The sequence below is a fragment of the Homo sapiens genome, chromosome 21, assembly GCF_000001405.40.
Source record: "Homo sapiens chromosome 21, GRCh38.p14 Primary Assembly".
NCBI classification, from domain to species: domain Eukaryota; kingdom Metazoa; phylum Chordata; class Mammalia; order Primates; family Hominidae; genus Homo; species Homo sapiens.
Window position 1 is genome coordinate 42,814,961 of NC_000021.9, and position 237,826 is coordinate 43,052,786.

The 237,826-nt window shown below is 48.7% G+C and overlaps 4 protein-coding genes, 4 long non-coding RNA genes and 1 other non-coding gene across 32 annotated transcripts, besides 39 other annotated features; 4 read left to right on the top strand and 5 right to left on the bottom strand.

The window, feature by feature from the left end:
• Positions 19,555-20,506: an enhancer, noted in NCBI's record as "H3K4me1 hESC enhancer chr21:44254625-44255576 (GRCh37/hg19 assembly coordinates)". NCBI's record gives its function as "activates a minimal SCP1, AML or CMV promoter by ChIP-STARR-seq in naive H9 embryonic stem cells {active_cell/tissue: H9 hESC(naive)}" and the evidence as "EXISTENCE:reporter gene assay evidence [ECO:0000049][PMID:30033119]".
• Positions 24,499-24,658: an enhancer, noted in NCBI's record as "active region_18531". NCBI's record gives its function as "activates an Ori minimal core promoter by ATAC-STARR-seq in GM12878 lymphoblastoid cells {active_cell/tissue: GM12878}" and the evidence as "EXISTENCE:reporter gene assay evidence [ECO:0000049][PMID:35858748]".
• Positions 24,719-24,768: an enhancer, noted in NCBI's record as "active region_18532". NCBI's record gives its function as "activates an Ori minimal core promoter by ATAC-STARR-seq in GM12878 lymphoblastoid cells {active_cell/tissue: GM12878}" and the evidence as "EXISTENCE:reporter gene assay evidence [ECO:0000049][PMID:35858748]".
• WDR4 (WDR4 tRNA N7-guanosine methyltransferase non-catalytic subunit) lies at positions 28,134-78,038 on the bottom strand. Of its 12 annotated transcripts, none has more exons than NM_033661.5 (12): positions 64,447-64,579; positions 61,742-61,807; positions 58,591-58,731; positions 48,480-48,636; positions 47,322-47,434; positions 44,702-44,762; positions 40,722-40,820; positions 39,602-39,666; positions 38,609-38,792; positions 37,295-37,364; positions 35,081-35,282; positions 28,134-28,321 (listed from the first exon to the last, which is right to left on the bottom strand). In NM_033661.5, exons 1-11 carry the CDS (start codon positions 64,533-64,535, stop codon positions 35,089-35,091), a joined length of 1,239 nt encoding a protein of 412 aa, NP_387510.1. In that variant the 5' UTR covers positions 64,536-64,579; the 3' UTR covers positions 28,134-28,321; positions 35,081-35,088.
• Positions 33,183-33,748: an enhancer, noted in NCBI's record as "H3K27ac-H3K4me1 hESC enhancer chr21:44268253-44268818 (GRCh37/hg19 assembly coordinates)". NCBI's record gives its function as "activates a minimal SCP1, AML or CMV promoter by ChIP-STARR-seq in naive and primed H9 embryonic stem cells {active_cell/tissue: H9 hESC(naive and primed)}" and the evidence as "EXISTENCE:reporter gene assay evidence [ECO:0000049][PMID:30033119]".
• Positions 33,749-34,314: an enhancer, noted in NCBI's record as "H3K27ac-H3K4me1 hESC enhancer chr21:44268819-44269384 (GRCh37/hg19 assembly coordinates)". NCBI's record gives its function as "activates a minimal SCP1, AML or CMV promoter by ChIP-STARR-seq in naive and primed H9 embryonic stem cells {active_cell/tissue: H9 hESC(naive and primed)}" and the evidence as "EXISTENCE:reporter gene assay evidence [ECO:0000049][PMID:30033119]".
• Positions 45,201-45,759: an enhancer, noted in NCBI's record as "H3K27ac-H3K4me1 hESC enhancer chr21:44280271-44280829 (GRCh37/hg19 assembly coordinates)". NCBI's record gives its function as "activates a minimal SCP1, AML or CMV promoter by ChIP-STARR-seq in naive H9 embryonic stem cells {active_cell/tissue: H9 hESC(naive)}" and the evidence as "EXISTENCE:reporter gene assay evidence [ECO:0000049][PMID:30033119]".
• Positions 50,847-51,542: an enhancer, noted in NCBI's record as "H3K4me1 hESC enhancer chr21:44285917-44286612 (GRCh37/hg19 assembly coordinates)". NCBI's record gives its function as "activates a minimal SCP1, AML or CMV promoter by ChIP-STARR-seq in primed H9 embryonic stem cells {active_cell/tissue: H9 hESC(primed)}" and the evidence as "EXISTENCE:reporter gene assay evidence [ECO:0000049][PMID:30033119]".
• Positions 62,641-63,604: an enhancer, noted in NCBI's record as "H3K27ac-H3K4me1 hESC enhancer chr21:44297711-44298674 (GRCh37/hg19 assembly coordinates)". NCBI's record gives its function as "activates a minimal SCP1, AML or CMV promoter by ChIP-STARR-seq in primed H9 embryonic stem cells {active_cell/tissue: H9 hESC(primed)}" and the evidence as "EXISTENCE:reporter gene assay evidence [ECO:0000049][PMID:30033119]".
• Positions 63,605-64,569: an enhancer, noted in NCBI's record as "NANOG-H3K27ac-H3K4me1 hESC enhancer chr21:44298675-44299639 (GRCh37/hg19 assembly coordinates)". NCBI's record gives its function as "activates a minimal SCP1, AML or CMV promoter by ChIP-STARR-seq in naive H9 embryonic stem cells {active_cell/tissue: H9 hESC(naive)}" and the evidence as "EXISTENCE:reporter gene assay evidence [ECO:0000049][PMID:30033119]".
• Positions 63,605-64,831: a biological region, named in NCBI's record as "NANOG-H3K27ac-H3K4me1 hESC enhancer GRCh37_chr21:44298675-44299639".
• Positions 64,222-64,271: an enhancer, noted in NCBI's record as "active region_18533". NCBI's record gives its function as "activates an Ori minimal core promoter by ATAC-STARR-seq in GM12878 lymphoblastoid cells {active_cell/tissue: GM12878}" and the evidence as "EXISTENCE:reporter gene assay evidence [ECO:0000049][PMID:35858748]".
• Positions 64,302-64,411: an enhancer, noted in NCBI's record as "active region_18534". NCBI's record gives its function as "activates an Ori minimal core promoter by ATAC-STARR-seq in GM12878 lymphoblastoid cells {active_cell/tissue: GM12878}" and the evidence as "EXISTENCE:reporter gene assay evidence [ECO:0000049][PMID:35858748]".
• Positions 64,482-64,831: an enhancer, noted in NCBI's record as "active region_18535". NCBI's record gives its function as "activates an Ori minimal core promoter by ATAC-STARR-seq in GM12878 lymphoblastoid cells {active_cell/tissue: GM12878}" and the evidence as "EXISTENCE:reporter gene assay evidence [ECO:0000049][PMID:35858748]".
• On the top strand, positions 64,752-72,772 carry LOC105372817 (uncharacterized). Of its 3 annotated transcripts, XR_937765.3 has the most exons (4): positions 64,752-64,795; positions 68,646-68,835; positions 71,841-71,999; positions 72,408-72,772. It is a non-coding gene; the product is annotated as an uncharacterized LOC105372817 (long non-coding RNA). The 3 variants fall into 3 exon arrangements; XR_007067880.1 differs by lacking the exons at positions 71,841-71,999; positions 72,408-72,772 and having other exon boundaries at positions 64,752-64,905; positions 68,646-68,865; XR_937764.3 differs by lacking the exons at positions 71,841-71,999; positions 72,408-72,772 and having other exon boundaries at positions 68,646-68,865.
• Positions 77,836-78,135: a silencer, noted in NCBI's record as "silent region_13353". NCBI's record gives its function as "represses an Ori minimal core promoter by ATAC-STARR-seq in GM12878 lymphoblastoid cells {active_cell/tissue: GM12878}" and the evidence as "EXISTENCE:reporter gene assay evidence [ECO:0000049][PMID:35858748]".
• On the top strand, positions 78,349-98,339 carry NDUFV3 (NADH:ubiquinone oxidoreductase subunit V3). 4 transcript variants are annotated; one of them, XM_011529586.3, is made up of 5 exons: positions 78,349-78,421; positions 81,967-82,087; positions 88,222-89,316; positions 91,880-91,942; positions 93,904-98,339. In XM_011529586.3, the coding sequence occupies exons 1-5, from the start codon at positions 78,374-78,376 to the stop codon at positions 94,059-94,061; spliced, it is 1,485 nt and encodes a 494-aa protein (XP_011527888.1). In that variant the 5' UTR covers positions 78,349-78,373; the 3' UTR covers positions 94,062-98,339. The 4 variants fall into 4 exon arrangements, with proteins under 4 accessions (XP_011527888.1, NP_066553.3, XP_016883848.1 ...); NM_021075.4 differs by lacking the exon at positions 91,880-91,942; XM_017028359.2 differs by lacking the exon at positions 88,222-89,316.
• Positions 78,476-78,725: a silencer, noted in NCBI's record as "silent region_13354". NCBI's record gives its function as "represses an Ori minimal core promoter by ATAC-STARR-seq in GM12878 lymphoblastoid cells {active_cell/tissue: GM12878}" and the evidence as "EXISTENCE:reporter gene assay evidence [ECO:0000049][PMID:35858748]".
• Positions 99,804-100,311: an enhancer, noted in NCBI's record as "H3K4me1 hESC enhancer chr21:44334874-44335381 (GRCh37/hg19 assembly coordinates)". NCBI's record gives its function as "activates a minimal SCP1, AML or CMV promoter by ChIP-STARR-seq in primed H9 embryonic stem cells {active_cell/tissue: H9 hESC(primed)}" and the evidence as "EXISTENCE:reporter gene assay evidence [ECO:0000049][PMID:30033119]".
• Positions 100,312-100,818: an enhancer, noted in NCBI's record as "H3K4me1 hESC enhancer chr21:44335382-44335888 (GRCh37/hg19 assembly coordinates)". NCBI's record gives its function as "activates a minimal SCP1, AML or CMV promoter by ChIP-STARR-seq in primed H9 embryonic stem cells {active_cell/tissue: H9 hESC(primed)}" and the evidence as "EXISTENCE:reporter gene assay evidence [ECO:0000049][PMID:30033119]".
• Positions 101,843-110,670, bottom strand: ERVH48-1 (endogenous retrovirus group 48 member 1, envelope). The gene is made up of 2 exons (NM_001308491.2): positions 110,386-110,670; positions 101,843-104,331 (listed from the first exon to the last, which is right to left on the bottom strand). Exon 2 carries the CDS (start codon positions 104,044-104,046, stop codon positions 103,564-103,566), a length of 483 nt encoding a protein of 160 aa, NP_001295420.1. The 5' UTR covers positions 104,047-104,331; positions 110,386-110,670; the 3' UTR covers positions 101,843-103,563.
• Positions 110,805-111,326: an enhancer, noted in NCBI's record as "NANOG-H3K27ac-H3K4me1 hESC enhancer chr21:44345875-44346396 (GRCh37/hg19 assembly coordinates)". NCBI's record gives its function as "activates a minimal SCP1, AML or CMV promoter by ChIP-STARR-seq in primed H9 embryonic stem cells {active_cell/tissue: H9 hESC(primed)}" and the evidence as "EXISTENCE:reporter gene assay evidence [ECO:0000049][PMID:30033119]".
• Positions 111,327-111,848: an enhancer, noted in NCBI's record as "H3K27ac-H3K4me1 hESC enhancer chr21:44346397-44346918 (GRCh37/hg19 assembly coordinates)". NCBI's record gives its function as "activates a minimal SCP1, AML or CMV promoter by ChIP-STARR-seq in primed H9 embryonic stem cells {active_cell/tissue: H9 hESC(primed)}" and the evidence as "EXISTENCE:reporter gene assay evidence [ECO:0000049][PMID:30033119]".
• Positions 113,135-113,688: an enhancer, noted in NCBI's record as "H3K27ac-H3K4me1 hESC enhancer chr21:44348205-44348758 (GRCh37/hg19 assembly coordinates)". NCBI's record gives its function as "activates a minimal SCP1, AML or CMV promoter by ChIP-STARR-seq in naive H9 embryonic stem cells {active_cell/tissue: H9 hESC(naive)}" and the evidence as "EXISTENCE:reporter gene assay evidence [ECO:0000049][PMID:30033119]".
• Positions 113,689-114,240: an enhancer, noted in NCBI's record as "H3K27ac-H3K4me1 hESC enhancer chr21:44348759-44349310 (GRCh37/hg19 assembly coordinates)". NCBI's record gives its function as "activates a minimal SCP1, AML or CMV promoter by ChIP-STARR-seq in naive H9 embryonic stem cells {active_cell/tissue: H9 hESC(naive)}" and the evidence as "EXISTENCE:reporter gene assay evidence [ECO:0000049][PMID:30033119]".
• Positions 117,267-122,005, top strand: LOC124905022 (uncharacterized). The gene is made up of 2 exons (XR_007067881.1): positions 117,267-117,735; positions 119,118-122,005. It is a non-coding gene; the product is annotated as an uncharacterized LOC124905022 (long non-coding RNA).
• Positions 121,809-122,467: an enhancer, noted in NCBI's record as "NANOG-H3K27ac-H3K4me1 hESC enhancer chr21:44356879-44357537 (GRCh37/hg19 assembly coordinates)". NCBI's record gives its function as "activates a minimal SCP1, AML or CMV promoter by ChIP-STARR-seq in primed H9 embryonic stem cells {active_cell/tissue: H9 hESC(primed)}" and the evidence as "EXISTENCE:reporter gene assay evidence [ECO:0000049][PMID:30033119]".
• Positions 122,468-123,125: an enhancer, noted in NCBI's record as "OCT4-NANOG-H3K27ac-H3K4me1 hESC enhancer chr21:44357538-44358195 (GRCh37/hg19 assembly coordinates)". NCBI's record gives its function as "activates a minimal SCP1, AML or CMV promoter by ChIP-STARR-seq in naive H9 embryonic stem cells {active_cell/tissue: H9 hESC(naive)}" and the evidence as "EXISTENCE:reporter gene assay evidence [ECO:0000049][PMID:30033119]".
• Positions 123,126-123,784: an enhancer, noted in NCBI's record as "NANOG-H3K27ac-H3K4me1 hESC enhancer chr21:44358196-44358854 (GRCh37/hg19 assembly coordinates)". NCBI's record gives its function as "activates a minimal SCP1, AML or CMV promoter by ChIP-STARR-seq in naive H9 embryonic stem cells {active_cell/tissue: H9 hESC(naive)}" and the evidence as "EXISTENCE:reporter gene assay evidence [ECO:0000049][PMID:30033119]".
• On the bottom strand, positions 129,829-140,852 carry LOC124905023 (uncharacterized). The gene is made up of 2 exons (XR_007067882.1): positions 140,730-140,852; positions 129,829-140,624 (listed from the first exon to the last, which is right to left on the bottom strand). It is a non-coding gene; the product is annotated as an uncharacterized LOC124905023 (long non-coding RNA).
• Positions 135,968-136,054, bottom strand: MIR5692B (microRNA 5692b). Its single transcript, NR_049889.1, has one exon. It is a non-coding gene; the product is annotated as a microRNA 5692b (primary transcript).
• Positions 141,201-142,051: an enhancer, noted in NCBI's record as "OCT4-NANOG-H3K27ac-H3K4me1 hESC enhancer chr21:44376271-44377121 (GRCh37/hg19 assembly coordinates)". NCBI's record gives its function as "activates a minimal SCP1, AML or CMV promoter by ChIP-STARR-seq in primed H9 embryonic stem cells {active_cell/tissue: H9 hESC(primed)}" and the evidence as "EXISTENCE:reporter gene assay evidence [ECO:0000049][PMID:30033119]".
• Positions 142,052-142,902: an enhancer, noted in NCBI's record as "OCT4-NANOG-H3K27ac hESC enhancer chr21:44377122-44377972 (GRCh37/hg19 assembly coordinates)". NCBI's record gives its function as "activates a minimal SCP1, AML or CMV promoter by ChIP-STARR-seq in primed H9 embryonic stem cells {active_cell/tissue: H9 hESC(primed)}" and the evidence as "EXISTENCE:reporter gene assay evidence [ECO:0000049][PMID:30033119]".
• Positions 144,605-145,454: an enhancer, noted in NCBI's record as "OCT4-NANOG-H3K27ac hESC enhancer chr21:44379675-44380524 (GRCh37/hg19 assembly coordinates)". NCBI's record gives its function as "activates a minimal SCP1, AML or CMV promoter by ChIP-STARR-seq in naive H9 embryonic stem cells {active_cell/tissue: H9 hESC(naive)}" and the evidence as "EXISTENCE:reporter gene assay evidence [ECO:0000049][PMID:30033119]".
• Positions 149,678-150,559, bottom strand: LOC124905024 (uncharacterized). The gene is made up of 2 exons (XR_007067883.1): positions 150,143-150,559; positions 149,678-149,854 (listed from the first exon to the last, which is right to left on the bottom strand). It is a non-coding gene; the product is annotated as an uncharacterized LOC124905024 (long non-coding RNA).
• Positions 152,560-153,060: an enhancer, noted in NCBI's record as "H3K27ac hESC enhancer chr21:44387630-44388130 (GRCh37/hg19 assembly coordinates)". NCBI's record gives its function as "activates a minimal SCP1, AML or CMV promoter by ChIP-STARR-seq in naive H9 embryonic stem cells {active_cell/tissue: H9 hESC(naive)}" and the evidence as "EXISTENCE:reporter gene assay evidence [ECO:0000049][PMID:30033119]".
• Positions 156,519-157,278: an enhancer, noted in NCBI's record as "H3K27ac-H3K4me1 hESC enhancer chr21:44391589-44392348 (GRCh37/hg19 assembly coordinates)". NCBI's record gives its function as "activates a minimal SCP1, AML or CMV promoter by ChIP-STARR-seq in primed H9 embryonic stem cells {active_cell/tissue: H9 hESC(primed)}" and the evidence as "EXISTENCE:reporter gene assay evidence [ECO:0000049][PMID:30033119]".
• Positions 158,790-158,949: a silencer, noted in NCBI's record as "silent region_13355". NCBI's record gives its function as "represses an Ori minimal core promoter by ATAC-STARR-seq in GM12878 lymphoblastoid cells {active_cell/tissue: GM12878}" and the evidence as "EXISTENCE:reporter gene assay evidence [ECO:0000049][PMID:35858748]".
• Positions 159,260-159,649: a silencer, noted in NCBI's record as "silent region_13356". NCBI's record gives its function as "represses an Ori minimal core promoter by ATAC-STARR-seq in GM12878 lymphoblastoid cells {active_cell/tissue: GM12878}" and the evidence as "EXISTENCE:reporter gene assay evidence [ECO:0000049][PMID:35858748]".
• Positions 159,602-218,971, top strand: PKNOX1 (PBX/knotted 1 homeobox 1). 8 transcript variants are annotated; one of them, XM_047440826.1, is made up of 12 exons: positions 159,602-159,704; positions 176,940-177,750; positions 189,366-189,472; positions 192,531-192,658; positions 195,093-195,264; positions 198,108-198,278; positions 201,948-202,047; positions 203,173-203,270; positions 206,343-206,471; positions 209,911-209,987; positions 213,742-213,914; positions 214,930-218,971. In XM_047440826.1, exons 3-12 carry the CDS (start codon positions 189,422-189,424, stop codon positions 215,139-215,141), a joined length of 1,311 nt encoding a protein of 436 aa, XP_047296782.1. In that variant the 5' UTR covers positions 159,602-159,704; positions 176,940-177,750; positions 189,366-189,421; the 3' UTR covers positions 215,142-218,971. The 8 variants fall into 8 exon arrangements, with proteins under 8 accessions (XP_047296782.1, XP_047296784.1, NP_004562.2 ...); XM_047440828.1 differs by having other exon boundaries at positions 201,951-202,047; NM_004571.5 differs by lacking the exon at positions 176,940-177,750.
• Positions 159,780-160,099: a silencer, noted in NCBI's record as "silent region_13357". NCBI's record gives its function as "represses an Ori minimal core promoter by ATAC-STARR-seq in GM12878 lymphoblastoid cells {active_cell/tissue: GM12878}" and the evidence as "EXISTENCE:reporter gene assay evidence [ECO:0000049][PMID:35858748]".
• Positions 160,240-160,439: a silencer, noted in NCBI's record as "silent region_13358". NCBI's record gives its function as "represses an Ori minimal core promoter by ATAC-STARR-seq in GM12878 lymphoblastoid cells {active_cell/tissue: GM12878}" and the evidence as "EXISTENCE:reporter gene assay evidence [ECO:0000049][PMID:35858748]".
• Positions 160,401-161,127: an enhancer, noted in NCBI's record as "H3K27ac hESC enhancer chr21:44395471-44396197 (GRCh37/hg19 assembly coordinates)". NCBI's record gives its function as "activates a minimal SCP1, AML or CMV promoter by ChIP-STARR-seq in naive H9 embryonic stem cells {active_cell/tissue: H9 hESC(naive)}" and the evidence as "EXISTENCE:reporter gene assay evidence [ECO:0000049][PMID:30033119]".
• Positions 166,148-166,688: an enhancer, noted in NCBI's record as "H3K27ac-H3K4me1 hESC enhancer chr21:44401218-44401758 (GRCh37/hg19 assembly coordinates)". NCBI's record gives its function as "activates a minimal SCP1, AML or CMV promoter by ChIP-STARR-seq in naive H9 embryonic stem cells {active_cell/tissue: H9 hESC(naive)}" and the evidence as "EXISTENCE:reporter gene assay evidence [ECO:0000049][PMID:30033119]".
• Positions 166,689-167,230: an enhancer, noted in NCBI's record as "H3K27ac-H3K4me1 hESC enhancer chr21:44401759-44402300 (GRCh37/hg19 assembly coordinates)". NCBI's record gives its function as "activates a minimal SCP1, AML or CMV promoter by ChIP-STARR-seq in naive and primed H9 embryonic stem cells {active_cell/tissue: H9 hESC(naive and primed)}" and the evidence as "EXISTENCE:reporter gene assay evidence [ECO:0000049][PMID:30033119]".
• Positions 167,231-167,770: an enhancer, noted in NCBI's record as "H3K27ac-H3K4me1 hESC enhancer chr21:44402301-44402840 (GRCh37/hg19 assembly coordinates)". NCBI's record gives its function as "activates a minimal SCP1, AML or CMV promoter by ChIP-STARR-seq in naive and primed H9 embryonic stem cells {active_cell/tissue: H9 hESC(naive and primed)}" and the evidence as "EXISTENCE:reporter gene assay evidence [ECO:0000049][PMID:30033119]".
• Positions 173,884-174,050: a silencer, noted in NCBI's record as "fragment chr21:44408954-44409120 (GRCh37/hg19 assembly coordinates)". NCBI's record gives its function as "represses an EF-1alpha promoter that drives an FKBP-Casp9 reporter gene in an ReSE screen in K562 erythroleukemia cells {active_cell/tissue: K562}" and the evidence as "EXISTENCE:reporter gene assay evidence [ECO:0000049][PMID:32094911]".
• Positions 177,499-178,022: an enhancer, noted in NCBI's record as "H3K27ac-H3K4me1 hESC enhancer chr21:44412569-44413092 (GRCh37/hg19 assembly coordinates)". NCBI's record gives its function as "activates a minimal SCP1, AML or CMV promoter by ChIP-STARR-seq in naive H9 embryonic stem cells {active_cell/tissue: H9 hESC(naive)}" and the evidence as "EXISTENCE:reporter gene assay evidence [ECO:0000049][PMID:30033119]".

Sequence of the window (237,826 nt, forward strand, 5' to 3'; positions counted from 1 at the left end):
GCATCAGTGTACCTTTGATATTAATGATTAATTTATAGATAAATTGAACTTATTTTATCTTTCAAAATTCGCTCTTACAATCTCATGCACCCACCTCTTCCACAATAGTCTCTGGGCCTTGAGGAGTTGAACAGCTTTAATTTTTTACTCTGTGTCTCAGGAATGAGTTTATTTTGACTGGCATCTTCTATGGGCCTGTAGATGAGGCTTCAATTGCTGTCAATGTTTAAGACTTAGCAGGACTAGGTGTCCTTTTTAGACCCAGGAGTCAAAGCCCTGTAATTCAGTGTCACAAGCACTTTAAAAGCACATACAGGAAGATACGTGGATGTAATAAACTTAATTTAAAAAATTTTTATCCCAGTTTTTTTTCCTAAGCAAACCAAAACTTAATAATGACAACTTGATCATATTAAAGTTTCAGGTTTTTTTTAATACATATATCCTCTTATTGAGACTTAACACTGACTGTTCATGACATGCTTGGACTTTGTTTTGTCCTGAATATTCCTCCTTCTTAAACAACCAGTCATTTTATTTTAGGACTAAATTTACCATAAAAAAATTATTTCTCTTTAAGCTTTCTTATGACAAAAAAAAACTATTTTTATAACTTTATCTCTGTTTTTATTTCCTGATTCCTTTTACCCTGTTGTATACATAACATTTAAATAAATTTTGAATTAGACAAAACTTGTTTACCTTTTCTAAAAAGGACACAGTTTTTTTTAGCAAAAATGTTTTCCTACAATATATATTTATTGGAAAATACCCAAATAATGCAGTATCTATTATTTAATTTTTTTGAGACAGTTTTGCTCTTGTCACACTGGCTGGAGTTCAATGGTGCTATCTCAGCTCACTGCAACCTCTGCCTCCTGGGTTCAAGCGATTCTCCTGCCTCAGCCTCCTGACTAGCTGGGACTACAGGTGCACACCATCACACCCAGCTAATTTTTGGGGTTTTGGGGATTTTTTTTTTTTTGAGATGGAGTCTTGCTCTGTTGCCCAGGCTGGAGTGCAATGGCATGATGTGAGTTCACTGCAAACTTCACCTCCTGGGTTCAAACGATTCTACTGTCTCAGCCACCCAAGTAGCTGGGATTACAGGCACCCACCACCACACCCAGCTAATTTTTTGTATTTTAGTAGAGACGGGGTTTCACCCTGTTGCCCAGGCTTGTCTGGAACTGAACTCAGGCAGTCCACCCACCTCAGCTTCCCAAAGTGCTAGGACTACAGACGTGAGCCACTGTGGTGCCCTGCCTCAGTTATTTCTTTATAGCAATGCAAGAAAGGACAAATATAGGATGGACTTGAGAACAGTAGACCTTATTACCTCATGTGGTTGCTATGAGGACAAAATGGGTTAATATTTTTAAAACACTAAAGGCAAGTCCTGGCACACAAGTTTCTATACCTGCTTACTAAGTAACCATTTTCCTGCTCTGCCATCCTTTGTGAAGTACCTTATGGGCCAAAATGGTGCTGAAGCACCAGCCATTATGACTGCATGACAGGAAGGAGGATAAGGCACAATATTTCCCCTCACACTTGGAAAAACAATTTTCTAAAATTAGGATTCCATCACCAAGGAGAAACATTCATTTTACTACACACTGCTGTGAATTTATCTCACTAAATAATGCTATTGTCTTTGTCCATTTTCTGTTGCTTATAACAGAATTCCTGAGGCCGGGTCATTTGTAAAGAAAGGGAATTTATTTCTTCCATTATGGAGGCTGAGAAATCTAAGGTTAAGGCACCACATCTGATGAGGGCCTTCCTGCTGGTGGGGACTCTCTGCAGCACAGGGTATCACGTGAGGGGCTGAGTGTGCTAGCCCAGGTGTCTCTTTCTCCTCTTATAAAGCCATTAATGCCACCACCATGATAACCTGTTACTCATTTACCCATTAACCCATTAATGGACTAATGCATTCATGAGAGCAGAGCCGTCAGAACACAACCACTTTTTTTTTTTTTTTTTTTTTTTTTTTTTTTTGAGACGGAGTCTTGCTCTGTTGCCCAGGCTGGAGTGCAGTGGCACAATCTCAGCTCACTACAACCTCCTCCTCCTGGGTTCAAGCAATTCTCCTGCCTCAGCCTCCTGAGTAGCTGGGATTACAGGCACCTGCCACCACGCCCAGCTAATTTTTGTATTTTTAGTAGAGATGGGGTTTCACCACATTGGCCAGGCTGGTCTCAAACTCCTGACCTCAGGTGATCCACTGGCCTTGGCCTCCAAAAGTGCTGGGATTGCAGGTGTGAGACACTGCCCCTGGCCCCAATCACTTCTTAAACTTAATCTCTACATTGGGGATCAATTTCTAAATGGGTTTGGGAAAGGACAAGCATTCAAACATAGCAGGTTCTTTTCCTCAACAATAAATTCCCATCTTCATTTTATTGGGATCTCACTGTCTGAGCTCTTTATTCTCTTTTCCCCAGGAAGATTGTGCTTGAGAAACAATCATCAAGTCTGTTGGTCCACATCTCCCGCGCACTCCCTGGATACCCCCAACAGGCCAATCCATCAAGCCACAGCTCAGTTTCCAGGGCTTTAAGAGAAGCAGAAGAAACGCTTCCACAGTCCTCATTGTGTGCAGGGAATGAGCATGAGTTATGGGGGCTCCTCAATGCTGAGCCTAGCCACCCCACTGCTGCATCCCCACAGCCCTTCCAGAGGGTCTCTATCCCTCCTTATCTAAGAGCAAATCCGGGCTCCATGTCACTGAGTGCTTACTCATCCCCAGGAAGAGGCAGTTGTTGCACTACGGGGTTTTTTTCTGTAATAAATGTCCTTTATTTTATCAGAGCATGGCACTGAAAGAAAAGAAATCAAATGTATAACTTGCAAACCAGTGGAGTGAGGAAAAGAGGAGGAGGTGCGTAAAACACAACCAACCCAAAAGAAGGGGGTTGATGCCAGTTAAAAAGTGGATGCAGTAAAAAGAAAATACGAAATAAGTTGGGAAAACTGAGTCAAAATATACTAGAATTCTATTTCATATAAATAATGTAGTCAGTTAAAAGACAGACTTCTTAAAGTAAAAGAAAAAAATCCAGCCATCTGCTGTTTACAAGAGACATACCTAAAATATAATGAAAAAAGGAGGACTAAGAAAAGAGTTGGGGAAAATATACCAAGAAAATACGAAATCAAAAGAAAGCTGTTGTCACAATTTTGATATCACACAAAAGTGACTTTGAGACAAATAGCTTTATTAGGGATAAAGAGGGTCCTGGCTTAGTAGTAAAAGGAAGAATTTTTGAGGAAAGGCAAACTTTGAACCTATGAGCCACCAAGTAAATGTTTTCAAATATGTAAAACCTAAATTCAAAAAGTTAATATATTTTCAACTTCTTCCATTCCTCTTCCTTCTCCTTCCTCACTCTCTCCTTCTCTCCCTTCCTTAATAATTTAGTTTAAAATCTATTAGACTGAGCAAGGTGATGGTGGGCCCCCTGGTGGCATGAAGCGCAGCAGCAGGAGGAGGGGCAGCATCACAGGCCTGGAGTAGGTGTCAGAGTCCAGGTGGTGGAGGGGCCAGGATGGCAGACCAGCGTAGGATGGTAGGGTGGCAGGGCCCAGCTGGGCACTATGGACCAAGTTGTATCCCTCAACATTCAAATATTGAATCCCTATGTGACTACATTTGGAGATGGGGCTTTTAGGAGGTAAATAAGGAAGGTTCCATGAGGTCATAAGGGTGGGACCCTCATCTGATAGGACTGGTACCCCTCTAGGAGAGAAGAAGAAAGTCTATGTGAGAACACAGCATGAAGGTAGCTGTCCACAAGCCAGGAAAGGAGCCCTTACTGGGAACCCGACCAGGCCAGCACCTTGATCTCAGACTTCTTGCCTCCAGAAGCCCCAATGCAATGAGGAGGTATCCACGGGACCTGGCCCCAGAATTGTCCTGGTGCAGAGTTCCAGATCCCAAAAGGGATGAGGAGAGTTTACTTATGGGGACAGCAGTGGCCCACAGAGTGCCAGGACCCGAGAAGAGTGGTCAGGACATCCATGTTAGGAGGTGGGTCATCCACTGGAAATTGGTCAGACACTGGGGATTGATACAATAGTAAATACACTGATGATAATGGGAACCAGGTTTCTCACTGTTGGAAAAGGGAGTCACAAATCTGGAAAGGGAGAAAATGAGAATGCGCTCCATGGGGTTGGGTCGGAGGAACTGGTGTGCACTCATGGTCTTCAATATAAGTACAGAAATAGATCCGCATAGAAATGTGTGTATTAATATGCTTGTTTCCTTGCTCTGTCCACTGAGAAGGCCTTAGACCTCAACAGTAATGAATACACCTAGAGCTCAGATCTTGGTTTCTAAATACCATTCTCCAATATATAAAATCAGGGCTCCCTGGAGAAATGGCTGATTGTAGAGCTTGGGCAGGAAAGGTACAAAATAAGCCTGAAATCTTTTTTTATAGAAACAAGGCAGTGCTCAAAGAATGATGGGACATGTCAAAAAACAACACAGGGGAAAAGAGGTGGAGCAAGATGGCCAAATGGAATCCTCCACCAATTGTCCTCCCAAATTTAACAATGATCTACACAAAAAAGCACCTGCATAAGAACTAAAAATCAGGCTGGGCACGGTGGCTCATGCCTATAATCCCAGCACTTTGGGAAGCTGAGGTGGGTGGATCACCTGACATCAGGAATTCAACACCAACCTGGCCAACATGGCAAAACCCCATCTCTACTAAAAATACAAAAACTAGCCGGACGTGGTGGCAGGCGCCTGTAATCCCAGCTATTTGGGAGGCTGAGGCAGGAGAATCATTTGAACCCAGAAAGTAGAGGTTACAGAGAGCCAAGATCAAGCCACAGCACTCTGGCCTGGGTGATAGTGTGGGACTCCATCTCAAGAAAAAAAAATAATAATAATAATAATAAAAAAATGAGGTGAGCAATCACAGTTTTAACTTCGTATTACTGAAAGAGGCACCACAGAGGGTAGGAAAGGCACTCTTTAATTGCTGACACCATCCCTCTGCTGCCCGCTGGCAGCTGTCGCATGGCACAGAGCAATCATCTGTGTGCTTGTGGGAGGGAAGGTGCAGTGATTGTGGGACTTTGCATTGAACTCAGTGCTGCTGCTTTGTCACAACAGAAAGCAAAACTGGGCTGAACTCAGCCAGCGCCCACCCATGGAGGGAGCACTTAGACTAGCCCTAGCCAGAGAGAAATTGCCCATCCCAGTGACTGGAACTTCAGTTTGGGCAAGCTTTGCCACCACAGGCTAAAGTTCTCTGGGGGCCTAAATAAACTTTAAAGGCAGTCTAGGCCACAAGGACTGCAACCCCTTGGCAAGACCTAGTGCTGTGCTAAGCTCAGATCCAGTGGACTTGGGGGACATGTGACCTAGTTAGACACCAGCTTGGGTGGCTAAGGGAGTGCTTGCACCATCCCTCCTCCAACCCCAGGCAGCACAGCTCACGGCAATGAAAGCAACTCCTTCCTTCTGCTTGAGGAGACAAGAGGGAAAAATAAAGAGGACTTTGTCTTGCGTCTTGCATACCAGCTCGGCCACAGTAGGACAGGGCACTGGGCAGAGTTGTGAGGCCCCTATTCCAAGCCCTAGATCCTGGATGATACTTCCAGACACACCTGGGCCAGACAGAAACCTACTGCCTTGAAGGGAAGGACTCAGTCTTGGCAGGATTCATCACCTACTGACAAAAGGGCCCTTGGACCCTGAATAACTAGTAACGATACCAGGTAGTACACCACGGGCCTTGAGTGAGACTGAGATGTGCTGGTTTCAGTTTCTATCTCGGCCACAATGGGGTAGAGCACCAAGTGGGCTCTTGGGGTCCCTGACACAAGGCCTTGTCTTTTGGGTTCCCTGAGCAAGGCAATTCTGGACCTGCCTTGGGCAAGGGGGTGCCCATTGCCCTGAAGGGAGGGTCCCAGGCCTGGCAGCATTTACCACAAGCTGACTGAAGAGCCCCTGGGCTCTAAGTGAACACTGATGGTAATCAGGTAATACTCTCCATGGGCTTGTAACGGTAGTAGCCATGGGAGAGGCTCCTCTGCTTACGGAAGTGGGAGGAAAGAGTGGGAAGAAATTTGTCTTGTGGTTTGAGTGCCCACTTAACTGTAATAGAATAGAACACCAGCTAGATTTCTAAGGTTTTTTGAGTCCAGTTTCTGGCTTCCAGATGGCATCCCTGGACCCACTTGGGGCCTGGGGGAACTCACTGCCCTGAAAGGAAGAATATAAGCCTGGCCGGCTTCACCACCTGCTGATTGTAGAGCCCTATGGCCTTGAGTAAACATAGGCAGTAGCAAGGTAGTAATTACGGCAGGCCTTGGGTGAGATTCAGTGTTGTGCTGGTTACAGGTCTGACCCAGCACAGTCCCAGTGGTGGTAGCCACGAGGGTGCTTGTGTCACCCTACCCTCAGCTCCAGGCAGCTCAGCACAGACAGACAGACTCCATTTGTTTGGGAGAAAGTAAAGGAAGAGAACAAAATCTCTGCCTGGTAAGCCAGAGAATTCTTCTGGATCTTATCCAAGACCACGAAGGCAATACCTCTATGAGTCTGCAACAACCACACTGTTACAGGGCTTCAGGTGCCCCCCACCCCGCCCAGTGCAGATACAGCTTAGATCAAAACACCTAAGTCCCTTCAAATACCTAGAAAGCCTCCCCAAGAAGGATGGGTACAAATAAACCCAGACTGTAAAGACTAAAATAAATACCTAACTCTTCAATGCCCAGACATCAATGAACATCCACAAGCATCACAACCATTCAGGACAACATGACCTCATCAAATGAACTAAATAAGGCAGCAGGGACCAATCCTGGAGAAACAGAGATACGAGATCTTTCAGACAGAGAATTCAAAAGAGCTATTTTGAGGAAATTCACAGAAATTCAAGATAACACAGAGACAGAATTCAGAATTCTATCAGATAAATTTAACAAATAGATTGAAATAATTCAAGAGAGTCAAGCAGAAATTCTGAAATTGATACATGCAATTGACATAATGAAGAACATATTAGAGTCTCTTAATAGCAGAATTGATCAAACAGAAGAAAACATCAGTGAGCTTGAAGATAGGCTATTTGAAAACACACAGTCAGGGGAGATGAAAAAAGAATAAAAATAATGAAACATGCTGACAAGACCTAAAAAATAGCCTCTAAGGGGCAAATCTAAGAGTTATTGCCTTAAAGAGGAGGTAGAAAAAGAGATAGGGGTAGAAGCTTATTCAAAGAGATAATAATGAGAACTTTCTAAACCTAGACAAAGACATTAATATTCAAGTACAAGAAAGTTACAGAACACCAAGCAGATTTAACCCAAAGACGAGCACCTCAAGGCATTTAATAATCAAACTCCCATAGGACAAAGAAAGGATCCTAGAAGTAGCAAGAGAAAAGAAACAAATAACTTACAATAGAGCTACAATATGACTGGCAGCAGACTTCTCAGTGGAAACCTTACAGGCCAGGAGAGAGTGGCATGATGTATTTAAAGGGCTGAAGAAGAAAAAAAAAAAAAAAACTTTTACCCTAGAATAGTACATCTGGTGAGAAAATATCCTTAAATAAAGACTTTCCCAGACAAACAAAAGCTGAGGGATTTCACATTCTTTTAAATGCTGTATAATAACCCATAAAATGAATGTACCATATTTAACACGTAATGTTTAACACATTATTAAATGCCTAGGGGCATTATTCAATAATGAAGCATGCCTATAAAAACTAGAAAATAGCCTCAAAGGGGTGAATCTAAGAGGAGGTAGACAAAGAAACAGGGGTAGAAGTTTATTCAAAAAGATAACAACAAAGAACTTTCCAAACCTAGAGAAAGAGATCAATATTCAAGTACAAGAAGGTTATAGAACACTCCTCACCAGACTTGTCCTACAAGAAACGCTAAGAAAGTTTCTTCAATCAGAAAGAAAAGGACATTAATGAGAAGTAAGAAAACTTCTGAAGGTATGAAAGTCACTGGTAATAGTAAGTACATAGAAAAACACAGAATATTATAACACTGTAATTATGGTGTGTAAACTACTTTTAAGTAGAAAGACTAAAAGACGAACCAATAAAAAATAATAACTACAACAACTTTTTAAGACATAGACAGTACAATAAGGTATAGATAGAATCAACAAAAGGTTGAAAAGCAGAGGGATGAAGTTAAAGTATGGGGTTTTCATTAGTTTTCTTTTTGCTTACTTATGTAATCAATGTTAAGTTGTCATCAGTTTAAGATAACGCATTATAAGACAGTATTTGCAAGCCTCATGTTAACCTCAAATCAAAAAAATGCAATGAATAAGAAATAATAAAAAGCAAGAAATGAAATCATACCACCACAGAAAATCACCTTCACTGAAAAGAAGACAGGAAGGAAAGAAGGAAGACCACAAAACAACCAGAAAACAAATTACAAAACTGCAGGAGTAAGTCCTTACTTATCAGTAATACTAAACTCTCCAGAAAAGACATAGAGTGGCTGAAAGGATTTAAAAATAAACAAACAAAAACCAAAAAAAGACCCAGTTATCTGTTGCCTACAAGAAACACACTTCATCTATAAAGACACACACAGAGTGAAAATAAACAGATGGAAAAAGATATTCTATGAATATGGAAACCAAAAGACAGCAGGATAGCTACAGTTCTGTAAGACAAGATAGATTTCAAGAGAAAAACTAAAGAAGAGGCAAAGAAGGCCATTATATAAATAATAAAGGAGTCAATTCAGCAAGAGGATATAACAAGTGTAAATACATATGCACCCAACACTGGAGCACCCAGATACATAAAGCAAATATAATTAGAGCTAAAGAGAGAGATAGACCCCAATACAACAATAACTGGAGACTTCAACACCCCACTTTCAGTATTGAACAGATCTTTCAGACAGAAAATCAACAAAAATAATCAGACATAATCTCTGCTATAGACCAAATGGACCTAATAGATATTTATAGAACATTTCATCAAACAGTTGCAGCATATACATTCTTCTCCTCAGCACATGGATAGTTCTCAAGGAGAAATAATATGTTAGGTCACAAAACAAGTCTTAAAACATTCAAAAAACTGAAATAATCTCAAGCATGTTCACTGCCCACAATGGACTAAAACCAGAAATCAGTACCAAGGGGAATTCTGAAAACTATACAAATACATGGAGATTAAACAATATGCTAGAATCGCTCGAACCCAGGAGGTGGAGGTTGCAGTGAGCCAAGATTGTGCCACTGCACTCCAGACTGGATGATAGAGCAAGACTCCATCTCAAAAAAAAAAAAATTTTAAAAAAAACAAAAACAACATGCTCCTGAGTGACTAGTGGGTCAATGATGAAATTAAGAAGAAAACTGAAAATTTTCTTGAAACAAGTGATAACAGAAACACAATATGGGATAAAGCAAAGCAGTACTAATAGGGAAGTTTATAGCCATAGGGTCTACATTAAAAAAAAAAAAAAGATGCCAGGTGCAGTTTAATCCCAGCCTGGGAGGCCAGGCGCAGCCTGTAATCCCAGCACTTTGGGAGGCCGAGGCGGGTGGCTCACCTGAGGTCAGGAGTTCAAGACCAGCCTGGCCAACAGTGAAACCCCATCTCTACTAAAAATACAAAAAAATTAGCCAGGCATGATGGTGGGAGCCTGTAATCCCAGCTACTCTGGAGGCTGAGGCAAGAGAATCGCTTGAACCCGGGAGGCAGAGGTTGCAGTGGGCCGAGATTACACCATTGCACTCCAGCCCAGGCGACAGTGCAAGACTCTGGGAAAAAAAAAAAAAAAAAAAGAGAGAAAGAAAGAAAGAAGAAAGAGAGAGAGAGAGAAAGAGATAGAAAAAAAAGAAAAGAGAGAGAAAGAAGAAGGGAGGGAGGGAGGGAGGAAGGAAGGAAGGAAGGAAGGAAGGAAGGAAGGAAGTTCAATTAAACAATGTAACAATGCATCTTAAAGAAACAGAAAGGCAAGAGCAAACCCAACCCAAAATTAGTAGAAGAAAAGTCAGAGAAGAAACAAATGAAGTGAAATGAAGAAAACAATACAAAAGATCAATAAAATAAAAAGCTGGTTTTTTGGAAAGATAAAATTGACAAACTTTAGCCAGACTAAAAAAAAAAAGAAGATACAAATAAATAAAATTATAGATGAAAAAGGGGGTTATTACAACCAATATTGCAGAAACTCAAAGGATCATTAGTGGCTACAGTGAGCACTATATGACAATAAATTGGAAAATCTAGAAGAAATGAATAAATTCCTAGACGTATATAACTTGCCAAGATTGAAGCATGAAGAAATCCAAAACCTGAACAGACCAATAACAGGTAACAAGATTGAAACTCTAATAAAAAGTCTCCTAGCAAAGAAAAGCCCAAGACCCCATGGCCTCACTGCTGAATTCTACCAAACATTTAAAAAACTAATACCAATCCTACTCAAATTATTCCAAAAAATAAAGGAGGAGAGAATACTTCCAAACTCACTCTACAAAGCCAGTATTATCCTGATACTGAAACTAGACAGACACATCAAGATAAGAAAACTACAGGTCAATATCTCTGATGAATATTGATGCAAAAATCCTCAACACAATACTAGCAAACCGAGTTCAACAACACATTAAAAAGATCATTCGTTATGACCAAATGGGATTTATCCCAAAGATGCAAGGATGGTTCAACATACACAAATCAATCATCACTGTGCTACATTGTTATCAACAGAATGAAAGACAAAAATCATAAGATCATTTCAACTGATGCTGAAAAATCATTTGAGAAAATTCAATTTCACTTCATGATAAAAACTCTCAAACAACTGGGTATAGAAAGAACACATCTCAACATAATAAAAGCCATATACAACAGACCTACAGCTAGTATCATACTAAATGAGGAAAAAGTGAAAACCTTTCCTCTAAGATCTGGAACATGACAAGGATGCCTAATTTCACCACTGTTATTCAACATAGTACTGGAAGTCCTAGCTAAAGCAATCAGACAAGAGAAAGGAATAAAGAGCATCCAAATTGGAAAGGAAGAAGTCAAATTATTCTTGTTTACAGATGATATGATCTTATATTTGGAAGAACCTAAAGACACCACCAAAAAAACATTAGAACTGATAAATTCAGTAAAGTTGCAGGATACAAAATCAACAAACAAAAATCAGTAGCATTTTTATATGCCAACAGTAAACAATCTGAAAGAGAAATCAAGAAAGTAATCCATTTACAATAACCACAAATAAAACACCTACAAATTAACTTAATCAAAAAGTAAAATATCTCTACAATGAAAATTGTAAAACATTGATGCAAGAAATTGAAGAGGACATAAAAAAATGGAAAGAAAGTCCATGTTCGACCCAGCGTGGTGTCTCACACCTGTAATCTCAGCAGTTTGGGAGGCCAAGGCAGGCAGATCGCCTGCGGCCAGGAGTTCAAGACCAGCCTGGCCAACATGGTGAAACCCTGTCTCTACTAAAAATGCAAAAATTAGCTGGGCATGGTGGCGGGCACCTGTCATCCCAGCTACTCGGGAAGCTGAGGCAGGAGAATCACTTGAACCCAGGAGACAGAGGTTGCAGTAAGCCGAGATTGCACCACTGCACTCCAGGCTGGGTGACAGAGCAAGGCTCTGTCTCAAAAAAGAAAGGAAATTCCATGTTCATGGATTGAAAGAATCAATATTGTTAAAATGTCCATACTTACTCAAAGCAATCTATAGATTCAATGCAATCCCTATCAAAATACCAATGACATTATTCACAGAAATATAAAAAAAATCCTAAAATTTATATCAAACCAGCAAAGACTCAGAATAGCCAAAGCTATCCTGAGCAAAAAGAACAAAACTAGAGGAATCAGATTATCTGACTTCAAATTATACTACAGAGCTATAGTAACCAAGGTGCTAAGATTACAGGTGTGAGCCACCACACTTGGACTTGGCTCCTGTGAGTGTTTTTGTTTCTTTTTTTTAATTTTTAATTCTTGTGGGTACATAGTAGGTATATATATTTATGGGGTACATGAGATATTTTGGTACAGGCATCCAATGCATAATAATCTCATCATGGAATATTGGATTTCTAGCTCCTCAAGCATTTATCTGTTGTGTTACAAACAATCCAATTATACTCTTTTAGTTATTTTGAAATGTATAATTAGGCTGAGCACCGTGGCTCATGCCTGTAATCCCAGAACTTTGGGAGGCTGAGGGGGGTGGATCACCTGAGGTTGGGAGTTCGAGACCAGCCTGACCAACATGGAGAAACCCCGTCTCTGCTAAAAATACAAAATTAGCTGGGCGTGGTGGTGTGTGCCTGTAATCCCAGCTACTCAGGAGGCTGAGGCAGAAGAATCGCTTGAACCCAGGAGGCGGAGGTTGCAGTGAGCTAAGATCATGCCGTTGCACTCCAGTCTGGGCAACAAGAGCAAAACTCCGTCTCAAAATAATTATATAGATAGATAGATAGATAGATTACAATTAAATTATTATTGACTATAGTCACCCTGTTGTGCTATCAAATACTAGGTCTTATTCATTTTGTCCATTTTTTTCCCCCATTAACCATCCCCACCTCCCCTACCCTCCCACTACCCTTCCCAGCCTCTGGTAACCATCCTTCTACCTTCTATGTCCGTGAATTCAATTATTTTGATTTTTAGATCCCACAAATAAGTGAGCACATGTGATGTTTGTGTTCTGTGCCTGATTTATTTTCTTTAACATAATGACCTCTAGTTCCATCTATATTGTTGCAAATGACAGGGTCTCATTCTTTTTAATGGCTGAATAGTACTCCACTGTGTATATGTACCACATTTTCTTTATCCATTCCTCTGTTGATAGATACTTTGGTTGCTTCCAAATCTTGGCTAGTGTGAATAGTGCTGCAACGGACATGGGAGAGCAGCTAACACTTGGATAGACTGATTTCCCTTCTTTGGGTCATATACCCAGCAGTTTGATTGCTGGTAGTTCTATTTTCAGTTTTTTGAGGAACCTCCAAACTGTTCTCCATAGTGGTTATAGTAATTTACATTCCCACCACCAGTCTATGAGGGTTCCCTTTTCTCCACCTCCTCGCCAGCATTTGTTATTGCCTGACTTTTGGATAAAAGCTATTTTAACTGGAGTGAGATGATATCTCATTGTAGTTTTGATTTGCATTTCTCTGATGATCAAGGATGCTGAGCACCTTTTTGCATGCCTGTTTGCCATTTGCAAGCCTTCCTTTGAGAAATGTCTATTCAAATCTTTTGCCCATTTTTAAATCAGATTATTAGATTGTTTCCTATAGAGTTATTTGAGCTCCTTATATATTCCGGTTATTAATCCCTGTCAGATGGTTAGTTTGCAAATCTTTTCTCTCATTCCGTGGGATTTCTTTTCATTTTTGATTGTTTCCTTTGCAGTGGAGTAGCTTTTTAACTTGATGTGATCCCATTTGTCCATTTTTGCTTTGGTTGTCTGTTCTTGTAGGGTATTACTCAAGAAATTTTTGCCCTGACCAATGTTCTGGAGTTTCCCCAATGTTTTCTTTTCTTTTTCTTTGAGACGGAGTCTCGCTCTGTCACCCAGGACGGAGTGCAGTGGTGTGACCTTGGCTCACTGCATCCTCCACCTCCTGGGCTCAAGGGATTCTCGTGCCTCAGCCTCCCGAGTAGCTGGGATTACAGGCATGTGCCACCATGCCTGGCAATTTTGTGTGTGTGTGTGTGTGTGTGTTTTTAGTAGAGATGGGGTTTTACCATGTTGGCCAGGCTGGTCTCGAATTCCTGACCTCAAGTGATCCACCTGCCTCAGCCTCCGTTAAGTGCTGGGATTACAGGAGTGAGCCACTGCCCCTAGCCCCCAGTGTTTTCTTGTAGTAGTTTCATAGTGTGAGGTTTTAGATTTGTCTTTTTTTAAAAAAAATTATTTCATTTTTTTGAGACAGGGTCTGGCTCTGTTACCCAGGCTGGAGTGCCGTGGCACAATCATGGCTCACTGCAACCTCCATCTCCCAGGCTCAGGCCATTCTCCCACCTCAGCCTTCCAAGTAGCTGGGACTACAGGCACATGACACCATGCCTGGCTAATTTTTGTATTTTTTGTAGAGAAGGGGTTTCACCATGTTGCCTGGCCAGATTTAAGTCTTTAATCCATTTTGATTTGATGTTTGTATATGGTGAGAGAGATAAGGGTCTACTTTCATTCTTCTGAATATGAATATCCAATTTTCCCAGCCCCATTTGTTGAAGAGATTATCCTTTCTCCAACGTATGTTCTTGGCACCTTTGTCAAAAGGGAGTTCATTACAGATGTATAGATTTGTTTCTGGGTTCTCTGTTCTGTTCCATTGGTCTATGTGTCTGTTTTTATGCCAGTACCTTACTGTTTTGGTTACTATAGCTCTGTAGTATAATTTGAAGTCAGATAATCTGATTCCTTTAGTGCAGATGCCATGTTAATCTGATGGTCAAGGTTAACATCACCACCAATGGGCCACATTAAAGCTGTGTGCCCTGGCAGGATGCAGTGAGAGCTCTGCGTCGCTTTCACCATCTTCCTGCCCAAGAGGCATCACCTGAGCCTCATCGTGGGGGAATCGTCAGCCCAACCCGCAGTGAGGGGCGGGGGCTCCACAAGACACCTGGCCTGTGATCATCCAAGGGCAAAGTCCTGAAAGTCAAGGAAAGATGGAAAAGCTGTTCCAAGGAACAGCTCGGACCACTAAATGCAACAGACCACTAAATGCAAACACTAAATGCAGAGACATGACCACTAAATGCAACAAGGGATCCTGGAAGGGACTCTTGTGCTGTAAAGGACGTCGCTGGGGCCATTGAGGAAACTCGAACAGGACCTGTGGATCAGATAATCATGATACATCAGTGCTGATTTCCCGATTTCTATGTCTAGATGTGGTTACGTAGGAAAACATCCCTGTTCGTAGGTAGTTCACACTAACATATTTGGTGGTGGGTTATCATGGTGACAACTCAATTGGTTGAGAAAAAAAACAAACCCTTTGTGATATTCTTACAATGAGTGAATGAGTGAGTGAATGCTAACCCCTCACCACAGTACAGGAAGGTTACAACAAATGCAGTCATAAAGACTGGCTTCAGCCACCCTCTGCAGCCAAACCCATGTGATGGGCCTACAAGTCATCCAAAGTGTGCTCATTCATTCATTCGATGTACATTCATTCATTCCTTCCACATATATTAAGCACCTCTTGTGTGGACGGGACCGCACAAGGTTCAGGGAGCCAAGGACAAAGAAAGCCGTGTCTTCTCTCAAGGAGACAACAGTCTAGTCCATTGTAAGGTTTGACTTTGTGTTTTTTGGTTTTTTTTTTTTTTTGAGACAGAGTCTCGCTCTGTCGCCCAGGCTGAAGTGCGGTGATGCGATCTTGGCTCATGGCAACCTCTGCCTCCTGGGTTCCAGCAATTCTCCTGTCTCAGCCTCCCAAGTAGCTGGGACTACAGGCACCTGCCACCACGTCTGGCTAATTTTTATATTTTTTAGTAGAGGCAGCGTTTCTCCTTGTTGGTTAGGCTGGTCTTGAACTCCTGACCTCAGGTGATCTACCTGCCTCGGTCTCCCAAAGGGCTGGGATTACAGGCATGAGCCACCGCGCCCAGCCAGTTTGTTTTGTTTTGTTTTTTTGACACAGAGTCTCACTCGGTCATCCAGGCAACAGTGCAGTGGTGCGATCTCAGCTCACTGCAACCTCCCCCTCCCGGGTTCAAGCGATTCTCCCACCTCCGCCTCCTGAGTACCTGGGATTACAAGCACCCGTTACCCCACCTGGCTAATTTCTGTATTTTTAGTAGAGACGAGGTTTCACCACCTTGGCCAGGTTGGTCTTGAACTCCTCACCTCAGGTGATCCACCCATCTCGGCCTCCTAAAGTGCTGGTATTACAGGTATCAGCCACCGCACCCAGAGTGGGGGGTTGACTTTGGAGGAATGCCAGTTCCACCCCTGGCTCCAGCACCTTCCTGTGTGTGACCACAGGCAGTCATGGAGCGCCAGGCGCCTCACTCATGAAGTGTGACAGTGATAGCAACTTCCCTAGGTGGCAGTGAAACTTCAGTGTAGCGGCCGTGAAAACATTTCCCACGGTGGCCGGTGGGTACTTGGTCCTTGGAAAATATTTTTCTTCTCATTTCCGTGGAAATAGCCTTCAGAGTTCTCAGAATCGCTTTCCCCAAAACCTGAAAATCTTAAAGGGGAAACCATTTTCAGAATAAAAAGAGCCACCTCTCATGACTGACACTGCCCCCTGCTGTGGTCCCGATGAGAACCAGGGCACTAGTGGGTAAGGTATGAGCTGTGCCTGCCAGAGAGACAAGCCCAGTGTTTCCAACGTGAAGTAATACTTAGAAACTAAACAGGAGTTCCAAAAATTTTAAACTTGGTTTTTTTTTTTTTTTTTTTGGAGATGGAGTTTCACTCGTTGCCCAGGCTGGAGTGCAATGGCATGATCCCCACTCACCGCAACCTCCGCCTCCCAGGTTCAGGCGATTCTCCTGCCTCAGCCTCCCAAGTAGCTGGGATTACAGGCATGCGCCACCATGCCTGGCTAATTTTTGTATTTTTAGTAGACTGGGGGGTTTCACCATGTTGGCCAGGCTGGACTCGAACTCCTGACCTCAGGTGATCCACCCACCTCGGCCTCCCAAAGTGCTGGGAGTACATGCGTGAGCCACTGCACCCGGCCCTCCTGCTTCCTTTTAATGCTGTGTATATTCCTTTGGATGAATGTGCTGGAATTTGATTTTTGGACAAATCAAATTGGACATTTGGTTTGTTTCCAGTCTGGAGCTGTTGAGAATGGAACTGCTGTGAACATTTTTGTGCGAATCTTTTCAGGGACATTGCTTTCATCCGTCTTGGGTAAATGTCTAGGAGTAGGATTGCCTGGCCATCAGTGCATTTATGACTTGTTAAAAACTGCTGATTTTGTCTTTTTCTTTTTTTTTGAGACAACAGTCTTGTTCTCTTGCCCAGGCTGCAGTGCAGTGGCACAATCATGGCTCACTATAGCCTCCAACTCAGGTGTTCCTCCCACCTCAGCCTCCCAAAGTGATGGGGTTACATGTGTGAGCCACTGTGCCTGGCCCAAAACTTCTGGTTTTCTGAAGTGGTTGTGCCACATCCTTGCTAACTTGTTGTTTCCTTTGTGCATTTTTTTTTTTTTTTTTTTGAGACTGTGTCTTGCTTTATTGCCTAGGCTGGCATGGCTCACTGCAACCTCTGCCTGCTGGGTTCGAGCGGTTCTCCTGTCTCAGCCTCCCAAATATCTGGGATTACAGGCGCCCGCCACCACGCCCAGCTAATTATTGTATTTTTTTTTAGTAGAGACAGGGTTTTACCATGTTGGTCAGGCTAGTCTTGAACTCCTGACCTCAAGCAATCCACCTGCCTTAGCCTCCCAAATTTTGGGATTCCAGGTGTAAGCCACCGGGCCCGGCCTGCAATTCTTCTAAGCTGCTTTCCCCCCTCCCCCCGAACCCAGCTTCAAGTGATTCTCCTGCCTCAGCCTCCTGAGTAGTTGGGATTACAGGAATGTGCCACCATGCCCGGCCAAATTTTGTATTTTTAGTAGAGATGGGGGTTTCACCATACTGGCCAGGCTGGTCTTGAACCCGACCTCAAGTGATCCACCCACTTTGGCCTCCCAAAGTGCTGGGATTACAGGCGTGAGCCACCGTGTCCGGCCCTAGGCTGCTTTTAGCCATCAACGTGTATTGAGGGCAAGGACATCTAGAGTCGAGTGAATAGTGGCGAGGCACCACGGAAACGCAGCCACCAGACTGCATCAGAGGGACCTGTCCTTGCCCTGCCTTCCTCTGACTGTCTGGTCAATGTACAGGGTGGGGAGTGGGCCAAGGTTGGGTGCATCGTTTTATTTTAGTTCAATTGCACAGCAGTCTGAAACAGAGCAGAATGCTTCTTCCTGGACTGCGTGTCATTCTGTGTCTGCTTTGAAGTTTGCCATGCCTTTTCCCCACACTCACACGTGCTGTCTGCCAGCCCCCTCCATCATCTGCCAGCCCCCTCCAACCGCAGGACTACTCAGTATCTGTGGGATGCCTCTGCCACCCTCACTGGAGCTGTGGCCACGAGATGTGCTCTGGATGCCTCAGCGGGTCCCTCAGGACCTGCAGGGACAGTATCCAGCACAGCATCAGGACAAAGTGCTCTTGGCTTCTAGTTCTAGAACAAGCGGCTCGTGCCAATCAACCCTGCTTCCAGCTCTTCCTGTCTTTATTTTTTGACCTGAAAATGTGCATTTACCTGTTACTGGGGAGACTGGCTAGCCAGGCAGGGAGAGCGAATCCTAAGTGCACACACATTCCTCCGTGTGAACAGACCACAGCTTGCTTTTCATTGTCCTGGCCACATCAGGAAACAGCACCCGCAGCGGCTTTGCAGACCCCTCCCCTCAAGTGTTCTTGTATTCAACCCCCACACCCTGCAAGAAGTAAGGATGACCCTGACTTCTGACACCTGACGTTGGCTTTGCCTGTTTCTGAATTTGGTTGCAGAATCACTCAGCATGTTCTAAGGGCAGAGAGTCACTGGTGTCGCTGTGAGTATACATTGCCTTATCGAGGGTGCTGCCTCCCCGTGTCAGGCTGTGGTGCTGCTGGGAATTGCTTGCATGTGCCACACCTGACACAAGTTAGCCAGGCGTGGTGGCACGCGCCTGTAATCCCAGCTACTCAGGAGGCTAGGGCAGGAGAATCACTGAAACCTGGGAGGCAAAGGTTTCAGTGAGCCGAGATGTCGCCACTGCACTCCAGCTTGGAGACAGAGCGAAACTCCGTCTCAAAAAAAAAAAAAAGAGAGAGAAAGAAAAAGAAAACCTGGCAGATACCTCCTTACCCTTGTGCTCAAGGTCAACATTGCCAGTCATGAGACACTTGGACATGTGGACCCCTGGTGTGGTACCCTGGGAAGGACACAGCGCCACTGCATGCACTTCCCGCCAAAATGTGTAGCCTGTGAAATGATGTCCGGCCAAACATGGAGACACATTCCGCAGCACTCACCCCTCAGAGGTGTCATGGCCACTGAGGCCAGGACGAACTGAGGGACAGTCACAGCGTGGAGGGGACTAAGGCGACAGCAAAGGGCAGCCTGGGAGGCTGGCTTGGGTCCTGGGACAGGAAGATGATGGCGTGGGGACTTTTAAAGTACGGAGTCACTTGGCCTGGCTGTGTTTGTGCATGAACCAGCAGAGGGGGAGAAAGTGGTCAGGTCATAGCGGGAGGGCCACAGGGGACATCCAGGGGCAAGTGAGACCGGGAAGGACTCCTGCCTGATTTTCCTGCCTTCCTGAATTTCTGTGTTTGCAGGGGCGGGGAGGGGGGATGTAATTTACATACAGCAAAACAGAGAGATCTCAAAAGATGCTGTTGGGTGAGTACTGTCAAACGTGTACACCATGTAACCGTCACCCCAGTCAAGACGTGGAGTGTTTCCATCACCCCTCAGGCTTTGCCCTGTGCCCCACAATCATACTTCCCAGTGCTGCGCTTAGACCGGGTAGGCAGGACGCCGTGCCTCAGGGCTCGGGCTGACCGAGGAGGAAGCAAATACTTCAGCAGCCCTACTCAGGGGCCGCGCTCTAGTATTTCTTTGGGATTTTCCAAGTCTGTCTTTGGTGCTTGGGAATGGTTGGTCCCCATCTTTCCCATGCAGGGCACTCTCTGATCCTCTATACCCTACCTCCTAGGGTCAACCAGTCCATGCCTGTCTTGGCCTTCAGCAGTGCGTGTGTATGTGTGTGTGCGTGCGTGCATGTGTGCACACATACCCTTTGGTGTTCTGCTGTTCCACTTTTCTGGTTAAGCACCCAAGGTGGTGGGGTAGGGGCGGGGGTCCTTCACCCTGTGCACTCCAGGACACACCCCCATCCCCTCTGTAGGCTCCACTCCACACCACCTGCCCACCTCCACACCTATGACCTTGTCCCCTCTCGCCTCTGATCAGGATGGTGATGTTGTGGCGAGGTCGTGCTCTCCCAGGTCCATCTTCAGGCCTGTAGACAGAAAGACGGACCTTCCTCGCACAAGTGGACCTCTCTTCTCGCTTGACCCAGAGCCCTGCTGGAGGCGGCCAGGGAGGCAGGGGTGTGGGCGACACTGGGAATGCAGCCATCGTAGCTGAGGAGTCCAAGTGGGCCCATGACTGGAAGTCTCCTGCTTCTACTAAGAATTTTTTTTTTCAAGACAGGAGTTTTGCTCTTGTCGCCCAGGCTGGAGTGCAGTGGCCCACCTCGACCTCCCAAAGTGCTGGGATTACAGACATGAGCCACCTGGCCGTATCCAGTTATCTGTTGATATCAGTATGGATTTGGGGACATTTATTTTATGCTGTTATAAACCAATGCTATGGCCATTGACTCATTCCAGGTTTGGCCCCTGGGATCTCCCTCAGGCTGGCCCCTGGGTTCTTTCAACAATTCCCCATCTTTTTCAAACACATCCTCATTTCCTGGGTCTACAAAGTACTCCAGGCTTAGCTAGGATTTCGTCTGCCCCAGTCCTGGAACAAACCAGTTCTCCAAGGATTGCCAGTTTCATACGCTGGAGAATAGTGCTAGAAAACGAAGATCTGAGTGCAAGGTGAGCTCACTGTGGCTGGGATATCATCGTTTCTAGACCCTTTGAGCTTAAAGACCTAGAAAAGACATGCATACTTAATAGCCCAAGCATAGGCAGGCTTCTGCATTTATTCCTGTATCTACCTGCATATATACATGGTAAAAACCATGGGTTTACACAGATACCTTGGAGCCAACCCAACACCAAGGGCTTTCCTTGGCCTCCCTCTGGCTCTCACTGTCCGATGCAGATTAGATTTACCTGTGTGGTCAATCCTCGTGTGTACATACATTTCAGAACTGCTGGCCTGGACCCATGTGAAAAACAGTCACCATCTACAGCAGGGGTGTCCAAGCTTTTGGCTTCCCTGGGCCACACTGAACAACTGTATTGCACCACACATAAAATACACTAACATTAATGATGACTGATGAGTTAAAAAAAAAAAAATCGCAAAAAAATCTCATAATGTCTTACGAAAGTTTACAAATTTGTGTTGGGCCGCATTCAAAGCTGTCCTGGGCCGCACAGCCCAGAAGCCGCGAGTTGGACAAGCTTGATCTCCAGTATTCTGTCCAGTTCTTTTTGTCTTTAAACTTACTTACGGTATCCATCAAAATCCTATTTTCCAAAGTTACTTTTTTTTTCTTTTTAGATAGAGTCTCGCTCTGTGGCCCAGGCTTGAATGTGATCTCAGCTCACTGCAACCTCCACATCCTGGGCCTCCTGCCTCAGCCTCCCCAGTAGCTGGGACTACAGGCGTGTGCACCACCATGCCCAACTAATTTTTGTATTTTTAGTAGAGACAGGGTTTCACCGTGATGGCCAGGCTGGTCTTGAACTCCTTACCTCAGGTGATCCTGCCTCAGCCTCCCAAAGTGCTGGAATTACAGGCGTAAGCCACTGTTCCTGGCCCACAGTTACTCGTTTCTTTCCTTCACCCTGGATTCAGGATGGTAAAGTTATTCCTTTTGAACAGTGAAGTTTGCTTGTTACTGTTTATATCCATTTGGAATTTCTCCCACAATCTGGTTGATCTTCATTATTTTGGGGGGCTATGAAACATCACTGTGATTCTAAGAATGGGGCGCTTCACAGAAAGTCTCCTTAGAAAAATGTTGCTCCGCCCCATCCCTGCTACTCCATTCCCGTTCCCTTCTTTCTGCCCCACTCCCATCCGCCCCTGCAGGCAACAACTCTCTTTAGGTCCTGGTTTATCTTTCCTTCCTCCAGAGCACCCGAGTAACTGCTTCTCTCCCCATCTCCCTTACCTGAAGAGCACACGCTGCAGATACACATCTGCACCTGCTTCGTGCTCAGCAGCGGGTCGTGGGAACCACCCTACATTGTCACTCATCTGTCACGGCTGCACAGTGCTCCCTTGTGACACAATGCACAGCCTATAACCTTTTGGGTGTTTGCATATTGTTGGACGTGCATCTTCAGGGCAGACTCCACCAAGCGCTGCTTCTGGGTGTGGGTCAGACGTGGGACCTGGGAAAGGATCCAAAGGGCCCTGTGGTCCGGTCCAGACCAGGGTGAGGCATGGAGGAGGCTCTGCACAGCCATTTGCAGCTCAGCCAGCACCGGGTGATGGCAGGGAGGCCTGGGCTTCTGCACTGGCTTCTGGCCTCTTCTGGGCACCCACGCTTTGTCCATGAATGGAAAGCAATGCTGACGGCTGCCCAATGTGTCCAGGACGTTTCTGAAACTCCTGTTCCTCTCCCCGTCCCTCTCTCTGTCCCACTGTCCACCTCAGTGACCTCCTCTCTTCGTGGCTCTCACCCCACACTCTGCCACTGCCACATTTTCCTCTGCGCCCAGCCTCTGCCTCCACCTGAAACTTTCCTGGAAATCTCAAAATGTAATTCCAGGTCCCGCTGCCCTGGGCAGCACATCCCCCTTCAGAATAAAGGGCACCAACCGTCCCCTGGCACCTGCCTAAGCCATACCCCTTGCTCCCCTCCCCAGTCCCTGCAGCCCAAGGGTCCCCTCGACCACCCCAAGTCCCCACCTGGGCTTCTGCTGCACCCCCGCTGCCCTCCCTCCCGCTGGCCGGCAGCACCTTCTCCACCCGGGCCCCTCTGCTCACAGCGCTCCCCGCCCCCGTCTCCCCGAGGGGCGGGGAGCCAGGACATGGCCCTGAAAGCCTAGCCCTGGCCTTGACCTCCCCAGAGCGCCCTCCCCACCCTCCGCCCTCTGCCAACCCTGGCCCCTGCCCTGGCCCCGTCCTTGTCCTCTGCTGCTGGCCTTGGGGTCGCGCCCCGCAGACTGGGCTGTGCGTGGGGGTCCTGGCGGCCTGTGCCGTCCCACGCCTACGGGGATGGGCGAGGTCCTTCTTGGGGCTTCTCTTACCCACTCTCCAGTCACCTGAGGGCGCTGCTTCCCTGCGGCCACCCCAGGTTTCTGTGCAGCCGAAGCCTCTGCCTCTGCGGCCGGGTGATCCCAAGACCCCGGGGTCCAGGGAGGCACGGGATCTGCTCCCCCGGTCCCAAATGCACCGGCTGCGCCTTAGGAGGGACGGCCTCCACCCATGGCGCTGGCGCCCAGGGGCCGCTCCTCGGACTACAGCACTTGCTCGTCGCCCTGCGCCCTGTTTAGTTCTCATCACCAGCAGCCTGGACTAGGGCCCTGGTCCTTCTGGCCTCCTTCCACAGCCCGCTGCACATCTCACCCACTTCCCCGAGGTGCTGTCATTGTTTAGCTGGGCCCCTCAGCCTCCGTGGTTTAGAATCGTCAGAAAGCCCGGTTCATCAGGTCACTATTGATTCTGGTTTGCATAATCCTTTCTAAACTGTGTGACTGTTCCCTGTCAAATTTGTTTTTGAAATGGAGTCCCTCTCTGTCACCCAGGCTGGAGTGAAATGGCACGATCTTGGCTCACTGCAGCCTCCACCTCCCAAGTTCAAGTGATCCTCCTGCCTCAGCCTCTCAAGTAGCTGGGACTACACACACCACCAGGACCAGCTGATTTTTGTATTTTTAGTAGAGATGGGGTTTCACCTGTTGGCCAGGCTGGTCTCAAACTCCTGACCTCAGGTGATCCACCCGCCTCACCCGCCTCAGCCTCCCAGACTGCTGGGATTACAGGTGTGAGCCACCACGCCCTACCAAGCAGTGGTTTTTAAAGGCAAAATGAAGGCCGGGCACGGTGGCTCACGCCTGTAATCCCAACACTTTGGGAGGCCGAGGCAGGCGGATCACTTGAGGTCAGGAGTTCAAGACCAGCTTGTCCAACACGGTTAAACCCCGTCTCTACTAAAAACTCAAAAAAATAGCCGGGCGTGGTGGACACCTGTAATTCTAGCTATTCAGGAGGCTGAGGCAGGAGAATCTCGAACCTGAGAGGCTGAGGTTGCAGTGAGCCAAGATTGCACCACTGCACTCCAGCCTGGGCAACAAGAGTGAAACTCTGTCTCAAAAAACAACTTTGGGAGGCAGAGATAGGATAACTTGAGCCCAAGAGTTGGAGGCCAGCCTGAGCAACATAGCAACATCTCATCCTACAGGTTTTCTTTCCTGTTCCCATCTCTTTATCCTCCTTGGCTGCTTCCTCCACTCCATTCTCCTGCTCAGGAATTTGCTCTCCAGGGTTTTTCATTCCGCTCCTTAGCAGAAGGTGTTCCTGTTGCTTTCCAAGGTCAGTTTTCACTCCCAAGGCCTCTGTGTTCTTCTCCCTAATGGTGCCCTCCCCCAAATCTGATGGAAGCAAGCCCCTGCCTGCTTTGGAGGTCCCCAACCCCCAAACGTGGTGGGTGGGTCGCTTGGTGCTGCCACTGACTCCTGCCCCCAAGAGCTGCCTCTCATTTCAAGCTGATGCACTTCTCGCTGTGACCTCACAGGAGGAATGGCGTGTCCCACCTGTCTTGAGAGGTTGCTGTCTGACATCAGTGCAGGTGTAGAGAGGAGGGGGCAGGGGTGAAGGGCCATCGTGGTGCAAACCCCACTTCCTCCAAGGAGGAGCTGAGCAGAACAGGAAGCGTCGGGCCTTCAGCTCCCACGCCTCCGGCTGAGGCTTCCATACGTGACCCAGGGCAGACTGGTAGTGAAGTCCCCATGCTCAGCCAGGAGCACCGCTGAGGCCTCCAGTGCACCGAGGGGTGATGTGCAGAGGCCCCGCTGCATCCACGGTGGTTTTTTGGTGGGCAGCACTTGCATGCCCCGACCTGGAGTGGCCCCAGCCCAGGGGTGTCTGGCAGGAAGGGGTCTCGGGACCATCTGCTCCAGGGTCTCCTTTGAGACCAGTAAGGGGAAGTGCCTGCCATCCGTGAGTAGAGCCTCACAGAGTGCTGGGAGCGCCTGTGGGTGAGGATGGGGCTGGCCTGGGAGGACGAGGGGCTTCGAAGCCACGGGAAGGAGGCTGGGGCCACAAGCCCCCAGGGGGGTGGATGGGAGGGGCTGGGCAGGAGGAGGGTTCCCGGGCCGCCTCAAGCCCCCAGGGGGGCAGATGGGAGGGGCTGGGCAGGAGGAGGGTTCCCGGGCCGCCTCAAGCCCCCAGGGGGCCGCCCCTGTGTACCTGCTGTGCCTGCCTGAGTTAGGCCCTCCTGTCTGCACGCCACCCCTGCTGGCTGCAGTGACTCCATCTCCAGACCGTGTGTGTGTATGTGTATGAGTGTGCGTGGTGTGTCTGTGTATGGTGTCTATGCATGTATGATGTGTGTAAATAGTATGATGTATTTGTGTATGCGTATCTATGTGGTGTGTGTGTATGGTGTCTATATAGTGTAGTGTGTGTGCATGTATGATGTGAGTGGTACAGTGTGTGCACAGCTGTATGTGGTGTCTGTGATGCTGTGTGAATGTGTGCATGTGTGGGGTATGTATGTACATGTATGGTGTAAGTGGGATGGTATGTATCTGTATGTGGTGGTGTGCGTGTGTTTGTGGTATGGTGTGTCTGTGTGCATGTGTACATGTATAGTGTGAGTGGGATGGTATGGTATTTGTGCGTATGCATGTATGGTTTGTGTGTGTGGCATAGTACGTGGTATAATGTGTGTGTGGTATATGTGTGCACCTGTATCTGTATGGTGTCTGCGCATGAGTGGACATGTGTGCGTATGTGGTGTGGTGTGTGTAGTGTAATGTGTGGTGTGTATGTGCGCAATGCACATATTGTGCGAGTGTGTATGTGATGTTTGGTGTGCATGTGTGGTGTGAGTGTATGTGCACATATGGTGCATAAGTGCCTGTGTGGGGTGGTGTACTGTGATGTGTGATGTATGAATCTATGTATGTGCATATATATGGTGCGAGTGTGTGCATACGTGATTGGTTGTGTGTGGGTGCCTCTATGGTGTGTGCATGTTCTGTGTGGTGTGTGCCTGTGTGTATGTGGATATGTGCATGTATGGTGTGAGTTTAGTGTGGTGTGGCACATGTGTGTATGTGGATGTGTGGTATGTGAGTGCATGATGTACCTGTGTATGTACATGTATGGTGCGGAGTGCGCACGTGTGATGTGGTGTGGTACATGCGTAAGTACATGTGTGGTGTGGTGGGTGTGTGTGCATGGTGTGGAATGTGCACGTGTGTGATGTGTGGCACATGCATATGTACGTGTATGGTGCACGTGTGTGTAGTGTGGTATAGCGTAGCATGGTGCATGCTCCACGCTCCTCTGGGACCCTCAAGCTTCCCTGCCTCCTCTGTGGGGACCCCTGGGTGACGTCTTGCTGTAGAGGAGAGGGCGCTGCTGTGCAATTCTGGTCCAGATGGTTCAGCTGGTGACCCTGGCCTCCCCATGCCAGGCTCCTGGAGGCCATTCCCAAGGTCCTGGGGGGAGGATTGAAACCACGCCCCTGGGTCCCACACCCACCTGGCCCCCTACCCCCGAAACTGCCGCCACACCCAATCCCCCCTCTCCCGGATCTGGGAGCTGGGATTCTGCCCTGCTGTCCCCGTCTGGGGCCCCTCTCCTCTGCAGGTGCCTCAGTTGGGAGAAGGAGGGGTGGCTGTGAAGGTGAGGATGAAGGAGATGGCCCAAGAGCACAGCCTGGGGGCAAGTTCCCAGGGAGGCACTCGCTGGTAAGGGAACAGGGAACACTCGCTGTCACCCACCTTCCTTGTGACAGTGGCGCTGTGGCCCATCCACCATCACCCCAGCGCTTCACCATGAGCAGCTTCACGAATCCATGCCCAGCTCACTGCAGAATCCCCGGGCACCAGCGCTTCGCCAAGAGTGGCCTCCAGACTCCACATTTTAAGAAGGAACTCCCACCCCATTCAGCTCGCTGCAGAATCCCCAGGGTCCCTGCCAGCCTGGCACCCAGCGTGCCCCTCAGTATTCTGGGGATTAGTGGGGGAGTCCCTCTGCCGGGAAGAGGTCCTGGCTGTGTCCCTGCAGGGCAGTGGCTGAGCCCATGCCTCGACCCCAGGGCCAGTCCCCGCCAGGTGCCATCCTGAGCAGGGCCACAGAACAGATGTCCCACATGGCCAGGACCCCTGTGGCCACCTGACCCCGGGGGGGCTGTGGCCCTCGGTGAAGCAGGTGACCGGGCGGGCTGTGGGGTTTGTCAGCTCCGCAGCGTCACTGCCGCTCAGCGTATGAGTTTCCACTCCCAGCACTCAATGAACAGCTGAGCAACTGCAGGTGCCTCCGAGTGCTGGGAGAGGGGATGCTCAGCCAGCCAAGGGCCTTTGCCCCAGGGGAGTAAAATCGGGGCATTTCCTGGTGGGTGTGGGCTGGGCTGGAGAAGCTGGGCCTCCGGGCAGGGGCTGGCATACTGTCCAGACACTGCACGGACTGCCAGACACTCCTCACCTGGGCCTCGGGCTTCTCACCTGAACCACAGGGTGGTAACCCCTGCCCCTCAGGTGGCATTGACGTGACCTGCCTAGTGCACAGTGAGCCTGAGGCAACACGGCCACCACCAGGAGACTCCCTGGGGAAGAGGCCCCCAGACAGCCAGGTGCCCATGAAGTTCTGCACAGGGGCCGCCGCCGTCCAGGAGATGGGAGGGCCCTGTCTGCACCCTGTCTGGAAGGGGAGTGGGGCGAGCGGGCCACTTGGCCTCCCTGGTATAGGTAAGGCCAAGGCAGCTAGAACTGGGGACAGAATACCCGCAAAGGGGAGGGGAGCTGCACAGATGAAAGGAAATACACACCAGCGTCCCGTTGGGGTCTTCGGATGAACACCAACCTACACATTCTGTAAAACCCCAGGACGCCAAAGAGTAGCTTTTGAGGAAAAAACAATCCTCCGGAGGGTAAGACAAACAATTCCCGCCTTGCACAGAAATCACCCTCGTCCCTCCAGCCAGTGTGCAGACACTTCTGAATACCCAGGATTCTGCAGGGACAGCAGGAGGGTCACACCTGGGAAGGACTAAATCATCCAAGGAAAGGCTACTTCAGCCTCACTCTAGTGAGCTTAAAACAAACCTGAAAAAGACCAAATTAATCTACATGGGGCTTAACAGCCGGCCAGAAAGCGTAATATTCTTTAAAGGAACCTTAACAAAACTTCACACTTAATAATGTAAATCTCACCATGTTCCTAGTCAAAAATTTACTACACAGACTCAGTAGCGGAAAAACATATCCCATAAGCAGAGGACAAATCACAGATGCTCCTCGACTTACGATGGAGCTACATCCGAACAAGCTCATCGTCGGCCGACAGATCGCACGCAAGTGGTCCACGGATCGCACATAAGTGGTCCACAGTCGACAGAAACAGACCTAGATATGACAGTAATAATGAATTAGCAGAAAAGGAACAATTATCTTAAATTTGCTCCATATGCTCGAGGGTATTTTTTAAAGCATGATTATGATTAAAAGAGAAATGGAAGACACTGGTGTGCTTTTTTTTTTTTTTTTTTTTTTTTTTGAGACCGTCACTCTGTCACCCAGGCTGGAATGCAGTAGTGCAATCACGGCTTGCTGCAGCCTCAAACTCCCAGGCTCAAGTGATCCTCCCGCCTCAGCCTCCCGAGCAGCTGGGACTACAGGCATGTGCCACCACACCTGGCTAATTTTTTTTTTTTTTAAGACAGATTCTTGCTCTGTCGCCCAGGCTGGAGTACAGTGGCGCGATCTCGGCTCACTGCAACCTCCGCCTCCCAGGTTCAAGCGATTCTCCTGCTTTAGCCTCTCAAATAACTGGGACAACAGGCATGTGCCCAGCTAATTTTTTATATTTTTAGTAGAGACAGGGTTTCACCATATTGGCCAAGCTGGTCTCAAACTCCTAACCTTGTGATCCACTGTCCTCCCAAAATGCTGGGATTACAGGCGTGAGCCACCGCACCTGACCTTTTTAATTATTTTTAAAGATGAGGTCTCACTGTATTGCCCAGGCTAGTCTCAAACTCCTGGGCTCAAGCAATCCCCCTGCCTCAACTTCCCAAAGTGTTGGGATCACAGGTGTGAGCCGCCAGCCTAGCTGGAAGACATTTTTTTAAATACCAAAACCAAATTTATAGAGATGAAAAAACACAATGGCTCATACAGAAAATGGCCATAGCTTAACAGCAGCTTAAAAGATCAGTGGGCTTGAAGACGTGGAAACAGAATCTACCAAAAATGAAACGCAAACTGAAGAAGATGAGCAGACTCACGGACCCATGAGTCCACAGCAAGCAGCCCATTCGAGTACCTGGGACTGCAGGAGGCAGGGGAAGAGACCGAATAGCTAGAATATTTCCAAATTGCATAAAAATGACAAAGCCTACAAATCTTGACAAACCCCCAAAACACACACACATACCCTAAAGCTTATCAAATTACAGAAAACCAGGGATAAAGAGAAAAAAACAAAAGCAGCCGCAGAATACATACATGATGACTATCATGTATCAGTCAAGAGATAGAAACATTTAACACGAAGAATGATTCAACAGGAACAGAGGGTTCCACTAACATGTAAAGAGACTTCCGAGAACGGAGGCGCTGAGGCCTCGGGAGAACCTCCACCGCCAGGACTGAGACAACAAACCCACAAGCGTTGAGTCTGGATCTTGGTGAGAACCTCGGAACCCCACGTCGGCTGAGACGCAGCTCTGACCTGAGTGGGGCTATGATGTGCCGGGTGGTGCAGTTGGCCAAGGTGCAGCAGGCCAAGGCCTGAGAGCAGGAAGCCCGGGGCAGGAGTGCCAGCGAGACTCACCCAGAAGCTCTCCCTGGGGCAGGAGGGAGGCAGACGCCCTGGGAGCTGGACAGAGGCAAGGAAGCTTAGCAGGAATCCTTCCCACCGTGGTGAATGAACCTGGGTGTTGCTAAACTCCTGCAGACTGTCACTGAGAGCCCCCGCCCCCACCATGAGGCTGGCAGGCACACACCACGGAAGCCAGGAAAAGCAAGCACACTGGAACCAGGAGGGCAGGCCCCTCCCTCCTGTGGAGTCCCTCCAGCTCCTTCCAGTGACAGAGCCAAACACTGTGCCAACCTGCAAAGGAGGGTACAGGGAGGGCCCAGCCCAGGGTCACACGGCAGGGCTGAGAAGGGTGCACTGGGCACGGAGAGGCAAGACACGGATAGCTGGAGATACCGTGTGGGGGCCACACATATCTGCACGTGCACATACAATCACCCTCCCACTATGAAGCACAAAACAGGGCTCAACAAATCTAAAGAGAGGGAAGTCAGCAAAGTATATTCTGAGACCACAGTGGAATTAAAACCAGAAACCAGAAACAACAACAAAATCTGGAGGAAAACCCTAAATGTTTGGAAATTAAACCATACTTCCAAATAACCCACAGACCAAAGATCTCACAAGGGAAATCAGAAAGTAAAACGTATCACGTCAACATATATGGGGTACAGGAAGAAACACAGAAAGCTCTCCTTCCCGGAGGGGCCCTCGCGGCTGGTCAGCTGCTGCTGGCTGCTGGCAGGAGGCCTCAGTTCTCTGCCATGGTAACCTTTGTAGGCTGGCTGAGTGCCCTCGTGAGCTTGCGGCACATTTCCCCCAGGGTAAGTGATCTAAGACGGGTAAGTCAAGGTTTTGGTAAGGTGGCCTCAGAGAACAGGATCAAGGTTAGGTCTGGATCGAAGGTGGGCAGTGTCACTGGCTCCCTGCAAAACTCCACACCACACACTGTGGGCCTTCCAAGTCGATCATGAGCCGCCACAGCCGCAAACACTAGGCGTTGAGGATGCACTGCGTTTTCCACGCTGGGGTCGGGGTCTGGGATGAAGGACTGGCAGGATCTTCTAAGAAATGTGCATAACTGAGAGCCAGCAATTCCACGCGCAAGTACACACCCAACAGAAATGCTTACAAATGTTCCAGAAGACGGGTGCTGGCCGGGGGCAGTGGCTCACACCTGTAATCCCAGTGCTTTGGGAAACTAAGGCAGGAGGACTGCTTGAGGCCAGAAGTTCGAGACCAGCCTGGGCAGCAGAGCAAGACACCATCTCTACAAAAACTACAAAAATTAGCCAGCACGCAGGCACACACCTGCAGTCCCAGCTACTCAGGAGACTGAGGTGGGAGGATCGCTTGAGCCCAGGAGGCCCAGCGAGCCAAGGTCACACCACTGCACTCCAGCCTGGGTAACAGAGCAAGACCCTGTCTCTAAAAATAAAAAAAAAACAGAAGACAGGTGCCAGCATGTTCATCACTGCACTATTCCTAACAGCCAAACTGTGGAAACTACCCAAATGCCCATTGATAATAGAATGAACGTGCTGTGGGATTTTCACACAATGGAGTACTTGGCATACAGAGCACTGAGAATGAACAATCCACAACCACAGGCAACAAGGTGGATGAGCCTCACAGAGAGTGGAGCAGAAGCGGCCACAGCAAGAGGGAAACTGAGGTCAGGCCGGCCAGCATGCCTGTGCAGTGCCTAGAAGGGAACATGGGCGTGGGGGCTTCTCAGCAGGTGCTAAGTGTCCTGCTTCTCGTGGGTAGTCACACACGTGCATTCAGTTGCTGAAATCCCAGTTCCAGCATTTCACATGCACTTCTCGGATGTACAGTACGCACACTGTAATCAAAATGAAGAAAGACGGGCTGGGCATAATGGCTCGTGCCTGTAATCCCAGCACTCTGGGAGGCCAAGGTGGGAGGACTGCTTGAGCCTGGGAGGTTGAGGCTGCTGTGAGCTGAGATCACACCACTGCACTTCAGCCTGGGTGACAGAGTGAGACCGTCTGGAAGAAAGTGCTTAGAATTAAATACAATAGATTGGGTGCAGTGGCTGACACCTATAATCCCAGCACTTTGGGAGTGCGAGGCGAGAGGATCACCTGAGGTCAGGAGTTGGAGACCAGCCTGGCAAACATGGCAAAACCCCATCTCTACTAAAAATACAAAAATTAGCCAGGCGTGGTGGCAGGAGCCTGTAATCCAGCTACTCGGGAGGCTGAGGTAGGAGAATCGCTTGAACCCGGGAGGCGGAGGTTGCAGTGAGGTGGAGGTTGCAGTGAGCCGAGATTGTGCCACCGCACTCCAGCCTGGGCAACAGAGCGAGACTCTGTCTCAAAAAAAAAAACCAGATACAATGACCAAATTTTCTTCATCAATTAAAGAGGTAGAACAAAGTCCAAGGAATGTCCTAAAAGTAAAATACATAGAAACTAAAAAAATAACGGAAGAGAGCAGATTAAATTGAAGGAGTGAGATCCTCCCAGATGGCAAACAGGGTGGCGACATCTCACAGAACAGACCCAGTTGCGAGGCAGTCACAGGGGACGGGAAGGTGGTGGGTGCTGCTGTTCTGGGTGAAGGGGCAAGAGACAAAACTCTAAATACACGCGGAGCTGGGTTCAACCCATGCAACTGTAAGAGGTATTTCTGGGATGACTTCGGGCAGGTGAACAGGAACCAGTCTATCAGTCAAGGTACCAGCAAGAAGGCAGCTGCGCCATCCACTGAGACACAGAAACGGCTCTTGGCAGAGGGACCAACTCAGGACCAAGGCAGGATGCTGAGGAATAGCAGGAAGCCAACCCCGCTGGGGAAGAAGCAGAGCCTCAGAGTAGCCCCGCGGTCCTGGTGGAGAGACGCGGCCCCGTGAGGAGGGCGTTCCGTCTCAGTCCCAGCCACTCCACTCTGCAGCCGTAGCACAAAGCAGACACAGATAAGACATGGACAGACAGGCATGGCTGCATCCATAAAAGTTTATTCTCAGATAATGAAATGTGAATTTCATGATTTTCATGTCATGAAATATATTTTTAATTTGTTTTCAACCACTTTTAAAATGTAAAAAAGCCATTCACAGGCCATCTATCAGGCCGTGGGCAGGATGCAGCGCATGGGCCTGTCTGCCAGACCCTATTTTAGGTGAAGATGCCAGCAAGACCAACCTGAACCTCTCCTAAAACCAAGACTTTCAAAGCAGACTATGAATGAGAAAGCATGCCCTGCGCCAGATGCCCTGGCAGCGTGAAGGAGGCCAGGCTGCTTGTACAGGACAGTGGCCCAGCATGGCCCCTGCCTTCTGAAACCCCTGATCCCCAGCAGAGAGGAGTGGGCCTCAGCTTTGCAGACAGCACTGTTTCCAGATCAATGTTAAAAGGAAAACAAGGCACTTATGAAAAATTTGAAGCATTCCAGCTTTTGATACACAAAAGGATTCTGAGTACCCAGCGATACCCCACATCATAGTCATCGCCAGCATGAACCTGTTCCTGTGTGGAGACTTCATCACTGGACAGCAGGTAGGAGCCGGCCTGAACGAATTAAGTGATGTACCCAGAAGCCTGCCCATTGCAGAAGCCTCTTCCCAAATCACGCGGCGCACACCTCACTCACATGCAGCGCACGGTCACGCAGTGCGCACCTCACACACACACAGCGCACGATCACGTGGCCTGCACCTCACTCACACAGCACACGATCACGCGGCGCGCACCTCACTCACACAGCGCACAATCACGCGGCGCGCACCTCACACAGCGCACGATCACGCGGCGCACACCTCACTCACACAGCGCACGATCACACGGCGCGCACCTCACACAGCACACGATCACGCGGCGCGCACCTCACACAGCACACGATCACGCGGCGCGCACCTCACAGCACACGATCACGCAGCGTGCACCTCACACACAGCGCACGATCACACCGCGCACCTCACACACACAGCGCACGATCACGCGGCGCGCACCTCACTCACACAGCGCACGATCACGCGGCGCACACCTCACTCACACAGCGCACGATCACACGGCGCGCACCTCACACAGCACACGATCACGCGGCGCGCACCTCACACAGCACACGATCACGCGGCGCGCACCTCACACAGCACACGATCACGCGGCGCGCACCTCACTCACAGCACACGATCACACCGCGCACCTCACACACACAGCGCACGATCACGCGGCGCACACCTCACACAGCACACGATCACGCGGCGCGCACCTCACACAGCACACGATCACGCGGCGCGCACCTCACTCACAGCACACGATCACGCAGCGTGCACCTCACACACAGCGCACGATCACACCGCGCACCTCACACACACAGCGCACGATCACGCGGCGTGCACCACACACACAGCGCACGATCACACCACGCACCTCACACACACACACAGCGCACGATCACGCGGCGCGCACCTCACACAGCACACGATCACGCAGCGTGCACCTCACACACACACAGCGCACAATCACACCGCGCACCTCACACACACACAGCGCAGGCACCAAGGAGTTTTGCCTGGTATATTCGGTTGCTGCTAAACATTCCTAGGAAGTTGAGAAGGTTCATCCTTGCTGATCGGTGATTGAAATTCAGCAACATCCCTGTGGCTCTGCAGTGTGTGCCAAGGTCAAATCAAATCATAACGACGTCCTCAATCACCTCCCTGTAAACCGGGTGCCAGCCAGGCCCGTGCTCACACTTCCTGAAACAAGTTCACCATCTGTGCCACCGATGCCAGACAGAGCTCCCTGCGACTCCGAAACGTGTTTCTCACTTCCCACAAGGGAGCCACTCTCCAGGAGCAGCTCCTGAGCACAAGGGCTACGGCTGGGGCTGGGGCAGGCTCAAGCATTCGTGCTGAGTTTCAACAGCCTGTGTGGCGAGCAGCTACTGCGGGACAGCACGTCACCTGGATGCTGAGACGGCGGAACAACATGAAAACATCCACCATGCCAGAAACGTCAGCCCACAGATGCTCCTAGAGGAAGATGCAGCGGACACGAAGGGCGGTATGAGAACAGGAGAAACACAGACAGCTGCCGCCACCACCGGCTCACACGCAGCCTCCGACATGAAAAGAAAGTGCTTCAAGAGCTTCCACTCCACTGGTCTGGCTTCCCTTCAACCAGAAAGGGGGCACAGGCACCCAGCAAGAGCCTGTGCTGGTGACACAGAATGTTCTTTCTAGAGCCCAGGGGACAGCCCCATCCTCTGAGCTGGTCACAACTGATGTCACCTTTTCCTTCTTGAAGGGACATGCCAGGATGCAGGGGAACAAGTTAAAAAGCTTTTCCTAATTTGAGGTGAGAGACACCACTGACCGCCACGATCAGCAACTTAGCGTCGCCTCCCCCGGTCTCATCTTCTTGGCATGCCCGTCGGGCCCAGGCGGGGGACTCCGGCGCCGCTGCTTCTTCTCTAGCTGCTGCTGCAGTCTCTCCTCTTTCTTCTTCAGGTAGGAGGTCACGTTGTCGAACGTGGCCTTGTAGAGACTGCTGAAGCTGGCGTCTGCGCCGGCAGAGCCTGTGATGGGGGAACAAGGACAGGTGCCAGGTGGGGCAGGAACATGGGACTCGGCCACCACAGCGGGCCCCCTGCAGCAGGGAGTTACCTCGTGACTCCCAGAGTCCTCGGTGGACCGTGGGGGGCGCCTTCTGGGACGGCTCCCCACGGTGCCCACCTCCTGGGACCCACACCCTGGCTGGACCTGAGGACTGGCTACTAACAGAACGGGGCAAAGATGAAAGAATGTAATGGAAACCAGGGCACCAAGGCTGGGCCTCCACCCCGCCAGCACTCTCTGCTTGCACGCCCGGAGAAAGCCACTACTGCACCATGAGCCGCCCTGTGGAGGGGCCCAGGTGGCAGGGGACCAGGAGCAGCAGCCTCTGGCCAACAGCCAGAGAGGCCCCCTGTCCTGCCGACAACCCAGACTGAGTGAAGTCGGGCCCTGCCTGGTGAAGCTGAGATGGCCACCTGCAGAGACACAGCTCAGCTGAGTCCGGACCCCTGACCCACAGCAACAGTGAGACAGTAAGGGTGGGGTGCCTTAAGGCATCGAGTGTGGGATAGCATGTTCTGCCGCCACAGGGAATGGACACGGATTTCATCTACTTTATCTAAGTGCCAAGGATTGGGGGCAATGACTGACCACAGGCACACGGAGACAGCCTCAGCCTGGCCAGGAAACCACAGGCCCAGCCGGTAACCCGCGCACCAGCGACTGCCTGAAGCCTGCCCATCCAGCAGGTGGCGCAGCCTCCCCGCCCCTCCAGCGACTCTGCTGCTTGTGGGACACTCTAGCAGCAGCCCTCCCCGGTCCCTCTCCCAACGCAGGCCCCCAAGTCTGCGCCGGGAACAGGCTGCTCTATCTATGGAACATCTCAGGAGAGCGAGCCCAGGCTTTGGCCTGAGACTGTTGTGCAAGGTGACACTCAACAGGTCTATGCTGTCCGTGGCCTAGAGCACGGGGGCCATGAGCACTGCAGATGCCCGGCCATGAGCACTGCCGCCTGCAGTCCCTGACACAGCCAGTGACAGGCCCACTCTGAAGTGTTCCTAAAGCAGATCCCAACCACGCTGGGGGGCCCAACCCTGCCCGTCTCAACCCTCAACATCCTAAGCAAAGCAGGAGGGAGAGAAGCCTCAGAGGCAGAGCCAGCGTGCCGCCACTCGGGGAGCCTGGCAGAAGGCGGCTGGGCCCCAATCAGCGGAAACTCCTCCGACCTCAGTGTGAATCCCTCCAGAGCTCCAAGGAACCTCAGTGCTCACTGCAGTGGGGTTTAGCTTTGCAAGACTTCAGAGCAGCAACTTCTTGTCGTGAATGAGGCACCTGGATTCCATGCTGGGCTAATCCATCCTGCAGACACCATCACCTCCAAGACTGCAAGGTGCTGGCACAACGACGCACCCAGAACTACAGTGTGTCGTGTCCCCAGAAGGCAGGGTAGAAAATGTTCGTCCAGCTCCTCCCTCAGCCTGGCTGCTCTCCTTCCTGCAGCCGCAGCCACGGGAGTTGCTGGCTAGATTCCCTCCCCTCAGCTGAGTGTTCCTGTCAGGACAGTGACCATCCTGCCCCTGCTCAGCCTCCTGAAGACCCCCGGGGCCTCTGGCTAGACCCCCACTAAACCTCCCAGTGAGGCCCTGCACTTACTGACGCCCACTGCAGTGGGATCAATTCCCTCAACACCATGGACCAGGCATGAGGCAGCACAGCACCAGCTCCCTCTGGGAGCCACCAGCTGCCAGCCCTGCCCTGGGGACCTTCAACGCCCAACTCTGAAGGCAGGTGCTCAGACCCTGAGCCCCCGGTTCCTAAGTGGCTCTCGTTAGCCTGACTCCCATGGGGGGCTCCTTCTTCTGCTGTGCGTCACCCACCTCCTGCCCTGCCCCGCCTTCTGGATGGGGACACACGCTTACTCTCCCTCTTTATCTGCACACCAGGTACCCCGGGCAGGTCACAGTGTGTGCTTCTGCTTTCTCTGGGGACCGCGCTGGGTGTGACCCCCAAGGGCAGCCTGCACCCGTGCTCTCACCTTCCAGCATGGCCCAGTTCCCACGAAGAACACCAGAGACTTTCTTTAACACGGTGCTCTCAGGAACAGACTGCAGGCGACAAACAGGAAATCTTCATCAGAAAGAGGCAGGCCTGGAAACCCAGCACCAGGACGCAACACATGCTGGCCAGAGAGGCTTGCAGGGGAGGTCCCCTCCTGGTGCCTGGGGACCCCCATTCACCTTCTGTGGAGACCTGGGGAGGCAGCCCCCGCAGCTGGCCCATGATGCCAGGGCAAGCTCTTCACATGCAGTTCATCAACCTCAGGGGCCAGCAGGTGCGACAGGCACCCACTGGGGACATCATGTGGCCTGCCACTTCTCAGGTAAAAAGAACTGGATGGCTTAAAAGTGCTTCCAGGTCAGGCGCAGTGGCTCATACCTGTAATCCCAGCACTTTGGGAGGCCAAGGCGGGCGGATCACCTGAGGGTGGGAGTTCAAGACCAGCCTGACCAACATGGAGAAACCCCGTCTCTACTAAAAATACAAAATTAGCCGGGTGTGGTGGCGCATGCCTGTAATCCCAGCTACTCGGGAGGCTGAGGCAGGAGAATCACTTGAACCCGGGAGGCGGAGGTCGCGGTGAGCCGAGATAGCGCCATTGTACTCCAGCCTGGGCAACACGAGCAAAACTCCGTCTCAAAAAAAAAAAAAAAGTGCTTCCAAAGTGCTCAACTGAGCTTTGGCAAATGGGTACCTACTCCACTCAACTCCACAGCAACCCTGTGAGACGCAGGGCGGGCAGGGGCATTGCTCCGTTACCAGGAGCGATGCAGACAAGGTACAGGGTTCGCCCCGTCCCCCAGCAAGGAAGCAGCTCGGCCCGCCGCCCTCGCCCAGAGACCCCACTGTCTCCCCAGAGGAAAGCAGCTCAGCCTGCCGCCCTTGCCCCCTCCTCTACCCGGGGCTCCACATGCTCCTGAGGACTCAGCCAGTGCCCCAGGCCCGAGGCTGTGCTAATCCAGCCTCCAAGTGTTAGTCCCACACACCCTTGCCACACTGAGTGCCAACTTCATCGCTAAGTGTGGTGTGGGGGGCCACACACTCACCCAAAAAAAGAACTGTTGCAGACATCACCACATGGGACAAGCCAGCCACGCCGGCCTGGCACCCGGCTCCCTTCACCCACGGTGGAAGCCCCAGCCACTGCCATTCAGGACACAGACCCTGGGCCCCAGAAGTGGCTGAGTTGAAAGAGGCTTACCCATGGACCCAAAAAACATAGCTGCCGCCCCACACCCCCAGGCTTATGGAAAGGCAGGGCATAGGACATCTGGAAGGTGCCGAGTCTCACCTGCCACTGGTCGCCCACAGGCCTGTAGAGCACCAGGGGGGCTTCCTGGCAGTCCTGGAGCACCCACAGCCCCTGGGTCTCCTCGAAAGCCACGTCCCACACTTGGTGCTGGAACGCCAGCTGCTGCCTGTACACCAACTGCTGTCTGCGGGCGTCCAGCTGGAAGATGTAGACCACAGGAGTGCTTGCCACGAAGAAAGAGAGCATGATTACTAGGACTGCAGGCCCACGGGCTCCGCTCTGCAGCCAGCACCCCAGACGGTGCAGCCCTCGCCGGTGCCACCTCAGGAGAGCCTACGCTGAAAGCCCCAGCTGCGCCACTCCCAAATGCCGGCGCCGGGGAAACCATGGGGTGACGTACACTTTTTTAAGTCCTAAGCTCTGGAGTGGCTCGTGGTGCAGCAATAGCTAACCAGCACGGTACAGGCAGGCAGGGCAGGAGGACGCAGGCCCTGGGCTCAGGCGCAGCTCTCCTCTCACACCTGCGTACTTCCAGAACGAGCTAAGAGACCTCCCCAGGCTGTCATAAGGACAAGATGAAAAGTGCCGAAAGCACCAAATAGAATACCTTTCCTGACACACACAAGTCACTCGGGAAGAAGCAGCAGAACTGCACTCCACCCCTAAACCCACCTTGTCAGCACCGCCAACCCCAGGGGGTTCCCATCCGACCAGCCCCGAGCCGGGAGTGAGGTGATGCCACCACGACTGGCCCAGGGGAAAGTCTGTCATCTCAGAAGGCCAGGCAGAGGCTGCTGGTGCTCTTTACGCCAGGGGAGTTCAACGTCAGGTTGAAGAGCGCTGGCTGAGAGGAGCCCTCACCCTCATGCAGCAGCAGTCATCAAAAGTGACATTCTCAGAGGGAGGTGCTAGACCAATACCACCACCGTTCAGGACCTCTTCATTGAGGACGTGGGCCAGTGGCCAACCCGCTAACTCTTCCCCCTGCAGGTCTGCAGAACCGGAGGCCATAGAGGTGCCGCCGCAGCTTACCCGTCGCACAGGAGCGCCACGCAGTTCTCCTGGCACCAGAATGCAATCCTGGACGCGGCAAACTTCTAAAAGGAGAAGAAGCCCATTAACTTCACGCCACCTGCAGGGGCCCGACGCCGGGCGCTCTGATCCAACAAGAGCAAGACCGAAGGACGCTCACGCCCCCACATATCAAGGAAGAGGAAACAGCACTGGAACATTCTGGAATCAGTGGGGAAAGGAGGGTAGCTGATTCCCTGTTTCCCAAGCAGATGACAAAAGCCCCCCAGTGGTTCTGGCACTCCCTGCAGGGCCTGCGACAGCCTCCAAAGCCAACAAGATAGGTCAGACAGTGAGGAGAAGAGGGAGCGGAGGACACAGGGGAAAGGAAGAGATGAGAGCTACACATACAACTGCCCTGTGAGCTCCCACAGTTCCTGGCAGAGGAAATATTAAAAATGAAGAAGAGGCCGTGCACAGTGGCTCACGCCTTTAATCCCAGCTACTCAGGAGCCTGAGGCGGAGGTTGCTGTGAGTCGAGATAGCACCACTGCACTCCAGCCTGGGCAAGAGTGGGACTCCATCTCAAAAAAAAAAAAAAAATTTTTTTTAAATGAAGGAAACTTCCAGGAACCTGAGTCCACGTGAAGCATGAAGGAAAAGGCCTGGTCCTCTCTTACACAGCTGCCTGGCAGGGGGCAGAGGCCACACCACACAGTTCTCTAGGAAATGGAACAGACCGTTTGGCGGGAAACTTTGCCAAGGCCTGGGCTTTCAGGGTGTCATGAGATTGCTCCAAGCTGGCCGGAGAATGCTGGAGTGGGCCTGGCCCCACCCCTGCCCCACCTGGCTGGCAGACCCACAAAGGTGCATGCTCAAGCACCTCCATTCCTTCCACTTCAGAGCAGGATTAGAGGCCTTCCTGTACATTAACTGTTTGCATGCAACAGGGAGACAAATTATTTCCCACTGACATGACGAGCCACCTTCAGAATTTGAAATACGAGATTTCCCTCACACAGGAGGAAGTCTGGCATTGAGAGCAAACGTTTCCAACGGCGAAGTGACTTTTCCACTCAAGTCAGGCGACTGCCGGTGTCTACAAGCACTCAGTCGCCCAGGAGTGAACAGAAGCAGCTACCTGGGGGGCCTGGGGGTCCACCAGCTCCTGCAGACTGGCCAGGTGACAGCAGTGCAGCTGGCGGCCGCTCCTGTACTCCCAGAGCCTCAGGGTGCCGTCCTGCACAAACCAAACACACAGGTTAGCACATGGTTGTGGGGCTTCCGTCAGGTAGGGTGACAGAGAGGACAGCTGCGTGTGGTCGGGGTTCCACTCCGTGACAGCCATGCCACCCACCCTCAGGAATTAAAGGCTCTCTGCTCTGACTGTGTAAATCGCTCATGCAAATCATCAAGGACAACGGTGGGGAACGGAAGGTGACCGATTCCCTGTTTCTCGAGTGCCAATATGCCCAGGCAGATGACAAAGCCAATGAGGCAGATCCTAGCAAAATAAGCCAAGGCCGCTAGATGGCCAGGTTGTCATCCGCCAGGAGGCCAGACCACATCTGCTGTGCCCGGGCCGGGCATAGACACGGGCATGCACACAGGTCTGCGCAGACACTTCAGCAATCATGCATTCCCACGGGGAGACACGTGTGGGCTCATGAGCTCGTGGCCACTGCTCCACTTCACTAAGAATGACAGGAAGGACATGGCCATCAGCAACCGTCCCACGACAACTGGTACAACCCTTCAGGAAGCCGACACAGGAACCAAGAGGCTCCACGCTCTAAAACCATCATCAATGGAAAAAAGCGTTTCTCTTTTTTTTCTTGGTTTTATCTGTTGTTATTTTTTTGTTGTTTAATTGAAATGGGGTCTATTCCACACTGCCCACTGCACTGCAGTGGCTATTCACAGGCTTGCTCCTGGCTCACTGCAGCCTCTGACTCCCAGGCCCAGGCAATCCTCCCGCCTCAGCCTCCGAGTAGCTGGGACTACAGGCATGAGCCACCATACCTGGCTTAAAAAAAATTCATTACAGCACTAATTCAGTGGAGAGAAATAAATCAATACTCATTAAATCTAATGAGAGAGTGTCTGTGCACTATTTGTAAGTATTTTTAAATGACTAAATGAAAAAGATGAAAAGTAAATACCCCAAACAGCTAACAGTAGATGCATATCCTCTGGGTGCCGAGGTAAGAGTGGATGTATGAATGCACACACACACGCATGCACATACACACGCACACACACACACCTTTCTACAAATGTGGCAGATAAACATGGAGACCAACACACACATCTACAGGCATTTCACTCACCCCCAAACCTCTCTACGAAGACAAGAAAAAGATGTTTAATAACCATGAACCCACTAAGACAAAGACAACAGGCAAGAAGAGAAGGCAGCCGCGGAGAGACAGCAAGGAAACCTGGGGGCTGGAGGCCAGGGAACAAATGCACCAGCCACAGAGAAGCCCGAGAGGTGCCAGGACCTGCCAAAGACCAAACCGGGCCAGGCAGCCTGAAGACCAAGGTGGTGAGGGGAGCTGTCAAATGTCTTTACAAAGAGAAACGGGACCTCCCTGATGCATCCTCAGCCCCAAACTCCAGGCCAGCAGAAGGCTCTGGGGAAACGGAGCCGAGGGGCCCCTGTCTCGGGGATGCCAAATACTCACTGAGAAGAGAGTCACCTAGCCCCTTCGCACTCACCTCCCAGAGCCCCAGGGGACAGACCTGGGCAAGAGTGAAGGCCGGGACACTGACCACCCAGAAGAGACCGACTGACCCACACGTTCTACGGAGTCCACAGGCAAGGGGCTGCTGCCCACAGACACCTGCTCTGAAGCCCCTCGGGCCCCACCCTGGGTGCACACACCCAGCCTCTGAGGCCGGCTGGTGCTGACTCCCATCACACACAGGCAGATGGCATCGCCAGACATCCGAGGAAAACCTCCAATGAGAAAGGCAGACAACACACTCCAGAGAAGGCAATCAAACACAAGGCCAGGAAGAAATTGAAGAAAGAAAAGTCCACGCTCATCTCAGTGAGATAAGAGACACGTGCACTATCCGAGAATGGGTGGCTGCAAAAAAGAACGTGCCGAGGGCAAGAAAGAACTAAAGATTCAAAATAATCCTAATAAAACTCAAGTCTCCACAGAAGGCTGGAAAGTAAAGTTGAGGCAATCTCCCAAGAAGTAAGACTATTCCTAAAGGAGTAGAAATACGAGATTGAACAGGAAAGAAAAAAAAACAGAGAATTATGGCCCAGCATGGTGGCTCTCGCCTATAATCCCAGTGGGCGGAAGTGGGTGGATCGCTTGAGGTCAAAAGTTTGAGACCAGCCTGGCCAAGCTGGCAAAACCCCATCACTACAAAAGTATAAAAAATTAGCGGGGCATGGTGGTGTGTGCCTGTAATACTAGCTACTCGGGAGGCCTGAGGTGGGAGGATTGCTTGAGCCCGGGAGGCAGAGGCTGCAGTGAACCGAGATCACGCCACTGCACTCCAGACTGGGAGACAGAGCAAGACTCTGTCTCAAAAAAAATAAGAATCAGAGCATTAAAGTGGTTCAACTAACACAAGCTTTAGAAAAAGTGAGCAAGAGGCAGGGGTAGAGAACAGAAGGTAATCATGTAAGAAAATGCCCCAGGTCGGAGGACACTGAAAATCACTGGCTGTGTGGCCAACTCCCCTCTGGGGCCCACCAAGTCACCTCAGTGGCTTTCACATCGCACACTGGAGCAGAGAAAGTCCTCCAGGCAGAAGGAGAGCCCAGCTGTCACCCCACGGACCCACGGCAGACAGCTGCAGGTTTCTACAGGAAGCGCGCGGGAAAACCCACAGGAGCAACCAGCTGGAGAGCACACTGTGCAAGGCCTCCCAAGCTCCGAGGGAAACCGTTTCAACCAGGACTTCTACGCCAAACTAACAACCAGGCCTCAAAGGAGATTAAAGGTATTTCCAGAAAAGCAAAGTCAGAAAACACTGACCCTCCTCGCGCCTTTTGGCAGCTACCAGATGACGTGTTCCACTCAAACAAAGCAGTAAGCCATGAGGGACAGATGGGGCCTGGGGAGGCTTCTCTGCCCGTGGAAGATTTTCCTCATATTATGAAAAAGACTGGAAGGTGCACAACAAACCGCTGACGAAGCCTGACCCTGACCCTGACCCTCTGGAGATTATGGCCACACTTTTCTTCTTCTCTCAGGTCGCGTGGCTGTGTGTTAATTTGAAGAGCAGGAACAGGAGGCTGTGAATGAAGCCCAATCAGAGAAGAAACATAGAAGCGGCCAGAAGGTCCATCAGCCATCCTGCCACACCACACAAAGGACCAACACAGACAACACAGGGAAGGACAGCGAAGAGGAAGGTGGTGGTGTGCGGGCAACAATTCCGCAAGAGGACAGAATCAGACCCTGTGAGGAATCCAAGGCCCTCACTTTGGCAAAATCACTAACAATCCTTCTAACACATTCCTTAGAGAAAACACGTCTCTCATCACTAAACTGTAAGGCTTCCAGGACCCAATTGCTGGGACACAGAAGCTGTACCCAACAAGCAAAAATGCACTGTGGTAACCCGGGTGCGGGCGCTCGAGCCTGTGGTCCCAGCTACTTGGGAGGCCAAGGAGGCAGATCGCTTGAGCCCAGGAGTTTGAAACCAGCCTGAAAAATGTAGCAACACCCCATCTTAAAAAAAAAGAAAGAAAGAAAAAAAGGAAAGAAAAGGAAAAAAAATGCAGCCCGTAATGGGATGGACTGAGACCCCTCCAAGAGTCAGAGAAGCCCCCGTCTACTGTTTCTACCTGAGATCCTGATCCCCGATACCATCGTAGATGCAGCAGCCGCCCTCAGAAGGGAGCCTTCCACACACCCGTGCTAGTTCATCCCACAGGCGAACACACACGCACCTACGCACACCCCACACGCAGTCCTGAGTGAGCGGCCGCAGGCGGGGAGCGAGCCGCAGGCAGCTCTAAGATCTAGTGGACAGCCACAGCCAGCCAGGGGCCAGCGATCCACAGGGGCCAGGTCCAGGAGGCGCCCACCCCACCCTCCCTGCAGGCTCAAGAATCCAGAGGTGAGTGACGCTGGGCAGAACACTTACCCCAGAGGAGGACAGAAGCAGCCCGGGCTGAGTTGGCACCACGGAGATACGGCTCACAAACCTGTGAGGGCGAGAGAGAGCGGCAGAGTCAGCGAGCCCAGCGCCCGCAGGGACCGGGAGGCCTGGGGAGGCCGCCTGTTCATCTAAGGAAGAGAAGCCTCTGCCCTAAACCCCCTGATCCAATAAAAACAGCCAACATGGGAAGTAGCTGTTAACCCTAACCTGGTTAGGGTTAACCAGGTGGAGGCCCCTGGACGCAGTCGGGGAGGTGAGTGAGGTCATTCCTGGGTCCCCAACAGCACAGCAACCTCTAACCCAGGCCGCTCCTCAGCCATGCCTGCCAGAGACCCAAGCGCCTCTGTGCCCCTCTGCAGCCCCCTCTGCAGCAGCTCTGCTCAGCGGCACCTCTACAGGCCCCCCAGCACCCACCCTGGCCCAAGGCACCTGCACTGTGATGAAAGGAGCCTTGGGGGAGACTCAAAGACACGGGGGAGACTCAAAGACACAGCACACAGGGAGGAGGGTGGAGGGAGGAGGGCAGCCAAGCCCACAGGTTCCTATCAGGGTCCTGACGGCCCCTCAGCAACAACTCTGAGTGACCTGGCCAGACAGCTGTCTCTGCTGAGCCCGGCCCAGTCCTCCTGTGAGGGGTTGGCCTGCAAGCACAGGACTCAAAGTCACAGGGACCCTCCCATCAGAACAGCCATGAAGAATAACCCAAGCAGCCCAGCTCGCCTGGAAACCCATCTTGGCTCGGGCACCTACAAGGGTGACAAGGCCCCTTTTCTTCCCACTCTAACACAGTGGCCTCAAGCAATCCCTCATGCACGGGGTTCCCGGGGACCCTGGAATGGGGTGGCCCGTGAGCCTCACTCCATCTCCACCAGTCATGGCCTCTGCTACCTTGGGCTAGCCATCGCGTGAGCCGGGCCCGGTCCCGCAGCCACCGCCCTGCACGGCACCACAGCACCAACAGCAGCCCACAGCCCAGGACAGATAGGGCACAGGACGCCCCGTGCAGAGGGCACGAGTGGCCTCACAGTTCTCAACGGTTTGAAAGGCCGGGAAACCAGTTTCCAGGGGTCTGAAACAAAATCTCAAAACATAATTCGTCCAATCACTGCAGTTATCTACTGAGCACCTACTCATGCCAGGCACCACGCTGAGGGCTGCACACACCAACAGGCCCAACAGACCCACAGAACCACTCAGACGCAGCGGGAGACGGCCAGTGAACCAACTGATACTGCAATGTCAGCAAAGGGCACAGAACAGCACATCCAGCAGAAACACACCTCCAGCCACACACAGGGGCCACGGGGCTTTGTTTTCAATTTGCCAGCCACTATGTTGAAAAGTAAACGGGCAGGCCGGGCACGGTGGCTCACGCCTGTAATCCCAGCACTGTGGGAGGCCGAGGCGGGCGAATCATGAGGTCAGGAGATCAAGACCAGCCTGGCCAACATAGTGAACCCTCGTCTCTACTAAAAATACAAAAAAAAATTAGCCGGGCGTGGTGGCAGGGGCCTGTAGTCCCAGCTACTTGGGAGGCTGAGGCAGGAGAATCGCTTGAACCTGGAAGGCAGAGGTTGCAGTGAGCCAAGATCACGCCACTGCACTCCAGCCTGGGCGACACAGCTAAGAAAGAGAAAAGAAAGGAAGGGAGGGGAAGGGTGGGGTGGGGAGGGGGGAAGGAAGGGAGGGAGGGAGGGAGCAGTTGAAGTTAATTTTAATACTATGTTTTTACTCAATACTTCTAAGTGATGAAGCATTTCCCTAGAAGGGTGAGAAGCGTGTTCCCGTCAGCAGAAACCTCCCTCACGTGCCTGGCGAGGCAAGGGAGCTGCAGAGACCCCAGCGAGAGATGGTGAAGGGGAGGGGCCGGGGGGCTGCAGGCCAGAGAACTCCAGAGCTGGATCACTAGCGAACTAAATGCAAGTCAGAAGAAGCTATCCTGAGGCACACACCAGTGACTGGCCTTCTTAAACAGGAAATGTTTGGATCAAAACCAGGAAAACACAGGCAACCTCGGCACTGAATTTCCTCCCTCCAATTTCTTCCACTGCCTCAAATAATATATTTTAAAACATTTCAGCCAATTACACTAAGCGTTTTTCCTTTGTGTAAATTCTAATGAGCTTTTTGTGTGAGACAGGAGCGGGCATTCAGAAACACCTCCACATGGGTCCTGGCAGAGTGTGCTGCCACGAGAGACGCCGCCACCTGGCTGCAGAGGCCGCTTAATTCTTGGACAGCTGAAATCACTAAAGTTCATCCTCGCCCCCAACACCCCCACCACCCACCAGCGAACAACTCCCGGGCATGGTGCAGGGGTCTCCACACTGAGACAGGGGTTTCCCGGAAACAAGCCCTTCCTGTTCGGTCAGGCCCAATGCCAAGTTACTGGCACAGACTCCGGGTAACAGCGCAGAGTGAACCCCACCCTTTCAGGGCTTCTGCAGGCAGCACCACGGCGCCTGCAGTGACCAAACACCAAGCACGGGGGCTGCTGTCACCCGCGTGGGGCCTCGCCAGCTACAACGGCACCTGCTGAGCCGCAAGCTGACGCTGTTTTCAAACAGACCTTCTTTCTGCTGGAGGGGCAGGAAGGGGCACTCACTCTGTGTGCCCCAAGCAGAAGGACTCGATGCTATGGGGCGCCGCGGCCCAGCTGACTCGGATCTTCTCGTCCCGGTCGGCAGTGAGGATGAAGCGGTCATCAGGACTCACAGCCTGCATCACCAGGGGCCAGAAAAGAAAAAGCCGCTCACCTGAGTCTTCCCGAATCAAGTCCCTCATGGAAGAAGGCAGGGAAGCTGCAGCCTGGCCGCCAAGAGGATGAGGCCTTCGAGGACAGACCAGCGTGGCTCCTCCCCTCCTCCCGTCCCTACGTCTAATTGGTGGCCCTCATTCTCCCTCCCCAGAGGGTCCCTGGCCACCTCTAGCCCTCACTCCTCAGTGCTAGAGCAGGCTTCTGGGGTGGGGCAGTGCCACCCCTGCCTGCCTGTCTCCCGCACCTTGGCAAATCCAGGCCCCACGCCCATTTCCACCCGCCACAGGCCTGCTGCACCCTCCTGCCCAACACTGGGTTGCCTTCCTTGCCTTCCTGTCACACATGTCCCCACACCCATCTGTCACCAAGTCCCAGTGAGGTTCCCTTTGATACCCCACACTCGCCATTGTTCCTGACTGTCCCTGTGTGCGTCCAATCCCAGCTCCACCACCCGGGCTGTGGGCCTGCGCCCTCTGGGGCTCCAGGTGTGTGTCTGTGACACACGGGGCACACAGAGTGGGGTGACAGGGGCTGCTGGGAGCAGTGCTGAGGTGATGCTCCTACAGCACCTGGCACAGCTCCCGGCCAAGGAGGCGGAGCCAGAGGCTCGTGGCTGCACCTGCTCCTCCCACACCTTCACTTCCAACCTGGGGCCACCTACTGACCACCTCCTGTCTCACTTGCCTTCTTCATTCTCCCTGCTGTCTGCTCCACCTTCCTAAATCCTGTTCCCACCACTCCCCTGCTCCCAAATCTGCAGAGGGCTGTCCCTGCTACGGGGGAGCCCCATTCTCCCCACCAAACGCTGGGGCACAGACCGGGCAGACGTTGATTCAGCCTGTACCCCACATACCATGTCCCCCACGTACTGCGTCTAACAGCATGGACAGGTGCCTGAGCCTTGACAGGGTAGACATTGACTCAGCGTATGCCCCACGTGCCACGTCCCCCATGTACCGTGTCCCACACCTGCCATGTCCCCCACCTACCACGTCCCCCACCTACCACATCTAACAGCATAGACAGGTGCCCCAGCTCTAGACGGCCACACCCGTGTGGCTCCAGCACCGAAAAGGAGTAGACGTCTCCAGACTTGTCGGCCACCAAGACCTTCTCCTCCGAGGCTATGAAAGTCAGGGCTGTACACCTCCTTGCCACGGTCCTAGAAGGCCAGAAAGACACCCCCATTAGCTTCCAGGAGCAGCGCAGGGTCCTCGACAGCCTGGCAGGCCACGTGGGCGGTGGCAGGCACCGGTACCTGGCCATATGCTCTGTTTTCCAGCTGCTGAAGGTGGTGCCAAAAAAATTAAGCAATGCTAACAACTGGAACAAAGCCAATGCCTTCGACAAATTTACTTTCACAACGTTTTTCTTTAAGAAAATTGCTCCTAGCCGGGCGCAGTGGCTCACACCTGTAATCCCAGCACTTTGGGAGGCCGAGGTGGGTGGATCACAAGGTCAGGAGATTGAGACCATTCTGGCTAACACGGTGAAAACCCCGTCTCTACTAAAAATACAAAAAATTAGCCAGGCGTGGTGGCGGGCGCCTGTAGTCCCAGCTACTCGGGAGGCTGAGGCGGGAGAATGGCGTGAACCCGGGAGGCGGAGCTTGCAGTGAGCCGAGATCCCGCCACCGCACTCCAGCCTGGGGCGACAGAGCGAGACTCCGTCTCAAAAAAAAAAAAAAAAAAAAAAAGAAAAGAATAGAAAATTGCTCCTGATGGTGGGATCTAGGTGGTGGATAAATGCGTGACAAAATCCTCAACTTTCCTGTGTGTTTGAAAACTGTCATCAAGAAATGGGGGAATGGTTCCTTAACCCCAGAGTCTTCATCATGCATTGAGGGAGACAACGGCCCTCTCCATAAACGCTGAGTGTGCTGGGGGCCACTGTCAAGGACAAAGGCAGGCACCAGTCTCCAGGGCCCCCCAGCCTTGCCGCTCCCCTGACCCACACTGACCCCTGCTGCTCGTTCTGCTGCGTCGAACCAGGAGCCTCAGACAGAGAGCCGTGCCCCATGCCCTGCAGAGGGATGGAGGGGCCTGGCCACCCTCAGGGCAGGACCCAGCCCAGGGCAGCAGTGAGGCAGCACCCTACCCTCCTCGGGAGGAAGCTCGGTTATCCAGCGTGTGAGAGGCCTGCGCTCCCCCCAGTCCACATCCACATCAGCACATCCATGAATCCAACCCCGACCCAGAGTCATGGATGCACCAGAGTTCCGGATGCAGCACGTTTGCACACTGCTTCAGCAAGAACCAAAGTCACAGTTCGCTCCCTCTCCTTCGCCAGGGCTCAGGGCTACACTACTTCCTGGGGCTCTCATTTCCACATCATTTCTACTGGAATCGTCCCGTATTTATGTCCTCTCCACAAGGCAGGGACCCATATGTTCTATTTTACATAGATATGAGTTGTAGCACAGCTTCCCACACACGCAGTTAGCCACAGGGCCTCACTACAGAACAGCAGCCAGCCCTGCTTCCCCACCCCCAGGGCTGTGGCAGCACACACTGCCCAATACGCAGCCAACACCAGGCAGACAAGTACAGGGCGCCCGGCCCACTGCGGCTGGAAATTGAGATGGAAGCTTCAGGAACGCTGTCCTCAATGAGGCCCCTATGTTTCTCTCAGGGGCAGAGGGACTAAAAGACAGAAAAGGGCAGGCAGGACCTTTGGGCCACACCCCAGGCTGGAAGCAGCATCCCTCCTCCTCCCTCACAGCTGTGCAGCAGAGCTGCAGAAGGGAGGCAGAAGGGAAGTATAACGGGGTAAACACAGAGAAAACAAGGACAAAGAAAGATAATTACGCTCTGGGGCAAGATTAATCAGAATTCTCAGGGTGCACTGCAATTTAAACAAACAGCCCTGCACTGCACCAGCGACACAGCCCCCAATGTCCGATGGGCTCATTAAGCAGCTGCCACAAACACGACCATGGTGGCACAGAGGAGCAGCCCAAGAGGATGCCACAGGGAGGGGGGATGGACTTGGACTCACAGGGCGCTCATCCCCCCAGCCTGGCTGGAAGGCGTGTGGCACAGATGGCCCCCGACACCGTGCCTCCTGCCCAGCTCAGCAGAGGGCACTGCTCCGCGTCCCTTTGTCCTGCCCCAGCCGGAGGCTCCCAGCCTCTCCAGCTGGGCTTATCCTGGCACCGATTCTAGGACGCAGCTGAGCCTTACTCGCAGGCTTGGGTGCTAGGATCCAAGGGAGGTCACAGAATGGGGCAGGTCACTGGACCAATGGCAAGCCGGCCTGTCACCCTAGCTGAGGCACAACCCCGCCCGCCCTCCAACCCCCAGCCTGTGCAGGGTCTCGGGTCTCGGGTCTCAGCACTCCCTCCACAGTCACTGGGTTCAGGGCCCAGAGACCAGCAGAACCTAGCAAGTAACCACCCATCTCCACACCCTCCGTTCTCTGCCAGGAGTCGAGTGGCTGAGCCCTGAACTCCCAGACTGAGTTGGCACTGCCCCAAGCCCCCCTCCAGAGAGCCGCCTGGGCAGCCCCAACAGGGCACTGAGGACACCAGGCACCATCCACACCCACACTCCAGCAGCCAGGTGCTCTCTCTCCACCCCCTGGGCAGAGCGAATCAGATGGTTCTCTGGCTCTGCCTTTCCCACGTGCTGCCGTGGCTCTCACAGTTGTTTTCGGAAACACAGACTCCACTGGGAGGATTTCTCCCTCATAAACACACATGTCAAAATCAATGTATCACTCGTCACCCTGTGTCCTCATCTTCGGCTTGGAAAACCTGGCCTCAGTCCCTCGGGCCAAGAGTCTCCTGACTGCCCAGGTGGCAGGCCCTCCGTCCCTTGCGGTTCTAAACTGCTACCTGGGAAAGAATCGTTGCTGCCCACAACTTCCATCTTGGCTACGCCTCAAAACCCTTCAACAGGAAGCTTCCCAGCAGCAGCACAGTAACAAAGCAACCATGGGACAGAGCCTAGGGTCTCGCCCAGCTCAGGGGCATCCTGCAGCGGTGCAGGGCCTCAGTGAAATGCAGAGAGGCTAGGAGTACATGGAACCTCTAAAACTGAATGGAGGTGGATGTGCTAAGCGTGGGCGGTTTTCTGGGGAGCGGGTGCATCAGATCTAAGAGTCTGAGATCTAAGAGGCATAAAAAGCCTCCAGGTGTGGGGAGCAGCCCCCATGTTTGCGGACCAGCCACAGGGTGCTGCCTGCCAGCTCAGCATGGTTCCACTCACCCTAGTCCTCTCCTTGAAAGCAGCTCCTGATAAAACTCACCCTATGCCCCTCTCCCTGCCCCACTCGCATCCCCCAAACCTACTCCTCCTGCCACAATAATCCCCTCCAATTTCTCACTGAGAGAAAGGGTAACAATTTCACTCCACCCGATGCTGAAAAGTTCACAAACCCACAATTCTAAAGGAATTTTAAAAAGATTATTGAGGAATTTGCCAAGAGATGTTGAAAGTGGCAGTAACTTCACAACTGTACCCACTGTCCTGCAGTTCAACTAGAGAAAGGGGAGGCAGCAAGGCGTGCCCTACACCAAGGTCAGGAGAAACCCCAAGCCACACCATCGAGGCGGGATTTTGTAATCTGCTGCCTGGACTGCATCAAATCACATGGTCCATCTTCCACACCACCTAAGGCAAACATTTCCTACACGAAGTTATACTGCTGACATCACTTTCAAAACCAAGAGCAGGCCGGGCGCAGTGGCTCACGCCTCTAATCCTAGAGCTTTGGGAAGCCAAGGTGGGCAGATCACCTGAGGTCAGGAGTTCAAGACCAGCCTGGCCAACATGGCAAAACCCCATCTCTACTAAAAATATAAAAATTAGTCAGGCGTGGTGGCTCATTCCTATAATCCCAGCTACTCAGGAGGCTGAGGCAGGAGAATCGCTTGAACCCAGGAGGTGGAGGTTGCAGTGAGCCAAGACCGTGCCACTGCACTCCAGCCTGGGTGACAAAGAGACACTCCGCTCCACCAAAAAAAAAAAAAAAAAAAAGTGAACGCACAGGTAAAGGGGCACTGCCAAGAGCCAAACACTGCTCTTTGCTCACATGCTGCAGGCTGCCCATCCCTCATCCCAAATGCTCGGGACGAAAAGTGCTTTGCACTTCAGATTTGTTCAGGTTTTGGAATATTTGCAAATACTTACTGGCTCAGCATCCCTAACCTAAAAATCCAAAATCCGAAACATTCCAGTGAGCATTTCCTTTGAGCATCTTCCCTATGCTCACAAAATTTCGGATTTTGGAGGATTGTGAATTTCAGATTAGGGGTACTTAAACTAGATGCACTGCCCACTCTTGGACTTGTGCTTTTTTTTTTCTTTGTAGATACGAGATCTCACTATGTTGAGGCCAGACTGGCCTCGAACTGCTGGCCTCAAGGGATCCTCTCACCTTGGCCCCTCAAAATGCTGGGATTACAGGCATGAGCCACCATGCCAGCCTCCCAGAGTTTTACCAGGTGCTTCCATAAAGAGAATCACACCAGCACACAACCTTCAAAAGACGAGTCAACACAGCAAGACATCTCCCTCTTGGCAAAGCACCTACAACCAAGGATGAAGAGGCCCCCCACCCGCCCAGCCTGCAGCGGTATCTGCATCCACCACGAGTCCCAACTCATGGAGCTCTCAACCTCAAATGACCTCCTCCAAGAAGCCAACTGCCACAGGCAACCACATTGAGTGGAGAGAATTCTAGATTCCTCCCTCCTCTGGGCCATGCACGATGCCAGGAGCAGAGGCCCCGTCCCTCTGGAGGAGTCAGAACCCCTGGAGGAGCCCTGGGCCTCCGCGCTTCCATCAGGGTGAAGAAGCTCCACTGTTAGGAACCAGGACACAGCGGGCAGGCAGACTGGACATCCCCTCTCTCCCAAGTTCAAAGTGAGACACTACCTCTGGACAGCAAGCTCACATTGAAGTAAGGTGACATTCCACCCACGTCTCCATCTTTCTGGCAACCTCAGAACTTCACAGCCGCAGCACTGTCCAGACTTGAAAGAGTCAGCGTCTTCAAGACACGAGTGAGCTCCCTGCCCGCTCACCCCCACCACCAGCCAGGCCTACGGCACACACGGCCAGACCCAGCCTCCCCTACCCTCTGCAGGCAGTGGCTACTCCTCAAATGGTGTCTGGTACCAGACATCAAAAGCCTTGGCACAGGGTACACCCTCTGCATAGTGAAGAATTAACCTTGCCTTTGGCCTCATCTCCAAGAGTAGGGGCCTTGGGCCCCACAGGCAGCCTAAGTACGTGATTTAGGGCAGGGGCCTGGGGCCACAAGGTGTCCACTCCACCTCTGGAGGGGCTGGGAACTAAAAGTCAGCCACCCCCACAGCATGTGATCAACCCCAAGGAAACCGCTGGACACCAAGGCTTGGGAAGCTTCGCCGTGTCTGTTGTCACACATTGGTGCCAGTAAACCCACACTGTCCACACCTCTGCTGTCCCAGTTGCTCTGGCTCAAACTTCCCGAAGTTTAAAGGCAGGAAGAGGTACAAGGAAACACTAGCATTTGAGCAGTGGAACAGTGCAAACAATGTAACAACTCAGCTACAGGGAATGACACAGTGTTGTCAACACTGCCCTGGCGGGGGGGAACAGGCTATAGGCTAGCACATGCCACCACTACAGTGTAACACATGCAAATCCTGTAATCCATCTGCAGAGAGGAGGAGGAGGGCCTGGCCCCAGTGCTCATCCCATACTCTGGCTCTGGGTGGTGAAATTCAGGGTGGTTTTTGTTCTTGCTCTCATTTTGTACTTCTCAGTGGTTTCCAATTTTCTGTACGGACCAAAACCAAAGGATAAAAAAGGCAAAAGGTAGCATGAGAGGACACCGAACTGTACTCCAGGGGAAGCAGACAAGTGAGAATTCACTCCCAACTTCTACAACCCCACTCACCATAGCTGAACGGGAACCCACACACTCCACTGTTGTCTAAGTAACTGGATCACGTCTGAGATCCGTGTACACATCGGCACGTGGATCTCAGCTCTGCACTTGTTCTTGACCCCAGGGCTTTGAAGTTTTGTCAGCTAAGGCAAGGGTATTGGAAAATGCTAATCCAGTCTCAGTGGTTACCGGTGCAGCTCACCTTACACACCTGTGCCACAGAAAGGCCGTGTGAGAAAGGCCATGTTGAGAGCCACACTTTGGGAGATGGGCTTATTTTGTAAAACTAAAGTGTCCAAATATAAAGAGCTCCTACAAATAAACAACACCCCAATGGAAAAACATAGGATATGGAAAAAAAAAAAGTTTACAAAACACAAATGATTCTTAAGTATATAAAGAGTTGCTCTTCTGGCCAGGCGCCAGTGGCTCACACCTGTAATCCCGGCACCCTGGGAAGCCGATGTGGGTGGATCACCTGAGGTCAGGAGTTCAAGACCAGCCTGGCCAACATTGTGAAACCCCATCTCTACTAAAAAAATAGAAAAAATTAGCCGGTCGTGGTGGTGCATGCCTGTAATCCCAGCTACTCGGGAGGCTGAGGCAGGAGAATCACTTGAACCCAGGAGGCGGAGGTTGCAGTGAGCCTAGATCGTGCCATTGCCCTCCAGCCTGGGCAACAACAGCGAAACTCCATCTCAAAAAAAAAAAAAAATGCTGACCACCAGTAGAGGGATAGTCAAGAAAACTGCTGTAGCTGGGCTCAGTGGCTCACGCCTGTAATCCCAACATTTTGGGAGGCCAAGGTCAGCGGATCACCTGAGGTCATGAGTTCAAGACCGGCCTGGCCAAAATGGCAAAACCCCATCTCTACTAAAAAGACAAAAATTAACTGGGCATGGTGGTAAGTGCCTGTAATCTCAGCTGCTCGGGAGGCGGAGGCAGAAGAATCGCTTGAACCCGGGAGGTGGAGGTTGCAGTGAGCCGGGATTGGGCCACTGCACTCCAGCCTGGGTGACAGAGCGAGACTCTGTCTCAAAACAAAGAAAGAAAGAAATCACAGAGCATATGGCCTAGCCCAGATGAAATGAATCACAAAGTCTGTGCTTTCACAAGACACCCAAGCGGCTCTTGTGCACTATGCCTATGCCAAAGCTCAGCCAGGGCCTTTACTTTAGGAAAAGAATTACCAGGCCAGGCGCAGTGGCTCACTCCTGTAATCCTAGCACTTTGGGGGACTGAGACAGGTACATCACCTTGAGGTCAGAGTTCGAAACCAGCCTGGCCAACATGGTGAAACCCCTTCTCTACTAAAAATACAAAAAATTAGCCAGACGTGGTGGCACATGCTTGTAATCCCAGCTACTTGGGAGGTTGAGGCAGGAGAATTGCTTGAACCTGGGAGGCAGAGGTTGCAGTGAGCTGAGATCACGCCATTGCACTCCAGCCTGGGAAACAAGAGTGAAACTCCGTCTCAAATTAAAAAAAAAAATTACCATCAGATTCCCTTAGATCATTTCATTTTTAACTTTTGGGAGTCCAAGCCCCCTTTGAGAATCTCATGTGAATTATGAAAGCTCTCTACAGCAGCCAGTGTCCGAAAGGCAAAATGAACTGTTATGTGCTTAACTGAATCCTCCAAACCACAACTCCTATGTTGAAGCCCTGACCTACCTAGGACCTCAGAATGTAACTGTATTTGGATAGGACCTTTACAGAGGTGAAACAGAGGTCATTGGGATAGCCCTGACCCCATCTGACCAGTGTCCTTTCAGGAACAGGAAATGAGGACATAGACACAAAAGGACGACTCTGTGAGGACATAGGGAGAAGACGCCATCAGCAAGCCAAGGAGAGAGGCCTCAGAGGAACCAGCCCTGTCCTGCCAGCCCCTTGATCTTGGTTTTCCAGCCCCTACAACTGTGAGAAAATTGTTATTTAAGGCCCCTAGTCTGTGGTATCTTGTTGGGCAGCCCAAGCAGACTAGGACAACTACTATCTTCTTTCAACACTGAGAGGTGAAAACCTGTCCATCCCTCCTTCCCACAGGTTGTCCAAGAAACCCAAAGTCAAGGCCAACCTACTAGAAAGCCCCTGCCACCTGCAGAGATCCCTGTGGAGGGGCTCAGAGCAGGACACCTCAAGGCCACCTTGAGGCATTCACCCTGAATCCTGAAAACACTTCCCATCTTCTCTATTCTAGGTCCTAAATGACTTACTCATGTGGCTATCTTAGCAAGAGGATGCCGTTCACAGGCCTTTCAAGATAAAGATGACGCGATCCACAGCAGTCAGGTGGAAGCAGCCATTTATTATCAGTTATAACTCAGACATGTAGGGACATGCATTTAAAAGTCATTTTCCTACTGGGAAACCATCACTGCCTATGGGAAAGGAGCCAGAAGGTGGGTAAGAAGGGAGACTGACGCATACTCTTTGGTTTAATTTTGTTGTGTTTTAAGTTTTTAAACCATGTGCATCTATTACCTACCTGATACACAAAGACACAAAAACATATTGTAAATCACATATACATAAAAACATATATAGTAAAACCCGTATACACAAAAACACATAGAGTAGAAATGATGCAGCGTTTCAGGGCTTTCTTTTTAACCTGACTGGAAGAGAGGACAGAGCAGGCATTCATTGCTTTTGATGCCACCTAGAATTTGGCTTTTTTTTTTTGAGACGGGGTTTTGCTCTTCTCACCCAGGCTGGAGTGCAACGGCATGATCTCGGCTCACTGCAACCTCCGCCTCCCAGGTTCGGGAGATTCTCCTGCCTCAGCCTCCCGAGTAGCTGGAACTACAGGCACGCACCACCATGCCCAGCTAATTTTGTATTTTTAGTAGAGACGGGGTTTTGCCATGTGGGCCAGGCTAGTCTCGAACTCCTAATCTCAGGTGATCCGATCCGCCTGCCTCGGCCTCCCAAAGTGCTAGGATTACAGGTGGGAGCCACTGCACCCAGCTGAATTTGGGTTTTTACTCTTCTCTTTGAAAATAAGATGAGGCTGGGAGCGGTGGGTCATGCCTGTAATCCCAGCACTTTGGGAGGCTGAGGCGGGTGGATCACCTGAGATCAGGAGTTGGAGACCAGCCTGGCCAATGTGGTGAAACTCTGTCTCCAGCAAAAAATACAAAAATTAGTCAGGCATGGTGGTGTGCACCTATAGTCCCAGCTACTCGAGAGGCTGAGATGGGAGAATTGCTTGAAACTGGGAGGCGGAGGCTGTAGTGAGCCAAGATCACACCACCGCACTCCAGCCTGGGTGACAGAATGAGACCCTTCTCCAAAAAAAAAAAAAAAAAAGATGAAATAAAAATCTTAAAGACAGGCCGGGTGTAGTGGCTCACACTTGTAATCCCAGCAGTTTGGGAGGCCGAGGCCAGCGGATCACCTGAGGTCAGGAGTTCAAGAGCTGGCCTGGCTAACATGGTGAAATCCCATCTCTACTAAAAATACAAAAAATTAGCCGGGCATGGTGGCAAGTGCCTGTAATCCCAGCTACTGGAGAAGCTGAGGCAGGAGAATCACTTGAAGCCGGGAGGTCGAGGTTGCGATGAGCAAAGATCGCGCCATTGCACTCCAGCCTGGGCAACAAAAGCAAAACTCCGTCTCAAAAAAATAAAAAAGGAGGAATAGGGAAGGCAGAAGAACCTTTCCGGACTTTGCTAAGTAAGAGGGCAAGGCATAGCGATATCTCCCGTTCTTGCCAGAGTTACTGGCCTCCCCATCCCCACGGATCCACTCCCCATCCACTCTTCAGATACTCAGACATATGTGCACTAAACCCACCTAGCTTAATACTATGGTACAGACCCCTCAACAGACCCCAAATCCCTATCACTCTCCAGGGCAGGCTCACAGCCTTGTTCCTGCTAATCACAAGGACAGAGGACTGCCCTGGAAAACAGGGGCACCAACACTGTAGGTGGAGGGACCAGCAGCAGGGCCCGGCTCTGTCTTCCGAGCCCACTGATCGGAGTCTGCTATCTAACTGTTCACCACCCAGCGTGGGACAGAACAGCACCCCTGCACCCTCCCAGAACTGCCGTGAGGATCAGATCAGCCAACACACATGTGGCACTGAAAGTGGTGTCTGGCACTGAACTGCGGCTCCGTGTCAACCACTTATCACCCTTATCACCATGTTATGGTCACTATTGCTACAGGCATGCAAGGATAAGGTGTGCATTCGACATCTTAAGAATCCAGCGTTAGCATCTCATACCTGACACTCAGACATTGCCATGGTTTTGTACGGAAAAGAATCAGACGCTTACTGTCATCGGTTAAAGCAAAATAGCTGCCAGACTTGGAGAAGGTGGACGCCAGAATCGCACCGCTCCCCTGGTCCAAGGGCGCGTCCTCCCTGAGGAAGAGAGGAGGAAGACGGTTAAGCTTCACCTAAGGAAATAAGGCTGCATTCCTTGTTGGCCAGCGTGGTAATTTCTAACATGGGAGGAGGTAGAAACTGTTAAGGGGATCACGTAGCCAAAATACAGACATATTAAAGGGACATGGGGAAGTTCAAAACAGCTCTAATTTTATCAGCATGAAGCCTAACTAAACAGAAAATCTCCCAGCATACATGCCAGAACCCAGAGAGCTAAGCTGGAAGAACCCTCAATGACACATGGCCCTCTTCCTCATGGGCAAGGACTAACCCAAGGCTAGAGGCAGGGATAAACTCACATTAACAATACTAATAACAGGCCAGGTATGGTAGCTCAGACCTATAATCTCAGCACTTTGGTGTTGCGAGAAGTCAGGGACCCCAAACGGAGGGACCAGCTGAAGCCATGGCAGAAGAATGTGGATTGTGAAGATTTCATGGACATTTATTAGTTCCCCAAATTAATACTTTTATAATTTCTTATGCCTGTCTTTACTGCAATCCCTAAACATAAATTGTGAAGATTTCATAGACACTTATCACTTCCCCAGTCAATACCCTTGTGATTTCCTATGCCTGTCTTTACTTTAATCTCTTAATCCTGTCAGCCGAGGAGGATGTATGTCACCTCGGGACCCTGTGATAATTGCGTTGACTGCACAAATTGTAGAGCATGTGTGTTTGAACAATATGAAATCTGGGCACCTTGAAAAAGAACAGGATAACAGCAATGTTCAGGGAACAAGAGAGATAACCTTAAACTCTGACCGCTGGTGAGCCAGGCGGAACAGAGCCATATTTCTCTTCCTTCAAAAGCAAATGGGAGATATATAGCTGAATTCTTTTTCTCAGCAAGGAACATCCCTGAGAAAGAGAATGCGCCCCTGAGGGTGGGCCTCTGAAATGGCCCCCTTGGGTGTGGCCATCTTCTGGTCGAGACTGTAGGGATGAAATAAGCCCCAGTCTCCCATAGCGCTCCCAGGCTTACTAGGATGAGGAGATTCCCGCCTAATAAATTTTGGTCAGACCGGTTACTCTCAAACCCTGTCTCCTGATAAGATGTTATCAATGACAGTGGTGCCCGAAACTTATTAGCAATTTTAATTTTGCCCCGGTCCTGTGGTCCTGCGATCTCGCCCTGCCTCCATTTGCCTCGTGATATTCTATTACCTTGTGAAGCATGTGATCTCTGTGACCCACACCTATTCGTACACTCCCTCCCCTTCTGAAAATCCCTAATAAAAACTTGCTGGTTTTACGGCTCAGGAGGCATCACGGAACCTACCGACATGTGATGTCTCCCCCGGACGCCCAGCTTTAAAATTTCTCTCTTTTGTACTCTGTCCCTTTATTTCTCAAACCGGCCGACGCTTAGGGAAAATTGAAAAGAACCTACGTGAAATATCGGGGGTGAATTTTGCCCAATATCTGGCTGAATTTCCCCCAATACTTTGGGAGGACAAGGCGAGAGGATCGCTTGAGCTCAGGAGTTCAAGACCAGCCTGGGTAACATGGCGAAACCACGTCTCTACAAAAAACTACAAAAATTAGGCAGCCCTGGCGCGGTGCCTCACACCTGTAATCCCAGCACTTTGGGAGGCCAAGGCAGGTGGATCACGAGGTCAGGAGATCGAGACCATCCTGGCCAACATGGTAAAACCTCGTCTCTACTAAAAATACAAAAAAAAAATTAGCCGGGCATGGTGGTGCGTGCCTGTAGTCCCAGCTACTCAGGAGGCTGAGTCAGGAGAACCACTTAAACCAGGGAGGTGGAGGTTGCAGTGAGCCAAGATAGCGCCACTGCACTCCAGCCTGGCAACAGGGCAAGACTCCATCTCAAAAAAAAATTAGGTATGTTGGCATGTGCCTGTAGTCCCAGGTACTTAGGGGGATGAGGCGGGAGATCACCTGAACCCAGGAGGTCGAGGCTGCAGGGAGTTATGTTTGTGCAACTGCACTCCAACCGGGGTAACAGAGAGACCCTGTCTCAAAAAATAATAATAACGATAAAACAAACTGAGCCACAATACCAATGATAACTAAAGAAAGCCACCATACGAAACACTCACATGCTCTACTTTTATATCTCAATTAGCTGAAGTTAACTTCCTACACCCGCCTTCAACCATTACTTCAAGGAGCCAGTAAGATGTGATTACTGACAGAAACTAAAAGTATTTAGAAAAGTCCTAACACTGTGCTTTTTTTTTTTTTTTTTTTGAGACGGAGTCTTGCTGTGTCACCCAGGTTGGAGAGTGCGGTGGCGCAACCTCGGCCGACTGCAACCTCCGCCTCCTAGGTTCAAGTGATTCTCCCACCTCAGCCTCCCAAGTAGCTGGGACTACAGGCGCCCACCAGCATGCCTGGCTATTTTTAGTAGAGATGGAGTTTCATCACATTGGCAAGGCTGGCTTTGAACTTCTGACCTCAGTCAGCACCCTGGCTTCCCAAAGTGCTGAGATTATAGGCATGAGCCACCGCACCCGGCACTAACACTGTACTCTTTTTTTTTTTGGGAGACAGAGTCTTGCTCTATTCCCCAGGCTGGAGTGCAATGCCGCAATCTCAGCTCTCTGCAACCTCCGCCTCCCAGGTTCAAGTGATTCTTGTGCCTCAGCCTCCCAAGTAGACGGGATTACAGGTGCCTGCCACCACGCCCAGCTAACTTTTTTATTTTTAGTAGAGACAGGGTTTCGCCATGTTGGCCAGGATGGTCTGGAAATTCTGACCTCAGGTGATCCACCCACCTTGGCCTCCCAAAGTGCTGGGATTACAGGCATAAGCCACCGTGCTCAGCCAACAATGTACTCTTAATGCCTAACCTAAAAGTTACTTTTACATGTCTCTCCTGAGGTGCTACTTATCTGCACCACTGTGTGACAGAAGCTAAGAATTCAGCAAGTAGGACAACAATTGCTTCTTAGACCCTCTGGTCCCATTATCGAACCATTAAAGCAGGCCCTGAAAAAGCTTCCCCACATCTCACCCTTTATTTTCTTGTGACTTCTTTTCTGCAGCACTGCAGTCATAGATGAAGAGGCTGTCATCATCACTAAAGAGAAATAACAATAATTTTAAAAGGAGTTATCATTAGAGAGAAATAACAAATTTTTTTTTTTTGAGACGGAGTTTCGCTCTCGTTGTCCAGGCTCCAGTACAATGGCACGATCTTGGCTCACCGCAACCTCCGCCTCCCAGGTTCAAACGATTCTCCTGCCTCAGCCTCCCCAGTAGCTGAGATTACAGGCATGCACCAGCACTCCCAGCTAATTTTTACTTTTTGTAGAAACGGGGTTTCTCCATGTTGATCAGGGTGATCTCAAATCCCCAACCTCAGGTGATCCACCAACCTCAGCCTCCCAAAGTGCTCACAGGTGTGAGCCACTGCGCCTGGCCCATGTGAGCCACTGCGCCTGGCCCTAATTTTTTTTTTTTTTTTTTTTTTTGAGTTGGAGTCTCGCTCTATCACTCAGGCTGGAGTGCAAGGGCATGATCTCAGGTCACTGCAACCTCCCCCTCCTGGATTCAAGCAATTCTCCCGCCTCAGCCTTCCCGGTAGCTGGAATTACAGGTATCTGCCACCACGCCTGGCTAATTTTTGTAGTTTTGGTAGAGACGGGGTTTCGCCATGTTGGCCAGGCTGGTCTCAAGCTCCTGACCTCAGATGATCTGCCCGCCTCAGCCTCCCAAAGTGCTGAGATTATAGGCAGAGCCACTGCGCCCAGCCTAACAATGATTTTTAAAAGAGCACTTTGTTAAAAAAAAAAAAAAAAAGTTGATTTTTTTTCTCTGTGGAACAAAAAATATTTGCACACTCATTAAATTAAAAGTTGTATACTTGACAAGAAAACTGTCTAGATACAATATTTCAGGGAACAGTTAACAAACTTTATTTGCTTAATCTCTTATTGGAGTACGTCATACTGCATAGTTCTGTGGGAAAAAAAAGTTCAGTAAAACAAATGAGGGATAAATACTCAACAGGAATTAATATGCTATTCTTTTAGGCACCACAAAATCTATGCGACATGGTTATAAGAAATTACGGGCCGGGCGCGGTGGTTCACGCCTGTAATCCCAGCACTTTGGGAGGCCGAGATGGGCGGATCACGAGGTCAGGAGATCGAGACCAGCCTGGCTAACACAGTGAAACCCCCATCTCCACTAAAAATATAAAAAATTAGCCAGGCATGGTGGCAGGCGCCTGCAGTCCCAACTACTCGGGAGGCTGAGGCAGGAGAATGGCGTGAACCCGGGAGGCGGAGCTTGCAGTGAGCCAAGATCGCGCCACTGCACTCCAGCCTGGGCGACAAAGCGAGACTCCTCAAAAAAAAAAAAAAAGAAAAAAAAGAAATTATGTTCTGATACTGTTGAGCGTTCAGTGGGATTCTGTATACAAATTTCAAAGAGCCATTACTATTTAGAAACATATCTCACCTACCTGAAAGTGTTCCCATGACCCCAGGCACTTACCAACATAAGAATCACCCATTTTCCATACTGAACCTAAACTTCGGTTTATCCCATCCTCACCCCCTGGCACGTATCTTGTACATATTTATAGCCTTTAAAGCGAGTGCACCAAAAAACTTTCCATATGGAACCGTGGACTTGTCTTCCAAGTCAGAAACTCCACCAGCCACTAGAATTTCCTCAAAATGCAAAGACTGAAGGTAAGCAAATCATGTCTAATATATCCACAGCTCACTCTGGCAGATATTAGACCGTGAGTCTCTAAAACAAAATCATCTGGGATATGTGACGGGTTTCTGAGTACAATTTTTGTGAGACCTAACTTAACATCGAATTGGCTTTCTAAAACCAAACGAACAAAAAATATACAGTATATCTGACAGACACGTCGTCCGTTTCAAATATGAAATCACAAATAACCTGGGAAAGGAAACGAGGGGCTGAAACTGACAGCACTACTAATTGCTCCGAGAGTCCTGAGTTAGGACTGTTCCATCAACAAACATTTACTAAGTTAAAAATCCCCTGCGTCGTCCTAGCACTGGCGATACACTAAGGAAGGAGAATAAAATTACGGAAAGCAAAACCCGAGCCGTGCGAAGGGCCACTAGGGAGGTGCGCACTGCGAGCTCCACGTGCACCCTTGGGTTGGGTAAGTGTCGGAGATGACTTGGAGCCCTAAGGAGCAATTAAGGCCAGGTGAGTGGATGCAGGCCGGGAAGAGGGAACAGACAACCCTGCAAAAAGAGGGAGCGCGCTTGGAGGTCAGTGAGCTCGCAGTGAGTAAGCCCCTCCCTTCTCACCAGGGAGACCCGAGACCCGCTTCTTCCCAGTTCTGCAGAGCGTGTTCGGCCGGGCCTTGCTGACTGGTCAGCGTCGCCCCACGTGCTCTACCTACCCGGTCCCCGCCGGCGCCGCGGAGACCGGAAGCGACCCGGCGGCGCTAACCGGGCAAGAACACCGCAGACCAGCCATCTAGTGCAAGGAGCGCGCCGGAGCCGGGGAGCGGACGCCGAGAGCGGACGGCGAAAGCGGACCCTCCAGGCGCAGAGACGCGGCCAGGCCGAGACTGCGGCGGAGGACTCGTGGGCTGGAGCGGAGTTCCCCGGGGTCACCCCAGAGTGGGTGCGACCAGGCGGTGCGGGAGAAGCGGGGTCGCCAGGACCCGACGCGCGCCCGCAGCCTGGTCTCCCTGTTCCAAGACCAAGGCCCCCTCACCTGCTTGCTATGGAGGTGGCCAGGAATCGGCTGCCGCCCCGCACCACCAACGTCTGCCCGCACAACGCCAGTCCCACAGAGCCCGCCATGTACCCGCCCGCCTCACCGCCATACACATGTGCCAGCCCAGAGCCTCTTCCTGTCCGCACCGGTCGGTGACGCCAGGCGCAGACGCCGAGAGATGACGTATACCCCACGTACCGCGCATGCTCAAGGACGAGCCTGCCTTGAGCATGCGTGAAAGGTGCTGTGACCGCCCTCCGGGTTGTGGCTGGTGGCCTTCGGTGTTTCGGGTTTGGCAGTTCACTCACCAAGGTGATCTGATGGAGTGCACTTCGCACGATTCCAAGTACTTGCCTAATGTTCATCCTTTCCTCTAGACGGGGTAGGGCTGGTTCTGGATCTTTTTCCGCGGTAGCTGGAGAGACGTAGGACCTGATGATGGCTACTAGATGCCTGGTAAATGATCCTTCAAGAAGTGAATGAACCGGGGGCCGTGGCTCACATGAAGTCAGCAGTTCGAGAGCAGCCTGACCAATATGGTGAAACCCCGTTTCTACTAAAAGTACAAAAATTTGTTGGGCGTGGTGGCGTGCGACTGTAGCCCCAACTACTTGGGAGGCTGAGACAGAAGAATTGCCTGAACCCGGGAGGCGGAGGTTGCAGTGAGTCGAGATCGCCCCCGCTGCACTCCAGCCAGGGCGACAGAGCGAGACTCTCTCTCAAAAAAAAAAAAAATGTCCAAGATGTGGTCATGGGTGAGGGTGTCTCGGGTGGCGTCAAGTCTGAGGTCGCTAGAAGTAAGCCTACTGAATCTTTGCACTTAGACAAGCCACAGATGCCTTAAAATCTCCGAACTGTAGTGATATTTTCAACCCAAACTATGGTTAGTTTCCAGTGTTCATCCCAAGATCCCCAAAAGCCTCTTACAATCCCAGCATCAGGCACAAAATCTAGGATCTCACGGTCTGTTTTAGATTGGCTTGTCCGGTGCAGCTCCTCTTGATCCAGAGACTTACAAACTAAAAAGATTAATTTTCTCTCCCGTGCACGCAATATATGATGGTGAGCCGGGACCAGATAACCACAATAAATACTTGCATGTGAAAATGAGAAGAGGAGGAGACACAGTAATCACTGGTCCAAAGCAATTCTGAAATCCTACTGGAAGATGTTTTCAGGCCCTACAAGAATAAGAAGTCTTAACCAGGCCCGAGTTCTGCTTCCTGGGAGTATCTCCCCAGGCTGTATCTCAGCACAGCTCTTGCCTCTGCCCTCTTGGGTGTCCCTCCTTTTCCAGCACCTTCTTGGCCATGTTGAAGAATGTGCCCTTTGAGAAACTTTCTCAACCTCCTTCCTGTCATTAGCAAATTGTGAGCCCACAGACCTTTTTTCACTCTAAACTGTTCTGTCCACATTTTGGCAGCTGGTGGTGCTTTGTTCACTACAAGTCCCTTAAAAGCTTTATGGGCTTCTCAAGAATCTGATTCAGGTGCTCTCCATGCCCAAGAAGCCACTCCCACTAGTCTTTTTTTTTTTTTTAGACGGAGTCTCGCTCTGTCGCCCAGGCTGAAGTGCAACCTCCACCTCCCGAGTTCACGCCATTCTCCTGCCTCAGCCTCCTGAGTAGCTGGGACTACAGGCGCCCGCCACCACGCCTGGCTAATTTTTTGTATTTTTCAGTGGAGACGGGGTTTCACCATGTTAGCCAGGATGTTCTGGATCTCCTGACCTTGTGATCCGCCTGCCTCGGCCTCCCAAAGTGCTGGGATTACAGGCGTGAGCCACCGCGCCCAGCCACTTGTTAACATTTAAATCATTGAGATCACCTTGACTTCAGCATTATTCTTAAGGCCATATTTTATTAGCGCCACTCTGAATTTGATCTTTGGCCCAGGTTATGACTTACTTTGAGAACTTGTTACCAACTATTGGGTCTAATAATACTTTCCCCAGCTTCAACCCAAAGTGTGCTCTAAATTCTGCTGGCCAGTTTGTTTGTTTGTTTGTTTTTAACCACACTCTTTTCTATAAGTGTCTCAACATATTCAAGCAAAAGAAACACAGGTTAATCTCAACATTATACTGATATGATCTTTTTCAAGTCCCAGAGTTCAGTAGTTGCCTTTTTCTCTGCCCATCTTACTGAAGGGCAACAATTTTACAAATCCTTCACCGTGACATAGAGTTGTTCACCATTTGTCCACCTCCCGTAGTTTTCCTCACCATTGTTCCAGTGTTCACTACCAGTTTCCCCACTGCTTTTCCAGACTTCTAGTCCAAAGCTAATGCCACATGTTACAGTAGCACCTACTGCTAGGTACAAATGTCTGTAGCATGCATATCTTCCTTGTAGTCCTAGATATAGATCAACAAGCTCATAAAAACTATGGCTTTCTTTTTTTCTTTTTTTTTGAGGCGGAGTTTCACTCTTGTTGCCCAGGCTGGAGTGCAATGGCGTGATCTCCGCTCACCAAAACCTCTGCCTCCCGGGTTCAAGCGATTCTGCATCAGCCTCCCAAGTAGCTGGAATTACAGGCATGTGCCACCGTGCCCAGCTAATTTTGTATTTTTAGTAGAGACGGGGTTTCACCATGTTGGCCAGGCTGGTCTCAAACTCCTGACCTCAATTGATTCTCCTACCTTGGCCTCCCAAAGTGCTGGGATTACAGGCGTGATCCATGATCCATGTTAGTCAGGCTGGTCTCAAACTCCTGACCTCAGGTGATCTGCCCGCCTCGGCCTCCCAAAGTGTTGGGATTACAGGCGTGAGCCACTGCACCCGGCCCAACTATGGCCATTTTTATAAATCATTGATTACATTAGCCTAGAGTGAGTGTGGGCTTTCTTTTTCAATTAAGAAACTTATGGATTGGCCGGGTGCAGTGGCTCACACCTGTAATCCCAACACTTTAGGAGGCCAAGGCGAGCAGATCACCTGAGGTCAGGAGTTTGAGACCAGCCTGGCCAACACGGTGAAACCCCATCTCTACTAAAAATACAAAAATTAGCTGGGCTTGGTGGCATGCACCTGTAATCCCAGCTACTCAGAAGGCTGAGGCAGGAGAATCACTAGAACCCAGGAGGTGGAGGTTACAGTGAGCCAAGATCACCCATTGCATTCCAGCCTGGGCAACAAGGGTGAAACTCCATCTCAGAAAAAAGAAAAAAAAAACTTATGGATTGTTGTGTTGTATTTCTAGTCCTGTCCTGAGCAAAAGGTATTAGGAACCTGAGAATCCTTCCATTAGCACAATAGAAAAATGGGCAAAAAGGCCAGGCACGGTGACTCACACCTGTAATCCCAGCACTTTGGGAGGCCAAGGTAGGAGAATCAATTGAGGTCAGAAGTTTGAGACCAGCCTGGCCAACATGGGGAAACCCCATCTCTACTAAAAATACAAAAATCAGGCTGGGCGCAGTGGCTAACGCCTGTAATCCCAGCACTTTGAGAGGCCAAGGCAGGTGGATCATCTGAGGTCAGGAGTTTGAGACCAGCCTGGCCAACATAGTGAAACCCCGTCTGTACTAAAAATACAAAAATTAGCCGGGCATGGTGGCGGACGCCTGTAGTCCCAGCTACTTGGGAGGCTGAGGCAGGACAACCGCTTGAACGTGGGAGGTGGAGGTTGCAATAAGCCGAGATCATGCCACTGCACTCCAGCCTGGGTGACGGAGCAAGACTCCGTCTCAAAAAAAAAAAAAAAAAAATAGAAAAATCAGCTGGGAGTGGTGGTGCGTGCCTGTAGTCCCAGATACTCAGGAGGCTGAGGTACGAGAATCACTTGAACCGAGGAGGTGGAGATTGCAGTGAGCCGAGATTGCGCCACTGCACTCCAACCCGAGTAACAGAGTGAGACTCTGTCTCAAAAAAAAAAAAAAAAAGAAAAATGGGCAAGAAGTTACCCTTTTTTTTTTTTTTTTTACAAACTGGCAAGACGACATAAGCATTGTCTTATGGTCCTTCAGTTAAAAAAAAAATTGTGTAAAAACAAAAATGGACAAAGACCCATTAATTTCATGGTGGTTGTAGTGGGTTGAAAGGTGGCCCCCTAAAATGTATGTCCACCCCTGGAAACTGGGGATGTGACCTTTTTTGGGGAAAGGGTCTTTTCTAATGTGATTAAGTTAAGGATTGCAAAATGAGAGCATCCTGGATTTGGGTGGACCCTAAATCGAATGTTATGTGTACTGAGAAGAGAAGGGAGAAGACAGAGGAGAATGCCAGATGAAGACAGAAACAGAGATTGAAGTTATGTGGCCATAATTCAAGGATTGCTGGCAACACCAGAAGCCAAGAGAAAGATGAGGAAGAATTCTCCCCTAGACCTTTCAGAAGGAGCGTGGCCCAGCCAACACCCTGACTTCAGACTTCTGGCCTCCAGAACTGTGAGAATAAATTCTTACTGTTGTAATCCACCTGATATGTGGTAATGTGTACATTTCAGTGGGTTTTAGTATATATACAGAATTGTGCATCCATCACCACAATTTTAGAACATTTTCATCACCCACAAAATAAATCTTAAACCCAGTAGCAGTCACTCCCCCTTTCACCCTCCCCATAAACCCCTGGTAACCATTAATCTACTTTGTTTTATGGATTTTGCTAGTCTGGACATTTCATATAATCTGGCTTCTGTCACTGAATATTAGGTTTCCAAGGTTCATGGATATTGTAGCATGTATCAGTACTTCACTGCTTTTCATGGCCGAATAATATTCCACTGAATGCATATATCACATATATCACATTTTGTTTATCTGCTCATTGGTTGATAGGCAGTTTGGGATTTCCCACCTTTTGGCTATAATGAATAATGGTGTTGTGAACATTCCACTGGGAATGGAATTGTTGAGTCATATGGTAACATTTAAACTTTTCAGGAACTGGCCAGGTGTGGTGGATTGAACCTGGGAGGTAGAGGTTGCAATGAGCTGAGATTGCGCCACTGCACTCCAGCCTGGGTGATGGATCACACCTGTAATCCCAGCACTTTGGGAGGCCGAGGTGGGTGGATCACAAGGTCAGGAGTTCGAAATCAGCCTGACCAACATTGTGAAACCCCACTTCTACTAAAAATACAAAAATTAGCTGGTCGTGGTGTTGCGTACCTGTAATCCCAGCTACTCAGGAGGCTGAGGCAGGAGAATCACTTGAACCCGGGAGGCAGAGGTTGCAGTGAGCCGAGATCACGCCATTGCACTCCAGCCTGGGCAACAGAGCCAGACTCCACCTCAAAAAAAAAAAAGTCCTTTTCAGGGACCGCCAAGCTGATTCACAAAGTGGCTACAGCACTTTATAGTCCCACCAGCACTACATTGTGGTTCCAGTTTCTCCACATCCTCACCATCACTTGTTATTATGTCTTTTTTGTTTGTTTTTTTCCGACAGAGTCTCACTGTGTCCCCCAGTCTGAAGTGCAATGGTGCAATCCAGCTCACTGCAACCTCCCTCTCTGAGCTTCAAGTGATTCTCCTGCCTCAGCCTCCCAAGTAGCTGGGATTATAGGCACATGCCACCACACCCAGCTAATTTTTGTATTTTTGATAGAGACGGGGTTTCACCATGTTGGCCAGGCTGGTCTCGAATGCCTGACTTCAAGTGATCCGCCCGCCTTGGCTTCCCAAATTGCTGGGATTACAGGCGTGAACCAACGCATCTGGACACATATTATGTTTCTAAATAGGTGTGGGTCTCTCATTGAACTGTTATATTCTACTGTCAAATTGTCTCTCCATGAATAAATACCACACAGACCTAATCACCCTAGCAGCGTATTAAGATGTAATAACTTCTAGGGCAAGTCTTCACCCTTTTTTCCTCACATTTTCCCCCTTCTCCTCCTCTCTTCTTCCTCCTCCAAGAAAGCCTTGGGTATTCATAGCCCTTTATTACTTCCATATAAATGTTATAATTAGGGCCTGGCACGGTGGCTCATGCCTGTAATCCTAGCACTTTGGGAAGCCGAGGCAGGCAGACCACCTAAGGTCAGGAGTTCGAGACCAGCCTGGCCAACATGGTGAAACCCCATCTCTACTAAAAATACAAAATTAGCCGGGCATGGTGGCACGTGCCTGTAATCCCAGCTACTCTGGAGGCTGAGGCAGGAGAACCACTGAACCCAGGAGGCAGAGGTTGCAGTGAGCTGAGATCGCACCATTGCACTCCAGCCTGGGCAAAAAGCGCAAAACTCCATCAAAAAAAAATATATAGATAGATAGATATAAATTAGGTTATCAATTTCCCCCAAAATCCCTGCTAGGATATTGATTAGAATGTAATTGAATGTATTTTATATATATTAAATCTGTCCCCAGGCTGTTCCCCAGGCTGGAGTACAGTAATACAATCACAGCTCACTGCAGCCTTGACCTCCTCGGCTCAAGTGGATTGTCCCATCTTGGTCTCCTGAGTGGCTGGGACTACAGGTGTACATGACCATGACCCATTAACTTTTAAGTTTTTTGTAGAGACGGGGGTCTTGTTCTGTTGCCCAGGCTAGTGCCAAATCCCCAGCTTCAGGCAATCCTCCCACCTCAGCATAGATTTTTTTTTTTTTTTTTTTTGAGACAGTCTTGCTCTGTCACCCAGGCTGGAGTACAGTGGCATCATCTCGGCTCACTGCAACCTCCACCTGCTGGGTTCAGGCGATTCTCCTGTCTCAGCCTCCCGAGTAGCTGGGACTACAGGCATGTGCCACCAAGCCCAGCTAATTTTTGTATTTTTAGTAGAGACAGGGTTTTGCCATGTTGGCCAGGCTGGTCTCGAACTCCTGACGTCAGGCAATCCCACCGCCTTGGCCTCCCAAAGTGCTGGGATTACAGGCATGAGCCACCGTGCCCAGCCTAGATTTTTTTTAAGAACATTCACGTTTACAATATTTAGGAGCACCTTTTCCTCTTGATTTATTAATGTCTTACAATAAAATATTATCATCTTATTCAGAAAGCGTATGCACAAAATTTTAAATTTTATTTTTAGCAAAAAAATAGGCGATTTTGCTAGTGTACATGGGATCCTTTTAAAATTTTGTGTTTGTTGTTGGTGTCTAGAAATACAATTGACTTTTGTAAATTGTTCACACGTCCAGCAGTTTTGCTGAATTCTTGAATTCATTTCAATGATGTTTCTAGATGTTCCATGGGCTTTGCTAGCAAACACTGCCAGTTTGCCCACCACTTTGCCAGCGTAAGGCCTGTGCCCCCAGATATATTCCCAGCCTTTTGGGGAGGAGCGGGGAGCCCCTGCAGGCTGTGCTTCTCAGCCTTTGGGTCATTGCCCGCCGAGCTTTACATTTGTTTACATTTCTTTTTAATGCTAATGGTATCATGTGTGGTCTGTAAGTGTCTATATGTGTAGTTTTAGTAAGTCTTAACTTTTTATAAACCAGCAGCCTCCTGGCCGGGGATAGCCAATAGCCCCAGCCCACTGAAAGCCTGGTGAGCAGAAAGGGAAGAGAAACAAGGGTGTTCATTCACTGGTAGGATGTGTTTCCTGAACGGCTCCTGCTCCTGCTGGACAAGCCCACAGAGGGCCCAGCTTCCAACAGGTGAGCCTTCATGCCCCACCACTACTTTTTATTTGATTTGATTTTATTTTTAGACGGAGTTTCACTCTTGTTGCCCAGGCTGGAGTGCAATGGCGCAATCTCGAGTCACTGCAACCTCTGCCTTCTGAGTTCAAGTGATTCTCCTGCCTCAGCCTCCCGAGTAGCTGGGATTACAGGCAAGCACCACCATGCCCGGCTAATTTTGTATTTTTAGTAGAGACGGGGTTTCTCCGTGTTGGTCAGGCTGGTCTAGAACTCCCAACCTCAGGTGATCCGCCCACCTTGGCCTCCCAAAGTTCTGGGATTACAGGTGTGGGCCACGGCGCCTGGCCTAATTTTTTTTTTTTTTTTTTTTATTTTATAAAGAGGCAGAGTCTCACTATTGCCCAATCTGGTCTCAAACTCCAGGGCTCAAGCAATCCTCCTGCCTCAGCCTCCTAAAGTGCAGAAATTACAGGCATGAGCCACCACATCTGGACCCAGCCTCTACTTGTTACTGCAATATGCAATTTGGAGCGACTTAACTGCTCACGAGGAAATGTCTCGTGTCACACGGCATTTTAAGTAGATACTTAGAGCACTTGAGCTCACCACAGTAGCAACAGGAGGTGGTTGTGAAAGATTCCAGTAGTGAGGTATGTGCTAACATTAGTTTTATGCAGTTGTGATTGAATACTGCATCTTTACATTTACGTTTCTCTCAACTGTGAATGCTGCCATGTGTGGTCTCTGTTTCTGTATAAAAGTTTTAATAAATTTACCAGCCTGGCCAACATGGTGAAACCCTGTCTCTACTAAAAATACAAAACTTAGCCGGGCGTGGTGGCGTGTGCCTGTAATCCGAGTTACTCGGGAGGCTGAGGCAGGAGAACTGCTTGAGCCCGGGTAGCAGAGGTTGCAGTGAGTGAGCCAAGATCGTGCTACTGCACTCCAGCCTGAGTGACAAAGCAAGACTCCGTGTCAAAAAAAAAACAAAAACAAAAACAAAAAAAGTTTTTATAAATTTTAATATTTTATCATCAATTTGAGTATATTTTAGGTAGTAAATGATAAAATTAGTATCTACATATATTTTATGCATTCATGACATACCATTTTCTTAATTTTTCAGTATTTCTAGGCTATGTGGTTCATCCTAGTTTTGACAAATTATTTCATTCCTACAAAAAATTTTTCAATATATTTGTTGAAAAAAGCTACATATAAGTGGACCCACATAGCTCAAACCCATCTATGCCCTACAAGTGTCAACTGAGCGAACATAGATAGATACATAGAGAGCTAGATATAGATATAAGTATCTATATTATGAATATCAGCCAGGCACAGTGGCTCACCCCTGTAATCTCAGCACTTTGGGAGGCCAAGGCCGGTGTACTACTTGAGCTCAACAGTTCCAGACCAGCCTAGGCAACATGGTGAAACCCTGTCTCTACAAAAAATACAAAAATTAGCCAGGTGTGGTACTGTGCACCTGTAGTCCCAGCTACTTGAGAGGCTGAAGTAGGAGAATCACCTGAGCCTGAGAAAGTCAAGGATGCAGTGAGCCGAGATAGAGCCACTGCACTCCAGCCTGGGTGACAGAGTGAGACCCTGTCTCCAATAAATAAATAAATCAATAAATATCATACATATGTGTTTCCTATTGGTTTTTTTTTTTCTGGAAAACCCTATCTATCACACTGGCCAAATTTTGAAGTATTTGAGCTCACAATAAATATACAGTATAAAGGTTTATAATTTTTTTTTTTTTTTTTTAGAGACAGAGTCTTGCTCTGTCACCCAGGATGGAGTGCAGTAGAGTGATCTCAGCTCACTGCAACCTCTGCCTCCTGGATTCAAGCAATTCTCCTGCCTCTGCCTCCCGAGTAGCTGGGATTACAGGTGCCCACCACCACACCCAGCTAATTTTTGTTGTATTTTTAGTAGCGACAGGGTTTCACCACGTTGGCCAGGCTGGTCTCGAACTCCATACCTCAGGTGATCTGCCCGCCTTGGCCTCCCAAAGTGCTGAGACTACAGGCATGAGCCACTATGCCCAGCCTCTAAATTTATCTTTGATTGCATCTGATCTTTATTTAATCTAGGGTTCAATCTATATATATATAGATTGAAATTGTTCAAGCAATTCTCCTGCCTCAGCCTCCCGAGTAGCTGAGATTACAGGTATATGCCACCATGCCCAGCTAATTTTTGTATTTTTAGTAGAGACGGGGTTTCACCATGTTGGCCAGGCTGGTCTCAAACTCCTGACCTCAGAAGATCCGCCAACCTCGGCCTCCCAAAGTGCTGCGATTACAGACTTGAGCCACTGCGCCTGGCCAATTTTTGGTTTTTTAAAACTTGAGATGTCCTGAAACACAGGAAGTATATGTGTTTTTTAACTTCAAACTTAAGTAAGAATAGGCCTTGAGACATTTTTCCCCACTCAAAACCCAGGCTGGCTCTACACATTTCCTTGCTAGCAGATTGCTTTGCCCAGGGTCACCCATCACTGACATGTAGCCCTGCAAGGGTGGCAACTTCCTCTGGCGATTTCCAGCCCACTCCCAAGTGTTCTAGCCCCAAGGTCTCATGTTCTCTGAAGTCTGTTACACCAGAGCTCTGGCTGCTGAGACCAGTGCATGCTTCCAGGGTGGCACTGCTGCCTGTGATTTCTTGCTACTTCTCTGTTTTTTTTGGATCCCTAGAGATATCCTTTACTTGATTATATGGTCATTTGAAATTATGCCTGTAACCTTTTACCCAGAATTACTACATGATTTGGAGCCCAAGGGTTTTCCATAACTTTTTTTCTTTTTAATTCGAGAAGGAGTTTCGTTCTGCTGCCCAGTCTGGAGTGCATTGGCACCATCTCAGCTCACTGCAACCTCGGCCTCCTGGGTTCACAGCTCCCGGCCAGTTTTCCATAATATCTAGTGACCAAATATTGCCAGAAATAGAACTTATTACTTGTGTTTTAAAACACAATTTTAGGCCCATGTGCAATGGCTTGTGCCTGTAACCTAGTGCTTTAGGAGGCCGAGGTGGGAAGATTGCTTGAGCCCTGGAGTTTGAAACTGTAGTGAGCTATAACCAAGCCACTGCACTCCAGCCTGGGTGACAGAGTAAGAACCTAAAAGAAAAAAATATATATATTATATATACCAGAATACAGAGCTGAGGCATGCATGCGAATGGTGTGATATTTGAGTATTTTTATTTTCCTCTTTGGCCCAAACACCTTGGAGTTAAATGTTCAGAGTATGGATCCAAGTGATCCTGTTGTAATCCAGTTATCCTAAAAAGAAGTTCGGCCAGGCACGGTGGCTCACGACTGTAAATCCCAGCACTTTAGGAGGCCGAGGTGGGGGATCACAAGGTCAAGAGTTCGAGACCAGCTTGACCAACATGGTGAAACCCTGTCTCTACTAAAAATACAAAAAAATTAGCTGGGCATGGTGGCACACGCCTGTAATCCCAGCTACTCGGGAGGTTGAATCAGAAGAATCTCTTGAACCCAGGAGGCGGAGGTTTCAGTGAGCCAAGATCGCGCCACTGCACTCCAGCCTGGGCAGCAGAGCGAGACTCCGTCTCAAAAAAAAGAAGTTTAACTGACCCTTGGGAGACACAAGGGGGAGCCTCTAGTAGTTCAGGTAGAACTTTGTGTGATCTACAAAGAAAGGAATATAAACAAACATACACTTTTAAGGTTTTGTGTTAAAATGCTGGGTACTACTTGCTAGAGCTACAGGCAGAGTTGATGGTGCCCACAGAAAGACTCTGGGCAGAGAGTTAACTGGAGGAACAGCCTCTGCTGTCGGAAAAATCTAGTCTACTATTTTCTAGCTGATTGGAAAATACAATAATGTATTTGGCCTCTGCTTTTTTTATTTTAATGCAGCACCTTATATTTGCTTCTTGCACTTGGCCCTGTCCTTTCTCTTTGGCCAAACACAGTTTAGGCCACAGTTACCTCCCAACCAGGCTGCATAGGCTTCCCAGCCTTCCTGCTCCCTCTAGTCTTAGGCACTGGCCTCACACATGGTTGCCCTAGTTACCTTTCGAGGCCCTAATCACTTCCTTCAAAAACCATCAAGATGGCTAAGCATAGTGGCTCATGGCTGTAATCCCAGCACTTTGGGAGGCCGATGCAGGCAGATCACTTGAGGTCAAGAGTTACAAACCAGCCTGACCAACATGGTGAAACACTATCTCTACTAAAAATACAAAAATTAGATGGGCATGGTGGCGGCGCCTGTAATCCCAGCTACTGGGGAGGCTGAGGCAAGAGAATCACTTGAACCCAGGAGGCGGAGGTTGCAGTAAGCCGAGATTGCCCCTGCGCCACTGCACTCTAGCCTGGGCAACAGAGTGAGATTCTGTCTCAAAAAAAAAAAAAAAATCAAGATGGTTCATGCCCCCTCAACCATAGGTACCCCACCTTTACCAACCTGGCCGGTGACCACGCCAGAGGAGGTCTTTTCTTTTTGTTTCTTCTTGAGTGTTGCAACTCCAGCAAGATGTCAACATCTGCCGCATGTGCCCGCTGGTGGTGGTGTGGAAGTGGGGAGCTCCAGGTCCATGAAGGAGGGTGACGTGGATCTTCCAATTCCAGATCAGGATCCCCAAATTTGTTACTAAGCTGTGAATTATTAAGCACACCTCACAAAGGCGAGCATGACCTTTTCCCTGGACACAACAGAATGAGCCTAGTGGTGAAGAAAAAAAAAATCTGGCCGGGTGTAGTGGCTCACGCCTGTAACCCCAGCACTTTGGGAGGCCGAGGCGGGCGATCATTTGAGGTCAGGAGTTCGAGACCAGTCTGGCCAACATGGTGAAACCCCGTCGCTACTAAAAATACAAAAATTAGCCGGGCGTGGTGGCTCATGCCTGTTGTCCCAGCTACTCAGGAGGCTGAGGGAGGAGAATCGCTTGAACCTAGGAAGTGGAGCTTGCAGTGAGCCTAGATTGTGCCACTGTACTCCAGCCTGGGCAACAGAGCAAGACTCTGTCTCAAAAAAAAAAATTTAGGCCAGGCACAGTGGCTCACACCTGTAATCCCAGGGCTTTGGGAGGCCGAGACGGGTGGATCACGAGGTCAGGAGATGGAGACCATCCTGGCTAACACGGTGAAACCCTGTCTCTACTAAAAATTACAAAAATTTAGCCGGGCGTGGTGGCGGGTGCCTGTAGTCCCAGCTACTCGGGAGGCTGAGGCAAGAGAATGGCGTGAACCCGGGAGGCGGAGCTTGCAATGAGCCAAGATGGCGCCACTGCACGCCAGCCTGGGCTACAGAGCAAGACTCCGTCTCAAAAAAAAAAAAAAAATTTAAACAAAAAAAAAATCTTTTGGCATTTTTTTTTCTCCCTTTAGGGACAAAGGATCCCTTCTCATGATTATCCTAAGATCTAAGGTTATTCTTTTTGCCTCCCAGGGTGGATGGTGGCAGATGCCCTTGCATTTACTTGATAGCAGACTCCTCTTTGATAAAGGCCTTTGATAAAGGCCTCATTCCGCCAGTTTATCTTGCCACCTCAATGAATCGCTAGCTGTGTCAGGAATCCCTACACAATCCATTTAAATGACTGTGGCAGGGCCTCTTCCCCTGTGGAAGCTGAAGGTGGCACGTCCATCTCCGATGAAATGCGAATGGGGCTCTGGGCACGCGGCGGAAGGCAGAGAAGAGGCAGAGAAAGAAGCTAATAACTAATTACACCGACTCCACAATTACGACTAACGTTGGGGACGAACTCTTTGCTAAATAAACATTTAGGTGAAACAAAGCTTCCATTTCCAATCGGCCTAACTCTGGTATTAGCGTTGGCAGGGGCCATGCAGGAGGGGCAGTGAGCAGTGGTGGCCGCGTTGCCGACAGAGGGTGAGGGAGCTGGGCGCGTGGTGTGGGCGCCGAGGTCCCGAGCTGAAGAGCTTTAAAACCTCTCAAAACACAGAACTATCAATCAAGTAGGACCAGACTGTGCCCCCAGGGAAGGTCGCAGATTTAAGGCTGCGAGGACAAGGGCAAAGAAGTGCGAAGCGTTCGGGTGGACATGCAAGCCGGCCCAGCGCAGACGCCTGAGAGGGGTGCCCAGCAGCCCCCGCAGGTCTCCGCCGCGCCCCCGCCACAGCGCCCAGGCGCCCGCAGGGCACAGGGATCGGCACCAGCCGGTGACGTGTCCCTCACGCTGCTGCCTGTGATTGGTGGTCCCGATCCGGGGCGTGGCCCCAAGGGAGGCACTTAGCCCTACTGGGGATGCGCGCGCAGACCCACGGCCTCTGCTCCGCCCCCAGCTGGCCTGTAATTGGCGCAGTCGGCCCAAGGGGCGGCTGTTCAGGCGCGGGTGCGCGCGCAGCTGCTGTGGCCCTGCTTGGTGCGCCCGCTGTCACCGCCATGGCTGCCCCGTGTTTGCTGCGGCAAGGACGAGCCGGGGCGCTGAAGGTAAAGGAGGAGCCAGCCTGGGCTGGCTGCGCGGCCCCGAGCCTACGTAGGGGATGGGGTGAGGGGGCGCGGTGCTGGTCAGGTCCGGGCCTGTCCGCGACCTCTAGCCGTCCTAGTTGGGCCGCTGACCCCGCTCCCTGGGCCCAGGACTGACCGCCACGGGGCCAGGCCCGGATGTGGCCAGCGAGCGTCCCGCGGTTCCCCCGAGCCGGTCCGCCGCCGCCGCTGCCCGAGGCCCAGGCCGAGGCTGGCGTGCCCCGTGCCGACGGGCGCTCCCGAGGGCTGCATGCCTGGGCGGCAGACTCGGGTGGACGTTCCCAGGTGATGCTGCCGCGCGGCTGGGGTCAGCCGCTGTGCGGCTCCCGCACGGCTTCTCTGAAGGACAGTGACTTCTCCATTTAGCCAAGAGAGGAAATGAGGGAACTTTCAGGGACCTGGTTAACTTGGTAACTTACTGACAGCCGTTGAGAAGCCAGCTGACATGACCTGACCTGTGAAAAGGAGAAGAAGGGCTTTCTTTTCGGCAAATAAAAAGCTAAGGCCAAGGCCGGGCGCGGACACTTTGGGATTTTGCCTGTAATCCCAGTACTTTGGAAGGCCGAGCCAGGCGGATCGCTTGAGTTCAGGAGTTCGAGACTAGCCTGGCCAACATGTCGAAACCCCGTCTCTAAAAAATACAAAAAATTAGTCTGGCGTGGTGGTGCATTCCTGTAATCCCAGCTACTCGGGAGGCTGAGGTGGGAGGATCCCATGAACCCGGGACGCGGAGGTTGCAGTGAGCCGAGATCATACCACTGCACTCCAGCCTGGGGGACAGAATAAATAAATAAATAAAATAAGGCTAAGACCACTTCACTCTCTTACAAATTTTAAAATGGCTGTTATTACAAAAGCAGTAACTATTCCCTGCAGAATATATATGCGTGTGTGTATATATATATATAAATACATATTATATATATTATATATAAATATATATTATATATATATTTATATAATATGTAAATATATATTATATATTTATATAATATATAATATATTATATAAATATATATTATATAATATATATAATATGTTTATATAAATATATATTATATATTTATATATTTATATAATATATAATATATATTTATATATTATATATAATATATATCATAATATAATATATAATATATATATATTTTTTTTTGAGACAGAGCCTCACTCTGTTGCCCAGGCCCAGGCTGGAGTGCAATGGCACCATCTCAACTCCCTGCAACTTCTGCCCCCTGGGATTAAGCGACTCTCGTGCCTCAGCCTGCAGAATAATTTAAAAGTACAGATAGGGAAATTCATTGACAGTCTACCATTACTCCTTCAAGCATCTAGTTCCTAACGATTTCTATCAGCTTTTATATGTTCACATAAGCACATGTACTCATGCTTACAATCATGAACATACACGTTTTCATGTTTATATGTGCACATACAGGCACCTCTGTTCTGTATCCAGCATCTAGAACATTGTACTGTCTAGCACTTAATAGGCCTTAGTGAGTATATGCTGAGTGAGTTGGCATAATATAAAATATCACATTTATATTGTAGACACTTTTGAAGCAGTTTTTATATACCTACATCATTTTAGTGGCCAGATAGTATTTCTTCTACTCTATTTTCTAAGGATAAGAAAACATTTTACAGAAAGAAACATAGGGCCTGGCAGGTGGCTCATGCCTGTAATCCCAGTACTTTGGGAGGCCAAGACAGGTGGATCATTTGAGGTCAGGCATTCGAGACCAACATGGTGAAACCCCATCTCTACTAAAAATACAAGAAGAGCCAAGCGCGGTAGCTCACACCTGTAATGCCAGTACTTTGAGAAGCCAAGGTGGGTGGATAACCTGAGGCCAGGAACTCGAGACCAACCTGATCAACATGGTGAAACCCCGTCTCTACTAAATACAAAAACTTGGCCGGGCATGGTGATGCATGCCTGTAATCCCAGCTACTTGGGTGGCTGAGACAGGAGAATTGCTTGAACCCACGAGGCGGAGATTGTAGTGAGCCGAGGTTGCGCCACTGTGCTCCAGCCAGGGTGACAGAGCAAGACTCCATCTCAAAAAACAAAATACAAAAACATTAGCCAGGTGCGGTGGTGCACACCTGTAATTCCAGCTACTTGGGAGGCTGAGGCAAGAGAATCGCTGGAACCCAGGAGGCGGAGGTTGCAGTGAGCCAAGATTGAGCCACTGCACTCCAGCCTGGGAGTCAGAGTGAGACCCTGTCTCCAAAAAAAAAAAAAAGAAAAGAAAAAAGAAGAAACGTGGTATTTTGTAGGTTAATAAATAATTGGAGACTACAAAAAAAATGCACTGGAGAACGTCTGGTTGAAGTTTTATTAAACCAAATATTAATAGTGATTGTCCTTGAACTCGGGTGTTTTCTTCTTGCAGCCTTTTTGTATTTTACAAAATGTCCATAATATACATACATTATGAAAACTGTAATAACCATTAGAAGTATACCATGTGAATGTTTTGCACTTACATGTAGTGGTAATATGTAATATTCATATGCACGGTACCTACATGCACACAATCCCAGCACTTTGGTTGTTTTTCTTTTTTTTTTTTTTTTCCTGAGACAGTCTCACTCTGTTGTCCAGGCTGGAGTGCAGTGGCGTGATCTCAGCTCACTGCAACCTCCACCTCCTGAGTCTAAGCAATTCTCCTGCCTCAGCCTCTGCAGTACCTGGAACTACAGGCATGCACCACCGTGCCTGGCTAAATTTTTTTTTTTTTTTTTTTTTTTGCGACAGAGTCTTGCTCTGTCGCCCAGGCTAGAGTGCAGTGGCACGATCTTGGCTCACTGCAAGCTTCACCTCCTGGGTCCACGCCATTCTCCTGCCTCAGCCTCCCAAGTAGCTGGGACTACAGGCACCCGCCACCATGCCCGGCTAATTTTTTGTATTTTTAGTAGAGACGGGGTTTCACCGTGTTAGCCAGGATAGTCTCGATCTCCTGACCTCATGATCCACACGCCTCGGCCTCCCAAAGTGCTAGGATTACAGTCGCACCGCGCCCGGCCTTTTTTTTGTATTTTTAGTAGAGACGGGGTTGTCCAGGCTGGTCTCAGAACTCCTGACCTCAAGTGATCCGCCCACCTCAGCCTCCCAAAGTGCTGGGATTATAGGTGTAAGCCACCGCACCTGGCCAATCCCAGCACTTCAGGAGGCCGGGGCTTCAGGATCGCTTGAGGCCAGGAGTTTGAGGAAGCCAGGAGTTTGAGACCAACCTGGGCCACGTAGCCAGATCTCGTCTCTATAAAAAATAAAAAATATTAGCCAGGCATGGTAGTATGTGCCTGTAGTCCTGGCTATGTCAGAGTATCGCTTGGACCCAGGAGTTGAAGGCTGCAGTGAGCCATGATTGTGCCACTGCACTCCAGCCTGGACGACTGAGAGAGACCCCTGACTCAAAAAATATATATATATATTCATATATAGTACCAGCTATTATAATGGCATTACTCTAAACATCCATATTCATTAATTCTTTTGTCAGACTATGCTCCAGGAAGCCCAGGTGTTTCGAGGACTTGCTTCTACGGTTTCTTTGTCTGCGGAATCAGGGAAGAGTGAAAAGGGTCAGCCACAGAATTCCAAGAAGCAAAGTCCACCAAAAAGTAAGATTTTGATGGTAGTCATAAGGGAAAGAGAATGCAAAAAGAAAATAGATTAGTCAGCCTTCGAAGCACGACAGTGAGTTTTACTAGCTACGTAATTTATGCTTCTTCCTTTTCAGCAGTGTCCAGATTATACAAGACACAAGATCTATAACAGATTTTAGACCAAACATTTCAGTCATGTCGTAGTCTTTGACTGAATATTTAGCCCTGAAATGGTTTTTCCTGTATTTTCTAAATGCCAAACCCCAACCTGAAGTGAGTGATGCCTTGGTAAAGGCTCTGTGGCATTTAGATGGCCCCGGCACAGTGAGCTTGCCAGAAAGCCACCTTACTTTCCATCCTCTGATGCTGAGTTGTTTGTTTTGTTTTGTTTTGTTTTGTTTTGTTTTGTTTCAGTCTCTTTGAGACCCATCTGTGGTTTTCCAGGCTTTGCTTAATCCCAGTCCAGGACTAGCTGGGACTACAGGCATGTGCCACCACGTCTGGCTAATTTTTTGTATTTTTAGTAGAGACAGGGTTTCACAATGTTAGCCAGGATGGTCTCAATCTCCTGACCTTGTTATCCACCCGCCTCGGCCTCCCAAAGTGTTGGGATTACAGGCGTGAGCCACTGCGCCCGGCCTAAATCTTTAATTCTTTTTTTTGAGATGGAGTCCTGCTCTGTTGCCCCTGCTGGAGTGCAGTGGCGCAATCTCGGCTCACTACAACCTCCGCCTCCTGGGTTCACACCATTCTCCTGCCTCGGCCTCCTGAGTAGCTGGGACTACAGGCGCCCACCACCATGCCCAGCTAATTTTTTACATTTTTAGTAGAGGTGGGGTTTCACCATGTTAGCCGGGATGGTCTTGATCTCCTGACCTTGTGATCCGCCCGCCTTGGCCTCCCAGAGTGCTGGAATTACAGGCGTGAGCCACCGTGCCCAGTCCTAAATCTTTAATCATTATATGGGGTTGTAGAATAGTAATTGAGTTTGGTCTTATTTTCATCAATATACTATTTCCTCAGTTTGAATGTTTGAAAGTATTTAGATTCTTTTGTTTTCTTCCTCCTTGGTCTGTGCACAGAACACTGGTAAGTTTTTAAATATTTGTATTTATACAAAGAGAGTGCCAGCCCCTGACTGCCTCTCACAGTGTGTGGACTTGAGGCTTGGATTCCACGGGAATGTTATTTAGTTTTGTGCTATGACTCCTGCCTCGTTTTTCAATCATTGTTTTTTTCTCTTCTTCCTTTTATGTTATTTGTTTTAAGAGAGGGGCTCTGGCTCTCTCTCCCAGGCTGGAGTGCAGTGGCACAGTCATAGCTCACTACAGCCTCAAACTCCTGAGCTCAAGCAATCCTCCCACCTCAGCCTCCTGAGTAGCTGAGACTACAGGCACATACCACCACTCCTGGCATATCCCTGGCATGTTTTGTTGATGTTGTTGTTTATTTTTTGAAATAGAGTCTTGCTCTGTCACCCAGGCTGTAGTACAGAGGCACAATCATAGGTCACTGCAGCCTCGACCTTCCAAGCTCAAGTGATCCTCCCACCTCAGCCCCTGGAGTAGCCAGGACTACAGGTGCACACCATCACACCCTGGCTAATATTTTAATTTTCCATACAGATGAAGTCTCACTGTATTGCCTAGACTGGTCTTGAATTCCTGGGCTCAAGCAATCTCCCTGCCTCAAACTCCCATAGTATTGGGATTACAGGTGTGAGCCACTGTGTCCAGCCTACCTGGCATGTTTTTGACATTCTCTAAATGTTTACTGATGAACAATTAGTTGAATTTCATTGCTAACATTATCCTCTCCTTTGGTGAATTTTAGTCTGTGTCTGCAATCCTACATCATAGACTTATGAATTTGGATTAAATGGATTTTAAAATATCATGGCAGAGCCAAAGAGCCCCCTTTTTAGATACATGCGTCTGTGTGTGAGTGGAAACGGAGTGCTTCATTCTGTGGCCATCTGGGTTGTGGTTTGGGGAGGGGAACACTGACCTGGGAGCGAGCCTTGGGCTCTCATGGAGCTCCTGCCTCTGTCCTTGACGGGCCCTGCAGGCCTCTGAGCCTCGGTTCCTTTGTGCTTAAGCAGGATGATCATGCCAGCCTTGCTGGGTGGTTGTGAGACTGGCTGCAGTGGGATACACGTAGCTACTGCACACACTGCAGAGAGCTTTCAGGTGGGAGGACAGTTTTCAGAACTAAGCTCATCAATACACAGAACAGTTGTATCTTGTTTTTTTTTGAGACAGAGTTTTGCTCTTTATGCCCAGGCTGGAGTGCAATGGCGTGATCTCAGCTCACCACAACCTCTCCGCCTCCCTGATTCAAGCAATTCTCCTGCCTCAGCCTCCCAAGTAACTGGGATTACAGGCATGCACCACCACGCCTGGCTAATTTTTTGTTTTTTTGTTTTGTTTTTGCGATAAAGTCTCACTCTGTCGCCAGGCTAGAGTGCAGTGGCACGATCTCGGCTCACTGCAACCTCCGCCTCCTGGGTTCAAGCCATTCTCCTGCCCCATCCTCCCGAATAGCTGGGACTACAGGTGCCCGCCACCAAACCCGGCAAATTTTTCTGTTTTTAGTAGAGACGGGGTTTCACCATGTTGGCCAGGTTGGTCTCCATCTCTTGACCTCGTGATCCGTCCGCCTTGGCCTCCCAAAGTGCTGGGATTACAGGCGTGAGCCACTGCACCCAGCCAATTTTTTGTATTTTTTAGTAGAGACAGGGTTTCTGCATGTTGGCCAGGCTGGTTTTGAACTCCCGACCTCAGATGATCCTCCTGCCTCAACCTCCCAAAGTTGCTGGGATTACAGGCATGAGCCACCGCACCTGGCCATGTATCTCATAATTTTTAAAAGAATTCCTGTACAGGCTGGGCGTGGGGGTTCACGCCTATAATCCCAGAACTTTGGGAAGCTGAGGCGGGAGGATCAGTTGAGTTCAGCAGTTTGAGACAAGCCTGAGCAACATAGTGAAAACCTATCTCTAGAAAAAACTTTAAAAAGTAGCTGGGTATGGTAGCGTGCACCTGTGGTCCTAGTTACTCAGGAGGCTGAGACGAGAGGATCATTTGAGCCCAGGAGGTCGAGGTTGTAGTGAATTATGATTGCACCACTGCTGCACTCCATCCTGGGTGATAGAGTGAGACCCTGTCTCGACAAAAATAAATACTGAGTCTGGGTATGGTGGCTCACACCTGTAATCCCAGCACTTTTGCAGGCCAAGGCGGGCCGATCACTTGAGGTCAGGAGTTCGAGAACAGCCTGGCCAATATGGTGAAACCCCTGTCTCTACTAAAAATACAAAAATTAGCTGGGCATGGTGGCGGACGCCTGTAATCCCAGTCGCTCAGGAGGCTGAGGCAGGAGAATCGCTTGGACCCAGGAGGCAGAGGTTGCAATGAGCTGAGATTGTGCCATTGCACTGCTTCTTGGGTGTCACAGCGACACTCCATCTCAAAACAAACAAACAAAAAATCCCTGTACAAAGAAAAATAAATAATGCTTGTAAATGGATACGTGCAGGCCCATATTTTCCCCTGAAGTGTTGGTAGTTGGTAAGTGTAAGATACAGAGGAACTTTTCACCCTCCATGGCACATTGCCAGATCAAACCTTTCTCAGCCAGAAGTGGCTTTGGAAGCTCTAACAGAAGTTTCCTGCATGCAAGTGAGGTACCCAAAGCTCTCATCCTTGGAGTCACATCTCTAGTCAGAGTGTCTGCCACAGGACAAGACCCTGGCGCGATGGGACATGCTGTGCCTTATTTCATCAGAGGTGTCCAGCTTTCCCCAGCACATGCGTTCTCCCTGAGGAAGGCTGCCGGCACAGATATCAGGGGCTGGATGTTCTTGGAGGTGCACCTTGGGGAACCGCTGGGCTCTCTAGCTTGCTGTTTCCTTGAATCCAGTACCCAGGCCTAATTTTGCAACAGTCAGTAATAAATTGTTGACTGAGTAATTTCTGTGTAGCTTTTTGAAGAGTATGTCCAGAAGCCACAGTTAATTATCCATTTGAAGTCCTTGTTTCAGTTTTAAAAGTAAGGAATATCTGGAAATAGAAATTTCACGTAATTTCTATTTACACACAGTGTAAATAGTGGCTCAGTAAAAAAATAGGCACAGTGGCTCACTTCTGTAATCCCAGCACTTTGGGAGGCTGAGGTGGGTGGATCACCTGAGGTCAGGAGTTCGAGACCAGCCTGACCAACATTGTGAAAACCTGTATCTACTAAAAATACAAAAAAAAATTAGCCGGGCGTGGTGGTGCATGCTTGTAGTCCCAGCTACTCGGGAGGCTGAGGCAGGAGAATCACTTGAACCCAGGAGGTGGAGGTTGCAGTGAGCCAAGATCACGCCATTGCACTCTAGCCTGACCCAAAAGAGTGAAACTCCATCTCAAAAAAAAATTACCCAGGCGTGGTGGCACACAACTGTAGTACCAGCTACTCGGGAGGCTGAGGCAGGAAGATCACTTGAGCCCAGGAGGCGGAGGTTTCACTGAGCCGAGATTTGCACCACTGCACTCCAGCCTGGGTGACTGAGCTAGACTCCATCTCAAAAAAAAAAAAAAGAAAACGAAATTTTACGTATCAAATTATAACAAGCAGTGCCAGGCACTGTTCTAAGCACTCTTCCCATATCTCATCTTCCCCAGTCCTCAACAACCCAGGGAGTAGATGCTACTGCTATCCCCATGTCATAGACAAGGAAGTTGAGGTCTGGAGGGACTGACCTGCCTGAGTCATGCAGTGTCCACACAGGTGTCAGCGGAGAAGCCTGGATTTGAACCCAGGCATTCTGGCAGTGCGGTTTATATTTTAATCACTGTGCTGTCTTCCTTCTGAAAATTCTTGATTCTCATGTGTTTATTTAAAAATAAAATGCCGGGCACGGTGGCTCACGCCTGTAATCCCAGCACTTTGGGAGGCCAAGGCGGGCAGATCACCTGAGGTCGGGAGTTCGAGTCCAGCCTGACCAACATGGAGAAACCCTGTCTCTACTAAAAATACAAAATTAGCTGGGTGTGGTGGCGCATGCCTGTAATCCCAGCTATTCGGGAGGCTGAGGCAGCAGAATTGCTTGAACCTGGGAGGCAGAGGTTGCGGTGACTGGAGATCGTGCCATTGCACTCCAGCCTGGGCAACAAGAGTGAAACTCCATTTCAAAAGAAGAATTAGATAAATAAATAAATAAAATAAGTAAAAATAAAAAAAAACTTTTTATAGTGAAACACTTGTAGAGGTTTCCATTACCATATAAAATTTGAGTAACTTTATTCTCTAATGTAATGTTTAAATGCACCTCTGTTTCTGAATGTGCCTTGTTTCCAAAGTTAGTTTTGTGATATTTTGACAAGATGTGCAAGTATTTTAAGGTTGCTAATCTATGTTTCACACCCTAACCCTTTTTACTTTTGATAGGGGGATCACTAAAAACTTGAAGGCCATGCCCTCACTTTTCAACTAAGCAGAAAAGAGATTCAGGAAATTTGAGTTCTATTTTGAGGTGACAGGGAAGCAACAAGGCGAATTCCTGCTTTCACTAATTACTAGTACAGTATTTGTAAACCTTTATTTTACATAGTTTGTTATGGTCTCTGAGAGAAGAGAAACAGTCTCTGAAAGTCCCCATCTCAGGCTGTGAGATAGGCCTACACAGCTAGTCTTAGGTCGGTAGTTTTGTGTTTTATTATACAGTCATCCTTCAGTATCTGAGGGGAATTGGTTCTAGGCCACCCCTCCCACCAGGATTCCAAAATGTGCAGATGCTCAAGTCTCTGATATACAGTGATGCAGTATTTGCATATCATCTAAGTACATCCTCCTGTATACTTTAAATCATCTCTAGATTACTTATAATACCTCATACAATGTAAATGCCATGTAAATAGTTGTTGTATTGTTTAGGGAATAATGTCAAGGAAAAAAGTTTGTTCATGTTCAGTACTAAAGCAGATGATTTTCTGAACATTTTCCATCCTCAGTTGGTTGCTTGGTGGGTTTCTATGGGACCTGTCTTAGGATGATTGCATTGAAGATACTGTCAGTAATAAGTAATGTGTCATGAAATGTCTGTAATTTTGACTGAGTTTTAAGTTGTTTTGTTAAATAACATTCCTCTTTATGCCGTTTCCCAGATGTAGTGGAACCAAAGGAGAGGGGCAAGCTCCTAGCCACCCAGACAGCAGCTGAATTGTCTAAAAACTTATCTTCACCCAGTTCTTACCCGCCAGCTGTGAATAAGGGCAGGAAGGTAGCTAGTCCCAGTCCCAGTGGCAGCGTGCTATTCACAGATGAAGGGGTTCCGAAATTTTTGTCAAGAAAGACTTTGGTAGAGTTTCCACAGAAAGTTCTGTCTCCATTCAGAAAACAGGGCTCTGATTCAGAAGCTCGTCAGGTGGGTCGGAAAGTGACGTCGCCTTCGTCTTCATCCTCTTCCAGCTCCTCTGATTCTGAATCTGATGATGAGGCTGACGTTTCAGAGGTCACTCCTCGAGTGGTGAGCAAAGGCAGAGGGGGGCTTCGAAAACCAGAGGCCTCTCATTCCTTTGAAAACAGAGCCCCCCGAGTTACAGTATCAGCAAAAGAGAAAACCTTGCTGCAGAAGCCGCATGTGGACATTACTGATCCAGAGAAGCCCCACCAGCCAAAGAAGAAAGGGTCCCCTGCTAAGCCATCAGAAGGCAGGGAAAATGCGAGACCAAAAACCACAATGCCCAGATCTCAAGTAGATGAAGAGTTTTTGAAGCAAAGTTTAAAGGAAAAACAATTGCAGAAAACATTTAGATTAAATGAAATAGATAAAGAAAGCCAAAAGCCATTTGAAGTTAAAGGACCCTTACCTGTCCACACAAAATCAGGGTTGTCTGCGCCACCGAAGGGCAGCCCAGCGCCTGCTGTGTTGGCAGAAGAGGCCAGAGCAGAGGGGCAGCTGCAAGCCAGTCCTCCTGGGGCGGCAGAGGGGCATCTGGAAAAACCCGTGCCAGAGCCCCAGCGCAAGGCGGCCCCTCCCCTGCCCAGAAAGGAAACCTCAGGGACGCAGGGAATAGAAGGCCACCTGAAGGGTGGACAGGCAATCGTGGAAGATCAGATACCACCAAGCAATTTGGAGACAGTTCCTGTTGAGAATAACCACGGTTTCCATGAAAAGACAGCAGCGCTGAAGCTTGAGGCCGAGGGCGAGGCCATGGAAGATGCAGCCGCGCCAGGGGACGACCGAGGCGGCACACAGGGTATACCTTGACTCGCGCTCCCAAGTGCACCCTGTCCCTTAGGGTAGTGAGGCAAAAGAACTAATTTACATATGCTTGTAGAGCAGTGTTACAATTAGTCAAATTCTGTACTAGAAATATGGCCTGTAACGCTGTCTCAGCCAGGCAGAAAAGTATGTCTTAATTATGGACAATCCACATCTTTATATTTAGAATCCCTAAAATATTTAACGTTCTTTTTTTTTTTTTTTTTTGAGATGGTGTCTTGCTCTGTTGCCCAGGTAGAGTGCAGTGGCGCGATCTCTGCTCACTACAACTTCCATCTCAAGCACTTCCCCTGCCTCAGCCTCCCAAGTAGCTGAGATTACAGGCGCAGGCCACCACACCTGGCTAATTTTTTTTGTATTTTTAGTAGAGATGGGGTTTCACCGTGTTGGCCAGGCTGGCCTCGAACTCCTGACCTCAGGCAATTCACCCGCCTCGGCCTCCCAAAGTGCTGGGATTACAGGCATGAGCAACCCCACCCTGCTTAACCTTCATCTTTTTTTTTTTTTGAGACAGAGTCTTGCTCCATCTCCAGGCTGGAGTGTAATGGTGCAATCTTGGCTCACTGCAACCTCTGCCTCCCAGGTTCAAGCCATTCTCCTGCCTCAGCCTCCTGAGTAGCTGGGATTACAGTCCCCCACCACCATGTCCAGCTAATTTTTGTATTTTTAGTAGAGACGGGGTTTCACCATGTTGGCCAGGATGGTCTCAATCTCCTGACCTCATGATCAGCCTGCCTCGGCCTCCCAAAGTGCTGGGATTACAGGCCTGAGCCACCGTGCCCGGCCCCCAACCTTCATCTTAAAGAGTATGTCCTTGGCACTCTTCACTATTTCTTAACCGGTATAATTTTTGAAAACTGGCAGCTTAACATTGTCACCACTGACTTTTGAAGGTGTCCAAGTGTTCATTGATGACCTTGTGGGGCATCTCGCTAAGTGAAAAGGGGAGCCTCCGGTTTAACTTGCATAGGTGAAGAGCAGTAGCTAGTCGCTTGGCGTGAGAGTCTTTGGGTAAACTAGATGATTGCTTTCAGCATCCTGTGCACAGGGCAGATTCATAGTTCAGGAATTAAAGCAGTAAGTGTTGTACAGGTCAGCCGCTGCATACGCATCCTTTCCCCTGGACAGCGTTTCCTTCTCTGGTTAACTGAAAACACATGTGGGCTGCTTTACTCTTCTAGAAGACATTTTATGAAGGGTTTTTTGTTTGTTTGTTTGTTTGTTTGTTTTTGACATGGGTTTTGCTCTTGTTGCCCAGGCTGGAGTACAATGGCGCAATCTTGGCTCACTGTAACCTCCGCCTCCTGGGTTCAAGTGATTCTCCAGCCTCAGCCTCCAAAGTAGCTGGGATTACAGGCGTGTGGCACCACCCCCGGCTAATTTTTGTATTTTTAGTAGAGACAGGGTTTTACCATGTAGGCCAGGCTGGTCTCGAACTCCTGACCTTAGGTGATCCACCTGCCTCGGCCTCCCAAAGTGCTGGGATTACAGGCATGAGCCACCGTGCCTAGCGTGTGGAGGCTTTTAAAGGGCAACAGTATTTATTCCTATGATGTTACCATTTTTTTTTTTTTTTTTGGAGATGGAATCTCACTCTGTCACCCAGGCTGCAGTACAGTGGCGCAATCTTGGCTCACTGCCGGCTCCACCTCCCACGTACAAACGATTCTCCTGCCTCAGCCTCCTGAGTAGGTGCCACTACAGGTGCCTGCCACCACGCCTGGCTAATTATTGTATTTTTAGTAGAGACAGCGTTTTGCCATGTTGGTCAGGTTGGTCTCGAACTCCTGACCGCGGGTGATCCACCTGCCTCTGCCTCCCAAAGTGCTGGGATTTCAGGCGTGAGCCACTGCGCCCAGCTATGTTACCATTTTCTTGAGCACGAAACTTGATAAGATGCAATGCGCTTTAGGTGGGTCGTGGCAAACATGAAAAGGCAAGCTTCCGTTTTAGAATCCATGGCTCTTCTTGAAGACTTCTCTAAAGTGCATGATCCCTAACAAGCGCGGCTCCGTCCTGTGTCTGCTCTCCATCCTCTGTACCGCCGCCCCTTGCCTTATGTGCCTTACATGACGCCTTCTTGTTCTTGGTTCGTTGTGCGACAGGATCTATGTGTTTTCCCCCCTCTCCGTCTGCTCTTTGATCAGTACGCCAAGTGCCGGTGCTTGCCAGACTTCCCAGCCCTTAGGAACTGCATTTCCTGATGCTGCTGCTTTCACTCCTCCTGCTCGAAAATGGAGACGAATAACACAACTCGCAGGATAAAAACAGAATTGGGAGTTTTCAGACTGCAAACCTTTCTGAAGAGAAAGTTCTAATATTTCACGGGTGTGTTGTTTCTTAACTATCTTCTGTGCGCATGCGCAGAGCCCACCTTGCAGAGCCGTGTCTGTATGGGGCCGCGGTCTCACTAGGCAGTCCGTGCCCCAGTACTGGCCTTCCAGGTAGAGTGGTTTTAGATCAGAGTTTTGTAACCCACGTCTTGGTCAGTTATCACCCTCCCTATAGTAACTAAAATAGTACGTTCTGCTTTGAAGGTGTCCCTACACCACACCGAAGATACTCACCTTGTGGAGATTGGAAGGATGCCAGCTCTTTAAATGAGACATCGTTTTTGCTTAACGTAACTTAAAAATGAAAAACAGAGCTTTTGATATTAATTGAAATAGTGAGAAAATAAATGTATTTAGGTTATTTTTTTGTGGAGCATGAATGGAAGTTAAGACAGACCTAATGACCTGATTTACAGAAATTGAGTCAGTACAAATCTTAACCCAAATATCAGCCTGTGTTCCCGTGCTGGTTTTGATTTTGCCATTATGTTATATTGTGTGTCCTGCTGCAGGAGACCAGTACTTCTTTTGCCTCAACCCCTACTTGTAGTTTCGAATTACCAAATGTTTAAATGCTGTGTTGTTGTTATTAGAATTTATCTAATTTTCTTGTATCAGAGATTCAGAAGGCTCCTTTAGTTTAAGCTTTTCAAAAAAAATTTTTTATTTGACAGACGTGCTCTGTCCCACAGGCTGGAGTGCAGTGATGTGATCTCAGCTCACTGCAACCTCCACCTCCCAGTCTCAAGCAATCCTCCCACCTCAGCCTCCTGAGTAGCTGGAGACTACAGGTGTGCCACCATGCCCTACTAATTTTTTTTTTTTTTTTTTTTTGAGACAGAGTCTAACTTTGTCACCAGGCTGGAGTGCAGTGATGCAGTCTCAGGTCATTGCAATCTCTGCCTCCTGGGTTCAAGCAATTCTTGTGCCTCAGCCTCCTGACATAGCTGGGATTACAGGAGTATGCCACCACACCTGCTAACTTTTGTAACTTTAGTGGAGACAGGGTTTCACCTTGTTGGCCAGGCTGCTCTCAAACTCCTGGCCTCAAGCAATCTGCCCGCCTCAGCCTCTCAAAGTGCTAGGATTACAGGTGTGAGCCACTGCTACTGGCCCCTGCTAATTTTTTATTCTTTGTAGAGACAGAGTCTCACTATTTTGCCCAGAATGATCTAGAACTCCTGAGCTCAAGCAATCCTCCCACCTCGGCCTCCCAAAGTGCTGGGATTATGGGCGTAAGCCACCATGCCCAGCCCAGATTTCTAATAGAGGTAGATTTTATCATGCATCTCTAAGTTACCTGAAAGTCCTGCTATAATTGTTCTAGGCATTTTCAAACTTTTGAGAAGCCTAGAAGTATACAAACTAAGATGTTAAGACACGTTGTATGGCCTGGCATGGTGGCTCACGCCTGTAATCCCAGCACTTTGGGAGGTCGAGGCGGGCAGATCACTTGAGCTCAGGAAATCGAAACCACCCTGGCCAACATGGTGAAACCCCGTCTCTACTAAAAATACAAAAATTAGCCAGGCGTGGTGGCAGACGCCTGTAATCCCAGCTACTTGGGAGACTGAGGCAGGAGAATCACTTGAAGCTGGGAGGTGGAGGTTTGCAGTGAGCTGAGATCGCACCGCTGCACTCCAGCCTAGACAACAGAGTGAGACTCCATCTCAAAAAAAAAAACGCATTGTAATAACTATTCCATTTCTTAAATTGGAAGGCTGTATGTTTTAGAATAAACTTCCAAGTAATATCTTTCTTTTTCTTTACTGTGGCTTTTGTAGGCTTTTCTTTTTTAATTAGACAATTTGTTCCTCACAGATAGGGTTGATGAAGAACGCTTGGTAGGTAAGCACCTGTGTGTGAGCCGAGTCATTCATAAAGAACTGTTCACAGATAGGTTGATGAAGAATGCTTGGTAGGTAAGCGCCTGTGTGTGAGCCGAGTCATTCATAAAGAGCTGTTCACAGATAGGGTTGATGAAGAATGCTTGGTAGGTAAGCACCTGTGTGTGAGCCGAGTCATTCATAAAGAGCTGTTCACAGATAGGGTTGATGAAGAATGCTTGGTAGGTAAGCGCCTGTATGTGAGCCAAGTCATTCATAAAGAGCTGTTCACAGATAGGGATGATGAAGAATGCTTGGTAGGTAAGCGCCTGTGTGTGAGCCGAGTCATTCATAAAGAGCTGTCCTTGTGTTGGTCTCATGGGCATCGTGTTTCCTCCGCAGAGCCAGCCCCAGTGCCTGCTGAGCCGTTTGACAACACTACCTACAAGAACCTGCAGCATCATGACTACAGCACGTACACCTTCTTAGACCTCAACCTCGAACTCTCAAAATTCAGGATGCCTCAGCCCTCCTCAGGCCGGGAGTCACCTCGACACTGAGGGCCCTCGGTGTGAAGATGAACCTTCCACCGTCTTCACTGCATCCTGGAGTGCAAAAATAAAATCCACTCAAGAGTCACAAGGCCCGCTGTGCATAATCGGTTTCACTTTTACCTTTTTTTTTTTTTTTTTTTTTTTGAGACAGGGTCTCACTCTGTCACCCAGGCTGGAGTGCAGTGGCACATTCTCGGCTCACTGCAACTTCCGCCTCCTGGGTTCAAGTGATTCTCCCACCTCAGCCTCCCAAGTAGGTGGGATTACAGGTACTCACCACCAGGTCCAGCTAACTTTTGTATTTTTAGTAGAGACAGGGTTTCACCATGTTGGCCAGGCTGGTCTCGAACTCCTGACCTCAGATGGTCTGCCCACCTCCGCCTCCCAAAGTGCTGGGATTACAGGCGTGAGCCACTGCGCCCGGCCACTTTCACACTTTTTACAGTGAGTGGTGAATTAGCAACAGTAACACTGATTATCCAACATATATTTTGGAATATCTACTATGTGCAAGGAATTTTTCTTAAACTCTAAGGTTATGAATCACTGGGCAAATCCATATAATTAGAGAATTTTAAGTGCTTTAGAGCGGTGTGATTCTACTGTGCTCAGCCTAGTCAATTTCGCATTAAACTGATTATCAGCTGAGTATCAATAATGTAATAGTGACTTCTTTTATTTTTTTTGAGATGGAGTCTCTGTTTCCCAGGCTGGAGTCCAGCGGCACAATCTAAACTCACTGCAACCTCCGCCTCCTGGGTTCAAGTGATTCTCCTGCCTTACTTAGCCTCTTGAGTAGCTGGTACTACAGGCTCACGCCACCATGCCTGGCTAATTTTTTTTGTATTTTTAGTAGAGATGGGGTTTCACCATCTTGGCCAGGCTGGTCTTAAACTCCTGACCTCATGATCTACCTGCCTCAGCCTCCCAAAATGCTGGCATTATAGGCGTGAGCCACTGCACCCAGCCAGTAATAGTGACTTCTAATCCTACAGCCCTGGTTTTTGATCATTAGAAACAGGAGTTTTGGCCAGGTGCAGTGGATAATTCCTGTAATCCCAGCGCTTTGGGAGGGCGAGGCGGGTGGAGCACCTGAGGTCAGGAGTTGAGACCGGCCTGGCCAACATAGTGAAACCCCATCTCTACTAAAAATACAAAAATCAGCCAGGCATGCTAGTGGGTACCTGTAATCCCAGCTACTCAGGAAGCTGAGGCAGGAGAATCATTTGAACCTGGGAGGCGGAGGTTGCAGTGAGCAAGATCGTGCCATTGTACTCCAGCCTGGGCAACAGGAGTGAAACTCAATCAAAAAAAAGGAACAGGAATGTTACTAATTTTAACTACTGCATTGCAAACAAATTGTATTGCAGTATTTTACCATCAGAAAAGGAAGGGAATTGTTTTGTTTGCCTCTGTTAGATATTTTATATAAACTTGAGGACATTTTCATTGGTGAGATTCGGAAGAGGTGAAGTTTCTTGCAGTACAGGGACGAAGTAGGAAGAGGTGAAGTTTCGTGCAGTACAGGGACGGAGTAGGAAGAGGTGAAGTTTCGTGCAGTACAGGGACGGAGTAGGAAGAGGTGAAGTTTCGTGCGGTGCAGGGACGGAGTAGGAAGAGGTGAAGTTTCGTGCGGTGCAGGGACGGAGTAGGAAGAGGTGAAGTTTCGTGCGGTGCAGGGACGGAGTAGGAAGAGGTGAAGTTTTGTGCGGTGCAGGGACGAAGTTGCTCCCCGCTGGCCACAGGCACTCAATGAGCTATTTTACCTATTTAGGGTTTCTGGGTTGGCCAAGTAACCTCCCATCCCTTGTGATAGATAACTTTAAGTCACACCTTTGGGGGCAATGTGGGGGGCTCCTGTGCATCACATGGAGCACGCTCCCCCAGCACTCTGCAGAGACAGACCCCCAGTCTGACTTAGAGAAAGTAACCAATGTAGGTGAGGGCCAGGGCACGGTGGCTTACGCCTGTAATCCCAGCACTTTGGGAAGCCAAGGCGGATGGATCACTTGAGGTCAGGAGTTTGAGACCAGCCTGGCCAACATGGTGAAACCCTGTGTCTACTAAAAATACAAAAATTAGCCAACTGTGGTGGTGCGTGCCTGTAATCCCAGCTATTCAAGAGGCTGAGGCAGGAGAATCGCTTGAACCCGGGAGGCGGGGTTTGCAGTAAGCCGAGATCATGCCATTGCATTCAGTCTGGGTGACAGCGTGAGACTGCATCTCAAAAAAAAATTTTTTTTTTTAAATATCAAAATTGAAAACTAGTATTGTGGTCATCTGCCTCAAATTGTGTTACCACACGGGAGACTTAGCAACTCAGCCAGATTCTTCTAAACACATTTTTTATAATAAAAGTGGTAAAACTACATTACCAAAAAGAAAATAGTAAACTTACCTAAAATCCACTATGCTAACCCACCCTTTTTTTTTTTTTTTTTTTTTTTTTTTTTTTGAGACAGCCTCACTCTTGCCCGGAGGAGTGGTGCGATCTCAGCTCACTGCAGCCTCGTCCTCCCAGGCCCAAGCAATCCTCCCATCTCAGCCCACTTTGTAGCTGGGACTGTAGGCACTGGCCACCATGTCCGCCTAATTTTTCTATTTTTTGTAGAGACAGGGTTCAAGAGATCTGCCTGCCTCGGCCCCAGAAAGTTCTGGGATTGCAGGCGTGAGCCCCCATTCCCAGCCATTAACATCTTACAGGATTCCCCAGTGGTGGTGGTAGGTGTAACCATTTTAATGTACCTACAACTTTTCTATCCTGCTATTTGCATTTTTTGGTTTTTCATTTAATAGTTCTCAAGCTGGGATCCGTGGAACTACTGTGATGGGCGGTGATGCTTTGGAAATGGAAATTCCCTTAATATTAAAATGAACATGAATATATTTTGATTTGCATATATTTTTAAGATAAAGCATGAGACTTGTATAAAGTTCTTTCCTGGCTGGGCGCGGTGGCTCATGCCTGTAATCCCTGCACTTTGGAAGGCTGAGGCAGATGGATCACCTGAGGTTGGGAGTTTGAGACCAGCCTGACTAACATGGTGAAACCCCCTCTCTACTAAAATTACAAAATTAGCCGGGCGTGTTGGTGCATGCCTGTAATCCCAGCTACTCAAGAGGCTGAGGCAGGAAAATCACTTGAACCCAGGAGGCAGAGGCTGCAGTGAGTGGAGATTGCAGCATCGCACTACAGCCTGGGCAACAACAGCAAAACTCCGTCTCAAAAAAATAAAGTTCTTCCCTTAGAACTAGTCCTGTTGGGCTAGTCTTTCTGGGATTTTGGTTTACTCTCCTCCACCCATTGGAAGGGCTTAAAACCGAATAGCCAGCACCAAGCACAGCTCTGCATTTTGTAGCTATCACTGCAGATGATTTCTTGATAGTCCATCTGGTGGCAATACAGTGGTCACCCAAGGGGCCATTGTTTGGGTCTATGTGATTTCCCACGTTCTGTTGGAGGCCGGGCGCAGTGCCTCACGCCTGTAATCCCAGCACTTTGGGAGGCTGAGGTGGGCAGATCACGAGGTCAGGAGATCGAGACCGTCCTGGCTAACACGGTGAAACCCTGTCTCTACTAAAAATACAAAAAATTGGCCAGGTGCGGTGGCTCACGCCTGTAATCCCAGCACTTTGGGAGGCTGAGGTGGGCAGATCTCGAGGTCAGGAGATCGAGACCATCCTGGATAACACGGTGAAACCCCGTCTCTATTAAAAATACAAAAAATTAGCCGGGCATGGTAGCGGGCGCCTGTAGTCCCAGCTACTTGGGAGGCTGAGGCAGGAGAATGGCGTGAACCCAGGAGGCGGAGCTTGCAGTGAACCGAGATAGCCTCACTGCACTCCAGCCTGGGCGAAAGAGCAAGACTCCGTCTCAAAAAAAAAAAACAAAAAAAAAATTAGCCGGGCGTGGTGGTGGGCGCCTGTAGTCCCAGCTACTCGGGAGGCTGAGACAGGAGAATGATGTGAACCCGGGAGGCAGAGCTTGCAGTGAGCCGAGATTGTGCCACTGCACTCCAGCCTGGGCGACAGAGCAAGACTCCGTCTCAAAAAATAAATTAATTAATTAAATTAAATAAGTGGGTGTTTTAAGTGCTCAGCTTCCTTGGTTCTACCACCTTCTCTCCCTGACCCTCCTTCCCTTTCCCCCTGACCTTGGCCTTTATTCTAGAACGGATCTGAAGCAATAGGATATAAAAAATTCACAACTGCTAAAACAGTGTTCCTTCTAGTGTAATTTTCACCCTTAGAGACCTGTCTGTAATAAACATTATTTGAAATGCCTACTATATGCTAGGCACTATGCCTCGGCCACGGGTTCAGACGTGATCGAGACAGCCTGCCTTCTCTGAGTGTATGGCCTGGGAAAGGGGGCAGCTGAGAGACAGATGCATGGCGATGTGCCGGATAACAGACGTAGAAGGCAGAGGCAGGGGAGCTGTCTGGGGAGAGGCAAAGATGGGGATTCATCAGAGAAGGCTTTGAAGGACATGATGCCTAACCTGGATGTCGAAAGGGATTTTGCCAGGAGCACAGGGCACTGGTGGAGGGAGCCCTGCGGGGCAGTCCTCAAGGCCTCCGGATGGGTGTGAGAGGCACCGGGGCTGAAGCAGCATCTGGGTTTGAGGAAGCCACAGCCCCTTGGCTCTCCACTGCAGTCTCAGAGCAGCCTCAGGCTGAGTAAGTGGCTGAGGCCAATCCTTTAGGAAACGGCACCACGCCTGGCTAATTTTTGTGTTTATACTAGAGTCAGGATTTCACCATTTTGGTCAGGCTGGTCTCAAATTCCTGGCTTCAAGCTATCTCTCCCCCTCAGCCTCCCAAAGTGCAGGGATTACAGCAGGAGCCACCGTGCTGGCCCATATATGCCATCTTTCAACTGCCTGTATTCAGAGACTCTCACCTCCTCAAGCCCTTCGTGGGAGGAAAACTAGACAGTGAAATCCAGCCAAACAAGAGATGAACTAACATTAAAAATTCAAAAATTGGGCCAGGCACGGTGGCTCATGTTTGTAATCCCAGCACTTTGGGAAGCCGAGACAGGTGGATCACCTGAGGTCAGGAGTTTCAGACCAGCCTGGCCAACATGGCGAAACCTCGTCTCTACTAAAAATACAAAAATTAGCTGGGCATGATGGCGGGCGCCTGTAATCCCAGCTACTTGGGAGGCTATGGCAGTAAAATCGCTTGAACCTGGGAGGCAGAAGTTGCAGTGAGCCAAGACCACGCCCTTGCACTCCAGCCTGGGCAACAAGAGCGAAAGTCATCTCAAAAAAAAAAAAAAGAAAAAAATCAAGAATTGAAGGCCACAGTAGTACTGGGGGAGACCTTAGAACCTATTTGCCTGTGAATTAAGGCTAAACAACTATGGAGATTACAAGACAGAATGAGAGTGTTATAAACCCTAACAAGTAAACAGAAGATAAACCAAGAACCTGGAGGACACAAATAGGAACTTGGGAGGTAGCCCAGGAGAACTCCTCAGCTCATCCTTCAGAGCAAATGAGTCAGTACTGTGCGGAATAGACACTTGGCAGGATGGAGATGAGAAATGTAAAATAGAAACTTGGAGGCCGGACGTGGTGGCTTACACCAGTAATCCCAGCACTGTGGGAGGCCGAAGTGGGCAGATCACCTGCGGTTAGAAGTTCGAGACCAGCCTGGCCAACATGGTGAAACCCCATCTCTACTAAAAACCCAAAAATTAGCCAGGCATCATAGCGCTGGCCTATAATCTCAGTTACCTGGGAGACTGCGGCAGGAGAATTGCTTGAACCTGGGAGGCGGAGGTTGCGGTGAGCCAAGATCATGCCACTGTACTCCAGCCTGGGCAACAGAGTAAGACTCCATCTCTAAATAAATAAATAAAATAAAATAAAAAGCAACTCTTGGCCAGGCACATTGGCTCATGCCTGGAATCGCAGCACTTTGGGAGGCTGACATGGGAGGGTCACGAGCTCAGATGTTCGAGACCCGCCTGGGCAACATAGTGAGACCCTGTCTCAAAATAAATAAATAAATAAAAATAAAGAAGCAACTCTTTTAGCATTATAAGATAGGGCAGAGGAAAAAAAGAAAAAAGAAACAACTCTTCTTACCAAAAAAGGTTGAAAATATCCCTTCTGTTGTCCCCGCCCACAATGTCTTAAACCTAGCAGGTGCTGACCTAAAGGAAGAAGCAGGGGTGGCCAGGCGCGGGGGCTCACGCCTGTCATTCCAGCACTTTAGGAGGCCGGGCGCAGTGGCTCACGCCTGGAATCCCAGCACTTCGGTAGGCCGAGGCGGGCAGATCACAAGGTCAGGAGATCGAGGCCATCCTGGCTAACACGGTGAAACCCTGTCTCTACTAAAAATAGAAAACATTAGCTGGGCATGGTGGCAGATACCTGTAGTCCCGGCTACTCAGGAGGCTGAGGCAGGAGAATGGCATGAACCTGGGAGGTGGAGCTTGCAGTGAGCCGAGATCACATCACTGCATTCCAGCCTGGGCAACAGAGCGAGACTCTGTCTCAAAAACAGAAAACAGAAGCAGGAGCAAAACTCGTGCAAGTGGAGATTCTCTGGGCCAAGTTTATGGACTGCAAGCCAGGAGCACTGACTCAAATGGCCCCGAATATCCATGCTGTGATTAGCTGCAGTTACAAGTGGCATTTTGTTGTTTTGTTTTTGTTTTTTTGAGAAGGGGTCTCACTCTGTCCCGGCTGGAGCTCAGTGATATTTTGTTGTTTTTCTTTTTTTGAGAAGGGGTCTCAGTCTGTCACCCAGGATGGAGTGCAGTGGCTCGATCTCGTCTCATTGCAAGCTCCGCCTCCTGGGTTCAGGCGATTCTCCCACCTCAGCCTCCAGAGTAGCTAGGACTTCAGGCGTGCACCACTATGCCCAGCTTTTTAAAAAATTTTTTGTAGAGATGGGGTTTCACCATGTTACCCAGGCTGCTCTCGAACTCCTGGACTCAAGCAATCTGCCTGCCTCAGACTCCCAAAGTGCTGGGATTACAAGCGTGATCCACTACTCCAGGCCTAAAAGTGGGTTTGGTTTAGTTTGTTTGTTTTTTTTGAGACAGAGTCTCGCTCTGTGGCACAGGTTGGAGCGCAGTGGCTCGATCTCGGCTCACTGCAACCTCCGCCTCCCTGGGTGTTTTGTATTCTTAGTAGAGACAGGGTTTCACTATGTTGGTCAGGCTGGTCTCAAACTCCTGACCTTGTGATCCATCTGCCTCAGCCTCCCAAAGTACTGGGATTACAGGCATGAGCCACCGTGCCCAGCCTAGTTTTGTTTTCTTGAGACAGCGTCTCAGTGGTGTGACCTCTGCTCACTGCAGCCTCTGGCTCCTGAGCTTAAGTGATCCTCCCATGTTGCCCATGTGAAAGAAAAATATTTTGGGCCCCAAAATCACTAAGGAAAAGTCAAGCTGGACACTGCTTAAGGGAAACCTGCCTCCCATTCTATTCAAAGTCACTCCTCTGCTCACTGAGATAGATGCATATCTCATTGCCTCCTTTGGAAAGGCTGATCAGAAACTCAAAAGAATGCAGCCTCCAGTGTCTCACCTTTCTGTGCCCAGCAAGCTCCCTCCCCGCTTGGAGTGTTCCTGCCTTTGCTTCAAGTTGTCCCACCTTTCCAGAAGAACCAAGGTGCTTCTTACATATATTGATTGGTGTCTCATATCTCCCTAAAATGTATAAAACCAAGCTGTGGCCCAACCACCCTGGGGACATGTCATCAGTGCAAGGCTCTTGCATTGGTTGGAACCCCGAGAGCGCGCCAACAGACAACATGAGGCGGTGTGGAGCAACATGCTGTTTTAATGAGCGCCTGCATGCAGACAGGCTGAGGCCTAAAATGGCATCAGCCCCAAGTGAGGATGGGGCAGGGGTTTTATAGTCCTCTGTAAACAGGAATTGTCCCAGCCTAACGTGACTGCTATGTAGTACCAGGGCGACCTCCCTCTTGATCTTCAGGGGGTACGTGTCTTCCAGCCAGCTCTCTTCCTGCCTCTGCTATCTTGCTGCTGGTGCAAGTTTGTACCTTGGGACTGGGCCTGAGGAGGAGGAGTTATTCATCCCGCAAGCTTTCAGGCCCCGAGGAGAATCTTCCATTCCTGTCTATTTGGTTATAGAAAAGGGGAAAGGGACGACTTTCTCAATAACTACTTCAGGCGTGACATAGGGGTGGCGTGGGCACCTTGGAAAAAGAAAAACTTAATTTTTGGGGTATTCTTGAGAGACGGGTTGGTATCCATCGTGCCGCTGTAGCAGGAGCATCATCTGGATTGTCAGGAGGTTAACTGTAGTTTCAACAAGAGTTTTAATGGGATACCACAGGGGAGAAACAGGAGGACCCCAGTGATGAAAATGACTGTCCCCACCAGCATTTTAAATCCTCCTAAATTAGAGAACCACCCTCCTAGAAGGTTTGCTGGGTCCCATCCCTCCCAGGTTTGGACTGGTACACGGGCTACTTTTCTGATGTTTGAAGCGATTTCCAGAACCTCTTCTCCATTATTGCCTATGTTAAGACAGCAATTGGAGATGTTAAACTTACCACAGCCCGCACCCTCTTCTGCTAATAAGTAGTCTAGGGCCAGCCTGTTTTGATAAATTGCCGCGCGCATTTGGTTTTGTTGTTGCGCGAGCATTTCTAGGGCTGAGGCAGTTTGGTTAGTGATTATCTCTAGAACAGCTTGTAGTCTAATCGCTCTATTTGGCATATATATGGGAGTGCGATAACCCCATGAACCATCCTCTGCCCAAGTGGCAGGACCATAGTATTCAATGATCCGTTGCAGAGGCCACTCGTCCTCTCACAATCTTTGGCTCCCTCCTACCTCCAAGGATCATTTTTCTCTGGTTATCATACACAGGGACTCTGAGGGTGTTGCCCGCCTGCTTCGGAAGTAAAAAGAATCCAGGTTGAATTGTGCCTAGGAAGCAAGTACCTTGCCAGTGATAAGGTAGCTGTGAGTAAGCCTGGGTTCCCCATATCCACAGGAATCCGTCAGTGGCAGTCCATTGTCAGCTGGTGTTCCTAGGATTGTCGCATAGTACACTTAGGCGGAGGTATGCGGCATAAGGGTTAGTGGTGTTCGTACAGTACCAGGCCTTTTTTGACAAGACACAATTGAGGTAGCTTAAGTTAGAAGGAGACCAGGCTCCAGGGGGTAACCTTGGCCACCACTCAGCTATGGAGGCATTGACTGTTAGGGTTTGGTGACGGGTTTTCACCTACGGCGCGATGGGTTTTATCAGTCCACTTGCGGGATATGCACACCGTCCCTCATACTGGGTTGGTAAGTGTCCAGGACTGCGGGCATTCCTGAGGAGTGAAAGTGAGTCTGGGGTTTTGGGATGCCTGTAAGTAAGGGGGAATGTCTATCCCGTCCCACAGCCACTGTTCACTCATAAAGCTCCCCCGCATACCCAACAATTGGACACATTCATGGTAAGCACAATGGTTCTCCTAGATCTACAAACAGATTTTTTCCTGGCTTAGGAAGGGATGCATCTGCTTATAGTTTTTGTATAAAGGAATGGAAATGCCGCGGGCGATTTTCAGGGGGAGTTGTTGGTTTTGAGGCTTTGGCTTTGGCTATAATCTGTTCTCTCTTTATGTCCTCAAGCACCTGAGTGTTTACTCCCCATTGTCCAATTTTGGTGAAGCAAAGCCACTGCTTCCCTCTGGGGCAAATAGCCCCATTACGACTGCCACATACTCCTAGATTCTTTACTTTATAATAACTCTTTCCTGATTCAACACATTCCTCGATTAAGTTTCCATAACAGGATCTTTCTATATGAGTATGGTAAGTAAAGTATTGTTGCATCTCCCCTCTGTAGTGCAAAGACTGATAACACTCACGGCAGCTCGGAGGGGCTGCTGTGGACAGCAGGACAGCTACTGACAGTATTAGGATCGTGGTGAGGGATATTCCCATATTAAGACTTTTGGTTGGAAGAGAGGTATAGAAAGTGGTTGGGTAGATACAGGCCATTCCTGGAAGCACGTGGTTAGTCTTCCTTGTGTTTTGGTTTTAAGAAAAAAATGTTGGTTAATTTAAACTTGGTAGGAGAAATTGGCCCAGACAAACACTTAGCTGTTAATGTTTTGGAGGAAGAAGCTGCCTTGGGGGTGAGCTTGACCCTGGTGCGATGGATCCAGTTGGGGAGTCCTCGGACTCTCACTGCAGTTGGTGTGCTGAGTATCACAGTGTAGGGGCCTGTCCACTTCGGTGGTAGCTTTTTGTGAGGGTCAGTTTGGCCGATAAACACGTCTGTGCCTGCAAGACAGTTATGATGTTGAGAGGATAAGGAGGTGTCGGCAGGGAGAGGCATGGCCTCACTCACTGCTTCACGAGTGAAAGACCGTGTCTGGATTAAGGAGGGGAGGTAATTCCTGAGTGGCTCAGAGTCTGTTAAGGGTGGAGGCTCTAAGACAAAAGTTCGGCCATACATGATCTCAAAGGGACTATAAAAAAAGGCTGCCTTTGGTGTTGCCAGAGTCTCATGAGGGCGAAAGGGAGACTTCTCGTACACGACTGGCAGATTTCTAGAGTGAGCTTGGTGAGTTGGGCTTTAAGGACAGAGTTGACCTTTTCAACTTAGCCTGAAGATTGAGGCCGGTAGGGTGTGTGGAGAACCCATTTTATTCCCAAGGATGTAGAGGCGCCTTGGGTGATTTGGCTGATAAAGGCAGGCCCGTTATCGGACCGGATGGATGTTGGGAGTCTGAAACAGGGAATTATATGCATGTTGAGAGTTTGTGTGATGATATTTGCACCTTCTGAAGTTGTTGGGAATGCTTCTACCCACCTGGAGAAAGTACAGACAAAGACTAGAAGATAGTGGAGCCATTTATGGGGCAGCATGTGAATAAGTCTACCTACCAATCCTGCCCGGGTACCTTGCCCTGGGCTTGGTGGGTAGGAAAAGGCAGTGGCCAGAGGGAACCCTGGGGTGACATTGAGTGGCAGATAGAGCAGGACTGGGTGACCTCTCGAACACGGCTGGAAAGATGAGGACAAATGAGGATAGGGCAGAGACGTTGCAGGACAGGTTTGTACCCGACGAGGACAAATGAGGATAGGGCAGAGACGTTGCAGGACAGGTTTGTACCCGACATGGAAAGAGTTGTGGAGGCTTTGGAGGACAGGGATTGTTTGAGAGTGAGGACAGCGAAGCGCACTTCCTTGACATACCGTGGTCCTTGTTTTTGAAGGTTTTGGGCTTGGCAGTCCTCCTTTTCTTCTGGGGAGTAAAGAGGAGAGAACGAGGACAGGGAAAGAAACTGGCCTTGCACGGGTTGTAGGGCCATTTGTTTGGCTACTCTATCTGCTAAAGCATTTCTGGCCAATATAGGATTGTCTGGGGTTTGGTGGCCCCTGCAGTGAATGATGGCAAGTTTCTGCGGGAGCCTGGCAACCTGAAGGAGCTTGCTGATGAGAGCATTCATGACAGGGGTGTTGTTTGCAGTTAGGAAACCCCCTTCTTTCCAGATGGACAAGTGTGAGTGCACTACGTGGAACACATAATGAGAATCTGAATACATGTCCAGCTGCTCGAGTGAGAGCTCAAGTGAGGACGATGAGTTCAGCCTTTTGGGAGGTGGTTCCTAGGGGGACCAGATTAGCTTCAATAGTGTGGGTGGGTGACACTATAGCATAGCCAGCATGTTGGCATCCTTGATGTAGGAAGGAGCTGCCATCTACAAACCAAGTAAAGGAGGCATCTGGAAGGGGTTGGTCTGTTAGGTGTGGAAAAGGTAAGAAAAGTTTGAACAGTGTCCACACAGAAGTGTGCAGGGTCTTGGGAGGTAGTGGCTTCAGGTAAGAGTGTGGCCGGGTTTAGACAGGAGCTGGTTAGCACGGTGATTTGGGGGGTTTCTATGAATAAAGCATACAGTTGGAGGAGCCGTGGGGCAGAGATGAGACTTAGTACGCTGCGGTGAGCTAGCATGTCTTTGATGCTATGGGCTGACTAAACTGTTAGGTTGGCATCAAGAGATAGTTTTAGGCTTTCAAGGGTGAGGACAGCAGCTGCCACCAGTGCTTGGAAGCAAGCAGCCCATCCGAGAACTGTGGTTTCGAGCTGTTTAGAGAGGTAGGCAACAACCTGGAGGGCGGGTCCCTTAGACTGGGTTAGAACACGTAGTGCGACTCCATGCCGTTCGTCAGGATAGAGGGAGAAAGGTTTGGTGAGGTCTGGGAGGGTGAGGATGGGGACTGGGGTGACAGACTTCTGGAGTAGGCAGAAAGGTTGGGTAATAGGCTGTGCAGGGTTTAAAGGCTCATGGAGAGGGCCTTTAGCAGCTTGGTATAACAGTTTGGCTAGTAGAGCGAAGGAGGGAACCCAGAGCCTGAAATATCCCGCTAGTCCTAGAAAAGAGAGAATTTCTTGCTTAGTTTGCGGAGGCGGGAGGGACTGGAAGAGGGATATGTGGTCTGTTATGAGCCCTTGGGTTCATGGGGTAAGAGCTAGGCCTAGATAGATGACTGAGGGGGTGCATGTTTGCGCTTTTTTAGGGGATACCTGATACCCCCACTCTGCCAGAAGTTTAAAAGAGAGATAGTATGGGCATTGCAGTCTTTTTGAGAGGGGCTACCCAGGAGCAGATCATCAAGGAGAGTGGACGGTTTTAGGGATAAGGTACAGAGGTCATGATCAAGGGCCTGTCCAAAAAGGTGGGTGCTGTCTCTAAAACCTTGAGGTAGTAGGCACCAGTGAGCTGATGTGAAAGGCGGGTGCTGTCTCTAAAACCTTGAGGTAGTAGGCACCAGTGAGCTGATGTGAAAGGTGGGTGTTGGGGTCTTCCCACATAACAACAAAGAGGTCTTGAGAATCAGGGTGCAAATGAACTGTGGAAAAAAGCATCCTTTAGGTCTAGGACAGAAAAATGGGTGGTATTGGAGGGAATTTTGGAAAGTAAAGTGTATGGGTTAGGGACTACTGGACATACTGGGAGTACAGTTTGGTTAATGAGCCTGAAGTCCTGGACTAAGTGGTAAGTTCCATCTGGCTTTTTAACAGGTAGAATTGGTGTGTTTAAAAGGGAGTTTGTTGGGCGGAGGAGGTGACTGGCGAGGAGGCGAGAAATGATAAGCTATAGGCCTACAAGAGCTGCTTAGGGGATTGGATACTGCTTCTGTGATAGGAACTGGGTGGGGATTTTAAGGGTAATGCAGAAGGGGGTGTGGTGTTTTGCAACTGAGGGTGTGGAAGTATCTCAAAACAGCGGGGTTAACCATGGATGGGGGATAAGGAAAGGTTGCATGTTTTAGGGTGGGAGGTTGCAGGAGTAGAAGAAAGTTAGAAGCCCTGGAGGGGTCTGGGTGGATGCGTTGGGTACTAGGGGAACGTGGGAGTGGAGAGTGGTGTGGAGTTTTGAAAGCATGGCTCTGCCTAGGAGTGGAGTTGGGCATGAGGGCAGGACTAAGAGTGAGTGAAGGAAGGCCGGGCGCGGTGGCTCAAGCCTGTAATCCCAGCACTTTGGGAGGCCGAGGTGGGTGGATCATGAGGTCAGGAGATCGAGACCATCCTGGATAACACGGTGAAACCCCGTCTCTACTAAAAATACAAAAATTTAGCTCGGCATAGTGGCGGGCGCCTGTAGTCCCAGCTACTCGGGAGGCTGAGGCAGGAGAATGGCGTGAACCCGGGAGGCGGAGCTTGCAGTGAGCGGAGATTGCGCCACTGCACTCCAGCCTGGGAGACAGAGCCAGACTCCGTCTCAAAAAAAAAAAAAAAAAAAAAAAAAAGTGAGTGAAGGAAAAGGCATGAAGGGAGCAGAAGGGTGGAGGGGGGCTCGGGATTTGGAGACCATCAGTTGTCCATCAATTCCCACAACAGAGACCTGGGAGGACTCGGTGAGTCCTGAAAAATTAGGTAAAGCAGAGTAGGTTGACTTGATATTAATTTTAAAAACATACTGGCCTACCTGCCATTATCAGGGTTACCCTTGGCTCAGATGAGGCAATGGTAGTTGCCGGGGTGTCCGTTCCAGGGCACTGTCAGTCTTCAGCGGCAAGGCCGATGAGATCGAGTAGGTTTTGGCCGGCTCAGGAAGGGATGGAGGCGGTCCTTGCAGGGGCCGCTCACAGTCCGACTTCCAGTGGGGTCCTCTGCAGAGGGGGCACGGCCTGGGGGGCTTACCTGGGTTTGGGCATTGCCTGGACCGGTGGCCTTCATTGCCACACTTGAAACAGACGCCAGGTGCAGGTGGCTTGCTAGGAGGCTCCCGTGTGGAGCTGCGGCCCCGTGGGCCTGCAGGGCCTCCCGATGGCGGAGGCAAGCATTCGAAACTCTGCCTGTTTTTGCCTTTCACTTTCTTCATCACAATTATTAAAGGCTTTGAGGGCTAAATTGAGAAGGTCTCGTTGTGGGGTTTGAGGGCCATCGTCAAGCTTCTGAAGCTTGAGCTGGATATCAGGGATGGGTTGGGAGATGAACCGAAGGCTTAAGATAGTGGTTCCTTCTGGGCTGGCTGGGTCTAGGTTGGTATATTTTCTCATGGCTTCCATTAAACAAGAGAGGAAAAAGGGCTGGGTTTTCGTCAGGACCTTGGGTGATTTCTAAAAGTTTTTCATAGTTTACCGCTTTATGGGCACACTTTTTGAGTCCTGCAAGGAGACACACAATCATGTGGTCTCGATGGCAGCATCCAAAGGCCCCATCTTGATAATCCCAGTGGGGGTCCTGGCTGGGGACTGCCTCTGTGCCAGCAGGCTGGGCGGCAGCTTGGTGATGAATTGTATCAGCATGTGCCTGAGCTAGGGTCCAGATACGGTCCCAGTCTTCTGGGGTGAGCGTGGAAGAGAGGATAACGTAGAGGTCATGCCAAGTTAGTTCATAAGACTGGGTGAGGTACTGAAACTCTCTAATATAAGAGGCAGGGTATTCTGGAAATAAACCGAGTCTTTTGTGAATTCAAGAGCGATCAGTGAGGGAGAAGGGAACATGAACTCTAATAAGATCTTCAGTTCCTGCTACTTCCCGAAGGGGGCATTCTAGCACAGACGCTGAAGTAAGGGTGGGGCATGGGCCAAAAGCAATGCCTGAATGAGTATAGGCGGGAAAGAAAGAAAAGCCGGAAGTGGTTCCTGCTGAGGGTTTGAAGGGGGAAGGAGGGTTGAGTTAATAGGCAGCAGAGGATAGATAGGAGCGGAAGGTGGCGGGGTGGGTTTACAGGCCTCAGGAGAGAGCGGTGGGGGAGGAGAATGGGTACAGGCAGTGCAAGAATTGTCCTGAGGAGAGGATGGTGTAGGAAAAGAAGTGGATACTCTTGGAGGCAGTGCTGGCTGGGAAGACAAAGAGGAGGCTTAGGGGGTTAAAGAAGACGGTTGAGAGGAAGAGGCAGGGGCTGGAAGGGGTGGACAGCAGTTGGCTGGATCCAACAAGGAAAAAGAGTTAGGGTCGGGAGGAGAACGGCGATCAGGGCGGCGAGAATGGAGGGGGAGGATTTGAACAGGTGAGCAAGAGCAGAGGCCAGGTTGTAATCTGAGTGTGAACAAGGCCTGGATATAAGGAATTTCTCCCCATTTTTCCAGCCGTCAGCAATAATTGCTTAAGTCAGTTAAAATTGTAAAGTCGTATGTTCCATTTGTGGCCCATTTGGACCCACTGTCCAATTTGTACTGTGGCCAGACTGAATTGCAAAAAAAGAACAAGGTGCTTAGAGGGATATCTCGCCTGAGGTCTAAGGTTTGCAGGTTTTTCATGAGGCAGCCTAGAGGGCTGTCCTTTGGAATGGAAGACTGGGAATTTTCCATAATGGAGGGTAGGCTCAGGAGAACGGGAAAAGCAGACCGTCCTGGACAGCCGGAGGGAGACGATAAAAGGAGCGTTTGTCACCGCTGCCTTTTTCATTCCCAGAATGGGATCAACTGGCTTAGAGTCCCCCTAAGACCAGATGATCAGCGAGTGCCTGGCACACACCTTAGCATTTTTTTTTTTTTTTGAGACAGAGTCTTGCTCTGTTACCCAGGCTAGAGTGCAGTGGCGCGATCTCTGCTCACTGCAACCTCCACCTCCCGGGTTCAAGCGATCCTCCTGCCTCAGCCTCCCGAGTAGCTGGGATTACAGGGGCCTGCCACTGTGCCCAGCTAATTTTTGTATTTTTAGTAGAGACGGAGTTTCACCATGTTGACCAGGCTGGTCTCGAACTCCTGATCTCGTGAATCCAACGGCCTTGGCCTCCCAAAGTGCTGGGATTACGGGCGTGAACCACCACGCCCGGCCATGCCATAGCCTTCTTGGACCCATGTTGGATTTTGGGGCTGGAGAAACCAAGAGAGGCCGTGCGGATTTTTCCCTGTTAACCGGGCTCCCAGGAAACTTACCAGTAGGCGAGATCAGTGACCGATGTGCATGCACAGAGAGGCGACTAGAGGCTGAGGAGCTTCCTTTGTCCGGCTGCTGTGGCCTGCTTTCCCAGATGGAGGGGTGGTAGGTCCACTGGGGACGTGGACGGAAGCCCCTCGCAGGTTTCAGGGCCAGCCCCAAGGCTCTTGCATTGGTTGGAACCCGGAGAGCGCGCCAACAGACAACACGAGGCGGTGTGGAGCAACACACTGTTTTAATAAGCACCTGGATGCAGACAGACTGAGGCCTAGAATGGCATCAGCCCCAAGTGAGGAGGGGGCAGGGCTTTTATAGTTCTCTGTAAACAGGAATTGTCCCAGCCTGACGTGACTGCTATGTAGTACGCGGACGGCCTCCCCCTTGATCTTCAGAGAGTATGTGTCTTCCAGCCAGCTCTTTTCCTGCCTCTGCTATCTTGCTGCTGGTGCAAGTTTGAGCGTTGGGACTGGGCCTGAGGAGGAGGAGTTACTCATTCCCTCAAGCTTTCAGGCCCCTGGGAGAATCTTTCAATCAGGACTTCCTGAGGCGGTGTCACAGGTCCCTGCCCAACCTTGGCAAAATAAACTTTCTAAATTAACAAGAGACCTGTCTCAGCCGGGCACGGTGGCTCACACCTGTAATCCCAGCACTTTGGGAGGCCCAGGCGGGCAGATCACGAGGTCAGGAGATCGAGACCGTCCTGGCTAACACGGTGAAACCCCGTCTCTACTAAAAATACAAAAAATTAGCCGGGCATGGTTGCAGGCGCCTGTAGTCCCAGCTACTTGGGAGGCTGAGCCAGGAGAATGGCCTGAACCCGGGAGGCAGAGCTTGCAGTGAGCGGAGATCGCGCCACCGCACTCCAGCCTGGACGACAGAGCGAGCCTCCATCTCAAAAAAAAAAACCTGTCTCAGATTTTCCACATCCGCACCCAAAATGGCATCAAACTCCTGGCCTCAAGTAACCCATCTGCCTCGGCCTCCCAAAGCGCTGGGATTACAGGCGTGAGCCATTGTGCCTGGCCTCAAGTGGGATTTTTTTTTTTAATTCTGAGACAGAGTCTAACTCTATTGCCCAGGCTGGACTGCAGTGGTGCCATCTTGGCTCAGTGCAACCTCCATCTCCCGGGTTCAAGCGATTGTCCTGCCTCAGCCTCCTGAGTACCTGGGATTACATGTGCACGCCATCACGCCCAGCTAATTTTTTTTTTTTTTTTTTTTTTTTTTTTTTTGGTAGAGATGGGGTTTAGCCATGTTGGCCAGGCTGGTCTCAAACTCCTGACCTCAAATGACCTCAAATGACCTCAAATGATCTGGCCTGCCTTGGCCTCCCAAAGAGCTGAAATTATAGGCATGAGCCATCCGCACCTGCCCACAAGTGGGTTTTTTGTTTTTTGTTTCTTGGTTTTTTTTTTTTTTTTTTTTTTTGAGACGGAGTCTCGCTCTGTCGCCCAGGCTGGAGTGCAGTGGCGCGATCTCGGCTCACTGCAAGCTCCGCCTCCCGGGTTCCCGCCATTCTCCTGCCTCAGCCTCCCGAGTAGCTGGGACTACAGGCACCCGCCACCACGCCCGGCTAATTTTTTTGTATTTTTAGTAGAGACGGGGTTTCACTGTGTTAGCCAGGAGGGTCTCAATTTCCTGACCTCGTGATCCGCCCGCCTCTCCTGCCGAAGTGCTGGGATTACAGGCGTGAGTCACCGCGCCCGGCCAACAAGTGGATTTTTAAAGGAAAAAAGAGGCAGTTGCTAAATTCCTCGCCAACAATTTACATTAAAATACATAAGCGATTTATTGGCTTGTTCTTTGTATCACAAATTCCACAAATTTAGAAACGTGATTGTAATGAGTGAAGCAGGTATTCAGGGACTACATGGCTAAACAATTGCGCTGGGCATGGGTGGAGGGCACGAGTGAAGTCCCGAGCTCAGGTCTCTCTGTGCAAGCCTAGCAGAGCACAGAACGCTCTGGGCTATCTTTTCACCTAGGGAATACTGTGGGCGGGACAAATCTGGGGTTATAGACAAGCTGGGGACGGCTGTGCCTCGCTGGGGGACTGACACAGGCAGCCAGTGTGTGAGCCCAAAGCTTCCAAGACACCTCTCAGCCAATGTGGAAAGTTTATTTTGCCGAGTTTACAGACGCGCCTGTGACAGCCTCAGGAGGACCCGAGGGCGTGTGCCCAAGGTGGTCGGGCACAGCTTGCTTTCATACACTTCAGGGAGACATGAGACATCAATCAGTATGTGTGAGGCCGGCCGTGGTGGCTCACGCCTGTAACCCCAGCACTTTGGGAGGCCGAGGCGGGCCGATCACCTGAGGTCCGGAGTTTGAGACCAGCCTGGCCAACATGGTGAAACCCCATCTCTACTAAAAACAAAAAATTAGCCGGGCGTGGTGGTGGGTGCCTGCAGTCCCAGCTACTCGGGAGGCCGAGGCAGGAGAATGGCTTGAACCCGGGAGGTGGAGGTTGCGGTGAGCGGAGATCGCGCCACTGCACTCCAGCCTGGGTGACAGGGTGAGACTCCATCTCAAAAAAAAAAAAAAGGAGAGAGAGACAAAAGTTGCATTCTTTTGAGTCCTTGGTCAGCCTTCCACTGAATACACAATTGAGTCTGGCTCAGCGAATCTGCATTTTTACATAAACAATAGGGCAGAGGAAGCAATCAGATGTGCATTTGTCTCAGGGGAGCCTCAGAGGGATGACTGAGTTTTCTGTCCTTTGTCCACAAGGAATTTTCCTGTGAGCAAATTGTGAGGGACATATATATGCTCTTTTCTTTGTACCTGTTTTATTTAGGAGTAGAATGGGAGGCAGGTTTTCCTGACATGGTTCCCAGCTTGACTTCCCTTGGCTTAGTGATTTGGGTGTCCTGAGATTTATTTTCATTTCACAGGTGTCTTGAAACTGCCTTTGAAAAATGGTGACAGTTGGCTGGGCGCGGTGGCTCACGCCTGTAATCCCAGCACTTTGGGAGGCCAAGGTGGGTGGATCACGAGGTCAGGAGATCCAGACCATCCTGGCTAACATGGTGAAACCCCGTCTCTACTAAAAATAAAAAAAATTAGCCGGGCGTGGTGGCGGGTGCCTGTAGTCCCAGCTACTTGGGAGGCTGAGGCAGGAGAATGTATGAACCCGGCAGGCGGAGCTTGCAGTGAGCCGAGATTGCGCCACTGCACTCCAGCATGGGCGACAGAGCGAGACTCCGTCTCAAAAAAAAAAAAAAAAGAAAAGAAAAAGAAAAATGGTGACAGTAGGAGAAATCTGACAGAGAGTAGACTCCACCTTGCTTCTGATCTCTAGCGGCTCTTGCTCATTCCTGGGCGTAAACCAAGCTAACCATGGAGGAATTTCGTTTGTAATTCAACTTGAAAGCAAGGATGCTAATAGTCCTTTCCTGACACTAACCCTCCTCGCTCAGGGACCAAAAACTGCCTTTCAAAGACTAATGAAAGGCCACAAGAATAATATTATGGGACAGGCCTGAATAAATGTAGCTGTAATTTCTTTCTTTCTTTCTTTCTTTTTTTCTTTTTGAGAAAAAGTCTCACTCTGTCACCCAGGCTGGAGCACAGTGGTGCTATCTCGGTTCACCACAACCTCCGCCTCGCAGGTTCAAGCGATTCTCCTGCCTCAGCCTCCCGAGTAGCCGGGACTACAGGCGTGTGCCACCATGCCCAGCTAATTTTTGTATTTTTAGTAGTAACAGAGTTTCACTATGTTGGCCAGGCTGGTCTTGAACTCCTGACGTTGTGATCTGCCCATCTCTGCCTCCCAAAGTGCTGGGATTATAGGTGTGAGCCACCGTGCCACCCAGCAGTGTAGTTTGTTTGTTTGTTTGTTTCTTTTTTTCTTTCTTTCTTTTTTTCTTTCTTTCTTTCTTTCTTTTTTTCAGACAGGGTCTCACTCTGTTGCTTAGGCTGGAGTACAGTGGTATGAACTTGGCTCAGTTGCAACCTCCATTGCCTGAGCTCAGGTGATCCTCCTGCCTCAGCCTCCTAAGTAGCTGGGACCACAGGCGCGTGCCACCATGCCCAGCTAATTTTTTGTATTTTTTATAGAGATGGGGGTTTCACCGTGTTGCTCAGGCTGGTCTGGAACTCCTGGGCTCAAAGGATCCTCCCACCTTGGCCTCCCAAAGTGTTGGGATTACAGGCGTGAGCCACTGCTCTGGGCCTATAATCCTTTACTGCCCAGGAACAATATAGCCAGAGGCAGCTGGATTTGTGACTTCCTCAATTGCTCCAATAGATAACATCACTATTGTAGAACCTAAGATTGGCCTTTTTTTCTTTTTGAGACACTTTTGTCTCCCAGGCTGGAGTGCAATGGCACGATCTCAGATCACTGCAACCTCCGCCTCCTGGGTTCAAGCCATTCTCCTACCTCAGCCTCCCAAGTAGCTGGGATTATAGGCACCCGCCACCATGCCCGGGTAATTTTTGTGTTTTTAGTAGAGACGGGGTTTCATCATATTGGCCAGGCTGGTCTCAAACGCCTGACCTCAGATGATCCAGCTGCCTCGGGCTCCCAGAGTGCTGGGATTACAGCCGCGAGCCACCGTGACCAGACGAAATTGGTCTTTTGAGATTTTTTTTTCAAACTTTCTGGTGTGAACCCCAAATATATGAGACTGGTCTCAGTCAATTTAGGAAGTTTATTTTGTCAAAGTTAAGGACACATGCTGTGACACAGCCTCAGGTGGTCCTGATAATATGTGCCCAAAATGGTCGGGGCACAGTTTGGTGTGACATACTTCAGGGAGGCATGCAACATCAATCAATATGTGTCAGGTGTCCATTGGTTCGACCTGGAAGTGTGGGACAGCTTGAAGCAGGGAGAGGGCTCCCAAGTCATAGGTAGATAAGAGACAAATGGTTGTGTTCTTTTGCATTTCTGACTAGCCTTTACAAAGGAGGCAACCAGATATGCCTTTATCTTAGTGAGCAGAGGGATGACTTTGACTAGCGTGGAAGGCAGGTTTGCCAGGAGCAGTTCCCAGCTTGACTTTTCCCTTTGTGATTTGGGGGTCCCTAGATTTATTTTCCTTTCACATTGGCAACTGAGTGGCCCTACTGGGACCCGTGACTTGTGACCCAGCCAATCCTGTGGCCCCACCCAGAGGCAGACTCAGCACAGGAGGACTGTTCTCCATACCTGTAAGATTTTTCTTTATATATATATATAGTGGCACTATCACAGTTCACTGCAGCCTCCAACTCTGTGATTGAAGTGATCCTCCCACCTCAGCCTCCCAAGTAGCTAGAACTACAGGCATGTGCCACCACGCCTGGCTAATTGTTTTGTTGTTGTGGTGGTGGTGGTTGTTTTTGAGATGGAGTTTCACTCTTGTTGCCCAGGCTGGAGTGCAGTGGCACAGTCTCGGCTCACTGCAACCTCCACCTCCCAGGTTCAAGCAATTCTCCTGCCTCAGCCTCCCGAATAGCTGGGATTACAGGCGTGCGCCACCACACCCGGATAATTTTGTATTTTTACTAGAGACAGGGTCTCTCCATGTTGGTTAGGCTGGTCTAGAACTCAGGTTATCCACCCTGGCCTCCCAAAGTGCTGAAATTACAGGTGTGAGCTACTGCACTCGGCTGTTGTTGTTGTGTTCTTGTTGTTATTGTTGTTTTTGAGATGGAGTCTCGCTCTGTTGCCCAGGCTGGAGTGCACTGGCACAATCTCGGCTCACTGCAACCTCTGCCTCCCGGGTTCAAGCGATTCCTGTGCCTCAACACCCCCATTAGCTGGGATTACAGGCATGCCCCACCATGCCCCACTAATTTTTATATTTTTAGTAGAGATGGGGTTTCACCATGTTGGCCAGGCTGGTCTCGAACTCTTGACCTCAGTTGATCCACCCGCTTCAGCCTCCCAAAGTGCTGGGATTACAGGCATGAGCCACCACACCACTCCCTGGCTAATTTTTAAAAATTTTTTGTAGACAAGGGTTTCACTTTGTTGCCCAGGCTGGTCTCTAACTCCTGGCCTCAAATGATCCTCCCACCTCAGCCTCCCAAAGAGCTGGGATTACAGGCATGAGCCACAGTGCCCAGGTGATACCCCTATCATTTCATCTCAACCATTTAGCTGCACCCATCCTCTAGCTCCACGCCTACCAGATTGTCCATAAAAACCCTAACCTGCAAGCCTCTGGGGAGACTGATTTGAGTAGGAACTCCATCTCCCACGGGGCTGGACTCACATTAATTAAACTCTTTCTTTACTGCAATACCGCAGTCAGTCTCAGTGACCTGATGTCATCTATGCGGCAGGCAGGAAGAGCCCATCAGGGAATCATAGTCTTGCTGTAAACCTGGGGAGAAAGTGACGGATCAGAGGGAAGCTTCTTTGTACTTCTGAGTCAGTCAAGGCCTGACCCACAGATCCGCATGGCAGGATCCTTCTGGAGGCTCCCCAGGGCCACAAGAGCAGCTTCCTGCACCACTGGGTCGTCTGTTCCCATGATGCCAGCTCAGTGGAGGGAGTAGAACCACTGCACTGAGGGATGTGGTCCTGTTGCTCCGCACAGGCAGCCACTACTCTTTTTTTCTATTTTTTTAGAAATGAGTTCTCACCATGTCGTCCTGGCTGGAGTGCAGTGGCATGATCACATTGAGGGAAGACAGAGACCCTCTCATATTGTTTTATACTCAGAAAAAGAAAGAGAAGCGAAACTAAAGGCAGGTAGCCCGGTGCCTAGGAAGCAGACCCGAAACCAGGCCTGGGCCTGCCTGACCTAAGCCTGGTAGTTAAAATTCGACCCCTGACCTAGGAACTGATGTTATCTATAGATTCCAGACATTGTGTGGAAGGACATTGTGAAACCTCCAGTTCTGTTCTTTTTCACTCTGACCACCGGTGCTCGCAGCCCCTGTCACATACCCCCTGGCTTTCTCAATTGATCACGACCCTCTCACACGGACCCCCTTAGAGTTGTGAGCCCTTAAAAGGGACAGAAGTTGAGCACCCAAGGAGCTCGGATTTTAAGACGCTAGCGTGCCCATGCTCCCAGCTGATTACAGCCACTCCCTTCACTATCTTGGTGTCTGAGGGGTTTTGTCCACGGCTCGTCCTGCTACATTTCTTGGTTCCCTGACCGGGAAGTGAGGTGATTAATGGACAGTCGAGGCAGCTCCTTAGGTGGCTTTAGCCTGCCCTGTGGAACATCCCTGCGGGGGACTCCAACCAGCTGGAGCGACACGGATCCTGAGAGTGCTCCCGGGTAGGCATTTGCCCCGGTGGGACGCCCCCCAGAGCAGTGTGTGGCAGGCTCCCATGGAGGATCAATGCAGTGGCTGAACACCGGGAAGGAACTGGCACCTGGAGTCCAGACATCTGAAACTTGGTAAGACTGGTCTTTGGAACTTGCCCACTCCATTTGAGTGGAAGCGTGGCCTGATCACCCACGGCGTGCCTGTACAGGCACTTTGGTTTTGGTTTTGACTTGGTTTGAATTGCTTGACAGGACTGGTCTTGGGAACTTGCCCACTCCATTTGAGTGGAAGGGTGGCCTGATCACCCACAGTGTGCCTGTACCAGCACTTTGGTTTTTGTTTTTGACTTGACTTAGATTGCTTGATACTTTGGTTTTGGTTTTGACCTGGCTTGGATTTCTGGATACTCTGATTTTGGTTTTGATTTTGGTTTGGTGTAAACTGCAAAAGTGTGTGTGTGCCCTTTTTACCTGTTCTTTGTTTTGTGGTGTGCGTGTGGTGTGAGCGTGGTGTTTTGTCTTGAAGAAGCATGGGTGAGAAACAAATAAGCCCACCCTACTAGGAACTATATTGAAAATTTTCAAGAAAGGATTTGAGGGAGATTACGGTGTTACTATGACACCAGGAAATCTTAGAACTTTGTGTGAAATAGACCGGCCAGCATTAGAGGTAGGTTGGCCATCAGAAAGAAGCTTGGACACGGCCCTTGTTTCAAAGGTACGGCACAAAGTAACTTGTAAGCCAGGGCACCCAGACCAGTTTCTGTACATAGACACTTAGTCACAGCTGGTTTTAGACCCCTTCCCCCCAACAGTAGTTAAGAGAGACAGAAAGTCAAAGAGAGAAGAAAAAGAGAAAGAGAGAAATATACAAGTAGTTAAGAAAAAAAACAGTATACCCTATTTCTTTAAAAGCCAAGGTAAATTTAAAACCTATAATTGATAATTAAAGGTATTCTCCATAAGCCGGAAACACTCTAATACCACTTTGTTGTCAGTGTAAACAAGGGCGTATCCCGAAAGCATTGAGGCCTTCCTATCAAAAATCCTTAACCCAGTAACCCGTGGATGGCCCAGATGCATTCAATCTGTAGCGGCAGCTGCTTTGCTAACAGAAAAAAAAGTAAAAAAAAAAAAAAAAAAGGCAGTTGCAGTTTTAACCCAGACTGTAGGGCCCCTGCCAAGGCCAGTGGCCTATCTCTCAAAACAACTAGATGGGGTTTCCAAAGGCTGGCCCCCAAGTCTAAGGGCCCTGGCAGCAATGGCCCTGTTAGCACAAGAAGCAGATAAGCTAACTCTTAGGCAAAACCTAAAGTCCCCCCATACTGTGGTGACTTTAATAAATACCAAAGGACATCATTAGCTAATGAATGCTAGACTAACTAGATACCAAAGCTTGCTCTGTGAAAATCCCCGCATAAGCATCGAAGTTTGCAACACCCTAAGCCCCGCCACCTTGCTCCTGGTATCAGAGAGCCCAGTTAAACATAACTGTGTAGAAGTGTTGGACTCAGTTTATTCTAGGGGGCCCAACCTCCGAGACCATCCTTAAACATCAGTAGACTGGGAGCTGTACGTGGATGGGAGCAGCTTCGCCAACTCCTGCAAAGTAACTCTGAAGAAGACGACAAGCCCTGCTCCAGTCACACCCGGAAGCTGACTGGTCCACACACGGCCGAAGCATGAGACAACTCATCGCGGGACTCATTTTCCTTAAAATTTGGACTTGTACAGTAAGGACTTCAACTGACCTTCCTTAGACTGAGGACTGTTCCCAGTATATACATCAAGTCACTAAGGTAGGACAAAAGATTGCTACAGTCCTGTTATTTTATGGTTATTATAAGTGTACCGGGACTCTAAAAGAAACTTGTTTGTATAATGCTATTCTATCCAAGGTATGTAGCTCAGGAAATAACCAACCTGATGCCTGTTATGACCCATTTTAAGCCTCCCATGATCACAGTTTTTAGAATAAAATTAAGGACTGGTCATTTTCTAGGCGACGCAAGTAAAGTAACAGCTAAGACAGAAGAAAGATGGGTCCCCAAGCATATAACCCTAAAACTTAATGCTTGTGCCACTATCAATAGCAATCGGCATAGGATAAGATGTGGTTCTTTAAATTGAAAAAAAAAAGTTACACGGCAGGAAATAAGTATATCTGCCATGAATTAAGCTCATGTGCAACTGTGTGTAATTACTGGTCTTGTGTCATCTGGACTACTTGGAAAAAGGATGAAAAAATCCTGTTTAGCTCCAAAAAGGAGAAGGCAGCCCCGCCTGTATGAGTGGAAGCTGCAACCCCTTAAAATTAGTAATTACAAATCCCTTAAACCCAAGGTAGAAAAAAAGAGAACACATATCTCTGGGCATGGATAGAAAAGGACTAGATCCTAGAGTAAATATCGTAGTAAAAGAGGAGGTTCATAAACTCTCTCTAGAACCAGTATTTCAGACTTTCTATGATGAACTAAATGTGCCAGTACCAGAGACTCCAGGAAAAACCAGAAATCATTTTTGCAATTAGCCAAGCATGTAGCCCAGTCTCTAAATGTCACTTCATGTTATGTTTGTGGAGAAACTGTAATAGGAGATCAATGGCCATAAGAAGCCTGAGAATTAGTGCCTACAGACCCAGTTCCTGATGAATTCCCGGCCCAAAAGAAATCACCTTGATCATTTCTAGGTTCTAAAAGTCTCAATTATTAGAAAATATTGCATAGTTTAAAAAAGGAAAGAATTCACTCATTCTGTAGGATGACTTAGTTGCCTTGGACAAAAACTGTATAATGGTACCACAAAAACAGTTACATGTGGAGTTCAAGCCATACAGATAAAAATCCATTCAGTAAATTTCCAAAGTTGCTGACTGTTTGGGCCCCCCCAGAATCCCACTGGGGCTGGAGGCCCCCACTGGGCTATACTAGATATGTAGACATCCAGCCCATGCTAAGCTGCCTGACCAGTGGACAGGTAGTTGTGTTATTGGCACTATTAAACCATCTTTCTTCCTACTGCCCATAAGAACAGGTGAACTCCTGGGCTTCCCTGTCTATGCCTCCTGCAAAAAGTGAAACATAGCCATAGATAATTAAAAAGATGATGAATGGCCTCCTAAAAAAATTATACAATACTCATGATTGTGGGCGCCTGTAGTCCCAGCTACTCAGGAGGCTGAGGCAGGAGAATGGCGTGAACCCGGGAGGCGGAGCTTGCAGTGAGCCGAGATCACACCACTGCACTCCAGCCTGGGTGACAGAGCGAGACTCCGTCTCAAAAAAAAAAAAAAAAAAAATTATACGATACTATAGGCCTGCCACTTAGACATAACACAGGTCATGGGGATACCGGACCCCCATTTACATGCTCAACGAAATCATACAGTTGCAAGCTGTTTTAGAAATCATCACTAATAAAACCGGTCAAGCCTTGACTGTTCTGGCCCAGCAAGAAACTCGGAGAAGAACTGCTATCTATCAAAATACACTGGCTAGCAGCTACTTGCCATCGATCAATAGATCGACTACTTGCTAGCAGGCGAAAGAGAGGTCTACAAGAAATTTAACCTTACTAATTACTGTGTACACATAGATAATTAAAGACAAGTAGTTAAAGACATAGTTAGAAATATGACAAAACTGGCACATGTGCCCTTGCAAGTGTAACACGGATTCGGCCCTGGAGCCAGGTGGTTCCCAGCACTAGAAGGATTTAAAACTCTTATAATAGGAGTTATAATAGTAACAGAAACCTGCTTACTGCTCCCTTATTTGCTACCTGTACCTCTTCAAATGATAAAAAGCTTCATCGCTACCTTAGTTCACCAAAATGCATCAGCACAAGTGTACTATATGAATCACTAGCAATCTATTGTACAATGTAATGCCCAACCTTGTTCTTACTAACCCTGTTCTTAGACTCTCCCTTTCCTTTACTCACCTAGCCTCATTTCCACCTGAATGGACTCTCCCTTAGCTGAGAGAGCCAGACAGACTCCATCTTGGCTCTTTCCCTGGCAGCCCCTTCCTCAAGGACTTAACTTGTGCAAGCTGACTCCCAGCACATCCAAGAATGCAGTTAACTGATAAGATACTGTGGCGAGCTATATCCGCAGTTCCCAGGAATTCGTCTGATTGATAACGCCCAAAGCCAAGACTATCATCTTGTAATAGTCTTAAAGCCCCTGCACCTGGAACTGTTTACTTTCCTGTAACCATTTATCCTTTTAACTTTTTTGCCTACTTTACTTCTGTAAAATTGTTTTAACTAGACCCCCCCTCCCCTTTCTAAACCAAAGTATAAAAGAAAATCTAGCCCCTTCTTCGGGGCCAAGAGAACTTTGAGCATTAGCCATCTCTTGGCCGCAGGCTAAATAAACGGACTCTTAATTCGTCTCAAAGTGTGGCGTTTTCTCTAACTCGCTCAGGTACAACAACAAGAAGACATAAGTGGCAAAGATAAGAGTGAGAACTCCCACTAATAAAAAGTGAGAGTCTCAAAGCAGGGGAATGAGGTAAGAGAGAGACCCTCTCATATTGTTTTATATTGTTCTATACTCAGAAAAAGAGAAGTGAAACTAAAGGCAGGTAGCCCGGCGCCTAGGAAGCAGACCCGAAACCAGGCCTGGGCCTGCCTGACCTAAGCCTGGTAGTTAAAATTCGACCCCTGACCTAGGAACTGATGTTATCTATAGATTCCAGACATTGTGTGGAAGGACATTGTGAAACCTCCCGTTCTGTTCTTTTTCACTCTGACCACCGGTGCTCGCAGCCCCCGTCACATACCCCCTGGCTTGCTCAATCGATCACGACCCTCTCACACGGACCCCCTTAGAGTTGTGAGCCCTTAAAAGGGACAGAAGTTGAGCACTGAGGAGCTCGGATTTTAAGACGCTAGCCTGCCCATGCTCCCAGCTGATTACAGCCACTCCCTTCACTATCTTGGTGTCTGAGGGGTTTTGTCCACAGCTCATCCTGCTAAAACAGCTCACTACAATCTCAAACTCCTGAGCTCCAGTGATTCTCCTGCCTGTGAAAGGAAAACAAATCTTGCCCCTGCCCCCACCCCAAATCACTAAGCTAAAGGGAAAAGTGAAGCTGGAAACTGCTTAGGGCCAACCTGCCTCCCATTCTATTCAAAGTCACCCCTCTGCTCACTGAGGTAAATGCATGTCTGATGGCCTCCTTTGAAAAGACTAATCAGAAACTCAAAAGAATGCAACCATTTGTCTGTCTCCTACCTGTGACCTGCAAGCCCCCTCCCCGCTTCCTGTCTTCCTGCCTTTGCTTCAGGTTGTCCTGCCTTCCAGACCGAACCAATGTACTTCTTACCTATATTGATTGATGTCTCACGTCTCCCTAAAATGTATAAAACCAAACTGTGCCCCGACCACCCTGGGCACGTGTTGTCAGGACCTCCTGAAGCTGTGTCGCGGGTGCGTACTCAACCTTCGCAAAATAAACTTTCTAAATTAACTGAGGCCTGCCTCAAATTTTCAAGGTTCCCGTGCCTTAGCCTCCCGAGTAACTGGGACTACAGGCACGTGCCACCACGCCCGACTAATTTTGTTGTTGTTGAGACAGAGTCTAGCTATATTGCCCAGGCTGGTCTCCAACTGCTGGGCTCAAGTGATCTTCCTGCCTCTGCCTCCCAAAGCGCTGGGATTACAGCCACGAGCCACCATGCCCGGCCTTCTTTTTCTCTTTCCAGCATTGGCTTTGAAATCTTATGAAATCCAAGCGGATGGGAGCCTAAGCTAACGAGTATGTCTTGATGGTTTTAGTTCATCAGAACCCTTGCCAAGACTTTTATTTTTAAATGTACGGCTTAAAATATATCATCCTCGGCCCTGAGCCAATGAGAGGAAGCCAAGGTAAAACACTCTCTTCTCCAGGACATATGGAAAGTCGCTGCTGCCGGAGTAAGGGAGAAATTCTAGAAAGGACGTTCTAGTGCAACAGGCAAAGTTTCATGGCACCGACAGCTATTTTCCAGGAAAGAAGCTTTAAACTATGGAGTTTATGGAAAAAAAGAAAGGGGGGAAAAGACATTTCTGCAAACTGACCTAAGCCCTGGGAATCTGAACCTTCCTATCTGAGGAAAGGGAGGGGGGACTCCGAGGGCCTCTGCAGGACACAGGTGCAATGTTTACCTGCTGCTGTCAGTGAGGATCCTCTGCATGGAGGAGCCCTTCCTTGGCCTGAGTTGTACTTAAAAGCAGGCACTTGTCTTTCATTTTTTTGAGACAGGGTCTCACTCTGTCCCCCAGGCTGGAGTGCAGTGGCGTGACCATGGCTCACTGCAACCTCCACCTCCCGGGTTCAAGCGATTCTCCCACCTCAGCCTCCCAAGTAGATGGGACCACAGGCGTGCACCACCACGCCCAGCTCATTTTTGTATTTTTTGCTAGAGATAGGGTTTCACCATCTTGGCCAGACTGGTCACAAACTCTTGACCTCAAGTGATCTTCCTACCTCAGCTTCCCAAAGTGCTGAGATTTCAGGCGTGAGCCACCGCGCCAGCCCAGGCTGTTGTCTTTCTCATGGCTTTGAGTTTCCACCCTTCCTCCCTTTTCCTTGTGCCACTGAGCACTTTAAAAATCCTAATTGTGTCACCAGACGGGTTGCAAACTAAGGCATCTACTTGCGGGAGTCAGCCTAAGCCAGCTCATGGGGCTTGAAGTTTTCTTTGGTTTTTTGTTTCTTGTTTTTTTTTTTTTTTTTTTTTTTTTTGAGACGGAATTTTGCTCTTATTGCCGAGGCTGGAGTGCAATGGTGCGATCTCAGCTCACTGCAACCTCTGCCTCCCGGGTTCAAGCGATTCTCCTGCTTCAGCCTCCCGAGTAGCTGGGATTACAAGCATGCGCCATCAAGCTTGGCTGATTTTTTTGTATTTTTAGTAGAGATGGGATTTCTCCATGTTGGCCAGGCTGGTCTTGAACTCCCGACCTCAGGTGATCCACCCACCTCGGCCTCCCAAAGTGCTGGGATTGCAGGCGTGAGCCACCGCCCCCGGTCACAGTATTTTTAAGGTGTATTTTCCAGCATCTTTTGATGCTCTTCATACTTTTTTCAACCTTTCAGTTATTTAAGTGCATCATTCTCTTTCCACAATCTCAGCACCCTGAGGGTTTCCGCTTCTCTTCTGCCCCTTTGGTGAATGCTCTATTTATGATTCTTCTTGTAAAACTGAACACGTTGGGTGGCTCTTCCACTCAGCCCAGCTGGAGCTACACTGCCTAGAGGCCAGGGTGATCCTGGGATGTCACAAGCGCAGTGAAGGGACCCTTATGTTACAGGAAAGGGGTCCAGATCCAGACCCCAAAAGAGGGTTCTTAGATCTCGTGCCAAAAAGAATTCAGGGCCAGTCTGTAAAGCGAAACCAAGTTTATTAAGAAAGTAAAGGAATAAGGGAATGGCTACTCCAAAGGCGGAATAGGAATACGACTAGGAAACGGCATGCAGTGCTACTAGATAGTCAAAGTTTCAGATTTTTTAATTTATTGTTGGGATTGGGGTGTCGTTAGAAAAAAGTATGAAAAGAGACGGTTAGCAGTGCAATTGAAGACATGTTAGGTTAATATATAATGTATGAGTCTGTGTAACGGATAGTTTTTATTCATCATAAAATTCTCAAAAGACTCACAGATGTGTGGCCCTTGCAGCTGTTCTTCCCTTGCTAACAGCGTTAGGCTCTGACTCAGAGGAGTTTTGTGCCAAAGAATTCTGGCAGCGTCTACAGTTCTTGTGAAATTCCCAGTGAGGAAATCGTTCACTGTGAGCAGGGGCGATGATGACAAGACGATCCAGGGGATGGGGAAGGAGCCCAGGAAGAAAGAATACAGAGCCCCGGGCATGTGAAATGTATCAGCCTCAAAATTCTTATCTTTCTTTACATCTTTCTATTTACAAAGTCTTGTTTTTGTTTTTGTTTGAGATGGAGTTTCACTCTGTCGCCCAGGCTGGAGTGCAGTGGCACTATCTTGGCTCACCACAACCTCCGCCTCCCAGCTTCAAGCACTTCTCCTGCCTCAGCCTCCCGAGTAGCTGGGATTACAGGCACGCGCCACCACACCTGGCTAATTTTGTATTTTTAGCAGAGATGGGGTTTCTCCATGTTGGTCAGGCTGGTCTCAAACTCCCGACTTCAGGTGATTGCCAGCCTCGGCCTCCCAAAGTGCTGGAATTACAGGTGTGAGCCACCACACCCGACCCTGTTTTTGTTTTTTGACATGCAGTCTCACTGTGTCACCGAAGCTGGAGTGCAATGGTATGATGCTGGCTCACTGCAGCTTCCACCTCCCAGGTTCAAGGGATTCTCCTGCCTCAGCCTCCCCAGTAGCTGGGACTACAGGTGCCCGCCACCACAACCAGCTAATATTTGTATTTTTAGTAGAGATGGGGCTTCACCATGTTGGCCAGGCTGGTCTCAAACTCCTAACCTGAGGTGATCCACCTGCCTTGGCCTCCCAAAGTGCTGAGATTACATGTGTGAGCCACCGCACCCAGCCCAAAGTCTGTTTTTCTTGGCGGGGGTTGGCAGTCAGGGAGCAAATCAGAGTGGCCTATGCACAAAAGGTTGAGAACAGAACTGTGATTTGGAGAGGGAATTCTCCAGCCAGCGTGTCACAAAGCCGCTCACCTGCTCGTGTGAGTGTCTGAATGCACGTGTTTGAGTGTCAGGGGCGTGTGAACCACAGCAACTCAATCTTGAATAGGGGCTGGGTAAAGTGAGGCTGAGACCTCCCGGGGCTGCATTCCCAGATGGTTAAGGCATTCTAAGTCACAAGATGAGATAGGAAGTTCGCACAAGACACTGGTCATAAAGACCTTGCTGATAAAACAGGTTGCAGTAAAGAAGCCGGCTAGGGCCGGGCGCGGTGGCTCATGCCTATAATCCCAGCACTTTGGGAGCCCAAGGCAGGCGGATCACCTGAGGTCAGGAGTTCGAGACCAGCCTGACCAACATGGAGAAACCCTGTCTCTACTAAAAAGTACAAAATTAGCCGGGTGTGGCGGTGCATGCCAGTAGTCCCAGCTACTCGGGAGACTGAAGCAGGAGAATTGCTTGATCCCGGGAGGCGGAGGTTGTGGTGGGCCGAGATCGCACTATTGCACTTCAGCCTGGGCAACAAGAGTGAAACTGTCTCACACACACACAAAAAGTTATAGGTAGGACAATTTCCAGGTATGGTTGTTTTGCAATCAGGGCATCTCAGCGGGTCCACCAAATAGGAGGTTTGTCTCTGTGCCTGGATGGTTTCATTACTCATTCATGAGACAAAGAGCGGGAAGGTAGAGGGTCTGGGTGTGGCTTTGTCACAGGTAAACACTGGTGCCGGATGGGCACGGTGGCTCAAGCCTATAATCTTAGCACTTTGGAAGGTGGAGGCAGGAGGATCCGTTGAGCCCAGGAATTTGAGACCAGCCTGCACAACATGGCGAGATCTCATCTCTACAAAAATTTAAAAGTTAACCAGGCATGGTGGTGCATGCCTGTAATTCCAGCTACTCTGGAGGCTGAGGTGGGAAGATTGACCCAGCCCAGGAAGCGGAGGTTGCAGTGAGCTATGATTGCACCATTGCACTCCAGCCTGGGCAACGGGGCGAGACCCTGTCTCAAAAACAAAAACAAAATGTAGGATATAATAAATTCTTCTTCAAAGGTTTTAGCCTGTAAATTGTTTAGTACAATGAGTTCTGAGATCCTCTCCAAAGAACCAGTGCATCAGTATGTTCAGCTCCCCTGTTCTTTGTTCTTCATTTTAAAATTTAATTTCCTCTTTCCCTTCGTCTCCTAGCCCCTAGTTTCAGTGAACAGTCCCCTCCTAGCCTCTATCACCTGCTCTGACCTGAGTCATTCTGAGTCACCTGTTTTGTAACCATCCTTCCCGCCAAACTACTCACCCCGCCACTCCAGCTCGTACCCCTGCTCTCTTTAAAACAGCCAACTGGAATTAGCTTAGACGGTGCGGTCCAACCCTAGCTAATATGGGAATGACACAGCAGTAGGGGCTGCATGCATCAGGGATAAGAACCCCTTCCCTTCCCTTTTCAGATTTGCTCTCACCATTGCTCCACCCTCGAGGTGCACCCTCCTATAGAAGTAACATTGCCTTGCTGAGAAAATTAAATTTATGTTTGAGTGCTATTTCTTTGTGGCACCAAAAATTTATTTCTAACAAAAAGAAAGAAAAAACCAACACTGGTGCCATCCTAGAGTTCTGGGGAGTCATGAGCAAGTGCACACTGCGAGTCTTACTGAAGTCACAGGGGAGGGGTGGGACACAGTGTGGGGATCTCTCCAGGGCTCTGCTCTCTGGTGCACAGGGCTCAGGGAAGGCCCGGCATTTGGCAGTTGCCCAGTGACTCGGGGAAAAGAGGGATGGACCACACTCAGAACCCTGCTTAGGGCAGCAGAAGGATGTAGGCACTGTCCCTGGTACCCAGGCAGCAGGCTGGGCATTCCTTGGTCAATGTTTGCCAGGCACATGATAACCTAAGTGTGCAGGTGATGTTCAAGCCAGGTCAGGACATGGGGAACCACCTGGCTTCTCTCCAGTGCTTGCCATGATGTCCCAAATGAAGGTGATTTTTTTTTCTTTTTTTTGAGACTAGGTCTCATTCTTTTGCCCAGGCTGCAGTGCAGTGTCAAGATCACGGCTCACTGCAACCTCTGCCTCCTGGGCTCAAATGATCTGCCCACATCAGCCTCCTGAGTAGCTGGGACCACAGGCGCCCACCACCATGGCCGGCTAATTTTTTGTACTTTTAGTAAAGACGGGCTTTCACCATGTTAGCCAGGATGGTCTCGATCTCCTGACCTCGTGATCCACCTGCCTCGGCCTCCCAAAGTGCTGGGATTACAGGCCTGAGCCACTGCACCCAGCCAAGTGCTGGGAACCATTTTCTAAACATGGCCCCAGGATCAAATCCATTCCACACTTGCATGGGCACATGTGCCAGTTTTGTCGTATCTCTAACTATGTCTTCAACTGCTTGCCCTTCATTATCTATGTGTACGCAGCAATTAGTAAGGTTAAATTTCCTACAGACCTTTCCTTCAGCTGCTAGCAAGTAGTTGAGAGCTAATCTATTTTGACATATAGCATTTCTCATCTGAGCTTCTTGCCAGGCCACAATAGTCAAGGCTCTGCTGGTTTTATTAATGTTTATTTTTAAGACAGCTTGTAACTGTATGATTCGGTTGATCATGTAAATGGGGGTCCGGTATCCCCACGAGCCGTCTTGTGCCTAAGTAGCAGGACTATAATGTTGTATGATTCTCTCAGGGGGCCATTTATCATTTTTTCAATTTCTTATGGCTACGATTCTCTTTTCGTGGGAAGAATAGACAGGGAAGCCCAGGAGTTCGCCTGTTTTTTTGGGCAGTAGGAAGAAAGATGGTTTAATAGTACCAATAACACAACTACCTGCCTACTGGTCAGGTAATTTGGCGTAAGCTCTGTGCCTACATATCCAGTATAATCCAGTGGGGGCTGTCCAGTCCTGGTGGGACTCCGGGTGGGTCCACACAGTTTGCAACTTTGGGAATTTACTAAATGGATTTCTCTCTGTGTGATTTGAACTGGAGTTCACTGGAGTCCACCAAGTGACTGTTTTTGTGGTATCATTATACAGTTTCTGTCTCCGACAACTAAGTCGTCCTCTGGGGTGAGTGAATTCTCTTCCTTCTCTAGCTATGCAATATTGTCTAATAATTGAGGCTTTTAGGACCAGAAATTATCAGGGTGATTCTTTTGAGCCAGGAATTCATCAGGAACTGGGTCTGTAGGTACTAATTCTCGGGCTTCCCATGGCCATTGATCTCTTATTACAGCTTCTCCACATACATAGCATGAAGTGACATTGAGAGACTGGGCTATATGCTCAACTAATTTCAAAAACAAATTTCTTGTTTTTCCTGAAATTTCTGGTACTGGCACATTTAGTTCATCATAGGAAGTTTGAAACACTGGCTCAGGAAAGCGTTTGTAAACTTCTCCTTGAACCAAGATATTTAGTTGAGGATCCAGTCTGGCCCAATCAATTCCTAAGGTCACGCGCTCCTCTGTTTTTCTAGCGAGGGTCAAGGGGCTTGGTTATTACTAGCTCTAAGGGGTTACATTGTCCCTTAGTACAGGAAGGGCCATTTTTTCCTTTCTGAAGGTGGACTGGATCTTTTTCATTTTCTTTTTGTCCAAGTGGCCAAAATGACACAAGACCAGTGTTTACATTTATTTCCACACAGTGCTAATTTATGACAGATGTATTTATTTTCTGCCATATAGCCTTTTCTAATGAAGAGAACCACAACTTATTCCTAACTTACTACTATTAATGACAGCACAGGCATCAAATTTTAAGATGAATTGTTTGGGCACCCCTTTTTCTTCTGTTTTGGCTAACACTTCACTCGTATCATTTATGAGTCCACACCAGTCCTCAGTCCTTAATCTTATTTTAAAAACTATGGTCATGGGAGGCTCAGATGGGTCATAACACACATCAGGTTGGTCACTTCCTGGGCTACATACTTTGTATAGAATAACATTACACGAACAAGTTCTTTTTAGAGTTCCAGTACACTTATAATAACCATAAAATAATAGGACCATAGCAACCTTTTGTCCTACCTCAGTGACTTGATGTATACAATGGGAACTGTCCTTAGTCTGAGGAAGGTCATTTGAAGTCCTTACTGTAAAAGTCCAAATTTTAAGAAAAATGAGTCCCGCAATGGGTTTTCTCATGCTTCGGCTGTGTGTGGACCAGTCAGCTTCCAGGTGTGACTGGAGTAGGGCTTGTCGTCTTCTTCAGAGTCACTTTGCAGGGGTTGGCAAAGCTGCTCCCCTCCACGTACTGCTCACAGTCTACTGATGTTCAAGGATGGTCTCAGAGGTTAGGCCTGCTAGAATAAACTGAGTCCAACACCTTTACACAGTTATGTTCAACTGGGCTCTCTGATACCGGGAGAAATGTGGTGGGGTTTAGGGTGTTGCAAACTTCAATGGTTATGTGGGGATTTTCAAATAGCATGATTTGGTACTTGGTTAATCTATCATTTGTTAACCAATGATATCCTTTGGTATTTATTAAGGTTACCACAGCATGGGGGGTCTTTATATTCAGATTTTGCTTAAGGGTTAGTTTATCTGCTTCTTGTGCTAACAGGGCTGTTGCTGCCAGGGCCCTTAGACGTGGGGCCAGCCTTTGGAAACCCTGTCTAGTTGTTTTGAGAAATAGACCACTAGCCTTGACCAGGGCCCCACAGTCTGGGTTAAAACTCCAACTGCCATTTTTTCTCTTTCTGACACATAGAATGTTGAGTTTTGTCAGGTCAGGTAGCCTCAGGGCTGGAGCTGACGTGAGTTTTCTTTTAACTCATGAAAAGCTCGTTGCTGTTGGTTGTAATAGATGTAGTTTATCCAATCTACATTTTTATTAACTGTCACCTACCAAAATATTGACTCAAATCCTGCAGCTATTTGATTTCAAGCTTTAAATTGATCTGGTATTCCTCGTGGGACTCCAATTGCGTCTAAATAGACATGAGAGTTGAAAGACCCCTAAGGAGCTTCTCTCGCTTTATGATGTCTTATTGATGAAATGCCAGGGTGAAAGGGATAGCCAACCGGACTAAAGTACAAGTGCCACTCCAGTTATTCGGCAGAGTGCCCAGTAAAGGTCCACCACAATACCACCACACATCCGCTCAGGGATGAACAAGGGCTGCCTCATTGATAAGCTCTTGAAAATTCTTATGCTTCACTGCATCCTTTCAGGTCTCCAAGGAACACGAAGTTTCCTCCCTGTCATGAGAGACACGAAGTGAACTTAGTGTTGGGAGACGGAGGTTGGATGGCCCTCAGGGGCTGACCCACAGGGTGCTGGACTTTGGGATATAGCAGAGAGAGCTTGGCACGACTTATTACTCCAGGCCGTAGAATCCTGGAAAAGAGCTACCATGCAGCCCACACCTGGTCAACTGGAGGACCACCTTAGTGGAAAGGGGACAATCTGGGCCTCTGGCCTGCCATGTGCACAAGCATAACAATTGGTTTTATTTAATGTCAAATGGAATATTTGATCCATTTTAACTAGGCATTTGCATCTTGGTATCCTGTCTTAATTGATAAAGTTTGTTTTAAGTCTTTAACTTCTATGATCCTCTAGTAAAATGAATGTATGGTTTTAGGAAATTATAAAAACCGGTTGGGTCAGTCCGTCCTTGCTCTTTAGTGGTCCACAGGACGTTGGACCAACTATGGCATGAAAGCTCTACGTCAGGGGGCAAGACTCCTAGTTGGCACTGGGGTGTTTATTGAAATCTCCCCGGATTAAATGGTCCTCGTTTACTAATGCCCAGTCTGAGGAGAGTCAGGAGGGGCAGAGATACTTTTCTGAAGTAGAAAGCTGTCTTGGAATTGGCAAGTCCCCACAGGGTATAACAAGGCAAGAATTAAATGCAATAGTTTGAGGTGAAATTGATTTGATTATGTTAATAACTATATGGTCAACAATAGAATGAGGAAAGAAGAAAGAGTAATAGAGTAGATGAAAAGAGTTACATTTTTCTTAGCTTTAGTTTGGTAGGGTTTTCCCCTGGGACTATGGCCCCCACCTCTGGAGGGGGTGGCGCTTTCTTGACTTGGGTGTGATGAGTCCATCTTTTTTTTTTTCTGTAAAAACAGCAGTCTTGGTGGTTAGCAGGACAAGGTAGGGTCCTTCCCAGGCGGGCTCAAGTTTTTCTTCTTTCCACCCTTTGATGAGAACGTGATCTTCAGGCTGGTGCTGATTTACTGGAAATTCTAGCGGTGGTACATGTGCTAAAAGACTTTTAGTTTTTGAGAGAAAGGAAAGTGGAAGATAAACCAAGTATATAATTTTTAAGAAACTGACCTTTTGTTTTAAATGTGGGGACCTTGGCAGTGGACTTTATAGTCCTTAGTGTCTTTTTACTGAGAAATTTCCTTTAGCACCTATTTTTATTAGTTTTTAAACCAAAGAAAGCCAAATACCATTTTACATTTAACAATGCTTCTTGTATGATTTTTATACCAGATAAGCTAAATGTTATGTTTATATTAGTGTGTTATTAATGTTAAACCTAATTTTAATAAAAGCCTGTAGACATATTTATCTAATTTTTAATGTTTGACCGTAAGTTACGATTTTATAGACTCTTTTTAACCTTTCATAATTTTTGCTAAAGAGCAGGTTGGTGCTTTAAGAAAAACCTGTTATGCTTTTACTTTAATGTCTAGTTCACAGAAAAACTGGATGATACTTCTTTAACTTTAGCAAATATGTTTATACACAGAATTTCCTTTACAATTAATGTTTTAAAATTTGCTTAAACCTTCAAAACAATAAATTTTTAACTTTTTAATGTAGGTAAAAATGTACATTCTTATGCCTCCTTATAATCCTTTTACCAAAGATATATTTTACTTTTCTTATACACCTTGCACATAAACTGTTGTTTTTTTTTTTTTTCAATAGTTTTACATTCAGGAGGCCTAGTTACTTTTAAATTATACAACATTTTTTGCATAAATTCTTTTTTATAACATTTTTCTCTTTCTTGACTTTTGCAGACAATTCTTCCACATGCCTCAACTTTCTGACTTATTACAAATATTTCTTTCTTTAAACAACCAGTTAATTTATTTCAGGACAAGAATTTACCATATAATACTCTTTTTATATAAATTCCACCCGCCCCCTTTTTTTTCCTTTTTTTTTTTTTTTCCCTTAGGATACTTCTGAACTGGTGAGATGTGCTCACAATGAGGTTTCCTCTAAAAGTTATTCTTTTTCCCCTTTTTTTTTTTTTTTTGTTAGCGAAGCAGTTGCCGCTACAGATTGAATGCATTTGGGCCATCCGCGGGTTATGGGGTTAAGGATTTTTGATAGGAAGGCCTCAGTGCTTTCGGGATATGCCCTTGTTTACACTGACAACAAAGTGGTATCGGACTGTTATAGGGTTACGGAGAATACCTTCAATTATCAATTATAGGTTTTAAATTTACCTTGGCTTTTAAAGAATAGGGTACACTTTTTTTTAACTACTTGTATATCTCTTTCTTTCTTTCTCTCTTTGACTTTGTCTCTCTCTTTCTGACTTTCCTTTTGCCTCTGTCTCTTCCTCTCTCTGCCTCTCTCTTTCTCTCTCTCTCCTTGACTCCCTCTTTGTCTGTTCCTCTCTGTCTCTTCCTCTCTCTCTTTTCCTCTCTTCCTCTCTGTCTCTTTCCTCTCTCTCTCTCTGCTGCTCTTTCCTTGCCTCTGCCATCTGCTTATGCTGCTGTTCTCTCAACCGCTGTGTGTTGGGGGCGTGGGGTCTAAAACCAGCTGTAACCAAGTGTCTATGTACGGGAACTGGTCTGGGTGCCCTGGCTTACAGGTTACTTTGTGCCATACCTTTGAAACAAGGGACCTGTCCAGGCTTCCTTCTAATGGCCAATCTACCTCTAATGCTGGCCGGTCTATCTTACACAAAGTTTTAAGTTTTCCTAGTGTCACAGTACTCCATAGTCTCTCTTAAATTCTTTTTTTGAAATTTTCCAACATAGTTCCTAGTAGGGTGGGCTTATTTGTGCCTGACCTATGCTTCTTTGAGACAAAATACCATGCTCACTCCACACGCACACCACAAAACAAAAAAATGGGTAAAAAGGGCACACACACAGTTTTGCAGTTTGCACCAAACAAAAATCAAAACCAAAATCAGAGTAACCAGAAATCTAAGCCAGGTCAAAACCAAAACCAAAGTATCAAGCAATCCAAGTCAAATCAAAAACAAAAACCAAAGTGCCGGTACAGGCACGCTGTGGGTGATCAGGCCATGCTTCCACTCAAATGGAGTGGGCAAGTTCTCAAGACCAGTCCCGTCAAGCAATTCAAACCAAGTCAAAACCAAAACCAAAGTGCCTGTACAGGCACGCCGTGGGTGATCAGGCCACGCTTCCACTCAAACGGAGTGAGCAAGTTTCAAAGACCAGTCTTACCAAGTTTCAGATGTGCAGACTCCAAGTGCCTGTTCCTTCCAGGTGTTCAGCCACTGCATTGATCCTCCACGGGGGCCTGCCACACACTGCTCTGGGGGGCGTCCCACCGGGACAAATGCCTCATATTCGTTATATCCTCAGGGGATGTTACTTCTAATGTCACACGAGGTGTTCTCCCTGTGTTCTATTTCATAATATCCTAGGGCAATTTTACTTTTAATGACACCAGGTTGTACACATTGTGACATTATTCATGATATTCTAGAAAGATGTTGCTCCTAATGTCACAGGGGTGTAAACCCTGTGATAGTATTCATAATTTCCCAGGGGTCTGTACTCCTAATGTCACAGAAGATAACACTCTGTGACATTATTCATAATATTCTAGTGAGATGATACTCCTAATGTCACAGGGGGTGTACACCCTGTGCTATTATTCTTACTATTCTAGGGGGATGTTATTCTTATTGTCACAGGTGTGTTCCTTCTGTGATATTATTGAAAATATGCTAGCAGGATATTACTACTAATGTCACAATACATCTTGTGATATTATTAGTAATATTCTGGGGGGATGTTACCCCTAATGTTACAGGGGTGTACACCGTGTGATATTGTTCCCAATATTGTAGGGGGATGTTACTCCTAATGTCACAGGGGGTGTACACCCTTAGATATTATTTGTAATCTTATAGAGAGATATTATTTGTAATATCTTAGAGAGATATAACTCCTAATATCCCAGTGGGTGTACCCCATGTGTGTACACCCTGTGATATTATTTGTAATATCCATGGTAAACATTACTTCTAGTATCCCACAGAGGGTACACCCCGTGATATTTTTCATAATATCGTAGGGAGATATTGCTTCTAATAACACAGTGGGTGTACACCATGTGTGTACACTCTGTGATGTGATAGCTTATATCCTAGGGAGATATTCCTTCTAATATCCCAGTGAGTGGACACCCTGTGATATCATTCGTAATCTCCTAGGTAGATGCTGCTGCTAATATCACAGAGGGTGTGCCCCCAGTGACATTATTCATAATATCCTAGGGAGATGTTACTCCTAATGTCACAGGGGGAGTGCGCCCTGTTATATTATTCATAATCTTCTATGGGGGGGTTACTTTTAAAGTCACAGGGGTGTACACCCTGTGATGTTATTCGTAATATCCTAGGAAGAGGTTACTCCTAATATCACATGGGTTATCCTAGGAAGAGGTTACTCCCAATATCACACTCCTAATATCACACCCTGTGATAGCATTCGGAATATCCAAAAGGGACGTTACTTTTAATGTCACATGGGGTGTACACCTTTTGAGATTATTCATAAGATCCTAGGGACATACTACTTCAAATATCACATGGGTGTACACACATGGTGTACACATTATGTGTGAACACCTACTGTGATATTATTCATAATATCCTAGGAAAATGGGACTCCTAATATCACAGTGAGTGTACATACTGTGATATCATTTGTAATATCCTAGGGGAATATTACTCCTAAACCAAAGGCGTGTGTACCCTCATGATAGTATTCATAATACTCTAGGGAGATGTTACTCCTAATGTCATATCACAGGGGTGCACACCCTGTGATAGTCACAGTATATGAGAGGGATATTAGCACTGAAGTCACAATGTGTGTACACCTTGTGATATTATTCATAATATCCTACGGGGATGTTACTCCTATTGTCACAGGGGGTGTGTTCGCTGCGATAGTATTCATAGTCTCCTAGACGGATGTTACACCTAATGTCACAGGGTGTGTACATCTTGTTATATTATTCGCGATATCCTAAAAAGACATTACTCCTCATGTCACAGGGGCTGTATACCCTGTGATATTATTCGTAATATCCTAGTAAGATATTACTTTTAATGTCACAGAGGGTGTACACCTTTTGAAATTATTTGTCACAGTTTCGTGGGCTGTTACTCCTAATGTCACACGGGGTGCACACTGAATGATATTACTTGTAATATTCTATAGAACTCTTACTCATAAATCACAGGTGTTCTACACCTTGTAATGTTATTGGTCATATTCTAGGGGACTGTTCCATCAATTAATGTCACCCGGGGTGTACACCTTGTGATATTATTCGTAATATCCTAGCAGGATGTTACTACTAATGTCACAATACGTATATACCCTCTGATATTATTCATTATATCCTCACGGATTATTACTCCTATGTCACACGGGGTGTACTCCCTGTGATATTATTCGGAATATCTTAGGGGGATTTTGCTTTTAATGTCACAGGGGGTGTACACATTGTGATATTACTCGTGATGTTCTAGAAAGATGTTACTCCTAATGTCACAGGGGGTGTACACCCTGTGATATTACACAGGCTAACCCCCTGTGACATTATTCGTAATATTTTAGCAGGATGATACTCCTAAAGTCACAGGAGGTGTACGCCCAGTGATATTATTCAGAATATTCCAGGGGGATGTTACTCCTAATGTCACAGGTGTGTATACCCTGTGATATTATTCACAATATACTAGCGGGATATGACTACTAATGTCACCATGTGTGTACACCTTCTGATATTATTCATAATATCCTGGGAGGATGTTACTCCTAACATCACAGGGGTGTACACCCTGTGTTATTATTAGTAATATTCTAAGGGGATTTAACTTTTAAAATCACAGGGGGTGTCAACCCTGGGATCTTATTCGTAATATCCTAGGAAGATGTTACTCTTAATGTCACATGGGGTATACAGCCTGGGTTATTATTTGGAATATCCTAAAGGGATGTTATCTTAATGTCATGGGGTGTGTACACTCCTTGATATTATTCATAATATCCTAAGGAGGTATTACTTTAAAAATCACAGTGGGTGTGCACACGTGGTGTACATCCGTGATATTATTCACAATATCTGACTGAGGTATGACTTTTAATATCACAGTGGGTGTACACCCTGTGATATTATTTGTAATACCCTAGGGAGATGCGATTCCTAATGTTACAGTGGGTGTACACTCTGTGATATTATTTGTAATGTCCTAGGAAGATATTACTCCTAATACCAAAGTGGGTGTACACCATGTGTGTACACTCTGTGATATAATCCGTAATATCCCAGAGAGATATTGTTCCCAATATCACAGTGGGTGTTCACCCTGTGATATTATTCATAATATCCTAGAGAGATATTATTCCTAGTATTACAGCATGTGTACACCATGGGTGAACACCCTGTGATGTTATTCATAATATCCTAGGGGGATATTACCCTTAATATCACAGTGGGTGTACACCATGTGTTTCTATTTTGTGATGCTATTCATATGTTAGAAAGTTATTAGTCCTAGTGCCACAGTGGGAGTATACCATGTGTGTACCCTCTGTGATGTTATTTGTAATATCCTAGGGAGATAGTTCTCATAACATCACCATGGGTGTACATCATGTATGTACACCCTGTGCTGTTATTGGTTATGTCCTGGGTAGATATTACTCCTAATATCACCATGGGTGCACACCATGGGTGTACATTCTGTGATGTTATTCGTAATATCCTAGGGAAATATCACTCCTTATGTCATAGTGGGTGTACAGCCTGTGATATTATTGGTAATGTCCTTGGGATGTATTTCTCTTGTTATCGCAGTGGGTGTACACCCTGTAATAGTATTTGTAATATCCTAGGGAGATATTACTGTATACCCTGTGATATTGTTTGTGACATTTTAGGTAGCTGTTTCTCCTAAAGTCAGAGTGGGTGTACACCCTGTAATATTCTTCCTAATATCACAGTGGGTGTACACCATGTGTGGTATTTTTTCTAATATCCAGTGGGGGAGAGGATGATATTGCTTCCAATATCACAGAAGGTGTACACCCCCCTGTGATATGGTTCCTAATATCCAGGGAAGGACAGGATGACATTATTCCCAATATCACTGGGGGGTGTACCACCCCCCGCCGGGATGTTGTTCTTAATATCCGGGGGTGGAGAGAATGATATTACTCCCAATATCACAGGAAGTGTACACAACCTCTGTTTGATATTGTTGGTAATATTCCGGGGGGCAGAGGATGATATTACCTCCAATATCGCAGGGTGTGTAAACACCCTCTGTGATATTGTTCCTAATGGCCTGTGAAAGAGAAAATATTACTCCCATTATCGCACGGGTGTTCACCCCTGATGACATTGTTTTCTAATATCCAGGGAAGGAGAGTATGATATTATTCCCAATATCACAGGGGGTGTACACCTTTTTGTGACATTGAGTCTAATATCCAGGGAAACAGAGGATGATATTACTCCCAATGTCGCAGAGGGTAGACACCCCCCTGGGATATTGTTCCTAATATCCCAATGGAGAGAGGATGATATTACTCCCAATATCAAAGGAAATGTACACCACCCCTGCGATATTGTTCCTAATATCCAGAGAAGAAAAGAATGATATTACTCCCAACAGCGTAGGAAATGTATACCCGTGCTGTGATATTTTTCCCAATATCTGGGGTGGGGGGGAAGAGGATCATATTACTTCCAATATCGCAGGGTGTGTACACCCCCTCTGTGATCTTGTTGCTAACATCCAGGTTTAGGGAGGACGACATTACTCCCAATATCGCAGGGGGAGTACACCCCCCGTGACCTAGTTAGTAATTTCCTGGGTGGAGAGGATGATATTACTCCCAATATCGCAGGGGGTGTACACAGCCCTGTGATATTGCTCCTAATATCCAGAGCCAAAGAGGATGATATGACTCTTAGTATCGCAGAGGGTGTACACCCCTCCTGTAATATTGTTCTTAATACCCTGGGAGGGAGAGGATAAGATTACATTGAATATCGCAGGGAATGTACACCCTCCCCCTCTGAGACCCTTCCTAATATCCAGGGGAAGAGAGGATAATTTTGCTCCCAATAGCCCAGAGGCAGTACACCTCCCCTGTGATATTGTTCCTAATATCCAACGGGGGAGAGGATGATACTTCTCCCAATATCGCAGGGGTGTTCACATCCCCAGTTACATTTTTCCTAATATCTAGGGGAGAGACAATTATATGACAGCAAATGTCTCAGGGTCTGTACATCCCTTCCTGATATTGTTCCTCATATCCAGGGGGGAAGAGGATGATGTCAAATATCAAAGGGGGTGTACACCCCCCACCACGATATTGTTCTTAATATTCATGAGGGGAACGATGATGTTACTCTGAATGTCGCAGGGGTTTTTCACACCCCCTGTGATATTGTTGCTGATATCCACAGTGGGAGAAAATAATATTACTTCCAATATTGCAGGTGGTGTATACCCCACCTGAAATATTGCACTGAAAATCCAAAGAGGGAGAGGATGGTATTAATACCAATATCGAAGTGTGTGTACACGCCCCTTGTGATATGGTTTTCAATATCCAGGGGGCGGGAGGATGATATTAGTCCCAACATCACAGAGAGTGTACACTACCCCTGTGATATTGTCCCTAACTTCCAGAGGGGAGAGGATGATATCACTCCCAATATCTCAGAAGTGGTACATCCCCCGTGATATTGTTCGTCATATCCACAGAGGCACAGGATGACATTACATTGAATTTCGCGACAGGCGTACACGCACACTGTGATATTGTTCCTAATATCCAAGAAGGGAGAGGATGATATTACTCCCAATAAAGCAGTGGGTATACATTACCCCTGTGTTATTGTCTCTAATATCTGGGGACGGGGGGCGGGGGAGAGGATAACATTCCCTCAAATTTGGCAGGTGGTTTGACGCCCCTTGTGGAATTGTTTTTAATATCCAGCGGGGAAGACAGTAATACCATTTTGGATAGTCCGATTTATCCGCCCCACCTTTCCGGAACTCTGAGACCAGGAGGCGGCATGCGGTTTCCATGTGATCCCCGATACCTTTGCCATCTTCTGTACTGTCAGCCACAAACGCAGGCCCGTTATCTGAGCTGATCCGTAAGGGCAGTCCCAATCTAGGAATCAGATCTCGAAGAAGCAGACGGGTTACTTCAGGAGCTTTCTCAGTTCGTGTTGGATAAGCCTCCACCCACCCAGAGTAGGTACGCCCAAGAACTAGTAAATACTTGTTACCTCCACACTTTGGCATCTCTGTGAAGTCTACCTGGAGATCTTCAAAGGGGGCTGCTCCATAAGCTTGTATGCCGGGCGGAACGGCTGGCACTTGCCTCGCATTACGCTGTCGGCAGATAACACACCGCTGCGTCACCGTTTTGGCAAGTGCTGACAAATGCGAGACGTAGAAATACCGGCCTAACAACTTTTCCAGTTGACTCCTGACCTACATGGCATTCGAAACATGAGTATACAGAAGTCTTTGGTAATTCAGGATCACTGATGAGTAAAACAAGATAGGAGTTGAAGCTTATCTTTGTTTAAAAAATCCTTTGGTCTTGGGATAACAAGATAATGTAAATATGGCTTAAAGGAGAATCATTTCAAAAACAAAGCAAAACAAGGAAATGAAAAATAAAATTTATGGCCTGGCACAGCGGCTCACGCCTGTAGTCCCAGCACTTTGGGAGGCCAAGGCGGGCAGATCACGAGGTTAGGAGATCGAGACCAGCCTGACCAACATGGTGAAACCCCGTCTCTACTAAAAATACAAAAATTAGCCAGGTGTGGTGGCAAGGGCCTATAATCCCAGCTACTTGGGAGCCTGAGGCAGGAGAATTGCTTGAACCCGGGAGGCAGAGGTTGCAGTGAGCTGGGATCGCCCCACTGCACACTCCAGCCTGGGCAGCGGAGTGAGACTCCGCCTGAAAAAAAAAAAAAAAAAAACAAGTAATTATCCGGGCCTGGTGGCGGGTGCCTGTAACCCCATCTACTCGGGAGGCTGAGCCAGGAGAATGGCTTGAACCTGGGAGGCAGAGGTTGCAGTGAGATGAGATTGTGCCACTGCACTGCAGCCTGGGTGACAGAGCCAGACTCCGTCTCAGAAAAGAAAAAGAAAAAGAAAATTTTAAAAATCCTTAAGCGTGACAAGCTTCAAAAACAAAAAAAGAGTCGAAAATTTAAAAAAGGAATCTTTGTATAAATAGAAAAAATGATTTTCGGAGGACTTCAAAAACTTTTTTTCTAAATCTTATATTGCTTTTAGAATTATCTTTCCTCATTGAAAAACTTTTTTTTTTTTTTTTTTTTTAATATGTAACTAGTGAAACTGTCCCCCAGGGTTAACAAGAATTCATACCTGGTTCTGGACAGAAATACAGTTCTAACTGTGAAAGGAAAGTCAGTCGCAGGACCCCACGCTGCCTCAGGCAAACCTGCCTCAAACTTTATTCCTAAGCAAGATTGCTACGAAGATAACAGGAAGCTACCTACCTTCCTCACCATTTCCCCCACAAGGAAATTCCTTGAGGGCCTCAAGATCTTTACCTTAAAACAGTTCTTTTGAATTTCACCTGGCAAGGTAAATTGGTAGCTCATCTTCACAGGTGTGGGACAAAGGACAGAATTCAGTCAGCCCTCTGCTGAGCTGCGACAAACGTATATCTGATTGCTTCCTCTGCCCTATTGTTTATTTATTTATTTATTACTTTTGGCTTATTTCTCCAAGACAAATGCCCTATTGTTTATGCAAAAATGTAGATTCACTGAGCCAGACTAAGGCGTAAGTGACTATTCCTCTACCCGCCTCTCACATGTAAATTGTGTATTCAGTGAAAGGCTGTTCAAGGACTCAAAAGAATGCAACCTTTTGACCAGGCACAGTGTCTCCTGTCTGCAATCCCAGCAATTTGGGAAGCCCAGGTGGGTGGCTCCCTTCAGGCCAGAAATTCAAGACCAGCCTGGCCAACATGAGGAAACCCTGTCTCTACTAAAAATACAAAATTAGCCGGGTGTGGTGGCGCATGCCTGTAATCCCAGCTACTGGGGAGGCTGAGGCAGGAGAATCCCTTGGACCCGGGAGGCCGAGGTTGCAGTGAGCAAAGATGGCGCCATTGCACTCCAGCCCGGGCAACAGAGAGAGACTCCATCTTAAAAAAAAAAAATACAATGTTGTGTCTCGTTTCCTATGACCTGGAAGCCCCCACTTTGAGTTGTCCTGCCTTTCTAGACTGAACCAATGTACACCTTACACATATTGATTGACGTTTCACGTCTTTTTCTTTTTTGTTTCTTTTCTATTGTTTCTAACCCTCAGTATTCATATCATGTCTCTCTAAAACGTAAACACCAAGCTATGCCCTGATCACGTGGGGCACATATCCTCAGGACCTCGTGAGGCTGTGTCTCAGGCACGTCCTTAAATCTTGGCAAAATATCCAGCCTGGACAACATGGTGAAACCTCGTCTCTACTAAAAATACAAAAATTAGCCGGGCGTGGTGGTGCACGCCTGTAATCCTACCTACTCAGGAGGCTGAGGCAGGAGAATCGCTTGAGCTTGGGAGAAGGAGGTTGCAGTGAGCTGAGAGGGCACCACTGCACTCCAGCCGGGGCGAGAGAGAGAGAGACTCTGTCTTAAAAAAAAAAAAAAAAGGAAACCTTGGCAAAATAAATTTTCTAAATTAATTGAGACCTGCCTCAGATACTTTTGGGTTCTTGTAACTAAGCATTCATCAGGCTGCACTTTAGCCCACTTTCTTGTAACTGAAAGTCCCCTAGCCATAGATACTGACAATTTGCACCCCTATTGTTCCCACAGATAGGATCTCTGACGTTAGAATCATAAGGCTTTCGTTTAAGAATTGCTTAAGATGTAGGCCGGGTGTGGTGGCTCATGCCTGTACTCCCAGCACTTTGGGAGAATGAGGTGGGTGGGTCACTTGAGGTCAGGAGTTTGAGACCAGCCTGGCCAATATGGTGAAACCCCGTCTCTACTGAAAATACAAAATTAGCTGGGTGTGGTGGCACGTGCGTGTAATCCTAGCTACTCAGGAGGCTGAGGCAGGAGAATCGATTGAACCTGGGAGGCGGAGGTTGTGGTGAGCCAAGATTGCACCATTGCACTCCAGCCTGGGCAACAAGAGCAAAACTCTGTCTCAAAAAAAAAGGGGGGGGTGGGGGGCTGGGCGCGGTGGCTCACGCCTGTAATCCCAGCACTTTGGGAGGCCAAGGTGGGCGGGTCACGAGCTCAGGAGATCGAGACCATCCTGGCTAACACGGTGAAACCCCGTCTCTACTAAAATACAAAAAGCCAGGCGTGGTGGCGGGCACCTGTAGTCCCAGCTACTCGGGAGGCTGAGGCAGGAGAATGGCATGAACCCAGGAGGCGGAGCTTGCAATGAGCCACTGCACTCCAGCCTGGGGGACAGAGCAAGATTCCGTCTCAAAAAAAAAAAAAAGAATTGCTTAAGATGTTTTCCAGATTCTGAATTCCAGCAGAATGGCTGACACTAGACAGTTTAAAGCCCCTTCGCAGAGTAACCAAGTCAACATGAGAATCCAGGTGTCTGTCTCCAACCTGTGCTTTTCGACCAATCAGTGATGCCCACACCTTGGTCCACTTCAAACCTCTTAAGATCCCCAGCCCCAGACTCCTGAGGGAAGCTGCTTTGAGGTGTCCTCTCCTCTAGGCATTCCGCAGCATTAGGACGACACCTCTCTCTCTCTGCTGGAACCCTCCATCGGTGTTTGGACTTGTGCATCAGGCAACCGACCTGTTAAGGTCACAGCAGCAAAAGCTGAGCTAATGGTGTTATTTCCATCAAGCTGTTAAGCCTGTAAAGATCTTTATCAGGCGAGACTTTGTGGTCCTGTCATACCGAAAGTAGTGCAAGGGTACACCCCTCTGTAGCCGACCAGAATATGCCACTCCAAATGTGCCTCTTGGCATAGAATTATTATTATTATTATTATTATTCTTATTTTTTATGAGATGGAGTCTTGCTCTGTATGCCCAGGCTAGAGTGCAATGGCGTGATCTTGGCTCACCGCAATCTCCGCCTCCTGGGTCCAAGCGATTCTCCTGTCTCAGCCTCCCAAGTAGCTGGGATTACAGGCACGCACCACCACGCCCGGCTATTTTGTATTTTTAGTAGAGACAGGGTCTCTCCATGTTGATCAGGCTGGTCTCGAACTCCTGATCTCAGGTGATCCACCTGCCTCGGCCTCCCAAAGTGCTGGGATTACAGGCGTGAGCCATCACGCCTGGCCCGGCATAGAATTATTTTGAGCTGATTATTTTGACAGCCAGCAGACACAGGAGTCCTGGATACAGTGTATAAATTACCCTTTTGTAAGGGAAATCTACATTTATAAAGGAATCTCCATTGGTCCCGGCATCTTCCTCTTCATATCAGGAGGAGGAGGATTCTAAATCACAAGAGACATCATCCGCATAACAAACCCTGCCCTTGTTGACTCCACTCCTCTCCTGAGGGTCACTTTCCCGTACCCTGCCTCCTCATCTTCTTCTTTTGTTTTAGCAGAAGATGGTATTTAAGCCCAAATTCTTTTTTTTTTTTTTCCTTTTGAGACATTGTCTTGTCTCTGTTACCAGGCTGGAGTGCAGTGGTGTGATCTTGGCTCATCACAACCACCACCTCCCAGGTTCAAGCAATTCTCCCGCCTCAGCCTCTCGAGAAGCTGGGATTACAGGCATGTGCCACCACGCCTGGTTAATTTTTGTATTTTTAGTAGAGACGGGGTTTCACCATGTTGGCCAGGCTGGTCTCGAACTCCTGACCTCAGGTGATCCACCCACCTCGGCCTCCTGAAGTACTGGGATTATAGGCATGAGCCACCACGACCAGCCTCAAAATTCTTTTTTTAAGACAGGGTCTCACTTTGTCGCCCAGGTTGGAGTGCAGTGACGCGAACACAGCTCACTGCGGCCTCCCAGGCTCAAGCAATCCTCCTACCTCAGCCTCCCTAGTAGCTCAGACTACAGGTGTGCACCACCACGCCCCACTAACTTTCTTTTTGTATGTTTTATAGAGATGGAGTTTTGCCATGTTGCCCAGGCTGGTCTGGAACTCCTCAGCTCAAGCGATCCACTTGCCTCAGCCTCCCAAAATATAACCACCCAACGAGTTCACCTTGCCTGCTGTCTAGACAGCTGATTTATCAACACAGGGGAACTGAAATAGAGAAAGAGCAATTTACCAGGGCCAGCTATGTGGGAGACCAGAGTTTTATTATTACTCGGATTACTCAAAATTACCCAAGAATTTCGGGATCAGAGGTGTTTTTTGTTTGTTTGTTTGTTTGTTTGGGACAGAGTTTCACTCTGTCACCCAGGCTGGAGTGCAATGGTTCGATCTCGGCAACCTCTGCCTCCTGGGTTCAAGCAATTCTCCCGCCTCAGCCTCCTAAGTAGCTGGGATACAGGCACACCATCACCATGCCTGGCTAATTTTTGTATTTTTGTAGAGACGGGGTTTCGCCATGTTGGCCAGGCTGGTCTTGAGTTCCTGACTTCAGGTGATCCACCCACCTCGGCCTCCCAAAGTGCTGGGATTACAGGCATGAGCCACTGCGCCTGGCCTTTTTTTTTTTTTTTTGAGATGGAGTGTTGCTCTGTCCCCCAGGCTGTAGTGCAATGGCGTGATCTCGGCTCACTGCAACCTCCACCTCCCAGCTTCAAGTGATCCTCCTGCCTCAGCCTCCCGAGTAGTTGGGATTACAGGCACCAACCACCATGCCCAGCTAATTTTTTTATTTTAGTAGAGACGAGGTTTCGCCATATTGGGCAGGCTGATAATTTTTGTATTTTTAGTTGAGACGGGGTTTCACCATGTTGGCCAGGCTAGTCTTGAACTCCTGACCTCAAGTGATCTACATGCCTCAGCCTCCCAAAGTGTTGGGATTACAGGCATGAGCCACCGTGCCCGACTGGGGATCAGAGTTTTTGTTTTGTTTTTTCTTTTTTTGAGATGGAGTCTTGCTTTGTCACCCAGGCTGGAGTGCAGTGGCATGATCTTGGCTCACTGCAAACTCCGCCTCCTGGGTTCACACCATTCTCCTGCCTCAGCCTCCAAAGTGGCTGGGACTACAGACGCCCACCACTATGCCCGGCTCATTTTTTGTATTTTTAGTAGAGACGGGGTTTCACCGTGTTAGCCAGAACGGTCTCCATCTCCTGACCTCGTGATCTGCCCGCCTCGGCCTCCCAAAGTGCTGGGATTACAGGCGTGAGCCACTGTGCCTGGCCCAGAGTTTTTAAGGATAATTTGGTGGGTAGGGAGCCGTTGGGTCAGGAGTGCTGATTTGTCAGGTCGGAGATGAAATTACAGGAAGTTGAGGCTGTCCTCTTGGGCTGACTTGGTTCCTGGGAGGGGGTCAGAAGACCCCATGAGCCAGTTTATCGGTAGGAGTGGTGTCAGCTGATCCATCGAGTGCAGGGTCTGCAAAATATCTCAAGCGCTGATCTGAGGTTTGACAGTAGTGATGTGATCCCTAGGAGCAATTTTGCAGCCTCCAGCTGCAAGACTCCTAAACAATAATTTCTAATTTTGTGGCTAATTTGTTAGTCCTGCAAAGGCAATCTAGTCCCCAGGTAGGAAGGGGATGTGTTTAGGGAAAGGGCTCTATCGTCTTTGTTTCAAAGCTAAACCATAAACTAAGTTCCTCCCAGAGTTAGTTCGGCCTCCACCCAGGAACAAACAAGGACAGCTTGGAGGTTAGAAGCAAGATGGACTTAGTTAGGCCAGATGTCTTTCACTGTAATGATTGCCTCACTTATAATTTTTGCAAAGGTGGTTTCAAAAGGGCTGGGATAGAAGCCCAAATTCTATGTCACCTCTTTAAATTTACTCATCCCTGAGTTTCTCCATTATCCCTGAGAGATACATGCTAATAAACATCCATCTTTCCCCTGTTAATTTGTCTTTTGTAGCAGGGTCCCCAGTGAGAACCTGGAAGGGTAGAATAAAATGAGCAATTTTCCTTCCCCTACACAGTTAAAAGAGAAGAGCTCTGGCGGGATGAAGACCTGGGCCTGGAGCCTGTCTTGAACACGCCCAGTGGTTTTCTCCCATGTAAAAGGAGCTGGAGAGATTTCTCCCATCTCTAGAATTCCATGAATGCATTCTGTTCCTTAATCTTTCCACTGATCCTGACTGATAATTGCACATACACAAAAGTGCACTTACTTGTAGATGCTAGGATATGTGGAGGTAGGGACAGTATTCCTAGTATATGTAAGAAGGGTATATGTATCCAGTATCCTAGTATATGTATCCAGTCACACATGCAGGAAGCAAGAGAGGCAGCTGACACGGCCACCAAGGGAGGCACCCTGTCCAGACCAAGCCCACAAGCTTCTCTTTCTTTTTTCTTTTCTTTTCTTTTCTCCCTTCCCTTCCCTTCCCCTCCCCTCCCCTCCCCTCCCCTCCCCTCCCCTCCCCTCCCCTCCCCTCCCCTCCCCTCCCCTCCCCTCCCTTCCCTTCCCTTCCCTTCTCTTCGACGGAATCTTGCTCTGTCGCCCAGGCTGGAGTGCAGTGGTGTGATCTTGGCTCACTGCAAAATCCGCCTCCCAGTTTCAAGCAATTCTCTGCCTCAGCCTCCAGAGTAGCTGGTGCCCATCGCCATGCCCAGCTAATTTTTGTGTAAAAATTGGCCCCGCAAGCTTCTTTCTATCCTCAATGAAAATACGTTGTGGCCGGGCGTGGTGGCTCACGCCTGTAATCCCAGCACTTTGGGAGGCCACAGTGGGTGGATCACCTGAGGTCAGGAGTTCAAGACCATCCTGGCCAACATGGTGAAACCCCATCTCTACTAAAAATACAAAAATTAGCTGGCTGTGATGGTGCATGCCTGTAATCCTAGCTCTTCAGGATGCTAAGGCAGGAGAATAGCTGGAACCTGGGAGATGGAGGTTGCAGTGAGCAGAGATCAGGACATTGCACTCCACCCTGGGTGACAAGATCAAAACTCCATCTTAAAAAAAAAAAAAAGAAAGACAGAAAAGAAAATATGTAGTAGAAACAGCAACTGTGTTGGCTGGACACAGTGGCACATACCTGTAATCCGAGCACTCTGGGAGGCTGAGGCAGGCAGATTGCCTGAGCTCAGGAGTTGGAGACCAGCCTGGGCAACATGGCAAAACCCATCTCTTTTAAAAATAGAAAGGAAAGGGCCAGGCGTGGTGGATCACTCGTGTAGTCCCAGCACTTTGGTAGGCCAAGGCTGGTGGATCACCTGAGGTCAGGAGTTTGAGACCAGCCTAAGCAACATGGTGAAACCCTATCTCTACTAAAAATACCAAAATTATCTGGGTGTGGTGGCATGTGCCTGTAATCCCAGCTACTTAGGAGGCTGAGACAGGAGAATCGCTTGAACCTGGGAGGCGGAGGTTGCAGTGAGCTGAGATCATGCCCCTGCACTCCAACCTGGGTGACAGAGGGAGACTCCGTCTCAAAAAAAAAAAAAAAAAAAAAAAAGAAAAGAAAGAAAGAAAAAAAAAAGGAACAGTAACTGTGTTCTCAAATATCTCACGAGATGGTAAACGTTCATTTCAGCACAATTAGGAAAACAGCCAAGAATGAGGGGCAAGAAGAGAAAGGCGTTTTTTCAGCTTGATGCTCCTTTTCGTGCTAACTGTGCACTGCCTGGGCACAGAAGGCAGCGTGCCAGCTCGCCTCCCTTGCCTCTGGGCATTCCTCTGTAGCCTGGAGAGGGGCCCACCATCCCTCCCGTCCCTCCCTCTTCTCTCCCCTACCCCACTCCTCATCCAAGCTGAGAGGGGGCACATTCCCTCCAGTGAGGGTCCAGGCCCGGGGGGCCTGTGCAGGCAGGAAAGCAACCTGTCCACATAGCACTGCTGTGGGCAGGTAGGAAGCAGGACTGCGGGGACTAGGAGGCCCCTTCTCTGTGCCTGATTTTAGCTGCACAGTCCCGCCAGGAAGGGCCAATGGTGAGCGGTCACTGGGACCATGGGCCTTCCAGGATTGTCCTACTGCGGCCTTGGTGTCCACAGTGGGAAAGCAGGCAACGGTGCCATGTGTGGGTAAATGTCACTAAAGCATATGCCATTGTGAGGGTCCAGAGACAGGAATGCATCCTGCATTAGTCAGGGTTCTCCAGAGAAACAGAACCGATAGGATGGAGATAGATGTACATAGACGGATAGTGAGAGAGGGAGAGATTTATTTTAAGAATCGAGACTGGCAAGTCTGAAATTTGCAGGGCAGTCTGGAAATTCTAGCAAGAGATGCTGCTGGCGGTGCGGCGTGAGTCCCAATTCAAAGGCAGTGTGGAGGCAGAATTCCTTCCTTCTTAGGGAACCTCAGTCTTTTCTCTGAAGGCCTTAAATGGATGCATGAGGCCCACGCACATTATGGAGGGTAACGTGCTTCACTGAAATCTACTTAGGAAAATGTTAATCCCATCTAAAAACATCTTCACAGACACATCCAGGGTGCTCTGTGACCACTGAGCCAGGCACCATAGCCTAGCCACATTGACACATAAAATTAACCAGCCCAGGTCCCAAAGCTCAGGAAGTATCATCTTGTCCCAGGGCAGGTAACCCCATATCCAGTGCCACCCGTACACCCCACCGTATTGGAGTTCCTGCTCATCGAGCTTCCTCACCTGTCTGAGCACACCTGGCTCAGGTGCAGCCGTTGTCCATCAGGGACCCGGAGCCTTCTCTTGCTGTCTCCATCCAGGCTCCCCAAGGCTTTGGTCTCTTCCATTGCTGACTTGCCCTGTTGAGCTGGGGCTCATCATATTTCTCTATTGTTGCTGTAGTTTTTGTGTGTGGAATTTTTTTATTTTTGTAGAGACGGGTCTTACTATGTTGTCCAGGCTGGTCCCAAACTCCTGGCCTCAAGCAGTCCTCCTGCCTTGGCCTCCCGAAGTGCTAGGACTACAAGTGTGAGCCATGGAGCCCAACCAGTTAATCATGTTTCAACTGTTCATTGACCTCATTGAGAAATTACATATTTGGGCTGGGCGCAGTGGCTCATGCCTGTAATCCCTACATTTTGGGAGGCCAAGGTAGGAGGATCCCCTGAACCCAGGAGTTCAAGACCAACCTGGGCAACATGATGAAATCGTGTCTCTACAAAAAAATACAAAAATTAGCTGGGCATGGTGGCACACATCTGCAGTCCCAGCTACTCTTGAGGCTAAGGTGGGAGGGTCACCTGAATGCAGGGAGGATGAGGCTGCAGTGAGCAGAGATCCTGCCACTGCACTGCAGTCTGGGCAACAAAGTGAGACCCTGTCTCAAAAAAGAAAAAAAAATCTAATTTCAATTAAAATAAAATTAAAAAGAAGGCCAGTTTCGATGGCTCATGCCTGTAATCCCAGCAGTTTGGGAAGCTGAGGCAGGTGGATTATTTGAGGTCAGGAGTTCAAGACCAGCCTGGTCAACATGGTGAAACCCCATCTCTACAAAAAATGCAAAAATTAGCCCATTGGTAGTGGCATATGCCTGTAATCCCAGGTACTCGGGAGGCTGAGGCAGGAGAATCATTTGAGCTTGGGAGGCAGAGGTTGCAGTGAGCTGAGATCATGCCACTGCACTCCATTCTGGGTGACAGAGTGAGACCCTGTTTCAAAAAAAAAAAGAAAATTATAGCTTTGAAGAATTGGCTTTTCTTCCCCCCGAGACGGAGTCTTGCTTTGTCGCCCAGGCTGGAGTGCAGTGGCGCGATCTCGGCTCACTGCAAGCTCTGCCTCCCAGGTTCACGCCATTCTCCTGTCTCAGCCTCCCGAGTAGCTGGGACTACAGGCGCCCGCCACCACGCCCAGCTAATTTTTTCTCTTTTTTTTGTATTTTTAGTAGAGACGGGGTTTCACCGTGTTAGCCAGGATGGTTTCGATCTCCTGACCTTGTGATCTGCCTGTCTCGGCCTCCCAAAGTGCTGGGATTACAGGTGTGAGCCACTGCGCCCCGCTGGGCTTTTTTTTTTTTTTTGAGACAGGGTCTCAGCTTTTTAGTCTGTCACCTAACCAGGAGTGCAATGGTGTGATCTGCGCTCACTACAACCTGTGCCCCCCGGGGCTCAAGCAATCCTCCCATCTCAGCCTCCCAAGTAGCTGGGACCACAGGTATGCACCACCACACCCAGCTATTTTTTAAATTTTGTTTTGTTTTGTTTTGTTTTGAGATAGAGTGTCTCTCTGTCACCCAGGCTGGAGTGCAATGGTGAGATCTCGGCTCACTGCAACCTCCGCCTCCCAGGTTCAAGTAATTTTCCTGCCTTGGCCTCCCCAGTAGCTGGGAATGCAGGCACGTGCTACCATACCTGGCTAATTTTTTTTTTTTTTTTTTGAGATGGAGTCTTGCTTTGTTGTCCAGGCTGGAGTGCAATGGCATGATCTCAGCTCACTGCAACCTCCACCTCCCAGGTTCAAGTGATTCTCCTGCCTCAGCCTCCCGAGTAGCTGGGACTACAGGTGTGTGCCAACACGTCTGGCTAATTTTTTTGTTTTTGTTTTTCTTGAGACAGAGTCTCACTCTGTTGTCCAGGCTAGAGTGCAGTGGCGTGATCTCGGCTTACTGCAACCTCCGTCTCCCGGGTTCAAATGATTCTCCTGCCTCAGCCTCCTGAGCAGCTGGGATTACAGGCATGTGCCACCACGCCCAGCTAATTTTTGTATTTTTACAAACATGGGGTTTCACTCCTGACCTCATGATCTGTCTGCCTCAGCCTCCCAAAGTGTTGGAATTACAGGCATGAGCCACCGCACCCGGCCAATTTTTGTATTTTTAGTAGAGATGGGGTTTCACCATGTTGGCCAGGCTGGTCTTGAACTTCTGACCTCAGGTGATCCACCCACCTCAGCCTCCCAAAGTGCTGGGATTACAGGAGTGAGCCACTGTGCCCAGCCCTAGAATTGGCTTTTATCAGTTAATAAACTTGAGTGATTTGGAGACTAATTAGAGTGCACACTAATACAATATTTGAATAGTTCCAGCTGGGCGCAGTGGCTTATGCCTATAATCCCAGCACTTTGGGAGGCCGAGGTGGGTGGATCACCTGAGGTCAGGAGTTCGAGACCAGCCTGACCAACGTGGAGAAATCCCATCTCAACTAAAAATACAAAATTACCCGAGTGTGGTGGCACATGCTTGTATTCCCAGCTACTCGGGAGGCTGAGGCAGGAGAATCGCTTGAACCCAGGAAGCGGAGGTTGTGGTGAGCTAAGATCGCGCCATTGCACTCCAGCCTGGACAGCAAGAGGGAAACTCTGTTTCAAAAAAGAAAAAAATATTGAACAGTTCCTGGCATGAGATGTATGAGACATTGGAGCAGTGTGTGAGAATGAACTCTATGCAAAATCAAAAGCAGATGAGGGCCAGGCGTGGTGGCTCAGGCCTGTAATCCCCGCACTTTGGGAGGCCGAGGCGAGTGGATCACCTGAGGTCAGTCAGGAGTTCAAGACCAGCCTGGCTAACATGGCAAAACCCTGTCTCTACTAAAAATGCAAAAATTAGCTAGGCGTGGTGGTGGGCACCTGTAATCCCAGCTACTCAGGAGGCTGAGTCAGGAGAATTGCTTGAACCCAGGAAGCGGAGGCTACAGCGAGCCGAAATCAGCGCCCTAGTTTTCAGTGGCTTCTCGTTCATTTTTCTCAGTGAAGCCTCTCAGATCCTAATCATCCTTTAAGAACAACTCAAGTTCCTCCAGTGTCATTTTCAAATACTCCCCCATGTACCGTAGCTCTGGTGTGTGCTGTGCCCCATCTGGGTTACTGCTACCTTTATTCCCTGTGCCTCACAAGTGAGTGCTGGGATTACAGGCGTGTGCCACCACGCCCGGCTAATTTTTTGTATTTTTAGTAGAGACGGAGTTTCACCATCTTGGCCAGGCTGGTCTTGAACTCCTGACCTCATGATCCACCCTCCTCGGCCTCCCAAAGTGCTGGGATTACAGGCGTGAGCCATCGTGCCCGGCCTACTGCAACCTGTTTTATTAGCAAGGTCTTTATGACTTGTATTGTATCTTGTCCTGACCTCTTATACCATCCTGTGACTTTGAATGCCTTAACTGTCTGGGAATGCAGCCCAGTAGGTTTCAGCCTCATTTCACCCAGCTCCTATTCAAGATGGAGTTGGTCTTCTTCATACGCCTCACGTATTTCTCCTTTTTTTTTTTTTTTTTTTTTTTTTGCGACAGGGTCTTACTCTGTTGCCCAGGCTTCAGTGCAGTGGCATGCTCTCAAGCCTTCCAAGTAGCTGGGACTACTGGTGTGCACCATGACACCTGCTAGTTACAAATTTTTTTTTGCGGCTGGGTGCAGTGGCTCACGCCTGTAATCCCAGCACTTTGGGAGGCCGAGATGGGCGGATCACGAGGTCAGGAGATCGAGACCATCCTGGCTAACACGGTGAAACCCCGTCTCTACTAAACAAAATACAAAAAACTAGCCGGGCGCGGTGGCGGGCGCCTGTAGTCCCAGCTACTCGGGAGGCTGAGGCAGGAGAATGGTGTGAACCCAGGATGCGGAGCTTGCAGTGAGCCGAGATGGCGCCACTGCACTCCAGCCTGGGCGACAGAGCAAGACTCGGTCACAAAAAAAAAAATTTTTTTCTTCTTTTGTAGAGACCAGGATGGGTGTGTGCAGGGGGCAGTGGGGGGGTCTCACCATATTGCCCACACTAGTCTCAAACTCCTGGCCTCACGCCTCCTGAAGTGCTGGGATTGCAGGAATGAGCCACTGCACCCAGTCTAGTCATGTCTTTCTTTTTCTTTTTTTGAGACAGAGTCTCGCTCTATACCCCAGGCTGGAGTGCAGTGGCATGATCTCGGCTGACTGCAATCTCTGTCTCCTGGATTCAAGCAATTCTCATGCCTCTGTGATACCCTACCTTGTTTTAACCTGAGTGACCCTCTCCTAGGAGAGAGAGAGCCAGACAGACTCCATTTTAGTTTCTTCATTGGCAGCCCCCTTTCACCTCCCTCCCTTAAGGCGTAGCTAGTGTAAACTGACTCTAAGCACGTCCAGGAATGCACCTACTGATAAGATAGTGAGGCAAGCCGCACTAGCAGCTCCTGGGGATGAGCACGGTGGATGGCACCCAAAACCCCTGCATTTATCTCTTTGTGATAGTTTAAGCCCCTGCACCTGGAACTGTTTATTTTTTTAACTGCATTTGTAACCAATTAATTTTTTAATTTTTTGCCAGTTCTGCTTCTGTAAAAATTGTTTCAGCTAAAATCCCCCTCCCCTATTTAGACCATGGTATAAAAACAAAACTAGCCCCTTCCTCGGGGCCGAGAGAATTTTGAGCGTTAGCTGCCTCTTGGTTGCCGGCTAATAAAGGACTCTTTAATTTGTCTCAAAGTGTGGCGTTTCTCTATAACTCGCTTGGTCACAACACCTCAGCCTCCCAAGTAGCTGGGATTACAGGCGCCTGCCACCACACCCAGCTAATTTTTGTATTTTTTTTTTTTTTTTTTGAGACAGAGTTTTGCTCTTGTTGCCCAGAATAGAACGCAGTGGCGCAATCTCGGCTCACTGCAACCTCCACCTTCTGATTTCAAGTGACTCTCCTGCCTCAGCCTCCCAAGTAGCTGGGATTACAGGCGCCTGCCACCATGCCCATCTAATTTTTTTGTATTTTTAGTAGAGAAGGGGTTTCACCATGTTGGTCAGGCTGGTCTCAAACTGCTAACCTCGTGATTCACCCGCTTCGGCCTTCCAAAGTGCTGGGATTACAGGCGTGAGCCACTGATCCTGGCAATTTTTGTATTTTTAGTAGAATCGGGGTTTCACCATGTTGCCCAGGCCAAGAGTTTGAGACCAGCCTGGTCAGCAAGGTGAAATCCCGCCTCTACTAAAAATACAAAAATTAGCTGGGCATGGTGGCGGGCACCTGTAATCTGAGCTACTTGGGAGGCTGAGGTAGAAGAATTGCTTGAACCCAGCAGGCAGAGGCTGCAGTGAGCCAAGATCATGCTAGTGCACTTCAGCCTGGGTGATATAGCAAGACTCCATCTCAAAAAAAAAAAAATTAACAAATATTATAGAAAACATGTTGTAAAGAAAATAGAATGGCTGCTTATTTGAATTAAAATGTACCTGTTTTTTTTTCTTTCTTTTTTTTTTTGAGACGGAGTCTTGCTCTTTCGCCCAGGCTGGAGTGCAGTGGCGCGATCTCTGCTCACTGCAAGCTCTGCCTCCTGGGTTCACGCCATTCTCCTGCCTCAGCCTCCCGAGTAGCTGGGACTACAGGCGTCTGCCACCACGCCCGGCTAATTTTTTGTATTTTTAGTAGAGAGGGGGTTTCACCCTGTTAGCCAGGATGGTCTCGATCTCCTGACCTCGTGATCCGCCCACCTCGGCCTCCCAAAGTGCTGGGATTACAGGCGTGAGCCACTGAGCCCGGTCTGTTTTTTTTTCTTTAGAAACCACTTCGGTGCTCAACACCGGGAAGAGGGCCCCCATGGCCACACAGGTGTGGTTGGAGGCAAAGGTGGATTCACAGGGAAGCAAATGAGTCTTCACCCCCTCTAAAGCCCCATACCTACCTCACTTTGAATTATTTTCCTAAAGACTCCTCACAGTATGCAAGTTTCAGGGCCCAGCAAACTTTGCCCATCCCTGGAGGAGGAGACTACTGATAGTGCATCTGTCAGGGGCATTTGAACCAAAGCGACTCCATCTTGAATAGCGACTGGGTAAAATAAGACTGAGACCTATTGGGCTGCGTTTCCAGGAGGTTAAGGCATTCTTAGTCACAGGGAGAGATAGGAGGACACAAGACACAGGTCACAAAGACCTTGCTGATAAAACAGGTAAAGAAGCCGGCCAAATCCCACCAAAACCAAGATGAGGATGAAAGTGACTGCTGGTCGTCCTCACTGCTCATTATATGCTAATTATAATACATTAGCATGCTAAAAGACACTCCCACCACTGTCAGGACAGTTTACAAATGCCATGGCAATGGCAGGAGGTTACCCTATATGGCCTAAAAAGGGGAGGAACCCTCAGTTCCCACCCCTGTTCAGGAAACCTCATGAATAACCCACCCTGTGTTTAGCATATAATCAAGAGCTAACAATATATGTATAAGCTGCCGGGGGAGGAAGGCAGGGCAGGAAAGAAAAACAAGCAAGCAAACAAACAAAAAGTATAAGCAACTGAGCAGCCACGCCACTGGTGGGCCTATGGAGTAGCTGTTCTTTTATTCCTTTGCTTTCTTAATAAACTTGCTTTCAGTTTATGGACTTGCCCTGAGTTCTTTCTTGCTCAAGATCCAAGAATCCCCTCTTGGGGTCTGGATCAAGACCCCCTTTCTGGCAACACATCCCGGCCTTTCCCCCTTTTCTGAAGACAGACTTCAGAAATGAAGAAAAAGAAGGGTGGCCGCTCATGGTGGGTGAAACGGCAAAGCAGCTGGCAGAGAAGGCACCTAGCTGATGACCCCAGAGTCTTCTGGGCCCAGAGTGGGATGGCAGGGCCTGGGCTTCTGTCTGCCCTGGACTTGCTGCAGCTGCTTCCTGGGCTCTGGGTGACCATGCGCTCAGGTCCTCCTGTGGAACTCCTGCTGTCTCACAGGCCAGATGCAAATAAATGAAAGCTTCAGACCGGGGGCAGGTGTAGGTGTGGCCAGTGAGCCCCGGGCTGCTTCCAGGGGCCTGAACAGCATGTCACAGGGCCCCTGCCCCTGCTGAGAAGGGCCCAGGCTTGGGGTAAGGTTCTGCTGTCACTGCCTTGAAATTCTTCACTGTAATTTCTGAGCCAGGGACTTTGTCTTACTGGAATGGGGTCTCAATCCAGATCCCAAGAGAGGGTTCTTGGAGTTTACACAAGAAAGAATTCAGGGAGAATCCACAGAGTAAAGTGAAAGTGAGTTTGTTAGAGAAGTAAATAAACCAAAGAATGGCTACTCCATAGGCAGAGCAGCCCCAAGGGCTGCTGGTTGGCTATTTTTATGGTCCTTTTTTTTTTCCCTAGAATCCGTTCCTGAATTATATTGGTTATTTCTTGATCACGTGCTAAACAAGGGGTGGATTATTCATGAGTTTTCTGGGAAAGTGGTGGGGAATTCCCAGAACTTAGGCTTCCTCTTCCATTTATTTATTTATTTATTGGAGATGGAGTCTTGCTCGTTGCCCAGGCTGGAGTGCAATGGCGTGATCTCGGCTCACTGCAACCTTTGCTTCCCAGGTTCAAGCGATTCTCCTGCCTCAGCCTCCCAAGTAGCTGGGACTACAGGTGTATGCCACCACGCCTGCTTAATTTTTTGGTATTTTTAGTAGAGATGGGGTTTCACCATATTGGCCATGCTGGTCTCAACTCCTGACCTCAAGTAATCTGCCCGCCTTGGCCTCCCCAAAGTGCTGGGATTACTGGCGTGAGCCACTGCGCCCGACCCCTTTTAGGCAATGTAGGGTATCTTCCAAACGTTGCCATGGCATTTGAAAACTGTCATGGCGCTGGCGAGAGTGTGTTTTACCAAGCTCATATATTATAATTAGTGTATAATCAGCAGTGAGGAAGGCCACAGGTCACTTTCCCCGCCATCTTGGTTTTGGTGGGATTTGGCCGGCTTCTTTACTGCATCCTGTTTTATCAGCAGGATCCTTGTGACCTGTGTCTTGTTCCGACCTCCTATCTCATCCGATTACTAAGAACGCCTTAACTCCTGGGGGGTGCGGCCCAGCAGGTCTCAGCTTCAGTTTACCCAGCCCATGTGGAGTCTCTCTGTTCCAACACCTATTGACACTTGCATCTGGATCTTGCACTAGGCTCTGCAGATTATGCTCAGTCTTGAATACTGAGCTTTTTTTGTCCCCTTGAACTTCCCTCCTTGGGCAAGTATCTCAGGGCCTCCCTCTTGCCCACCCTGCTGCTTCCCATCTTTCTGAAAGAGGCGGCTCTGCAGCTGCACAGCACTTGGCCAAGACCTCCTGGCGGTGTGGAGCTCTGAAGACACAGGAGGGATGTCCTCCGAGCTGTTCATGCCTAGACCTACCCCCAGGCTCCCTCTAGCAATCAGCTCCAGTCCTGGGCCTGTCTGCCTTCCGGGAGGAGTGGGGGCCCACAGAGCTGCCCTTCCCGCGCTGTGTATGGACTCAAGGCACTGATGGCCTTCGGTGGGCCACTGCATAAATGGATGTTTCTGCAGTATTGAAGGCCAGTCAGGCAAACCGTGTGCTTTCCTACGCAGTGGGGAATGTGTCGCCCTTTCCTTACATCTTGGAGACCAAAGCCACCATCTGCACTTGTGGGTACATTGTGGCAGTGGTCGGTTAGGGTGGTCTTTCAAAGCAGTTTGAAATGCAGACACTTGTGGGCGTCCCCTAAGGCAGGTGCCCTTTACCTGGAGGCCGCATTGGTCACCTAGACCCGCAAGGCTCACCTGGGCCGGAAGGTGTGGTCAAGCGAGGCCAAGTAGCCCAGAGGCCACCCCTAAGCACCTGTGGACATCATGAGTCCTTGCTGGGGTCCTCACAGAGGGAAGACAGCCCCCAGGGTAAAGCCTCAGGTGCTAAGCACTCGCGCTGCCGCAGGGGGGGAGGCACGTGAGCATCCACTGTGCCGCCCAGGACGGGCCCACCCGGGCTCCAGAGCCTGGGGAGGAAGGCTGCGAGGCTCCCACGGGCTTACATTCAAACCGGGCACACACAGAACGGAGGCCTTCGGCTACGGGACGCCCGGCGGTGGGGTTACGGATGGTACAGCCCTCCCTCCCCGCCTGCTCGAGGCAAATGGTTTCGCCCGGCTACACACACCTCTCCTGGGCGGCAACCGAGGGCGCGGAGGGGGCAAGACGTGCGCTGAGGCCACGCCCCTACTGCATAGTCATAAGGCGGGAGGCTCTGCCTTCGGGGCGGGGCAGACAGCTCCTCGCGCTCGGGCGCGGCCGGTTGGGGGCACGGCCTAGCTCCGGGTGCGGGCGGGGCTGGAGGCGGGGCCGGCCACCGCCCGGTTCCCGCCCTCGCTCTCCTCCCCCAGCGATCAGGCCCCGCCCCGCGCCCGCCGCCGCGCAGGGAGGGGCGGGGCCCGTCTCCGGCAGGCCCCGCCCCCTCTCTGAATATTGATGCGGCGCGCGTCGGCGTCGCCCTCCTCCCATTGAGCGAGGCTGTGTCGCGTGGCCCAGCGTCGGCGTGACGGTTGGACGCGGGCGCGGCACTGCGGGTCCCGATTGCTGCAGCCGCTTGTCAGTGTGATGAAGATTGGCACCCAGGTAAGCTGTCACTCAACCGCTCCGCCGCCGCCGCCGCCGCTCTCGCCGCCGCCGTCCCTATCAATCACACCGGCCCGCGGCCGCCGCCCGCCGCCGCCGCTGCCGCCCGGGTCTGGAGGGCCGGCGCTGCCCTCGAGGGCCCGCATTTGACCCGCCGCCCGGGGCAGGGGGCGGGGAGGGGGCGCGGGTGGGGGAGGGGAGCGGGCACCCGCGGGGGAGGGGGCGCCTTCAGCCCAACCGGCGCGGGGGCGCGCCCAGTTGGTTTCTTAGTGTGGGTTGAGGGACGCGGAAATTTCTGGAAGGCGCCGCCGCCGCCGCGCTGGGCCTGATCGAAGCGCGCGCTCCTAACCGTCCCTTTCGGAGTGCGGCGCGCGCCCCGGCGCGGGGCGGGGGCGCGCGGAGCCCGGCGCGGGCGGGGCGGCGGGCGTGAGGGTCGGGGGCGCGCGGCGGGGCGGGGCCGGGGCGGGCGGCGCGCGTGGGGCCGGTCGGGTCCGCGGCCTCGCGGAGTCCTCAGGGCCGGCGGGGCTGCTCGGAGGGTGCGGGGCGCGCGGCGGCGCAGGCGGGAAGATGGCGGCCGCGACCCCGGCCCCGGCCTCGGCCGTGGCGAGCGGGTGGGTCGGGGTCCTGGGGGCGGTGGGCGTGATGGGGCTCGTGGCCCTCAGCCGGGCGCCGGCGCGGGAGCAGCCCAGGGCCGCTCGCTGACGGCAGTGTTTGGGGCCGGGTGCTGGGGAAGCGGTTCCGGCGTCCCGGGAATTGGTGGGAAGAGCCGCTTCTGTCACACGGGTCGTGGTAATGGATGACAGGAAGTGCCGGGCAGGGTCTGGGCGCCCTGTGGGTTTGCACCTTCCTTGTGAGGGAAATCGTGTCACTTAACGAAAAATGAAGAAACGCGGAGTCTGCTTTATGTCATCCTCGTGGCTCTCGAAATGCCTTATTTGGACAGTGGCTCTGCGACGGGACCAGTTAGGGCCTCCGTTCCGATGGCGGATTCCTGACGGGAGGCCCGAGGGTCCGGGAATGGCGGCGTCCTGAGGTCGGGCCCAGGGCAGGCCAGGCTGAGCGCCACGGCGGGGCCGCAGCCCTGGGGGGTGTTCCACCTGTGTGTGGGGTTCTCTTCCAACTCTACGAGAGTTTGCTTTTTAAAACAGTAGATGATTTTTCCTTAGGAAGTGGTTCCTCTTCAGGATGAAAGAAACCCCCAGCTTTAGTTAGGTCTACTTTCATGATTTTTCCTGGCATACTGAAAAATAGGCTTTCTCTAAACATAAGGAAGAATCGAGGTGAAATGTGAACCTCTGCCAGTATAGTTATTGGTGATGCTCTTGCATTTAGTCATAATTTGGAAGATGGCAGGCTGACCCCAATGAGCCTTTCATCACTCTGCTTAATTTACTTAGAGTGATTTGTGAATCCTGTCCTTGTACACAGGCGTACCTCAGATAATTCGAGTTCTAATCCAGACCACCGCAGTAAAATAAGTATTGCAGTAAAGCAAGTGACGCAACAGTTTTAGGTTTTTCAGTGCATATGAAAGTTGTAATTACAGTATACTACTTAAAGTGTGCAATAGCAAGCATTATATCTATAAAAATGTGCTTACGTTAATTAAAAAATATTTTAGTGCTAAAAATACTAATGATCATCTGAGCCTTTAGTGAGTCCTGCTTGTTTTATACTTTGACAATCTGGCCTCAGTGTGGATGGCTGCTGACTGATCAGGGTGGTGGTGGCTGTGTCAGTTACTTAAAATAAGACAACAGTGAAATTTACTGCATTGATGGACTCCTCCTTTCATGAAAGACTTCTTTGTAGCATGTGATGCTGTTTTGATAGCATTTTAACCACAGTGAAAATTCTTTCAAAGTTGGAGGCTATTCTCAAACTCTGCCACTGCTATCCACTAAGTTGATGTGATATTCCAAATGTTTTGTTGTCATTTCCACAATGTGCACAGCGTCTTCACTAGGAATAAATTCCATTTCAAGAAACCACTTTCTTTGCTCATCCGTAAGAAGCAACTGTTCATTATTTCCACCACATCTGCAGTTCCTTCCTCCACTGAAGTCTTGAACTCCTCCAAGTCATCATAAGGGTTAGAATCAACTTCTTCCAAACTCCTGTTAATGTTATTTGACTTCCTTCCATGAATCATGAATGGCATCTAGAATGGCAGATTCTTTCCAGAAGGTTTTCAGTTTACTTTGCCCAGATTCATGCGAGGAATCACTACCACAGCTATAGCCTTACAAAATGTATTTCTTAAATAATTAAGACTTGAAAGTCAAGATTACTCCTTGGATCCATAGCTGCAGAATGGATGTGGTGTTAGCAGACATGAAGACAGCATTCATCTCCTTGTGTACATCTCCATCAGAGCCCTTGGGTGACTAGGTACATTGTCAGTGAACGGTAATATTTTGAAAGAAATCTTTTTCTGAGCAGTGGATCTCAACAGTGGGTTTAAAATATTCAGTAATGTGTTATTCCATTTCCAGAGCACAGGCAAGAGTAGACGTAACATAATTCTTCAGAACCCTAGGATTTTCAGAATGGTCAAAGACCACTGGCTTCAGCTTAAAGTCACCAGTGACATTTGCCCCTAACAAGAGAGCCAGCTTGCCCTTTGAAACTAAGCACTGAGTTCTCTCTAGGTATGAAAGTCCTAGATGTCATCTCCTTCCAAAGGAAGTCTTTTGTCTATATTGAAAATCTGCTTTTTCGTCTCGCTGCCTTCATCAATGATCTTAGCTAGACCTGGATAACCTGGTGTTGCTTTTCTGTTAGGTAGCACTTGCTGCTTCACCTTGTACTTTCGTGTTATGGGGACAGCTTCTTTCCTTAAACCTCATGAACCAGCCTCTGCTGCTTCCAACTTTTTTTTTTTTTTTTTTTTTTTTTTTGAGATGGATTTTCACTCTTGTTGCCCAAGCTGGAGAGCAATGGCGTGATCTCGGCTCACTGCAACCTCCACCTCCCGGGTTCAAGCGATTCTCCTGCCTCAGCCTCCGTAGTAGCTGGGAGTACAGGCAGCTGCCACCACATACAGCTAATTTTTTGTATTTTTAGTAGAGACGGGCTCTACTAAATGTTAGCTAGGCTGGGACTTCTGACCTCAGGTGATCCACCTGCCTCAGCCTCTCAAAGTGCTGGGATTACAGGGGTGAGCTGCCGTGCCTGGCTCCAACTTTTCTTCTGCATCTTCCTCACCTCTCTCAGCCTTCATAGAATTGAAGAAAACTTGGGCCTGGTTCTCGATTAGGCTTCAGTTTAAGGGAATGTTGTGGCTGGTTTGATCTAATCAGACCACTCATACTTTCCACATATCACCAATAAGGCTGTTTCACTTTCTTTCCCTCCCTCCCTCTTTTTTTGAGACTATTGCCCAGGTTGGAGTGCAGTGGTATGATCATGGCTCACTGCAACCTCTGCCTCCTGGGTGCAAGCAATTCTCTTGCCTCAACCTCCCGAGTAGCTGGGATAACAGGTGTGCAGCATGTGTCCAGCTAATTTTTGTATTATTAGTAGAGGTAAGGTTTCACCATGTTGACCAGGCTGGTCTCGAACTCCTGACCTCAAGTGATCCGCCCGCCTTGGCCTCCCAAAGTGTTGGGATTACAGGTGTGAGCCAACGGACCTGGCCATTTTCTTATTCATGTGTTCACTGGAGTAGCACTTTTTAATTGCCTTTAAGTTTTCCTTTGTTCTGAGAGGTGATTTAAAATTTCAAAAATTTGTGTATGTATTTTTTTAATTTCAAAAATTGGAAAGAAACTTCTGCTTTGCATTTACAACTTGGCTAACTTGTTTTTTTCTTTTCTTTTCTTTTTTTTTTTTTTTTTGAGATGGAGTCGCTCTGTCGCCCAGGCTAGAGTGCAGTGGCGCGATCTTGGCTCACTGCAACCTCTGCCTCCCGGGTTCAAGTGATTCTCTTGCCTCAGCCTACCAAGTAGTTGGGACTACAGACGTGAGCCACCACGCCCGGCTAATTTTTGTATTTTTAGTAGAGACAGGGTTTCGCCGTATTGGCCAGGCTGGTCTTGAACTCCTGACCTCAAATAATCCACCCACCTTGGCCTCCCAGAGTACTGGGATTACAGGCATGAGCCACCGCACCCAGCCCTTTTTTGTTTTTTTTTAAAGAGATGAAGTCTCCCTATGTTATCCAGGCAGGTCTCAAACTCCTGGCCTCAAGTGGTCCTCCTGCCTCAGCCTCAGGCATGATCCACTGTTCCTGGCCTTGGCTATGTTTTTGAGAGACAGGGTCTCATTCTGTTGCTCAGGTTGGGATGCAGTGGTGAGATCATAGCTCACTGCACTCTTGACCTCTTGGGCTAAAGTGGTTCTCCCACCTCAGCCCCCTGAGTAACTGGGACTACAGGGATGTGCCAGCATGCCCAGCTAATTTTGAAAAAGTTTTGTAGAAGTGAGGTCTCATTATGTTGCCTCGGCTGTCTCTTAAGTTCCTTTCCAGAATGGTGAATCCTTTCAAGCCGCCTTCCTGCCTCGTCCTTCCGAAGTGTTGGGATTACCCATATGAATCACTGTTCCTGACCTGAACATCAAAGATCACTGATCACAGATCCCCGTAACAGACATAATAATGACAAAGTTTGAAATAGTGAAGAATTACCAAAATGTAACACAGACACAAAGTGAGCTCCTGTTTTTGGAAAATTGGCACCAATAGGCTTGCTTTCTTCATACAGGGTTGCCACAGATCTTCAACTTGTGAAAAACATAGTACCTGCTGAGTGCAATAAAGCAAAACACAATAAAAGGTAAAATGAGGTGCTTATAGCCAGGCGCAGTGGCTGACGCCTGTAATCCCAGCACTTTGGGAGGCCGAGGCGGGTGGATCACGAGGTCAGGAGATCGAGACCATCCTGGCTAACACTGTGAAACCCCGTCTCTACTAAATATACAAAGAATTAGCTGGGCGTAGTGGCGGGCACCTGTATTCTCAGCCACTTGGGAGGCTAAGGCAGGAGAATGGCGTGAACCCAGGGGGCGGAGCTTGCAGTGAGCCGAGATCGCGCCACTGCACTCCAGCCTGGGTGACACAGCGAGACTCCATCTCAGAAAAAAAGAAAAAAGAAAAATGAGGTGCTTATAGTCTGTTGAATCTAAAATGCAGCAGTGTGTTATACCACTACAGATGCTCCCAGTGCCTTCTGGCACGCTGCTTTCTTACCCCATCAGTGAAGGATGCTTTTCACTTCAGACATTTAAAAGTGTGCCTTAGAATTGATGAAACATGGTCAGTGAAGTATGACTTGTTTCAAAGATTAACCTTCTGCGCTTATGATCTAAGTGCCAGCAGGTTCTGTGGTAATGATACTGAGTACAATGCATTTTGTTGGGATTCCTGTACTCTATATGTAGTTAACGTTTCTCTGGCAGTAACTTTAGAAAAGTACTACTTGTGAGGCCAGGTGCGGTGGCTCACACCTGTAATCCTAGCGCTTTGGGAGGCCGAGGTGGGTGGATTGCCTGAGGTCAGGAGTTTGAGACCAGCCTGGCCAAGATGGGGCAACCCCTGTCTCTACTAAAAATGCAAAATTAGCTGGGTGTGGTGGCAGGAGCCTGTATCCCCAGCTACTCGGGAGGCTGAGGCAGGAGAATCACTTGAACCAGGAGGTGGAGGTTGCAGTGAGCTGAGATCGCTCCAGTGCACTTCAGGCTGGGCGACAGAGCAAGACTCCATGTCCGAAAAAAGAGAAAAAAAAATACTACTTGTAAATAGCAGAAATAGAAAGGTGCTACTTATGAGAAGTAACATCCTATTTGCGGCTTACACTTTTGTTGCAAATTGTTAAAAGTGTCTGAAACTGTTTAGAAGGACAGCCTGAAACTGCTAAAGTGATGCAAAGTATAGACTCTGGTGGGAGAGGGGGCGTCTTAAATTTTCACGTTTGCTTGGCCTCTGGGGGCCTCTTAACAGCACTTTAAAGGAAATAAATAGATGAAGAAGAGAACAAATTATTTTGAAATACAGTTATTAAAATACTGTATTGAACCAAATTGGTGATAGTCCCATTTATTAGCTTAGTAACCGGATTGAGCTGTGGCTCTGGTAATTCATTTGGGAGTAGTGACGAGATTTTTTGTGACACTCTAATGCTTTGGAAAATACCTGTTGCTGTTCCTGCTAAAACTCCAGGGCTTATTGTCTGCCTTTGTAATTGAAGGAGTGCTACATTTCAGCTAGAAGTTTTTGCCTTTTATCATTCATGTTCACAAATACCAAGTTGATTTACTCTCAGCCTATCCATTTGTAGGAATATATGGTGTCCTTTCTTTACTTCCTCAAATGATTATATTGATGACAAAAGAGACAAGGAAATAAAAACGGCACAGATAGGGGAACCCAAAGCCTAACAGTGTGTGTCCTTGGAGGTGAGGGTGAAGGAAGTGGCTGCAGGCCCTGGGAAGTACCATCTTGCATCCGTGTGCAGCACTGAGTGGATACCTCATGGTTCTGTCTTGTGTACACTGTTCAGGAGGACATGTAGAGTGGACATATCACATAGAAGAAGGTCAGTCTGGAAACTGTTAGGAGAAGCACTCAAGGGCTGAGAGGCATGGTCCTTGGTGGAAAGAGCCAGCAGGCCTGGTGCTGGCGGTGCCCTGCTCGTGACAGTGTGCAAAGTCTGGAGCCTGGCCTGTTCCCGCCCTTGGCAGATGGTAGCTCCTTGTTTTGGATTATTAGCCCCTGCCGGTTTAGTTACTGTTTCTGGAAGATTCACATAGAAGGCAGTGTGGTAATTCAGTCAACGTGTTGTCTGGCATGTGGTATAAAACTCCTGTTTAAAGCTCTGATTCTGAGGCCATGCCTCAGGGACTTGAGAAGGGGACAGAGCAGCTTATTTTATTTTATTATTTATTTTATTTAATTTTAATTTTATTTTATTTTGAGATAGGGTCTCACTTTTTCACCCAGGCTGGAGTGCAGTGGCACGATCTCGGCCCACTGCAGCCGGGAGCTTCTGGGCTCAAGTAATCTTCCCGCCACAGCCCCCAAAGTAGCTGGGATTACAGGCACGTGTCATCACACCCAGCTAATTGTACTGTTTGCCGTCTGCGATTGACGCTGGAATGATTGGCTGTTTTAGTCGGGTTCTCAGGGTGGCAGGGAGCAGGCTGACTTCAAGTTGGGTGGGTGGTGAGATAGGTGGTTCAGGATCATGCAGGGATAAAGAAAACAGGAGTCTATGGGATTCTTGGGACCACTGTATTGTTGCTGGGCCTCTGGGCAGATGGAACCATGGTTTGTGCTCTGGCAGGATCCAGTTCTGCACCAGGGCTCTTGGCCTTCCGCTTCAATTAGGTGGTTGCCCTCCACTGTCTGTTCCATCTGTACGCTCCCCTCACAGTGGGGGCTCACCCAGCCTTACCTGCCCTGTACTCTCCCTTTTCCAGCACCCACCTCAGAGAGAGTGCCTGTGCTCTTTCCCCTCACACCACCTACCAGGCGCTGACCTTCGGGCTGGGGGCTGGCCTTGGGTGTTGCAGGGCTACCTGGCCCAGGGAGTGGTGCTTGGGGAGGAATGAGCTTCTGACACCTGCACAAGGAAGGCCCCCTTTGAGCAGGGCCTGCCAGTGGGGTTGGGTCACTCAAAGGGGCTGTGGATTGGTAGGTACTATGATCACAGTTTCCAGAACATAATGCCTGAGTGAGCGCATGTGTTTTGTTACATGTTCTCTCAGACATTTTATGAAGGTTTGTACATTTTTTTGCATTAAAAATGTTAGGAATTTAACTTGACAAGAAAAAGGAGCATAAGGCCGGGTGCAGTGGTTCACGCCTGTAATCCCAGCACTTTGGGAGGCCAAGGTGGGTGGATCACCTGAGGTCGGGAATTCGAGTCCAGCCTGAACAACATGGAGAAACCCTGTCTCTACTAAAAATACAAAAAATTAGCCGGGTGTGGTGGTGCATGCCTGTAATCCCAGCTACTTGGGAGGCTGAGGCAGGAGAATCACTTGAACCCAGGAGGTGGAGGTTATGGTGAGCTGAGATCGCGCCATTGCACTCCAGCCTGGGCAACAAGAGCGAAACTCCATCTCAAAAAAAAAAAAAAAAGTTTAATAAACATTAAATTGCTAAACTTTACGTTCTTCTAAATTTAGTTACGTATTTGAGCATACTTTTTTTTCCCCCACGAAACAGGGGCTTGCTCTGTTGCCCAGGCTGGAGTGCAGTGGTGCAATCTTGGCTCCCTGCAACCTCTGCCTCCCGGGTTCAGGCAATTCTCCTGCCTCAGCCTACTGAGTAGCTGGGATTACAGGTGCCCACCACCACGCCTGGCTAATTTTTGTATTTTTAGTAGAGATGGAGTTTTACCATGTTGGCCAGGCTGGTCTCGAACTCCTGACCTCAGATGAGCTGCCCACTGTTGCCTTTCAAAGTTCCAGGATTACAGGCATGAACCACTGTGGCTGGCCTTTTTTTTCCAATTTTTTGTTATGGTAAAATACACGTAACAAAATTTACCATCTTAACCATTTTCAGTGTGCAGTTCAGTGGTGGTAAGTTCATTCATACTTTTGTACAGCCATCACCACCATCTGTCTCCAGAACCCTTCATCTTGTAAAACTGAAACTCTATACCCATTAAACACTGCCTCCCCATCTCCCCTCCCTGAAGCCCCTGGCAACCACCATTCTACTTCCTGTCTCTGAATTTCGCTACTATAGGGACTTCATACCAGTGGAATTAGGTAGTATTTGTCTTTTTGTGACCAGCTTAGCTCATTTACCATAATGTCCTTAAGGTTCATCTATGTTGTAGTGTGTGTCAGAATTTCCTTCCTTTTTAAGGCTGAATACTCCATTGTGTGGATATACTGAATTTTGTTTATCCATCCCTCAACAGACACTTGAGTTCCTTCTACCTTTTGACTATTTTGAATAATAAAACTGTGAACCTGAGTGTGTAAATACTTCTCCGAGATCCTACTTTCAATTTTTTTGGATATAGATCTAGAAGTGGGATTGCTGGATCATACTGGAATTCTGTTTTTAATTTTTTAGGGAACCTCCATCCGATTTTTCGCAGCAACTGTACTGTTTTATATTCCTTTTAATTTAATTTATTTTTTATTTTTCCAAGGACTCAATAAGGAGAGAGTATCAGTTTACATTCCTACCAACAGTACAGAGGTTCCAGTTTCTCCGTATCTTACCCAACACTTATTTTCTTATGTGTTGTTGCTTTTTTTAATAGCAGCCATCCTAATGGATTTGAGGTGGCATCTTACTGTCATTTTGATTTGTATTTCCCTAATAATTAGTGATGTGGAGCATCTTTTCACATGTTCATCGGCCATTTACATGTCTTTGGAGAAATATCTCTTCAAGTCCTTTGCCCCTTTTTGAATTGGGTTTCTTACATGCATACGTGTGTGCGTGTGTGTGCGTGTGTGTGTGTGTGTGTGTGTGTGTTTTAAAGAGACAGGGTCTCATGATGTTGTCCAGGCTGGTCTCCAACTCCTGGGCTCAAGTAATCCAGTAATACTCCTGCCTCAGCCTCCCAAGGAGCTGGGACTTAAAGACATGGGCCCCTGTGCCTGGCTATGTTCATACGTTTTTACATATTTTTTAAGCTATATTGTGTTATGCTTTTAGTTGGCATTTTAGTGATTTTTAAAACATTTATATAATCCACACATTTCTCGTTTTAAAAATTTAAGGTCTCATACACTTTTGTGAGTCCAGTTTTTTTCTTTTTCTTTTTTTTTGAGACAGAGTTTTGCTCTTGTTGCTCAGGCTGGAGTGCGATGGCATGATCTTGGCTCACCACAACCTCCACCTCCTGGGTTCAAGCAATTCTCCTGCCTCAGCCTCCCAAGTAGCTGGGATTACAGGCATGTGCCACCCCGCCTGGCTAATTTTGTATTTTCAGTAGAGACAGGGTCTCTCCATGTTGTTCAGGCTGGTCTCGAACTCCCGACCTTAGGTGATCTGTCTGCCTTGGCCTCCCAAAGTGCTGGGATTATAGGCGTGAGCCACCATGCCCGGCCAGTTCCAGTTTTTTGTATTATTTTACGGCCATGCTCTATGTTGTGGAGCCTTTTGAGTATTTAGGTTTTGATACTTTCTGTGTTTTGCCATCCGAAAGCTGGAGTCCCTCTGACCCACCAAGCTTAGTGCTGACAGGGAGAGTAGAGAGGGGTGGCTGCTGTGCAGGGAGGGAGTGCAGGTGCCAGTTCCACAGTGCTGTGTGCCCAGTGTAGGCAGTGCCTGAGAGAGGCTGTCCATGGGAAAGGGGTCCTTGCCTCCAAGGGTTAGGGTTCCTCATTTTCTTTTCTTTTTTTTTTTTTTTTTTTTTTTTTTTGAGATGGAGTCTCACTCGCTCTGTTGCCCAGGCTGGACTGCAATGGCACGATCTCGGCTCACTGCAACCTCTGTCTCCCGGGTTCGAGCGATTCTCCTGCCTCAGCCTCCCGAGTAGCTGGGACTACAGGCATGCGCCACCATGCCCGGCTAATTTTTGTACTTGCAGTAGAGACAGGTTTCACCACGTTGGCCAGGCTGATCTCGAACTCCTCACCTCAGGTGATCCACCCTCCTCGGCCTCTCAAAGTGCTGGGATTACAGGCGTGAGCCACTGTGCCTGGCCCCTTATTTTCTTTCTGTTCCTTTTTTTGTTTGTTTTTTGGTTTTTGTTTGTTTGTTTGTTTGTTTTGAGACGGAGTCTCACTCTGTCATCCAGGTTGGAGTGCAGGGGAGTGATCTTGGCTCACTGCAGTCTCCACCTCCTGGGTTCAAGTGATTCTCTGACCTCAGCCTCCTGAGTAGCTGGGATTACAGGTGCAAGGCACCACACCTGGCTCATTTTTGTGTTTTTAGTAGAGACGGGGTTTTGCCATGTTGGCCAGGCTGGTCTCGAACTCCTGACTTCAAATAAGTTGCCTGCCTCGACCTCCCACAATGCTGAGATTACAGGAGTGAGCCACCACGTCCGGCCAGGGTCTTAAAACTTTGATGCGAATTTAAATTTACCAGCTGTAACAGACCATCCAGCTCAGAGTCTGTTAAAACAAATTGCAGGCCGGGCGTGGTGGCTCACACCTGTAATCCTAGCACTTTGGGAGGCTGAGGCGGGTGGATGACTTGAGACCAGGAGTTTGAGACCAGCCTGGTCAACATGGCAAAACCCAGTCTCTCCTAAAAATACAAAAAAATTAGCTGGTCATGGTGGCGGGTGCCTATAATTCCAGCTACTCAGGAGACTGAGGCAGGAGAATTGCTTGAACCTGGGAGGTGGAGATTGCAGTGAGCTGAAATCGTGCCATTGCAGTCTAGCCTGGGCAACAGAGCGAGGCTCTGTCTCAGAAAAAAAAAAAAAAATTAAAAAAAAAATTGCAAAACCATTAAAATGTAAAATACCTTTGATACTAGAATTTTGTTTTGTCTTTAGGGGACATATGTGGGCCTTTGGGTTAGAAATACTTTTTGATACAGATTTTAACAGGATTTACGATCTATGATTTTATTTGAATATTACACTTCAAATGATACCTCGCCAAACCTTGTTTGAAAAATAAAGTGATGGCTGGGCGCAGTGGCTCATGCCTGTAATTCCAGCACTTTGGGAGGCCAAGGCGGGTGGATCATGAGGTCAGGAGTTAAAGACCGTCTTGGCCAAGGTGGTGAAACTCCATCTCTACTAGAAATAGAAAAATTAGCCAGGCATGGTGGCAGGTGCCTGTAATCCCAGCTACTGGGGAGGCTGAGGTAGGAGAATCCCTTGAACCTGGGTGGTGAAGATTGCAGTGAGCCGAGATCATGCCATTGCACTCCAGCCTGGGTGACCGAGTGAGACTTGGTCTCAAAAACAAAAAAAAAGTGATTTCTTGACAAATGTTTTCCTCAGAATGAGTCATTTATTGACTGAACATCTCTTTGGAATAGGAGCTGTGGAAGCCAGGGTGGAAGAGAGATGGACAACTGGCTTGTGGTTTCTGAACCACAGGTGCCTAAAACTTCTCACACACAAAATGAAAGCTCACTTAACTGTCATGATGTATAGTTAGTGTCCTAAAAGGTGTCCTGGAGAAGGTATTTTGGGAGGACTGGTAACAAAACACAATACCTAGAGATGCAGTCTCTGGATCTGACTGTTGTGTTGTCTTCAGTCGTTTTCTGGCTTTATAAATGCCTCAGTGTTACTGTTTGCTAGAACTGGAATTACCCTAGAATTTCCAGTGGAATTGTGGCTGCTCATTAGTCAACACTGCTCTGGGTAGCAGCTAGGAGGTGGCACTCTGGGAGTTGGTCCTCTGCTAGGCGCGGCACCTGGTGAGGGGGATGGGGCTGTGTGGACTCCTCCAGCAAGGCAGCGTCTAGTATATTACATTACAGTACACAGGATAGTGTCACTAAACTGAGTCAGAGAGCACATTTTAGGTGGATTTAAAGAAGTATACTCAGGCCAGGTGCGGTGGCTCACACCTGCAATCCCAGCACTTTGGGAGGCCAAAGTGGGCAGATCACCTGAGGCCAGGAGTTCAAGACCAGCCTGACCAACATGGAGAAACTCTTGTCTCTACTAAAAATACAAAACTAGCTGGGCGTGGTGGCGCATGCCTGTAATCCCAGCTACTCGGGAGGCTGAGGCAGGAGAATCGCTTGAACCTGGGAGGCGGAGGTTGCAGTGAGCTGAGATCGTGCCATTACACTCCAGCCTGGGCAACAAGAGCTAAACTCCCTCTCAAAAAAAAAAAAAAAAAAAAAAATATATATATATATATATATATATGTATACTCAGATTTTCTGACTCCTCTGGGTACTAGAAAGAGGAAAAGAAAGTCTAGTAAGATTTTTTAAAAAGTATCACTTGTCTTTGAACAGCTATAATTTTGGTCAGGGATTGGCAAACCACAGGCCTATGGGCCAGATCCCACTGACCTTTTTTTTGTATGGCCCTAGGGCTGAGAATGGTTTCTACTTTTTTTTTTTTTTTTTGAGATGGAGTCTTCGCTCTTTCACCCGGGCTGGAGTGCAGTGGCGCGATCTCGGCTCACTGCAAGCTCTGCCTCCTGGGTTCACGCCATTCTCCTGCCTCAGCCTACAGAGTAGCTGGGACTACAGGTGCCCACCACCACACCTGGCTAATTTTTTGTATTTTTAGTAGAGACAGGGTTTCACCATGTTAGCCAGGATGGTCTCGATCTCCTGACCTCGTGATCCACCCGTCTCGGCCTCCCAAAGTGCTGGGATTACAGGCGTGAGCCACCGCACCCGGCCTCTACATTTTTAAAGACCTGTAAAGAAAGCATACGTAATACAGACAGTATGTGACCCACAAACCTGAAATATTTACCTTCTGGCCCTTTACAGAAAATGTTTGCTGGTCACACCTCCCACACCTTCAGTTCTTTTTGTTTTTGTTTTTGTTTTTGAGACGGAGTCTCACTCTGTCACCCAGGCTGGAGTGCAATGGCCTACTCTCAGCTCACTGCAACCTCTGCCTCCCGGGTTCAAGTGATTCTCCCTCCTCAGCCTCTTGAGTAGCTGAAATAGGCGCGTGCCACCACACCCAGCTAATTTTTGTATTTTTAGTAGAGATGGGGTTTCACTATGTTGGCCAGGCTGGTCTCAAACTCCTGACCTCATGATCCGCCCACCTCGGCCTCCCAAACTGCTGGGATTACAGGCGTGAGCCACTGTGCCCGGCCAGCCCTCAGTTCTTACTTGGACCAAATCAAAGTTGGTCTGGATCTAAATGGAATCAAATAGCAGAACTGTTGGGAGATATGAAAAACACATGGGGATTTGGTGAGCTACTCTCCTTCAGCTGACTCATGCCTTGCTGTGATTGGTATACAGTATTGTCTATGTAAAAGTTGAGCCTAAAGAAATAGCTCTTAAATCACCATTAGAATTGTAAAGGAATATATGTGAGTAGTTCTAACAGCTGAAGTCTAGAACTCTGCTTCAGTGACTAGTTCCCATTGAGCGCTGGGACACGCTTTGCTGAGAGTCACTGTGGAGGGTCAGATTCTTTCCGGTGGCTCCCATGCTTCACCGAGAGCAGTTGTGCTGATCCCCCAGGCCACTGGGACAGCAGGGCAGGCTCCTTGGTCAGGGCTGGCCCAGGAACGGAGTGGGTTGATGAGAGGGAGCCTGGTCCCTGGGATACTGGTTAGGGTCTACAGGCTGGGGACCCTGCGGGCTGGATGAGGACCCCCTCACTGGTCTTTGGCTTCTCAGGCTGGGGACCCTGCGGGCTGGATGAGGACCCCTCACTGGTCTTTGGCTTCTCAGGCTGGGGACCCTGCGGGCTGGATGAGGACCCCCTCACTGGTCTTTGACTTCTCAGGCTGGGGACCCTGCGGGCTGGATGAGGACCCCCTCACTGGTCTTTGGCTTCTCAGGACTTCTTTCTTTGTAGAATCTCCCTCATCCCTTCCTTTTTCTGTTTGATGTCTCTTTCCTCATTTCTTCTGTAAAATAAACGTAAAAAGGGACTGAATAATTTCCAACTTTTTTTTTTTTGATAAAGGGTCTCACTATGTTGCTGGTTTTGAACTCCTGGACTCAAGCAATATTCCCGCCTCGGGCTTCCAAAGTGCTGGGCTTACAGATGTAAGCCACTGGGCCCGGCCTATCCCCAACCTGTTTTTTTCAGTTTTTTTCCATTTTTTTCAGCTTTTGTGATAGTTTTCTCATGGATCTTTTGACTGGTCAGGATAACATTGCTTAGAGATGTATTTTACTTGATTACTTAAATGTATGTTTCTGTTTCAATTTTTTATTTTTTTTGAGTCAGTCTCACTCTGTCACCCTGGCTGGAGTGCAGTGATGTGATCTCGATTTCACTGCGACCTCCACCTCCAGGGTTCAAGTGATTCTCTCAAGTCTCAGCCTCCCGAGTAGCTGGGATTACAGGCGCCTGCTACCACGCCTGGCTAATTTTTGCATTTTTAGTAGAGATGGGGTTTCACCACGTTGGCCAGGCTGGTCTTGAACTCCTGACCTCAAGTAATCTGCCTGCCTCAGCCTCCCAAAATGCTAGGATTACAGTCGTGAGCCACCGCCCCCAGCCAAAAAGCAGATTTAAAATGTTAGACAAGCTGAACTCAAGGCGGAAGCATTAGATAGAGGGATATTAACATATCATTTACAGGCATAGTTAATAATCATGGGCAGGCATGGTGGCTCACACCTGTAATCCCATCACTTTAGAAGGCCAAGGAGGGCAGATTGCTTGAGCTCAGGAGTTTGAGGCTAGCCTGGGCAACATGGCAAAACCCTGTCTCTACAAAAAATACAAAAGTAAACCGGGTGTGGTGGTGCATGCCTGTGGTTCCAGCTACTCCGGGGCTGAGGTGGGAGGGTTGCTTGAGTGAGGGAGGTCGAGGCTGCAGTGAGCCAGATGGTGCCATTGCACTCCAGCCTGGGCAACAGAGCCAGACCCTGTCTCAAAAAAAAAAAAATAATAATAATAAGCGGACACAGTGTGCCTGTAATCCCAGCTACTCGGGTGGCTGAGGCAGGAGAATTGCTTGAAATCAGGTGGTGGTTGCAGTGAGCCGAGATCACACCACTGCACTCCAGCCCGGGTGACAGAGCAAGACTCCGTCATAAATGAATAAATAAATAAATAAATAATAAGTAACGATCCACTGTGGCTTCCTGGAAACATCCATGTTCACAGCTGGGGTCTGGTCAGTCTGCATAGTGGAGCACACTGCTAGGATGCATCCTTAGCAAGTGAAAAAAGTGAGGCTCAGAACTGTTTGTAGAGTATAGCCTTTTATCTAAGGAAGGCAGATGAAGACTGGCTTATGATAAAGGTGCTAACCCCCAGACTAGTAAAAATGGGGTTCCCTGTGGAGTAGGGAAGGGGCAGTGTTATAAGTTGGATTTCTGGCCATATCTGCTATAGTACTGATCATGGAACTCTAGGGGAGGAAAGATGTTTTCCTTCTACCCATCTTACGTTCATTGGCTGGGGCTCCTGGAACAGAAGACAGATTTACAAAAGAGAAAGGCACACAAATTTATGTAATATAAGTTTTACATGACATGGGAGCCTTTATAAGGAAATGACCCAAGGAAATGGTTAAACCTGAGTGGTTTTGTGTTAGGTTTGATGAGCAATGAAAAGCTATGGAGAACTATGATAGGAGGAGTGTGAGCTAAACGCAATGAACTGGGGGAAACTTAGCAAGGTCTGTTCAGATTTCTCTCTGTATCCTTCTTTGGAGGTCAGCATGTTTCCTCCCCCCGTAGATACGGAGGGCACTTCTCACATGAGGGTCTTACCACCTGCTTTGGGTGAGGGTCAGAAAGTCCTTCCTAGGTTTCGTGACCTGCCTCAGGAGAGAAGGGTTGGGGAAGGTCAGAGAGATGTTCCTGCACAAGCTGCTTCTCAAATTCTTTCAGCTTCAAATATTCAGTGTGCCCAGGTGCCACATTTTGGGGTAGCATGTCCTGAACCTTGTCAAAACTATATGGATGTTTTAATATAGTTTTAAAATAAAATGAAGTCAAAAGTTGGGGGGAAGTAGTCTCTAAAAATTGAAAGCAGCCGAGCACTGTGACTCACAGCTGTAACCCCAGCATTTCGTGAGGCCAAGGTGGGAGGATCGCTTGAAGCCAAGAGTTCGATACCAGCCTTGGAAACAGCCAGACCCCATCTCTACAAAAAAAGAAAAAAAAAAAACCCTGAAAGCAAAACGAATAAAAATAACCAAACCACAAATTGAGTTGGTGGCTTAACTATACAGAGAGGAGTTATTTCAAGTGACTTCAAAACAAATTGTATTGGCCAGGCGTGGTGGCTCACGCCTGTAGTCCCAGCACTTTGGGAGATCGAGGCAGTAGGATCATGAGGTCAGGAGATTGAGACCATCCTGGCTAACACAGTGAAATCCCGTCTCTACTAAAAATTCAAAAAAATTTAGCTGGGCATGGTGGCGGGCACCTGTAGTCCCAGCTACTCGGGAGGCTGCGGCAGGAGAATGGCGTGAACCCCAGAGGCGGAGGCGGAGCTTGCGGTGAGCCAAGATCGTGCCACTGCACTCCAGCATGGGCGACAGAGCGAGACTCCGTCTCAAAAAAAAAAAAACAAACCAAAAAAACAAATTGTATTGTACATCCTAGCAGGGTAAATCCTAAAGACAAAATAACTAAAAAGAAACCCTGGGCAGTTTTTAGTATGTGAATTGTTAGTAATAACATTTTAACTTATTTATTTATTTATGTACTTACTGACTTACAGCTACTTTTTGAGATGGGATCTTGCTCTATCAGCCAAGCTGGATCATGCCACTGCACTCAGCTTCCAAACCTTTGCTCTTGCTGGAGATGCACTACTACAAATAAGCCACAGGACATCACTTTCTTCAGACCCTGCAGAGCATGTTACACTCATGTGGCTTCGGAAGCTGCATTCTGGTCACAGCTGAGCGTCTTTCGTGGTGCTTGCCTCATGGGCCAGCTGCTTCATCAGCTCACCCTGTGTTTCCCATTTTGAATAATGCCGTAATTCATAGGTTGAATTGATGTAATTCACTGTTGCAGGCACCAGAGTTGTACAGATTGTTGACAAGTGTCCTGTCCTTGTGAGTTCGACCTTATCTTAGAAGCACAATTATTTTATCGTCAGAGGTCAGGCTGTGTAGAAGAAATAGCAGGGCTTTGGAGCTGGACAGATTGAAGTCACCCAACCTCTGGTACATCTGTGTCCTCAACAGGGAAACAAGGACAACTAACCTATCTGCGTCTTCTAGAGTAGTCTGGTCACAGCTAGTGTGAACCCCCCGGTCACACTGTTAGTGGCAAAAAACCATTTTATTATGTGGACAAATTCTGTGGACCAGGAATATGGAGAGGAAGTGGCCGTCTCTCCTCCAGGATGTCTGAGTCCTCAGCTGGGACGACTCAGCGGCTGGGGGTGACGTAATGACTGAGGAATGGTATCTTCTGGAGGCGCTTTCTGAAATCCGTCAGCTGGAACACGAGCTGGGGATACTGACCAGAGCACACGTGCAGACTCCACAGGACCTGGGCTTCTTCACAGATTAGAGGAGGTCTTCACAGCACTGGGGGTTCCCTCACAGCACTGGGGGGTTCCCTCATAGCATTGGGGGCTTCCTCACAGCACTGGGGGGTTCTCTCACAGCACTGGGGGGCTTCCTCACAGCAATGGGGGCCTTCCTCACGGTATCGGGGGCTCCCTAATAGCATTGGGGGCTTCTTTGATATCATTGCGAGCTTCCTCACAGCACTGGGGGGCTTCCTCAGCACTGGGGGTCTCCTTTATGTCATTAGGGGGCTTTCTCATAGCAGTGTCAGGGGGGCGTTCCTCACAGCATGGGGCTTCCTGGTAGTCGGAGTGTCACTATGAACAAGATGGAAGCCTCCTTGCCTTTTCTAACCCAGCTCTGGAGTCGCACACCATCATTTCCACTGCATTCTCTTGTTCTCAAATGAGTCACTAGGTCAGCCTGGATTGCAGAGGAAGGGACAAAGACCTCGTGTCTCGATGGGAGAAATGCCATAGAGTTGGGGGATGCACTGGCCTTGGCATGTAGTAGACACAGCTCTGTCTGCCCTCACTGCCCCTTTCCTCCCCTCACGAAGCTCCATTCTTCTCCTGACACTCAAAACGCTGACTGAACGAATGTCCGTCTCGCCTCCACAGGGCCTACATCAACAGGACTCGCGGGCCGAGCTTCCAGGCGCCTTGAGTGGCTGGGCCGGGCCTCCACGTTGCCCTGCTGCAGGGTTAGGTGGGAGCGAGACTGGCCCCACTCCTGTTGACTGTTCCACCAGCACCTTCAGTTTGTGGAAGTGGTTGTGTCCAAAGAGATTTTCGTAAAAACATCACAATTCTAAAACTTTTTTTTTTTTTTCACAATTCTAAAACTTTATGCATTTTTGGCATTTAAAAAGCCCTGGCAAGTCTACTGCCTTATTTCTCCTGCTCCCTTGGCCTGTGGGTCTGTTCCTGTATGGTTACCCACTTTGTTTTTTTTGTTTTTTTTTTTTTTTGCTGTTACTGTGGCTTTGTAGTATATTTTAAAATTTGGTATTCGTTAACTCTTTTTTTTTCTTTTTTTTTTTTTTTGAAACAGAGTCTCGTTCTGTTGCCTGGCCTGGAGTGCAGTGGTGCAGTCTGGGCTCACAGCAGCCTCCGCTTCCCGGGTGCAAGTGATTCTCCTGGCTCAGCCTCCGGAGTAGCTGGGATTACAGGCACACGCCACCATGCCCGGCTAATTTTTGTATTTTTAGTAGACACGGGGTTTCACCATGTTGGCCAGGCTGGTCTCAGACTCCTGACCTCAGGTGATCCACTGGCTCAGCCTCTCAAAGTGTTGGGATTACAGGTGTGAGCCGCCGCGCCCAGCCTTTTTTTTTTTTTTTTTTTTTTAAGGCAAGGCGGGGTCTCCCTTTGTCGCCCAGGCTGGAGTACAGTGGTATGATCACGGCTCACTGCAGCCTCGACCTCCCGGACTCAAGTGATCCCCCTGCCTCAGCCTCTCAAGCAGCTGGGACTACAGACATGTGCCATCATGCCCAGCTAAATTTTTGGATTTTTAGTAGAGATAAGGTCTCACTTTGTTGCCCAGGCTGGTCTTGAACTCCTGAGCTCAAACGATCCTTCCACCTCAGCCTCCCAAAGTGCTGGGATTACAGGCGTGAGCCACTGCACCCAGCCAATTTTTGTATTTTTAGTAGAGGCGGGGTTTCACCATGTTGGCCAGACTGGTCTTGAACTCCTGGCCTCAAGTGATCCACCCACATTGGCTTCCCAAAATGCTAGTATTACAGGCACGTGCCACTGTACCTGACTGTTTTAACCAGTTTTGTTAGAGAGAAGGACTACCAATCTATACATTTTGAAATTCTGACTTTTCCCTCATATTATGAACATTTTGAAAGACAATCTGAGAGTAGAATCTTGATTATCTGCTACCTAGATTCAACAGTTATTGTTATCTGGACCCAATTTATTTATGTTTATATTTTTATTGATCCATTTGAAAGTAAGTTTTGGATATCATGGTCATACAACTAAACATTGAGCACGTACTTCTCAAAATGGTGATATTTATGCTGTGAGCTTATAGCTTTATCACACCATCAAAATAACACTCAATCTCTAATAGTATATAATACTATATATTCACATCTCCTCAAATTTCCTTAAGTTGTCTTTTACAGTGTTTGTTTTTGAAACCAAGATCACATACCACATTTGGTTGTTGTTTCTTTTCTTTTCTTTTTCTTTCTTCTTTTTTTTTTTTTTTTTTTTTAAGACAGAGTCTTGCTCTGTCGCCCAGGCTGGAGTGCAGTGGCGCAATCTTGACTTACTGCAGCCTCCGCCTCCTGGGTTCAAGCGATTTTTCTGCTTCAGCCTCCCCAGTAGCTGGGATTACAGGTGCCTGCCACCATATCCAGCTGATTTTTGTATTTTTAGTAGAGACGGGGTTTTACCATCTTGGCCAGGCTGGTCTCGAACTCCTGACCTCAGGTAGTCCACCTGCCTAAGCCTCCCAAAGTGCTGGGATTACAGGTGTGAACCACCACACCTGGCCGTTTACTTTTATTTTTGCCAGTTTCTTTATAGAGTGCCTCTCAGTTTGGGTTCCTGGGTGTGTCCTGAGGATTGGACTCACAGCTTGCATTTTAGGAAGGACTGCACAGAAGCCAGTAGAGTGTATCCTTTTCATTGCATCATTGTTTTCCCTTTGTAATTAATAAGTGTCTTGAGCCTGGTGCTGTGGCACATGCCTGTAATCCCAGCGCTTTGGGAGGCGGAGGTAGGAGGACGGCTTGAGCCCAAGAGTTCAAGACCAGCCTGGGCAACAGAGTGAGACCCCTGTCTACAAAAAAATGCAAAAATTAGCCAGGTATGGTGGCATGTGCCTATAGTTCTAGCTACTCAAGAGACTGAAGTGTGAGGATTGCTTTAACCTGGGAGGTTGAGGCTGCAGTGAGCCAGAGTCTTGCCACTGCATTCCAGCCTGGGAATAGAGCAAGAACCCATCTCAAAAAAATAAAAAATGAAATGTATCTTGTGGCAGGTACTTTGAGATTATGTACATTTCCTGTTTCTCATACTTTCACAAACTAGTGTTAGCATCCATCGATGATTCCTGTCTGAAACGGCTTACTGTGGTGGTTGCCGAATGGTGATGTTTGAAAGCTGTCGTCATCCTCTACACGTTAGAGAACTCTTGTATTTTAGAGCTTTTTCTGCTCCCCATCTATTCATTTATGTATTTATATTTTTAAAGAAAAACTTATTCTGACCCTTATTAAAGTTAGCAAGGCACTTAGTGCTTTGGGAGGCAAGGCAGGACGATAGCTTGAGGCCAGGAGCTTGAGACCAGCCTGGGCAACAAAGTGAAACCTCATGTCTACAGAAATTTTTAAAAATTAGCCAAGTGTGGTGGTGTGAGCCTGTAGTCCTAGCTCCGTGGGAGGCTGAGGCAGGAGGATCACTTGAGTCCAGGGGTTCGAGGCTGCATGATTGCACCACTGTACTCCAGCCTAGGTGACAGAGCAAGACCTTGTCTCAGAAAAGCAAGACAAAGGGCAGGCTGTTCAGGATGATCATGATAGGTATAGGGACTGCTGCAATGGGATTGTGTAGTGGGGGAGACCTAGGAGCAGGAGTGGGGGCCATGGACGGAAAATTTAACTAAGAGGAAACATCAGGGTGCAGGGGGTTCTGGCTGAACTGACCTAACAGGATTCTTGTGGAAGGCCGCTAGCATCACTCCTCTGGACCATAAACACTCGGGGAGTCCCAATCTCTCCTGAGCAGTGCATTGGCGCCAGCTTTCCAGATGTGTGTGTAAGTCCATCATCCTTTAAGAAGTTTGCTTAGAAAGCCTAGATGCTGAGACTTAAAAATGGAGTCTCACCATGGACAGTTCTCATAAAGAATTGTCTCCCAACAAAGTGGCTGACTGTGTTGTGGCTGTATTGTTACAGACCTTCTCAGATGTGTTTGCTGCAAGTTTTGTTTATTTGGAACTCTTTGGAAGCTAGCACAACTACATAGAAACCCATATAAGTTAGCCACCATGCTCAGCTAATTTTTAAAAAAATTTGTTGTAGAGATGGGGTCTCGTTCTGTTGCCCAGGCTGGTCTTGAACTCCTGGGCTCAAGTGATCCTTCCACCTTGGCCTCCCAAAGTGCTGGGATTACAGGTGTGAGCCTCTGTACTCAGCTAATTTAGCTAGTTTTTGTATTTGATTTTTTTTTTTTTAATAGAGTCTCTGTCATCCCGGCTGGAGTGCAGTGGCACGATCTCGGCTCACTGCAACCTTTGCCTCCCAGGTTCAAGTGATTTTCTTGCCTCAGCCTCCCAAGTAGCTGGGACTATAGGCATGTGCCACCATGCCCAGCTCATTTTTGTATTTTTAGTAGAGATGGGGTTTCGCTATTTTGGTCAGGCTGGTTTCGAATTCCTGACCTCAGGTGATCCTCCCACCTCAGCATCCCAAAGAGCTGGAATTACAGGCATGAGCCATAACGCCTGGCCCCATATGCTGTTTATTTCATTTTTCCCAAGCAAACTAGGACTTAGAGATTGTTTCACAAAGCCCTGCTGACTCATTTTCAACACTTCTCCACAGGACTAGTGCTATGCGTCAGCAGACGCTGCCTGTGTGGGGATGGAGGTTGGCTCAGACACAGTGCGTGGCCTCGGGAGCCTTACGTTCCAGCAACCACTTGACTAACAGTCATAAAAATTAAAATTGTAAAATATTTTGTCAACTGTGCATCAGCCAAACAAAAAAAATTAAAATTGCCTAAAGTGGAACAAGGAGATGTGGGATGAAGTCAAGCAAATTATGTGTCCAAAAATGTATAATGTCAGTGATTAGCTTCAGGAAGCATTTGTATTTAGTGCCTATTGACATCAGAGACAGCGCTAGTAGTTGGGGATGCAGCAAGACGGGCCCCTGGCCCTTAAGGAACTTGTAGTCCAAATGAACAACTGAAGTACTGCGGAGCTGAGCAGAGGGTGCTGTGTGAGGGTCCAGCATGGACAAACTTAACCCCAGTGTGGGTGAGATTCATCAGGAAGGCTTTCTGGAGAAGGTGATGTGGGCGATGCATGTTCTCCACCTAGCCATGCCCAGAGGGAAGTGTGTCTGGGCAGAACTATCAGGCTGGGGAGGACTCAGGGGTGGGAGAGAACCTGGCATGCTGGGGAAGCTAAATGTGGCGATTGGTTTGTTTATACAACTTGGAGTGCGGAAGGGGGTCAGTAAGGGGATGCTGATGCCTGAGGGTGAGGGTTGGGCAGAGGCAATTTTAAGCATGTGAGTCACATGATCAGATTTCCATTTTAGAAAGCTTGGAGAATGGGTCTACTCAGGTAGCTCACACCTTGTGTTGTCCATTTTCACACTGCTGATAAAGTTGTACCCAAGACTGGGCAATTTACAAAAGAAAGAGGTTTAATTGGACTTACAGTTCCATATGGCTGGGGAAGCCTCACAATCATGGTGAAAGACAAGGAAGAGCAAGTCATGTCTTACATGGATGGCAGCAGGCAAAGAGAGAAGCATGTGTGCAGGGGAGCTCCTCTTTTTAAAACCATCAGATCTTGTGGGACTTATTCGCTATCATGAGAACAGCACAGAAAAGACTTGCCCCCATGATTCAACTACCTCCCACCAGCTCCCTCCCATAACATGTGGGAATTCAAGATGAGATTTGGGTGGGGACACAGCCAACCATATCATTGTGCCCCTGCCCCCTCCCAAATCTCATAATCATGTTTCAAAACCAATCATGCCTTCCCAACAGTCCCCCAAAGTCTTAACTCATTTCAGCATTAACTTAAAAGTCCACAGTCCAAAGTCTCATCTGAGATAAGGCAAGTCCCTTCCATGTATGAGCCTGTAAAATCAAAAGCGGGTTAGTTACTTCCTAAATACAGTGGGGGTACAGGCATTGGGTAAATACAGCCATTTCAAATAGGAGAAATTGGCCAAAACAAAGAGGCTACAGGCTCCCATGTAAGTCTGAAATCCAGCAGGACAGTCAAATCTTAAAGCTCCTAAATGATTTCCTTTGACTGCATGTCTCACATCTAGGTTATGCTGATGGAAGAGGTGGGTTCCCATGGTCCTGGGCATCTCCGCCCCTGTGGCTTTGCGGGATACAGCCTCCCTCCCAGCTGCTTTCACGGGCTGGCATTTAGTGTCTGCAGCTTTTCCAGGTGCATGGTGCAAGCTGTTGGTAGATCTACCATTCTGGGGTCTGGAGGACAGTGGCCATCTTCTCACAGCTCCACTAGGCAGTGCCCCAGTAGGGACTCTGTGTGAGGCCTCCAGTGCCACATTTCCCTTCCATACTGTCCTAGCAGAGGTTCTCCATGAGAGCCCCGCCCTTACAGCCAACATCTGCCTGGACATCCAGGCACTTCTGTATATTTTCTGAAATCTAGGCGGAGGTTCCCAAACCTCAATTCTTGACTTCTGTGCACTCTCAGGCCCAATGCCATGTGGAAGCTGCCAAGGCTTGAGGTACCCTCTGAAGCCAAGGCCCGAGTTCTGCATTGGCCCTTTTCAGCCACGGCTGGAGCAGCTGGGATGCAGGGCACCAAGTCCCTATGCTGCACACAGAACAAGGACCCTGGGCCTGGCCCATGAAACCAGTTTTTCCTTCTAGGCCTCTGGGCCTGTGATGGGAGGGGCTGCCATGAGGACTTCTGAAATGCCCTGGAGACATTTTCCCCATTGTCTGGGGGATTAACATTAGGCTCCTCATTACTTATGCAAATTTATGCAGCCAGCTTGAATTTCTCCTCAGGAAATGGGATTTTCTTTTCTTTTTTTTTCTTTTGAAATGGAGTCTCACTCTGTCACCCAGGCTGGAGTGTAGTGGCACAATCTTGGTTCACTGCAATCTCTGCCTCCTGGGTTCAAACAATTCTCCCGCCTCAGCCTCCTGAGTAGCTGGGATTACAGGCGTGCACCACCAAGCCCGGCTAATTTTCGTATTTTTAGTAGAGACGGGGTTTCTCCATGTTGGTCAGGCTGGTCTCAAACTCCTGACCTCATGATCCTCCTGCCTCAGACTCCCAAAGTGCTGGGATTACAGGCATGAGCCATTGCTCCCGGCTGGGATTTTCTTTTCTATCACATTGTCAGGCTGCAAATTTTCCAAACTTTCATTCTCTGCTTACTTTATAAAACCGAATGCTTTCAATAGCACCCAAGTCACCTCTTGAATGCTTTGCTACTTAGAAATTTCTTCCACCAGATACCCTAAATCATCTCTCAAGTTCAGAGTTCCACAAATCTCTAGGGCAGGGGCAAAATGCTGCCAGTCTCTTTGCTAAAACATAACAAGTCACCTTTGCTCCAGTTCCCAACAAGTTCCCCACCTCCGAGACCTCCTCAGCCTGGACTTTACTGTTCATATAATTATCAGCATTTTTGTCAAAGCCATTCAACAAGTCTCTAGGAAGTTCCAAACTTTCCCACATTTTCCTGTCTTCTTCTGAGCCCTCCAAACTGTTGCACCCTCTGCCTCTTACCCAGTTCCAAAGTCACTTCTACATTTTTGGGTATCTTTTCAGCAACACCCCACTCCTGGTACCAATTTACAGTGTTAGTCCATATTCATGCTGCTGATAAAGACATACCCAAGACTGGGCAGTTTTCAAAAGAAGGAGGTTTAATGGAGTTACAGTTCCACATGGCTGGGGAAGCCTCACAATCATGGCGGAAGGCAAGGAAAAGCAAATTATGTCTTACATGGATGGCAGCAGGCAAAGAGAGGAGAGCATGTACAGGGGAATTCCTCTTTTTAAAACCATCAGATCTCATGTGAGACTTATTCACTATCAGGAGAACAACATGGGAAAGACTTGCCCCCATGATTCAATTACCTCCCACTGGGTCCCTCCCACAACACGTGGGAATTCAAGATGAGATTTGGGTGGGGACACAGCTAAACCATATCACACCTGTAATCCAGCACTTTGGGAGGCTGAGGCAGGAGAATTGCTTGAGCCCAGGAATTCAAGACCAGCCTGAGCAATATAGCAAGACTTCATCTCTACAAAAAATTTAAAAAGCCAGCATGGTGGTGTGGGCCTGTAGTTCCTGCTGTTTAGGGGGCTGTGGTGGGAGCATCTCTTGAGTTCAGGAAGTCGGGGCCCCAGTGAGCTATGATTGCAACATTGCAGTCCAGCCTAGGTGACAGAACAAGAACCTGTCTCTAAAAAAGGGAGAAAAAAAGAAAGCTTGGAGAATGGACTGGAAGAGGGAAGACTAGAGGCTCATACAACCAGGTAGGAGCCTCCTACCACCATTGAGGTGTGAGGTGATGGCGCTGAATTAGAGCCACTGCACTGGGGTGCAGGGGAGCAGATGGAAGTGAAATTGGAGGGAAAGCAGAGATTTGGAGGAGAGCCAGGTTATGGTCAAGGCGGAGTCCTGTTAGGAGAGGTTCAGTGACACGTTTGCAGATGTGTAGGGTCTCTGCAGAACAGTTGTCTTGGGGAAGAGTTCCTGAAGTGTTTTCCTCATATTTTAATTGCACATATTCCATTTCATGGGTGGCCGTTATCCGTTATACCAGGCTGCTGTTGAAAGCGGTTTCCAGCCTTTTCTGTTACCAGTGGCTCCCATGCCGTGTTGCAAGGGTGTACCTGTGTTGATAGGATTCCCCCGGGCTGTGAGATTGCTCAGTCACAGCCTTCTCCCTGCAGGCTCTCCTGCTCATTGGCAGCACCCTCAGCCCCACTCTTCCTTGGCACTCAGCCTCCTCTTCCTTGGCACTCAGCTGTCCTTGCCGTGGCTGGCACTCCCACATCCTTGGTCCTCCTTCTCCACGAGGCTTTGGGGGCACCACCTGGTTCTTTTGCTGTCCCATGGCAGTTCTTCATCCTGTGCTGTGTCCTCCTGTCTCCCTGAGCTCCAGACTGTCTTCTAGCACAGGCTGTTCTCTCTCTTCCTGAATGGTCTCATAAAGTCTTAAGGCTTTAAACACATTAAATATCTAAAAATAAAGTTGGCCGGGCTCAGTGGCTCATGGCTATAATCCCAGCACTTTGGGAGGCTGAGGCGGGCGGATCACAAGGTCAGGAGATCGAGACCGTCCTGGCTAACATGGTGAAACCCCGTCTCTACTGAAAAGACAAAAAATTAGCCGGACGTAGTCGCAGGCGCCTGTAGTCCCAGCTACTCGGGAGGCTGAGGCAGGAGAATGGTGTGAACCTGGGAGATGGAGCTTGCAAGTGAGCTGAGATCGCGCCACTGCACTCCAGCCTGGGTGACAGAGCAAGACTCCGTCTCAAATAAATAAATAAATAAATAAATAAAAATAAAAATAAAGTTTTAGCCACCCACCCTGGCAGATTTATTTTTAGTATTGTAGGCACAGGGTCTTGCTATGTTGCCCAGGCTGATCTTGAACTCCTGAACTCAAGTGGTCCTTCCACATCAGCTCTCAGAGTGCTGAGATTACAGGCATGAACCGCCGTGTCCAGTTAGACGTGTCTTTTTGGAGGACACAGTTACCCTCTACATGTACTAACTATACTTTGATGGTGGCCAAATCTGCGTTTCTAGGCCAGACTCCCTTGCTCAGAGTTTTAATGGGGGTGTCTGAGAAGCATCTCAAACTTAAAATGTCCCAACATGCCCTCCCCTCCCAGGCCACAGAAGCTGCTCCCATTGACTGTGGCCCCACTCTTGTACCCATTGACCGTACCTCCTCTCTTGTACTCATTGACTGTGCCCCCTCCCTTGTATCCACAACTTTGCCCCCTCCCTTTTACCCCATTGACTGTGCCTCCTGTGCCCTTTGACTGCACCCCCTTAGTGGCTCCAGAATGACGCTGTTGAGGGTGAGTCCCAGCTCAGCCTCTGGCCATCGTGGTGGCTGAGGCCACATTGCTCAGGCTTCTAAGGTGTAAGTGGCATCACAGCAGTGCCTCCCACGGATTTTGTGAGGGCAGATTGCACTAAGATGGCTCAATGTGCTCAAGAGGCGACCTGGCTGCTGCCACGGCTGCTGCTGTTCTCACTGGACTCCTTGTTCCTTTTTCTTTCATTTGTTTGTTTTTGGAGATGGAGTCTCGCTCTGTCACCCAGGCTGGAGTGCAGTGGCACGATCTTGGCTCACTGCAACCTCTGCCTCCTGGGTTCAAGCGATTCTGCTGCCTCAGCCTCCTGAGTAGCTGGGACTATAGGCGCATGCCACCATGCCCGGCTAATTTTTGTATTTTTAGTAGAGACAGGGTTTCACTATGTTGGCCAGGCTGGTCCCAAACTCCTGACCTTGTGATCCACCCGCCTGCACCTCCCAAAGTGCTGTGATTACAGGCGTGAGCCACTGCCCGGCTCCTTGTTCCTTTGAACTGTCTCGCTCAGGACAGGACGGTAGTCCTTCTGCATCCTGCAAGACTTGGACAGGATTTCTTTCCATTTAACACTGTCTCCTAAAGTGCTGCTTTCCTTGGGGAACTTTGCTGTTCTTGCTAGTCCAGAACAAGTGGCACAACTGCCCTTGACCTCCACATGACCTTCTCAGGGCAGCCCAGACTCTAAATGTCTGTGACCTGCACCAGCAGCAGCAAGGCCATGCCGGCCGTGGTCCAGCCCGGCTGCTCTCCCCCACTCTGCAGTGTTTTTCCACACCCATGCTGCAGGTGCTGGTTGCGTTCCTGCTCCATCCTTCAGTGCGGAAGTGGCATTTTGCGGTTTTCTGTTGTCATGAAGCAAGTGCGCCACACTTGCCTGTCTTATGTGCGTGTGTATATGAGCATGCCCATCTCAGTCTCCCTGAGCGCCTCTTTTCCACCCGTCTCAGGCCTCTGTGTTAGCTGTTCCCTCTCTCTGAAACACCAAACTCCCTGATCTCAGCCTGTCTCTCCAGTCTCGACGTAACAGCATCTTCCCAGCGAGGCCTGCTCTGACCACACGGCCCGGGAAAGCAGCCCAGGCCCCCTCTCACTTCACCCTGTGCCCATTCTTGACCCTGTGTATTGTGTCTCTCCCTTGCCTGGTTTGTGTCAGGAAGGCAGAGGCCCTGCCTGTCCTGCTCACTGCCGCACCCCAGGCCCAGCATGCTGCCTGGCATGGGCAGGCATTGACTTGATATTAGCTGGGCAATGAATGACAGTGACTGAAAATGTAATAGCAAGTCAGGGCCTAGCACAGGAAAATAAGTGATTGCTATGTAAGTGAAGGGTTGCTAAGTAGGATTTGGGTCATAACATACTGTTAAGGATAATTTTTTTGTTCTCTACATGTAAAAATATGTATTTTTAAAAATTGGATGTCATGGGCTGGGTGTGGTGGCTCATGCCTGTAATCCCAGCACTTTGGGAGGCCGAGGCGGGTGGATCTCCTGAGGTCGGGAGTTCGAGACCAGCCTGACCAACATGGAGAAACCCCGTCTCTACTAAAAACACAAAATTATCCAGGCATGGTGGCACATGACTGTAATCCCAGCTACTAGGGAGGCTGAGGCAGGAGAAACACTTGAACCTGGGAGGCGGAGGTTGAGGTGAGCCGAGATCGCGCCATTGCACTCCAGCCTGGGCAACAAGAGTGAAACTCGGTCTCAAAAAAAAAAAATTTGATGTTATGGAATGAGGGAGACAAAAAATGCTCTACAACTATTAACTGATGCTTTTCTGGTTTTGTTCTCCAGACACCATTCGCTTTTCACCCAAGATGATTTGATGTCTTATAAAACTCTGATGAACCATGATGGCTACACAGACATTAAGTATAGACAGCTATCAAGATGGGCAACAGGTGAGCTTGAACTTGATTCTGCATTCTAATTACAAATCAACCTGGCACTCAAGCATGAACATTGCTTTGTATACTTGCAATTCAATTGCCATGAGGTTGCATGCTCAGTGTTAGTGTATTATGCATTTATTGTACATTCGTGTTCAGAAAAAAAGCCATAGAATAATACTATTTCGTTAACTGATACCAAGATTGCCAGGAATCTTGACTTCCCTAAGTCATATGACAGTTTCTTGGGAATTTACCTTTTTAATGTCAGTGTTAATTAGCACTGTTACTTTGAAAGAAAACCCGGTTGATTTTCATGATGACAGATTCCCATGTTGACTGGTGGCTCTTCTGAGTGTCTAACTGGATCAGCTTTTGAATGGGAATCTTGTAGCCTCGTCTCCCCAGTTGTAGGCATGAGAGGGGCTGTCCCAGTAATGAATTTGCAGGGGCCCCAGTGCTCTATCTTTGTACCTTGCTCGTGCTTGGATGGTTGTGCCATACACGGGCAGCTCTCCATTGCCCTCCCACCATAGATGAGACTTTGTTCTCCTGGAAGCTGTGGTGTTTTGTGCTTTTGAGTATCTGAGTGTTTTGTGTTCTGTGACCTGAATGAATTGAGGAGCAGGTGGATCGAGACTTGGCTGAGGCCCTTGTGGTCTTTCTTGGCTTGCGATCTTGTTAAACACGGTGTTCTGAACCCACTGGCATTTGGCTCATCATCCCACTGACTCTGGAGCCAGTGAAGGGATTTGGCCCTGCCCTTTACTTTCCTGCCCAGCAGGCAGGGGCAGTGCAGTACACCCCCCTCGGCTCTCCTCCCCACCTCGAGGACTTCGGTGGCAAGGATCAGGCTCCGGAAAACTCACTGGAGCCATGCTGGTGAGGTCTGAGGAGGGGTTAGGAGCTGAGGCGCTGGGTCCCCCTTTCCCTGGTGGTTAGTTTTACCAACCAGTCCTTGTTCAGTTCCTGTGGCAGAGATTTTTGTTGTTGGTGGTGGTGGTGTTAGTGTTTTTTTTTCTCTGTATAGCAATTAAAGGAGGGAGATTCTGTGATGTAGTCAGCCTGCTTCCTTAGCCTAGAAGTCCTTAGTCCTTTGGTATTTCCAATTGACTTTTTTTTTTTTTTCTAAAATGCAAATCTAATAATGTCCCGCCTGAGCTCTCCAGTGGCTCCCTGTGGATTCCTGTGGGTTTCATGCAAAGACTGAGCTGCTCTGTGGCCCGAATCGTCTGGCCCCTCTGGACCCCAGGACGCCCCCAACATCTCTGCCTGGCATATCTTGGGCACCTCTCTGCCTGCCCTGGAGCACCGGTCCTCACTGTTCCCATCACTCTTCTCCCTCCTGCCTGCCAGGTCTTTGCTCCGACCCCACTGCTGCCTCCTGTGCACCAAGGCACGGTGACCACCTCCAACACAGCCTGGTTGCTACCAGCCACCTCCTCCCAGGCAGCTGTGCCAGGTGCAGATGACACCTGGAGCACTGCCCTTTTCATACCCGAGTGTTTCCAAGGGCCTCGGAAGTGTTTAATCAGCATTATTTTAAATAAACATTGAAATATATCTACAGCGTAGACCTATCATAATTATTTTGCCATTTTTCCAAGGTTGAACATTTAGGTTTCTCTCTTTTCACAATCATTTTTTTTTCAAATACTGAAATGAATCTTTTAAGGCTTCTTATTTTTTATTATTTATTTATTTACTTATTTATTTATTTTGAGACAGAGTCTTGCTCTGTTGCCCCGGCTGGAGTGCAGTGGTGTGATCTCAGCTCACTGCAACCTCCGTCTCCCAGGTTCAAGCAATTCTCCTGTCTCAGCCTCCTGAGTACCTGGGATTACAGGTGTGTGCCACCACGCCCAGCTAATTTTTTTGTATTTTTAGTAGAGACAGGGTTTCACCATGTTGGCCAGGCTGATCTTGAACCCCTGACCTCAGGTGATCCGCCCACCTTGGCCTCCCAAAGTGCTGGGATCACAGGCATAAGCCACTGTGCCTGGCCTTTTTAAGGCTTTTTATACATGCTGGCAGATTGCCTTACACAAATACTGTGTCCACTTAGGCTTTATTGCTTTTATTTTTTTTTTTTAAGAGAAACATAAACAGTTTTCCTAATATGTTGTACCATTTAAAGGCAGCAGAATAGAAGTCATCTTATTGCAAAAACAAGACATTGGAGGGAAGAGAGCACAGGGCTGGAGGATGTGAGAGGCGTCCTGTGCGGGTGGGCGTTCATGGCTGGCCCCCAGTCTGTCTGGACAGTGGGGATGGCCCCGCTCCCATGAGGTCTCCCCGCCCCCGCTGCCCCAAGCTGCTTCCTCAAGGGGCAGAAGCATGGCCAAATCCACCGCGGGAGAAATGGCCCGTCCTGGTCCTGAGGAAGCTGAGGTCAGGACAGTCTAATCTGCTGCTCATGGATAACTAGAAGTTTACTTTCACGAAATTTTGTTTTTGTAAACTGATTTTTTTTAACGATTTAAATGTTTTTTACCTAAATGACAAAGGCATTGCTTGTTTAAAGCAGTTTAAATGATAGTATCTTTTAAGGCTTTAAGTAAACACAGCTGGCCTTTTCCTTTCTGAATGCAGTGACATTTTTATGGCTATGTATTGCTGAGGTTTGAGGGTAGATATGGGAGAAGTTCAACCTTGTCCCAAATATGTAGCGTATGGGTTAGGTTGTGTCTGTGACATGGTAAGAAGACCTTGGACTATTTGTCTATGCTTCTCTGACTGTAGTATTGCTACACGTGAGGAGATATAGCAATAGACGGAGGAGTAGATTGCACGTGTGCCGTTCTCTTCATTAGGCCATCGCCAGTGTTATTTTAAAATCATGAGCATTTCACAGACATTGGTTATCTCAGTTCTTAAGCAGTTTGGAAATTTTACCTTTATTTTAAAGCACATTAAATTCAAAGCTGTTTTGTTGGTAGCATTCTTTACATATGATTGCAGTCATACTGCTGTCTGGCAATTCCCCACTCCAACTGCATTCCTGTTGGAGCATGGAATACCTCGTAGTAGTTTGTGTTTGCTAATAAGAATTATCTTCCTCCTTTTACAGATGCAAGTAGTAACAGAGTTAAAGACAGAACAAGATCCAAACTGCTCTGAACCCGATGCAGAAGGAGTGAGCCCTCCCCCTGTGGAGTCTCAGACCCCGATGGATGTGGACAAGCAGGCCATTTATAGGTAGTGCCCGGGGTGCCGGCTGTGGGGGCCTCAGAGGAGTGAGGAGTGTCCACAAGTTTGTTAAAAGGAACACCAGAACTAGTAGCGAGGCAGAGTTGTGAGGTGCCATTATGATGTGATAACTGCTCGGCTGAAAATTTTCTCAGATTAAGATGTTATTTCTGGCCAGGTGTGGTGGCTCATGCCTGTAATCCTAGCACTTTGGGAGGCTGAGGCGGGCGGATCACTTGAGGTTAAGAGTTTGAGACCAGCCTGGCCAACATGGTGAAACTCCATCTCTACTAAAAATACAAAAATTAGCCAGACATGGTGGCACATGTCTGTAATCCCAGCTACTTGGGAGGCTGAGGCAGGAGAATCACTTGAACCGGGGAGGCGGAGGTTGCATTGAGCTGATATCGCACCACTGCACTCCAGCCTGGGCAACGAGAGCAAAACTCTGTCACACACACACACACACACACACACACACACACACAAAGATGTTATTTCTAATACCTATAAAAGTTTTAGAATATCAATCTATAAATTTTGTGTAACCTTGCAAAAAGAAATATTCAGGCACAGATGATTTTACTGAGAATTCTACCCAACATATAAAGAAGAAGAGAGCAGCAAGTCTGCATAGTCTCTTTCAGGAAGTAGAGGAGGAGTGAATGCTTCCCAACTCACTTTATAATTGACATCACTCTGACACTAAGACCAAAGACAATACCAAATAAGGAAAATACAGGCCAATATCCTTCATGAACTTAGATGTAAAAATCATCAATAAAATATTAACAAATCAATTCTAGCAATATGTAAAAAGAATAATACGTAGCGACCAAGTCAAGTTTTTCCTGGGAATGTCAGACTTGTTTAGTATTTAAAAGTCTGCCAGGCGCAGTGGCTCACACCTGTAATCCCAGAACTTTGGAAGGCCGAGGCAGGTGGATTACCTGAGGTCAGGAGTTCAAGACCAGACTGGCCAACATGGCGAAACCCTGTCTCTACCAAAAAATACAAATATTAGCCGGGTGTGGTGGTGCATGCCTGTAGTCCCAGCTACTCTGGAGGCTGAGGTGGGAGAATCACTTGAACCCGGTAGGCGGAGGTTGCAGTGAGCTGAGATCATGCCACTGTACTCCAGTCTGAGTGACAGAGAGTGAGGCCCTATCTCAAAAAAAAAAAATTTTTTTTTAAGTTCAGCATAGAATTATATATAACTCAGCAATTCTACTCCTATGCATATGTATACCTAACACAAATGAAAAAAGTCCACACAAAAACGTGTACATGAATTTTCATAGCAGCACAGCCTATCATGGCCAAAAGCTGGAAACAGTGCCCATGCCCATCAACTGATGAATGAACAGACACATTATGGCATCTCCATGCAATGCAAGAATATTTAGCAGTAAAAGGAATGAAGTGGCGGGCGCGGTGGCTCATGCCTGTAATCCCAGGACTTTGAGGGGCCAAGTCGGGCAGATCACTTTAGGTCAGGAGATCGAGACAAGCCTGGCCAAAATGGCGAAATGTTGTCTCTACTAAAACAAAAACTAGGCCAGGCATGGTGGCTCACGCCTGTAATCCCAGCACTTTGGGAGGCTGAGGCGGTTGGATCATCTGAGGTCAGGAGTTTGAGACCATCCTGACCAACGTGGAGAAACCCTGTCTCTAAAGATACAAAATTAGCCGAGTCATGGTGGTGCATGCCTGTAGTCCTAGCTACTTGGGAGGCTGAGGCAGGAGAATCGCTTGAACCCGAGAGGCGGAGGTTGTGGTGAACCGAGATCACGCCATTGCACTCCAGCCTGGGCAACAAGAGCGAAACTCCATCTCAAAAAATAAAAAAAATTAGCTGGGCATCATGGCGGGTGCCTGTAGTCCCGGCTACTTGGGGAGGCTGAGTAGGAGAATCGCTTAAACCTGGGAGGGCAGAGGTTGCAGTGACCCGAGATCGTGCCGCTGCACTCCAGCCTGGGCGACAGAGTGAGACTCCATCTCAAAAAAAAAAAAAAAAAAAAGGAATAAAGTACTGATACCCGTAAAACACTGGTAAGCCTTGGACACTTTATGCTGAGGGAAACAAGCCAGACACCACGGTCACAGGTTAGACGGTTCCCATTTAGACAGAATGTCTAGGAGAGGCAAATATATAGAGATAGCAAGTAGGTTCTAACAGGCTGGGGTCTGGGAAAAAATGGAGAATGACTGCTATTGGATACAGGGTTTCTTTGCGGGGATCATGGAAATGTTCCAAAGTTGACGGCGGCAATGCTGTGCAACTGTAAAAACCGTTGAATTGCATACTTTCAACGGGTGGACCGTGTGGCGTGTGCATTTTCACCCAACAGAGGTGTTAGTGAAGTAGTGCAGGCATACACGCAAAGACATTCTCACGGAGATGTAGAACGTAAATGGATTCTTTTTTTTCTTTTCTCCTCAGGCATCCACTATTTCCATTATTAGCTTTGTTGTTTGAAAAATGTGAACAATCTACACAGGGCTCTGAAGGCACAACTTCTGCCAGTTTTGATGTAGACATCGAAAATTTTGTAAGAAAGCAAGAGAAGGAAGGGAAACCTTTCTTTTGTGAAGATCCAGAAACTGATAATTTAGTAAGTAAAATAAATTTTATTTTTAGTTTTCAAAATGTGAAATCTGTTCATGAAATTTTAGGCTTCTAAGTAGAACTTTAGACTGCTTGTAGTTCTGCTAAAGGAGAGACTCATACAACTCTAAAAGAATTTTTATGGTGTGTGTAATGTGGATATCCCCAAGTCTTCCAGCCTTCTCTAGGTATCTTTTATTTATTTAGTTTTTATTTTTAGATTTATTTTATTTTTGTAGACACATCTTACTGTATTCCCCCAGATGGTCTCAAACTCCTGGCCTCAAGCAATCTTCCCTCCTCAGTCTCTCAAGGCCCAACCTACCCTTTCCTTTAAAAATAAAATAAAATAGGCCAGGCGTGGTGGCTCACACCTGTAATCCCAGCACTTTGGGAGGCCGAGGTGGGCAGATCACAAGGTCAGGAGTTCGAGACCAGCCTGGCCAACATCTGGTCTCGATGTTGGCCAAAATCCCATCTCTACTGAAAATACAAAATTAGCCAGGCATGGTGGCACATGCCTGTAGTCCCAGCTACTCAGGAGGCTGAGGCAGGAGAATCACTTGAACGCAGGAGGCGGAAGTTGCAGTGAGCCGAGATTGTGCCACTGCACTCCAGCCTGGGTGTCAGAGTGAGACTCTGTCTCAAAAAATAAAAATAAAATAAAATAAAATAAAATAATTTGAGCCTCCATGCCAAATGGACACGGGGATTCAGTTCTCTGCACAGTGTTTGTAAAGGTCCGTAGGGCTGGGGTGTTCGGGTGGCATGTCTGTGACCTGTGTCTGTCCTTGGCTTATCATGGACATGGACACAGACTTGAGCTGTATTCTCCAAGACAGCTCTGTCTTTTTTTTTTTTTTTTTTTGAGACGGAGTCTCGCTCTGTTGCCCAGGCTGGAGTGCAGTGGTGTGATCTCAGCTCACTGCAAGCTCCGCCTCCCAGGTTCAAGCCATTCTCCTGCCTCAGCCTCCCGAGTAGCTGGGACTACAGGCACCCGCCACCACGCCCGGCTAATTTTTTTTGTATTTTTAGTAGAGACGGGATTTCACCGTGTTAGCCAGGATAGTCTCGATCTCCTGATCTTGTGATCTGCCTGCCTCAGCCTCCCAAAGTGCAGGGATTACAGGTGTGAGCCACCACGCCCGGCGACAGCTCTGTCTTGAGGCTGACAGTGATTTGTGATGCCCTCCCCCCAGGGCCAGGGCTCCAAAATCCAGCGTTTTCTGTGCCCTCCAGAGGCAATGGAGAACATCTTGGTTCCGTCATCACTGGATTGCTCTGAATGAGCTGCACCTGAGGCACCTGTACAGCACTGTCAGCTTTGGGCAGACCACACTCTCTGGGTGTGCTCTCCTGCCAGAGTGTAACCACGTGTTTACTTCTCAGAGCTGGGTACACAAAGATCCGGCATCAGGGAACCTTCACTGGATTCCCTTCGAGCCATCTTGGTCCCATATCAAAACCCTGGTTAGGGCCTTCAACAGAAAAGGTTTTTGGAAAACTCATTTTTCCTGAATAAATTGCTGAGGTCTTAGTTTTTAAGAAAATTCTCATTATATACTCGATGCTTACCATGAAACAGATTTTGTGGGTGAGTTATCTGACTTGAATCTGTCTCCTCCTCTCTGAGATGAGACTAACAGTGCATGCTCTTTGGGTGAGGATCCGATGCTCTCTCCACCCCTGAGTCTGTGGTCCACATCCATCTTCCCATTGGCCCACACCTGGCTTGGCCCAGTGAGTAGAGCACAGGTGTCCTCTGCACCCCACTAGGCTGGCAGGGACCAAGGTTCTCTTGACTGGTGAGTGTTTAGCACAGGGCCTAGCAGAGTTTGACACTCCATCATTTTTGTTACTGAGTGATTCATTTATTCACTGCATAGATACCTACGAATTCCTACCACCAGATTTACAGGTGAAGGAGATGGGCTTCGGAGCTGCTGATTCATAGGCAGCTGGTGCTTATGAAAATGGCTGCATTATTGGTATTAGTTATCTATTGCTGTGGGACAAATTACCCCAAAATGTAGTTACTTAATATAAAACTATACAACTTTGGCCAGGCGTGGTGGCTCACGCCTGTAATCCCAGCACTTTGGGAGGCTGAGGCAGGTGGATCACCTGAGGTCAGGAGTTCGTGAACAGCCTGACCAACATGGTGAAACCCCATCTCTACTAAAAATACAAAAATTAGCTGGGCATGGTGGTGCACACCTGTAATCCCAGCTACTCAGGAGGCTGAGGCAGGAGAATCACTTGAACCCAGAAGGCAGAGGTTGTAGTGAGCTGAGATCGCACCACTGCACTTCAGCCTCCAGCTTGGGCAATAAGAGTGAAACTCTGTCTCAAAAAACAAAACAAAACAAAATGATATAACTTTTAGAAAAATCGCAAGAGAAAATCTTGAGGATCTAGAACTAGGCAAAGACACCAAAATGGAACTTTATGAAAATGTAGCACTAGCCTAGGGTGAGTGTGGATGTATCACTATTTGTGGATGTAGAAACAGGAGTAGATGAGGGTGAGTCACTTGTCCTGCCTGCCACAGAGCGAATCAGTGGAAGGGCTAGGCTTTGGCTCACAGCCCACACACCTAGCACTGGGATGCACCGAGGTCACCACCACGCGCCTTTGTCTTCCCTGCACACCAGATGCAGCCAAACACCAAAGCCCAGGTCAGTGGCACCGGAACAACACATCAGTTTAGAGGATTTCTGATGTTATTCCACTTTGGTTATTGGCAGTAGAGATGGTTCTATCTAATGACTAAGAACTGGTATGTAGGATCATGATAACTTACAATAATGCCACCTTTTTCTCTGAAAGTCTTCATTTTCTCTGCTCTAGATGGTAAAAGCAATCCAGGTTTTGCGCATTCATCTTCTTGAGCTGGAAAAGGTTAACGAACTCTGCAAAGATTTCTGCAGTCGATACATTGCTTGTCTGAAAACAAAAATGAACAGTGAAACTCTGTTGAGTGGAGAGCCTGGAAGCCCGTACTCACCAGTGCAGTCCCAGGTACTTACATTTGGGGGTCTCGCTTTCCCTCTCTGCCACTGTGAACATCTGCATTGAGTCATGAGACCACCAGCTCTTTCAGAATTCACTGGGTCATCTTTATGACTTTCTACAAGAAGGACCCTCTAGGTCTCTGACCCCAGCCTGGTTTGGGAATGAACTCCCTCAGATTATGAAGTGAGTCCTCAATCTGCATACTGGGCCCCCGGTCCCATGTTTATGGAAGGCACAATTCCATTCATTTCTTTCTTTTATTTCTTCTGAAAATATTTTACTTATTCTTTTGAAAAATTGTGTAAAATACACATAATATAAAATTTACCATCTTAGCTATTTTAAAATTTACAGTTCAATGGTGTTAAGTTTATTCACATTGTTGGGCAACCATCAACACCATCCATCTCCAGAACTTTCTCATCTTCTCAAACTCAAACTCTGACCCCATTAAACACTCATTCCGGATTCCCCCTCCCCTAGCCCCTGGAACCCACCGTTCTACTGTCTGTCTCTGTGAATTCGATGACTCCAGGTCTCTCATGTTAAGCGGAATCGTACAGTGTTTGTCCTTCTGGATCCTTTGCTTGTTTCATTGTGCAGAATGCCTGGAGGGTTCATCCATGCGGAAGCACTATTGTGTTTTAGCCATTCTGATGATATGTAGTGATATTAATATTTCTTTGTGGTTTTAATTTTCATTTCCCTGATGGCTAATAATGTTGAACATTATTATACCCTCTGTGTATTTTCTTTGATAAAATGTCTGCTGCTTATGTCTTTTGCCTTTTTTTTTTTTTTTTTTTTGAGACAGAGTCTCGCTCCATCACCCAGGCTGGAGTGCAGTGGCGCGATCTCGGCTTACTGCAAACTCCGCCTCCTGGGTTCATGCCATTCTCCTGCCTCACCCTCCTGAGTAGCTGGGACTACAGGTGCCTGCCACCACACCCGGCTAATTTTTTGTATTTTTAGTAGAGACGGGGTTTCACCGTATTAGCCAGGATGGTCTCGATCTCCTGACCTCGTGATCCGCCCGCCTTGGCCTCCCAAAGTGCTGGGATTACAAGCATGAGCTACCACGCCTGGCCGTCTTTTGCGCATTTTTTAGTTGGATTTTTTTTTAACTTCTGAGTGTTGAGAGTTCTTTGCTTATTGTAGATACTAGTTCTCTGTTGGATATGTGGTTTGCAAGTGTTTTCTCCAAGTCTATAGTAGCTAAGTATTTTTCTCATCCTCTTAACAGGTCTTTTTCAGAGCCAGCCTTTTTAATTTTAATAAAGTTCAATTTATTAGGTTTTCCTTTTATGGATCATTCTTTTGGTGTCAAGTCTAAGAACTCTTTGCCTAACCCTAGGTCCCAAAGACTTCGTCTTAAGTTTTTTCCTAAAAGTTTTTAAATAGAGACAAGGTCTCACTATGTTGCCCAGGCTTGTCCCAAACTCCTGGGCTCAAGTGTGAACCACCATGCCTGGCCTCAAAAGTTTTATAGTTGTCCATTTTGCATTTAAATCCGTGATCCATTTTGAGTGGATTTCTCTATAGAATAACTCTCAAAGCTGGGCACATTGTTTCCTCCCACCCTGTGATTCCTTTTCAAAATTGTTTAGCTGTTCTGGTTCCTTTGCCTGTCCACATAAATTTTAGAATGCTCTTGTCTAGAGCTACAAAAACATCTTGCTTAGATTTTGATAGGAATTGTATTATACCTGTATATCAATCTGGGGAGAATTGACATCTTTACTGCATTAAGTCTTCCAGTCCACAGGTATGGCATGTCTCTCCATTGATTGACAACTCTGATTTCATTCATCAGTGCTTTGTAGTTTTTGACACATAAGTTGTGTACATGCGTTTTTAGAATTATACCCAAGCATTTCCTTTCCTGGCCTGTGCCATCTCGAATAAGAGTGGCAAGAGCAGACATCCTTGCCTTGTCACCGCCTTAGGGGACACCTTTCAGTCGCTCACTGTCGATGATGTTGGTTGCAGGTTTCTTTCTAGATGCTCTTTATCAAGTTAAGGAGGTTATCCTATATTGCTTTTTTTCTGAGAGATTTTATTTTGTTCAATTTTGTTAAATGCTTTTCCAGCATTGATTGATATGATTATGTGATTTTTCTTCTTTAGCCTGTTAATAATGGACATTACATGGATTGGTTTTTTGAATATTGAACAAGCCTTCTATTCCTGGAATAAACTCCACTTGGCCATGGCACATAATTCTTTTCATATGTATTCTTGAATTCTATTGGCTAATATTTTGTTCAGCATTTTTGTCTATATTTGTAAGGGATATTGGTGTATAGTTTTGTTTTTCATACTGTCTTTGGTTTTGGTATCAAAATACACAAACTTACATAAAATGGATTGGGAAGTATTCCCTCCTCTTATTTTTTTCTGGAGATTATGTAGACTTGGTGTTATTTCTTAAATGTTTGAGAAATAGAATTGATCTATTTCACCTAAGATGTTAAATTTAGGAGTTTAGAGTTGGTCTAGTATTCTCTTCATAGCCTTTTGGTGTTAGCAGGGTCTATAGTGATCTCTTCCTGTTTTATTTCTGATATTGATCTTTTGTGTCTCTATTTTTTTTTTAGTCAGTCTTTCTAGAGGTTTATGTAATTTTCAAAGAACAGTATTTTGTTTTATTGATTTTTTTGGTTGTTTTTCTGTTTTCAGTTTCATTGATTTCACCTTGATCTTTATTATTTCCTTTCTTCTGCTTTCGGTTCATGATGTTCCTCTTTTTCTAAGATCTTAAGGTGGAAGCTGGGATGATTGATTTGACTAGCTTAACTTTTATTACAGCCTAATTAATGTGGCAGGCTTTAAGCGTAGCCACTAAGCTTACACATTCCGCTCGATGATGGCCCACAGAATCACCGCCTTGGGGTGGCGTCCCCTTATGCTATGTAACTGCTCACATGTCAGGGCACATGAGTGTGCCAGGCCCGGCACTGGAGGCTCCTCTCCCCTGCCAGCTGCCCACCCAGGCGTCACAGTCAGTGGATAAAGTGGCCCATGTGGATCTAACCCCAGATGCATAGAGTCCTCCATGGGGCATGTAGAAACATTTGCATGGGGCTCGCTGTAGGCCGGGCACAGTTCCAAGCACTGTACAAGCAAGAACACTGGGGAAAGCCAAGATCACACTTAGTCCGTGCCGGGGTCAAGAGTCAAGGTGGGTGCCAGGGGCTGACTCCCCAGCACAGCTTGGAATACCTCAGCCCTGGTCACTTCTAGTGCCTCCCAGGCCTGTGCTATAATCTCTTGAATGCTCTTATCGGTCAGGGAGAGCTTGGTTCATGGAAAACTCAAGAGTCCACCAAGCCAAGTCTAATGAAAAAGATGTGTGATCAGAAAGCAGGGTCTTCCTCGATATACTCCTGGGCTGTAAGGCACGTGGAATATGGCAGTGAGATGAAGATAATCTTTTGGAAGCCACAGTGCAGGCTGACGTTGCAGGCTGGCTTGTTGTGTTTAATACACAGTTGAACATCTCTTGCTTTCCGTGTGTGCTGCGTGCATTCTGAAGCCGCGTCATCTGAGGATGTTCTTTCCCTCAAGCTTCTCTTTCCTTTTTTAATGGTGTCATTATGCTACTTATGTTAAAGTTTTAAACATGGGTTTTCCGTTTTCTAGTAATTCCTTCAACATGTGTGTTCTGACTTGCAGCAGATTCAAAGTGCCATCACAGGCACCATCAGCCCTCAGGGAATTGTGGTGCCGGCGTCCGCGCTGCAGCAGGGAAACGTAGCCATGGCGACGGTGGCAGGTACGATGACAGAAAAATGGACACACTCTCCATGAGTTTTTGCAGAAAATGGTCCTGTGTGTTAGAATGACAGTATAAATATAATTTCAAGTTCATGCCATTTTCTAATATAGCAATGTTAGAAGCTAGAGGTCTCTGAATGCCTCTTTCTTGTTAATACTCAATAACAAATATTTTATGCAGATTGTGTTTCTTTGTTTCTCTACCAAAAATATATTGGAAAGAAAAAAGGTTTTATGTAGGAATTGAAAATATACACCAAAAACCAGTTGTCATTTTCAAATAACATAGCTTTTTGTTGTGCTTTTAATAGCACCGTGAAAATCTTAAGTTTTATCATTAATTGATGACAAATAAAAATGCAGTCTTAGCATTGGTATTACTTGTAGAACAAAACCGTTACAGGAAAGGGACAGATTCCAGAGTTCCCTGATGCGTAGAGAACATTGAAAACACAAAGCATCATGGAAATGGGACACGGCAAAGAGGGAGGGGTAGAAATTTACACCAAAGACCTCACATAATAGCACAAAGGGAAACCTCAGTGGGAAAAAAAAAAGCACCATTGATCCAAAAATATAACTAGAATTAAAATAGTTATTATTTAGTACCCTTGGCCAAATCCTTAACATGTGCTAATTTTAGGAAATAGTAGAAAGCAGAGGCTAGCAAAAGGAAGGGAGCCCTCACACCCCAGGTCAGTTGGTGGTGTGTGAGCCGGGCTGTGTGGGCTGCCAGGCACATAGCGCCCACCCACCTGCCCACCCACTGCTGCAGGTGCCCGAGTAGCCCACCCAGGGAGTTTGTTTTGATACTTTATAGTGACAAGTCAACTGGCAAAGGATTGTTGATCTTTTGAAATGATTAAAAAGCTCATCAAACCAGGGATTTTATTCCTTTTGTAAGTATATCAAGAAGAGGGCTGGTCGCAGTGCCTCACATCTGTAATTCCAGCACTTTGGGAGGCCAAGGCAGGAGGATCAGTTGAAGCCAGGAGTTAGAGACCAGCCTGGGCAACAAAGCAATGTCCCTGTCTCTACAAAAAAAAAAAAAAAAAAAAAAAGAAGAATGGTTTAAATCATTGAGACTTAAAAGCAGCCTCATATTTTTATTCTCCCTTTCGAGGTGGCACAGTGTATCAGCCTGTCACGGTCGTCACTCCCCAAGGCCAAGTGGTCACACAGACATTGTCGCCTGGGACAATTAGGATCCAGAACTCCCAGGTGCGTGCGCCATTTTATGGAAGGCTTTGGGGGCGAGTGCTGCCCACATAGGGGCACAGGTAGAACAAGCATGAGCCCTTCCCTCTGCCTGAAGAGCTTTGTCTTGTGTAGCAATTTCTGGTTTCTCTGAATGTCAGTGTTTTGTTTCTTTGTACTCTTATCTCTCGCATTGTAGAGAATTTGCAAAGTTCAGAAAATTCTGAAAGAACAGGAAAAAAGTCACTCATAACCACCCCCTGCCACCCACACACACACACACACACACACACACACACACACACACACACACACACAGAGTTATCCAGTGCTAACGTTGGATCATGTGCACGTGCACCAGGGGCAGAGGTCTTGTAGGCACACACTCCCCAGGGTCCCCACAAAGGGCACGGCAGAACTGCCAGGCAAGCTTTTCAGACCAGTGAGCCTGGCCCACACCTCCATCATGACAATGTCATTGGGCCAGGGCTTTCAGGCCTCTCTGTCACCCAGGCTGGAGTGCAGTGGCGCTATCTCTGCGGCTGCTGAGCCTTGCCCGTCTTTGGTGTGTGTTATCAGTTCTTACTTTAAGAACATTGATTCTGGGCCGGGCACGGTGACGTCTGTAATCCCAGTACTTTGGGAGGCCAAGGTGGACAGATCACGAGGTCAGGAGTTCAAGACTAGCCTGGCCAGTATGGTGAAACCCTGTCCTTAAAAATACAAAAATTAGCTGGGTGCAGTGGTGCACGCCTGTAATCCCAGCTACTCGGGAGGCTGAGGCAGGAGAATCGCTTGAACCCGGGAAGCAGAGGTTGCAGTGAGCTGAGATCGTGCCACTGCACTCCAGCCTGAGCGACAGAGTGAGACTCCATCTCAAAAAAAAAAAAAAAACATTGATTCTGGCCGGGTGCAGTGGCTCACACCTGTGATCCCAGCACTTTGGGAGGCCGAGATGGGTGGATCTCTTGAGGTTAGGAGTTTGAGGCGAGCCTGTCCAACATAGTGGAACCCCGTCTCTACTAAAGATGCAAAAATTAGCTGGATGTCGGGTGCATGTCTATAATCCCAGCTGCTCGGGAGGCTGAGGCAGGAGAATTGCTTGACCTGGGAGGTGGAGGTTGCAGTGAGCCGAGATCGTGCCACAGCACTCCAGCCTGGGCAACAAGAGCAAAACTCCATCTCAAATAAAATAAAATAAACAAAAAAAAAACACACATTTTTTTGAGACTTTGCAAACCTAAAAATGAGTTTATTTTAATCTCATATTTGATATGCAGTCTGTTTACTTGTAGAATTCTGGGTTGAAAATCCTTTCTACCCAACATTGAGAAAGCATTACTTTTGTTTTTCTGAGACGAAGTCTCACTCTGTTGCCCAGGCTGGAGTGTAGTGGTGTGATCTCGGCTCACTGCAACCTCCACCTCCCAAGTTCAAGTGATTCTCCTGCCTCAGCCTCCCGAGTAGCTGGGATTACAAGTGTGTGCCACTATGCCTGGCTAATTTTTGTATTTTTAGTAGAAATGGGTTTCACCACGTTGGCCAGTCTGGTCTCGAAATCCTGGGCTCAAGCAGTCCGCCTGCCTCGGCCTCCCAAAGTGCTGGGATTACAGGCGTGAGCTACTGCACCCAGCTCTCAAGAAGGTTGGTGTTCTTTTTTCCAATCTTTTGTGTTTTTCTCATCTTTTAGAAGCTTCTCTTTTTTTGCAGGTGCTCTGATTTTTTTTTTTTTTTTTTTTTTTTTAAGAGACGGTCTCGCTCTGTTACCCAGGCTGGAGTATAGTGGCACAAACACAGCTCACTGAAGCATTGACCTCCCAGGCTCAAGCAATCCTCCCACCTTCACCTCCTGAGTAGTGGGACTACAGGCATGTGCCACCTTGCCCAGTTAATTTTTAAATGTTTTTGTAAAGACGGGGTCTCACTATGTTGCCCATGCTGGTCTTGAACTCCTGGGCTCAAATAGTCCTCCTGCCTTGGCCTCCCAAAGTACTGGGATTACAGGTGTGAGCCACTGTGCCTGGACTAAAGTTAGGTTTATATGTGAACTCTTAAACAGGCTGACCTATCCATGCTGCGGACCCTACGGAGCGATTTTGCTTCCTTCCTTCCTTCCCTGGTCTGCGCAGTGCGCAGTGGCAGCATCATCTCAGCAGGCACCTGGGGAGGGAGACGCTGTGTGAGGGAGGCCGTGCCAGGGCCTGGAGCACGGCCTTGTAACGAGCAGATCTTCTCTCGTGTTTTGTGAGAAGGAATTTAACAAAGAAATGCCATTCACATCTTTTTCTTTTAAAATGAAGTTGGCAGAGTAGCCTACGCTTTCCTGGGTGACAGGAGGGAAGGTCCGTATCTCTAGTGCCTGTGGAGGCGTCTGGAACAAGGAGTCAGCCTGTGCCCTCCTGTTCTGCGGACCCTCTTTCTGCCTTTGTGCTGTTTCTGTTTCTTTCCCCTCTGCTCCCCTGGCGTGTCCTGCTCTTGAGAGTTGGATTTTCTGGTGTCCCTGTTCATTCTCATTGGTCCTTGACATCCCTTTTCGGCTAGGAAGTCACATGTTCTCACTGACCTCGCTGCAGGAGGCACAGGTGGGAACAGGTGGTGGGTGAGAGGACCACGGCATTCCTGCCTGCAGAGGATGGGCTCTGAGCCTCCCTGCCTGAGAGGCCTCTGCAGAGCCAAGTCACTAGTGCAAAGACTTATCATGTGCCAGCCTGGGCAACAGGGCGAGACCCTGCCTCTACAAAAAGTAGAAGAAATTAGCTGGGTGTGGTGATGCGTGGCTGTGGTCCCAGCTACCCAGGAGGCTGAGCTGGAAGAATCACTTGAGCCCAGGAGTTCAAGGCTGCAGTGAGCCGTGACTGCACCACTGCACTCCAGCCTGAGTGACAGAGCAAGATCCTGTCTCAAAAAAAAGAAAGGCTGGTCATGTGGAGGGAGCCGTGTCCTGAAACATCAGTCCACACAGGGTTCCCGTGCATGGGCCTCGACTACAATCATTTCCCTGTCCGATCCTTGGCTGTTTTCTCCACCTGCAGTTGTAAGTACTTGGATATGTGAGAATTTCCTATGCTTTCTAATGTTATTTTTCAACTTTAAAAGCTTCAGTTACAGTTAAACCAAGATCTCAGCATCTTGCATCAAGATGATGGTTCATCTAAGAACAAGAGGGGCGTCCTGCCAAAGCATGCCACGAACGTGATGCGGTCCTGGCTCTTCCAGCACATCGGGGTAAGGACGGCTGGGCCAGCCCTTGCCTTGCAGCCCTCTGCGACGCTTGCTCTCTGGCTTATGTGTCATGGAAAAGGGTTACTTCTCTGGGCTCAGAAAATCAAAGGCCTGACTTTCAGGACTTTGTGGCATGTCCATAATGTGGGGAGCGTGGGGCACTGCTGCAGGGAACTTGAAGGGCAATGAGGGCTGCCGTGAAGGAGCACCCGAGCACATGTGAGGCGTACACGTGTGTCCGAGACAGCCCACCACGAAGGGTGATGGGGTCAGGTGAGCCAGAAAAGTGGGCAGAGAAGGGATGTTCTTGGGCAGCAGCTGGGGAAGTTGCTGTGTTTCTGTGTGTTGGATTAACAAGGAAGCTGAGATGGGTTAGAGACATCGCAGGGCCGGGTGCACCCACAGGTGGGCCACCGGGTGGGTGCCTTTAGCTGGAAGCGAGTTTGTCCCACAGGGCGCGCCGTTTTGCCCAGCACGTGTGCACCCGGCTTCCTCCCCCGGGCCATGGCCGCGTCTTCTCCCTGTCCCCAGGACATCTTAGGAAGTGCAGTGGTGGGCCTGCTTGCTGAGTTGATGGGGGAGACCTGCTCTGCACGCTGTGTGGCACCATTGCTGCCAGCCTGCTGATCCAGGGCAGGAGAGAGCAGGCGGGGCTCTCCTGGGACAAGCACAGGGAGGCCAAGGCGGGAAGGCAGACGCCAGTTTGGCTTGGCCCTAAGTTTGCCCTTCTCCCCTGCTGTCGCCACTGATTGTTGTGAGGCTGTGGCCATATCCGCCTGTGTCCCAGCCTCCTCCTCCTCGGCCTTCTGCACTGCATCTGCCCTGCCCTCCCACTGTCTCCTCTCCAGGGTGCCTCCGCTGGGGCTGAAGCCTGTTTGTCCTCAGCACTCTGTCCTTGCCCTCCCCTGACTGTGGGCCCCTGAGCCCGTAGCCATCTCGCCATTTCGCGGCCCACTTTCCTCTGGCTGCCTCGGGCTCCTCAGTTGAGGATAGGGTCCATGGGAGTGACTGGCCTGAGGGCTTGAAACTGGTGGGTAGTGTTGCTGAGTGGTCCTGGGAGGAGAAGGGCCCTCTCCTGGGCAGAAGGCCTGGCAGGAGCCTGGGCTGCGCCTCTTCTGCTTGCCTGCCCTGGCCTCTTGGTCTCCACCGAGCCGCTTCCATGGGCATAAAAGGTAGCAAGCCACACATGTCAGGAGAAAGGCGTGCTACCTGTGAGCAGCGGGGCTGCTCCGAGAAATTGGTTCAAAGAGATCAGTCACAAGAAAACGGAAAGATTTGTGTGTAAGAATGTTAGTGTCGTTCAATATAATAATGGAAAGCAGGTCGGCATGTAGATGGGGACGTACTGGTTTGATGGAGTATCATATGCATAGTTAACATGAGGAATGAGGGCTCTAAGCAGTCGGGAGGTTTAGTGAAGGATAGGAAGTCAAAAGGCAGCATGTTGGTATATTTACACACATTGCGATTATTACAGCCAATCAGTATATGTATAACATAATGATAGAACAACACCAAGTGGTGGGATTGGGTGAGTACTCTCCTTTCAGGTTTCCTTTAATGTTTTAATAATTTCTCAAACAATAAACCCTGCCCATCATGTCCAGTGAAGACGCCGCGTTTTTTCCTGTGGGGCGTCCTCAGTCCCTCCTCACCCTCGTTTCTTGGCAGCGCCGACCCCCTGTAGTTTCCCGCATACTCTGGGGCAGCATCTCTGGCTGTTTGGTGTTTTCTGCTTGTGTGCTCGTGTTTCCTGCCCTGTTTCTATTTTATGAGCTTTTTAAAGGGGGAGAACAGTATTTCTGTTTCCATGACCTTGAGCTCAGAGCCACACACTCATTGATGGAGTCAAGTTGAGTCACACTGCCGTTAGTTTGAGGAAACAAACCCATCACTGCTGAGGCACATCTGAGGCCGCTCCGTCCCCATGTGATGGGCAGGGGTGTTTCCACGCCGCACTCAGTGTTCCTTTCACGTCAAAGCCAAAGTAAACTCTCACTGCTGACTTTGCTGGTACCGTTCATTCTCTTGGGTCCTTGTTGATCCCAAATCAAGGGCTTTAGTGCATTCAGGTTTTAGAGTAAATGTCGTGTTGGTTTCCACATATAGACAGTCATCAACCTTGGAGAAATTATTTACCATAGCTAGAAATCATTTTCGGTTGGTACTTCTGTGAGTTTTGCTATCTAGTTCTGATTGGATTTTTTTTTTTTATTTTTCTGCACTCCCAGGCTGGAGTGCAGTGGCGCGATCTCGGCTCACTGCAACCTCCGCTTCCTGGGTTCAAGCAATTCTTCTGCCTCAGCCTCCCGAATAGCTGGGACTACAGGTGTGTGCCACCATGCCCGGCTAATTTTTTGTATTTTTAGTAGAGATAAGGTTTCACCGTGTTAGCCAGGATGGTCTTGATCTCCTGACCTCGTGATCTGGCCACCTTGGCCTCCCAAAGTACTGGGATTACAGGCGTGAGCCACCACACCTGGCCAGATTTTTTTTTTTTTTTCCCAGATGGCCAGGCTGGTCTCGAACTCCTGACCTCAAGTTATCCACCTGCCTCAGCCTCCCAAAGTGCTGAGATTACAGGCGTGAGGCACCGCGCCTGGCCCTCTGGTTGGATTTTTTGTATGTGAAATGTTTCAATCATACATAAAAGAAGAATACCATAGCAGGCACTCCTGTCACCAGCCCTGGGTTCAGTTCCTTACTGACAGCACAGGTGAATCCAGCAGAGATCTCACCCCAGGAAAGCCGTCGATGGCATCAGCTTATCCCAGTGTCAGTTGATTCCTGTGGTACCCATGATGGAAATTTGTCCCCCAGCCTGCCTGGCCATTTCCTACTCCACCTGTTTCACCAGCTGTGGGATGGGGGCAGTTTGTAAACACTTCATGCCTCAGTCTCCTCTTCTGTAAAATAAAGACACTGACAGTGACTGTCTCAGCAGGTGCTTCTGAGGAATCAGTGAATTATTATAGAATGGACCAAGGTAATTGAAATGTGCTGTGTATTGCTTGTGGCAGAGGCTCCCGGGCCAGAACGCATCCACCCATCCTCTTTATATGGATGTAGTTTATTGTTCATAAGTTAAAGTTCAATAAAGTTGATAAAGAATCTATAGATTGTATCAAGCCTGGTGTAGACTCACCGCTGGACTGCATAGCTGCTCCTCATGATGTCGCTGCTGTTATCGTCACCGCTGAACCGTTAAACGTGGGGGGCGGTCTGCCTTGGCCTATGCACTAACCAGCCACTGCAGCACTAGGACATTCCTGGGACGAGGAGAAACACTTTGTTCGTGAGACTACAGTTAGGTTTTGGCTAGAAGCACTGTTGACGTGACCATTATTTTCTAATGATTATGTAATGCTCACATTTTGCCTAAATCGTCTTGATTTCCTTTGTAAACTCGAAGGCCATGGTAACCTTCTTTTTTTATTTTCAGCATCCCTACCCAACAGAGGATGAGAAAAAACAGATTGCTGCTCAGACAAATTTGACACTACTCCAAGTCAACAACTGGTAAGGTGCCCTGCTTCCTGAAATCATGCTGTCAGCACGGTAGAGCACTTGGAAACCCTGGCACCAATACATGGTGAAATCTTGCTGAAAATAGGAGGTCTCTCTTTTTCTTTTTTCCCAACTGAGACGGGGTCTTGCTGTGTTGCCCAGGCTGGTCTCGAACTCCTGGCCTCAAGTGATCCTCCCACCTCAGCTTCTCAAAGTATTGGGATCATGGGTGTGAGTCACTGCACCCGACTAAAAATATGAGTTCTTTTAATGGGCAATGGGAGCAGGAGACTTAGGAATAAACCAGGTTCAACCTAAGTTTTCATATCAATACCTCATTATGGACTGCATCCTGCCTGCCTCTTTAGAGCTGTTTCTCTAGGGTGCTACTGTCCCCAAGCCCCACATTCATACAAAACTGTGATGTGTTGTTAGTGGATGAGCCTCTGGATGGTGGGAGGCCAAGAGTGAGAGGTCCTGCCCCATGAGGGGACCCTCTGCCACTCTTTCTTGTGGGGGTCCTGCTCCACAGAAGAGTCTGGGAGCCATTCCTAGCAAAGAAACACCCAGGAGGACATTTCATAAAACGTCCCCTTCTAGTCCTGCTGTCAAACATTGCTGTGGACACTTAGACTCTGGCCAGATGTATTTTCTTCAGTAAGGGCTTGTGCGTGTTCCTAGGTGGCACTGAAGTGGGGGGTGGTCTTCCATTTTGGTTATTAGTCACTTGTCACATTTTTTAAATTTACTTATTCAGATGTAGGAAACAGTTTCAGCTTAATAAAACTGGCATGCATAAAAGAAGAAAGCACAAATTCTTCCAGTTGTAAACATTATTATCTTTATCTTAGCTGTGCTAAAATGTGAACTTGTTGAAGTTCCAGCAAGAAAGTCTTTGTCTTTGTGCAGTCGTGTGTGCGGGAGGTATGCTTCGGGGTTGCATAAGTACTTCCATGATCCTGCATTCTTGCCATTCTTTTAGATGTGGGTAGTCACAACAGACTATACTATTTGCGTTATTTCCTGTTAAATCTTTTAAATAGAATATTAACAAAAATTTAAAGATTCTGAGTATGTTGTTGCTGCAGTGGTTGTTATATTCTGCTCATGTGCTTGTTTTCCTGGAGCTATGTGGAAACCACATACTTTGGTTGGGGCACACCTGTGGTGGGTGGGCTGAAGTGGGAGGGATGCGTCTCTGGATGTGCTGGTGCCCCGTCACTGCTCAGCACCCTCCTGCTTTTCTGCATTCATGATTTCCTGGTGTTCCCTGACTTGCTACTATGTTACATTAACGAATTGTCTTATCTAGGTTTAGTATCAACTTTTAATTTTTAGTAATAATAACAGTTTAATAATATAACTTAAAAATTCCAAATTTCTGAAATCTTTAATATTTGTAGCTACTTTTACTTTTTGTGACTTTCTTTTCTTTTGTATTTACAAACATTACATCTTGGAGTGAGATACACACACCCATCATTAGTTCATGCCTCTGCTGGTAGCAGCTTTGAATAAGAATGATTTAAAAACACATTACAGGCCAGGCGCGGTGGCTCACACCTGTAATCCCAGCACTTTGGGAGGCCGAGGTGGGCAGATCACGAGGTCAGGAGTTCAATACCAGCCTGACCAACATGGTGAAATCCTGTCTCTACTAAAAATAGAAAAATTAGCTGCGTGTGGTGGTGCACACCTGTAATCCCAGCTACTGAGGAGGCTAAGGCAGTAGAATGGCTTGAACTCGGGAGGTGGAGGTTGCAGTGAGCCCAGATCGCACCATTGCACTCCAGCCTGGGCGACAGGGTGAGACTCAGTCTCAAAAAAAAAGAAAACAACCAACACATTACAGTAGCAGTGGGGCCTTCCCTCCCAGGTCTCGCTGGGGTTGTGGGTGGCCATGGAGCTTGTGCTGCAGGGATCACCAGGTTCCTCTAAATGAAGCATGGCGGGATCCGATCTGCTTCATTATTATTAGACTGTGTGCTAATATAATTGTAGATATTTTTAAATCTTGGACTTTTAAAATTAAGCAACCTTAGAGCTGATCCAGTTCTAGTGTTGTTGTTTTGCAGAGGGGGGCATTAAAAAAAGAAAGAAGTTGTCACAGTGACAAACCAGAGTAGAATCTGAGTCTAAAAGTAATGCTTTTGTTTCCCTGATATCGTGAACATGGCTACTCAGCTATCCAGATAGAGAAGTCTGGCTTTTAATAGATGAGCAATGTGTGACTCTAGCAAGAGGTCAACTACTTTATCATTCATGTTACTGAAAAAAGAAGACAGAAACGAGGCCTTAAGCATGGTTGGTATTGCTGCTTTTGCGTTAGGTTGGGGTAATGCATGAATCTGGACGGGTTCTGGTTTGATAGGCGCTTTCACGGGACAGATGTTGTTTTTCTTTCCGTTTCTTTCCATTTCAGCTCTTTTTGTAGCAAAGTGGCCCAGTCAGTGGCATAGGGTGGTGGGTGCAGCAGAACGCATGTCTGGTTTGCTATCTTTGTCCTCTAGTCACTGCAGGAGGAAAAGCTGGCCTAGGGATTTGAGTCTCCTTGCACTTTCTCACATTTAAAGGCAACAGCTCATAGCATAAGAATGGGAACTGAAGACAGCAGCCTTTAATCTTAATGTATTTTGAGATTGCTATCATACTCATTTGATATGAAACAATGTCCAGCCTGCCTTGCCAACCTGTGACTGTTGGGCCAGGTGCAGTGGCTCACATCTGTAATCCCAGCACTTTCGGAGACCAAGGCAGGCAGATCACAAGGTGAAGAGATCGAGACCATCTTGGCCAACATGGTGTAACCCCGTTTACTAAAAATACAAAAATGAGCTGGGCGAGGTGGTGGGCGCCTATAGTCCCACCTACTCAGGAGGCTGAGGCAGCAGAATCGCTTAAACCCAGGAGGCGGAGGTTGCGGTGAGCTGAGATCGTGCCACTGCACTCCAGCCTGTGCGACAGGGCGAGACTCCATCTCAAAAATACAGAAACAATGTCCAGCCTGCCCTGCCAGCCTGTGATTGTTGCTGCTCTCGTTCTCTGTGGAGTCTTATCACAGGCGTGAGTGCCTGGTCTGACAGAGTCGCCAGCGTCTGTCGGGGATTTCATCACTGCTGGTGCCTACGTGCTGTGCTGGCCACATGTCTAGGACCACTGGAGGACTTACGCCTCCAGTCATCTAAGAAACAGCTCATCATTGGGAATGGTTTTTGAAAAGATGCAGCTCTTGCCTTAGATCGTGCTTTGTGGTGAAACAAGAGGAGGTGGCAGTCCCATTCTCTGATGGCTCAGACACGTTGCCACCCAGAGGCTCGGCCCCGTTGGTGATCTGGTGACGTCCAGACGAGTGCAGACTGCCCGATCGTCTCAGGCATGATGGCACTACAGAAAGTCTTGCTTCTTTAACATTTTTCTTCCTTAGGGAAAACAGTGTCAGATTCACAAATTCAACAGTATCATCTATGTCGTTATGAGTATCTAGTTCACAAACATGCCCTAAAGGAGTTGAGACAAAAAAAAAAATGCCATGGACGAGTTGGTGCTTATTTGCATGATTTTTAAAACAACAGGCTCTGTGTTTCTGGGCATTTAGAGAATTCAGAAGAGCTGTTGAGTCCTCTTAAGTAGTTACTATAGTGGAGAACTTGAGTCATTCTTTGTAGCGTGCTTCGTAGAGCAGCGTGTTTGTTAGAAGGATTTGTTAATCCTGTATAGGGTCTTTACGAAGGCTGTTTTCATGGAAGCTTCTCTTTGTTGACTCCAGGTTCATCAATGCCAGAAGACGAATTCTTCAGCCAATGTTGGATTCAAGTTGTTCAGAGACCCCCAAAACAAAGAAAAAAACTGCTCAGAACCGGCCAGTTCAGAGGTTTTGGCCTGATTCTATTGCATCAGGAGTCGCACAGCCACCGCCGAGCGAGCTCACCATGTCGGAAGGTACAGGTGGCCGGCCAAGGCCAGACATGGTGGACCATGGGGTGGGGATTATGAACAAGAGGCCTGGATCAGGCCTGTTAGCTGTGAGCCTCAGGTAATGTGGTGAACGAGAGTGCGTGGTTCTCTTTCTCTGCAACTAAAACATGAGGAAGCTGCATTCTGCGTGCACGGGAGCTCTCAGTAAGAGTTAGGAGCACCAGTAGTAGAGAATGTAAAACACGTGATAGAGATATGAAATCATTAATTCTGTCTCAAAGACACAGTCATGCCCATGGATCTTCTCCTTTGCTTCTGTGTTTGCTCTCCTTTTCCCTCCGACGCCGGGTGTGGAGGAGGGACTTACCCCGTTCTCACCACGTGGCTTCTTTCTCTTCATCCCCCATGCCCTTCTCTTGTTTTTGCTTGTTCCCTGTGGCCTCTGCTCTCCATCCCCTGACGTAGGCAGCCATTCTGATGTGTTTTATAGGCATCTTTCTGTTCGCATGAGGTCTTCATATTTTGGATGGTTTTGTGTGCATGTGTTTTTATTTTTTTTTATTTGTTTGCTTTGTTTTTTTTTTTTTTTTTTTTTGAGACAGAGTCTCACTCTGTTGCCCAGGCTGGAGTGCAATGGCGCAATCTCGGCTCACTGAAACCTCTGCCTACCAGGTTCCCGCCATTCTCCTGCCTCAGCCTCCCGAGTAGCTCGGAGTAGCTACAGGTGCCTGCCACCACGCCCGGCTAATTTTTTGTATTTTTAGTAGAGACGGGGTTTCACCGTGTTCACCAGGATGGTCTTGATCTCCTGACCTCGTTATCCGCCTGCCTCAGCCTCCCAAAGTGCTGGGATTACAGGCATGAGCTACCGCGCCCGGCCCAGAAACAGTTTCTTAAATCCCTGTTGAACATTCCCTAAACATATATAGGTGTTTTATTTTAACTTTAGGTCAAACGAGCAAACAGCACCCAATTGAGTAATAAAGTGTTTTTCTGTGAGTACTAATTTAAATAATGACACACCTTCATCCTGCCGCAGGAGCTGTTGTCACCATCACCACGCCCGTGAACATGAACGTGGACAGCCTTCAGTCTCTGTCCTCGGACGGGGCCACCCTGGCGGTGCAGCAGGTCATGATGGCAGGGCAGAGCGAGGACGAGTCTGTGGACAGCACAGAGGAGGATGCGGGTGCCCTGGCCCCTGCCCACATCAGCGGGCTGGTCTTGGAGAACAGTGACTCCCTGCAGTAGGGGCAGGAGCAGACGCACCTGACTTTTTGGAGTTTGCACAGCAAACATTTTACACAGTTTTATTTCTAATATGTTTTATATGTAGATATAGAAGAGTGCACTTTTGTATTTCATAGTAAGCTTAAAGCGCGTCTTTGCCGGTGCAGCGACTTCTTTCAAGTGTGTGTGTGTGTGTGTGTGTGTGTGTGTGTGCGTGTGTGCGTGTGTGTGGATTTTTAAAGAAATTCTTTAAAGGTTTAACGCTAGATTGTGAGGAATGACACACCACTCCCTCCCCACCTTGAATCCCTAATTAGATTAAGGAATAGCGCTGCCATTTTCTAAACCGTGATGCGGTTGTCACTTAGTTCTGTGGTTCCAGCAGATCTCAGTGGGCTGGTTGATTTGTGTGGCCCATGGATTTGAAAGAAGCTGCTGCACCCGAAACTGCCAGTGTGCGGTGACAACGGCACACGCCTAGACTGAGTGTGGTTTCGTCGTGAGTGGATGGACGGCAAGCTTAGCAAGCCTAAGTCCCCTCATGTTCAGTGAGCCTGTTTCATTTGCTATATAGAAAAAGAAACTCCTATTTTTACCTTGCTGGAATTATTGGATAAAAAAGCTATTTTTATAAATTCGTTATGAATTGGATGATGACTATATTGAGGATAAAATTTCTAGAGAAGAAACAATACATGCTTGCTATTAATATTTCAATTTGGAATGTTCTGAATTGACCAAATTTAATGAACCTGCCCAAAGTTAGCTACCGTTCCATGGTTCTTTGCTCTCCCCGGGTAGTGATGAACATTTACTACTATAAAAGAAACAGCTATTTAATGAAATTTTGATATCTGCAAATTTTTGTTGATATGTAATGCTCAGATTGCATTTTACACTTGATCTAAACATATATCGAAAGATATCTGCTAAACAGGACTTCAGGTAAGTGAGGTGAAATGGTAGCCAGTGACCCGTTAGGAGCTCTCACCGTACATACTCCAGTCTAATTTAAATCTGACCACAGTTGCATGGTCGCTTTACCATGTTAGCTGTGTATTGTTTTAAAAGTTTTAACTTCAAAATATGTTATGCACAGAATGTTTATTATAAACTAATATAAAATGTGCTCTACCCCATTGGCTCAGAGCTAGGGCAAACAGCAGATATTCAGACTTTATTACTTAACTAGCGGACATCCCTGGAGTCCCAGCAGCGAGCTGGTCTGGCGAGGGCACCTCGGCAGCCCCCACGGGTTGGCTCCTACGTTTGCGTTTGTGGCTGGTCTCCTGGTGTCAGTGTTCTCTTGTACGTTGTTGCTTTCGACTTTTCAGAGCCCTCCTGCTCACTTGACCACGTGAGATTTGGAATAACTGTAGGACTTCTGTTTCCTGGTAACAAGATGAACCGAGAGAGTGGGCTGGGTTCTGTTTTCTTTGGTTTTGATTTGTTTTCATTGTTTACTTAGGAGTGGTGCTTTTTCTCAGAAAACAGGCCACGGTGTTTCATACAGAATGTCTTCATATCATCTGAAATGGTATGGCTGAAGTTCATTTGTTTACAGGGTCGGGAATGTCTTCAGTTCTTGAGAGTCAACAGTAATGATTGGTTGTAAGCCAAGGGACATTTTAAGCTAGTGAAGAGTTTTTTCTGGAATTGATTTTTCCCAAAAGAATATATTAATTGAGGTTAAGAAGTCAGTGGGAAACACACAGAAATTTGTTTTAAAATCTTTCAGGAGCTTTACTGAAAGACTTGGTTATCAAGTCTTTTGGGGAGAGAATGACATTTTTTTTTTGAGACAGAGTTTTGCTCTTGTTGCCCAGGCTGGAGGGCAATGGTGCAATCTCAGCTCACTGCAACCTCCACCTCTTATGTTCAAGCAATTCTCCTTCCTTAGCCTCCTGAGTAGCTGGGATTACAGGCATGCGCCACCACACCCGGCTAATTTTGTATTTTTAGTAGAGATGGGTTTCTCCATGTTGGTCGGGCTGGTCTCGAACTCCCGACCTCAGGTGATCTGCCTGCCTCAGCCTCCCAAAGTGCTGGGATTACAGGTGTGAGCCACCGCGCCCGGCCGAGAATGACATCTTAAAGCCACCATTGCGTTCCTCATTTGTGAACTGTCTTCTCATATTTTAAGTCAAGTCTATAAGATCATTTTTAACCTAAGTTCCAACTTTGTTGGACTCCTTAAAATAAGCACCCATGAAAGCCAGCCAGCCCTTCCTCCTTCCCTCACCACCCTCCGTCTCTTCGGCTGCTTGCTCTTTAGTGTAGATTAGTGGAAGCCATTCACAGAATGTAGACTCATGTATAGGTCACCGTTTCTTTCCCCCACTAGAAATCACATTCACTAAGCAGTGGATTGAATTTAAGAGTGCTGCCCCTGCCCGGCGCAGTAGGGCGTGCCTCTAGTTCCAGCTACTCGGGAGTCTGAGGCAGAGGATGGCATGTGCCAGGAGTTTGAGGCTGCAGTGCACTATGCTTGCACCTGTGAATAGCCACTGCACTCCATCTTGGGCAACACAGTGAGACCCCCATCTATAAAAAGAGAGCACTGCCTGAACCTCGGTGGCACTGGGAAGCTCTGGCCTGAGAGTTAAACACCCATGCTGAATGATACAGTGTGCATTCTCTCCAGCTGCAAACTTTCTTCAACTTTCCTAAATTCTTACTAAATTCAGAGGAATAGGATAAAGATCACTTAGAGAAAGGGTGCTTATGGACATAGCCTGAGTTTCCTTTAACCTCTCTGCAATGGGTGCTTTTAACTAGCTTCTACATGGCAAGCTGTTTCAGTTTGCAAAATCACTGCCCAGCATGTTTGAGGTCAGTTGGCACCTTAAAACACCTGTTCTCCAGCCCTTGGACAGTGGAGAGAATCTGTAAAAGTGTGACCCCCTCTAAGATTTCGTTTTAAATGATCAGATTCGGTTCCAGTTTTATTCTTGTTGAGTTTTTCCCTATGAAGGCTCCTTTTGAATGTGTCTTGAGACCCAAATTGAGCATGTTGCTGTTATTCCTGCCCTGCACCTGTGGAGCAGGAGTGGCAGGGCTGGCTGTGCTGGGTTCCAGCTCGCTCCCACCGAGGGACTAGCTTGGCCTTTGCGCTTTGATTCCAGATAGTAAGATGAGTGGAAGTGTTTATCGAGCATGCAAAAGAAACCCTCACGGCTAAGGGCTCTGGGAGTTGTGTCTGTGTGACCTGAGAGTGATCCATCTCCTGCCTGTGTGAGGTAGCAGTGGGCACTTTTCATTGAGACAAACTCCAGGGTGTCCAGAGGGGGTTCTGCCCCTTGTGAAGGCCCATTCCTGGCACTTAGAGACAGAAAGAACTCAGCAATCTTTCGTTCTAGTTATATTCGGTCTTTGAAACTGACAATCTTTGAAATGTGAATACTGTAACAATATGTTTTCTTGGATTGTTGTCTTTAAAAAGGATTTTTGTGAAGCAATTGATTTATCAAAGCAAAAAAATTAAAAATAGAAACTTGCTTTATGGATGTTTTATTTTATAAAGCTCATGTCACCAAAAGCTGCTTCTCCATTTTATGTAAAACATTGAGAATGTTTTCATGTTTTCTGGTGACATGTAGGGTCTGTAGTCACCCCTGCATATTGAGAAACTAGGACCACACTGCATCGGACTAGTCAGGTCCATTTACATGTCCAAGAATCTTTTCTTAAATTCCTTACTTTGTTCATTCATTGGCTGTTCAGGCAGAAAATGGAAACAGGTAGCTTTTATGTTTTTTATTATAGTTTTCCACAAATCTAATTATTTTGATAGTTACAAGAAGATAATGATTCATCAGTAAGCTAACATAATCCCTTTCATAGTTCATATTATAAATTTTCATGACAAGAAAGTTCCTGAAGATTTAAAAGGTACATTAAAACAATTTCAGAGGGTTTTTAATCTTTGTTGTCCAGAGTGTTATAACTCCCAACAACTGTTCATGCTTAGAGGCTAAAGTCAGCAGACTTAGTATTTTAAAAACCACATGCAAAATTATGAGTCTTGTTGGTAATTAGTAGTGACAGCTGACTGTATTGTTTCAAGCAATGTTTTCATTGGTTACAGAAAACTGAGGCACTGTGTTGTATTTCCAGCTCCCTTAGTTCAGAGGTGAGAGGACGGGCATGAACTTTATTAATGTGGGGCCTCAGGCAGCCCCAGTCTCTCTAGGCTTCCAGGGCTTCATTTATGAAAAGGAAGAACTGGCTTATAAGGTTTATTCTAGCCTTACAATGATGTTTATGACTAATAAGATTCTATCTCTCCATCTAAAGACTGATGAGGAAGTGAGTAATGGTCTAGCAAATCCAGAAAATAAGAAATATTTGGATTAAATATTTAGTGTTTCACAGTTTTTGAATTATATGAATGTCATAAACAATGTCTACTGTTTTTAGCTTTCATGCCATTCTATTATGTATACTCTCAGAAGAAATTCTTAGTACAAGGCCGGGCGCGGTGGCTCCCGCCTGTAATCCCAGCACTTTGTGAGGCCAGGGTGGGCGGATCACCTGAGGTCAGGAGTTTGAGATCAGTCTGGCCAACATGGTGAAACCCCATCTCTACTACAAACACAAAAATTAGCCAGGCATGGTGGCAGGCACCTGTAATCCCAGCTACTCGGGAAGCTGAGGCAGGAGAATCTCTTGAATCCGGGAGGCGGAGGTTGCAGTGAGCTGAGATTGTCCCACTGCACTCCAGCCTGGGGCATAGAGCGAGACTCTGTCTCAAAAAAAAAAAAAATTCTTAGTACAAATTATTTTTGCCCTTGTACAGTGGGATATTTTTACCTTCACTAAGACCTAGGATAGTTGTTTAACTATCATTGTTTATAAAATCTGCGAGACTAGTGACTATATAGCATCTAAGCACATGTGACTGAAAGCAGTGAATGCCCGGGGTGGCATCTGGGCCTGGGGCCAGCTTTTCCCAATCCCACGTCTTCACCATGCAGCCCAGGTCGGGTCTGGCACCTGCAGGCTCCTCTCTGCCAGGCCTCCTCAGGTCTGGCTTTTGTAGTCTATAAAGGACTAGTTAGTGTTGCTTACTTGGATAATTTGTAAGTATTCTGTATAAAAATCGTATTTAGAAGGTATTATCTTATACAGATGTTTCCATTCTTTATCTCCCACAGCAACCCACACTCTCATGGCTTCTGCTGCGGGAAGCGCTCCTTCCTGGGATTCCCTGGCACAGTTCAGATGAGTATTTCTCCACCTTCACTGGCTGCTCTCCTCTAGCTCCACAGTCTCTACAACCCAGGTCTACACTAACACACAAGACAATGTAAACTGTTAAGGGCTTCACAACTTATTTCTGACATGGATTGCTGTGTTAAGATAATATGAAAGAAAACTCAGTGAATATAAAGTAAAATATTTTAAAATATAACTGATTTTTCTACAGGCCATTTTCTAAAAATGTCTAAGCAGCTAAGGACTTCAACCCTGTAAAAAGCAAGAATGGTTTTAATATAAATCAGGAATTCTAGACCGGGCGTGGTGGCTCACACCTTTAGTCCCAGCACTTTGGGAGGCCGAGGCAGGCAGATCACCTGAGGTCAGGAGTTTGAGACCAGCCTGGCCATCACGGAGAAACCTGGTCTCTACTAAAAATAAAAAAATTAGTCGGGCATGGTGGTGGGTGCCTGAAATCCCAGCTACTCGGGAAGCTCAGGCAGGAGAATCGCTTGAACCCAGGAGGTGGAGATTGTAGTGAGCCGAGACCACGCCACTTCACTGCAGTCTGGGCGACAGAGCAAGGCTCTGCCCCAAAATAAATAAATAAATAAATAAATAAATAAATAAATAAGGAATTCTTTTATTCCAGCATCTTTCAAAAGAAACATTTTAGGCTGGGCGCAGTGGCTCACACCTGTAATCCCAGCACTTTGGGAGGCCGAGGCCAGTAGATCACAAGGTCAGGAGTTCCAGACCAGCCTGGCCAGTATGGTGAAACCCCGTCTCTACTAAAAATATAAAAAATTAGCCGGGCATGGTGGTGCATGCCTGTAGTCCCGGCTACCCGGGAGGCTGAGGCAGGAGAATTCCACGAACCCGTGAGACCGAAGTTGTGGTGAGCCAAGTTCACACCACTGCACTCCAGCCTGGGCGACAGAGCGAGACTCCGTCTCAAAAAAAAAAAAAAAGAAAAGAAAAGAAACATTTTAATGACAGCTTTAGTTGCTTAGACATTTTTAGAAAATGGCCTGTAGAAAAATCAGTTATACTTTAAAATATTTTACTTTATATTCACTGAGTTTTCTTTCATATTATCTTAACACAGCAATCCATGTCAGAAATAAGTTGTGAAACCCTTAACAGTTTACATTGTCTTGTGTGTTAGTGTAGACCTGGGTCATAGAGACCGTGGAGCTAGAGGAGAGCAGCCAGCGAAGGTGGAGAAATACTCATCTGAACTGTGCCAGGGAATCCCAGGAAGGAGCGCTTCCCGCAGCAGAAGCCGTGAGAGTGTGGGTTGCTGTGGGAGGGTAGATGGCAGGAGGACATGGGGCTGGGCAGCCGGGAGGGACTCGTGGCCTGGGAGACAGCAGTGAAGAGGAGAGGGGAGAGCAGAGGCAGGCGCCATGGGTTCTGGGCATGGCCGTGAGCCACTGGAAGATGATACGGGAGCTTATCTTTGTTCCCTTGGGGAAGAAGCCCTTATTTTGAGACCTCAAAGGCATAAATCCTAAGGCAAAATATGGGTGATTTGGCCAGATCAAAATTCAGTTTTTCTGTGCATTGGAGGACACAGAGGACCATTAACAGGTAGTGACTGAGAGGAGCACTTTCCTCGTTCCTTCTTTTTAATGGATAAAGCCGGCAAGGAGCCAGTGTTAGGGGGATTCCTGCAACTCAGCAGGTAACCAACTAGAAGTCTCTAGAACCATGACAGCGGATATTAATAGTTCATTGAAAGGAGACCAGATGACCAAGCAGCACGTGAAGACTGCACGGCCTCGCCACGCCCAGGGAGTGTGAGCTGGAGCCCAGGGGCGTGCCGCCCCGTCTGCCGGCCGCAATGAGGAAGCTGGGATTGGGGATCTGCAGAAACGGGAACTTGCGTGGTGCTGGCGGGAATATCACGGGGCCAGCCATTCTGGAATGAACCTGACAGGACAGTCATGTGTCACTTAACAATGGGCTGTGCTCTGAGAAATGCCTCTGTAGGGGACTCCATCCCGTAGGAACATCACAGCGCACTCACACAGCTCACTGTACACACAGCCTGTGCGGCTTAGCCTATTGCTCCCAGCCATGGGCCTGTGCGGCACGTGACCCTGCTGACTACCCTGGGCAATCGTAACATAATGTAAGGATTTGTGTGTCTAAACAGCTAAATTGGCCGGGTACTGTGGCTCACGCGTGTAATCCCAGCACTCTGGGATGCTGGGGCAGGCAGATCACTTACGCTGAGGAGCTCAAGAGCGGCCTGGGCAATAGAGTAAGACTTCATCTCTACAAAAAAATGTAAAAATTAGCCAAGCATGGTGGCTCATGCCTGTAGCCCCAGCTACTCAGAGGCTGAGGTGGGAAGATGTCTTGGACTCAGGAGGGAAAGGTTTCAGTGAGCTGTGATTACACCACTGCATGCCAGCCTGGGCGACAGAGCCAGACCCCGTCTGAAAAAAAAATGCTAAACAAAGGTACAGTAAAAATACAGTCTAAAGTGTTAAAAATAGCACCGGGCACTTACCAGGAGCTGCTCGGATGCCTCAGGGAGTGAGGGCGAGTGAGCATGGAAGCCTAGGATGTTACCGTATGTACTTACGTGCACTGGCAGCACCACAAACACGGGAGATACACTGTGCTACATGTTATGAGGACAGGGACTTCTCAGCTCCTGTTGTAACCTCACGGGACCTCCTTGGTCTGCTCAGTCCATTGTTGGCTGAAACATCGTGGGTAGCACAGACCTGTGCAGAGACGCTCACTGCAGCCTCGCCTGTGGCGGCAGGGGTTACAGAAGCGGCGTGGACACCCCTGTGGAGGGCAACGGGGTGAGCTGCTGGGCGTGTCGTGGGGGTGTGGCTATGTGACAGTTGGCACAGGACATGCTTGGGTCTACTTCTGTCAACAGCTTTATTTCGTGGCAGTGGATTGCCTGTTGTTTCTCTCATAGTTTATTGAATGCCGGGGTTTTTTTGTAGAATGTGGAGACCAAGATAAATAGTCCTCATGCCCAGAAACAGGCACTCCCCTTCAGACAGGCCCTGGGTGGGTGTGGTCACCAGGTGAGCGGGCTGTGGGCTTGGGGCTGCCTTCGTCCCTGCAGGCACCACAGGCTTCCGATTCTTCCAGCAGTGGCCATAGCCAGCCTGTGCATGGTGTGGGTGCCAGAGTGGCCCTGCCCCTTCTTAGATGCCAGCAGGCCTTGGATGCTGTGCTGTGCCTGGTGTCTGCTCCTGCCCTCCCTGGCAGAGGGCTACTGCTGCTTGCTTCCGGCTCCTTGGCGTGCTCCTGGCCCAGCCTCCATCGCAGGTGGGTCCTATACCCTTGGGGTGCAGGGCTCGTGCCCACTCCTGCTCCTGCTGCCAAACTCTGCCTTATACCTGGACAGTGGCTTGGGCGGGAGAGTGTCTGAGCCAGGGCAGGCCTTGAGTTGAAAATGTTTCCTGCCTCTCCCCGGTGGCTCTGTACCTGGTAGAAGGAGGGAAGAGGCTGCAGGTTCCCCATTCCCTGTTTTCTCCTTTCCTGCCCTCTGGCAGCTGCCAAACTCGGGGTGGGCGGGGAGGCCTTTGCCCTGCGCTCCGGAGTGCACACAGAGCTCTGTGCATGGTGTGAGAGTTCAACAGAAACGGGAATGAGGAAGGGGGAACAGTCGGGTTTGGAAATGGTTTTTACTCAGAGTTGAAGGCACTGCCTTTTACCTTGAGCAACGTAAAGCTGTTCTGATTCCTGATTCTCTGTATGGAAGGATTCTCTCGGGCAGTGTCCAGGGTCTTATGGCAGGAATGACATCTCCAGTCCCCTGTCCCCCTCTGGAATTTTGCCTATCCAGGGGATCCCCCTCTCTTGACCCTGGGGAGGTTTATGTGGCCTGCTGGGGTGGCAATTGCCATGTGACTGACGGGTTGAGGGGGCTCAGGCTTGGCCCGGGTGCCATGTTGGAAGGAAGCCCAGGCCGCGGGGATAGGCCATGCAGGTGTGCTGTCTGCCAGCCGCGTTGACCACCAGCTACACACAAGTGAGCCTACAGGTGCCTCGAGCCACCCCAGCTGATGAGCAGAGCAGAGCAGAGCCCAGCCGCCCCTGTGAGCCCCGCTCCAGATACAGATGTGTGAGCAAAATAAATGTTGCCACTGTCTGAAGCCATTTTTCTGGGGGTTGTCGTTAAACAGGCTTAGTGCCTGAGGCGGGACTCTGTGGCCGGTTCTCTGTCATGTCACATTGGACCTTGGCATGGGCCATGCCCGTCGTGTGCTGGGCATGTGCTGGACCATGTCAGCCCTGCACCAGCCTTCCTGGGGCCTGCCATGGACCCACGCTGCCCGCCGGCGATGCCGTCTCTGGATCCAGTCACTGAGCGGGGGGTGTTAGACCCATAAAGAAGCAAAGTTTAGGGGGAGCTTGGAAGGGAGTGGGCTGCCCCGGGCCTCTTCACGCGACGCCAACGCCACCTTGGTGTGAGCCAACAGAGAGGGCTGTGCCCCAGGTGTGGGGTTGCGGGCAGGAGCTGCCCACTCAGGCTCTCTGAGGCGTCTTTGAGTCGTTCTCTCTCAGTTCAGACTTCCCTCCGACAGCTTCCCAAAGCTTTGATGGAGCTGTCCTGAGTCACCTGCACAACCTTGCTAGCTGCAGCCTAAGGAGACACTGAGCGAGCACACGGTTCACATTTCTAAAATGATGCTTTAATCAAATATGTTAAGCTAACTCTTTTTTTTTTTTTAACAGAGTCTTGCTCTGTCACCCAGGCTGAAGTACAGTGGCACAATCTCGGCTCACTGCAACCTCCGCCTCCTGGGTTCAGGCAGTTCTCCTGCCTCAGCCTCCCAAGTATCTGGGATTACAGGCGTGTGCCACCACACCCAGCTAAGTTTTATATTTTTAGTAGAGACGGGGGGTTTCACCATATTGGCCAGGCTGGTCTTGAACCCCTGACCTCAGGTGATCTGCCTGCCTAGGCCTCCCAAAGTGCTGGGATTACAGGTGTGAGCCACCGAAGAGAACACTTTTTAAATGTTATTTCGGTGCCAGTACTTGCTTCAATTAAGCGCTCATTAGTTAAAAAGAATGCTAGCCTCCATCTGAGCCCCACCAAGGCCTCACTGTCCTTCCTGGCGGGAGAAGCCAGCGGATATGCCCTTGAGCTGAGGGCTGTCGAGGATGTGGTGGTCCAGGGCATCCCTGGACTCACTGTCTGACAGGCAGGGACAGCCCCTGCAGAGGAAGAGGCTGAACACTGGACAGGGGTGCCTGCCACTCCACAGGGCCTGTCCAGTGCCTATCCTGGTGGGTGAGTAGCAGGCTCGCTGCCTACTCCGGGCCCACCACCACCACCAGGGCTGTGCTGCAGGTTGCAAAAGGCCCAGCGGCGCCCGAGCCACTCCTTATCTGGTGAGGAAGATGCCCAGACACAGGGCAGCTCTCAGCACGGGAAAGGAAAAGCCTGACCTTTGGGCCACATCACAGACACCTGGTTGATTTAATAAGACTGAATCGTGGCCGGGCATAGTGGCTTAAGCCTGTAATCCCAACACTTTGGGAGGCCAAGGCAGGTGGATCACTTGACCTCAGGAGTTTAAGACCAGCCTGGCCAACATGGCAAAACTCCATCTATACCAAAAATACAAAAATTAGCTGGCATGGTGGTGCATGCCTGTAGTCCCAGATACTTGGGAGGCTGAGATGGTAGGATCACTCGAGCCCAGGAGGTGGAGGTTGCAGTGACCCAAGATCGTGCCACTGCACTCCAGCCTGGGCAACAGCACCAGACCTTATCTCACAAAAACCCACAAAAATCCTGAATTGTAAAGCCACTAATAGACTAGCTCTGCAATGAAGTACTCAAAGAAAGGATTAGAAACCCAGTGTTCCTCAGATGCAGTCTTTAGGACTTAAATAACTTAAACGGTGGCCTGTAATGAGCTGCACCTGTGTCCCTGTGAGGGTGCCTGCCAAGCCTTTGAAGCCATGTGTTGTCTTAGGCGGGTTGCATGTCTTCTTGCACTGCTGTTTTTGCTAGACATTTGCTCACAATCCTTTTTTACATTTTTAAACAAATAGCACAAATATGAACTTGGGCTCGGACCAAGACAGTAGTTCTGAGCTTAGTGAAATTCACAGCACTAGGGTGAAGTGACTGGGCACGGCAGTCTCTTGCTGACAGCCTGTCCTTTTATTTGACATCATCCTTCGCCTGGCTCCTGCTGTCACTCTCTTGCGTGTAGGTTTTTGTAAGCATTGGCACTTTCAATGATCCCTTCTGGAAACCAGCCCCCCGCCTGAGCTTTCAGGAATGTATCTGTTTCCACCACCTTTCAGCGATTCTTCCTGCTCCCTCTGCCAAGGTCTGTTTCTCCAGGATCGGAGGGGGTCGTGTGAATCAGCCCAGATGCTTTCAGCAGTGAACAAGAGGCCCCAGCACCCGGCTTCCGCCCCGGGGCGTTGGTTCTCTGGCGTCTCTGTGGCCATGGGATGCCACCATAGCAGCCAGGGCCACACCAGGGGATGCTGTTGCTCCCAGCCCTCTCTGCAGAGCCCCGGGACCCACCCTGTGTGGACTGCTGAGGTCACATGCCCACCCAGACTAGTGACTGGCCAGGGAATGGCATGTACCCATTGGCTTCTGTCAACTGAGGTCAATCCCTAGTCCCTGCTCCTGCCCTCCCATCATCGTGGCTGTGGGAAGAGGCAAGGAGACCTGAACTGTCGGGAATGAGGAAGGGGATGGATGCTGAGTAGATCGACATCCATGACCCTGGGTTTCCTCCTTCCCCCACCTCGAGAGCTTTGGCAAGATTAGACAAGTATGTAAGGAGAAGGAGCGGGACTGGCTCCCCTGAAGCTGAGCAGTCAGGGCCTGAATGATTTGAATGGGATCCAAGTAAACCCCATGGCCCCACATGGCAGAGTCTTTGCATGGAATCCAGCCTGGACTCACGACCCTGCTGCCTCACAGGCCTGGCACAGCAGTGCCTGCTAGTTCCTTGCCTCTGGTGGGTAGGGGACTGATTGGTCCTGCTGATGGCAGCAGCGGGCTGTCTTTGGAGCAAAGTTGGAGCTAAGTTCAGGTGCTGTCATAGCCTGACTGGGTGTGCACATGCTTGGGGCAATGCTGACACGCCAGCCCCTTGCCACCTCGGCCCCCTCTGGACTTTGGGCACTGATAAGCATTAGGAGGAAAGCCAAGTGGGGGCTGAGGGCAGCTTGCTGCTGGCCTGCAGGCACCCTTGACACCTACAGCCCGGGCATCATGAATGGCAGCAGGAGGCAGATAGGTTCCTGGGTGGAAGGGGGCAGGTTCTTGGTGAGGCCCCACCTTCAGGCCAAGAAGGGCTTGAAGGCTGGGGGCCAGGCTGCCAGTCCTGTGGACTGGAGTGGGAACTTATGGTGCCTTTTTCGGGCCTGCCCATGGCCACCCTTGGACCAGTTGGCACAGCATGCACTTCCTCCCCTTTGAGGCCCATAAAAGCCCCAGGCTCAGCCAGAGCTGGGCAAATGTTGGGATGACCACCTGCAGACAGGAGCAACCCACTCTAGGGCCCCCTCTTTGCTGAAAGCTGCAGAGATGATGGAAAGATGACAGGGAGATGATGGGACGACCAGCTGCAGAGAGGAGCTACCCTCTCTACTGATAGCTGAACACTTGTTGGGACGACTTGCCTAACCCTTTCTGCTAGGAGCTGAACAGACGTTGGGACACCCTGGCTGCAGAAAGGAGCTGCCCCCCTGTGGGTTTCCTCAGAGCTGTTCTGTCACTCAATAAAGCTCCTCTTCATCTGGCTCACTCTCCACTTGTCTGCTTACCTCATTCTTCTTGGACAAGAACTCAGGACCTGCCAAATGGCGAGGCTAAAAGAGCTGTAGCATAAACAGGGCTGAGATGTACCCTTTGCTTGCCACATTACAGGTGAAGTGAAGGAGAGAAGAGCTGCAGCCCTTTGGGGAACCCAGACCTGGGAGCTCCCCAAGCCAGGGCTGTGATTCCTTCTTTGGGGCCCTGTGGTTCCTGGTGTCTCTAAACTTTTGGGTGCCACCGTGTTCCCCAGTGCCAGCTGTGGAAGCTGCTTGCAGTGTGCTTGGTCTGGCCGAAGCCTCACAGGGAGCCGGCACCTATAGCTGCTTGCCCTGCTGAAGCAGCTGGCACGTCTGTGTGCAGTGGCCAGACCCCACGCACGCTCAAACACGCCTCGCCATTCCACGCCTGACTCGCCCTTGGTAGGCATGGGACTCAGGCCTGTAGTGTGAGCCTAGTGCAGCCTGCCAGGCCAAGTGGGTGAGATGAGCCCAGCAGGCCTGAGCAAAGGTGCCCCAGCCACAGAGGTTTTGGCCAGAAAAACGACAGCCTGAAGATCTCGTAACACAGCGGCATTTTCTCTCCCAGTTTGCAGTGCTCCCCCATCTCGGTGCTGTGGGGTCTGCTTGCAGCTCAGCGTCTGTTCGAGCCCATCTGTTCACACGCTCCTGTCATCCTCCTGTGTCTGTGAAGTCTTAAACCTTTAGTTAAGTCAATACGTGTTCGGTGAGATGCGATTCTCTATTTCATTCACTAAATCAAGACTAGCTGACATGTCTTTGTTGTTATTCCACGTTACATAAATTCTACGTTATTTCTAAACGTAAAAAATAATGTAGCTGGGCACGGTGGCTCACGCCTGTAATCACGCCTGTAATCCCACTTTGGGAGGCTGAGGCAGGCGGTCACAAGGTCTGGAGTTCGAGACCAGCCTGGCCAGCATGGTGAAACCCCCATCTTTTTTAAAAATACAAAAATTAGCCAGGCATGGTGGTGCATGCCTGTAGTCCCAGCGACTCGGGAGGCTGAGGCAGGAGAATCGCCTGAACCCGGGAGGTGGAGGTTGCAGTGAGCTGAGGTCGTGCCTCCAGCCTGGGTGACAAAGCAAGACTCCGTCTCAAAATAATAATAATAATGTTAAATAAATAAAAATAAAAAAATAATGTAGGGAACCTTTAAAAATCCTGAGGAGATAGCCCACAGACCACTCCTGGCCCATCTTGACCATTGATGCTGGCCTCATGAGGGCCAGGTGTGTGCTCCTGGGCGTGGGCCCAGGGAGCCTGCAATTTTGACCCTAATGGGGACCGATCTGCACAGCTGAGCCAGCCTCTCTGCAGTCCCCATCCCATCCATGGCAAGCCCCCCATACTTTCTTCTCATGGTCAAGGGTTTGGTGACGCAGCTATGAGCAACTCCTGCTGGCCTGTAAAGCTCCTCTGTCCTCCAATGTTGTGGCCTCTGCTGTGAGAACATCCGTCAGGAGACAGTGAAGACCTCCACAGCTGGGGGCTCAGTGGGTCCAGAGCATTAGCGCCCTGACCCAGGGGCTGACCCAGGCCCTACGTCACGGGCATGTGTCCCCGGCTAGGAAGTCCTGAGCCAGCCAGGGTGCTCCTGCAGGAGACAGCACCAGCTGAACCACAGCTTGGCCTCCGGGGAGGACTCACAGGCCACGAGGTGGCGGTGCTTGTGGCTGCTGTGAGTGCCTGCCCCGGAGAGGGGCTGTGTCTGTGCGCTCACCAGCGGCTCCAGAGCCTGCCGGGCTCAGCAAACAGACATTATGGTGCCCCGATGGGTGAGCAGCCCCATGCACAGGTGTGTACCTGCTGACTGTGCGGAATTGTGACTCTCAGGACACTTCCGTAACAATGACCATTTTGACTGCATTGAGAATGACTAGCCTTGGCCACTTCCCCTGCATTTTGCATGGAGCCCAGGGCCCAGCTCACTCCGATTGTGACGGAGCGTGAGACCCTTGCAGACAGCCAGGGGAGGTGGCAGCCTGAGACTGCTGCAGCAGGGACAGTTGGCATTTAGCGTCACTCTTGAAGATCGTTTTTGAGAATTTGGGTGTTTGGGGTTTTTAGTGTGGCCTCAAATAGATTGAGTTGTCAATGCTACAGCTCCGGAGCCTCAGCTGTTTGTGCCACCCCACACTGGGGTGGATGGGGCCGTGCCCTGCCCTCCCTGAGGCTCACTCACTGTGCCCCTCTCCTGGCTTCTCTCCTGCCTCCCTGATCAGCAAGTTCCTAGGGGCTCCCCGAATATCATCACTCCCTGGAGCCACAGAGACCCTCACAGCTCCCTGCTTGGGGCTCCTCCGCATCCCGCACAAGCTCCCCCTTCAGTTCCTGACGTGTACCCCTGCCCTCTGCAGGTGCTATGTAGGGGCCCCGCCAGCCTCCGAGGCCCACAAGGGCTTCTGGTTCAGGAAGGCTCTGTGGTTACCTCAACTCCAAACCCTCTCCACCCCCACCCCCAGGCAGCATGCTGGCACCCTAGCCCCGGGCACCCTGAGAACACCAAGTGCCGTTTCCTGGAAGAGGAAATGTTTCTGCCAAGAAGTTTCCACGCCTCTGGCCTATGATTGACTGACTTGCTTTTGAAACCCGTTCAGGAGAGGTCATGCCTATCCCCTTCCTCTACCCGCTGGCCTGCCCTGGCTCACTTGGCTGCATAGTGGGAAACAGGAACTTTTCCACTGGCCCTAAGCAAAGCCTACTCTCCAGAGACTGGCAGAAAACCAAGTGCCTGAGGAGAGTTGGGTGCGGGGAAAGCCGGAGGCTCCCGTGGGGCCCTGTAGCGGGAGTGCCTTCCCAGTCGCTCTGGGAAGCCCTGCCCTCTCCTCCTCCCACCTGCCTCCCTGCCAGTGTCCTCCCCCAGCAGACCTGCAGGAACAACACCGTCATGGGGGCCCGAGAGTCGGGGACCTCCCAAGCCAGCACTACAGCCCAGCACAGATGCCACCAACCTGTGGAGAAAAGCCTTTGTTCGTGTCCACAGCGGCTCTGTCTCCATCCTTTAGGTAGCTTGATACCAGGGCATAATTCAAGCCATTGCTGAGATGCCCAGAGACCAAGAACATGAAGCTGGCCAGGCTTGGTCATTAGGAAAGCCCTGGGCACCAAGACCTGCCCCCTCACAGCTGCTACAGCTGGCTGGCTGGCTGGCTGGATCCTTCAGGGTGGGGCTGCAGTCATCGTTTCATGAGCCACAGCCAAGAGGTGTCATAAGCAGCTGCAGAGGTTTGTGGAGGACATATGAACAGCCACCCATCTGCAGTCGGGGCTGCTGTGGACAGGTGTGCAGGTTGTGAACGGCACAACTCCATGCCTCCATGCCCTCAGAGTCTACGCCTGGATGGGCACGTGCAGCACCCCGTGTGGACTTCTCAGCTCCCCTCCGTTTTCAGTGTTCCTGGCTGGGCAGGACGAGCAGATCCTGCACAAAGAGCAGCCCTCACCCCCATCTGCAGTCTGATCTGCTCCCCTCCGTCCTCAGCAGGCCCCTGCACCCCCGTCCTCACCCTCCACACCTCCCCAGCCCTCCCACCTGCACCTGGACTGCACCAGCCACACTCCTGACTCAGGCGTTTGCCCACCTGTGCCTTCAGCCAGGCATGCTTTTCCCCAGGGCCCGCTGGGCACCCCTGAGCCTCTGCCCAGCCTCCGCTCAGATACCACGTCTTCAGTGAGGGCTGCCCCCACCTACGCACTGTGGTAAAATGTACCATCTTAACCATTTTTTTTTTTTTGAGACGGAGTCTCACTCTGTCGCCCAGGCTGGAGTGCAGTGGCGGGATCTCGGCTCACTGCAAGCTCTGCCTCCTGGGTTCACGCCATTCTCCTGCCTCAGCCTCTGGAGTAGCTGGGACTACAGGCGCCCGCCACCACGCCCAGCTAATTTTTTTCTATTTTTAGTAGAGATGGGGTTTCACCGTGTTAGCCAGCATGGTCTCGATCTCCTGACCTTGTGATCCGCCCACCTCGGCCTCCCAAAGTGCTGGGATTCCAGGCGTGAGCAGCCGCGCCCGGCCCCATCTTAACCATTTGTAAATGCATAGTTGAGTAGGGTTAAGTACGTTCATGTTGTGTAACCATCACCACCATCCATCTCCAGAACTTTCTCACTTTCCCGAACTGAAACTGTTCTCAGCCAACAATGATTCCTCATCCCCCTCCTCAGCCCCTGGCAACCACTGTTCTCGTTGCCTCTCTGAGTTCAGCTGTTCTAGATTCTTTACATAAGTGGGGTCACGCAGGATTCGTGGGGTCATGCAGGGTTTGTGCTGTTGTAGCACGTGGCGTGGTTTCATTCCTTTTTAAGCTGAATCATTGTCCGTTGCCCGGATAGTCCACATTTTGCTTCTCCATTCATCTGCATGAGGTAGATCTTATCTCCATGTCTAGATCTTATCTCCATTTTGTAGACATGGAAATTGGGACATATTGCCCAAGAACCCCCAACTGATAAGTGGCAGAGTTTGGATTCAAACCCAGATCAAACTGGGTCCAGAGTTGTGGCTTTTTTCCAGGCTCGTCCAGCAAGTGCCAAGGCTGGGAGGTGCTCGTCAACAGGCACTCCATGTTGGCCAGGCTGGTCTCGAACTCCTGACTCAGGTGATCCACCTGCCTCGGCCTCCCAAAGTGCTAGGATTACAGGCGTGAGCCATCACATCCGGCCTAACAGGCACTCTGTGCACGGTGTGTGTGTGTTGGGGGTGGGGAGTGCTATGGGCTAGATTGTGTCCCCTCAAAACTGACATGTTGCAGACCTAACCCCCACTACCTCAGAATATAACCTTATTTGGAGACAGGGTCTTTAAAGAGGTGATTAAAGCTAAATGAGGCCATTAGACCCTAACCCAGTGACTGGTGTCCTTACACAAAGGGTAATGTGGATGCAGATGCGGAGGGAGAATGCCCTGCTAGGATGAAAGTGGAGAACAAGGGGGTGCTTCTCCAAGCTAAGGACCACCAAGCAGGGCCAGCAACCCGCAGAAGCCGGAGAGGCCTGGGACGGAGGTTCCCTCAGCCCCAGAAGGAGCTGTGGCATTAAAGAGTTCAAACTCGCTGGGTGCAGTGGCTCACGCCTGTAATCCCAGCACTTTGGGAGGCCAAGGCAGGAGGATCACTTGAGCCCAGGAGTTAGAGACCAGCCTAGGCAACATGTAAAACCCTGTCTCTACAAAAATTAGCTGGTGTGGTGGTGTACACCTGTGGTCCCAGTGATTCAAGAAACTGAGGCAGGAGGATCACTTGAGCCCAGATCAAGGCCCCAGTGAGCCATGTCCACACCACTGCAAAGTGCGAGACCCTGTCTCGTAAAAAAGAAACACTATAAGCTATGCACTACCTTGTACGGAAAACGTTGCAACCCTGTCAGACTTCTCTTGTCTCTGCCTCTATGTAAGCGAGACCTTCCCTTCCCACTCTGGAGCGCTGGCCCATTCTTTTCGAGTCTGTTTCCCGAGTGATGGTTCCCAAGCTTTAAGCTTGAATAAACCCTGGACTTCACTGTATTTTATGAATCTCATTATTCAGGGTTGATGGAACCATCCCTGCCAACACCTTGACCCTGGACTTCTGGCCTCCAAGTCTGTGAGACAGTAAGTTGTCGAAGCACCCACTGTGGGGCCCTTTGCTACAGCAGCCCTGGCGGACTCACACTGGGCCACACGGGGAAAACCGAAGGGGAAGCTCGAGGGCATTTAGGGCCCACCTGGATGATCCAGGAGTGTCTCTGCATCTCAGGAGCCTCAGCTTCACACCTGCTGGACTCTTTTTCCAAAGAGGGCCCATTCACAGGTTTCAGAGATTAGGGCCTGGTAGCTTTGAAGGACCACTGTTCAGCTCACCAGAGCTCTACTGTTTTTAGAGGGGAGGGGCGGACAGGGTCTCCGTCTGCCAGTCAGGCTGGAGTGGCGCTCACCTATAAACTTACTTGCATCCATATGTCCAGAAACTTGCTTGTGCTCCTTTCCTGTCTCCCTCCTTTTCTTCCTTCCTTCCTTTTTTTTTTTTTTTTTTTTTTTTTTGAGACAGGGTCTGGCTCTGTCACCTAGGCTGGAGCACGGTGATGCAATCTCGGCTCACTGTAGTGTCGACCTCCTAAACTTACGCAATTTTCCCACCTCAGCCTCGCAAGTAGCTAGGACTACAGGGCACACTGCCACGCCTGGCTAATTTTCGTATTTTTAGTAGATACGGTGTTTCCTCATGTTGTCCACGCTGGTCTTGAACTCCTGAGCTCAAACAATCCACCCATCTTGGCCTCCCAAAATGCTGGGATTATAGGTGTGAGCCACTGCGCCCAGCTGCTTTTTTCTTTTTGTAAGTATAGATGTTATCTATCAACATCCTTCTGTGGAAAAATGAAGATTCTTCCTCTCCCATGCTCCTCCCCACTAGTAGGAAATATAATTCCATTCTCGGATTCCTTCAGGACAGTTTTATAATTGAGAATAGATTAATATCCAGTGTTTACACGATTATGATGAAGCAACTATTATTCCTAGCCTAGTCATGTTATGTAATTACATTTCTTACAGAGCTCCAATATTTTCTCCCCTTTTTTTGAGACAAGGTCTTGCTCTGTCACCCAGGCTGGAGTGCAGTGGTATAATCACAGCTCACCGCAGCCTCAATCTCCCTGGCTCCATCAATCCTCCTGCCTCAGCCTCCCAAGTAGCTGGGACCACAGGCACCCACCACCATGCCCAGCTATTTTTAATAGAGATGAGGTCCTGAACTCCTGGACTCAAGTGTGTGTGTTGAGTCGAGTCCTCCCAAAGTGTGTCTGCTTTGGCCTCCCAAAGTGCTGGGATTACAGGCATGAGCCACCGTGCCCGGCCTCTTTGTTTTCTAGGTTCTGATGCAACTCCCAACTCTCCACCAGGCATGCAGATCTCTTGATAGGCTCACAGCACTCTGGCGACCTCTTGATTTCCTTATCTCCCCTGAAGCATCACTCCTGTCTTTTTTTTTTTTTTTTTTGAGACAGGGTATCACTGAGTCATCCAGGCTAGAATGCAGTAGTGCAATCATGGCTCACTGCAGCCTCCAACTCCTGGGCCCAAGTGATCCTAATGCCTCAGCCTCCTGAGGAGTTGTTTTCCTTTCTTTTTTCTTGTAGAGACAGGGTCTCACTGTGTTGCCCAGGCTGGTCTCGAACTCCTGGCCTCAAGCAATCTTCTCGCCTAGGTCTCCTCTGTCCTACTGCTGCTGGACTCACAGTGGCCCTGGGACCTCCTGTGACACCATTTCCTCTCCTGTTTTCATTCCCTCCTTTTGGTGGCGTGTGTTCCTGGGCAGAAAGCCTGCCCTGCATGATGGAAGTGGGTCTCCTGCCTCCGGTGCTAAGGGAGAGGGTGCTGGCCTCAGGGCTTCCAGCCTGCATTCCTTCCTCTTCTGAATTCCGTCAGGGTTCATCTCCTGGTTTCCATGTGTGCTGGAGGCTGAAGTTGATGCCTTTCTCATCCCAAGCCTCCCTGTGTGAGCTGGGCTTTTCATCCTTTTTTGGGAGTGTTTTAGACTTCTCATGTCTTGAGTGACCTCACATTTCACAGTGATGTTCACTGTGTAGATCTTTCGCGGTCCATTTTGCTGGGCACTGGGTGGGCCTCTCGGTCTGCAAAGTCATGTCTTTGAGTTCTGGGGCAGTTTTGTGAATTACTTCATTACTGAGATCCTTCCTTGTTTTCTTTTTGGAACTCTTACTTGCCACGTGCTGGGATCCAATAAGCTCAAAGAATTTCACACACAAAAACATAAGGACAAATACATCAGGATACATCATAATTTCCAAAACAACATTGTAAAAGAACAAAGCTGTAGGATCCATACTTTCAATTTCAAAACTTACTACAGAACTATAGTAATCAAAACAGTGTGGTACCACCATAAGGCCAGACACACAGATCAATGGAATAGCACTGAGTCTAGAAATGAGCCCATACATCTGTGAGCAACGGTGCCAGGCCATTCCATGGGGGGAGCATCGTCTCTTCAACAAGAGACGCTGAGACAGACAGACATCCACAAACTCCCATGTTAAACCATCTACAAAAATTGACTCAAAATCGAACAATGAGCTAAATCTGTACAGATCTTAGAAGAAGACATAGGGGTACATTTCCATGAACCTTGGATTTGCCAATGGATATGACACCCAAAGCATGAGCAACAGGAAAAAACAAACAAACAAATTTTGACTCCACCAAAACTAAAAACTGCCGTGCATCAAAGAACATTAAGAAAGTAAAGAGACCGGGACCAATGGCTCACGCCTGTCACCCCAGCACTTTGGGAGGCCGAGGTGGGCAGATCACTTGAGGTCAGGAATTCAAGACCAGCCTGGCCAACATGGTGAAACCCTGTCTCCACTAAAAATATTAAAAATTAGACGAGGCGCAGTGGCTCACACCTGTCATCCCAGCACTTTGGGAGGCCGAGGTGGGCAGATCACTTGAGGTCAGGAATTCGAGACCAGCCTGGCCAACATGGTGAAACCCTGTCTCCACTAAAAATATTAAAAATTAGACGAGGCGCAGTGGCTCACACCTGTCATCCCAGCACTTTGGGAGGCCGAGGTGGGCAGATCACTTGAGGTCAGGAATTCAAGACCAGCCTGGCCAACATGGTGAAACCCTGTCTCCACTAAAAATATTAAAAAGTAGACGAGGCGCAGTGGCTCACACCTGTAATCCCAGCACTTTGGGAGGCCGAGGCAGGCAGATCACAAGGTCAGGAGTTTGAGACCAGCCTGACCAACATTGTGAAACCCCGTCTCTGGTAAAAATACAAAAATTAGCCAGGCATGGTGGTACGTGCCTGTAATCCCAGCTCCTGGGGAGGCTGAGGCAGGAGAACTGCTTGAACCTGAGAGGCGGAGGTTGCAGTGAGCTGAGATCACGCTACTGCATTCCAGCCTGGGCGACAGAGAAAGACTCTGTCTCAAAACAATAAAAAATACGAAACACAAAAATTAGCTGGGCGTGGTGTTGGGAACTTGTAATCCCAGCTACTTGGGAAGCTGAGGCAGGAGAATAGCTTGAACCCAGGAGGTGAAGGTTGCAGTGAGCCAAGATCACACCATTGCACTCCAGCCTGGGCAACAGAGCAAGACTCCATCTCAAAAAAAAAAAAAGTAAAAAGATAACCTACAGAATGGGAGAAAATATTTGCAAGTCTTATGATAAGGGCTTAGTATCCTGAACATATAAAGAGCTCCTACAACTCAACAAAAAGACAACCCAATTTAAAAACAGGAGATGGATTCTCCCAAAAAATAACCAACAGGCATATGAAAAGATGGTCACTCAACATCACCAATGATTACAGAAAGGCAAATCAAAACCATAATGAGACACCTCTTCATACACACTAGCATGGCTATAATAATTTAAAACAAGAAAATAGCAAGTGTTGATAAGGACCTGGAGAAACTGGAACCCTCGGGCACTGTTGGTGAGAATGGAAATCGGTGTGACCAGTATGGAACACAGCTTGATGGTTCCTCAAAAAATAAACATGGACGCCGGGCGCAGTGGCTCACGCCTGTCATCCCAGCACTTTGGGAGGCTGAGGCAGGTGGATCACCTGAGGTCAGGAGTTCAAGACCAGCCTGGCCAACATGGTAAAACCCTGTCTCTACAAAAATACAAAAATTAGCCAGGCACAGTGGTGCACACTTGTAATCCTGGCTACTCGGGAGGCTGAGG

Excerpts from the sequence above, each read along its gene's own strand:
- ERVH48-1 (NM_001308491.2), bottom strand. The coding sequence starts at position 104,046 with ATGGCCTGTATCTACCCAACCACTTTCTATACCTCTCTTCCAACCAAA.
- WDR4 (NM_033661.5), bottom strand. The coding sequence starts at position 64,535 with ATGGCGGGCTCTGTGGGACTGGCGTTGTGCGGGCAGACGTTGGTGGTG. Across the intron at positions 40,821-44,701 it reads TGCTTCTGTCCTCCTCTGGG|GACGGCACCCTGAGGCTCTG; the intron begins GTAAGTGTTCTG and ends TGGTTTGTGCAG. Across the intron at positions 38,793-39,601 it reads GTGGCGCTCCTGTGCGACGG|CACTCCTGTGGTCTACATCT; the intron begins GTAAGCTGCGGC and ends CTTCGTGGCAAG.
- PKNOX1 (XM_047440826.1), top strand. The coding sequence starts at position 189,422 with ATGATGGCTACACAGACATTAAGTATAGACAGCTATCAAGATGGGCAA. Across the intron at positions 192,659-195,092 it reads GACAAGCAGGCCATTTATAG|GCATCCACTATTTCCATTAT; the intron begins GTAGTGCCCGGG and ends TTTTCTCCTCAG. Across the intron at positions 206,472-209,910 it reads GGCTCTTCCAGCACATCGGG|CATCCCTACCCAACAGAGGA; the intron begins GTAAGGACGGCT and ends TTTTATTTTCAG.
- NDUFV3 (XM_011529586.3), top strand. The coding sequence starts at position 78,374 with ATGGCTGCCCCGTGTTTGCTGCGGCAAGGACGAGCCGGGGCGCTGAAG. Across the intron at positions 89,317-91,879 it reads CGACCGAGGCGGCACACAGG|GTGTCCCTACACCACACCGA; the intron begins GTATACCTTGAC and ends TCTGCTTTGAAG. Across the intron at positions 91,943-93,903 it reads GAAGGATGCCAGCTCTTTAA|AGCCAGCCCCAGTGCCTGCT; the intron begins ATGAGACATCGT and ends TTTCCTCCGCAG.